The sequence below is a fragment of the Strix uralensis genome, chromosome 5 (assembly GCF_047716275.1).
Source record: "Strix uralensis isolate ZFMK-TIS-50842 chromosome 5, bStrUra1, whole genome shotgun sequence".
In the NCBI taxonomy this organism is placed as follows: Eukaryota; Metazoa; Chordata; class Aves; order Strigiformes; family Strigidae; genus Strix; species Strix uralensis.
The window spans coordinates 70656553-70944910 of NC_133976.1; the positions used below are offsets into that span (position 1 = coordinate 70656553).

Here is a 288358-nt window from a genome sequence, read left to right on the forward strand (position 1 = left end):
GACGCGTCGACTCTGGTGGCACAGGTGGTACCTAATGTCTTTGAGCAAGCTCGGCTTTCACATGCATTTTCCCACCAAAACACCAGGGCAATACAAAACCAGTTTGCTTTATCAAGGCGTCAGGCTAAAGACATCATTGCCACTTCCCTGAGTGCCAGAAGGACTCCCTCTCTTCAGCAGCTAGTGGTGGTAACCCTCGGGGACTCGCCTCCTCAGAATTATGGCAATCCGACATCACTCACTTCGTGGCATTTGGAACGTTAAAATATGTACATGTGTCTGTTGATACCTTTTCTGGAGCAGTGTTTGCGTCCTGCCATACAGGTGAAAAAGCACGCGATGTGCAAAGACACTTTTTAGCTGCATTTGCTTCCTTGGGCGTGCCACGACAGATTAAGACAGACAATGGGCCTGCTTATGTTTCTGTTTCTCTTTTTTCTTTCTTTCAACAGTGGGGAGTCAAGCATCTGACCGGCATTCCCCACTCACCGACCGGACGGGCCGTTGTGGAGCGTAGGCACGGCACGCTAAAGCGTCTATTACAACAACAAAAAGGGGGAGAGGGAGGGTATCAATCTACACCTCACAAAAGGCTAAATAAGGCATTATATGCCATGAACCTTTTAAACATTTCCCCTGTCTCACAGGTGCCACCAATATTGCGTCACTTCTCGTCGCAGATACCAGATCAACAACAAGTCCAGGGCAAGGCTCAAGTGTTAGCAAAAAACCTGGAAAGCGGTAACTGGGAAGGACCAGATCCTTTAATAACCTGGGGAAGAGGTTATGCTTGTGTCTCCACAGGTCACGGTCCCCGGAGGTTACCGGCAAGGTGTGTGCGACCACACCTGAGGCGTGAGAGGCAGCTTTTGGTGGACACTCGGGAGCCGGCTGTGGGTGCTGTGGGTGCCCCTGTACCGACAGTTTGCGGTCTCTTCGACTGATCATTTAAGCAGAATGTATGGGTAATGCTTGCTGCTGCAACAGGACAAAATACACTATGTCTGTCCTTAATCACACTACAGTTGCCAACTCTTTTAAGAGAAAATGCTGACAGTAATTGCAACTCCTAATGAAATATATAGGCTTACTAGTCACTAGTGAAAGATGTAGCTTAGACAAAATGCAGTTATTAATAAGGATGAAATGCTGTAAGAATGTGTGTATTCAACTTTCTTTGTCTAGCAATATTAAGAATTAAGAGCTCAAGCCTTTAACCTTATTAGAAACTGCCCTGGTTTTCCCCCGTGAGTGGTGGCCAGGCTCTGGGTGGAACCCAACAGGAGGATGAAATCAGATGTTTCCGCTCCAAGAAAAGTGCCAGTTATTTTGGCCTGCTGTGGTGGTGCAATTCTTACCTCCCCCCGCCCCTCTTTGTTGGGCTGCTTGGTGCTAGGTGCGATTCCAGTCACATCCCCCGAGCTATACACCAATCCATGGAGATAAGGACTGACAATGTTAACGAGCCTGGCTCCTGCCCCTCCCGATTGCTCGGAATCGGTTAAAATGGCCCATCAACTCCTAAGGGCCTGGCACACCTGTGCCTGGGATGTGGTCAAATGGGAACAATAGCAGAGTCGCACATTAATCAAATTCTTGTGTAACCGCTGGAAGGCACCAGAAGGCATTTGACAAAAGTCAATTATCTTGGACCCTATAAATGGCGACCACCAGGGAGACCCTTTGAGCTCTCCTGGATCGCAGGGGGCCTGTGACCAGCATCTCCCCTGAGCTGGGACGCCTCTCAGGTACCAAACCCTTAAGGTGTCGTCTGCTCCAGACAGAAGGCCAGGGTGAAGTCCCCCGCTCGAGTCTCAATTATCGCCCGTTGAGGAATGCCAAGGCATTGTGAGTATTTGCTCTAAACTCCAGAGGGAAATTTTCTTTGAGCTAGCTTCTCTTTACTGGGGGGGGGGGGGGGGGGGTGGTGTACACGTACCCTTGTTTCTGTGTGTGTGTGTGTGTACATGTACCCTTGTTTCTGTGTGTGTGTGTGTGTACATACCCTTGTTAGTGTGTGTGTGTACATACCCTTGTTTGTGTGTGTGTGTACATACCCTTGTTTGTGTGTGTGTGTACATACACCCTTGTTTGTGTGTGTGTGTACATGTACCCTTGTTTGTGTGTGTGTGTACATACCCTTGTTTGTGTGTGTGTGTACATGTACCCTTGTTTGTGTGTGTGTGTACATGTACCCTTGTTTGTGTGTGTGTGTACATGTACCCTTGTTTGTGTGTGTGTGTGTGTACGTACCCTTGTTTCTGTGTATGTCCGTGTTCATTCTATTGAATCCAAACACCTTTGTTTCTGTATGTTTGTCTGTTCTGTTTTGTGTGAATCTTGTCATTTTAGAATCTGAATAAGTCGCTTTTCTTTCTTTTAGTATTTATTATTATTTTATAATAATAAATTGCTGTTAGTTATTAATAAACCTAGATTTCTTACTAAATATTACCGTGTCAATACTTTCATCCGCGACACCTGCTGATTTAGATAGATGAGGCTGGACCTGCTTGCAGCGACTTTGGATGCCTCACCTATGGGTGGATGCACCGCGTAGGATTTCCAGTTTGCAAGGAAAGGTACTCCGAATCCTCGCTGCATCCAGGGTTCCCCAGCAATTGCGGATCTGAATATTAGTACCCCATTAAGTAAGTGTGCTATTCTGTATTTTCCTTACTCTTGATTTTCGTAGTATTTAGTCATATCCCTTAATTATGGGCAGTGAAATTAGCCTACTTTTTTTAAGTAGTAACTGTAAATGCTGTATTGTTTCTAGCCTTCTGTAGAACTATTTTGAATATGCTGTGTTTTTTGAAGTTTGCCGAACCCTTAATTGATAAAGTCTTGAAACAAGTCTTGCAGGTGCAGCTGCAAAACAAAGAAAGGGGAGATGTGGGAGGCATTGGCCTGTCAGCCTTGCACAGCCTCTGAGAAATAGCTTGGCTTTGATGAAAAACAGGCCTTGGAAGAAAAACAAGAGGCTGCTGAGCTATGCCAAGGTGGCAGGGAAAAACAACGGACAGCTGCAACACTGAACTGTGGAAAAGTACTGAACTGTGAGAAGTTACTGCCCCAAGAACAGCACGTGAACAAGAGGGTGATTGGTCTGCACAGCGCGTGTTAGAGTGGTCTTACGCTCATAGGAGAAAAGGTTGATAGCTGTCTGATTGCTGATTTGTTAACTATGAAGAGCTTTACTGACAGCATCCGAGAGCATAAGTATGTACCAATGCAACAATACACTCTTTTTTCTTTCAGGATTTCATGAAGAGTCCATGCTGCAGCTGCCACAGTAAAGCACCGCCAAAGCACAAAGGTGGGCATGGAAATGGGAAGTTTCCAGAAAAGAGCCTCCTACTAAAAGGCAGAGGTAACAGGAGTGCAGATGCAGTCCGCCTAAGTGCCAAATAAGAGAGGCTGGAAGCTTTCTTATTCTGTTGTTGTTTATTGAGGTGGATCCACCTCCATGGGCTTGACACCGTCCTCTGGTGCGCTGCCACACCTGGGCAGCTGGTAGGGAGCCAGTGGATCCACCTCCATGGGCTCCACGCCGTCATTTGATGGGCTGTCACGCCTGGGCAGCTGGTAGGGAGCCGGTGGATCCACCTCCATGGGATGCACGCTGTCCTCTGGTGCACTGTCACGCCTGGGCAGCTTGTAAGGAATCGGTGGATCCACCTCCATGGGCTCCACGCCGTTGTTTGGTGCACTGTCACGCCTGGGCCTCACACCATGTCTCGGCAGATAGTCACGGCGGGGCCCCATGCTGTTCCCCCGTGTGTCCACAGCTGTGTGATGGCCAACGCTGGTTGCATGAGAGCAGACAGTGGTTCTCATGGCACGAAGGCTGGTGTTCCTCCTCCTCCTCCACTGAAGGTCCTCTTTCAGACTCCTGGGAGGTGCCTTCCTCTTTGGCGGTGGTGGGAAGCTTCTCTCTGCTGCCACCGACAAAGGTGGGTGGCCACCTGCCTCGCTGCTCTGGCTGCTCCCTGGCAGGCACACACGTTTGGGCCCCACGCTGTTCTCCGCTGGGCCTGCATCCAGGTGCCGCTTGCCGCCAGAGCGAGTAGCGGGGTCGATCGCACCTGTGGCACGAGGGGTGATGACGTTCCTCCTCCACTGCCACTGCCTCCTCATCCAGGGAGGTTGCGGGACACGGCTCTGTGATGCCACCGACAAAGGTGGGCAGCCATCTGCCTCGCTGCTCCAGCTGCTCCCTGGCAGGCACACACGCTTGGGCCCCACACCATACCCTGGTGGGCCTGCAGCCAGGTGCAGCTTGCTGATAGCGCGAGTAGCGGGGACGATCGCACCCGTGGCACGAGGGGTGATGACGTTCCTCCTCCACTGCCACCGCCTCCTCATCCAGGGAGGTTGCGGGATGCGGCTCTGACGCAAAGGTGGGCGGCCATCTGCCTCGCTGAACACACGCTTGGGCCCCACGCCGTACCCTGGTGGGCCTGCAGCCAGGTGCCGCTTGCCAATCACGCCCATGGCACGAGGGGTGATGTTGTTCCTCCTCCTCCACGGACTGCCCTCCTTCAGGCTCCTGGCAGGTGCCTCCCTCTTTGGCGGCGGTGGGACCGGTCTCTGCGCTGTCCCACGCAAAGGTGGGCAGCCATCTGCCTCGCTGCTCTGGCTCCTCTCCTGTCCAAGCATGCTTGGCTTCTGAGGGCCTGTAAGCTCGGCAACTGGTGGGCCAGCTGCAGGGTCCCTCTTTTTATAGGGCCCCGTGAGGTGGCTGGTGACAGAAGCCATTGTGATGTCGACTGTGACGGCGGCCAATGGGTGTGGCCAACTGTGGCGGGGCTGGGCGTGGCGGGCCTGTGGCCTGAGAGATGCCCAAATGTGGGAGAAGGAGGAGGGTCGCGGGCACTGAGGGCCCCTTTCCTGGGGCTCACTCCCACCTGCCATGGTGCTTGCCCAAGAGAAAGGCTGCCCCTTGGGCACAGGGACTGCCCTCCACCTCCCCTCGTGAGCCCTGGGCTCCAGCCCCCTCCTCATCCCGTGCCTGGGTTCCCCTCGACGAGACGGTGGCAACCATGTTCCAGGAGGGTCGGGGGTCCTCAGCGACCCTCCACCGAGCCAATGCCTGGGACGTGGCACAGCCCCCCGCGCTCGGCAGTGCCTGAGAGGGGGCAAAGCATCCAGACATCCCGCCGGCGGGCAAGGGAGGCCCAGCCGGCCTGCGCAAGGTCTGCCAGCTCTCCGCAAAGAATTGCTGATTGCCAGCTCCAATATTCAAATAAAGATAAGCTCTGACATACAAATAACTGTTTAAAAAAGTTGGTGTTGTAGAAGAAGCAGCGTACATAGGTAATTGCATGAGTGCCATATATAATTAAAGGGCTAGGCTCTAAGATGCTATGGTGCAAATCTGCTTCTGTGTTACACTCTGCCAGTTTGCATGGCACAGAGAACAGAACTGTTTGTTTCAGCACCACATTATGCACTTGCATGATCTCGTGAATTAGGGATAGTCAACTGCAAAATTCCTACAGACTTTGTGGCATGCTTGACCCAAACCATGTGTGTACAATCCTGAACATTTTTTCATGGTTGCAGGTAAATTTGGAAAAAGAGTAAAGATTAAGCGTGAGCAAACCAATTGTTTTCTAAAATTTTCTTTCAGTATCTGTTTTTCTTTGAATTATTCTTTGAATAACTTCTTAAAGTCATGTGTATGTAAAGCAATACAGAGAAAGCTGTGTTTACGGAGAACAAGGATTTTTGATACAAAAGAAAAAGGAAATACAGGTGAAGATAAATCCCTTTTTTTTTTTTTTTTCATATAGGAGAATATTTAAGACTAAAATAGTGGTAGGAGCACGTCACGTAGTTAGTGCTACGAAAACAATCAGCCGATAAATACTGCTATCTATCCCACTAGGATAACCAGGTGACTGTTACTGTCAGTTTGGTTCTGCAAACGTACTGAAACAGTTGCAGCATCTCTTCTAGAGTTCTAGACTACATTCTACTTTTTTTTTTTCAGTAACTCAACCGAAGCTTCCCTTTCCTCAATGTCAGTTTAAAAAAAAAAGTATCTATTATTCCCAGTTTTAGACTAGGAGGAGGTTGTTTAATTAAGACAGACTCCTTTTCAATTCTATTCCCATCTCGTAACATACACAAGTGGAGCTTATAAAACTTCAGTAAGGTCCTATTAAATGCATTCCTGTGACAAGAGAGATTTCTGCAAGATACTGCTGCTACTAAAGAACATACGTTGTGTGCAAAAAATCAGTCCAAACATAATCAGTGAAGAGTTATCTTTGAAAAATTAATCTAAGAGACATGACTAATGTTGCAGTAAAATAAACAGGAGCACACGTTTTGCTTTGCCTAAGCATTAGTTTTACACGCTGGAAGATTACTGTTTTCTGTGGGAACTGTATCACCGCCCCATTTTCTCCATCATTACTGCCAGGATGCCACCGCAAACCAGCTAGATCCTTGAACCGCTGAGATTTTCTTTCTTTCTTTCTTTCTTTGCATGGTAGCTCATTTCAGACGTCTTTAAATGTTAGTAAACAGAAATTGAAAAACCAGTAAGAGGCTCTCGCAGCCATTAAGGCACTGTAGGTTTTCTTCCTATCCAATCTCTCTTTGACTTTCTGGCAAATTTCAGTTAAGGATATGATTGCTGTTTCCTCTTTGGAGACAACTAGTACTTTCAGGAACTTGTAGAGAACCAATGAAAAATCTGATCCAGTTGGAGATGTACATGGCAAATGAAGAAAATGAAGCAAATAACGATAACCCTTCTGAAACGCTAAACAAGCAGGACTCATCCTCCTGGCATTACAGAACAGACTTCCACTAACACGTGTTTCAAGGCATCGCTCAAAATACTGATCTGGGTTTAAGACCATTTCACAACGTCATTAGGCCCCACCAAATTGGAAAGCTGCAGTAACTTTAAGCCACAGCCATACCCCTGTGCATGCACGCCTGTGAAAGTATCGCACACGCTAAATTGCACGGAAGCCGTGACAACGTGCAACTTAGTAATGTGCAGTATCTCCACCAGAGCAAGCAGGTGGGAGCTTCAGGGAAGAAGGGTAGGGTGCATTCAGGAAGAGAACGACGTGCTGCTCAGGGGAAGGGAAATGGTTCAGGCAAAGGTGTGCATGCTACTACTTTGGAGACCTGTGAATTGGGGAATTACTGCTTCATCCATTCAGGAGAAAAAGAAAAATCCAGACAAGAGCACCACCTTCCCGTTTCCGGGGTAAAGGACCTAATTTTCCTACTTATGCAGTGAGGTAGGTCACTTAGGAACTAACCTGACTTTACAGAACCTTTCTGAACAAAGCAAATCTCACACCGATATGTGCAGATCACGATTTCCCCCTGACCCTCAAAATACTGCATTTTTCACAGAATTACAACGAAAAATTTTGCCAACTGGTATTGAGAACTAAAATTCTCTAAAGGCAATAAACCAGTCCAAGTGGTTCTCACATTTCTAAAAGCAAGTCACCTTCCTAACCCTGGCTGAGAGCGCCTCCAAAAGAATTCCTGCAGCTCGGCCTCCTGTGGCATAACCCTTCTGCCAGTCGCCAGTCCCCTTCCTACTGCCCTTTCTCCACTGGCTCCTGTAGCTGACTTTTAGTAGCTTCCGTGACAGGAAATCGTGTATTTACTATATTCACAGGCTTCTAAACACCACTGCACCCCCAGTTCCCCCATTGGGACCCCCAAATCCCTCCTCCACATCCCTACTTTCCCCTGCAGGAGCTTTGGGGGGGTCCCAGCACTGTCACCCCCCCACACCCCCCAACTGCCCCACACACTCTGTCCCTGCTGTCCCCACCACCACCTGCAGGGTTTTTTGGCGGTGTGATACCACACCCCTATCTCTGCACCCCCAAACTCTCGAGGATACATGGGAAGGGGGGGCATCCCAATGCCCCCCACAACCACTCCCCTCAGATCTGGGGAGCCTGTTGTCATCCGTGTGTCCCCCCCACCCCACAGGAAGGGGACCACACCGGGCTGATGAGGAAAGCCACCAACAGCCTCCACTGGTACATCCACGGCATCGACCAGGATGGAGGACACAGGGACACCCCGGGGGGCCCATGGGGACACCCCCCCACCCCACATTCCTTCATCTCTTTTCCATCTTTGAAATACTCTACTGTCCTCTTGATAGCACCTGCTATGTCATTCATTTGACAAGAAGCCTACTGGTGGGATTCCGAGTCTTGTATCTTTCTTTCTGGAAGTCTGTTTTGGATGTAACCATAGTTGTACATCTTTTGCTTGACTGATCAGCATTTTTGTCCTAAGAGCAACCATTAACATTTTTGCTACCTTTCTTTTCAGCAGTACCCGATCCACACGGTCGGAAGTGCCCCAAGCAGAAGAATCAGCTCAACACAAACAGAAGACCTTGGACCCAAATGCAAAACTATGGTAATGCTTACATGTAGTGTGTAAACTGAAAATGTTTGGATTATTGTGGAATTAATAATTTGAACTAATGGAATTAAGCTGGAATTAACAGAACACCAGAGATTTAATAATATTCACTTTCAAGCCCGTTTTACAGAACATGGTTAGTCACAGTTAGGCAGCGTCCTCTGGTGCAAAATCAACTGCCCAGCACAAAAACATAACGCTGCCCCGCACCTTGTGCTTTCTTCACAAGCAGGGATAAGACAGGAGATTGGCTTATCGACTCGTTTAATCTAAAAGCAATTGATGCCTTTGGGTAGATTTTCAACACAGGAACATCCCTTTGTTCAAGTCAAGGACGTCCATGGGGGGATCGCCCCATTCGGAAGGTCCTGTGAGCCTCCTGGGAACGCTGCAAGATTCCAAATGAGCTTTAAACGACTAGAGAGGGAGTCTGTATTGAGTACTAGCTGGTATTTCAGAGGTGGTGTGGGATTCACCCGACGCATTCATTGGTCCTTCAGCTAACGTCATACTGAATTCACCTATCAGGCTCAGAGAGTCCTTCCTGCAATTGCAGCTGAAAGTAAGAAACAACGTCTATGTGTTTTCTTCAGACAAATACACGTCAGGATCCCATAATGCACGAAACTGGAGGAAAAGAAATCCACACGCAAAAACGTTCTCTCACTTTAAAACAACCATTCAGGTAACTGCTTGATACAATTCCATCTTTTTAGTAAAAGCAACAGGTCTCCCCCCACCTGTGTTTCAGACCCCCCAGACAGCCCCGCTGTCAGTGCTGCTCTGAGCTGACCCAGGGCAGTTCCACACGCAGCATTAGGCCATTCTGATTATATTAGGATGAAATGATTTTTTTTCCTGTTGCTTCTAGAAGTGTTGATAGTGTACTTCTGAAAATGTTGCTGAAAGAGCATGTTGTTTTATTCTAATAAATTACGCACAAAACGTTCTGTCTCTCTATTTTGACAGCAGAGCCAAGAAGACATGCGAGTCAATAAAAAAGGAGAACGCTAATGTACACAGGAGAAAGAGATGAAGCGAGTACTTCAATTTACAAGGAAAATCTAAACTCAAACAAGGGAATTATCAACTGGAAAATCCAAAGGTGATAAAATTACAAATTCTGAAAATAAGATGTAGGAAGTGCACTATAACATTTCAAATTTCAATAGCCTTCAATAGATGTACTAAGTTTAATCTGTTATGAAAAATTGACAGTTGAAGTTATTTTTATAGACTATGTTTTAAGGCATAATTCCTAATACGAATAAATACTATTGGTTTGACTTAGCTTTCAGAGGACTTTTAATGTAAACAACAATAGTGATCCATTCTAGAAAGTAGCTGTTTTGGTGTGAAAGCCAGATTTTTAGACGGTTTAGCTGTTTGCCGGATGTTTGGGGGCTCAGTCTGAGTTTAATCTTGAGATTTTGCCATTTTAGCAGGGCAGCAGAACCGTGTTAGGAACTAAATGAGCTTCACCACAAAACTCCCAGAATTAACTGAAATAGTTTTTACACACATTTTGAACTAAAGGATAGCAGATTGGGTAAAGACCAAGATCAAAGTGAGAGGAAGCATGGTAAGAAGGATACTGTAATATTGCTTTCTGAAGAAGCAAACCTCACACCCAGTTGTTACATAAAGATAGAAATTACATCTGTCTCAGGTGTTTTTCCCTTTTCGCATCTACCTGACCTTTGGTCATTCTTAGAACATAATCAGTTTTGGAGGAGGGCCCTTCAAACTTCTTTCTGTAGCACTGGGATCCAGCACTTATCTGGGTGGCACCTGTAACTGTGAATGTAAAAGTGTTTTTCTTCCTTGGAGCCTTTTCTTCATTGTGACTGTTCAGAACGTGGGGATGGATCAGATACCTTCCAGGGTGCCTTCGAGCTGAAATGATTCTACCGTTCTATGAGAAATACAGTCATACAGTTCTCTACCCTACTTTATGGAGAGTATCTTGCATAAACCTCAGGTGGTAATGATGTAATTTTTATTCTATTTAGAAATCTAATTTTTAATAATTTACATTTATAAAGGCTCTAGTTGTAAAACGAACAAGCTTTAGAAAACTCTTTTCTCTTCGGATATTATTAATAGCAGGAATAATTAATAAATAGATATTGGTTTATAGAGCACAGGTGCTCTAGGAACAATACTGAAGACCAGTAACCATGATGACCGAAGACTGCATCAGCAAACAGTGGTGTCCGAAGAGGAATTAGAACGGCACGATAAGAACTAGCCGAAACTGTGGAATATAATGGACTTTTGAAATGGATGATGAATTAAGAGTTGAGAGTTCCTGGAAAATCACCAAAGACTCTTTGTATTGTATGTTATATCGTATATATAGAGGGTGCTTTTTGTTAGCTGTTGCCACTCACTGAGGTGATGGCCCAACTCTGAGTTGTTAATAAAGCAAGCCTAGAGACACCCACAGTCTGGTAAAATCCTTTAACACTAGTGACTGTAAACATGCATGCAGTTGGGCCTCACTTTCCTTAACTGAGAGAAGAAAAATCTAGAGTACCTGGTTTAGCTGAGAGTTAGAAAATGTAAAAAAACAGACAAGAAATATCTTTTTAAAATCAAGGACTAAACGTGTTGAAAATGTTTCCTCCCCACTAACTAGACATCGCAGTTTCAAATTGCAGTACACGATGCCTTGCGGCAACATGTTCTATGTCGTCTGCCTGAGGCCATTTAAAATCTTCCTCAGAGGGATATTGTGTCCAGTTAGATAAGGCCTGGCCTAGCCGTTATCTAAGAGTGCAGCGACAAGTTCTCAGGTGAACACCCTTTTTGTCTGACAGTGGAAATGAGGAATAGAGTTGGCTTCTTTGGGAAAATCCTGTCAGAGCTCAAATGACCAAACGGGGTGACTTTTCCATGGACGGGAGGTGCAGGGTGAGCTGGGCCATAGTCGCAGGCCCATTCAGTGCTGCACAGCTTGGGGCTCCCAGCATCTGAATGGTTGTAGGATTATCTACACTGTCCTCCTTTTCTTTTGAATGTGATCTCAGAAAACCAGCATCTGAAGAGATGCTTTATAGAATCTGAGTGCCTTTCCAAACTGGGATCATAAAGAACTAGCACCTCCTGATGCAATCTCACCCACCTCCCCACCCCAAAAAGCCACCCCAACAAGCCAAAGACAAAAGAAAATAATTTTCTAGCATCTTAACATGCTGATACGCCCAGCACAGGATTGGGCTGAGTGAAAGGCCCAGCTCAAGGGAAAGACAGAGAAAAGCAGGAGGAGGACGTGGCCATGAGGGCGACACTTGGCTGGTCCCAGACTGTTGTGGAACCACAACCTCAGCACATTATTCTCCTGCCTCTTCACTGCAGCTTCCTGCAGAGAAATTACGAATCTTGTTCTCTTGAGTCATCAACTGCTCAGCCCAGAAAGTCACAGGTACTAAGAAATACCTCATCTCTGTACAATAAATACATGGGTCAACGAGATATTAACAGTTCGTGTGAGGTGTTAACTACTCTCGACTGAAATCAGAGGAACAGACTGGGATCAGTGCTTTGTGTCACCAAATCCTCATCTAAGATTTCCTTTTCACAGCCTCAACAGCACTAAGATCCACAAAAATATTAAAAACACACACGCGTTTTCCAGATCATGGGTGCACCCCCCATTATATTTCTTAATCCTCTTCTATCTGGTTGTGTCTGTCATTAGGGCCCCAAAGAGGAGTCAAAGGAAATTGAGGATATTCTACATTTCATGCAGTGGGGCCCTACAGATTGCATTTCTGTGTTTTCACATACTCACTGCATGACAAATCCCCCACACTTGTTGAACCTATCACGACTTGAAAGTAAATCCTGAGATAAGGAGCCAAACATCCGAGGCAGAGGGCTACTGAAGGAGAGCTGGACTTGCCCTGGTATTACACGTGCACGTACATTGTCTGCTGCTGAACTGAAAGGCCCAAGGGAAAGAAATGCTTTGTTGCTTTCATCTTATACCTGTTAAATATACTAATGTTTTTCCAGACGGTATTTCTCAAAGGTCAGACATCTCCTGTAGGTGCATCGTATCAGATCGCAAACAGATTAACAGTGGTACCACCTGTATTTTATTAAAAGTTTGCAAAGCTTCCAGCCTGACACCCGGCGTTCCTGAACAAACTTACATGGCTAAATTTAAACCATTAACTCCCAGCATCTCAGCAGCACTGATATTTTAATGAAGCTATTTATTAATTAAGGTAGCAAAATCCATCTCAAGTCAACAAAAATTGGTTGTCGTAAAACAAAACTGAGCAAAACTTCCCTGGGAATTGTAGAGATTGCTTAAAACAGAAGGGTCTTGACAATTTCCTCCTAATGAAGACATTTGCTGAAAAAAAGTGTCCTTGTAGAGCAAGACGTTATGTAAACATATTTATTTTTGAAAACAATCGAATCTGTAAATTCTTTAACACTCCCTGGAGTCACTAGGGGTCAGTGCAGTCACAGGAACGGGCTCCAACACCGCCCCAGAGTGACCCTTCGGTAGCGAGCACTTTACTCCAGCTCTCCAGAGCCAAAGCCTCTCTGCAGTGTTCTGCAACGGCTTTAAATTAAGAGAAAAGGCTGCAGGAGGCTTGTTCTGCTTCCTCACGGCCAGCTCAGGGGAGAGGAACAGAGACTTATATTCAAAATTGCTAAAGAGCTATTTTTGGTCTCTTAAAACACAGTGATGACATCACCCTACTTCTCCCTCATCCTACACGTTCTCCAAAAGGCATTTCTGTTCCCTCCTGAGCTGGAGAGCCCTCACCACAGCTTCTCCTCAGGGAAACAGTCTTTGAAAAGAGGTGTTCCCAGACTGGGAGTCTCCTTTCACCTTTCCAGTCTGGATATATATTAGATCATTTTAACTGCCTTTCCTTTTTACATTCTGGTTTTTTTACAGGTGAAAATAATGATAGAAACATGCTACTGGTGTATGTAATATTTGAGGCACCTGGGAGTACAACTACTATGCTTAAAATACAAGGGAAGTCCTGTTGCTTCTTTCCTCTTTTTCTTTCCTAAGAAAAAGGCACTTAGGCAGAACTAACTATTGAACTTTACAGGGCCTTTTGAGAAGGTAAGGTGAACATCCAAGGCACCTCACTTGGTTTAAAAACACATATGCAAAATACACTTTTGGGGTTTTTATGACACATTTTGCTTCCCCTGGACAAAAGCAATGTCTTCAAACATTGGTATTCTTGTTGCTGCTCTTCATGCAAGGATCTGAAAAATACGATAACCAAATTACTTAAAATGGGATCTTTGGGAGAGGGAGTTGTTCAATGTTTTGTCAAGTGACAATCATGTATTCCTCAGTGAAAATGTCCCATGACAGTAGCACTGAGATTCCTGGTACACTAACAATAAAATTTCCTCCAGGTCAGGCAGCTGCAATGTTTCAAGTCTGGAAACTGGCAGATGGTCAGCCTTTCTTACCTTGAGGCCACAGACACCTGCTGGTTGATTTGACTTGAAGTTGCTGTAGAACAAATAGCTGCAACAGTTGAACTCTCCTGATTTCCTGTTGTTTTATTTGCCCTGGAGTGCACTGCACTATTTTAAAGTGAGCACCTCAGGGATTCACAGCAGACTCTCCTGCCCTCATTCCAGCATGTCTGATCCAACACTTGGTTTGCCTGAAAAAGCTGTTTTAAAAGCCATTAAAATCCCTAGGGTGGTACACACTAGCCTTATTTAAAAGCCAAGGAATAGCAGTGCATAAGATCTACTCTAAGAGACTCACAACCACTTCTTATTAGGGCACATAATGGAAATAGGTTTCACCTTAACAGATCGTATCATTCATCTCTCAAGAATTTGATATATGACTCCACTCTCATCAGAGCTGCTCTAGAGAAACCATCACCTACATGATGATTGATAGGATAAAACCAGAGAGAAAGAGGTCTTTCCAAATATGTTATCATGGAAATGCAGTTTTGTTTCCTAAACTGAAAGAAGAATGGGAGGAGAGAGCGACAAATACAGCTTTCAGATGAAGGTCACTGCAGCATACTCCTTATCTCAACAGCTCTGTTTAAACCTCTTTGCTTTGGGAGTGGGTGACCTTAGGGAAAGCCTTCTGAAAACTCTCTCTTGCCCTCCCTGGCAAACTCCTCCGTCAGCTGACTTACTGATGGGTGCTGTTTCAGTGGCAGTCAGGCTCTTATTTACAAAGATTAGACAAAAGTCTGCATAACTTCTTCCGAGGCCAGTAAGAGGGATGATTAAAATATAAAAGTGCCGACATCGCAGTGAGTGTGCATGATAGAAAAGAGGAGTTTGCAGAGTTCTTCAGCTCAATCTTAGAAGGTATATAGTGCATAACTTTAGGAGAGGAAATAATGTGAGTTGTTTGTTACACCTCCTAGGTTCTGCAAGCTGGTGCTGCAGAAGTCTCAGTTGTAAGGCTTGCAAAAGGAGCTGGGTTTGGGTATCTGCTGCTCTAGAAATAGATCCTCTTACTCCCAGTGTCTATTTGCGTCCTAATACTTGTGAGCAGAATGTGTAACATGCACAAGTTGTAGCTAATGGTATATGGATATATTCCAGTTGTATCAACACACACACAAATAGCTTTTCTCCCCTCAACCAGAAATATAATTTGTTAAAAAGAAACAATGCTTAATATGAACAGTCTTGATCCAAAACGCTACAAGCATATCATGGGGTTTAATGAAGGGTGATGGTGAAGACTGAGTACAGTATTGCCAGTGAGGATGGATTCATTAGCGAATAAACTATTCGTTTCTGGGGTAATGATTAGCAGTTGTTAAGAGATGAACTGAACGGATCCTTCCTTAAATAATTATAAGGCTGCTGAGAATGTTGCAGGATTTAGGATATTAGAGAGCACGGATATGGTGAAGTGGATGAGGTATTTATTCAGGAAGGCAAATGCACAACAGATTTGTTTCTCCCCCATATAGTCTTCAGAACTCCCTCTCCGCTCTTCACCTTTTAAACAGTCCCGGCCCACCAGTCTTACTAAAACATTTCTATTTTTAAAATTTTAGATTGAACAATATTAACCATTTAAGACGCTAATAACATCTCTTGCCCAAGAAACACGGCAAGTCTTTCAGTGGAGTCTGTTCTTTCACGTTCAGGTAGGAAGTCCCTGGTTCAGAAGGTCTTTAACTGATAACCACATAAATGGTGCCAAGCGCTTTTTCAGCTCAGCTCTGGTTTTAGCCTGGCCGACATTAGGAACCTCTGTATTTCTGCTTGGGTCCCCAGGGCTGGAATTAACTGTGTTCATGTTACTGAGAAACACCCACAGAATAGTAAATGGGAAGAGGAGGAAATTTCAGATGCACCAGTTTAAGATGACAGAAATACATGAATGCATGTTCAAGCACAGTCTATAAAGACATTGGGATTATGAAACTATTAACTCTCCTTAAATACAAACTGGCCATCTCCTAGTTAAAAAAAAAGCCAACACACACAAATGGAAAATGATGCTGTTTAATTAAACTATGCTGACTTTTACTGTGGTTATTTTACTGACACTATTTTTGTCGAGTAGTAGAGGGATGTTAGATTTGTCACTAGTCTCTTCAAGGAATCCTTCACTCTCTCAGTATCTCCGTTTTGCCTTAGTTCTTCAGCATCTGTTTGTCCTCTGGTTTTCAAGCAAATCAATGTATATTATAGATTCCTGCTCTTAAACCTTCATAGGAATTTTTTTCACATCTATATTATACAAAAATAACATACTCGACAATGAACTGTTATTTGCAATTTGTTCTCTGTCTTCTACCAATGGGAGAGTAACGGGACTTACACGTGCTTATGTTTAGTAAAACCACTGAAGCTTGGACAAGAGTTCTACTCTAATGTGTTTTCCTCTCGTATCCAACTAGAATGTCCCCAGCAGTAACTTGTACTCATTAGCCGTTGTCTTTTCAATGGCACTCCTTCTAAAAAGGGAGTCTCCATCTTCTTTGCAGCCACCCTTTAAACACTAGAAGCAGAGCAGCTGCACAGGCTGACACCAGAGGACCTGTCTCTGCTGACCTCAGGGACTGCCTGAGTGACTGACAAGCTTAGAGAGATCTACTGGGCGAGTCACCTGCAGAGAGCAATGCCCGGCTCAATCTCTCACACTCAAACTGCGAATTAGCACCGGCTAAAGGATGCTGGGCTTTGAATCCTAGTCCACACGCCTGGATTCTGTTTCTCTAGCTCAACCAAGAGGTAAATCCCTGCACCCGTGGGATCCTGGAAAATGGAGATGAGAATACTCTTCATGATACTCATGAATAAATCACCCTACTTAATAACCAAGCAGTATCTGAAACTGTAGCCGCCTCCTCCGAGAGGCAGAGGTGCTAGCGGAATTTAATTGCACTGATATTTAATTGACAATTAGAGTATCTTATTCAGCTGAAAAAGTACAAATGTTAAGCAAGCAGCATGGGATGATGGCTGAAATTACAGCCTGGGAACAAATCTCAGGACAAACCTAGGAGAAGAGTTCTTACCTGACCAAATAAGGAAGTTTAAAAAAAAAACACAACCTGAAGCCACACATGCACAAAGTTAACTCACAGCTTCCAAACAAAGAACACCATAAAATCCTGCTGTATACTCCTGAAAAAAAAGAAGTCTCTCTCATGAAAGCAAGATTACTGCATGACAGAATGAAAAATATTTGGGTTGATTTCAGGGTTCGGACCATCAGATAAACTTCCTCTAACAGCACTGAGTAACTGGGTTTAAAGCACTTGTTATGGTCACTACGGCTTGTAGCAATCCAGCTACCATATTTTCAAAGAGCTGCATGGGTATTTAGCCACATACCTCCTATTAAAGCTACATTGTCTTACATAAAAGAGTCATTGTGTGTCTAACTACCCATGCAGGTCCTCGAGAAATTTTAGGAGACTATATTCACCTTACACTCTCCCCTTTTCCATGAAGCAGGGAAGGAGGAAGCATCCTTCTTGAGCAATACTGCTTGCAAACTAAGTTTCATGCATTGCAGTAGTGGCATTCGCTACTGGCAGACGCCTTGCTACTTAAAAAGTTACAGTCTTCACAGTGCTATAGAGGTACTCGAGGTGGCTACAATTAAACTGTGCAAGTTTATTACATATGCAGGTTTTCACCAGCTGAGAATCTAGCTCATAGCTTTTCAGTGACAAGATCTATAAAATTAGCAACAGGAAGAATGGGAAACTCAGTATTGAGTAGGCTGTTTGTGAATGGCCACACTGAACACCTTGTGCTTTATCACTCATTATTTTAGTGTGATGTGACTTCGCTCACATGGATATTTAAAAAATGTGTTTTACTCCCTAAATTCCTTCACAAACGTTTTGAAGCACATTGCATGTTACCTACAGGAGGGAGTGTTCCAAAATAAACAAAGATCCCCTACATAAAAACCAAAAGCACCTTCAAAGAAATCTTTCCTATGGCTCCATCTCAGCTGTTGTCAAATGGGAAGGAAAAGCAAAAGGAGCAGCAACAAGTTTTCTAGCAGAACTTGGAGAACTAGTTCAGGTTCAACATGTACCGCTTCAGCCTGAACTTGGCTCTGTATCAAATCCTGTTCAAATTTAAGTAGCAGGCTCACTTTCCTAGTGACTTTCACCCAACACTTATCTTTCACAGTAAAGCTACAGTTCTAAAGTAGCCTTTCACCTTTGTTGTATTACGCACAGTTTTAGTTGCCTACGTAACAGTCAGTCTGTATTGTTTCCACTCCTGGTTAGTATGACCAAAAGTTTTGCTTTCTTCTTTTGGCAGTGCAAAAGAAGTACACTTGATTTTGTTTCCAATTTCCTAAGAGAGGGCTGTGATCAGAGATAATAATCACTTGACAAAAGATTCAGAAAATTCATTTACATTGCTTCAGCCTTTTTCTCCCACCTCCAAGGACATTCACCGCTACACTCCTCTGACCACCGTTCTCATTATTAAGCAGCTTAGTGAGGATATTACTCTGATTTAGAGAATGCTTTACTGGAAGCAAGTTCCAAAGAGTCTCCTTCCTCCTGCATTCAACGTGTTAAGCATTCACTATCAGCTCTGGGATTTACCAAGAACTCAGAAAAGTCTGTTCTCCCTTTCCATCAAAGACTACAAAAGGTAGGGCTTTCTAGAGTTACAGCGAACTGGTTGCAGGAAATCCCTTTATCAAGAATGAACTCTGCTTCACTGAAAGTAGATTCTCCCTATCGTCATTTTAAAAGTTCTCACAATCGTCTAGCCAGCATTAAAGGGAGTCCACTGGTGACTATGCAAGCAGCATTTTCTATGCTCTGTCCTCTCCCAGGAAACTGAAGGCTTTTATCTGTTGTCAGCCAAGAAATATTCACTAGACTGAAAGTTGACTGTACGCTTTTTGGAAAGCAGCACGGCTGGAGGGAAAGGCTGAACAGCACTGAGATTTCTAAAGTTCTGCACTTCACGCTGGGGGGCCCTCGAGGGCTGTTCATTACAGTACAGTATAAAACTAGCAATATGAAGACCTGTTTATTCTCCATCTAAGTTGTTGAAGGCAATTAATACTTTTATCTTCCTATGTGCTTCATTGATGGGGTACATAAAAGAAGAAATGGAATGAATTCACATATAGTTTAAAAAAAAAATCCATCTATAAAGTTACAGTCCCAGGAAGAGGTAGGGCAGTCTACATGTTAGTCTCTTGCTTAGTGAATAATACAAAAGACTTCTACATGAGTAGAAATAAACACCAAGTCGCTGAGCTGCAGAGTAACAGTTCCAGATCCGTGTCTACATTATCACTTTAGACCCAGCCTTGCAGAGAGGCCTTCACTCAGCAGCGACATTCTACCTCAGACCATTACATGGTAACAAGATTTGCACAGCACAGTTAGGAACCAAGTATTTGGCCAGTAGGTTCTTCCTGCAGCCATGACTAACTAGGGCTGCAGATCACACACCACAGAAACATCTAAACGCCTAACCACATTATTTATGCCTCAAAAAAATAATTTTACTTCCTGTTTCTTGCCTCAAGAAATTGTGGGCATTGAAAGAAACCCTAAAGCAAAAGCAGACAATTCATAGATACTGTTGCACACATGTGGACGCCACATCGAGGACAATTCTCACAGCAGCAAGATCACTGTAGTTTTGCTGCTAGAACATCGCAGCCCTGCGCTTCAGAGCTGAGCTCTTCTCTTACTGTGCTCCTCAGGCAGGGGCGACCTCGAAAGACACGGCATAGCCAGGAGGACCACATGCAGAAGAAGTCAGGTTAGAGAACGTAGAGCCACACAGCAGAGCCCACTTCATACAGCGTGGCACACGTAGAAAGATCTCATGCCCACTAGAAAACCCTGCATAAGCCTCTGGAGCCTAAAATTTATACCAGAATCCTGCATTTCAGCAGCATCACACTGAAGTGACACACATACAGTATACCAGTCACCAAAACCTAACTCAAGCGTTAAGAAGATGATTCATGAACAAAAAGTTCTGCTTAACAGTATCCACTGCTTTCTAGGATCACTGCAACAAAATGTATTTCTCCAGACTGTAGAGCGTATTCAGTGTCATTATCCATATACATTACACAACAGTCCCCAGAAACATTAAGAACCTGCTGGTCATCCCTCAAGGGAAGGAACCAGTAGTTTAACAAAAAGCATACTTGCACTTATGGGGACTACCTGGCAAATTTACAGGCACACAAAGACCACCATTCTTCCCTCCACTTCCCCCCAACACTTGTAACTGAACATTTTTTTTTCCCCACACAGTTTTCAGCTATCTTAAAATGGCACACTATTTTCATGGCCATGTTGAAGTGACCAGAATTCTTTTATTTCTCAAGACATGTACAATTTTAGCTGTGTAACTCTTTCATCTCTTTAAGAGCTGGTCATTTGCTCAGGTGATAGAGCAAATCATGTAACACTAAGCATTAAAGAATGACTTCTTGAGCTCACGCTTGTCCCTGGTTTCACACCAGGATAAAATATTCCTGAAGTTTGGCAGGTGAGAGCATGATTAAAAGCAACCTTGCAGAAAGTAGTATTATTTCCTAAATATCTGAAATAATTAAATATTCCCGTACAAAATAGCAAAGAACACTGCCTAGAAACTTCTCTTTGAAGAGTGGACTGAGCCATCCCAGAAAGGGGTTACCATATCTAGTCATCGTCGATTAAACAAGAGCTCCTCAGGGAAAACAGAGTGCTTCAAAGATGGAAAACTTATCTGGCAACCAACTCCTACTGCATCAATTTTCAGTCATCTCAGAAAACAATAACACAGTACATCTGAAAGCTTCACAGCAATCTTCTCTCCGAACACCTCCCTTTCATTACATTGCTGCAGACAGCAGGCAAAAGAAGGAAGATCTTTCAGACTAAAATGACATTTATTAATAGAAAAAGACCAAATATACACTACTTAAGAGGAACCAGGTGGGTGAAAGTACAATAAAGACATAAATGTGACTGCTAGATATACAGTAAGAACTGTGAGCTCCCACAGACTGTGGGCTTCTTTGCACAATTGCCATTGTCGTCTTTTCTCACAGCATAAAGAAAACTTTGAAAAAAAAAAAAAGAGTAAGTTCATAAAAGAGTAAGTTCATTTATACCACCTGGAAATCCTTTGTATTTCAGTAGACTTGAGGTACCTGAGAATGAACCCCTGTATTCAGCCGCTCAAAACCCGTCAGTGTTTCCCCCACACCCTGGAACACCCATCCCAGGCAGTATATTCCTGAAGGCAGCCCCTGAACTGCCTTATTTACAAGCAGTTGTCACGAACACCACGCTCATCTCTCTCACTGTTCATTTTTGTTCCCCTCTCGCTCTTGCTTTCTATTCTCTCACTCAAGCTTTACCTGTAGCTGAGAGAATACATAATAGATGTGTTAGAACAACTTTAACATCATTGGAAGCACTTTCATATTTGTATGTGATGTTGATACTGTCCCACACATTTGTCTGCCAGTCTTCAAGGCAAAAATGACTGACTATGCATAACCACACGTACAAACACTGATATGCGAGATGTCCTAAAGGATACTCACATAAACTACAGAATTGTAAGAACTTTGTTCTGTAACGCTCATCTTTTCCAAATATTTCAGCCCATTACTTGTCATTCTCCTTTGCTTCATCTTCTCTTCTTTTTCAGTTAGATTTTTTAAAAAAAAAAAAAATACTTGTTTATGGAGAAAGTCAGCATTACTTCCTTGCTTACCTTGCACGTGTCAATTCCCTGACTGGGCAACTGATCAAAAGAAAAGAACAATTATTTGTGGTTTACTTTATCAACTACAACAAAGAAGCCCCGTGACCAATGCCCCAAGCTGGAGATGCCAAAACCACAAAGCGCTCTAAAAGAAGATGAGATCTAGCTATGTCTGTGCTCTTTTTTTTCAGCTCCTCTCCAACTACTCTAAATTACATTTTTGCTTCAGAAGAATATGGTGGTAGGCTTTAGTTAATTTTAAGTCTTTTTTTTCCTCTCAATCTGAAGGTATAAATACAGTGGAAAAGCCAAAACAGCATTTATGTCACACTATGTCTTTCAAAGCTCTCACCCCCTTCATCATTCTGTAATATGGTTCATGTAACCCCCGTGAGTTGCCCCTTCCTAATTACCCAGGAAGAACAGCACAAATACACAAATAGCAGATGGGAAGCCCAGAATGGAAGCAAGCATACAGAGAACATCAGGAAAGTGTCTTTATCTTTCCATTTCTCCCTCCCCATTTCAGTGTAAGGACTATGGGAACACACAGACTATGGGAAAATAGTGACTGTGAACAAACAGCAGCACAACAAACAGCATTGTCCTTGGTCAGCTCCATGAGACAGCAGGTCTCCACAAGAGCACAGCTCCACCCAGACAACGGTTATCCATGTTTGGATGCACTGCCTAGCCACACTGCCATCAAAGGAGCAACTATTAAAAGGATCAATATCATTTACTTGCGTTTTATGTTAGAGCAGAATTATTTATTATTTGGTTTATGTTATTTTTTGTTTCCCTTCAAACAATGGGCCCTGTCAAGAACAGGTTAAAACCAATCACACCTACACAACCTCCCTAGAGCCTTGCCAGCTAAAGGGGTGAGCTTCTGCCTCCTCAAGCACAGGAGACCACTAGATGAAGCTGGCCAGCTCAGAGTTCCCTGCTATGGGCTCAATATTTTTTGACAGATGCTAAGTTTCCACATGAAGCTGAACATCATGCTATCATGCAAAAAGGCGAGAAAAAACTTCAGCAAGGTCATACTACAAAGCTAATGGATATGAACATTTCTCCCCGTTCTCACACAGAACTGAGGTGTTTCAGTAATTATCAGTATTCATTCCTCTCTTTAGAGCTTCCCTGCAAGCAATCAGAACTAGATGCGATCTCTGCACAAAATCAATGAATTAATGACAAAGACTCCTCAGCATAACACCACGTAGTGCATCGGCGGTATTAAGATCAGGCTTTAATGCCCAAAACCAGTCTCACAGCCATGTTCGAGCCATAATGGAACTAGAACAAATACCAGTGCTACACAACATCAGCTGTCCAAGGAGTTGGGTCCCCACCCAAAATAAAACTAAAGAACAACACAAAGATTAAACAGGTTAATTCTCTTCCTTTATCAATAGAAAAATAAGTGTTTCTTCTCTCTATTCAAAGCTATTCATAAAGAAACAACACATTCATCTGTAGAAACTTCCATTCAGGTCAGAGAAAACCCTTTCTAAACATTAACAAGTCACACCTCTTCAGCACTTCCTATAAAATAAATATTACCTATAAAATGAAGGTAGTATTGTAAATTTAAAAAAAAAAACAAAACAAAACACAAAAACAGAACAGAAAAACAAACAGAAAAACTACAGGAGGCATATCCCATTGAATTCGGGCAGTACCTTCCTAGCAACTATTTCTGACCCAACACCTACCACAAAAGGCTTTTTCCTTCTTCAGGTGTTCGCTAGCAGAAATCACTGCTCTTCTAATTTAAGATTGTTTCTCCAGAACAAGTGCACTTTCCACTCAACTTTCTCCCCCAAAAGGAAACACCTTAATGGTAAACTGCAGTGGCCAAGAATTTTACATGTGGAATACCCCTGGAGGGACCAGAGTTCAAATCAAATCTTTACAGAACCAAAAGATCTAGGCTGCCTATAGGAGATGCAGACACTTCAGAGGGACACTCAAACTCACCACCTTAGTTTTCCCCTTCAAGTGAAACCCCAAGAAATTGAAGAAACCTGTGATCCATACGCCAGCTGCTTATCCAAGCACCAGCACACACAGACCTTGCTAAGCAGACCCTTTGCTTGCGCTCAGCTATCAAGCATCTCGGGCCCTGTCTGCACTTCCACATCAGTGAATATCCCCAACATACTGGTGCTATGTCTGATGGCTGCTGGTGGAATCAAAGGAGGCTCCTCTTCTGAGGTCAGAGAAGATTGGGATATGGACAAAAACAAAGAAGAAAAGCCAGTGGTGGATTTGGACATGGATGCGACAAATACACAGCATAGTGCTTACACAGCTGGAAAAGCAAAACAGGCCTCAACACCCTCTGCTATCATCTCACTAGTTCCTAGACACTGTACCCCACTCCCCCATGGCAGAGTAGCAGAGTCCTTTAGCTGATGGGCTCAGCTAAGCCAAGCAGAGAACAGCTAGAAATAACACTGCCAAGTGATGAGAACTGGCTGTAAATTCAAACACCATTTTGATTCATTAATCTCCAACAGCTAAAGACAAACCTAAAGCAAAATCAACATGATTGTAGACTAAGCACTCATATCCTGGGGCTATTTTTCAGCCTGCTGAGAGAGAATGAACTGATCAGAGACACACACTTCATTGGGAGCAGCCAGATTAGTGCTGCTTCAGCAAGTCTACAGTTAGTGCCCATTAACTAACCTGTTTTAGAAGCTGGTAACACCAGAATTAACCTTAGCTTCAATTTGAACTGAAACCTGTCCACCTCCTGATGATACTGCACCTGCCCTACAAGCCAGTGCAAGTTTATGTCTAGTGTTTCGGTGGTGGTGTCCCAGTGATGAGCTGTGACTCATTGCCCATTAAGGGGCACAAGCTTTCAAGACTTCCCTGGGACAGCAGCAGAGCAGAGGTACTGTTTTGCTGGCTCAGCATACAGTGGCCAGTTGAAATCCTACCAGGTGACTGCAGGGAAGCCAGGAGCCCACTACAACTGGCAGCACGAGGAGCTGAGAGCCATCAGCAGCAAGCCAGCCGAGAAAGACACAGAGCAACACCACAGTCCCAGAGTCACAGCCACCAAGGCAAGCCCAGTGTTTCAGCAGCAACAGTCTGCACCAACTTAATATGAATGGTTTATGCATTCACATTTCTGAGTAGCTTGTTAGGTCACCAATACCAACATTCGATAGAATTATGTCCCTTAAGTAAATTGATGACATGCAAAGATAAAGGGAAAAAAAGCAAGCCACAAGCAAACAACTAAAAAAAAAAATATCCACCTTCAACCACCATTTGTTTAAATCCATCCATCTGAAATCTGTCTTCAGCAGCCCCACCTTCTACTGTTCACTGTTATCTCTCACCATATACCTGCCCACATAATGCGATATATCAGCAAATCTTGAGAACATTTACTACAAAATTCACCTTTCCAGTATTGAATTCCATGTTATTTTTAGCTGATATTCTTCAGGGCCTACATGCATATATACAAGTTATTGCTGACAAAAATCTCTCTCTAGTGAAATATGGTACATTACACAGATAAGATCCTCCACATTTGTAAGAAAAATCCAAAGTCTGAAGAAAATTATTTTGATAAGTTTTTCTCTGTTCTGGGGATAATATTTGAATATCACACCAATATTTTCTCTGTAGCAGTTTCACAGTTTCAGTCAGATTTTGTATGTTGATGCAGAAAGGTTCAGGTACAGTAGGTGGTACATAACTTTTCATCCATATACAAAAAGTTCCTCAAAACTGCCTTCAAAAATCTGTTTAAAGTTTCACTCTCCTTTAATCATTACATTTTAATAGTCTAACACTCTAACAAGAGTCATGAAGCACTCTGTCAAATAAAATACAATAAATGTCCTTCTGGACAAAGTTTTTCTTTTTAATGGCTTCCAACACAATTCATCTGAGAAAAAGCTACAAGGTAAGAAAACGACAGACTAAAATATCACACTTTTTCCATTCACATCAGCACATTGCTTATTGTTAGCATTGTTGTATGACTCCAGCAACACACTCCCTCATAAGTATCAGCCCCTCAGAGACACCCCACTTAGTAAAAGAACTATCTCCAAACAAACACAGACAGCCAACAGTGCCAGAAGGTCAGCTGGTAGATGGGACAGGTGTTAAAGCCCAGATCTGAGCATGTAATCTTCCCCATACCCCTAAAACACAGAGTTCAGTCTGTGACACAGGCATCATGAAAATACTGGACTGTGGTAAGATTAATGTGCATCCCTCTATGGATAAGAGCTGATCCAATAAAGCTAATAGTCGTATTCTCCCCATCAGAAAACCTCCAAGCTATCTCACCAACACAGAAACTCTAAGTACTTCACTAGAATTCGCATTCATCTACGCGGTTACAGGTGTGCCTGTGTACAACTATGACAGGCACACACACACCTAGCTGTACACATTTCACAATGCACAGAATTGCAGGAGGAGAATACAAGCAGAGAAACCGTAGAGAGAGATTATAAGCTTTCTTAAATCAACTGATATACTGGAAAAGGATGCAAGTTTTTGGGTACACTGTAAACCAATCTAAATCCAGACTGCTGTCTGTCATCCCACCTCTCCACTTCCACAGCTGTGTCTGTGGCTCTGCTTCTCCCCTGCACCACCAGCAGCTTTCAGGAGCCTGCACATATTCCAACAGTCAGGAAACAGATCTAGCTCAACACCAATTCAGCACAGACTCTGAGCAAAAGCAGAAAAATCACCTCAGCCTGGGTTAGACCGGTTTAATTGCCACAGAACTACTCTATGAAAATACAGTTTAAGTAAGCGAGAAGGATCTGATCTGTGTAAGGTACAGGATTTACCTTGGGGATATTGAAAGAAACCATCTCATCCTCTTCTCTCCTCACAACATGTTCTTTCTTCTTCCCTTGGGTCAATATTTCTGATCACAGAGCCACATGATCACACACTTGAACTGACTTATCGAGTCAAAATTGACACAGCAAAGACTTAAATTGAAAAGAGTAACCTAAACAATTTACAGGAATTGTGCACTGAGCAGAAAGCTCGTTACCCACTTGGAACAGACAAGCAAAGTTTGGAAGGGGGGGAAAACAGGACAAGATTGCCACCTTCTGCTGAAAAGGGACAGGCATTTCCAAGCAAATATCCCCTGAGGAACACAGGGGCAGCAGCTGAAAAGGGGGAAGAAACGACGACAGCAAAGTCCATAGCGAGTACATAAGACAACTTCTTTCAGCCAGCAATCAGCATTTAGACTGTTGGATTTTAGAAGTTTATCAAACACATGCTCTCCCAGAAGTGTTTTCTAAAACACATCACCCTACCATTAACTGTGCAGACAAGATTAAAATACAAGATGCATGTATGAAAACACACAGCCCATGTATTTATAAAGCCCATCTCCATAAAATCAGTGATACCCTCTAACAGACTAAAAGTATTCAGGTATCACCTCATTTACATTACAGAGAATATTTATTCCTTTAGAACGTACCAGCAACTTCCAAAACTAAGCAAACAAACCCAAAACACACACCCCCCATCCTATATGATTCTAAGAACACAGATTTCACTTTTTCAATATGCTACCTGGATAACACATATGCACACCAAAAAGAGAGCCCCAACTAACAACATTTAATTGGGTTTTGGGCATTTCTATAACCCAAGCACTACACAGAACTGTTTTAAAGTTAATAGAATACACACAGCAGAAGAAAGCATTACCTTGAAACAAACTCTTCCCAAATTCTACACATTCTGAAACATAACAGGTTTTAATCACTGCTACATGGTGGAAGCGATGTAGATGAAATGCAACAGCCACATCTTAGAAAGAATGTTACGTAAATAGCTGGCAAAAAACGGAAGAACCTTGTTTTCTAGGAAAATATATTACTCACAGAGTAGCCAACCCAATCTGTCTCCTCAGTTCTGTCTTTCAGGAAACACTCTCAAATAAAGAAAGAGAACACTGGAAACTAGAGTTCATAAACTCAAGCAAAAGAGCAGAAACACTATTGAATTAGTGCTCTCATCGCATTTCAGAACTTTTTTTTTTTCCCCCGCTATTTGAGCTCTAGTCACTGTAAGAATCACGACCTGACCACCTCCCTTCAACCATCACTAACAGCCCTTGTTTCTCAGGCACCCACTGCCTCTTCTCTTCAGTAGTTTACCTGATTGAAACAATCAAGATAAGCTTGATTAGTCTCCATTTCCATTTAACATTAGAATTGCACCTGAGGAAAAACTTCTGTGCTTGAAGACCTGTTAATTTTCTCCCAGAAGTTGTAGGTGATTTAAAGACAGGTATCACCTCTCCATTAAAAACCTTCCATCCCATCTGTAGGCAAATACACCTAGCCTTGCAATACCAAAGCACGCAGCAGAAACTCATTTGGCTAATTAGCCATCTCAACTTGGAAAAAATAAAGGCCAGTGTTTTCCTCACACCAAATAGATGGTATCAACTTGAGAGAAAAGCACAGGAAGCAGCATACAAACAACAGCTGTCCTGATTCTAGGATCACAGCAGTGTTGTGAGGATCATAAAGTGTTAAAAGCCACGATGACCTTCTGCAAATAAAAAGGGCATGACCAGAGGTTTAAAAAAACTCTCAAGAAATTTGCTTGAAAACTTTTTTTTTCTTTTTTGGCTTTACCACCACAACTTCTTACAGAAGCATCTGATTTTCAAAGACTTTGGAATGTTAGCAAAAGTACTGTCACACAAATATTCAACAAATAAATCAAGTCATTTTTAAATTTCCATAGCATGAAGGTATTTGATTAGGGTAGATAAGTCTGTCCTGCTAAAAGTACCTTTGTGTCTGAACAGCAAACGCTGCTTTTGTTCTGTTTGATGAAACTTCAGGAGAAAAGTTCAGTTTGGGTTTCTTCAAAGTATCTTGCAAGAGAAAAATCTATTCTCCTTCAACAAAGGCCCTACAGACAGACGACCCAGAAAAGTACAGAAGTGATGTACGTGCTAATCTCAGAGAAAGGCTCTGATACGACAAGACATCAAGGCAGTTGGGAAGCAAGCTTTTTTCCAAAGATGTATTCGACTTTACAAAAGCATTATGGTTTTACCTTAAACTTCTCTGCAGGCTGGGATGTTAGCGGGGCACTGTCATCTAAACGCCGCGGAGCAGAGCAGCCTCAGGGTATTTCGGCAGCTTTAGGATCCGGCTGGTGATGGACTCTGTCGGCCCAAAACGCCACATGGCACCGAGCTGTGGGGAGTGCTCGAAACCATCTGCCGCCGTTAACCGCGTGCGCGAAGGGCTCCCGGTACCAGCCGAAGTCACAGAACCATCCGGGTTGGAACAGACCTTGAAGATCATCTCGTCCAGCCATCAGTCAAGCGACACTTGTCCGGCTCCTCGGCACCACCGAGGTGAGAACGAGCGGACAGGAGGGTGATGGGCTCTTCTCCTCTCTCCCCTCTCGGAGCGGAGGGCGGCCTGTCCCCGGGAACGTCCACCGGCTGGAGCAGGGACAGGGCTGCTGGGGGGGCCGCCTTTGGCGGGCCCCGCCCGCGAGCAGCTCGGCCCGGCCCGGCCCCGCTGTAAGGGCTCCCTCAGCGCCGGGCTCCCCCCGCCTCACCTGCCCGCGCCCTCCCTCCTGCGAGGCGGGGAGCAGCGCGGGCACCCTCCGGCTCGGGCCACGGGAACACCCGCCCGGCACGGGCGCGCCTCAGCCCGTTCCCGTGACCGGCCCCGGCCCCGCCGGTCCGGCGAGCGCGGCCCGTCAGTCCCGCTGAGGGGGGGGTGGATCCGCCGCCAACAGCCGCCGCCGGCAGCGGCGGGTCCGCGCCCTGAAGGAGAGGGGCGGGGGGGCGGCGGCGGCGCGTCTGCCCGAGGGGTTTTTCCCGCGCAGCCCCGTGAGGGGCCTGGCGGGGCCCTGGGGGGAACCTGCCTCCCGCCGGGGAAAGCTCCTCTCCAGAAGAACTGCCCGGCCTCTGCCAGGGGCAGGCAGGGAGCGGGCGCGGCTGGAGGCTCTGGGGCTCAGCCCCGGGGGTCGCAGCCCCTGGTTTTGGGGCGGTTCTGGGGGCGGCTCTGGGCTGGGCTCGGCTCCGCGCTGGGGTGTCCCGGCACCCTCACAGCGGCCTGGCTGGCTGCGGGCTGCCGCCGGCTGAGGCTTTATGCTGGCATGAGGGTACGTATCCACCTTAATGTGGCTTTCTCTGAGTGTTCCTGATCAGGTTACTGTGCGGGGGATAATTTTGCAAGCTCACTCAATACCCCAGTTTTTTTCCTGAGAAGTGAGGGTTGACAATTGGAAATGGATGCTGAAAAGACTTCTAAAAGTAGCTGAACTGCTGGGCCGGTTTTGCTGGGGCTGTCTAAGCAAAGTGAAGTTCATCTCCTTTCCCTTTCCCCTTCCAGCCGGTGTATCTTGAACCTGCGGCAGTAAATCAAGGGGTAACACACAAGTATTCTTTCCGAGTAACTGCTCTGCCCGTGGGGCGACACTGATGAGCAATCTTTAGTTTGTAGGTCAGGCTGCATTTGATTCTGTGCTTGTTTGTCACTGCCCTGGAGTCGTTCAGGGAAGAGCTGGTTACTGAGTGTGCAGTGCTAGTTCGTACTCGTTGTTGACCTTGACCTTTGGGCTTCTGCACATTTTGTCTTGAATAATGCTTTTTCAGTAGCAGTCTAGCTGCCGTCTAGCAGTTCCTGTCTCCTCGGTGAATTCTGTTCCAAGCTCCTTGTTTTCATGATGCCTGGGTCAATCCCAGCGTTTCTGCATCCTGCTGCATTAATTTCTGTAGTCATTTGCTTTGGGTGGAAGAGTCAGGATGGTTCCACTGTAAAAATGTGCAGATGGGGTCAGAGTTGGGCTTTGCTAAGGTTTGCACAGAAAATGGGTTATATTGCACTTCCCCTTAGTTCATTTGTATGGTTGAAGCATAATTCTTCATCTAAGCTGAAGCAGGAGATTGCTTTGGAATGTTTCTTATGCCAGCAGATCTTTGATCAACAAACCAAGAATCAACAGCTTGTATGGATTTTAAAACCCTTCACAGCTGTATTGGGTCTGTGAGTAGCAGGGGAGGGGCTCCTGTGAGTGACTCTTTATAAGGGGGTGTAGTGATAGGATGAGGGGTAATGGTTTAAACTGAAAAGAGGGCAGATTTGGGTTTGATGTAAGGAAGAAATGCTTCCCTGTGAGGGTGGTGAGGCCCTGGCACAAGTTGCCCAGAGAAGCTGTGGACCCTTCAAGGCCAGGCTGGACAGGGCTTTGGGCAACCTGGGCTAGTGGAAGGTGTCCCTGCCCATGGCAGGGAGATGGGACTGGATGGTCTTTAAGGTCCATTCCAGCCCAAACCATTCTATGATACTGTGACTAACCCATGTAATATTTGAGGCTGTCTGTCTGTGAAGTAGAAAAAGAGCCAGTTTGAATAATGGCATCGTTAATCCCTTTAGCCTTAGGGTCTGCATGTGGACTCTGACCAGCGTGATGAGTTGTACAGACCTTTTAATGTGTCTCTCCCCCTTTTGCTACTGGTGTTTCTGTAGAGACCCTTGATCCGTTAAGTACAGTGCTTCCCTCCTGTCCCGCTCTTTTCTCTCCTGGTTTCAGCTGGTAATGTAAAGTAGGGTTTCTTCTCCATTTTTGCCTTTCTAAAGCAAGGGTTCTGTGGTGTAAAGAAAATGTGAATGCTGCCTTTAATTTAATGTTGTCCTGTCCTGTCAGTCCTGTGCTGCTTCTGATGGCAAATAAGTCTAAACATGGAGGGCAAACGGAGGGTTGGAGGCACAAATTATGCCTTGCTGTAACTGGAGTTCCAGGGGCTCCAAACCCAGGTGCCTGGTGTCCCGCCCAGCCTAACTGGGCAGTGAGCTAGCTAAGCCAGGTTTGAGCACCCTCTGCATATGGAGCTTAACTTGTGCCGCTTTATATGCTGAGAGACGTCTCTTGGGTTTAGACCGAACAGATGTATGTAGAGCTAAGCCTCTGAACTCTAAAAATTGAACACTGTGTTAAGTGCGTGAGGCTCTCCTAGCAAAATTAGCTGCAGATTGGTTGATATTTTCATTCATACTCTTCCATAAACAAAAACAAGGCGATGCTGAATTTACTGCATCAACTCTTTAACAGACCGCTTGGTTATATGTCCTTCCTCTACAATCAGCTACAATGCCCTTCCAGAATCGGAAGCACAGCAAATACATTTAACTAGAAGAAGCCAGTGTTAAATGGTCTTATTCAATGTTAGCAGGAAGCTGATGGGAATATCCTTAAATGAAAACTGATACGAAACTGAAATGTGTCCAAAACTTCTGCTGTATGTAGTGTCACCCTTGGTGGATTTCAAACCTTTTCATTTCCTGGTGACCAGTTCTAACTGTCCAGAGCAATGCAAATAAGTTGTATTAAGATGGCAGCAACTTAGATCTTTTCTTACATCCACAGATATTTTTGAAAAAGTAGTTGTGACTTATAACTTAGATCAAGTTATCTAAAAATCATAAGCAGGACAATTTTTTTCTCATTTATATTAATGCTGGGTAAAAGAACAGACATTGATTTGGAAACCTGTAAACTGAAGGGGGATATCTGGCATATTGAAATATCAAATCTGGGATATTGAAAGATGGGGAAGAACTGAATCACAGGTATAAGAAGACTGTCAAATTTGTTAACCTCTTGGGTTTTTAGGGCAAACTTATGAGTTTTCTTTACAGGCTGGTTGTTCTTGGTAATCTGAATCACTTAGTCAACGAATGGATTTCAGAACTTGGTGAGAGCAAGGGAACGCTTTTTTCTATGTTCTAATCAAAACAGCTGAAGCCTTTTTATTTCTTTCAGAGGCCATACTACTAGGATTTATGTTGAAGTTCAACCTTTAACTTTTCTTCTTGAGTAGAGCTGTAGTAACTGCCATTGAAATAAGGTATAAAAGATACTTCAGACCAAGATCTTGAAGTCTTTGGGGCACTGAATAAATGGGTGAAGTGGCTCTATCAGTTGACTTGCAGCAGTTAACAAAGGTGAGTTAGATGGTCAATGGCACTAATGGTGCCCCAAACAGCCTACAGCACCCAATCTAGTTTGAAATGGTTACACTAGACTTGCCCTTTGTATAGCTCTTAGATTGTGTTAATTTACATGTGTCTGCTGTGGGGAAGACTAATAATGGGTCTTAATTTCTGTAAATTAATGAAAGGACTGCTAAGTTACTTTTTTTTTTTTTTGAGTTGCAAGCACTCACTTCAGAAAAACTGTAGCAGTCTATTAGACTAACGACTCAGTAGGGAGTGAGAAGACATTGTTTATGGAGGGTGTTGTAGTCTTTCTAAAAAACTCTGCTGCCTGAACTTGCACACAGATCAATGTGTATCTTCTAAAGTAAACTCTTCTACCCACAGAATCTTCCCCCTTCAGCAGTAGCAAATGTTGGTGGCAAAATATTTACATTTGGATCTTACTGGCTGGGAGTACACACTAAAGGTGGAACTTTCATTGTCTGGTGATAGTTCTGATGTTTGAAAGTGACTTCCAACAATAACAGAAGAAATGGAGTCTCTTTGCAGGTGCTGACAGAGATGCTGTTTCTGTTGCTCCTAGACATGTAGAAAGATCTTTTCAGTCATTCTTTGAAAAACCAAAACGTCAGGAGACAATAAAAAACCCTAAGAGCGATTGAGCTCTCTCCTTGATAATTGTGCAACTTCTACAAAAAGAATATTCATGGTAAGACTCATATTGGTAGTGGATGTCTTACAAGCCAAAATTTAAAAAGCAATTGTTTCTGAGCACCTTCTAAAATACTGTTTCCTGCAGCATGAGAAGTCAAGCTTTTGGTTCCTTTCCCAGTGACTGTACATCACATCAGAATCTTTGTGGTACACTTCTCCCCTGCCCGTGGTTTGAGAATGAGTCAGCTGTATCAGAAAGCAAGGTTGTCCCTAGGAGCCTTGCTTTAATCTTAGGTCTAGTGAGGGGCTTGGAAATAAGGTAATGGCATGCAGGAAAGGAAGGGGCAGCCTGGAAACTAAGGCAGTTGAAGGTGATGTGGAAAGGCTCTGTCAGCGCCTTTGCCGTGCTGTCCCTCTGGATGTACTTTAGAACCTCTAGTTCATTCTCCCCTGGTCATGTTCCTCTCTGCCCACTCAGCCTGAGACGTTGCGGAAGGGACGCACGCTGTCAGCTTTACATAGAGTTAATAGGGGCTGCGCTGTGAACGTATAAAACTGCTTTGTAAAATCACCCTCGGGTGATGTATTGCACACCTTGTGTGTGAAACTGAGCTCCTGAGAAGTGTTTCTCTTAGCCTGGTCTTCCTCGTGCAGACATTTTGAAAGACTTCATGTGCACAGCGAATGAGCCTTTGCTGGAATGACTGTCACCTGAGAACAGACTCTCAGTGGGCTGTGCACAGTTCTGACAGGAGGTCTACAACACTGAAAACTGTCCCATAAGGTATCCGACAGCCCCTCAGGCATTGTAGAAAATCAAAAAAGGAAGGCTAGTGCGCACTGTCCGATGTGGACAGAACTTTTTAGATTTCTCTGGATGTTAACCAGTAGAAGGAGAGCTACAGAAATCTCTTCCTTTTCTTCCTCACTGCCAAGGTAAGTACCTTACAAGCACTGACAGTGATGGCTCATTGTGCACTGTTGGTTCATTACAACACAGGATCAGCCTCTCAATCTCTTGGCTAAGTAACTTTTTAAAGCCAGTATTAGTACCGTATTAGTGCCATACTGCTTGCAGCTTACTAACAATTTTTTTGGTTCGGAAGCAACTCAGTCTGTATACTAAGTAGTTCAGCAGTGTAAATTCTGTAGTTTATCACAGTTTAGGAAGAACATGAAAGTAACAAAAAATATTTTCTTACAGAGTCATCCGCTCCTTTACAGGCAGTTGAAGATGGTTATGTACCAGTTGTCAAGTTTGAGTTTGATGGCGTTGAGGTAAGCGTTTTGCTTTTTTTCTTTAAGTGAGAAATATTTTTTTCTTCCTTTGGAATAGGATAACTTCTCCAGGGACCTGTGACCATGCTATTTTACAAGGTTATTGGTACCTTAGAGTGTACTTGGGAAACTGTAATTAAACAGCCTGACCACAGCCTATCCCAGGAGAAGACGCTGCAGTAAAATGGGAGCTGATAGGAAAATAAGCCCCCAGGAAGCCTGGCAGGCCTGGGAACGTCAGGGCCGCCTCTTTCTAAACCTGTGCTGTAGAGCAGGGTAGTGTGCTTGAACAGCACTTACCTCACAAGGACTGTGCAGAGTGGGAGTAGAGGCAGTGTCCTTGCTAACTCCTCCCAGCTCTGACAAGCTGGCTTTCTACAGAGGGATGGGTATGGTGTAGTTCACTGTGTGAATCACATCAGCAGACTAAATGCTTTGTTGCAAATCAAAAATGAAGTGGTCATGAGACAAGCAATCTGGAAAATGACAAGTAGAAGTACTCATGTGACTCCTGCCTGGGTTTGTCAGCTGCAGGAATCCTTGTATCTTGACTGCCTCTTATACAGTGAATGGAGACCTGCGTGCTGTAGTACCTAAGCAAGTTATTGCTTGGTGTCACTCGCATGAAGACACTTATTTCGTGACCTTCTTGTGGGCTTTGTCTGGTGCAGACATTCACAGAATAACTTTCTTGCCTCAGACTGTGCTATGAACCAGATGCTTCAGGGTCAAGAGGGCTTACTGCATAGAGAAAATGCTCTCTCCTTTGCTGAAGTACAGCTGAGGTGGTTGAACTTACGTCTTAATTCTATGATTAATTTTAAGTTCCCTTTTAATGGAAATTCTAAGTTTAGAGGAATCTTTTTCAACCTAAAAACCCCTTCCTTTCTGTAGCTTAAAAAGAGGGGGGGATATAATGAAGGTTTTGTAAATAAAATATGGAACTTCTAGCAATTTTCTTGAGTTTTTTGGCAAATAAATCTCTTGGGAGATGTATCTGTAGTCACATAGTTCTAAATACAGATGTTAACCACTCTTTTTTTAGACTTGACTAACTGTCCCCGACTAGTGTGCTGTTTCCAAACAGTGCAGCTGACGCTTTTTTTCCTCTTTAAGATGGATCTGGTGTTTACAAGACTGTCTGTGCAAGCTGTTTCTGATAATCTTGGTCTCAGAGATGACTGGCATCTGAGAAGCCTGGATACAAGATGTATATGGAGCTTAAATGGTGAGCATATTTACACATCTTTAAAAAGAAAGTGTTACTGAAATTGGTATAGAATGCACATTAGACAGCTCCAGTTTCTGTACAAGGTGCATAAACTGATCTCCTGTGTACTTGAGATCTGAGGAGGTGGCGAGTGGGCTTAAATTTAGATGTTTCAAGGAGTTGTGTGTTTAGATAGACCTGTATTTCATGTTTCTTGGATCAGGGTGTGTGCACTGTTCCAGTTTGCCACAGAGACTGCTTCAGATGAATAGGCAGAGCACTTGGTGGAGAAGAATGTGTGGTAGTTCATAAAAAAAAAATAAAGATATTTAAAATACCCGAAGCCTAACTTGCTCGCTGTTTAACAGTGACTGGTTGAATTGTTCCTGGCTGTCGAAAGAAACCTGGCTTTCAGAATCCTCTAGAAAGGCCTTATTAAAAATGGTTGGCGATAGTCTACAAACTGTGACAAAGCTGTTGAGGGCACCAGTTACCTGAAGGGATACTGAATGTTGTGTGTAATCTATAATTTTTAACGTACTACAAAGCGAGTAATCCACACTTGTTTTCATAGATTTGAACGACAAATTGTAAGCTATTGATCCAGCATAGCATAAAATGGACCTGTACCTGTTACTAGGAACTTCTGTACTTCAACTTTTTTCTTAGAGTTATCGATGAAATGCTACATCTGGTGACAAATGAAGAGAACTTCCAGCTCACGCTCCGTGCAGTTAAACTGTGGGCAAAACGTAAGATGATTGTTCATAATCTTTAAGCTTTTCAGAGGCACCTCATGCTGAAATAATAAGACCATTAGAAGTACTTCAGCTTTGGATAGCCGTTTAAATTACAGTTTTCAAACAAAAACCTGTTTTTTTAGTTTAGATTCAAGGTCTGTCTATAGGGTAGAGTGGGGAGAAGAGGGGAGTGCCTACAAGACAAGGTGCTTTACTGCTTTTCAGGAACCTGACTACAGATGATAAAAAAGCCAAGTTAAGTATAAAAGCTTGATCTGTAAGGAATAAGAAAGTATTGTTTGTGCATGTGGCTAGAGCAAGTGCTAGAAGAATGGCAGAATTTTTTTCTTCAGGGAGGTTGGAGTGAAGCAGTAGCTGTAGCAGTGTAGGCAAATTTCAGAGTAGCAGTATTTTGGGAAGTGGTGTGGTAATGGTTCTTTCTCTCATCACTGTTAAGGACCAACAGTTTTGGCCTCATTGGACTGCAATAACAACTGACTTTGAGGCTGAAGTGTACTGAGTATTCTATAGATTGTGAAGTTGGTGCTGCAAATTTGAAGGAATATCCTTGGGTATGGAAAGACTGCAGGCTAACTCCAGTGTATCTGCTCTAGGACATGGCATTTACTGCAACCTGCTGGGATTTCTTGGTGGGGTTTCCTGGACAATGCTGGTAGCAAGAACATGTCCACTCTATTCAAAAGCTTTGGCTTCTGCTCTTGTGAACAAGTGTCCCGATCCAATGTCGGGGGAGGTTTCGATACGATCCCAAGAGCGAGATTAAGACACAAACGAGGTCAAATGCCGTATACCCAAAACAGGTTTTTTATTATTAAAGAAGTGAAGAGGGGTAGCGATAGGACAGAATGGAAGGAAAAGGCAGAAATAAAGCAAGGATGCGGGATAGGGCTGCAAGAATAGTCACCACCATGGATCCAGCAACGTCCCGTTGATCCTCAGTCTTCAGTTCTTCGGTGGTGGGTGCACACGAATCAAGCTTCAATGGTAGATGCACACTGAGAAAATTTTCTGCTGCCTTTTTAAGTTCATCGTATCTGCTGATTAACATATCTGCTCACCTTTAGTTTTTTTTTCTCTGGTCCAACAGGTTTTGTTGCATCTGGCTTCAGGGCAGGAACCTTTGCCTCTTGTCAGTTCATTAGCCATGCATGTATGGGGTCTGGCCTACACAATAGGGCCACAAACGGCTACAGGATGGGGCAACTCAGCACACGTCTGCCCCTTTGAGGCTTGTCTAAAGAGTCCAGACAATGCAACCGCAAAGAAGTGGGGGGGTGCATCCTTCAATACACTCCCGCTTCTCTGGGCGACATCCCCCAGACCAATTCACAGGCCACAGCAGCTTCTCTTGGAGGTTTGCACAGACACAAGCAAGCTTTGAGGCAGTCATAGGACATTTCAGTCTCTCACACCACCCCGTGGCTCAAAGATTGCTTTAGGACCCATGGTGGCTTTAGGAAAGGAGAGCTGTTTAGAAAAGGCCAGAAAAGAGCATTTTATAATTCATCCAATGACATAATAATCAATTGTATAGAATATGAATTCATCCAATGAAGTTGTAATCAATTATATAAAATATGAAACAATATATAGCAAGGAGAAGAAACATTAACATGACAAAATCATATAGCAAAAGAAAACGGAAAAAATCTGTCCATACAATTCCCACAATTGAAGGTTTTGGCTGGTACACCACATGGATATATTTTAACATTGTCAAGTGATGAGGTGGCCATAAATTGCATATTTGTTACAACATGTTGAATTAATTGAATAAAGCAGAGAATAGTACATGGCAAAAACAGTAATAAGACCAAACCATGCAACAAATAAAACAACATTAATACTAACAATGATTAACAATACTCTAAACAAACATATAATAAAAGTAACAGTATCAATTAACAATAGTCTAACCTAACATATAACAAAGGTAACAATAACAGTATCAATTAACAGTATTTTAACCTAACGTGTTTAACTAAAATGTGTCCCAGGCTGGGCCTAAAGACATGCTCCCAGCCCTTGGGGATTGCGGGGAGAAGGTGGTTGTCCACAAAAACAAGTACGACTATGAAACGAATTACATGGACACTTACAAGACCAACACATACATATCACAAGCGAAAGCATAACAAGAGCTACCAGAGTAACCGTCACAGAATTAAGTATCAAAAGGCTGTTGTCAGTTGTGGAGCTGAAGATGGTGGTCTGGCTTGCTGGAGCTTGGGCCTGCCTACGGAGCAGGAAAATCTATTTCCACACTCCCAGCCCAGAGTGCACGTGTAATTTAGACCTGGGTACTTTCATTTCATCTTCATGGGTAGTACACTGCTATGCTTATCCCCAATAAGGTAGTGGGTTGTTATACCACCCTGTGACTGGAGTGGTGGCCATTGTAAAGAACACATGCATTTATACAACCTGTATGATAGATGGTGCCTTTTTACATATGGCACGAATCTATTTAATGCCATCGGGCGAAGCGGTAGAGACAAATTGCATGTTCGATACAACGCTTTGAATCAGTTGTATGAAGCATGGAATCAAACAAGGTAAAAACACTACCATAGCCAAGCCACATAACATAAAATATGTTTAACCCACAGAGCACCTGGAAGCCATGAGAAGGGATCGAATTCCCAACCTTTCCAGGTCTGAACAGGGACATGGGCTTGTTTCCTAATCCCAGAAGTTATTTGTTTGACCACCTGACCATTGTCATCAATTTTTAAACAACAGTTTGAATCATTTAATTTACCACAAACACCCCCTTCTTCAGCTAACAGGTAATCGAGAACCATACGATGTTGGAATATTGCAGTTTGCATTTGCGTGGCCTGGTCTGCTAATAGATCCAGGCACGAGCGGTCTCATTGGTGATAATTTCTAAGACAGCTTGTAATTGAATAACGCGATTCAAATTATAAATAGGTTCTCGAGCACCGCTAATCACTTCATTGGGGTTCCAGGTGGCAGGCCCACTGAAACACCTGCACTATATGGGTTTTATCTGTACTATTGGCATGCAGACAATTTCCAAACAGCACATCAAAGAACCGATCTCGCATTACCGCTTTACAACCTTCCACTGTAGGTTCTTGGTATGAACATTTTACCCAACTATTGTGAGTTTTACATGTGTTCGGTTTCACTTCCCTTGGTATTTAGAACAGTCACAGGGTCTGCAACAGGGGTCATAACAATCAAAGCCTGGGGATAAAGCCCATTCCCAAACACTCTCCCTGACTCGTACTCATCTCTCTTTTGTCCAGTTAAGGCAATAAATACCTTTTCCAGGAAAATGGAGTTGCCAGGGATCAGCATCCTCAGTCCAGAATCTCGTCCCATTATGGACTGTACTCAAATGGCTGACCCACCATTCTCGGTTAGCACTTAGGAGAGCCAAAGCCTCCCCAGGAGCTGAGGGAGAGGAGAACGGTCACCCAGAGCAGTTTCTGCGATGATAGACAATACATCCTAAAAATATTAATAAGACAATGAACATCAATACTATACAAGAATTTAAATTTACATAAGGATCCCCCGTCGTGGCTCAGGATATTGTTCTCCATGGGGTTTTACCTGCAAGAAGAAAGAAAAGCATTCTCGGTTCATTTTGAGAACTGAAACTGGGTTATAATTGGAAAGATGGAATAATCCCCCTTGTATTAATTTTGTGCTCTTTTCCATGAGCATCTTTGGCTTTCCAAGTATACTGCATGGGGGTGGAGGTGTGCCACCTGCGAGTTGTCCTCCAGGCCGGGCAGGAGGCGACGGACCTCGCCATCCTCCTCAAGGACCTGGAGACCTTGTGCGGCAACATCCGCCAGTTCTGCACAAGTCGTTCTAATTTTTGGGTCGGGAGTCCATCCATCAAGTCCCAGGGAATGCCTTTCTGAAGCCCTAAGTGCCACAGTCCCTGTCGAGTTAGGGGCCTCTCAACAAGTTCTTCTTCTTTTTTTTTCAAAATGATAAGAGCTATTGTTTATTTTAATTTGCAGAAAGAAGTAACACTTCTAGAGGTAGTTCTTCATGTAAGATTTATGTTGGCAACATTGAATCCTACCCTGAATTACATGGCAGAGTTTAAGATGGATGGTTACTGGCTTTTCTTATCTAGGGAACGGCCAAATCCTGTATTGCTGACACAACCCAAAGACAGCAAACTTAATTTACCACTATAGGACCCTAGGGTGTGTAAACATTGAATTCAGAAGCCTTTAAACGTTTTTCTAACCTAAGTTGATGCTAAGCACAGTTGTTTTAACATCCCAGGTGAACCCCTCAGACCGGTACCGTGTAATGGGGATCCTCGTCCCAGGCTCTCCACAGCAGAGCTCTACACTCAAGGGATCTGCATCAATGCCAGCGGTAATGGGAGAGGCGTTCAAACATGGTAAAGTCCTTCCTGTGCTTGTTAACTGGTTAAAAAGTATAATTCTTGCTATATGAAACCACGTTATCTGAGTTGATACCTAAGCACAACTCACAAGTGAAACGATCCTGTCAGCATAGTGCTTTTTGCCATCAGGACCCCAGGTGGTGGCACAGTGCCCCCAGTCTGCCCGGTGACCTGGGACCTGATGCTGGGGACAGGGGGTGGCCTGGGGGTCCCCCACTGTCCCCATGTCACCCCCCAGTGTTCCGGGACCTTTCTCTGGGGACAGGGGTTGGCCTGGGGGTTCTCCGCTGTCCCTATGTCCCCCCCCTGCACAGTGTTCCCAAGTGTCCCAGGACCTCTCTATGGGGATGTGGGGTTGCTTGGGGGTCCCCCAGTGTGTCCCCCAGTGTCTCCCAGTGTCCTGGGACCCCTCTGTGGGGACAGGAGTTGGCCTGGGGGTCTACCAGTGTCCCCATGTGACTTAGAGGTCCCCATGTGTTCCTCGGATCCCTCTATGGGGATGGGGGGTGCCTGGGGGTCCCTCACTGTTCCCATGTCCCCTCAGCAGTGTCACGGGACCCCTTCTATGGAGACAGGGGGTGGCCTGGGGGTCTCCCAGTGTCCCAGGACCCCTCTATGGGGACACAAAGTGTGGCCTGGGGATCCCCAAAGTGTCCCTGGGGGTCACCCAGTGTGCCCATGTGTGTCCCCCCCCAGGGTCATCTAGTGTCCCCAAGTGTCCTAGGACCCCTCTATGGGGACAGGGGGTGGAGGGGTCCCTCAGTGTCCCTGGGGATCACCCAGTGTCCGCCTGTGTTCCCCGCCAGTGTCCCCCAGTGTCCTGGGACCCTTCTATGGGGACATAGAGGGTGGCCTGGGGGTCCCCCACTGTCCCTGTGGCCCCTCCCAGTGTCCCGCGATCCCTGTATGGTGACATAGACGGTGGTCTGGGGGTCCCCAGAGTGTCCCTGGATGTCCCCCAGTTTCCCCATTTCCCCCCCCCAGTATCTCCCAGTATCCCCCAGTGTGCTGGGTAGGACCTCTCCGGGAGGGGATGACAGGTGTGTGACCTGGGTGCCCTTCAATGTCCCCTAAGGGTCCTGGGACCCCCTTCCCCAACTGTTCCCCCTCGGGGACCCCCTGTTAATACCTGCACCCACACGCTGTTAATAACCCAATAAACTCCCAGTGCCTCTCAGTTCATCCCAGTGCCCCTCAGTGCAGCCCTGTCCCTCCACGTCCTGGGGCTCTTGCACATGCACCAGGGCTCTGCAATTGTGCAAATGGGGGTTTGCACAAGTCCCAGGTGTTGCACCTGCATTTGCACGAGCCCCAAACGTGGCACGTGCTTTTGTACAAGCCTGAGCATTGCACAGGCCTTTGCACAGGCTCCAAACTTTGCACAAGCATTTGTACAAGCTCCAAACTTTGCACGTGCCTCTGCTCACATGTTTGTACAAGTCCCAAACGTTGCACAAGCCTTTCCCCCAGCCCCAAAGCTTGCACAAGCCTTTACACAAGCCCCAACCTTTACACACCCACTTGCAGAAGACCCACCATTATCCAACCCTTTGACCCCCACCCAGGGGAGGGCAGGTGTTGGGGTGGACCCAGGGTGGGACCAGCTCCATTAAAACCAGCAGCTCCCAGTTCCCTGCTCCTCTTCCTCCAGCTCCCAGTGCCCCTCCCCGCTCCCACTGATCCCCCCAGTCCCAGTCCCCCCCTGCCATGCCCCTTCACTTCACCCCGCTCCAGGTCCCCACAGAGACCATGGCGGTGCTGCAGTGGGTCTGCTCCTGCCTCGCCCTCAGTGAGTAGCTGGGCGGTTGGGGATTTGGCAATTTGGGGAGGGGGGGTGTTTCCCAAATCCCCCTGACCCCCCTTGGCCACCCCCACACCTGCTGGGAGGAGGAGAGTCTTTCCACCTAACTCAGTTGCTTTGTCTAAGTACAGAGTATGAATTGTCCGTTGCTCATGCAGAGAGACACAGGCACCTCCAAGACAGAGTCAGATCTTAGGCTGGCTGAAATCTGTAAGATTAAGTGGGAGTGATCAGCAAAATCTTCATATAATTTCTTTTACGCTTACCTAAGATATGCTTTGAAGTTCAGCTCCATGAAGTTGCCTGTTTCTAGAAGACATATTCAAAAGGATGCAGGCATTCTCTAAAATGACTCAGACTGAAATGAAAGAGATCTGTTGTGCTCCTTCCCCTAGCTAACAAAAACTCCTGCTTTATGTATTCCGAAGTGAGAGATCTCTACCCCTGATGCAGATCGTCCATCAGAAAGGGGACAACGCACTGATCTGCGAAGCACGGTTTGAGAGTGGGAATTTGCAGAAGGTGGTCAAAGTGTAAGTGTCTAATCTTTTTTTCTTTTATTAAGGTGGAGTTATCAGAATTCTTATTATCAGCAGCCTGCTATCAGTTTCTGAGCAGGATGTGTTACTCTGGGTTTGTAACTTGTTTTACATTAGTCGAGTAAGCTTCAAGAGTATTTTCAGGTAGCCTTCACCTGAAATGGTGTAATAGCCATTCCATAGCACTGAATATTTTCTATAGGTGATAATCACCCACACAAACTCAACACCTTTTCTTAAGCACTTTCTTTTAAAGCATAATGTGGAGAATGTTTTTAGAAGTCCTAGTTATTAAAAGTCCTAAAGAAGACAGCAGTTGCATTATTGACACACTCAGTGAGATTAGGCATCTTTTCCTGGCAGCTGTGTAGACTTTGATTTATGACAGTGTAAATCGGATTTCCACCTGATTCTCTGCGGGATGCTTTGTCATGATAGTCCACATTATTTGACACTGCATCATACGACAGTGCTAACCAGCATCACAGCTCTTTGTCTTCTTTCTGCCTACAGCAATGAATTTGAGTACCAGCTGACCTTGCGCACCGACCTCTACACAAGCAGACACACGCAGTGGTACTACTTCCAAGTAAACAATATGCAGGCAGGGATGCCATATCGCTTCACTATTGTCAACTTTACCAGTGGCTTGTGGCTTGTGGCCACTGTTATGCTAAGAAACACAAGGTTGGCTGGCGAAGGACTGGAGATGAAATCAAGTATTACAAAAACAATGCAGGCCAAGGTAGACGTCAGTACTTCTCACTCACTTGGACGTTCCCGTTCCCTCATGACCAGGACACCTGCTACTTTGCCCACTGCTGTCCTTACACCTACTCCAACCTGCAGGAGTACCTGGTGGCCATCTCTAAAGATCCAGTGAAGTCCAAATTCTGCAAGATTCACATCTTGTGCCATTCACTGGCAGGAAACACAGTGTGTGTTTTAACTATCACCAGCCCCCCCAGAAGTGGCAAGGGCACCAAGAGGAAGGCTGTGATACTAACCGCAAGGGTGCATCCGGGAGAAACTAACAGTTCCTGGATAATGAAGGGCTTTCTGGATTACATTCTTGGTAATTCAGACAAAGCTCAACTCCTGCGGGACAATTTTGTCTTCAAAGTGGTACCCATGTTGAATCCAGATGGTGTGACTGTGGGAAATCACCGCTGCTCTTTAACTGGTCAGGACCTGAACCGCAAATATGGATCTAACATGAAAAAATTTTATCCTTCCATTTGGTATACCCGAAACATGATCAAAAGGTAACCTCATTTTCTTTCCCTTTAGAATAGATGATTTTCCTTTCCACTGTCTCTTTGTTAGTGTGACTTCTCTATGTCCCTTACTGTTGCAGTATTGTTTACATCTTTGCCCTGTACCCAACCCTTTCTGACCATTTTGTTTACATTCAGTTGCATTTCAGAGTGGGTTATTTTTTTCTTCAGTATTGTGCAGGTTTTCCTTTAATACACTTTCTCCATTTCTGGTAATAACTTGTATCTCCAAAGTAAAAGAGTTTTCATCAAAATGTTTTCAGCATATTTCTCCCCACTATCCTCTGCCAAAATCTACTTGTCAAATTCCTTATTTCTTTCATTTTCTTCTTTTCTGGCATACAACCATGTCCCAGAATGAAGCTGGGTTCAGAATAGATCCCAGATGTCTATTTGACAAGATTGCCAAGTTTGCTCTATGTTTTGCTACAAATATATTTGATTTCTTATGCAGACTTCCAGTCACAGACACATTGATACTCTGGATTTAAAAGTAAACCTTCAGGTATTAAACTAAACCTTCAGCTAGTAAACTAAATCCCTCTGGTTTAACTTCTGTAACAAATTAATACAAACAAGATTTTTGTGCAGAAAGCCAGTGTCAGTACATTTAATGTTTTTCATCTAGTTACAGCCTATTTTTAAGAAGATCTGTGTTCTTTCAAATGAAAGAACATCTCTCTGTCTTACTATATAGAGACAGCCCGCACTTGTGAGTGCCCTGTAATTAATACTAATTATGTCTGCTGATGTGCTACTGACCTTCAGTCTCATATTCAGCTACTGTCAGCTGAGACAGATACGTTTATTACTGCTTCCTTCTTCATTCCACCATGGATTTCCAACTTCTGCCCAGAGTAAAGCCCCAGGTGACATGCTGTGGTGCCATTGCATCTTCCCTGTAGAGCTCTGCTTTGACATGAATTGGGTGGTGCGGGTGTGGGTTGCTAAATACCAATGTGTCTACCTGCAAATTTTCCTTAAAAAGTTAATTAAGCAATAATACATTGCAGAATCTTGTCACATCATAAAAATTGATGTCTCCAGTTTGATAAAGGAAAGAATAATCGCTTCCATTTATGCTTCAGTCTCATAATTTTATAGCATCAACATTTTATAGCATCAGCATTTTATAGCATTCAACACCTACAATAGTGAAAGAGCAGCAGATAAGAATAGTGGGTTCCAGCTGTACAACATGCTCATGTATACATCTACAGAGCTGGATATATATAACTGAGCCTGAGAGTTAGAACAAACACATGGACAAAGGGTAATGATGCATACACTCATATCTTATTTCTGCGCAGTAACAAGTGTTTTATTCTGGAGGGAACTGAGCAGTTTGGCTTTCATCTAGCACACTAAAGGTTTAACTTAGAGCTCAGAATATAAAACTTTTATTGATTTCTTGTTCTTTAGGTTACACATGAGCTTCAGTGTAATGTATTAGACTAGTTTCTGAGGTGGAGAAAAAAACCCACTTCTAATAAAGTCTGTGTCATCCATATTACAGAGTGATGGGGGAACATGATGTTCTCCTGTATTGTGATATCCATGGTCACAACAGGAAACAAAATGTCTTCATGTATGGTTGTGAGAGAAAGCAGCAAGCAAAAGCACCATACATGCATCCACGTGTCTTCCCACTCCTGCTGAGCAAGAGCTGCCCAGATAAGGTAAGCAAATGTCTAGCTAGAAATGTTCTCACCTGAAAATTCAAGCACTGTCTGGGATCCCTAATTTTTTGTTAAGGTATCACATTTACTAAAAGACCACACTTCACCCAGTAAAATAATCTTCAATTGGCTACAACTAGAAATGGTACAAATATGAAATTTTAACTCCTTTGAAATTCCAGCACTCCAAAGAGTATCCTGCTGAACTGGGACATAAAGTTAGCATTTTTTGAAGATTTTTTAAAAGAATGAAGAAAAAAGGAATATCAAAGTAATATTATTTTAACAATGTCAAAAACTAACATTAAATATTGTGTACTCCTATATTAAATGCAGGTTTAAAATACAATATTGTAGAATTAAAAACAAACAAGTAAGCAAATAAGAAACTAAAGAAGAAAAATGTTTCTCCAGGTTGAATCCTTTTGAAAACTTATTTTGAAAATTCTGTCAAAATCACCATGTTTGTGTAAGATAGTTCAGGGAAAAAAAAGAAAAGGTTTAGTAGGAAATGATGGCTTTTAACATATGTCATTTTCCAGCAAAATCTGACTGCAATAAGCTTCTTTTGAACCAGAGAGGTTGCAAAGGCTCAGGAATAAAACAACACACAACCTAACCTACTAGATGTCATTGCATACTTGCAGCTAATGCCGTTTTCCTCCAATATCAATAATGAGGTGGTTGTGAGCTCCAGATCCATATGTATCAAACTGTTGGTCTATTAACTCATGAGAGAAGAGTTAGTCCAACTTTTTAGTAAATATGCATGTTCGTATATAACAGGATTTATGGTAACTCAGCTGGTCAGCTCTCTATATAGGATCATTCAGAACCAGTAAGTACAGCCACATAAAAAATTATTTGCAGACGTCTCAGAAATCCTTAGAGTAAAATAAGCTTTTAATCAAAGGCCTCGTATTTCACCTATATCTCCATTATATCAGTAATAAAAGTATGCTCTGAACTATGTTATGCAATATTCAAGTAGAGTGAAAACTCACAATTGTTTACCTCGTACATAAGATTTAAAAAAACATGCAGGGTTAAAATTAAATTATTGCATCTTCCTATTTACTTCAAAATCTAATGCTGTACCTGTTTTAAGTTCTCATTCCCAGACTGCTGTTTCAGGTCCAAAAGAGCAAAAAAGGCACAGGTCGAGTGGTAATGTGGAAGATGGACATCAACAACAGCTACACTTTGGAAGCCTCTATCTGTGGCTCTAAGTTGGGTGAGACAATTCCCTGTAGCTATGTAGTAGGAATCATCAAACAAGACCTTTACTTTTGTTTTTTCATGGAAAATGGTAGCTTAAGCTACCATCCCCTTGTTGGTGTTCTGTCTTATTGGGTAGACATGAATGATGATTTAAGAAAAGAGTTGAAAAAACCACTAAAACTAGGGCATTCACCTAGGAACCTTTCAGGCCACCGCTAGCATTATTGCATATGTGCAACAACATTAGTAGATGGCAAATTAAAAGCAGTAACTAAAGCCAGTTGTATTTTTAGGAAATTTTGTAATAGGTTATAGTTATAGTTAACCCCCTCTGAGTGGATAGATGTGTTCATATAGGCAGAATAATGATCTGTAATCATCTGTATAAAATTCTGACAGTCATAGACCTTCTAGCATCTGTCAGTGAAAGGTATGTCAGTTTGCAGTCAGCCACAATCCTGAAATATCACAGATACCTAGCAGTCAGCAGGATGACTGACATTTTTATTTCTGTCTTGCTCCTACTGATACTGCAGGCTGCAGACAAAGCACCCATTTCAATGTGAAGACTTGGAGTCAATAGGACAGCATTTCTGTGATGCTCTTTTGAACTGCTGTGTTCATAACAAGGAGGTAAGGGAAGTCCCCCCTAGGCTTTTCTCCTGCCTCAGTTCATCCACCTGTGACAAAGCATATACTCTATAGGGTTGTAGCAATAATGAAACTGATAATGGCTTTCTTTAAGCAGTAAACTAAATTTGTGGTGTTTGTTATTATTATCTGTGCCTGAAGGAACGTGAGAAAGTAGTGAAACAGCAAGCCAGGGTGAACTCCAAGGTCCTCAATTCTGATGTGTTAGACTGGGATTCCAGGTAACTTAGAACTATTCAGATATGCCATAATTTATTACATGTTTTCTGCACCTCATAAAGACTGCCAAAGTAAATGTTAGAAATATTACTAAAATTAGACTTGTAATTGTCACACTCTTTGATTTAACACTCCTTAAAAGATTGCATACAAATCTTGTATCCAAGCCTTAATAGCCAGTTCACTAGAAGTAGAGCTCTGTATCTACCCCAGGTGGCCTACCTGGGGAGAAATGAAACTGTGTTGGTACAGAGCTTGGTCTACTGCATCACTTAAATCAATATGCTTTTTTTCAGCCTTACCTTTTGCAGAGCAATCTAGCCACAATATAAGTTATATTGATTGGTTTTGTGTAAGTCTAATTTCGTTAACCATGGAAGATGCCAGTCTGATTCCATTTAGCCAAAGGGGCTAAGTTCAGGGTAACTGGTAGCAGTGCAAGAACCTGTACGCTGACCAAACAATACACCTGTTAAACATGATCAGCTCCTTCTGTGCTGACTGTGAGTGACTGCAAGATCAGTTGTGCAGGTGCTTTGTGAGAGGTGGACATTTATGTGTTATGAAGAGCTGTGGCCCTATGGTCATTTATTAGGGAATAAAACTTTTGTACATTTCTTTTTTGGGGAAACCAGAAGGTTGGATCTATCTCATCAAACTATGCCCAGAGTATAGAAATCAAGAGCTGAGCTTCACAACTGATGCTGAACTGCAAGGAAATAAAAAGAGACACAAGATCTTGATGCATTATCAGAGAACTAGGAGAAGGCTTGCTGGGAACAAAGAGAATGATGTTATGTGAGAGGATTTAGGAGGAGAGTGAGAAGGTGTGTGAAGCAGAACTAAAAGAAACCTAGGTAGAAGCAGGAGGTGCCATCTGGATAGATCACATCTCTTTCAATAACCAAGCTTTCTCTAAAACGATGATGCCCACTTTTTGCAGGTTAGATGTAGGTCTGTAAAATTAAAATGTGGATCTGGAAGACAGGCATGTGGAAAACACATTTATATCTCTACAACTAGGGCTACTACAGAAAACACCTGCTAATGGTGGGAATGAAGATTGCAAAATACTGTTTGCAGTCACCAAATTCAGAAATTAAACAAAACAATTCTCATCTTTCACAGCAGCCAAACTTCTGACACCCGATCTCCTGTGACCTTGTTGCACACCAGATAAAACTATGCACCAAGGTATGCCGTGACTTTTTCTTGTCTGTTTACATCTCTGTCCTGAATTCCACTGGGAAAGAATCACCAGAGTTTAACAGGCTCCATTTTGAAGAACCTTAGGATTAAGTCAGTCAGAATAGTAACTAACAAATCAATAGTCTGTACAGTCCAAATGAACAGTGCAGAGCAATAGTATTAATTTTCCCTATAGCTTAACCCAGATTGTCCAGAAGGTGGTGTTTTTGTTCCGGAAGAAAGTGGCTTTCTACCGGTCAGGTTCTGCAGTACAGCTGAGTAAGCAGACCTAGGGTCAGGGTGAGCAGGAGGAGGGCACCAGCTTTAAGCTCAAGAAGTATGATGCCCATGTGCACTGGCGTCAGCCATACTTTGCAGATACCCAGTTCAGGGTGTTCAGGAGTTGTGTTCTCCCCTCATGGATGCAGGCAAGTCATCACACTGCTGTTAAGTGCTGTCAGCATCAGACTACCCCATTGCCTACTTCTAAGCTCATAGGCAAATGTAGCCCCAGATCTAAGAAAGTGCTTTCACTGGAGGGCAATGAGACATTTTATTTTCCTGAAACCTGTATTTACATGTTTTGTGGAAAAGAATGGGTTGAAACATGGGTTTTGTCCTTGTTTACCTGGTGTTTATTTTTTTGGTGCTTGTGATTACCATATTACTTAAGACATTTCCTGTAGATAAGCAAAACAGACTTTTGTGAGTGTATTACTTTTAGAAAGCTTGTGGATGAATTTTAGCCAACAATAATAGTTCCTGTAAATTGTTGCTTCCTGTTTGTGACATAAATACAGTAAATAACCAACAACAAAAGGGGAAACTAGTACCAGGACTGTGTACTAAGAGTGTGTAAAACTGAAGTGGCCCCTGTAACACTTTGCAAAACATGCAGAAAGGCATTTCAGATGACTGGGCTGATTGACAAATTGCATGATTTGGAGTTTTAGATCTAGTTTCAGAGATGACAGTTTGAAACATGATGCAGTCAGATAAACACTGGTGAGTGCACTTGTGGTGAGGGAAGCTGCCACAGATCGCTTCATGTGCTCTGTCCCTCCCTGGAGGCATTTGTCCCTGGAGGAGTTACATGGAGCACACATGTTTGTGCGAAGTCCTACAGTTCCACTTAGTCCCACTGTCACCCAGAGTTTAAGCAAAGCTACTGGGTTTTGTATTTCGGGAAGGTGAAGTCCAGACAGACTTTCCACTCACCCAACCCACTCGGGGAGTAGTAGTTCTGATGGAAGGGCTGTGAGGGTGCTATTGACTTCTAATGTTTATCCACAGCTTGAAATTTCTTCCCCTATTCTGTTCGGTGCTAAAGAACCAAGCAGGAATTCCACAACTGATGCTATGGTATTTCCAGGACTATGTTGTTACAGAAGGTCAACCATAGTTGCATGAAAAATCTCTTTTGCACGATACAAGGACTGGCAGCAGAGGGTTGGTGAAAGTACGCAGGGGAGGGATGAGTATTGAGATATTTTTTCCTTAATGTACCCTCTGTCTTGTTTGTTCTTATAATGCTGCCTTTGGGATTGAGTTTATTTATATGTGAATGATAAATCCACATGGGCACATTTCCTGGTGCTGGATTTAAAAAAAAATATTCCTGAAAACTTTAGAATGAAAATGGTAAATGGACCCTAAAGTTAGTAGCATTTTCTGGTTAACACCAAGTATCCTGGACCTTTTACTACTTCTCAGCCCTTCATGCTTTCTTGCCCCACCTTCTCTCATCTAGCTGGCCAGTGCATGGGGGTGTGAGATGGGACTGACAGCTCTGAGGACTGGCAACTTGAGAAAAATTTATCTAAAGCTCTGAGCCTTTCCACGTCATTTGCTAAAAATAGCCTTGTTTGTGTCTAAACACTCATCATGCCAGTCAGTGGGATTGATTCCATTTTTTTCTGATGTCCATAAGCACTGTTTCAGTGTGGTCTATAAATGGTACATAAAAGCAAGGCAGGCAGGTTTGCCTGATGTGTGTGACTAAGCTGTAGATTGAGCAGGCTGCCACATAACTCTCATAACTGCTTATTGCAAAACATCTGTGCATGGTGTTCATCCCAGGGACTGGGATTAAAGGCCATACAATGAGATTTATCTAGATGACGTGAGAAATGTGGAACCCTGTTGGATAATTGTGATTTCAGGGGACTTTCAAGCTCAGAAAAATAATTGGAGGGGTGTAACACTGCTTTAGATAACTGAAGTCCAAACAAACACAGAAGACTACTGGAGAAAGTTAGGGTATTGTTTCTCGTCCTTTTAGTTTAATCTTTAAAACTGGTAGACTGGCCTGGTAATATACAAAAAAGAAACATCCAAGAGCCAAGAACGGCAGGGGTGCATTCCTAGAAACACTTGAGAATACAGGATCCACACAAGAGCATTTGTTAAAGCTTAATTACTTCAGGATCTCTACTAAATAATGCATTAGCATATTCCTCATCCCAACAGGCTTTTCACACGATGTGATGAGTCATTTAACAATCACTTTCTGTCCTCCCTTGTTTCCTCCTGCCACATTCCTTGCTGTGTATTCCTTCCACTTGTATACCTCTGATGTTCAGCCCCTGCTGTGACCTGGTTTAACACACTAATCTGATAGGAAGGAAACCCAGCAAAAAGAATGACATGGTTCTCTGCTGGGTTAATGAGTTAAATCAGGTCACACAGGATTTTTTTTTTTTTTTGGAGCATCAGAGTCAGTTTAAGCAATGGAGAAAAATACTAGCTAGGAGCAGGGACCAAAGTGGCAGAGTTTGGAGTGGGAGAGGCTGGACCAAGGACAAAGGAAGAGAGACTTTCTCCTTCAGTAGCAGGAAGCCCTTAGGAGATCTCAGCAGTCTGTGAAACCACAGCTTTAGGTGATTAGTCGAACCTCTCCATTTTAAAAGTGACTGCACTTTAGAAATTAGTCACTAATTTAATAAAGAGGAGTCTTCTGCAAGCAGAGATCCCTCTGGGTACTGAGCCTGTCCCATCATGTGTCTGTCTTAGGAGAGGATGAGCATGTTCAGGACTGAACACAGCTTTGGCCACCTAAGAGCCTGATTCTGTAAGGCTATGCCTGCCAATACCTATGAACACACATTGCAAAACTATTAGTTAAGTGGAGCTTCACTAGGTCCTGTTGTGTAATTTCTGTGCTGAAACATAGACAAAGGCATCTTTCATGCAATGAAAATGTATGAATTGCATCTTTCATGCAATGAATTAAAGTGCTTTTGCTGAGTGTATACTAGGAGCAAAACACGTCAGAGTGATACCATTGCTGTGTAAAGAAAGAAAATAACAACAGTTTATCAAATGAGTTTGAAAGAACAGTACATCACAACTCCTGCAAGAAGTTTCTTTTGTTCTTTTCCCAAGTGGATCTACTTCAGTGACTAATTAAGGTTATTAGATCAAAAGACTTACCAAATTTCTGTGGTTGTTCTCAATGGAAGTTCTTAAAGGCATTTGAAAAAGGTGAATAGCAAGGAATATCACAGGTTCAGTAGAGTTTTTGACAGAAATTCATGCTGGAGCTGTATGTACCCCTCAAAGGCACTTTGCTGATGTTCAGCCTAGAAAACTATATGGCCCCCAGGTGTAAAATAGGAACACTGTTATTGTTGCCTAGAGAAAGCAAACTGTCATTCAGAAAGAAGTCACATTAATATTGTGATGGGTGATATTCTTTTTATGTACATAAACATCATAATGCTGGCTGCTTTATTAATGTTTCATTGGTTCGATAGGTAGAACAGTACTTCCCAAACTTTTTGCATTTTATGCCAGTCTTTCTTTTCAGAAGCCCCAACAGCGGAAAAACAGAGCAGTGGCAATTAATACTACTGAGAAAGCATGGCTGTCCAGGTTCCCAGACTAAAAATAAACAAGCGATATTGAGCAGGAAGTGAGGTTCCTTGTCAATATGATATGTTTGTGTCCAGGTTCATAAATATTTGCTGTACAGAACAGCATAAGGAATTCAATCTTGAGCAGCTTGCTTGCATGTGTTCCTTCTGGCATTGTGATGATCATGTTTATTTGCAACTAGTTTGGGGTTTTTTTATTTTGTAACTATAATATTCCCTCATGAATTAAAATGGTTACATACTATTTTCTGTGCAGAAAAAAACCCAAAACATCAGGAAAACATTTTCACAGCATTGCTAAGAACAGAAGTCATAAAAGCAAAAATGTATTTTTCATCCCAGTAGAAACATGTTGTGCTCTTTTTTTCTGACTGAAAACTGATATATGACAACTTAATTCAACTACTGTAACTTTAGACAAAAAATTTTGTCACCAAAAGCTGCTGACCTAGAATGCCCATTGCTCTTTATTGTCTGTTTAATCTATGAATCAACACCAACATGTCTGGGGCAGGAAAAAAATGGTAAAATTATGTCTCATGAAAATATTTTTTGATACATTTAGATCTTTCTGTCAAGGAATATGCCTTGGAGCTGGAGATTATACCAGCTGTTCTTCAGTATCCGAAACTACTAACACTTCACTCCCTCAGCTGGACCTGTTTCACTTCCTAGTTTCATTGAACAAGATTTTTACCAAGTCCATTAAACATTTTCTGTTGAGTTTTCCAGTCCAGTAGAGTGCTGTGAAGAGGAGAGAAGGGGAAAGGTCACAGGACGCTCTAGGGAAACAGGCAATAATTTTTTTAATTAACTTGGGGTCATTACCAAGCCCCAGCTCTGAAATACTTGTGCTGGCAATATCTGTAAAGCTGCATCATGCCCCTTCCTACCATTCAGAGTGTGAATTCCACTGGGAAAGAATCACCAGAGTTTAACAGGCTCCATTTTGAAGAACCTTAGGATTAAGTCAGTCAGAATAGTACTCAGCATTAGCTGGCCTAGCAATTACCATGAGATTAAGTCTACTAAAGCGTCATTGTTAGAACAGTTGGTATAAAATCTAATCTTTTTTAAAAACATGACTTCTCCATTATTGCTGTTCGGCATCCTACGTAACTGTTCGGAAAATGTGAGCCTCATTGTAGTTGACAAACACTTAAAAATCCTAGGTTAAAATGGTGGAGTCTAATGTTATGTTCCTACTTCCATGAAAAGGAGTTTAACAAGTAGTTTTTATAATGCTGAGCACCCAACAGCTTGCAAAGTGAACACAAGTTGATGAGTTTTCTGAGTTTTTGAAAATCAGGCCAAATACCAAATGTCTAGCTTGCCTTCTGGTTAAAAAAAAAAAAAAAAAAAAAAAGGAAAAGCCTGATCTTTACATGTTAACTGTTTTCCCACTAGTTACTGAACCTTTACCAAGCTTCCCCTGTCCTAATCTGGTGTACAGTCCTTGAACAAGCCATGAAGTGCCTTATCATAAAGATGGTAATACCTTCTTTTTGTCATTGTATCTTTTGGAACTTAATAATATTAATAATTTGTTCATGTTTCTATTCTGTTTCACAGACTCAAGGCATTGAAACTCAAGATAAGATATTTCAGGTACTTGACCCAGTGAAAAAAGGTAAACTTTATATGTATCTTTAATTCTTAAAAGTGCAATAAGCCATTTTTTTTTCTATAATCTCAAACCTCATTAAAGAGTCCTTTGGCTGGGATTTCAGTCAGTCCCAGCATTTGGAAGAGCTCATTTTTCTTTAGTTTAAACTGTCTTCACATTATTACACTCTGCTTTACTGATTGGGAACAGTCTCACTGGAGAAAAACTGAACCTGAGGCAAATTCCAGAGAGGTGAAAAAATATTTGTTCCTATTGGCAGTAGGGCACACACATTTGTAATAATGTGATGATTTGGTACAGAGAGACTAGAGGAGAAACATTCATTGAAGTGAAACAATGCAGCCCAAATCCTATGGAAAATTTGGATCAACCGAAACTTTTTGGTTTCAGTGCAGACAAAATGAAAGAACCAATATGGAGGCTAAGGAAGCAGAACAAGAGGACTTGTGTGATTGCAAGCACAAGGAAATCTGGGAAAGATTTAAGTGTCAAAGTGAACAAGTAGCTCAACATGAGTTATCTTCATACTGTGCCACAAGGACAAATAGAGTTTTTGCCTGTGTGAAAATAGGAGAGAAAAGCCATCTTGACTTCAGACTAACACTAAATTACTTTGACTACTTCTGGTGTCATCATTATTTTAAAGAATGTTTAAAAAAAGAAGAATGCAAAAGAGAACCCATTAAAGTATGTGAGAACTGGAGACAACCTCTTGTTGTGACACTTAAGAGAATTCAACCACTTTATGATGAAATGAGACTTTATGGGATGAAAATTGTCTCCTAAAATACAAGGATATTCTTCAGTAGAGTATCTGAAAGTAGCAGAGATAGCTTCAGTCCATGAAAAGAAAGCATGAGAAGCTGTGACTGGAATTGATGACAGACAAGCTTGCATTAGAAATAAGAGATGCATGTTTTGGCAGGGAGTCAGAACACCCATTACTGCAAACTCCAGGAGATGTAGGGGGTTCTCTGTCCTGCTTCAGTAAAACACACAGTCCAACAGGGCCCACAGAAAACTGAATGAAACTGCTAGCCTATTTTTCATGGTAGGTGAAAGAGTTATGAAATGATCTGTGGTTCCTTCAGGCCTTAAAAATCTGGTTTTCATAAACTTATAATTTTGATGTTTCACATTAAAACAGAATAGGCTTTTTACAGTAATGTAGAGTTTATTCCATCCAGGAGTTTAAGGTTAGGGTTTGGTAGAGTTTTAATAGAAAACATTGCTGTGGACTGAGTACTGAAAAGCAATGGGATTTGTTATGCTTAGTGTCAGACTTTGGGCTTCACAGATACCCACAAAGCCATGAAACAGCCCACTATCAAGCATACAAAATCAACAAGGTAATCTGTGAAGAAAGTATCAAAGTAGAAATGTCCTGAATAGAAAGCTACCTGCCCTCATCCCACAGTGCCATAAGTCAGCATTCATTGATTTTAGCCATTATTATAATTTTTATTTATTTCAATAAACACCGTCGAGCAGTGTTAATTACAACATTGTGTCACATTTCTTAGATTCTTACAGCATACATTATTGGCAAAATTTTGCAAAGCTAATAAACATTTCTTTTCAGTTTTGACATCTCCTACACAGTTAAACAAGCCTCATGAAATATTGTGAGAATTGCAAAAAGTAAAAAAAAAGAGTTCTTCTCATTGATATAAGTGCTTTAAAATCTTTTCCAGATGTGATGTCAGCAAATTATACAGAACAGTACTTCAGCCATTGTTTTCATGAGCAGAGATCTAGAATTCCTGAGTAAGGACTGGATGGGAAATAATTAAAGTAGTCATACATATTATGTGTGTTTTAATATAGATCTGTGAGTTTTACAGATTCATAGGGAGCTATCACAGATCAGTTAAACAGTGGAATGTGAGAACATATTCTCTGTCTACATTAAGGATACTGGAATTTATTCTCAGGACGATCCTTATTCATGTGATTTTCACACTTTGGGTGCTGAAAAATCTAACAATGTCATGCTGTAGAGATACGTTTTAGTAATGACTTTGAGTTTGGTTCTGAATTCCTGTCTTGTTTTTCTCAGACATGCACCCAGAGCTATTCTACCTTATGACTACTTTGGTTTTGTCTTGGAGAACTTAACCAGAAAAAAATAAAGTATCATGGGAGCTAGAAAACTAACAGATGAGTATCTGGTTTGTGAAAGGGTTTGTAGGAAGGATGTGCCTGTGATAGGAGAGGACTGGATTCATTGATTCGCAGGAGGGGATCCTGTTTTCTTAGTCTATTTTTTGAAACTATGTAAATAAAACTGGAAGGTTTTCCTGTGTTTTGCCTTCCCTACTTTATTTTGGCCAGGTGTGTTAAATATTATTAATGATGTTCAGCATCAACTATATAAAGTACCTCTTTGTTGAGAATAAAAGGAGCTTCAAAATGTTGTAAATATTATTTGTGTCCAAGGGACATGCCTCCCCACACACTGTCAGACCTGGTTCATCTCACCAGTTGATCATGGGCCTTACCTGGTAGTTTGCTGCCTCACTGTACCCTGCAGATGAGGAATCTGCAGTGCAGCACTAAAGCCAGCTGCAGCTAACCTGGTCCACGGCCAGCTGGCAAGATGCATCTGCCGGGTCAGGTCATGCTGAGAGAGTGGGCAGGGCCTGGGCTGCAGCAGTGATTTTGCCCCTTGAGGAGATGTGGTCTTCACCTGCTGTCAGTGCCGGGGCTGTGCCTGTCACACCAGCCAACACGCTGGAGATCCAAGTCTTTAGAAAGAAGATACATGAGCCACCTGCAGTATGGAGGGAGAGGTGAAGTTAAAAGTGACTCTCCCTCTGCCAACCTGAGTCTGGGCACGAATCATTACAGCTGTAATTAGCTTCTGTGGGACAGGCAGTCCAGTTAAATACAGTTTAAGTACAGTTTAAGTAACGGTACAGTTGAGTACATTTAAGTGTTATGTCTGCTAAGAGCTTGCCTGCCAAAGACGAGATTAATAAAGAATGCATTTGTAAATGCTTTTGTAATCTTGGGTGACATTAAAGCACTTTCTTCCCCAGCTGCAGCTGTTTGTGCCTAGTTACTGTGTACCCAGGGTAAAAGTGTCACAGATCATGTTCTTCTAGGCTTTCCTGACATTGACATTGCTTAGAGGAAGGGGAAAAAAAAAATACAAAAGCTGACTTTTAATACTTTGTTACTGTGGTTTTTAGGTCCAACTGGAGTACTATCTCACAGCCTGTAAAACACTTGATATCAGCTTTTCCTCCCTCCTACTGCTCTTTGGGAGGTGTCTTATCAGCAGGGTGTGTAGTGAAGGCAGGTGCTAGATATGTACCTGAGAGGAAACAATTTCTAGCCCAAAGGTTGCTGTCACTCAGGTACTTTCATCTCACCTGCACTGGACACCTGTTCAGCTGCTGCCTGAATGCAGTGGCACCACCACTCAGGAGGCTGCCACACTACTTAACTTCCAGCTTTCCTGGGTACTAGCACTGCTCATGTCCCAGGGCACCTTGCTCTGACACAGCCAGCCACCCTCCAGTGAGCACTAGCAGCTGCGCAGCTCAAGAACACGTATCAGCTGTCAAGATCAGTTGGGTGGCACCAGCTCTTCTCTTCCTCTCCCTCTCATGTTGATTGACCAGTGGGGCTCAACATAGTATTCGTGCTCTGGAGATGTCTGGTATGACTCTAGTCCAGTGTCATTTGAATGGCAAAAACTTGCTTTCCTGGGAGCCAACTCTAGGAGTGAGGACATGTTCTTCAGCTGAGCTGCATGCTTACCAAAACAAAATAATCATGTTGTCTTTGGCACATTCACTTCCTGATTTACAGTTTTATGCATAGTGAAGCAGTTTCAGTGGGAGCTACCTAGAGTGTCTTTATCCCTTTATGCCTTTATTAGGAAATAGATGAAGAAGGGGAGGTGGGCATGTGAGTTGGAGTCTGCTCAATATGAAGAAAGTCTTAATCCCCACAACTAGTCACCTGAGTAAATGGCTTGATGTCCAGCAATGTCTGCTTTCTGTAACTCTACTTACTGTAACAGTGAGTAACTGTATCAGCCTCAGCCACTTACTGAGTCTGAACTGGCCAAGACAAAATTTGGATGTTTCATTGTGATTTTTTTTTTCCTTCTTCACTCTATTTGGAAGTTTCCCTAAGATTCTCAAGGAGATGAATTATTCACCAAGCAGCTGAAGCCACCATTCCTTGATCATAGTAGAAAAACTGGAGAATCATAAGCCACAAAAATCATTCCAACCAACAAATAAAATACATGTTACACTCAAAAACATTTGACAAAATCTGTACACAAATAGTCAGACTGTGGAACTCTTTGCTAAAGGATGTCATGGATGCAAAACACGTACATGGATTCAGGTGAACATGTACCTTGTAGCTAGACCACTGGGAGTTTTTGAATAGACACATACTGTTGGGAAATCTCCCCAGCTGAAAAGAGAATCTAGGATAGTGCTTGGGAAAACTATTGGATATGCTTGTCCTCTTCCTGCTCTCCCTGGCCATCCACGCACGGTCATGTTGGAGGCAGGGCGCTGTGACAGATGGTCCCTTAGCCTAAACCAGTATGGCCATTCATGTGTTCTTACATAGCTTGGTAATATTTTATTTATTACAGTCATATACCTGCATAGTTTGCATTTTCTTAATGTGTACAGCATTGTACAGACATTTGGGAGAAGAGGTGAAAAATACACTGCTTAAGACAGGTACTGAGTTTTGTCTCCTTTAAATTTCCTAGCACTTGGGATTGCCCAGTAAGCCAGTCCGTGAGCTTCCTTTCCCTACCTTGTCTCTGTCTCTACAGCATGCTGCATTTTAATCTGTACACTGGAACCTATTGCTGCAAAATCAGGGCCATCAAGTTTTGAGCATTTGAGAGGGGCTGAGCTAGTATTGCCAATAATAAATAAAACCTAAATTATTTGTATCTGCAAGAAGAAACAATTGGCCAAATACTTAAAGTACTTAAAATGTATAGCTGGAAGGAAATATCCCATACAGCCCCTCTGTTGTGCACTGTATAAGAAATGAGGAAAAATCATACTGTATTACAGCAAGACAAATGTAACAGACAAAAAATTAGACACATAGGCACAAGTCATCATTACATGTCCTCCCAGAGACAAGTGGGTCAGCTTTGTGTCAGGGCTAAAACTGCATCCAGGTATGGTGAAGAAGGGCACCTTCCAAGCTAAAGGCTGCAGCCAGCCGGGCACCAGTCCTGGGGAATGAGTTCTGGGAACCTTACATCTGATACTCCGTGGGATTAGGGTTCAGTCTCGTGGAAGCACACACACAGACAGCACAAAGCCATTTAGCTTTGCACTGCCTTGGACTCTGGCTTTTAGGTTGCCAGCAACCTCCTCAGGACAGCTACAAGAAGAAAAGTGTAGCGTTGGTTCTGTTTCACTGAGATATATTTTTAGTTGTCAGCAGATTACAGATGAGAAAAAAAATAGTCATTTTACAATTTCTTCTGCACAGAAGTGCTTTCTAAACAGTGTAGAAGAATATGAACTCCAACCTCTCTTCTCACCAGTCTAAGGACTCCCACAGGAATCCCTTAAATCTGGTACAATGGGGCAGAACTAGCTACAGCTGAGAGGGTTTTTGAGTAACTAGAGGAAACAGAGTTCTGCTGTGGAGATTCCCTCAGGAATGGGGAACTGGGTCATGACCAGCTTCTGGGAAGCAAGTATAGTAGCTTTTAAAACAGCAGGCTAAAATAACCAAAACACTTTGGAAAGTCCCAGCTCATCTCATGCTTTACTTGTGATTGCTAATATTACTAGGACTGCTGACAGTGTTGCTGTGTGTGCTTCAACTGCACCACAAGAGTAGTTCATTCCACTGTAAAGCCAAGTGAACATCTCCTTAACGCACACAAGGTATTACATTTCTATTTCAAGAAACAATTCCAAGAAGGAACAATTGCACAGGAATTTAGTGGAGGCTGGCTCCTGGGAAGAGCTCTGCTTTCCCGCTCACAGACACCAGGCTCCAGCAGCCCAAACAGTCCATCCCGTCTCTCCTACCTCCAGGCACACACACGTAGAAGCCCTGCTCTCCTTCTCCTCTCGCTTCCCGTTCTTCCTCCATGAGACATGTTGATGATCATCCCCCTGCTTACCCCACCCCCACACCCATCACACCTATCCTCCCCAACTGCTCCATCATCAGATAGACTTCAAGCAAGCCACAGGGGCAGCCAGGGGACACCTGTAAAATGTCCCTAGGAAGGAGAACAGCGGGCATATTGCATCCTGCTCATTCTTCAAGCACAACCTTCCCTGCCCAAATGCCTCGAAGGAGAAGGCAAGGGAACTACCTGGCAGAAAGGCAGCCAAAGAAGTGGAAGGAGGCCTCCAGAATAAGAAGGTCAGTGGTACCAAGGGCCAGTCTTGAGCCAGAGGTTGTACCTCTCCCTGCTGGCAGCCTTGGCATCCCAGGAGGCATTACAAGCAGCAGAGACTGAGACCCTGCAGGGGAGGAGACACAAGCCTCCGCAGGAAACACTGAGGAGACTTTTGCCATAGGTGCACAATCAGGCAACCAGTTCTGGCCAGGAAGATGCCACAACCCTAAATGTTGTATTTATTGCTCTGAGCAGTGCTGAGAAGTCCGGGGAGATGGAGGTGTGTGCAAAGGCTAAAGCCAGGATGTGTGGCCATCTGTCACACTCATGAAAGCTGAAGCGTAGGAGATGGGAAGGGGATCAGACACCTATCTAGGAGGACAGTGGCTCGAGAGAGAAGTGCAGTGGCATGATGGAGCAGACCCACTGTAGCAAACAGGACCTCAATGCAAAGTGAGGATGTTTGTGAAGGAGCTGCCTGTGACTCCTGCCCACACGTGGGAGCAAAATGGCAACCTCCACCGTGGTGCTGAGGTCAGCTAAGGAACTGGCTGGTCACCACATCCAAATCATATACATTTTTCCATTCTGAATGACAAAAAAAAGTGAGTGGTGTGAGGCGAAACTGCATGACTGCCCCTCTTGAGAGCACAAACATGCCTCATGCCAATGCATGTCTCCTCTCTGGAACACAGGCCTCGCCTTGGTGGTCTCGGCTCATACCTCATTTTCCAGGCAGCAGCCCCAATTTTAGATGATAGCCATATTCAGCCCAAAGGCTTCCTTCTGTGTCCCTGCCATTCACCACATTCAGCTCAGCAGCTATGGCGTGCTAGGCTTTATTTGCTGCAAGCCTTCTGCCCCTGTCCCTGATTTCTCCCACCACAACCCCTGCCCAAGCCATCTGTGATCTGAATCACCTCAATCCAGATTCTTGTCCTTCTCAATGCTAAAATTAGTCCACGCACACAGGCCAGATAGTAAGGCACCTCCCCACTGCCACCTGCCTGATGGCTCTATCCATTGAGCTTCTCAGGGCTTCCTCCTATATTTCCTTTCACCTGCCTCTTGTGCTCTTGGATGTGAGTGTCAATATTAAAGGCTCACAATATATGTACCGCCTGAAGGTTTCCAGACCATGCCTAAATGTGGAATTAGTAGGTGGGACTCTGGGAACAGCTTCATGGCTAGGTGTCCCACATGTATCACCCCCCAACACACACCTAACAGACCCACCACCAAGGCTGCTTATAGGACAGGACAAATGATTCTGGACCTGGCCAGGAGGACTAAAGGAAGGAGAGTTTCGCCCTTCAAATCACTTAAGGTTTCACAGGTTTCCTGTTGCAGCAGGCAGCTTGCCACTTTGCACTGTGCCTACACAGGCAGTGTTGGCGGGTGAGGGGGAGCTCGGGCAAAGCTGGGTCTGGGAGCAGCGTTCAAAGTGCAAGACGACGTCAAAGTGGTCAGTGAACTCTGACAGTGCTGCGGCACTGGGGTCAGCACTGGGACAGTCAGTCACCTCTACAGAAGTGTCCAAACAAAACAAACTTGTCTTAGCCCCCACAGACACCCAAGCCACCCTAGTAGTCCAGGTTTCCTGGGTGAGCTTAGCCTGGTCAGTTATCATGTCGCTTACCACAGCCAGGAGAAGAAAGCCTACCCCCCCGGGCTCAAACACTAGTGGCTAGGCTCAGCTTGTTTTTTTCACTCATATTTAGATGATGCAGTATCAGAGAACTACATGAGGCTCCCATGGCCCTGAAAACTGAAACAGAAAGCAGAGGCAGATACCAGTGACACAGCAGGGGCTGTGGTGTCAGAACCCATCCAGCATGGGACCAGACAGCAGCCACAGACCAGCTCAGCTCACTGGGGCAGTACCTCAGCACTTTCCAGCGCTGTTTCAGCTCTACACCCAGCCAGATGGGCAGCCGTAAGTATCCTCCACTGGGTCCCTCACCTTTCTAATGCCGCTAACATCTGGGGAGAGCTGCCAGGAAAAGAAGTGGTGCTGCAGGGTACAAATGTCTGGGAGGGAGCAGGTCCTTCCCCAGCTGTGGCACACTTTTGGGGCAGTTCATCTGTAGTGTGATCTGTGTGCTGCTGGCTGGTTTCTGTTTGCCAGCAATCCTTCTTGTCAGTGGCCTTTCTTAACCTGTGGTTTCCCCACAGCCCATCCTGTCTGAGGGGGGGAAAGAGGGATCCTGGGGTGGGGAGGTGGGGGGGGAGGCAGGTAGCTTGAAGGAAAGGTGCCAACTCCAAAGCTGCCTTCCTTTCTCACTGCTCTTTCACAGCATTACTCAGCAGCTGGGGAGAGGGGATGCAGGAAAGGCAAGTCTTCTGGGGGCTCTTCAGTGCAAGAGAAAATGCCCATTCCCTCACCCCTTTGCATTCAGCCTGTTCACTGCAGTGGGGTCTGGCAGCTCCACAGGGATCTGTCCCCTGCGCAGAGGGGCCCAGGCACTCAGTCAGCAGCTCACTGAGCAGAAGGCACAGCCTCAGCCTGGGAAGGTGCTCACCTGCCTATGAGCCAGCAGAGGGAAGGGCCCTGCAGTCCCAGCAGCACAGAGGGTCCCTACAAGCCCCATCTCACACACAGACACCCCAAGGACCTCCTGACCTGTGCACAAGGAGCCTGGGAGGCTGAGACACAGAGCTCTCCCATGGTGAAGTTCAGTGCTTCCACTGATGCCTGCCCAGAAACAAGGGGGCTGAAGCCAGGCTGGGGCTCACTGTGCCATGCTTGGGTTCCTCTTTCTTGCACCTTTGTGGTAGAGCTGCAGACTCTCCCATCCAAAGGCACAGGCACGTCCTTAGAGGCCGAGGGGCTGCAGATGTCTGGGAAAAGCCCCAGCTGGACACCGAGTGACAGCTGTTTCCTGTTAATCTCCTGCTTCTCAGCCAGGCTGCCTCCAAAACACCCCCAGAACCAAGCTGCTGAGCTCACAAAAGCTGTGTCTGCAGTTGTGCTGGTGTCAGGGTACCAGGTCTCAGCTTTCATTGCCAAACTGTATGTTACCTCCTGCCATGCGCTCTTTGCCCCAGCTGGCACAGGGCACCCATGCCAGGCATGTTTCTGTCCCTGTCACAGTCACACCTGGGGACAGGGATTTACCTGGTGGGCTGGGCTGGGGAGGCAGCAGGAGGCTGAGGGGCAAAGCTGCCTGGAATTTAGCAGAATGAACAGAGGAACATCACTGCAAAGAGAAACTAGGTTTTTACAGATATGAGCCTCAAAACAGAGGAGAGGGCAGAGATACCATGGGATTTTTCTGAGCCCTCACACACGCAGAGATCACATAGCAGCACAGTGTCACTGAGGTGGCTCTACTCCACCCCTGCCATATATTTCCATGAACCTTCTAGGAATTTAATTCTCTATCCCCTCTCTGGTAAACATGTGCAGCTAGGACAATTTTTAATTGCTCTTATATTTTATGGAGGTGGGGGTAATAAAAGGTAATGTGAGATGATTGAACAAAAGCCTGTTTCTACAAGCCTGCCTTCTTTAGGAAACCAGTCTACAGAAATTCCACAGCAAGGGCTGGTGGGTGGGCAGAACCAGGAGCTGGCTGGGCTGTACCGGTCCCAGCTCTGAGTTCTGACAAAAATCCTGGGGGAGGTGGTCAGCTAACCAAGAGCCCCCTCCAAGCACAGCTTGTTCTCCCTCTGAGGGCTGTGAGGCAGGATGGCAGGGAAAACAGTGGGCAGGTGTGAGCCCTTGCAGGACAAGGAGAGGAGGAGCAGCAATGCCTGGCTGCAGGAGAGAACGCATACAGACAAAACAAGAGGCAATACCAGGGTCAAGACAAACCCTAGAGAAATTACATGTGCACAAGGTCTCATTCTGCAGCATGTTCTGGGCCTGAGCACAGATATTTTCCTGGTCATTTGTGTCTTCACTGTAGATTCAGAACAATGGGCATTCTCCACGTGACCTTCCAGTCTTTTCAGAAGCCTGTTGTGAAGAAGACCTCCAAGGGAAGCTACAGGAAGGGGAAGGAGACACGTCAGTGTCTGGATGCTGTGATGCCCTTCCATGCTGATGTGTGTTCCTTCTGGCTATGACTATGTGGAGGAGAAGTTTGGGACAGAGAAGCTTTATCCCTGTGCAAATTAAACATAAGTGACCCACTCCCAAGTATCCAGGGAGACAGGGAGTGGGAGGGGGATGCTGAAGGGTCTCTAGTCACCAGCACTGTAGCCAGGCACCGGGTGCAGATTGAGTGGGGTCTCTCCTGGCACTCTAAAAATGCAGAGGCTGTACCAAATCCACAAGTGGCTGGGGGGTGATGGCCTATGACACCCAGGACATCAGGATGATCTATCACCAGGCAATGGGCAGTGGAGGGGAGACAGCAGGACCAACGTCATGAAATTCTTGAGGGAAGGTGGTAAATGACTCACAGGAGAGAATGCTTGGCAAAGGCAGGAAAGGGGTTATTTGCAGAGCCTCAAGCTGGAGGCTGAGCTTGAAGCCAATGTCTCTGAACTCCTTGCCCTGTGTTTGTTCCTCTGTGCAGACCTGGGTGGCTAGTGCTGCAATGCCATGTGGCTCTCCAGCCAGGGATACCCCTTCCTGATGCCACTTCCCTGTTTTTCTGCATGAACCAGAAGCCTGCAAGAGGACACTGAAGGCAGTCCACGTTTCTGGGAGAGGACCAGGGAGTCGAGTTTGCCAGGCAGTCTGAGAGAGGAGCGAGGATGGCAATCACAGGTCTGTCACTGTAGCACCCATTTCCCCAGGCCTCGAAGGAGGGCGAGTGGCTGCAGGTGGGTCCGGGGTGCCTCTCTGTGGTGGACAACTGCCTGTCCACGTGGGGCATCAGTCCTCACACAACAGGAACAGAGGAGCACCGTGTCTGCCAGCCTCAGTGGGGAGCAGAGCTGCAGGTGATCAGCCCTGCTGTGCCCAGAAATGTATGGGCATGCAAGGGCCTCAGGGGTACGTGGGTGCTGGAAACGCATGTCATCAGTGACATCAGGTGTCCTAGAGCTATGGGGGGAGGAGGGGGCACACAGGGAGGCAGGGGGAGCCCTGCACTTCAGACTCTGTCATGCCTGCATTTTACTCTGTAGTCCAAAGATCACAAGGGATGTCCTTGTCTGAGCAGACCTGAAAGAAAAGCATTTCCCCAGAATAGCTTTTAACCCCCTCCTTACCAGACAGCAGTGTTTGCTCCCCTCCCATCACTGCAGTTTGCTGACAAATGTCTCTCTTGTCCAACAGGAGATCACGGTGCAAAGGGCACGTGTGGGGCTAAGGGAGCCATACTGTCCTCCCAGTTCTGTTCCATGCTCGGGACATCATTAAGCCACCTTTGCTGTGACCAAAAATGCACCCCCCCTCGACCCAGTAACACATGTGCAGCACAGTCAGAGGCAGGACTCAGATGCTCCTGCTCTAGTTGCAAGGGGAGTCCTGAGACCTCAGTGACACAGGCTCAAAGTACATCCTGGGAAGGGTGCCATAACACGCAACAACCAAGGGGTCCCCCCCTTCATGTTTTGCAGCAGGCATCCCCAAAGCAGACTTTACCATGCTATCAAGAGAGCATGCAGGTACCAGGATGGGTTTGCTGCAACAGAGGTACACCGGGCACCTGCTCTATGCGCTGACCCTACTCAAGTCTGCCGGGACCTTGGTCTTGATGCTCTATGCGCTGCTGTGAGAAGCTGGGAACCTGGTCGACCTCCCTGACAAACGCATTGGCTTTTACAACTTCTGCCTGTGGAATGAGACAGCCGGCCGGCTACAGGGCCTGGAGTACGAGCACCTGCAGATGATGGGCATCAGCCTACCAGGAATAGTGATAGCCAGGGTCTGTGTGTATGCCTGCCTGGTCTTCAGCATCTTCTACCCCAGTTTTGTTGCACGTGTGAAGTGCACAGAGGAGACAGAGGGCTGGAAGGTGATCACCGTCATACTCATCATCAAGACGATAATCCTGTCTGGAGGCCTGGGTATATTTCTTTTCCAAACCACACAGTGGATTCACCCTCTGATTGGCACTGCTTGGGTCTCAGGCTCTGCTACTGCTCCAGATTCTCACTGCCACTATGTACCTCAGCTGGGCCAAGCACACACCTCGTGTCAAACCCCTTTTACTGCGGAGGCCCTGCCCATTGAGTTTGGCAGTGAAGAAGATGCAAGAGCTATTGATAACCTGATTTAAAACAGTAATCCTGCTACAGCTTTAGTCACCGACACAAATCTGATCCTTAGTCCAAAGGCCCCCGTCCAGCCATGCTCTGGCACACAGCTGCGTGCAGCACTCCTGCAGCGAGCAGGCGGCAGACACTAACACCCACAGCACAGCGTGGAAGCTTTCTGGCAACAGCAGCATGTAACACACCCCTCAGCCTGGGGCACAGCAGCAAAGCAACAATATTTCTGGTCCTGACTCAGAGGACAGTGAAGGGGGCAGATCAGAACTAGCACACAGTGGACACAGCCCTCTGGCCAGATCTAACCTAAGTATAGACAGGCAGAGATGCTAACAGGCTTCTTTTCTTGGAGTTGCCCAAAGACACTCTGCTTCTTCTCCACCTCCTGGACTAAGCAGGGATGCCTCTGAGGCAATTGTGACTCGAGGAGCTCTGGCTTCACACTGCCATCACTATAGTGATGATCACTACAGTGGTGGCCCTGGAAGTGGAAATACTCTCTTCAGCAGGAGCCCCTGTACTTCACCTGCTGGAATAATATCTGGAGTGACTCTGCTTTAGTTCATTGGGGTGAAGTGGCCCACATCCAACCCCAGCTGCAACAGAGCACCTGGAGGGGCAGCCTAACAACTTGCTGAACACAGCCCTAATGAGGAGAGTTTCCATGAGGAAGCAGAGGATTTTGGTGCAGAGCCCAAGGTTTGTCCCCACTGATATTATGGAGCTGAGCCCAGCACTCCAGCAGCCTTTGAGACTCCAGAACTGGTTCTGTGCAAGGGCAGCTCACCACAAAGCTAACTCAGACCCACCCATGACCCACACATGCCCCACACAAGGGTGCACTCGGGGAGATGGGCCAGGGCTGCTAAAGGCCAGGGCACAGTGCCCCAGCTGGGCCATCGCAGCCAGAGCACTGGAGGGGTCTCTGCTGCAGCAGCACACAGCACCGCTCCACGGCATGTCTGTAACCTCACACAAAGCAGCACTTCCTTTCCCCTCCATCCCCTTCGGGGACACGAGGGTCCATTTACTCTCCTGCTGCAGCCTTGGTGTGGATGTGGCTGTGGACGCTCATTTGACCAATTCTTTATTTCAGTAAAAGCTTTCGAACCTGCTCCAGTCTCACACGGTTTGTTCATCCCCCCACTTTGGATCGGGAAGAGGACACTGAGCCATCCTCATCCCGTCCTAAACCCCCACGCACACTGCCATGGGGTCAGCCCCCTCAGGACGGTCCCTGCCCCTCGCCAGTCTGCTCCCACCCATGTCTTCCTCTTCTATGGGAGGCCTGCCCGAGCCTGGGGGCAAATTCAGCATCAGGTCCAATGGGGACAGCGGGCCAGGCCCCGCTGCAGCCGGCACAGAGGGACAGCAAGGACAAGGGAGCCCCAAGGCTGAACCACGACTGTCTGGCTCTGCAGAGCCAGCAAAGGCCTTTCAGGGCCAGCAACGCCCGGCTCTACAGAAAACCTCAGAAAATAAACTACAACTGCATGGACAACTGCCTTTCTAAGGGGAAAAAACGGAAAAAATGGAAAAACCGTGAAAAAACTGAAAAAACGGAAAAAACGGAAAAACTGGAAATCACGGAAATCGCGGAAATCACAACACACAGAAAGATATTTGGGAAATAGTACAAAGGACTAAAGTAACTGTGTTTCACGTTGATGCTCATAGCAATACAGACGCTTTAGAATGACTTTATAACTCTGTTGCAGACAACTGGGCAAAAATTTCTCAAGTTGGACTGAAATTCCCTCAGAAGGAGGATCATGAAGGCTTGGTGAAATGGGCACACCAAAAGTGTGGGCATCTTGGAGAAAAAGCCACTTACAGGTGGGCTCAAGAGCATGGTATAACAATGTCACTTGATATGATCAAAGCTGTAACTGCCCAATGTCCCGTGTGCCAACACATTCACAAACACCTGGTGCCAAATATTGTGAAAAGAGAACTGGGGAGAGGAAAATAGCCAGGACAAATTTGACAAGTAGATTATACTGGACCTTTACCCCAGGACTGAGGGTGTAAATATATCTGTACTGCTGTAGATACATATTCTGGATATTTGATTGCCCATCCTTGTAAGAAAGCTACTCATCATAGTGCTATGATGAGTACAGTGACACAATAACTTTGTACAATGGAATTCCTTTGCAGATTCAAACTGTCAATGGGTCTCATTTTCAAGACAGGAAACTGCTCATTAAGCATCATTCTGCCGATCTCTGCACGACAGGGCACCCTGCGACCTTGGAGACGTCTGTGTGAGTTAAGCACAGGGGTGTCCTGCTGGTGGTCCCAGCCCGCCTACCAGCTCCTCCACACAGGGCAGCAAACCAGTCCTGGCCATTTGAACTCCTTCCACCCGCTCCAAAAAATGGAACCAGCAGGGATTGCCTGGGCAGAGCACAATGGGCGCTGCTCCATCCCAACACCCCGCGTTCGCAAGCTGTCTGGATTTGCACTTCACACGTGATAGGGAGAAATCTTACAGAAATATTTCATGAAAGGTTCATTTAGATAGATGAGTATGATATTTTTAGAATTTGCATATAGTTTTAGTGATAGAAAAGATTGGGCAAGAGTGTTTAAGAAAAAAAAGCATCACAGGTAATACTGTCTCCTTCTTCCTACAAAAAATAAGGTCATGATCTGGAAAGGCACCTGCTGAGCTGACAGTTTATTACAAAGAGAAAACAGTGATAAGAGCAAAAGGATAAGGTTAACTGGTTAGAAGTACTGCTGTTAACTACCATACACCCAGTTGTCTCCTCCTCCACTTCAGCCAACGCCTTTTCTGGCTTACCTGACTGTATCTCCCACACTTGTTATGAAGAAACAACAAAAAAATACCAGTCGGCTGATCTGGCATATTCACAATTTTTGTTCTCCAACTACAGCATGTTTTTTTCTTTCCCATATCACAGTTCTCATCAGTGTTAGTGCTGCCCAAGAGCATAGTGTTACCCAAATTTTTTTAACACTCACACTACTGATATTGCACGTCTTAGCTGCAAGACCTTACACAGCAGTCTATCTCTGAACCAGCAGCACTTGCACTATCCAGGAAAAACTGCATTACTTACTTGCGAGAAAAAGACGACCTTGTGCTTCCAGAAGCAGACGCCTGGACTCCAGGCACTAAAATACTGCCCTTGCTCCTTGAAGAGCTAAAATTGTCTTCACTCCCTGGAAAGGAAGAGTCAAAACATGAGGGAAATTAGAACTCAAAGCCTGTTTTCAAAGTAACATTGAACCACAAGCATCCTTCCTTTGTCCATCCTGTGTGAACTTTAGAAGTTGTGTGAATTTCCAAACATCTCTGAGGACAAGCGCTGGATTTGTTCCAGATTTTCCACATTTCTTCACAACTGGCACTTCCACAAGAGCAGAAAAAACATTTGGACACAAAGCCCTCACACTACAGAAGCCATGTTAGGACTTGGCTGGGACATTTGTTGTGACAACCTGTTTGCTTTCTCACAGCCACCAATGTGTGAATGAGGCTGCTCACGCGGCTCCTTCGGGAGCACATGGCTGTAACTGCAGGTTTCTCTTGCTTTAAACCACATGAAAACGCTACACGCTGGGAGGAAAGCTGCTTCCCTTTTGGTTTCTGAGCTGATGTATGCCTTGGCTAACAGGGTATATGCATGTGTGTATGTACACACATACGCAGGTTTTCAGGGGGCCCAGAAGCACAGTAAGGCCATTCCAATGGCCTTTAAATAATCCAATAATCACACGTGGCTCTCAAGTGCTTCTCGGCGGTTAGGCCATCTACCCGATTACTGACTTTCTATGGATCACAGCTTTTATTTCCCAAGCTCTGGCATATACAAGGAAAACTGCTCTTGTTTTGCTGAGGTCAGCACTAGGTAGGTGTACTGAGAAAATCTTCTCGTCTGGAAAAACCCATCCTAAAGTGAGGACTTTTTTCAGTCTGTCACTCAAAAGGCAAATGTCCCAAGCCATCTCCAGGTCTTACGCTGCAGCCACAACTGTGTATGATGACTTTATCTGAGGGGCTGGAAATAAGCTTCCAACATGCTCTGAACAGCTGGTCAGGGGGGAGCATCTCTCACCTGGGAATGTCTGGGCTCCATCCTATGCACAGGCAGCCCCAGCCAGCGGCTGCAGACGTACCAGGAACCCCATTTTTGCCATCATTCCCATGAGGGGAGATGCTGCTGCAGCTCCTGTCATCCCCAATGGGGCAGATAAACCTTCAGGTGCACAATCTCTCTGAAATCCTTCACAGAGCTGATGGTGATGGGCACGTCTTGCACCCCTGAATGCCCAGGACTGGGAAAAGGCCTTGTTGGCCCATGTCTTCACAGCCTTAAAGAGGACGAGACATCCAGCAACCACCCTGACCATCCGGCAACTCTGGGCAACTGGTCTGAGGATCAGCCGTGTTCGGATTTAACCCAACACTTTCCCAGCCTCACCAAGTCCCAGCGTCGGGATCAGCCCCCGTTTCTCTGTGCCTCTGGTTCAGCCCAGCCCAGACATTCCTCAGCCTGATTTCAAAGCACTGAATTGCACAGCCCAGCTCTTGCAAGGGGTGATCCCAGGGCCCAGCTGCATCACCTCTAACCAACTCCATACCAGTACAACACCCCTGATGATCAGACCTGAGTCACCACAGCTGTAACCAAATCAGAGCCACGTGCAAGTTTGCAAGGGAAGGGAGGGAGAGCAGCAAAGCTGCTTTGTTTCACAGAGCATTCATGTCATATCTACAGATGCAGATGCCAGTGACTCTCTCCTCAGGGAAACAAAATGGCCATGGGACACAATGTCTGAAGCTGCAACAGACTTTTCCTGATAAACAAAACTCTCCCATCTAAGAGACTAAGATACCAAATGCTGTCTTGGTGTCACGCTCGTCCCAAATCTACTTTTCCAAGTAAGACCTGAACAGGTAAACACGTTGTACAGCTTTCATACCTCTGGTGTTCAGGTTCCCAAAACACTCCTGCCCTTGCAAGACACCGGCAGCTTTCCAAAGCCAAGTCCTGGCTGTGGCACAGGGAACAGGAGCCCTAGCCAAGGCTCGTCTCAGCTGAAGTAAACCACATCATAATCAGATATCGCTATCAAAAGCATTTTTAGGAAGCAAGGCTTAATAATAGCCTCTCCCTGACCCGCCTGGCTTGGGGTGTAGCGCTGGGAAGGGCTGCCGGTAAGAGTTAGCAGAGCCTGAAAATGGAACCACCTTGAAGGCTGAGCTTTCTGAGAGCGTGAACTGCAGCTGAGAGCAGGTACCGTGTACGACTTAACTTGTCTGGCCCCAATTCTGATAACAGCTACACACAAGTTTAACACCCAGCACAGGAGACTACTTATGCTGAAAATTAGGCATGTGGCTATTACAGCATCACCAAGAACATTTAAAAATTAAAGGGGTCACTGCTAGTATCGGTTCCAAGTGTGTTAGTTATGCTCAAGCCAGCTCTGCATGTAGCAGAGCTCGACAGCAATGTTACTAGGAGACTTTAGAAAATACTTTCTCCCATTTGGTAAACATCTCTAAGCCAAACAACATGGCATCTGTCCATAAAATATCAACTGCAACATATTCCCCTGGGTACATTCCTTACACAGAGCCATGCAATAACCACACATGCACGCCTGGGGTATGGCATCCCAGTCTGCTCTTGCTCGCCATTACAGATGGTTGGATACCTTGCTGTATGGTCTTGCTGTTTCATAACCACCAAGGTATAGAAACCACAGAACTTAACTTACTCATCTTCTTACTGTATAAACATGACCTCTTTATGTATATATACATACATATATGTCAGTCTTGATGCTAGGTTTTGCATAGAGTCATGCAGTGAAACAGAGCTGTAAGTAAACCAGTGCTGACACAGACAGCTTGTCCTAAAATCATAAAGCACTTAATTTGCTGAGCTTCCTCGCCTTCAAAAGCATCCTGTCATATGGCAAAGAGACTAAAATATGAATGTTCACCACTCTGGTGCAGCAACCAGAGGAATAAGTGGCACGCTGTCTCTGTAGATGGCTTTATTTAGAGACCCCAGGGGAAGAGAGAGCACCTGACTGTGTAAAAAGTTCCAGCAAAGCCATTAGAAGCAGCTGGAAAAGTAGAGAGAATTCAGTTGTAATGCCCACTATTGAAAGGACCTGTATCTTATAAGAGATTTATCTTAATTCCTCTTAAAACCTTTAACTCACAGCTACATCTCTAGTTCCAATCTTTACCAGCATAAGCAGTATATTTCCAGGAATCACTAAGCTGCTTCTTTTCTGTTTAATATGGGGTTGTTCCTGCAAAATTGTTTTTGTACACCATCTAGGAAAGAAAACCACACTGCTCACATGCACTGACAAACGTAAGAAACTGCAAAGAAGTGATGGAGTCTTGCTTTAGCATTTCAGGCTTTTCTTCAGCTAACACCCCTAAAAAAGACCTAATTTGAGGGCAAAGTCTCCCAGTGGGAAACATGCTCGATCCATAGTGTCATGCCCACAGCTGGTTTTGGGCTCCGGTCCCTGGCCTTTGACTTATTACTTATTTACTATGACTATACATGAGACTCTTGCCTTGGACCTACTATATATTTTGCATCAAACAGTAACTGGGTGAAGGTGAATATAATCCTGCAAGCAAGGAACAGGACCCAGCACTCTCCTCCACTCTGTTCTTTGGGTGGCAGAAGTGGCTCCCACATGCTCTCCCTCTGCCCATGTCTCATACTCGCCACTACCATGAGGTCTAAAGTCAGTGGAGGAAGCTGAGGATGCTCTGCGTGTCGCAGTGGGTCAGGAACTCTTAGGAGAGGTGTGGATTTGAACTCCTTTGGTCTAAGGAGGGCTCTGAACTCAGATCTTTTGCCTGAGCTCTAACTGCTCAGCTGCCACACAAAACAGGGGGGTAGCACTAGCACAGGCCGTATTTCAAAGGAATGAAACGCGCTGGTTGCCTGCACTCACAGAGAAGGTCTGGCTCCAGTTCAGAGTGAAGCTGAGGCTCGCACGTGGGCACACTCTGGACTACAAGTAGGTGGCCAAGTCTGGGAGACAGGCACTCCTCTCTGGCATCTCCTGGGGATGGGTGGGGGTGTGTTGCTGCCTGGCCCGCTCTCTGCTGTGGATCTCTGATTGCAGTACCTAACCAAGCTCTCTTATTTTCGATGCGCTTCAGTCATCAAGCTCAGAGGTGGGAGCTCTGCTCCCAGAATGACGGTGAGAAGCCGAGCACAGCAATGTCCTGGCATTGCCAACCCTAAGGGTACCAACAGGTAGCCCCTCCCCATCCCACTGCACTGCCCGGTGAAGCCATCGCTCCCCACTCGTGGGCGGACGTCCACCCGACTGCGTGCCTGTGCTCCCTCCTCAGACAGAGCTGTTAATCACGGCTCAGCTGATTGCACGGCGCAGTAACAGCTGGTAACTCGGGCAGCTGGCAAAGATGCAGTCAGAGGAGACGTGGAGCAAAACTTCCAGTGTGAGTCTCCATCAGTTGTTCAAACCTGCTGGGTGAGGAGACTTCCAGCTCAATACCAGACAGAAGACTTTGGGGAAGAACTGCAGTGTGGATCCTGCTTCCCTGCCTTGAGATCTAAACTTGATTTTACTCTTTCCCCTCAATTCATACTGCTGGTTGTCTCATCTAAACTAATTCTTCATCCTGATTTTCCCTCGTCTAGCTTGCTTACTCTTCTCACTTTGGAAGAAGGTTTGTTATCAAATAGTCAAAATTTAGCTCATGAAGCAGTTTTCTGATCTCATCTAAATACTATCGTTTCGGTAGTAATGGGAACTGCATTAATGCAAATTATAAGCACTGCAGATCTCAAAATAAATATGGAATGTGACTTGTGTATGCTGTGAAACCACAACCAGCCAAGCTCTTCTCTAAACACAGTGACTATGAACTAGTGAGTAGGCTGAGAGCTGTCATATAGATTCTGCATATCACGATCATCTGAGCTTGTGTGTTTCTTATTTGATTTCAATTCATGGATTTGTAGAGCAGCCACAAGTGGATGCTGGAACAGACAAAGAGCATTACAAGTACTTTTGTTTCCTGCTTTATAGACCTTGAGGAGATTCTTCATACAGAAAACAGCCCAACCTAAATATTTTTCTGTTCTTCCATTTGCAGTTGGAGCTGTTCCAACATCACCTTAAAACTGGCTCCCATCAATTGTCTCTCCTCAGCCTGAAATGACCTTTGTCAGGGGGAACACATTCACAGAGTAGAAGGGAACAGTTTGGGTGACTTATCTTCCTCTTCAAACAAAAAGGCTCTTTCAATCAGAGACAGAAAGATGCTACTCTGCTACACCAACCCCATCAGGAACATTGAAACTGGAGGTTCAAGAAATACAGATAGTCGTATAACATGATACTCAACTTGCATATGACAGCTTTATAAAACGGATGTGTAAATCCACCTACGGACTTATCTTACTTAGAACAGATACTTATCTTTTCTAAGGAAGCACGTGGCGTCACCTCAGAAGATTTTTCCTATATCTGGCACTACTATTTGTTCTGCTTGAAGGGAAGGGGATGCAATATATTTCAAGTGCCTTGGGGAAGCGACGTACACCTTGCAGTGGCTGGAGGCTGGATTTACGAAAGGATGCCAGGTCCCCAGCTCCAAAGGGAGAATTTTGGAACTAGCACTCTCCCTGTCTGCCACCTCACTTGGGAAATCCCCGTCTCAATCAGCAAAGCTTCTCAGCTGTGGGAAACGCTTGTTCCTGGGCATGCCTAGAAGCAGGCCGGCTTTAAAAGCGCTGAACAGCTCGGTGCCTGGCTCCTCTCTAAAGACTGGGGTAAGTGTTTGTGGTGGTTTAGGCCCCACCAAGAACATTAGGGTCCACACAAAAGCGGCCCAAGGAAAGCTCTTTTCTGCTGTCTGCTTCACTAGGGAAGGGATCCACCTGGGATTTGCAGGGCCACATTTAGCTTTGAACTGGGAGGAGGCTGCACATCATCTCCCCATCACACCACCTGGGACAGGCACAGCATCCAGCAGTAAGAACCAGATGAAGAAACGGGGTTCCCAGCCTCTCAGCTTATTGTGGCCCTCTCCAGCTCCTCTGTAAATCCACCCCATTTAGGACGCCTGCCTGTCGTCACTACCTGCTGCTACATGGTGGGATCCCAACAGGCCTGAATTTCCCACAGCTCCCACCTCCATCAGGAGACCCCCTACCCACCCCCTGCAGCCAACACACCTGAGAAAACTAAGCTCTACAATCTAAAGTTTTGGGCAAAGTTGGGCAGCATCTATCTAGTTGCTCTTCCAGATGCTGGTTTCTGTTTTATATTCTTCATTGTGGTTTATTTATTGGAACAGGGACTGGACGTGCATTTCTCCCTTGTCCTAGCTACAATTGTAAAGGAATAAAAAAAGTTTCCTTTTAGCACATAATACTACAGAACAGGACTGACAAGTCTGTTTTATGGTTATTCTGCCTGTTACATTGCTACATTCACATATGAAAAAGAAAAAATAACACAAACCTCTCTCGGTGGGGTCATTAGAAGAGTTGCTCTCACAAACGATGTGCAAGGACGAGTCAAAAAGCTCAGCCAAGACCTGCTCAGTACATGCCCAAGCTGCCGTCTTTGTGGAGGGCTCCTCCTGTGCCTGCAGCGGTGGCGTCTGCCGGCCTTCACATGGTTCCTGCCAAGAGAATGCCACCTGTCAAACATTCAGGCTTTAGCTGCCACTTCTCCGATCTGGAAGAACGACTCAGCAGACAACACAATGACCGAGGACATCAGTATATGCAACATCTGGTCCCTCCAGCCTCTACTTCTGCAAAAAGCATTCACAGGAGAAAGTGCTGGAAAGCTGGCGTGTATTCAACCTGTGCAGTAGCAAACCCCCCACAGGCTGGAGGGGAACTTCCTCCTCGATGTACTGGTTTTCTTTCTGGTAAATCTGAAAGGCAAGTGTTTTGTGACTGGCCAGACTAAGCTGCCTCAGCATGCCCTGATCTCCAGACACGTGGCTTTACTGGGATTGCAAATAAAGATGACAGTTAGCTGTGGGACAAGCAGAAGGTGCTCCAGGATTTTCTGCACTTTCCAGCATTCCTATTTTCTACCCTGTTTGTTATAACAAACAGGATCTCCTGTTATATCCTTATAAGGCAAGAATGAAAAAACAAATGTATAAGGTTGAGTTACAATGAATAATATAGGTTTACCTTCCCAGCTTACTGTTGGTGGGGAATTACTCATATCATCCATTAACTACTTGAAAATCACAGGTGCATTGCGCTGTTTAGGTTATAAGGTAGGAGGATATTTTTTGAATTTCAGAGCCTTGCAAGTATTTGTTTAGGACGTTGTCCTGGTTTAGCTAGGATAGGGTTAAGTTTCCCCAGCAGTGGGGGGAAGCTCTAGCCGGATTATTCAATACCATGCTGATGTCACCTCCTGGCACCCAAGCGCGGGAGAGTCGGTGAGTGCGTGTGTTATGCCATCTCTCTGCTCTCACTGCTGTATTGTAGATATCTTGCTCTGTTCATTGTTATTACTGTTATTGTTATTGTTGTTGTTTGTTTTGTTGCTGTTGCACTGTTGCATTAAACCTCTCCTTATCTCAGCCCCGGGGCTTTGTATTTCACTCCCTTTGTGAGGGAGGGGCAGCGGCCACGTGGTCTCAGAGCCCAGCAGGGACTAAACCACCACAGACGTTACTATCATGAACATGGCTAAGCTAACTGCTTGACTTACGACTGTACGAGGTACAGAAAAAGCTTGCTCTCAGGCTTGTCCTCTTGATGAGCCATCTAACAAGGCAAAGTCCCAGAGCACAGCTGCTTCAAAGAAAGCAGTCTGCTGCCTCAGTTTTGCCCCAGAAACTGCAGATATATATGGGTTGTTTTGCTAGGGTTTGTGAGCCTGGTTTTGCCTCATACCTCTCTTCCTTCAGCTTGCCTGGCCATGGCTCCTCCTCCCTCTGCCAGGCTGCAGAGCACAGAGGGTGGTTGCTCAAGGTGCACGTCTGCCTGACATACCATCTCCACCTTTATTCCATGGTCCCCAGGCTCATCCGAACACAACTCTGGAAAGCAAAGGCATAAAGAATGACACGTGTTGGGGTCTGCTGAGCTTTAAAAGTCATGATTCTGCCTGTTGATTCAGTAGGACAAACCACATCCCAAGACTGTGCCGCAGAATGACCCTTGTGAAGGAAGATGGCAAAAACCTACACCCCACCTGAAGAGGGACATGGTTGTGACTGTTGACCCTCTGATACCCTCTGTGCTCTGCAAGCCCTGCTGCCCTCCTTGGGAAGGACTCCTGGCAGCAGGCGTCACTCAGCAGATGTCAGACGTCGCAGCCCAGAGCACTGGGTCTCACCGTGAAGAGCACGCACCTTCTCTTCCTACCCCTGCCAGAAGAGCCCTGGAGGTAACAGCATATCTGAAATGTGGACACTTGGTCTGAATTGTACCTGTCTCCTACAGGAGAGCTAAGAGACCTTGCTCAGAAGAGAAGGGGTACAGAGAACACAACACAATCTGCATTAGTCAGGCAGTAAGAGAACAAAACTTTCACCACAGACCACCTCGTTCTGGGTGAAATGCTATGCCAACGGAGAAGAGCCTCAGGGCCACTGGGCAGCAGGGCAGCAGGATCAGCAGGGCCCAGCAGTGGCACCGTTCACAAACCTCAGGCCACATCTGATGAGCATTTGGAATGACCAAAGAAAGGAGCCCTGGCTTGTGTGCCAGGATACGCGCTGAAACCTGAAGAAAGGTCAATTAACCTCTGGAAAAGGTCAACCTAATTCACCCTGTTCGTTAACGTTCAAAGCAGTGAATTCCAGGATGTTATAAGGGCAATGGCCACAGAACCACCACCCAAGGTGATGCTCCCAACTGCACCATGAACTGCCTGTTCCAGGCGTATCTGGATCGATGGGCTTTGAGTTGGACATGAAATTAAGACCTTTACAGCATCCTACCTGTCTGCACATCAGCGTATGCTCTGCCATCCTCAGGCTCAGGCACTTTCGGCTCCAGCTGCTCCTGCACTTGCTGCTTGGCCAGGGCTCTCCTGTGGACTTCTCCGTGCCTTGGACTCTGAGAACAGTGATGTGGGATACTCTGGCAGGCGGGAGGAAAAAAAAAATCCATCCCAGATTACTTTCTGTATGTAAGTAGCACTCCTTCCGCCCAAAGGTAAATGAGGATGGTCGCCCCTCACCCCACAGACTTGCAGTTCAGGGCCCTCACCCCGAGGAGGGACTCGTGGGCTCTGTGCCCCATGGGGGTGTTTGCTCCCAAGGCCTGTGTTGAACCCAGCTCCTCGGGACCTGCCCCACAGGGCACTGCCCCAGCACCCTTCTTGGCTGCCGTGTGGTCCAGAAAAGCCACAGCCGGGCACAGGGCACCAGAGTGGAGCACAGGGAACACAGGCTGCCCATCTGTGCTCTCCACCCTGGCACTGGCAATTTCCACCCCAACTCCTCCAGGGAGAAAGAGGCCTGTGTCTCGATGGCTTCCCATCCAAGAAAGGCTGATCTTCCTCTCCTAAGGCCTCTCCCACACATACACAATGCCAAGGAGGAGAAATGTAGCCACTGCTTACTTTTGCCTGGCACTGAACCAAAGCCTCGATGGTCTGGGCAGTTAACGTCACTGGCTAGAAAAGAGAACAAAGGCCAAGTGGGAGAAACTCCTCTGATGGTCCATGCTAGAAAGCAGAGTCACTCCCTTGACCCAGCTGGAACAACAAAGACACTTACAGATCCACTGAGGCCCAAGATGTTCACGAGAAGATGAATCGAGGGCAATGTGCTCACTTGCATTTCCTGGGCTCTGCTCCTTTGCCTGTGCACAGGGAATAGACAAAGGAAGAGCTCTGTATCACTGAACCCGGCTTTTTTTAAATAAAACGTGTAGAATTGGTTGTCCCCCTTCTTTCCTCTTTTTCATTTCTTCCTTAAAGTCTCCTTCGTTCAAGTTTCACGCGAGCCTTCCATTGCATTGTTCGTTTGTCACGTTCTTCAGTACAAAAGCGGCCGCCTCACTGCCCCGGGATGGGTGCGTCTCTTGCTCCTTATTCCAGTGTTTAGATGTAAGGGTACTGGTTGACCTTGGTGGGTATCCAGTGTAGACTGTGGAGGCTGGAGAAGCACTGATATAGGTCTGATGGGCAAACTGAGCCTGGTACTGACTCGGGTGGATGGTGGGTGAGGGCAGACCCCGTGGGCCCATGCTGACGGGGACCTGGTGGACAATGCTGGCGGGGTAGGTGGTGTGCTGCACGGCGTGCCGCGCAGACCCTTGTGAGGCCACCAGGTGCGCAACGGTGCCCGTGGAGCCCAGGGCAGCCGGGGCGGTGTATGTGTCGAGGTGGGGTTGGGTGGGCAGGTGAGCAGCGGCAGCCGCGGCCAAGTGAGGATGAACTGTACCATGGCTGGGACTATTGTGCGGGAAAGAGTACGATGCCTGAGCTATCGCTGGAGTGATGTAGGCTTGCTGTCTCCGGTGACTCCCTGTGCGATCGGTTGTGATGTGCTGCTGGGCCTGGATAAAGACAGCAACAGTGATAAGCAGTTACAAGACAAGAGAGGGCTCTTTACCACCTCAGTGGTGCCTGGGAGCCTCCCTGCAACACCAGAACGGCCTCAGGAAAGTCCCTTGTGCTCCTCCTGACGCCCTCAACATCACCACAGTCTTCCCTTAGAAATGGGTGATGGCAAAGGGTCCCTCCCAAGCCTAGGAAGACCCTGTAGTTTCATACATTCACTGAAATGGCCCCAAAAAAGACAATGCAGTCCCCCAGTTTGAGTCACAACCTCCTGGCACAGCTACCATGAAGACCCAGCCTTGGATGCCTGGCTCCTAAGAACATCTTCCACAAGTCCAGTCGCTCACACAACACACGGCTTTTGTTAGTGAACATGCTGATGAAATGCGGTCCACTGACAGCTCAGGGGAATGAAGTTGCCTAACAGCCTGGAACAGGCAATTTATTTTTGCTAAGTTTGGATCTTTGCAGTTATCATTTCCTTGGTTAGTAAAAATAACTTCTTTATTTTTGAAAGATAAAACCCTTGGCTCGATCAGATCCTGCAGGCGCCCGGTTCCCTCACGTAATCAGCTCTAATTAATTGAGCACAGGCAACGTCTTGCAGTGGGACAGGAGTAATGTACTTTTCCAAGGATCTTCTAAGTTGGTTTTTTTTGCATTGCACAATAATGTCAAGGAGTTTTCCCAGTCATTTGTAGTCAGAGTATTAAATAACCAATAAAGTAGGAATTAGAAGGCAAGAAGCGCAGTGCTCCATGTTATTTCCTTCTATTCTTCCAAGCCCTCTCATCCTCTCTGTAAGCACTCCCTACACTGTCATTGTGGTCTGAAATGCAGCAGCCACACTCCTCCCCCACTCTTGGAAACAGCATCTCACCCACTTCCTCCATTTTAACTTGCTTTTATTTCAAGTTTATTTAAATTTTTAAATTTCAACTACATTTTGAGGGGGAGGTGACATTCTTCTCCCCTAAATTATTTTTTTAAAAAAAACAGTTCTGCTTATATCCAGCTCTGGATGCAAACCAGCACTGTTCTCCGAGCTCTCCAGACCTTCTCCTCTTGAAACGTTGGTAACTGTGCTGTAACTTCCCTCCTCTCATTATCTCACCTTGGGGAAGAGGCCCCAGGTGCAGTATGTGAAAAGGGCATTATTTACTGAAGCTCCTGGGGAGCTCCCTGGGTGTTTTGATCACAGACTATGAAACACCTTAAGAACTGCCTGCTGCCAAGTAACGGGATTTGCACAGATCTCAGCCCAGGTTTATCACAGGATGGATCCAACTCACTACGTGAGGTCATGTATATACACAGAGGCTCTGCTTTGCCTTGTCACATCTGATGGGGACCTCTCCCAATCCCGCAGCCGGGCTGATGCACTCCCCTCACTTGGAAGACACTCTCCTCATAGTTACCCACAGCTAAGGAGAATTCAGTCCTTCCTACATGGTCATGCTCCACTCCTTTGTGTCTGAGCCACTGCACCTTCTCTCTCGCATTATTCCCCCTCACACTGCCAGATCATCTGACTTCAAAACCATGGTAAGAGTACCGCCAACCTGCTCAGGGGTGGGATCTGCACTACCTCTGCTGCCTGAGCTGGAAGATCAAGGTCTGCAGTGAAGTTGAAACAAGTCGATCAAACTCAACACGGGGCCCAACTATCATTAGACTAGACAGGACGCTGGAGGAGCGGTAACAGCTGGATGACGCACCACCAAAATCTGTCTCGGTTGATTTACCTGACTTAGATTAAGAGGTTGCTGCTGCTGGAAATGTGCTCCTGGTCGCTGCTGCCTATAGGCAATGGCTCCAGACAAGCTCCCTGAAGAGTGACCGCTGGTGGAGGTCACGGTGCTGGAGGACTTGGACTTGTAGGAGGATGAGTGGTGACTGGTGGTGACTGTGCCAGGAAAGGAAACACATTTGTAGCTTACATCACATTCTTTAATTGCTCACCCTACCTCTTCCTCACTGAATCTCCTCCAGAGTGGCTTTTGGGAGGAGACATACAACAGAAGCAGGATAAGAAAACCGTTTCTCTTAATTGACAGAATACCTCAGCAGTGCTTCATATACATGGCCAGCCTGTTATCCTAGAGGCAGACAAGCAGAGCCAGTATCTGGACCCAAACTGGGCCCAGCGAAGGCTTTATAGATCCTTCAGAAGTGTGAGAAACTGTTCTGCCAGCAGAACTGTACGATGCAGGTATAAATCCCAAGGAGAGGAAGGAAAGTATAGTGTGCACAGCACAAAAAAGCCCTGTCTTGGCTGACCTCATGGTGAGTAGGAAGGGAGGGAGAAGGACCTAGTGGGGAGCTCACCCTCTGAGCCTTTGTGTTCTCCAGCAGTGTGTCAAAAGAAAGGACTGCCAAGTAGCTCAAAGCCAGTTGCTTTGGGCCAGACTTCCACCATAAGCCCCTTTTCAACACATCGTACTATCTAGCATTGTGGAGGCTCTGGATCAGCAAACCTCATCAGTCCGTAATGAAGATCCTGGGGAAATGTTCTTCCCAGAAATGTCAACAAGTCTGGATGAAAATGCACATGTGTTTTCAACCTCTTACCCGTTTTAAAGTAAACCTATGGAAAGGCAAGATAGCAAAGGTTCACACTTGCATTTGGGAGCCTTTCATGTCAAATGTTGAGCTAAAGGCTGCATTCTGTTCTTGGGTTTGTACAGAAGTAACTGGGACCGACACTTGCCCCTGTGACTCCTGAGTGTACCAGGACACACAAATAATGCAATATGGCTCCCAAGAACAGATGTGTCACTTGAGAGAAGGGCAGGAGCATGGTTTCTTTGGGAAACAAACAAACAAACAAACGAAACTGAACAATGAGATTCTTCCAAGATAAATCATTTATTTCTGACTAATTTTCTTGACGGAAGAGGTGCAATTTACCTGGTGCCAGGCTAACGCACTCTACCAACACCTCACTGGCCTGGGTTTTCAGTGGTGGGACGATGATCGTTCGGGGGTTCCCACTGCAGTGAGTCTCTGGGACCCCTTTGGTGTCGTAGGTGTTTCCGTTGTTCTGCCCTGCGCGGTGCTGCACGGAATAAGGGCTACTGTTGCTGGACGAATCGGAGTAGGGGGAGTCATGCACGGTGACACAGCTGATGACGTTCTTTCGCTGCTTGGACAAGGTGCTGAAACACAAGCACACAAGTGCAAAGAGTGAATGGGCAATGATTGACTTGGAAGCGTCCCAAAGACTCTGTCTGTGACAGCCTAGCTCTGTAAAGGCAAAGCACACCCTTCAGTCCTCCGTCAGATAGATGCTGCTTAAGCCAAATCCCAGGCTTCAAAACTCACTTGTTGCTATTCCAGGAAAGCCTTCATGGAGGTCAAGGAGTGAGTAAGATATTGTGGATAGATCTTATATTCACACTGCTTAGAATAGCACTGAACCAGACTGCCAGATTTATTTTCAGACTGCTTTTTATATATGTGTGCTGTAGAAGCCCAGCAGTTATACTATGCTTTGTTGCAAGTCTCACCACCCCCACAAAATCGTGGCGGTTTCTCCCAGCCTTCCAGCAATGATTTAATAATAGATGCTACGACTTTTCATGCTTAAATCCCATGAATCTACAAAATACACTCCATTCTATTTACTAATATGATACAATGGGCATATATTCTCAATAAGCATTTGAAACTGAGAAACAAATGACAAAAAAATGAGCAAAGTACATAATGTTTCTGGTTTTCTTTTCTTTCTCTGAATAGCCACTGGGTCTCCTGACTCTAGCATGGATTATCAAGCTAATCTATCTATGACATCAAAAAAGTGATTAAAAAAGAACATCAACACTTCCAAGATTAGCGCTAGAAGTTCATTAGACTAGACTGCATGAGTACGATTGGGATTTGCTCTGCTATTGTGTCTAATTATTCCTGATGGTTTCTCCTTCCTGTTATGAGCTTGTTTAGGGAGAAAAAGAGAGAGTGAGAAAGAGGAGGGAGGAAGGGGGATGGTGAAGATTTGCTTAAATGGCTCACATCCTTGACAGTGCACAGACCTTGACTACAGAAAACAGCTGCTATGTTTCACTGATTGCATTATGTTGTTATGGCAACTGAAGTTTTTAAAATGATGAAAATAAATGGATAGCACATAAAAAGCTAAGTAATTAGGCTTAATGGTGGAAACAGCCCCAACAGGAACAGAAATGCCATAGAGGAAAAGGAATCCATCTCTTAACTTCTTGACTGTGCACTTTAAAAAGAGAGAGATCCCTTTACCACAGAGTCTCCTCTCTGTTCCCTCACTCCGGCCGGTCCAGTCCAGGGAACAGCTGAATAATCCGGTCTTAGTCTGTGATGGATCCATTTATTCCCTAGTCTCAGCATCGCTTCTTACGCAGGGAAAGGTGGAGCAGATACTGAGAACAGTTTCCTTCCAAGGACATTGTTTGCCTTATTTATTCATTTTTCACAGTGCTACAGGAGCACTGGTGGGTTCCCTTCAACTTGTCCATCCCAAAGCCTCTCCATCAGCATCGACAAACTACTGCTCACCACCTTTCCCAAGAATTGTAATGGAAAAGCTCTCATCTTCTCCACTAGAGAACACCCTGGGGTGCTGTATTCACAAAAAAGTTGCCATCACGCAGACTTGCCCTGGGCTATCACCACAGGATCCTGGTGTGCCTCAAAGAGGACACAAGACCATGTTGTGCTACACACAGTGAAAAATATGTCTCAAGAGGCCCCTGCTATCCTAAAGCACTGACACTTGAAACAGGGCAGATGATAGAGGGGAAGCTATCGCACAGCAATCTGGAAGCTGAAAGCAAAGGTATGACAGCGGCCCCTTGTATTCTGGCTTTCCACAAGGAGCTGGAGAGTGCTGGATTAGAAATGGAAAGAGCAACAGCGTCTCTTAGACGGACAACTACTGTATGTGAAGAAAGACGTAGCAGTTTGGATATGGTGTTACGAAAGAACACTGCTCCTATATGAGATGTCCTTATAAAATGTTCCCTGGTTTATGCTGCCACGATTATAAAAAGGCCAGTGCGGGTATCTGTTGCTGGAGTGTACTGCTGAAGATAGGGGCCAACCACCTGTGTTAGGCACTAGAGAGCTTGAAGGTGGCCTACAGCCACCCCAGTCCCCCGCTCTGCATGGCGTTAAAGCTCAGAAGATAGGTCATCATCCCATTGCTTTTGAAAGGACAGATCTTGTGTGCACACATCAGGCACATGTTCCTGAAGATGCAGTCCCCTGGAGGTGCACCACCCTGTGGAAATGCAGACACTGCACCTCAGGAGTGCTTCCTCAAGATGATGTGGGAAGAAAAGGTATGGCAACCGGGCACTACGCCACACTGACCTGAGAACATAGTTACATTTTCAATTACGGTGACTACAAGGCCTCAAATAATCACAGCAGCATGATGAGCTGTATGAACTGGGTGTGAGTCTCCCATCCTGCATCCCCTCCAGCCACTAACTCCTGCACAAAATGATGCTCACCAGGTATAAAATGCACCTGACTACCTCTTACCCTCTGCTCTCCTGACCTGGGTACAGACGAGGTGAAGCAACACAAAAAGCGTGACCTAATCACTTGTGGGCCATGGAACAAACTTCCTTTTTCCCCACAGATGTCATTGAATACCACCCTTGTCAGCACACGCGCATGGCAGGGCTGCATTCAGAACAAACCGTGAACGGGCTCCCGCCTCACCCATGCCACGACCAACACCAGCACCGGGGCCGTGCACACTTACCGGGGTGCTGACTGGGGCTGCTTCCTCTTCCTGGCGGAGGTGGCGGTGGTGGGTGGCTGGCGCATGACGTGAGCAACACCCACGTTGACGGGCTGGGCTGCAGGGAGAGTCACGTGGCTAGCTAACAGCGCGGGCTGCTGCATGATGGGGTTATAATGGCTGCCGTGGGCGTGGGTGTTTCTGCAAAGCGGGGAGACAGGCACACATTTAAAGTGCAATCGGCGGCTCTTCAGCAGGCTCTTTCACATGCTCCCCCACTGCCTTCACCGAGGCACCCTCCTCCAGGGCCCATTGGGCTCCCAGTCCCCCCAGGAAGGAGTGTTTCCCACAGGGAAATGACTCAAGGGAGCGGCATGGGCACAGCCCTCCATTTCAAGGACGGGGAATGGAGAAGCTGCCCGTAGCTCTCAGACAGGGGGGTCGCAGGCTGCAGGCTCTGCCCTCCTGCCCCTGGCGCTGCAGCCTCGCGAGAGCCCAGCCCTCCCGCCCCGGCTCTTCTCACGCCTCCTCCAGCACCGTTGGGTGCTTCAGGAAGCCTCCAAGCACCTCCTGTTTACCTCCAGTCTGCCAGTGGTTGGGTGCCCGCCATGGACTCTGGGATGACGGTTGCGTGCTGGACAGAAGTGTGGGTGGCCACCCCAGTCAGCTGCTGCCAGGCAGGAGGGAGCAGGATCTGCTGAGTGCCACTGGGCCACGCTTGCTGTTGGACAGAGGGAAAACAATTTCTTAACAAGAGGCATCATACACTGAACGTGAGTAGTGGTTCGTGCTCAGCTGGGGCTGCTAATAACGATCGTGGACATACCACCTAGTTCTTAACACTTTTTAGTCATAGATGACAAATACAGTTAGGAAACGACAGCAAAAGCAGTAAAAGTTATCAATATAGAGAGCACAAAGGAGGGGAAGAAAACACCCCTGACGTCCAAAGCAGCACCTATGTTTCAGGATAAACTGGGAATGGGAGGGATTGAAACTGGTCGTCATTTCAACCCAAACATCAAACCCCTTAGCACCTTTTAATTTTGACTCTCCAGATCACCTGGGCACTATTCCTGTCTGGGTTTTTTCCTGGGAGGAACCATGTTTTTCCTGTGAGCACATTTCAGACAATTGTGGCAACAAGTGCTGCTGACAAGGAGAGCTCTGTGGCTGTGGGGCCCTTGCCTCTGCCCCCTACATCTCTCTCATAACTTAAGGGCAGAGAGGCAGCTCATAAAACAGAAGGGTGCAAAATTAAAGCATGAAAGATATTTATCTGCAGCATGAATTCACCAGCGCAACTCCTGGCCACAAACCACCACTGAGACTGCGAGTTCAGGACGATGCAGGAAGGTTATTACCAGTTCCTCCTCAGCAGAGGCCTGACACAGATTCCCCTGAGGCTTCCCACTGGTTCCAGTGGAGAAGCAGAAGGAAAGGTCTTTCTAGAGACTTCTGCAACTCTGACATAGCCTTTGAGCTGAACAATGAACTGGGGGAAGTCTGAACATTTTGGAGAAAGCTGGAGACCCTTATATGCCTGTCCAAGTCTCCAAACTGCACTACAGAAGGCCGTCAGAGAAAGTTACTCTCCTCAGCCTCCGAGAGCTAAACAACACAAAAAATACCTGCCAAGCTCAGTGTCTTCAGAGCTCCTTACCTGTGCGAGGAGTCCTGGCTGGATCTGAAGAGGCTGAGCCCCAGGAGCCTGAGTGACAATGGGAACGGCGTTCTCTGTCCGAACTGAATACCCAGCATGCTTCGAAGGGGAGGCTTGTAACCCTGTTCCGCCAGCACAGAAGGTACAGCATTAGCCATCAACAGCACTGCTAGGAACGGGGGTCTGGTTTTCAGAGGTCTCTAAAGGCACTCGCTGATGTCCACTTAAATTGAAGTGTTCAGTCCCTCCAAAAAAATGGGCTCTCAGGGTTCCACATATTCTACCCCAGCCCATAGATGTCCATCAAATATTCATAAACATGATACCTGCATAAAGGGTGCAGAAAAGACATTTACAAAAACGTTAAGGGATTAACTGAGTTCATATTTTGAGGGTACCTCAAACATGTGGGAAACATCTCAATACAATGTGTACCGGAAGAAAAGGAAGAGAGGGGAGGGAATGGCTTCTCTTATCCCATATTCTCTGGTTGGACAACAGAAAATGGTCCTTGCCAGCCAAAACCCATTGCTACGTCGAATGCTCTCTTTAGACCAAAGTGGAACAGTGCAGCGGGAATCCAGAACCCCGTATTCCCTCAGCCTTGACAAGGAGAGCCGATTTTCTCTTGCACAGCTTCTCAGAACTCATATTTAGAAGGCTCCGATTTGACCAGGCAATCTAGCACACCCCAAACTCCAGCCACCGCTGACTCAGCCACGTACTAGCTTAACTGAGCTGGAGGAAGCTTCCCTCTCCACCACCTCAGTGCGTGGCACCGCCTGTGCTACTTCCTCTGCTTTAGAGCTTTCTCAAGACAGCAGGCGGAAGATGTTAGCTTACATATTCCAGCAATCCACTTCTGAAGTCAAACCCTTGAGATGCATTTTAACTATGTAGAAGAGGTCTAGCTAAACTCTCCTAGTTCAAAAGAGCTTTGATAATCTTGCAGAACATTTAACAAGTGCCTAGAGACTGCTGCACAGACAGGCTTGTAGAAATGAAGAGCAGAAGTTGCACCAGCTGAATCAAGGTCTATTTAGACCTCTTCCTACAGATACCTGGCTAGTTTCGCCAAATTGCTACAGCGTGTACCGTCAAGAGAAGGACAAGTGGCTAAATCTGATCATCACCCGACTTGTCTGACAATGGTACCTGCCACTAGTACATGCGGGCAGAGCAGCTTGCAGCAGGGCTTGAGCTGAAGGAACTGTACTGATAAATGGTCAGGAGCATCTGTCATGGGGACAAACCCTCAGCTCCACCAGCACCACGCTCCCTGCTGCGTTAAGCTCCGAGTTCCCCCTTTAACAACTGAAGCACTGAGAAGTGACAAACCCATTATTTATGTACTGATTTATCATTGTTGTGGGACAAAGTTTTCAAGTTTACCAAAGTGAGGCAGAAGAGCCTGAAACTCTGTTCAGGGCAAAGGATGACAAATACCACATATTCTCTCCCAGCCCCTTCTCAGTGCCTGCCCTGTTGTTTTAGACCAGCCACCTCCAACTCATGATGTTGGAGGTGCCTGTAAGATCCTCCGCTGTTGCAAACATTTCCATCTGTAACAACCTCACTCCTCTGATTTACTAGGCCAGCAACTTTTCTACCATAGGATCTGCACTAAGGAAGCTTGTTTCCAACAAGAGCCAGATGATCAAACAGCAGTGGGGAGGGAAGAGCGACTGGCCAAGACCTGGCGAGGCTGTTACTTACCTTGGAAGCCTGGTGGGCAGACGATGAGAGCTTGCTGGAAGGGGTCAGGCCGGGCACAGATCTGCGCTGTTCCTGTCTGCAGGGGCATGCTCTGCTGGGCCACCGCAGCCATGGACGCCGCTGAGGGCTGGCAGAGTGCAGATTGGTAATTTAGTATGGAGACCTCGGGGTTGGCTAAGGAAATAGTGGCACTGGAGGAGGTGGGACCAGGTTGGTGGTCTAAAGGAATGACGGGAATTAAACAAAAACAAACAAAAAATGAGGGAGATGGGTACGTTGGAAGAAGCAAAATCCAAAAATAAAATAAAAGAGTAAAATAGTGTAAGATAAAGTTAAAAAAAAACCCCAACAAAACAGCAAACTGAAACCAAACAAGGGGCAGAACAGGACACCGAGGAGCACAGAGGCAAGGGCAGCGATGGGGAAAGGAGCACGATCTGCCTGAATAACTGCAGCTGTACCACGCCGTGCGACCTGTGGCCATGCGGCGCTGCTGTGTACTGCTCGGAAACATAGCATATTCTCCAAAGCGGAACTGTAGGGCCATTTATTGCCCACTTGGTTCTGGTTTGAAGCATGATGAAGATGGGTTCAGAAAATGCTACTACCCCCAAATCACATTGTGTTCTCATCATGCACATAGCTCTAGAAGCAGCTCGTATTTCTTAAGCAAAAGAAACTCAGCACAGCCATACTCTGCGCAGCCTCATCCTGAAAGGGGAGACTCATTCCAGCCTTTCCTCTACCTTGTATCTAAGATGGCACATGGCCCTTGAATTATGTTTTGAATTCAAAGGAATCAGAATGCATAACAGGAGGTAATAATAATACTTTCAAAGTCCAAACTTCATGTGGCTTAACTTTAAAATCTCTCAGAGCAGAAACTCCAGCAGGGGATGTTGCAAAGCCACAAAAATCAGCGCAGTGTTCTGCAAAACATCTAGAAATCTGAGGGTGACTCGTGTTTTATTTGGACTGAGTCTGTAACAGTTGCAGACAAACAACCCCTAAACAGCTCTGACACTGCTGTATAAAAATACATCCTTAGCATTCACATCTAGGCAGCTAGGCTCTACCAGACCAAAGCCCACCTTTCCCCTCCATCCAAACGCACCAGCTGGAGATAGGTCAGACAACACTTTCTCATGGTGAGCATATGAACCTGGGATGAGGCTTTGATCAAGTCTGCAGGAGGGAGCAGGCAAGCATTTCGTGCTGCCCTGGTTGCCACTGGGCCTGGAAATGGCACCTATGCTGCACTGCCACAACCGCAGCCACGAGGGATGTGATAGAGGAACATTTCTTCTTCCTCCTCCCCTCTCTGTGCAGAGGCAGAGGAGCGCAATCCGTTCCCCTGTGCAACACACCGAGCAGCAACCACGACAGCTCCCACACTCCTAATCTCAGGAGTCATAACTGGAAGCAGGCAATCCCCAGACATTTTGCAGACACAGGGAGCACCAGAGAGCCAAGATGAGTGGTATGTTGAAGGAATGGTGAAAGGCTTAGAGCTTGTTCAGATTAAAACACCCTTCCTGGAAATGTTTCTACCACTTCTTCTAGGAACACTGCAGATACTGGTTCTGCTCACAACACACACCCCTTATGAGAATTCAGAGATTACCACGGATCAGCCCAGCCAACAACTGATCTCAACACCAAGTGAGTTGTGAGGAAACAAAAGCAAGTCTGCATTTCCTATTAGCAATTGTGGTACAAATGGTGTCTCTGCTCTGCAGCTGGGGCCTAGGGGAGCATGTAGCATGCATTTCTTTAGTCAGCATCTCAGAAACAGCCAAGAAAGGGAACCAGTGTTTGTAATGTTTGTAACTAATACCCTATCACACCAAGCCATAACCCATCTCTGTCTGCATCTGCTTAATGAATTGTTCCAAAAGACCTTCTGTGATCACATGTATCGAGAACTGAGTCATGAAGTCCGGTTTTCTGAGCGAACACCCTGTACATCTACACAGGCTCTCTTGCTTTCCAAGCACCATTTCTGCAATGCCACCTGCAATCTCCAGAGTGAATCTTGAGCAGCCTGTTCCCAAAAGGCTTAAAAGACAGTAGCTATTTCTTGAGCTTCCGTCTCCCAGATTGCTGTCCCTGGAGAGTTTCCTTTTGCTGCTGTAATACAGTACTGCAGCGAACAACTTAGCCTGCTAGTCACACAAAATTTGTCAACCCAGCATCCCCCAACACTGCAGCATGTAAAACTAATACAAGAGTCCAAAGCATGATTACAAAGCCAGAGCCCACCAATGTAGACTGCACTGTGTTTGGAGTGGCAGTTTGCGCGCAGGGTCCCCAGGTCAACTGTGGCACCTGGAGTAAAGCTAATGAGGGATAAGAATAAACATTACCACTAAACTCTTTTTTCCTGTTGATCGGTTACAGTGCTGTGTCTGTTACAGAAGGGTTTAAATTCCTTTTACTTCAATGCCAATTTGAAGAAGTGCTGTAAGATCACAAATACTTCTGCCTGACCCAGGGAGTGCAGGCGGCCTGCTTGCTGCATTAAGGGACTAATGAGTTTTTCCCCATAGCAACTTCTCAAGTAAGCAGGATTTATCACCCCCAACAATGAGGACAACATTTCACTGTCACACGGAATGTCACAAGATTACCGCTTGCCTGAAGAAAAGAGAATGAGGAATGGTGGAGGAAGGAGAGTAAAAAGGACCATCTTTTTGCAGGCATGTTAAATGGGATGCTACTTTGCTTTTCATCTTCTAGATCCTACTGACATAAATGTTTCAAGCATTGGCTGCTTCTGATCGACGGCTTTACCTGGTTGTGGACTGGGTTCAGCTGGTTGTTAAAAGTCATGGTCAAGTTGGTCCATGTACTTGGGGCTACATGGGCGATGAACGGTGTCTTGCTCTGGTTCACTGTGTCACACATATTCACTCGCCGCTTGCAAATCCCCATGTTCTGGAAGCAGGACTTGACACTGCGTAAGGAAAGGGGGGACAAGGAAGAGACAGAAAATCAATCAGCTGACCAACACAGGTAACAGTTCATCACAGTGGCCCTGCATGAGGTCTCCACGGCAGACTTGGCACTTTCTAGGCTCTTAGAGCCCTTTGCTATTTTATGCAGGTCTCTTAACCAGTGAGAGTCAGATTAACCCTGTACTGAAGAGGGCCAAATGGGTGTCAAGATGAGAGCAGCTGCTCTGGGACTCCTGGGTGCCCTCATGGGTCTAAGCACTGCAATGTAAGTCACAAAAAGCAAGCAGATTGGTTGTTCTTTAGGTGGCAGCGCAAGAAATACAAAGTGGCTCTTTTAAAAGACTGAAAGAGACTGCGAGCAAGCAAGAAAGATAGATACTGGTTTTCTTCTGACAATTGAGCCTGACAGGAAAAGACAACTCATGCTTTCTGCCTCAGTGTAAGTCTGAAGGTAGTTTTACAAGTCTATTGCAAGGAAGAATTTTACTGTTCTTGGTCACTGAGATTCCTGAAAAATCTTACTTGTTCCTCTTAAAAAGTAGTTCACTGAGAGTTGAGTCCAGCCAAGTGGTTAAAACATTGCCCCTGTCTGGCTAAACACTTCCACAGATGCTTATGTTAAAGCGTATGAGCTGTCCTCTTCCAGTCAATGGGACGACTCATATCGCAAAAGGTTACGCCAAATCAGATTCATCAATGTCCTGAGGGACTCAGGTTCTCAGGTTTTCATCTCAGACCAAGAATTGGATCTCTGGGGGAAAAGATTACAGCTTTTTCCTCTACAGAGACTTTCCTTTCAATGTTATTGATACAGCAATGGAAATGTTGAGAAGTATTGTATTTTGTATCCCCAGCAAATGAGATGAAATACTCTCCGCATTGCTAGAACACTCTAGGTGTCTGGTACATGAAACTGCTGGTATTTCAGTTTTATAATTGGGATACCAAAGCATACAGAGGTTTAAGAGATAACAACATAGTGACCTTGCACAAAACTGTATTTTTAATAAAATCTCATTTTTCCAAGGTCTAAAACCCAATAGAGTTTTTCACAATTCTTCCATAATAATTGTTTTTACAAACGTTGTGTTTCAGACTCTGAAACAGAATCACAGAATCATCTAGGTTGGAAAGGACCTTGAAGATCATCTAGTCCAACCATTAACCTAACACTGCCAGTTCCCATCTACACCATATCTCTCAGCGCTATGTCGACTCTACCCTTAAACACCTCCAGGGATGGGGACTCTACCACCTCCCTGGGCAATCCATTCCACTGCCTAATAACCCGTTCTGTAAAGAAATACTTCCTGACATCTAGTCTAAACCTTCCCTGGTGCAACTTGAGGCCATTCCCTCTTGTCCTATCGCTTGTTACTTGGTTAAAGAGACTCATCCCCAGCTCTCTGCAACCTCCTTTCAGGTAGTTGTAGAGGGCGATGAGGTGTCCCCTCAGCCTCCTCTTCTCCAGACTAAACAACCCCAGTTCCCTCAGCCGCTCCTCGTACGACATGTGCTCCAGACCCTTCACCAGCTTCGTTGCCCTTCTCTGGACACGCTCGAGTAATTCAATGTCCTTTTTGTAGTGAGGGGCCCAAAACTGAACACAGTAATCGAGGTGCGACCTCACCAGTGCCGAGTACAGGGGTAAGATCCCTTCCCTGTCCCTGCTGGCCACGCTATTTCTGATACAGGCCAGGATGCCATTGGCGTTCTTGGCCACCTGGGCGCACTGCTGGCTCATGTTCAGCCGGCTGTCAATCAACACCCCCAGGTCCCTCTCTGACTGGCAGCTCTCCAGCCACTCCTCCCCAAGCCTGTAGCGCTGCTGGGGGTTGTTGTGGCCCAAGTGCAGCACCCGGCATTTGGCCTTATTGAACCTCATACAGTTGGCCTTAGCCCATCTCTCCAGCCTGTCCAGGTCTCTCTGCAGAGCCTCCCTACCCTCGAGCAGATCAACACTCCCACCCAGCTTGGTGTTGTCTGCAAACTTACTGAGGGTGCACTCGATCCCCTCGTCTAGATCATCAATAAAGATGTGAAACAGGAGTGGCCCCAAAACCGAGCCCTGGGGGACACCACTCGTGACCAGCCTCCAACTGGATTTAACTCCGTTCACCACAACTCTTTGGGCCCGGCCATCCAAAACAACCCAACCCAAAGAAGTACAAAGGCATTTATTTTATTTCCATTATCCCAACCCAGAAAAATAGAAAATCCAGAGTGAAAATCAGCTGTAGCTATAAAAAAATCAGCTGTATGCATAATTTCTTTTGCAACAATCTAAGCTGTTAGAGGTAGGGGAGGTAAACACAACCTCACATAATTTTTAAGAAACAAATGTCCCTTCAAAAGGAACAAGCTCAATACGATCCCTAGGGTTGGTCAGGAAGAGGACGTAGATCTTTTTATCCCTGTCTTGTCTCTTACTCATATGGTCATCTTTCTTCTCTTACAGGGAATATCTTGATAACGGGGTCTGTGGCATAAAGACCTGCAGATAAGACAGGCTCAGGACTCTGTGCACAGCTGCACATTACGTGCATTCAGTTAAAGAACTATCAAATACTTCTAAGTTGCAGAACATTCAGAAAAATCAAACACTTATCAAATAAATATTCTATATTTATCGGACTATTGGATTGCATTTTTCCAGTCAAGTATGAACATAATTCTCACTCCAAAAAGTAGAAGGCACTGGAAAGAGTATATATTCTGTACAGGATAAACTGTGTGTGTTACCAAATGGTTTTATATAACAAGGTATAATCTCTACTAATGTAATACTGTGCTCTCTGTCTTTACTTTTAAAAAAAGGGGGGAAAAATAAAAGGCAGGGACAGAGCAAAACAGACAGAAAGACTGAGGAGTACCCAACAATGTATGAGCCAGGCAGTTAAATATGTGAAATGGGGAGCTAAACTCACTTTGCTGTTTGTTTGAAAGTGAGCAGAACAGCCCCTCCTGGGCTGCTCAAACTTGCAGCCTCTCTGAAGCATGCCACAGCAGAGATTCCTTCCAGAAGCTCCATCTTCCATATATTCTCACTTTCTCTGCTGCCTGATTTACTTTCAAGAGAGATTACAACTCCCTGCATCTGTTGAGGCTTTGAAGTTTCTATTCCCAAAACCACAGGCAATCACAGACAAAATTTCCATCAACTTGCCGCGCTGGTTACAGCTTATTGCTCTCTTTACCAATCACTGCTTCCAACACGGAGGGGCTGCGCGGGGTTAAGCACCCGGCTGGCACAGCATTTAGTATTCAGAGACCTGGTGCTGAATTGTTTATTTGGTTAAAATTCTCACTGCTACTGGCCCCAGTGATATTTTCAACCTTTCTGGGGTTCCTGAGCAGCCACAAGTGAGCATTTCAAAAAATGAAGATGCAATTATCGTCTGTTGCGTTAGCGGAAAGATTTCTGACGGCAACGCGTTATGCCACAAATCTCTCCTATCTTACACAATTGGTTGTTGCACAGTAAAAAGGACTGCTGCAAATTGAAAGATTTTAGTTTATGATGCTAACACTGTTAGAAAATACTTTTTTTATTTATGAACATTTGTATATGAAACTTGCTTTCTCTCTGTTTAGCGCAACAATCTCCCATCTTGTTTTCATTTATCAGTTTCTATTTACTTAGAGATAACAATGCTCAAAGATGTCTGTGCAGGGTAAGTCTGGGTCTACACAGATCCTGCACCCACCACCTTCTGGTAAGCAGCTGTTCCTGTCTTGTGAAAAATGTAACAAAAAGGCAGCTACAGCTCCTTTACAGAGGGAAAACTACCTTAAATGAACTTGAAATACCGCAGGTAAGAGCACAGGTGCGCAGGAGAGGTGACACAGTAGCCTGCTGCTCTGCAGCACCCACACAAACATACTCTATGGCTTTTTAAGCAGTCCCCTTTATTTTCATACCTGAGCCCCTCACAGCCTTTAAACACCCATGCACATGGCACCCAGTGCTTCATGGTCAGTACAGTGCTGCACGGGTAACTCTGCTCTCCTGACGAGGTGAAGGGACAGCCTGCAAAAGCACCTTGAACTGCAAAGTCCCATCCTGTAAAGCAGGATGGTCAAAGCTAGGTGTCCTGAAGGCTTTGGAAAATTCCCACTATGTGTCTGCCTTCACTTGCACCTGAGAAGCCTGGCCCTATGTGAACTTCCCAGGGGACAAGAGCAATAGGCTGGGCACAGGTTTCCTGTGTTTCAGGCTGCTACACTCCATGATGTAGCCTGAGGAGAAGGGGGAGCCAGTCTTGAAGGCATGACTCTTCTTCACATCTCCATCGGGCAGTGGAGCCCATCTCCATTCCACAAATGTGTCAGCTGAGGTCAGAGCGTGGTGTTTGATGTTACATAGGTGGGCAACAATAAAGCCAAAAACTCAACTCTTTGTCCTGTTGCCTGTGCCTGTAAACGAGCCTTTCTTCCCTCAAAAAGCAAACAGCCCCAAATTGACCCCTGCAAGATGGGGAGGTTCTGGGAGGAAGGGTCAGCTCTCCACTGCAGATAAGGTTGATTACTGCAGTAACAATCAGGACTATATTACTTTGAGATACACTGATACTTTCAGCACTAATTGCATAATTTCTTCTGCATTTTAATGCAAACATACGTAATTATTGAATATTTACATAATGAATGTAGCACACTCTGCAGTGTTTTAAATGCCAAGCACCTACAACACAATTCTTGCAACCTTAAGATTTGGTAACCCTCTTTTTTAAACCAGAAAAAGATTAAAACTTAGGACTTAAGCATCTTAATAATGCCCCTCAGATACATTTGGTCTCCACCACAACCAGCTCCCATCTGAACCCCTCAATTCAAAACCCAAGGGAAATGAAAGCCACGTACTGTGTGCTGTGAGGGAAATCAAGCAAGTGCGTCATGGTGACAAAAGGGTGGTTCAGAGTTTCAGTGGGTGTTATTCTCTTATCTGCATCTATCGTCAACATCTTCTTTAACAAATCTATAAACTCCCGTCGGTCTGCCTTTTCCGCCAACATATCACTTCCTTCCAAATCTGTTGTCATGTTCACCTAAAGGAGAAAGGACAAGGGTGAGCACTAAAGAGACAGAGCAGATGGTCAGGTCTCCAGCAAACTGTTTACTCCTCGTTGGAGCACATGCCCTGCAAGCTTCTCTGTCTAAAGGGGTAGTTGCTGAAGTCACATGGCAGACTCCACAGTGGCTAGTCATCTGGCTTGTGCATGTCAGATCTCTAGACAGACTGTTAAGTGTTCATCTCGCTTGGGTCAATGGCTAATGAAACACTTAGTCACCCTTCACTGAAGATGAACAGCTTCCGTGGTAGCAGGCAAGCTCTGATAATCAGTATATTTATCACATAAAGGACTGTGCTATCAGATACTTAACTATGTGTTCTGTGAGCAAAAGATATATAAAATAAATAAAAATCATCAGCAGGTTTATGAGAAACATTCCATTCATGTATCATGTGCCAGGAAAAAAAACCCATTGTGTTATTTCATCCATTTATACAGTCTCACCCGACTTCAGCCCTCCACTTGCTTGTGAACGCTATGATGTCTAGACTTTGCTAGCACAAACTCCAGCTTTGTGCTAGTGTTGTGCGCTAGTGCTGTGCCAGTTTTGCGCACTAGTTTGTTTGCTAACACAAACTCCAGTCACAGGAGTGGTTATGCTGGAATTCGCTTTCACAACCACACGGAATTGACACAGTGCGTTAGTACTCCCCATTCCCCCAGACAGCCACATTCTACGGACAGCGCGCTCTTCTGCAGCCACGGCGATTATTTCCAATGTCACTGTTTTACAAGTGGAAATTCTAAAGCACAAAGAAGTAAGTGACTTGCCAGTGGTCACATAGAGAAGCACTCGAGAGACAAGAGAAAGGGAAGGATTTCAACACTCAGAGATGCAACTTAGCCACTTTCCAAGGCTGCTTTACTACAGCCCATTGAGCCCACGTGCCCCTGTGTGCAGTTTCCCCTACAAAGCAGCACATAACAAGCTGATTTGGTAGGCATAATCCTGGTATTTCTCAAGAGCTGGCACAAGAATAGGATCATGGAGACATCATGTAGTTCTCCTTTGTTAGCGTTGCCCCAAAGCGTGTGAGGCAGTCTTACTGGTTACTCACCAATGCTCTTACCTGTGCCATATCATCCAAACAGTTGAAAATATACTTTCTTGCTTCCTTCGACTTAATCCCCGTTTCTGCCTTGTGATCATCTGGCGTCTGCGCAAAACAGGAGACAGGCATTGACCAGAACTGCCCTGCAATCAGCTGCGGGTTATGTGCCACTTCCAGCTTGTGCCTTACCCTTCCCTCATCAGAGACCACTGTGTCTCTCTTGCCTGACCAGATAACATTTACGCTATCTCTGCTATGGTTATATGACACCTTTTGTGTCACAAGGTGATGTACCTCTTCTTTTTCACTTCAGAGGATCCTCCCAACTACGATGGGAGTCACAAAGGTCTCTTACACCCGCTCCAGCGTGAGGCTCAGCATCCCATCCTTACAGCCAGAAGCCCACTGGCCTCTCTCCTTGGGGACTGGATGCAGACAAGCACGCTGGTATGAGAGACTCAGGGCTCACTTGCATTACTAGCAGTTTGGACTGTCAGAATTAAAATGCCTTTTTTTTTCTCCCCTGCCCCAATGCATTAGATATGAGAGCAAAGACTGCCCAGGGCATGTTTCATTTGAACTACACATCAATTCATTGACTACTTAGAAGGAGATTTCCAGGTCAATTCCGGACTTAAATTTCCCACAAAGCAGTGCCGAGCAGGTGGGCTAAGGGCTGCGGACTTTGGGGATGACAGTTTTACCTCGGGCTATACCCACCCCGATGTCTGTGCTGCATTGCAAAAAGCAGAGACCTAGGCTCTGAGGTGACCTGAATGTCTCCTCACTTCCAACCAACAACTGCAAGGTAAAAGAAACAAGGGAGAGTCTTCTTACCTTCAGTCTCCACAAAGGATATGGTGAGTCTGTATCCCTGTTGAAAAACCTCGTAGTCTTTGTCCCTGCACTTAACAAATACTCTGCTGGTAAGCCCTGTGTCTGTGAAATATAGCGAATCTGTAAGAGAAGGATGAGAGGTCACTGTTCATCCTGTGAAGATCTCTGGAGGTCTTCCCTGAAGGAGGGCAGGAGGCATTTAAAACAACAGAACAAAGAAAGAAAGAGAAAATGTAGCACGTAGCTAGACTTCACCAAAAAAACCAAGACCAGTGCAAGGAATGAGAAGAAAGAGAATTCCTGTACAGCAATCCTCCGTTTATCACATACATCACTGGAAACTCACCCTTACGGTACGCTCCCACAAAGCCTGCGGATAAAGGGAGGAAAGTCCCTAGGTTTTAGAGGTCAAAGAGGAAGACCCACAGAGATTTCAATGGGGCGTTTCACCGCTTCGCACCTTTTTCTGTCACACTCTCCTCTCCAGGAGATAAGTTCAACAATTTGATGTTTGTGTTCTAACTTTGGCTGTTTTTTCCACCAGCTGAGCACACAGCAGTTTCAAGTTCAAAACAGAGGACTATGAAGTGACTATCTTTGAACTTAGATGAAATATACACTCAAATGAACTGACACCCTCATGGTATGTAAAGTACTTCATCTCTATTGCCTACATGACTTCATTTGTTATTGGGGTTACTTCCATGACTATGACCTCGCTGGCACTCACACAGCTAAAAGATGCTACACATGTGTTTCCAGGATCTCAGACTTCAATTTAGTTATTCAAAGGAGAAAGGGTCTGTGATTACACAATTAGAGACTGATCTCACACACGCCTGGGGTGCACAGGAAGCCTTAACTTTGGCATCTCCTGACTGCTGAATGTTTCCACAAAACTGCTGCAAACTCTGCAAAACTACTAAAAATAGTCATCTACGCTAGAAAATTCTAGGGAAGAATGGAAAGTGTTTTTGAAAGAAGAGACAGAGGGGGACAAAATAAATAAATAAAGGCATAAAAAGCAGACGTGGCTTCAAAGACTTCCAAGTTCTCAGGACCCAGTTCACTGAGCGCACTTTGCTTGACTCTGCAGCTCCTTAGGTCCATTGGAGCCTGCGCGCCTGAGAAGCACCAGGACCCTGCCTGCAGCCCGGCACCAGTGCTGCAGGGCGAGCTGGGCTGCGGTGAGGGGCCAGGATCAGTCCCTGCCCCTTTCCCAGCTCCCAGGAGCCCTCACCATAATTCACTGAAGGAAGCTTTGAGCTGGGCAGTTAAGCTGGGCAGTTACGTACGGTGATTTCTTTTTCAGATGTGTGTTTTATGGCTTTTGTGGGGTGAGGAGAAAGAAATCTACTCTTCATGCTTGGTATCTGATTTTTAAATGCTTGTAAGTTTTTCAGCTCCCTCTGATTTACTTTGGAGTCACTAATGGCCCTGCTCCTCACTGCCGTTTATTTCCCCTGATAAATTTCACCTTTAAAGCTCTGACTGAAAAACACTAGTTACAAAAGCAGAGTCAAAGAAACATTTGCATATATGAAAAACTTATTTATTTATTACCCTGCTCTTTTTTTTTAATTTTCTAAAAGAAAAAAAGACCCTTTTCAGGCCGCATTTGCAGAAAGCTAAGATCACCCCAAAGACGACTATGGGAATGGAAAGTGTTCTGCAGCCCTGGCTCTAGCAGCCGCTGCGCTGTCAGTTTTAGAACTACAAAAGGAGCAAAAAAGCCTATATAGGGAGAGAAGCACGACAGCTTATATTAACTGGAAACCTACACCACTGTGAACGTTCTCCTTCTTGTCATTGCTTTTAATATTCACCCTTGTAAAAGGGATTATGAAACACAGCAGAGATCATGCAGTTTCTTCTAACAAATAAACCTCTATTCAGTCCTTGCTGTTACAGCAGAGAAAGGGTGCCTGTTCTGCTCAGTGAGGAGACACAAACACAGAGCTCTCCAGTCAACAGCACTGTTGACTCTTGATTGAGATTTCACTTTGGCAGTCAGGACTTAAAAGCCAGCGTACTAAAGAGCACACTGGTTACCTAGAATAAGTACCCCAGGTGGATAATGAAAAAGTTGACTTGGGAGGGTGAGAAACACATTACCCCCTGTTAGCAAAACAGAAGAAGTTGGTATCTGTTCATGCTGACAAAAGATGGGAGAAACATCCATGCACTTACCAGCATCTAGGGCAGTATCCATACCCACCTGATCATACTCTGAAGCTCCTGGGTACAACGGCCAGCCCAAGAACAGCTCTGCAATGACACATCCCAACGACCACATATCGATTGCTTCACAAAATGGTAAACCAAGGATGATTTCAGGGGCTCTGCAAAGGAAGACATCAGAAAACATCAGCAACAGGAGCGGATCCGCTCAGCTGGTGTGAGGAGGCCCGTGCAGAGCGCAATGCTCACGAAGCTGCCTGCTGCCCACAAGTGTCACTGCTCCTACGGAGCTGAGGGCTCCACTGACCACCGGCAAAGTATCTGCTAATCAAGCATGAGTTGGTGAATATTTATCCTTGTAGAAGCGTCCTCTGGCAGTATTTAGTCAAGAGACAGCATCACGTTTCGCAGCAGTTTGCAGAGGAGAGAACTACCATTATTTTCATTTGGCAGGTGGGAAAATGAAGCACAAAACAAACATCATGCGTTCAAGGCCACCCAATTAAGGCCCCCACTCAAGGCTCTTGGGCCCAGCTCATCATCCTGTGGAGAAACTGTGCAGACTCCCTGTGGTGAAGCATCCTCCATTCACACAGCTCGGTGGGCTTCACAAACAGCCAGACATTAAATAATCATTACAGGATTGGTATAAAAGGATTATTGAGTTTTTAAACAAATGGGTGTAACCATAAAGCAGAGAAATAATATAATTAGATCTATTAGACCTAAGCCTTTTCCTCAAGAAGAAGTAGCCAAGAAGCCTTGACTTCCCAGTCTGTCCCAGGTACCTGATTAGATTTCCTCTTCCCTTCCAGGCCAAACAGCCAAAATGCAGTGGCACTCCTGCTATGCATTTACTGCTGGCTTCAGGAAATGCCCACTGAGGCACCTCTGCTCAGCGAGTTTCGGGATTAGCCTTGCTGAGGGAGAACAAGGTAAAAGCCTTGCATTGGCTCTCCAGGAGGATCCTTGGATGGGGTGCGGAGGAGACGCCCAAATCCAAGAACGTTAGCTTTCTGTTTTAATTAAGTTTCTAATCATCAAGGCTCCAACCCAAATCTTTATGGTATCAACCCTATAATCTAAAAAAATCCCAACCCAAAATAAAGAAGAATCTGTTGTTATTTTTTTACCACAGTTTGACCCACGATTTTCACCCGTTCCCATGGCAGCATGCAGGGGAAGCAGGGACAGCAGGAGCCCCTGGGAGGGAGCAGAACTCCTGCTTGGACATTTGGAAGCGTCTGCCCATGTCCCACCGAACACTGCGAAGGTCCAGCCCTCCCAGCAGAGCACACTGCTGACACTGGAGTGGAGAGAAGGGCTGGATCAAAGCGGCACCAGAAGTTTCCTGCCTTCACAGTTAACAGAGGCCTCTCCACAAACAAGTGACCTGCCTGTCCTGGGGACTTCACAAAGCAAGAGGAAAAAGCATGTCCTGGCACATGCTACAGTACACCAATTTTTTTTGTAGAGCTCTAATCAGCACACATGAAAGGAACACTGTTTTGATTAAAAATTACATTGCACATGGAAATTAGGTGGTTAATGAATTGGGGTTTGACTGGACCCTTTGCTGAACACATTTCAGCCAAGGGAAGCTTCTTGCACTGATTTGCAAGTTGCAGAAAACTCCACTGCTGCCAACACTTGAAAATAAGTAGGACCTTTGTTGTCTGTGGAAAGAAAAGAAGCCAATAAAGACACATTTTTAGCTTCTTTTAAAGGATATTTGATGATTACAAGCTTCCTGCATGGATAAAACTCTGCACAATGAAAAAGGGTGTCCACTAGCACATACATACATGTACCAAGCCCTGTGCTGAGAAACAATTCCTGCATCATTTATAACTCCTCTACATACTTCAGAATGTATGCATGGATGAGCTATACTGAATGCAGTATACTGAAACTGTCCCAGGTCAGTCACAATCACGCAATTAAAGGATGGCCATAAAAAAATCCTCATTCAAACTGGGGACAGCAGGAGAAGGTTAATTTTGTTTGTTAGAAATAAGCCCACCCCATTTACAAGTGAAATCAAGGGGTGATGGTGATTTTCAGCAATTAGAAATCAAGAAATCTGAAGTGGGTCAGGTAAAGCAGTGAATGTTGCAGGTAGGATTGAAACAGACTGGCAGAGCAATGAGGCTCCCACAGCTGCAAAAGGACTCAAATCTGAGATAGAGATGTTTTTGCAAGTCCAGAATCGCAGAAGATTTTGAAATGTAAATGCACTAACACTGTTATACAAGGATGTAACAGATGCCGATTCACTGAGTAAACTAATAAGCTTAGCCTATCCTTGCTGCTGTTACTACTGCCTCATTTAAAGTGCAGTTTTGGCCAGAATGACACATACTCTGAGTCACACGATGGGGAAGAGGTTGTGATGCTGCTCTGGAATCTACCTTCCTTTGGCTCCCTGTCAGCACGGCTAGAGGACTGATACCTGTCACGGCACAATGTCCACGTGTGGCAAGACAAATCCAGTTTAGGCCCCTGCATCCCTCAGGACCCGCACTCACCCAGCGAAGCGAGTACAGCCAGTTAAAAAACACACCTGCACACGGCCTCACTATCTACTCCATACGGGCAGCTGACAGCATGTGCATAGGCCTTTATGCCTGCGTATTTTCTTGCAGTGTCTGAAACTAGACTGATAAAGAAAAACACCTCTTCAAACTGATACTCGGCTTCATTCTCTGTTATCCAAACATTTCATCAAAGGCCACTTACCTACAAAGCAGACATCTCAACCCAAGCCAGACACGCCACATACCAAAGCCTTTTGAAAACAAGGAACCAAAGCTACGTTTATCTGTTACTAGTGCATGGGTGACAGCCATTGTTTTATATCTGCAATATTTTGCAAATTCTAAAAGACTTAAATCTCATAAGGTGATTACGCCATTAATTAGTGAAACGCTGTCATCCCTGGGGTGCAACACAGAGCAGCTGTTTCAGCTGAGCAGCAAAGAAAAGCCAAGAGGACAAGGCAGCACAGTGGCAGTGCCCCCAGGAAAAGCCCTCCTGCTCCAAGCGTCCCAGAGCTCCTACCCACACTCTGGTTCCAGCAAGGGAGGACTGCAGCTCTACCCACCACCCTAACCATCCCCCCTCCCAGAGGGTAGTACCCCCTCTTCCACCTGGGTGCATGAATGTGGGCTCTAACAGAGGGGGTGTCTGTTGCAGCCTGAGCCCTGCATTTCTCAGGATGCAGGTTTTCCCGGGAAGCTGTTCGGACACGGATTATCAACCCAGAAGGGATCTCTCTGGTCGTTCATCCCTCTGACCTCCTGCAAAACGGAGATCACAGAGACTACTTCAATGATCTCCCCTTCAAACTGCAGCACAAAAAAGAAAAGGGAAAAATAAAATCCCATGAAGATACGCCATGATGCAGCGGCTATCGCAGCTTTTTGATCGGCTGCTCTGTGAATGGGGTTTCATTCCTAGCCTAAGCGTGCCTGGCTAAAACTCCCAGCTGCAAAGCCCCGCTCCTGCACTGTGAGCTGGGCAGAGCAGCCTCCATCGGCAGCTTCAGTTCCTCACACAGGCACCTCCAGACCATGGCTGGGTCACTATGTTCCTCCATGAAGGGTCACCGATCAGGCTGACTCAGCTAAGTGATAAGTGACAAGATGAAGGACTACGGTGACTGGGGGGCAAGCTGGGACCACTGTCCTAAGCAAGGGGGAATGCTTGGACGGCCACCAGCCAGGTCCTACACATGCCGGCTAAGGATGCCACAGGAGAAACGCTTTGCAGCACAGTGAGTTTTGCAGCACAGGCTGAAGATGGGTGGGAGGAAGGAGGCTGATCCTCTTCACAGCACTCCCCCTTTTAGATGACAACTCTGACCACAGTACTGACAAAATCTCTGACTTGGCTGGAGCAGCAGCACAAGGAGCAGCCGAGGAAATCAGGATGGGGCAGGAGAGCTCCTGCACGGCCCACCAGCACTGTCAGGGAGCGGGGCAGCGATGCGAGCGCCACAGTGCCAGAGCTGCGCCGCCATCAAGGCCGGGGGAGATGACTGTGGCAGTGTGGGCCTTGTGGGTCCGAGGACCCTACTCCTGGTTCCCAGTCTGCTCTGGGGTCATTCCCCGTTAGTGAAGGACTCAGGACCAGTAGCTTTAAGCTCTCACAACGGCTGTGACGTCCTTTGTAAGTCCGGTGCAGAGCCAGCGGCAGGGCCCAGGGTGTGCCTGTCCCCCCACCCCGCCAGGCTCTGGCTGGTCTCATCCCCTTCGCCAGAGGCCTGGGGCAGGCACAGGGATGTGACGGTGCTGCCCTCCCAGACCAGGACACTCGGCAGCAAGGGGGGGTTTCTGCAAGGCCCACCTTAGCCTGGCGTGTCCTGCCTCTCCTGGGCCCCTCTACAGTCAGGAGTGAGGGAGAAAAATCTCCACAGTATCAAATATGGCGGTAGATCTAGCCTGGAAGAGGCTAGTTTTGCTAAAGACATTTTGATGACCATTTCTGATACCTTCTGTCCCACCCTGCCACCTCAATACCAACACAATCCTTCCGGAGAGCACTGGCTTAGCCTGACAGAAATAGCCCTGGTGGGACAGAAATGTTCCTGATGTTGGGGCGCCCAGCGAGGGCCCCCAGGCTGCACCAGCAGTGCAATACCACGTCTGCTCACCTTCCTCTCACAAGAAACTGGACTCAGGGATCCTGTTTGTCTTCAAAGTATGTTACGTGGCAGCAACCGCAAATTGCTCACATAAAGTCTGCAAGCAGCCATGGGACTGTTTTAGCTTATGCTGGCTATGCAGATCTGGGTCAAGAGCAAGCATGGAGTTTGTTTCAAGACACTTCTGTCTTCCACCTCCAGGAGAAGTAAACAGGCCTATCATTTACAGGAAGGGGAAAGGCCTTCTATTGCTCTGAGAATGAGCAGGATCCCACACAACTTTCCTCACTTGAAAGGATTTGGCCATCACATTCTTGAGAGTAGTCTTAAACAAACAAACAAAAAAAAAGCAGGAAACGAAAAAGCAAGTTGTTAATAAAATAGGGGGACAACCTGGGAATTTGCTCTCCAAAGCCCATGATAAAAACCCTTCAGCTGAGAGCCAACTTCTACATTATATTCCCCAGCACTCAGCCATGTCTTTCCTTAAATGCATGGGGCACAGGACTTCTGTCACTTCTTTGGCATGCCTGCTTAGAGTCTGAGAGGTTTTACTCTTGAGGAAGCTTTTCCTTCACGTTCAGCTTAAATGTGCCATTTCTTGAAGTCATCCCCTTGTATTTTATACTCTAGTAAGCAAAACAAGTGTAAATTTAATGGGAGACACATGAAATCTTTATAAAGCCCAGTGTTTTCCCTAGCATGGAAGGTCCTTCTCTTTGGAGTGGAATGGATCTTTACTCTGTGCTGTATTTTTCCCCATCAGAAAATGAAGAAGAATAAAAATTTTCCTCACAACTTGAATTTAGCTTCATCAGCAGCCCCCTGCTGATGTAATTCCACCTAACAAGATTTTTTTTTTTTTTAAATTTTTTTTTTTTTTCCTGGTGAGCTGCTGCCCCTTTTCTCCTCCTCTCACCAATTCAGGCACGGAAATCAAGGGAGGAATTAGACAGAACTTATTATCCAACAAGCTGCAACTTCAGACAGGGCAGGAATAACATTTAAAATATAAAAAGCAAATTTTATTAAGCCTTTTCCTCCCCAGAGACTGCCACAAAAATATTCCTTGTTTGTCCCTGAGAATGAACCATTTTCCTCTTTCATTTCTGCTTTCTGTCACATATTTCATTTTGGCTGCCCCTTCTGTCTTTCAGCTAGGGACCTAGGGCTGCTAATGCAGAATCACAGATAACAACAAAACGCCTGTATTATCTTTTTTCTTTTTTTTCTTCTAGTCTGCCAGGTAATTGCAACCCTAAAAGCTTTTGCATATTTACTACAGAAACATGTCTCTCCTGGAGGATGGGACTGTCATCAGGTAGAATATTTCATTTAATAAGTCTCTTCTGAGGTATAAACTAGGGTTGGGGATTTTTTTCTGGCCTCCTTCAGAGCAAAGGACAAGCAGATAAAAATCAGCTGCTGCAGTGCTACACTGTCAAAGTTCCTGTGAAAATTAACTCTTCCCAAGCTCACAGCTCAGGTGGGCTTTGCCACTGTGATGTTTATGAAGTAGGAAAAGGGTCTGTTATCAACTCATACTTGTTTTTTGTCCCCAGTCCTCCCGATGTATAAGACAGATTTCTTTCCTATTACAAACAGAGCAACTATCCTGCTTTTCTTTAACCCATCTGATGAGCTGTGGATGCTGCCAGTACTGATTTTCATTAAATCACTCATCAGGAAAGATCACATTTTCCCTCTTTGCCCCCGTTTCACAGAATTACAACCACAAAAACATGGCCTGAACATTTCTAAATTCAGCTATCATCTAAAGACAAATTCCCTTTTTTTGCCCCCTATATTTTCCCACCCCTGAGGTAAAAGTAGAATTGCTTTTCTCAGTCCTTGGGATGCTGAATGAAGCTGACTGGTACCAAAGCGAAGGTCTGAGGAGAACATCTACAGAGACACTTTGAGTCTTGGAGTTAAGACAGATGACCTTCCAGGGGTTATGAAAAGAGGCTGCTTTGCTGAAACTGTTCAACACACTGAAGAAGGATGTAGCTGGTTCACACGTCGAGCTTCGCACGCACCTACACAGAGGTCAGAACTCCATCCCAGCACATAACATGCCTAGAGTTAAAAGCACTGTGAGTGGGAATTGACTGTACACGACAGGTCCTCAGTCCAACACCAAATTACTGACAATACTCACCCAACCCTACCAACAGCTTCCCACATGGAGAAAGGTGTTTCCAGCCTGGCCAGGCTGCCTGCTTACCTGGAGCAGAGCCAACAGGAGCCAGCCAGAATCCTCCCATTGACTCTAGCAAGCTCCACAGCCTGTGTGAAAACTACTTGACAAATCATCTTCTGCATCCATACAGTTTTCCTGTGGGCCAACCTTGTTCTTGTAAAGTACCTGGTTTCACATGTGAGTACATATTTGAAATATGGATTGATTTAGGTTAAGGTCTTTCTGAAACCAAGAACGTACTTGCATTGACTTGGAAAGGAAATATGGACTCTCCAGTGTGGTAGCTTAGGCCCTGCCGGGGTCCGAGACCACGCGGCCGCTGCCCCTCCCCCACCCTCCAACTGGACGGGCCAGAGAGTGAAACACAAAACCCCGGGGCTGAGATAAGGAGAGGTTTAATACAACAGTGCAACAGCAACAAACCGAACAACAACAAGAACAGTAACAATAGCAATAACAGTAATAACAATAAACAGAACAAAGAATGTACCGATACAGCGGTGAGGAGAGCGACCACACAACCCGCGCGTTCACCGATTCTCCCGCGCTTGGGCGCCAGGAGGTGACGTCAGCATGGTATTGAATAACCGGGCTAGAGCTCCCCCCCACTGCTGGGGAAACTTAACCCTATCCTGGCTAAACCAGGACATCCAGATATGTTCCCTCTTCTGGACACAGTCCCAGAGAGAACAAAGTACTGACAGAGGTGAAAGGCTTTCTAAATTGTAACTGGCAAACTCTGTTTTTACAACATTTTATGGTTATTTACAAATTTCCAATGGTTTTCAATGCAAGTAAACTCCAAGAGGTTAGGATACCATTTTTTCCCATGACCAACAAGCCATTCTAAGAGCCATCCCAGTTTAGCATTAAGGGATGACTCTCATTCCTTTACAGGAATGTAGGAAAATTCCCATAGATAAAATATTTTTCCTAGTAAAGTTACGAGCCCAGTCTCTCACCTGTAATATCTGGATTGAAGGTAGGAGGAACACACAGCTTCAGACACGTGGACAGCTGAACTGAAGTCTATGACCTTGACCCTATATGGCTGTCGGGATGGGTCTACCAACATGATGTTGTCTGGTTTGAGGTCTGTATGAATCAGTCCCAGGCTTTTCAGCTTCATTAGGGTAGTTGCCACCTGCTGGAGTATTGGTCGAATGTACTTAAGTGGCAAGGGACTGAATTTGTTTTGTTTTAGGAAGTCATAGAGACTCTGCTCCAACAGTTCAAAAACCAAGCACGTGTGATTCTTGTGCTGGAAGCACTCGTATGCGCGGACAAAGTTGTAGTCATCCGCGCTTTCTGTACGCAGACGAGCCAGGATGCTCGCTTCAATCTGGCCTTGCTGGGCATAGAAAGGATGGTTCTTTAGGATTTTGATGGCCACGATCTCATTAGTGCCACGCTTCCAGCATTTGACTACTTGTCCGAAGGTTCCACGGCCAAGAAACCCTAACACTTCGTATGTGTTGGTCATGGAGCAGAGCACCTCATCTGGCACCAGCTGGTAATCTCCTTCGCTGTTGGAGCCACTGTTTTTGGAGGTGGCCATGGAGGTGGTGGCAGTGACAGTGGCCCCACTGGCATTGTTCTGAATCATTGGTGGGTGCTCTTTGGTGAGTTCCACTTTCAGTTTCTTCACGCTACAGAAGGCGCTTGACTGAAGGGTGTGAGAAAAGAGAGCTTGCACATGCGAGGCCATACCTGCAATACAACATCAGAGTGAAACCACAGTGTCAAGATGCCTTCCCCGGGTTTTTTCAGTTGTTCAGTGGCAGGAAGGGAAAATGGGATACAGACTTCAGATACAGCACATGCACACACACAGAAATCAAGTTCTTCCAGAAATATGTATTCAACACAAATGTTATGCTCTAAAATAAATCATTACCCCTGATTGAACTATACTAACAACAACCAAGATTCCTGCTCTCTTGCTCTCCCTCTTCTCATTTTTAATAACAGGAATGTAAATGTTATTTTTACCTCCTCTGCCTAAAGAGACTCCTACTCCCATTGTCTCCAGGAATATTTCTAGCTCTCAGGAAGAATTCACGTCAAATACTGAGAAGTATTCTGCCTATGGAAGTCAAATCTCAAATCCTCAGGCTCATCCTACATTAAACAGTTTGGTGGATCTGACTTAAGCCCTCTGTTTATTCCCATAAAACCTCTATATAGCTTCTGGCCTGCAGAGAGCCAGGATGGGACCAGAAGATGATACACCGTGACAAAATGGAGGTGCATGGACGAAGTTGAGGAGCCAGGACAGAAGCAGCAGATGATGTTTCAGGTTTCTTGCCAAGTCTGTGTGTGGGAATTGTGCACAATGCTGGTCTGTGCTCAGGGACACTGGACATGGGAGTTACACAACGTGAGCATCACTGTGTGCTCTCAGTTCTCCCAGATTTATAAAACTGTGTTCATCTGTTCTTATTCACAGTGACAATACCTTCACTGGAAAGCAGATCCCCCAGGAATGAACGGCATCGTTAATGAAGCAACATACATGTTAGCATGTGGTAGAACTAGGTCCTGATATAACTATACTTTTCAAGAAAAGACAAAAACCTATTTTACTGCAAGCTTCTTTGGTTCTAGAAGAGTTAATGATCTTCTACATCTTTATTTTTAAAAAAAAACAACCACCAAACAAACAAACAAAGAAACCCACAACCTCATAACCAAAGTGAAAAGAAAGTATCACTGAGACAGACTTATTGAAGGATTCTCAGGAATATTCCACCGAAACAGAAAATACTCCTATTCAGAAGAAAAGGCATGGTCCACAGAGAAGCGGACATCTAAGTTCTGACTTGCTGACATTCTTCCCTGGCCAGGGTATGGATGGCACCGTTGGGGCAAAGGTATCGCAAACGGCACAAATCTGTGGGGATTCCTGGGGAAGGAGTCAGCGCACGGCGGGAGTTAAAGCAGAAAGGCACAGCCTCCTTCACCCTTCTATCTGTCGTCAGTGTTTCTTTTTAATAAACCAGAATGACTAGGGAAGAAAAAGACAATATGCTGAGCTGGCACCGTTGCTGAATTATTAAGCACAAACATAACCTTGACTTGTTCTCAACTTTAAAAAGTCAAAAGCTGAATGAATGCTTCAGTGACAAAACCACAACAAACTCCGCAGGGCACATGGATGACTTCTTCATGTGGAGATCTGAGAGTGTCTAACACTCGCCTCCCTTTCCTAAAAGAAACCCACACTCCCCTAGTCTATGTTGCTCTTCGGAAAATTTTCTGGAGCTCATATGTACACATACACACAGGCATGCATAATTGCATACACCCATATAGGAAAATATGAATGTTATTCTACACTGATTTGCAACTTCAGCCTTTTGATTACACAGGCCAACAATAGCTTGCCACGACATCCATGAAGACACAAGCCTGCAGTAATGGGGCGATCCCTGTGACAGCAATGCCCTCTGAGCATCCCCCAGAGACAGCGGGGATGTTCCTGGGGAGCATCCTCACTCCTGGGGTCTTGGAAAGACGAAGGGGCCATAAGCCACGGAGGGATCGGAAACGGGCTGTTTCACTTGGGAAAAGTCCTCTTAAAACTCCCACTCACAGCTCTGCCAAGAAACCTCCTGTGTCAGGCTGGGCCTCTCTTGCCACCTTCCTTCTCTGCAGGAAAATCCCCTCAGACACCTTGCCACATTTTGTGTGGAATGGCCCGAGGCTGGCACCCAGCTCCTTGCCATTTTGCCCTCCACCAGGAGCGTGGAGTCTTTTAAAGGCTCAGTGGTAGAGACTCCAAGCTGTTCAAATGAAGTCATAACCTACTCCATGCTCTGCAGAGACAGAAATATGAAACTGGATCCTGGCAGCACCCATAGATCCCAGAATTGACCCTCCCACTTTCTTCTCTGACCCCTCATGCTTTCTGCTCTGCCTGCTCCAAAGAACATGCTATTCCTGGAGAAGTTTTAAAAGATAAAGCCCAAGCAAGTGTTCTCATGTCCTCTCCACCTCCCAAAGACAACGCAGGGACCTCACTTGAGTGGCCCTCCCACACGCGGCACCCTCTGGGTCCTGGCACTTGCTCACAACCCAGCACCAGCACCATGGGCTGTCCTGGTACTAACCATGAGCAGTGCAGCAACCGCAGCGTGCAGCTCAGCACATGCAAGCTACAATAAACTTGTCAGACTGTGCAAGACATGAATCATATAGATTGCCACAACAGCCACACAGCGTGTGCAGCCCTGATAAAACAAACAAACAAAAAATCCTAAGACATCCCAAATCGCATATGTAGGTAAACAGCCACTCTCTTCAGGCTGCCAGTACAGTTATGCTACAAGGCTTGCCTAAAAAATATATGCCCTCCTGATCTGTTACACTTCAGAAATGCTTCAGCATGGCTGTAGCGGGGAGCCAGGGGAAAGCAGGAGTAACACTCAGCCTCATCTCACAGGGAACCTGGAGCCCAACCAAGCAGATGCCTGGGTGGCCCAGGATGCTGAAAGTGAGAGAAAACACTTGTAGCAGAGGCTGCTCATCGGTCACTGAGGGATGAGGCTGCAGCGGATGCTCAGGGTCTTTTGGAAAACACATCTCTGAGTGCACTTAGCCAGCTGGAGGTGCTACTCCTCTCACACCAGCAGGGAAGTTAGCTTGGGGAAACAGCAATGCCTTTTTCTGCTCAAGGTCCTCCTGGAGTCCTTAATGCAGCCATGAGACTGAAGCATGGAAATAATGCTACAAGTGCATCTGAGGGGTTTCCATGCTGCCTTTACTCTTTGGGGCGGCCTTCAGAGTAAATGAGATGGCTACTCGATCCATGCTTGTGGGCCACCAGGACATACCGTTTCAACAGTGAACCTGTCACTAGTAACTAGACTTTACATGTACATATATTTTTCACTTGTATCACTATGATATGGTCAATGGCGATACTGACCATTTTACCACTCTGTTTTTCCCGTGCTCTTTAACGATCTCACTGTGTCACCTCTTAAGCCACAGTCCCTCAAACACTCGCAGACATGCCTCACCTTCTAACCAGTAACTGCAAGCCTGTGACCCAAGAGATGAATCAGGCAGATAAGAGCAAAGGGGAAAGGCGTAAGGCCAGCTTGCTTGTCCTGGAGGATTTCAGCTTTTCCAGGTCAAGACAGTGTCTGCATTCAAAAATATTCTATAAATTATCTGACTGTTTCCCTAGGGCAGCTGGCTAGACCTTCATGCTACAGGCACGTGGGCCTGTGTCTGAGTTTAAGCACATGAATTGTCTTAACTGACTTCAGCAGGACAACTCATGCATTGAAAGCTAACCACATGTGTAAGCGTTAGCAGGATCAGGGCATTAGTCATCTTCCCTTGTCTTCTGCAAGGGGGTTTGAGTAGAAAACAAAAGCAAAAAACCCCCATAAAACTTGTGGACACAGTTCAGGTATCCGAGTCATACTTGAATCTAAATTAAACCCCTCTCTCCCACTCTTCCTTTTTTAAAAGTAAGTAATTTTCTACCAGTTAAGTATTTGGTCTGCTGTTAACCGATTTGAAAAGGAAACCCGTGGAAAGTAAAGTCTCTAGCACCCATGCCCACCTGCAAATTTGTGCAATCGCAGAAGAACCTGCACGGGTATTCCGCTTTTTCTCTCTTGGATTTTTTGGCATTTTTCCTTCCCTTCTTTCTTCAAGACCCAAAATATGAACAGTCAAATATGCTCTCTGCTCTCGACAGAGTTTGGCTGCTGCTGCTCCGAGGTCTCCACCTGGAGTGAAAACTCCTCTTAGTAACAGCATGTCGTCACCGTCACCAACGATGATGTCACAGACTGAGTATTGTGACTTCAGCTGGAGAAGGAACAGCGGAAGCAGATGAACTCCAAAAGTAAAGATATTGCTCTGGTGTAAACAAACTTCACAGAAAAGAGGGAAAAATTTTAAAAAGAAGTATATAGAAGTATATGATAAATAGTTTTCTCTCGGCAGATCTCTCAAAGTCCCAACTAGGTACTGAAAGGTTTGTAATTTTGTTTCTGTTAAGAAATGGGGCCCTTATTAGCTTTTGAAATAATTTTTTCAAAAAAATTTAAATTTAAACAAAATAAATTTTGCTTTTAATACCTTCATGTCTCATCATTGTCCCAGAATAAGCAAACACCATTGCTGTGTAGAGAAACAGGTCTCAGGAAATAATGTACAGCGTGTTTCCAAACGCTTCATAAATCCACAGGCAGCTTGCAAATACTGCCTGCATTCCTGTGTGAGGGTGGTTGTTTTTCATATAAGTCACGTATTAATGCAATTTGAAAAAAAAGTTCATTCAATCACATCCCCTTCCACCTTTACACTGAAACCCAGAGGTTATAATTACACCCAGGGGCAGCAATAAATTAAAACAAGCACTGGTACTGCCTTGTATTCTTTTTTTGAAAGAAAGGTGATCCCGTCTACCCTGTCTTATGTGCTCTGTCTAACTCAGAACAGGGCTGGCTGGCAGGCAAAGGGGCAGAGAGTATGTTTTCATGAGGTCAGAAATGAAAATGAGGTCATTTTCAGAGGTTAGAAATGGAGTAACGCATCCCACGTCCTAACACATACCAGATCTTCAGAGGGGGACGTCATCTTCGCTACCTCCCCTTCTGCCACCCAGGATATCTTCAAGCTGTGGCACCTCAGGAGCTCTGTGGAGGGGAGCAGGAGGGAGGATGCAGGCACTTCACGGGTTAGACACTTTCCACCCCTCAGTAAGGGTTATTTAAAAAGCAGCACTCCACGACAAAGCCAACACCCAGCAGTTTGGGTGTGAAACCAGACGTTGGGGCAACAGACTGATGCATCGCAGTGGACTCCTAGGCGGGCCACGTCTGAGCCCTTGGCTTGAGTGGCTCAATGCCGTCTTTCAGAGGAGATGAGCACCTCCCATGGTAACAGCCCCTTTCCTCCAAAATCCCTGCTCCAGAGCAACTCCGTGTTTCCCTCGCTAGGGTTATGGGAGACAGGACACTGGTGGTGATCCACACTAAGCGTAGGTGCAGCCTGGAGGTGACCAAAGATGCCCACACCAATGGTTGCCCCTGTGTGCAGGCACCCACTGCATGAAGCAGGACCAAGGGATGACAGTCCCCTCATTCCTCCCTCGTAGGGCCCTCGGCTGAAGCAGGACCACCTGCGCTACCCCAGCTTCTTCTACAGGGTTTTGACATGGCTGACAGATCTCAGCTCAGAGTTACATACTGAGAGCTGCCAGTTAAAAGGCATGCCTACTTTTGGAGGAGTCAAGCAGCAGGGAATGTGAAAGGCATTTGCTATTAAAAGAAAACGAAACAAAAAAGAGAAACTATCGTTGCTTGCTAAAACACAGTTGCCTAATGCTTGAACAACTGTAATAACCAGTCAGTGCTGGCAGACCAATGTCTGTCTTGACAAGCCTTTCTGAAAATTCACATGCAGAAGAAGAAATATTGGTAGGACTTCAGTTAACAGCTTCTTAGGGGACACCACAAATAATAAGCAGTTCCCTCCCCAAAGTACCCTAATGGCATCCTAGCTTTACAAAAAATGATGCTTGAATTTATTTTCTGAAATATAAACTTGCCATGCACAGTCAAAATTAAAAAGAAATATAGGGCATTTTTAAGAGAAACTCCAGGGGGAAAAGCAACTGTGAAACAGCCAAACATCAATTAGGAAAACCACATCAAGAAGAGGCTCTTGTACATGGGCTTTAGGGTTTAGGGATTTGAAGAAAATGCGCATCTTAGTTTGACTCATGATGTAGGCAGAGAATGAGCAAGTTTCCTCAACTTGTACAGCTCAGTGTGTTCCCCTGCTGAACTGTAACCCTTACTCCCATACTAAGTTACTGCAGAAGAAACGGCTGATAGTACTGTGACAGGGGCAAACTTCTGCTGAAGCACGCATCCCAGCCATCCAGTAGCTTGCTCATTGGTGGCATGATCACAATTTCTACTTCAAACACTCAACCAGAGCCGCCTCCTCCCATGCTACTGCCCACATACAACTCTGAACTAGTAACGGGCTGCGGGCAGCACGACTTCCTTCTACCTGAGGAAACACATGTAGGTAGAAAACCAAAATAGAAGGAAGTGAACAAAAGCAGAGGGATTTGGGGGTGATTCTGCCTGTCAGTCCGGGCTGGATCATTTTCCCAAGCTTAGAGATGACAGTCTCATGCATGTACTGCTTAGGATTTCCACAGGGCAGGACCTGGGGGAGGGAACAACCAGAGTAAAATCAGGAAAAGCCTTCCCACAAGACCCACAGCAAAAACCAATGGGATGATCTTGTTCTTCTTTGAAATAACTTGCAAGCCTCTTGGTTTGTGGCATTGCTGCTTAATGGTACGCAGCATTATTATAGAAAACCAGCATAAACCAAACAGTTGCCATAAGGGAAAAACAGGCACCTCGGCTGGTTTGCTTTTTTTTCTCCATCCCCGACTTCCCTCTATCTCAAGGGTCACACATGCTCCTAAATGCAATACCTGGATTCAAGGCTTCACCAAGAATTTTCCTCTCTGATGACCGATGGCACCAGGTGTTACCCTGTTTCTTCTTCCAGGAGCAACAGTTGCTTATTATTCCTCATGCCCATGCCGCATAATAGACAACTACACAGAAGACAGAAAAAGGTGAAAGCAAGACTGTTTAAAGCTGCAAATTAAGAACACAAGGCTTAGGGAACCTCAGCTTTATGACTGCCTATGCAACCTTCCTCCAGCCCTCTTTCTTGCCTGTCTACTGTGGCAGAGCTGTTAATCACATAATCACAGGCTATTTTTCTACAGGACCTTGGCCTCACCCAGTACAGCGGGATACACGGTGCTCACCTAGCAAGCAACTAGTCACTATTTCATCTTCTCCGCGCTCTTCGAGGTGTGGCCCCAAGCCTTGTTTACTAGGTACCTGCCACACTCTGCTCGGCAGACAAAATTAGTAATTTACTCATGGGCTTTCCTACAGTATGCATCATCAGAGTAACTGAATGTTTCACAAACATAAGGGAATGTATTTTCACAATGTCCTCATAAAGTAAGACACTGTATTATCCATATGTCATGGGCAGGGAACTGAGGCACAGAGATATTAACGTGAAAAGCTTCCACTAATTTTAAATGTCTAATTGAAACTCTTAGGTCCAAAGCCTTCAGAGATCTGTTTTGTCTGCTTTTTGCACATTAGACAAATTACACTGCACATTAAGTAAATCTCCCTCTAGAAACAGGATTAGATGAAGAGGCAAATCTTCCTAATTCCTAGTGTATAAATTAATATCGCCAAAATCAATATGAAGTAAGAGCATGTCCTGGTTCAGCCAGGATAGGGTTAAGTTTCCCCAGCAGTGGGGGGAAGCTCTACCCGGGTTATTCAATACCATGCTGACGTCACCTCCTGGTGCCCAAGCACGGGAGAATCAGTGAACGCGTGTGTCATGCCATCTCTCTGCTCTCACTGCTGTATCGGTACATATCTTACTCTGTTCATTGTTATTACTGTTATTGTTGTTGTTTGTTGTGTTGCTGTTGCACTGTTGTATTAAACCTCTCCTTATCTCAGCCCCGGGGCTTTGTATTTCACTCCCTTTGTGGGGGAGGGGCAGCGGCCGCGTGGTCTCAGACCCCGGCAGGGACTAAACCACCACACCAGGAAAGGCAAGTACTGTTCTCTCATGATCTTGCTTAACATTCATGAGAGGTTTCTGTCATGAACAATCCATTAGCTTACAAGGATGTGTTGAGTTTAGAAACTTTTCTTATTTAGGAGACTGAGGTAATCTGAAAAATCTAACCAAACATAAATTGTCAAGGCTGGGGGTCAAGCAAACTCTGCTACCAGGCAGTTCCCATTAATCTAGGTTTAGGATGCAACAGTCTGGAAAAAGTGCATAGTTAAGTTCAACAGAAAGCCCAAGGTAGTAAACCCTGCTGAGAAGCAGCCAAGGCCCCTGTAGACATATCCACAGACTCACACCTTGGATTACACTTCACAGCAATATTGGTCAAAGTGACTTCTTTTCTTTTAATCTAGACTAAGACCAGGGAAAATGAAGTCAGGTTAAACACAACTCACCCAGTGCAGAAGGAAAGGACGATGGCAAAAGCAACAAGTTGCTGTAACACTGATATGCAGCATGTGAGCAGAGAGAGGCATGTATTTGCTCTGCAGAATTCATGACACAAGTCAGGTTCTTGATGGTGCATTATCACTTATGCACAAAATTACTTTAAAATTGTAGAGAGGAAAAATTACTATAAGTAGTATTTTGCAGTCTTGGCAAACAGCAAGTACTCACGTTCAGCAATTTGCTGCACCGGAAATCCCAGGTAGAAGCTGAATTCCTCCACAGACAAGTTTCTTAGCTGCTCACTGACTTCGGACCCATTTAGAAAACCGTATCTATCTCAGACAGCAAAAACAATGCTTACGGGGCCTTGCCGAAGTGCTACCCCAGGCCTACTCAGAGTTATATTCAGTATCTGAAAAGACAAGATTGAAGTATCGTCAGCAAGATCAAAGCACTGGTATTTCCATTCCTTCCTTGACAGTCTTTTATTTTTTTTTCCTAATATGAAGGGGGAGGCAGTTCACATCAAAACAGAGGTGTTCCTATACCAGGTTGTTTCAGCCTGCTGAGTCTCAGAAGAGGCAAAGTTACATATGAATTCCTCTTCTAAGAGTTATCCTTTAATGTCAATCATAATTCAGAGTAATCTGAAAGCTACAGCCCAGAAAATGATGAAAAAACCTAGAGAGACAGTCAGCAAAATAAAACTACTGATAAAGAAATCTTAGACGAGTACCGAACTGTGTGGAACAGACAGGAAGAGAGCATGGTAAAGAAGCATTCTGAAAATGGGTGTTCTCTTGGTCAAAACCTCCTGCACCATGCATGCCCAGACCCTACCACTAGTTCAAAACCTTCATTTGGCACCAATGCACACAGCAACCGTGTTCATGTAGACACAGCTCTTCCGGACAATAAGCAAGTATTTAAAATAAAAGCTTGCTAAGCCAATAGTCCAAGAAATTGTTTTGCGCGTTCTGTCTTCAGTCTACCCTGCCACGTTGTGTCATTCATTTGTACAGTTCTGAGCACTTTACAGCACTTTAAGTACTATAAAGTTTGTCCTTCTTTCTGCTATGATTTTATTTTAGGGTACCACAGATGGGCATTTACGGTGCCAGTTAAATAACACAATAAAATGTTTATTAATTTTGGTATTACAACAAAGCCAGATTAAAATTAAGAATTCAGATAGAAGAGGGAGTTGGTCTCATTAAGTTAAATTACTGACTTTCCAGGGAGTTTTAAGCTCTCCTATGTGATTCAGTACCCAGCATATATGCAATACACTTCGTATGTGAAGTTCCAGCAGCAGCTGCCATGAACATCATCTACTAATGTAAGTACCTTATTCTAGACCTCACAGGCAACTAGCATGTTTCCTCACATAATGGCAGAGTCCATATAACTCCTATATTCCCTAATAAGACCCCCTGAGTGGCAATGAGACCTGAAAGTTGCCTTCCAACAAAAACATTCTAACCACACCCTACTGTGTAACAGTAAAATCTGAAGGGAATGACTTTGGTAAGGGTTGGGGCAGCCTTTATATGAAAAAGTATAAACCCTATTATATTGAATAATGCTTTGGATATAAATCATCATCTTGGACCATTTTTTCAAAAAGCTTGAAACCAGAGAGATACGTGGTGCCGTATTATTTTGTAGGGGAAGAAAATCCTGACTTCATAACAAAGCCTTATAGTTCTATATGATCTAGATGGCAAGTGGTTGCCAGTGAACACCTAACATTTCACTGGCTGGATGAAACACGGGACAACCAAAGGTGAGGAGAAAAAGGGACAGACACAAAACATGCTGATCTTCTTACCTGCACAGTGAAGTTGTAGAACTCCTGGTGTTTGCTCACCTCCATGAATGCTGTTGTCAGCCCTTTCTCAATGCGCCAGCTAAAGTTGCAGAACCCAACATCCACATTCCGAGGGACAAACTGAAGCACTGAAGGCAAAGGGTACAAATTACTCCTACAGACAAGTACTGCCATGAGAGAGAACACAATGAGTAAGAGAATCCACGGGACTAGCACTTTTTCATGGAATTCAAGACACACATTGTCAAACACTGGGTAAAAATACAGTAGAAATACATTTTGTGTTGGTGCAGTCAATTGTCTACTCATTACGATCTGCTGCAGCAGTAATTAGATTACTGAGAGATACTAGTGACAAAATACCCACTGTCTCCTCTCGCATACTGAAAGACCTTCGCTACATACATGTGCCTAATTTTACACAACTTGAACACTGAATCAGCCACACTGAAATCCTCAGTACTCAACAGATCAATGAAAATCTTAAGGAAAAAAGCAACAAATCTCTTTCTTGTAGACCGAAATATAGTATTTAGCTTGTCTAAAAGATCACATGTTGGGTCCATTAATGTGCATCAGTATCAGTCTAACGCTCTCAAAACACCTAATTAGCAAACAATCTTTTAAAGCTAGATACATACACCTTAAAGTCCTCATAGGAGAGAAAGAAAGAGCACAGGAGAGAAAGTGTGGGAGTAGAAGAATGTGAGCAGGCACACAGACCTTAACTACATACTCATCTGTGGATTTCCTGATAGAGTCTTACCCAAAGAAACACTATGATTAAGTTACAGACCCTGATAGCAATGTTACACAAGGTTCAAGAACAGAAAACATATCTACTTCTATCTATATAACCATGTTAAGCAGTGGAAAAAGACATCACACCTGCGCAGTTAAAGAAGTGATGTCTTAACATACAGTTATTAACAGAGCAGAAGCAACACATGAAACATACCTGAACAAAAGCACCATGTTTGACATTCATTAACTCTCTGCCTATATACTCAATCCCTGTCACTACCTCATTACGCATTCAACCACCCAGGCAGGTGGTTCTGTTATGCAAATAGTGCCTGAAGAATATTTTAAATCATACCACTGATTCTCAAAATCTATTACATAGGTAATATTTTACTTTAGATTATCAGTTGTCATAGACTTCACGTAAACTGCTGCCATACAGCAGCCATGGAAAACTGAACACTGCACGAGCAATCCTCCTGATCACATCATACATGAGCAGTCGATCCTCCTGCTCACCAATTCTTCTACATTATGAGAATTCTAAATCGTGGCATTTAAAGTAAACATACTTTGAAACTTGACTTAAGCATTATAAAGTAGCTGCACTGTGATTGTATGAGTAAATGTTTCACAGAAATTTTTTTCTCTTCTCACCTTTTGAAGAAAGAAAAAGAGCAAACCTATTTTGCAACGTGTCAAAAAAAATTCCTAAAAAGATAATGAGATTATGGGGTTAACTGTCTACAATTTATCGTCTCTCAACCATGGATCCAGGAAGTATTTCAAACAACCAAGAATTAAGATTCACTGCAGTAGAATGCAGGGTTTTGACTCCACCTTGCATACTTAATCATAAGTGAAGAAGCATGAATCAATATGAAGCTACATCTCCTCCTCCTCGTGTCAGGAAGAACTCACCTGTCTGAACTTGGAATCTGTTATCTGGCACAGTGAAAGAAGGATGCAGCGAGAGGATCATGGGGGCTTCACCACGAAGAAAACTACTGTTCACAAGCACATTTATGACAGCTACTGCCGTGTAAAACTTCATGGCCTCAGTTACAATAGAAACAACAGAATGAATAAATAACATGTTAGTAAGAGTGGCAGAAATAGATCAGAAAAGGATCTGCTGTAGGAAAAAATGAATAATCCAGAAAAGAATCTAAGGGAAGTACAAATATGCATAGGAATCACAGAATCATCTAGGTTGGAAGGGACCTCGAAGATCATCTAGTCCAACCGTTAACGTAGCACTGACAGTTCCCAACTACAGCATGTCCCCAAGCGCCATGTCAACCCACCTCTTGTACACCTCCAGGGATGGGGACTCCACCACCTCCCTGGGCAGCCCATTCCAACGCCTAACAACCCATTCTGTAAAGAAATACTTCCTAATTTCCAGTCTAAACCTTCCCTGGCACAACTTGAGGCCATTACCTCTTGTTCTATCGCTTGTTACTTGGTTAAAGAGACTCATCCCCAGCTCTCTGCAACCTCCTTTCAGGTAGTTGTAGAGGGCAACGAGGTCTCCCCTCAGCCTCCTCTTCTCCAGACTAAACAACCCCAGTTCCCTCAGCCGCTCCTCGTACGACATGTGCTCCAGACCCTGCACCAGCTTCGTCGCCCTTCTTTGGACACGCTCGAGTAATTCAATGTCCTTTTTGTAGTGAGGGGCCCAAAACTGAACACAGTAATCGAGGTGTGGCCTCACCAGTGCCGAGTACAGGGGCAAGATCACTTCCCTGTCCCTGCTGGCCATGCTATTGCTGATACAAGCCAGGATGCCATTGGCGTTCTTGGCCACCTGGGCACACTGCTGGATCATGTTTAGCCCACTGTCAATCAACACCCCCAGGTCCCTCTCTGACTGGCAGCTCTTTAGAAAGGTAACAAAACAAGTGTAAAGGACACAGAAATATACAGGAGTGGAGAGCATTACGTATTATTATACGGGGCAGTCTGCTCACAGCATTTTTTTTACATGAACAGTATCTCTTCAGGAACATCACAAAGTAAAACTTCCTAATTAACATATTGGGAAATACACTACAAAGCCAACAATAAAAAGGAGAAGCAAGGAATCTCCTCTTATCAAGACGTAACACACACAAGACAAATAAGAAACAGAAACAACTTCTTGGGAAACAGACCAGTTAATGTGCCTTTCCCAAGCAAGACTAGTAGCAGAGAGCAACTGAAACCTGTTTCAGAACAACTGAGCATGAAAGAAACTGAACAGCCACAGCACAGCCATACTAGTCTTGGAGAAGATGTTTTTGTTCTAACTGACATTTATTAGCAGCATGAAAGAAAAAATATTTTCCTTAAAGCAAGAGGAGAAAAGGAGGCAGGCAAGGCATCATACACAACAACAGTCAAGCTCTGCCACATTCGGTAATAATTACTGCACACTCGTCATCTGGGCTGCCATAAAGCATCCCATTAAGATTAGATTTTCAAGATCCCCTAGTACAGCACTATGTGAGATTAGCTGAGGAATTGCTGCCAAAGTGAATGATGACACTGAAGAGATGGTCCTCTTAAGTCCTTACTAGGACCGTTCCTGGTTCTTAAGCTCCCTGGGTCATCCCTTCACTTCTCCAGAGGCTCTACTGTGTAAGGTTGCAAAAGGTTCCAGTGCACCTCCGTGACTGTTCAGTAAAGCTACAGACACAGGAGTCAGTGAGGGGTTAGAAATTGCAGCACATACTGCAACACAGACCTATATGCACTACTCCATTTGTTACAGATCACACTCCTAAAGGTATTCTCCACTGAAAAAACCTGGGCCAGGATTAGAAGCTCCTCAGATGAATCTCACATCTGGTTAAAACCATGCTGATTCTCATGCACACCGGAGAAAGCAACTGGGCAACAGGGCTGAAATGCATTCTGGCTGCATACTCTCCAAGACAAAGACAGTAAAAAAAAAATAAGTATCCGAGAACAGTAAACATTGGTCTCATGAAAAAGATTACAGGCTTCTCTTGAATTAGCATTTGTTTCAAGATGATGGAAAGGGGAGTCTTCCAAGAGAGACGCAGCTCCAGTGTCCAGTCAGAAATCCCCCAGACAGAATAGAATGGCCAACAGTATGCTTGACTCTCTTGAGGGGACCAGGAAGTCATTCTTGCAGGAGTCACTCTTAGATCAGCCAGGTGGAGGAAAGGGATAATCGGATTTACTGGAAAGTGTGGATCCGATGGCCTGGCACATCAGAACCACAAGAATATAAGGCCTTGGTAGACACTGGCGCACAGTGCACTCTGATGCCATCAAGCCACAGTGGGGTTGAACCCATCTGCATCTCTGGAGTGACAGGGGGGTCCCAACAGCTAACCCTATTAGAGGCTGAAGTAAGCTTAACTGGTAAGGACTGGCATAAGCACCCCATTGTGACTGGCCCAGATGCCCTGTGCATCCTAGGGATAGACTACCTCAGGAGAGGGTACTTTAAAGACCCAAAAGGGTACCGGTGGGCCTTTGGTATAGCTGCCCTGGAGGAGATTGAGCAATTGTCCACCTTACCCGGCCTCTCAGAGGACCCCTCGGTGCTGGGGTTGCTTAAGGTTGAAGAGCAGCGAGTGCCAATTGCTACCAAGACAGTGCACCGGCGGCAGTACCGCACTAACCAATATTCCCTGGTCCCCATCCATCAGCTGATCCGTCGACTAGAAAGCCAGAGGGTGATCAGCAAGACTCACTCACCTTTCAACAGCCCTATATGGCCAGTGAGAAAACCTAATGGCGAATGGAGACTAACCGTGGACTACCGTGGCCTGAATGAAGTTACGCCAGCGATGAGTGCTGCAGTGCCAGACATGCTAGAGCTCCAGTATGAGCTGGAGTCAAAGGCAGCCAAGTGGTACGCCACAATTGACATCGCTAACGCGTTCTTCTCCATCCCAATAGCACCAGAGTGCAGGCCACAGTTTGCATTCACTTGGAGGGGTATCCAGTACACCTGGAATCGACTGCCCCAGGGGTGGAAACACAGCTCCACCATTTGCCATAGACTGGTCCATACTGCACTGCAGAAAGGTGGGGCTCCAGAACACCTGCAGTTCATTGATGATATCATTGTATGGGGGGACACAGCTGAGGAAGTCTTTGAGAAAGGAAAGAAGATAATTGAAATCCTCCTGAAGGCTGGTTTTGCCATCAAGCGACAGAAAGTTAAGGGGCCTGGAAGGGAGATTCAGTTCCTAGGAATAAAATGGCAAGATGGGCGTCGCCACATCCCAATGGAGCTGATAAACAAGATAACAGCCATGGCCCCACCAACCACTAAAAAGAAGACTCAGTCTTTCCTGGGCGCTGTGGGGTTCTGGAGGATGCACAACCCAAACTACAGCCTGATTGTGAGCCCTCTCTACCATGTAACCTGCAAGAAGAATGATTTTAAATGGGGCCCTGAGCAACAACAAGCCTTTGAACAAATTAAGCAGGAGATTACCCAGGCAGTGGCCCTCGGGCCAGTCCGGGCAGGGCAGGAGATTAAGAATGTGCTCTACACAGCAACCGGGGAGAATGGCCCTTCCTGGAGCCTTTGGCAGAGAGCAGATGGGGAATCCCGAGGCCGACCTCTAGGCTTTTGGAGGCAGGCATACAAAGGCTCTGAAGCTAACTATACCCTGACTGAGAAGGAGATACTGGCAGCGTATGAAGGAATTCGAGCTGCCTCAGAAGTGGTCGGCACTGAGACACAGCTCCTCCTGGCACCCCGACTGCCGGTGCTGGGATGGATGTTCAAAGGAAAGGCTCCCTCCACACATCATGCAACAGATGCCACGTGGAGTAAATGGGTTGCGCTGATAACACAACGGGCTTGAATAGGGAACCTCGACCGCCCAGGATTAGTGGAAATGATCATAAACTGGCCAGAGAGCACAGATGTTGTGATGTCACCAGAATAAGAGGTGAAACATGCTGAGGAGGCCCCACCATATAACGAGCTGCCAGAGGAGGAGAAACGATATGCCCTGTTCACTGATGAGTGAACACTGTCACACTGTGGGAAAACATCGACGATGGAAGGCTGCGGTGTGGCATCCCACACAAGAAACCACTGAAGCTGTTGAGGGACAAGGTGAATTGAGCCAGTTCGCAGAGATGAAAGCCATCCAATTGGCCTTGGAGATTGCTGAGCAAGAAAAGTCGCCGAGGCTTTATCTCTACACTGACTCGTGGGTGGTGACAAGTGCCCTGTGGATGTGGCTGCAGCAATGGAAACAGAACAACTGGCAACGCAAGGGCAGACCCGTCTGGGCTGCTGAAGTACGGCAGGATATTGCAGCCCGGGTGGAGAACCTCGTTGTGAAGGTGCGCCATGTGGACGCCCATATACCCAAGAGTCGAGCCACTGATGAACATCAACACAACCAGCAGGCGGACCAGGCTGCTAAGATCAAAGTGGCTCAGGTGGACTTGGACTGGCAGCGTAAAGGTGAACGGTTCATAGCCCGGTGGGCCCATGAGACCTCGGGCCACCAAGGCAGAGATGCAACATACAGGTGGGCTCGAGATCGAGGGGTGGACCTCACCATTGACACCATCGCAGAGATCATCCACAGATGTGAGACGTGTGCTGCAATCAAACAAGCCAAACAGGTGAAGCCCCAGTGGAATGAAGATCGATGGATGAAATATAAATATGGAGAGGCCTGGCAGATCGACTACGTCACACTGCCACAGACCCGCCAAGGCGAGCGCCACGTGCTCACAATGGTGGAAGCAACCACTGGGTGGCTCGAAAGTTATCCAGTGTCCCACGCCACCCCCTGAAATACCATCCTGGGCCTTAAAGACCGAGTCCTGTGGCGACACGGCACCCCAGAGAGGATTGAGTCGGACAATGGGACTCATTTCCGAAATAACCTCATAGATGCCTGGGCAGAAGAACATGGCATCGAGTGGGTCTACCACATCCCCTACCATGCACCAGCCTCTGGGACGATCGAGCGCTACGGTGGACTGTTAAAAACTACATTGAGAGCAATGCGGGGTGGAACCTTCAAACACTGGGACACACATCTGACAAAGGCCACTTGGTTAGTCAACACAAGAGGATCTGCCAGTTGAGCTGGCCTGGCTCAGTCAAAACTTCCACGTGTTGTAGACGGGGATAAAGTCCCTGTGGTGTGCATGAGGGATCTGCTGGGAAAAATGGTCTGGGTTAGTCCTGCGCCGGGCAAAGGCAAACCCATCCACGGGATTGTTTTTGCTCAAGGACCTGGGTGCACCTGGTGGGTGATGCAGAAAAATGGAGAGGTCCGATACGTACCACAAGGGGATTTGATTTTGGGTGAAAACACACCGTGAATTATATTGTGCTTTTGTTAATTGGGATTTTTTGTTATTGTTAATTGCTAAATGGCAGCTGGACGTGACGCAGATGGTATAGAATAAAGGGGTGGATTATGTCCTAGTTCAGCATTATGTCCTGGTTCAGCTAGGACGGGGTTAAGTTTCCCCAGTAGTGGGGAAGAAGCTCTAGCCGGGTTATTCAATACCATGCTGACGTCACGTCCGGGGTGCCCAAGCGCGGGAAGTTTGGTAGAATGCGCGGTGTGTGCAGTCGCTCCTCTCACTGCTGTATAGGGACATCTTTTGTTCTGTTTATTGTTGTTACTGTTACTGTTATTGTTGTTGTTCAGTTTGTTATTGTTGCACTGTTGTATTAAAACTCTCCTTATCTCAACCCCGGGATTTGTATTTCACTCCCTGCCCCGCTCCGGTTGGAGGGTGGGGGAGGGGCAGAGGCAACGTGGTCTCGGGTCACGGCAGGGCCTAAACCACCACAAAGGGCTACAGAGAACACAACACAATCTGCATTAGTCAGGCAGTAAGAGAACAAAACTTTCACCACAGACCACCTCGTTCTGGGTGAAATGCTATGCCAATGGAGAAGAGCCTCAGGGCCACTGGGCAGCAGGGCAGCAGGATCAGCAGGGCCCAGCAGTGGCACCGTTCACAAACCTCAGGCCACATCTGATGAGCATCTGGAATGACCAAAGAAAGGAGCCCTGGCTTGTGTGCCAGGATACGTGCTGAAACCTGAAGAAAGGTCAATTAACCTCTGGAAAAGGTCAACCTAATTCACCCTGTTCGTTAACGTTCAAAGCAGTGAATTCCAGGATGTTATAAGGGCAATGGCCACAGAACCACCACCCAAGGTGATGCTCCCAACTGCACCATGAACTGCCTGTTCCAGGCGTATCTGGATCGATGGGCTTTGAGCTGGACATGAAATTAAGACCTTTACAGCATCCTACCTGTCTGCACATCAGCGTATGCTCTGCCATCCTCAGGCTCAGGCACTTTCGGCTCCAGCTGCTCCTGCACTTGCTGCTCGGCCAGGGCTCTCCTGTGGACTTCTCCGTGCCTTGGACTCTGAGAACAGTGATGTGGGATACTCTGGGCAGGCAGGAGGAAAAAAAAAAAATCCATCCCAGATTACTTTCCGTATGTAAGTAGCACTCCTTCCGCCCAAAGGTAAATGAGGATGGTCGCCCCTCACCCCACAGACTTGCAGTTCAGGGCCCTCACCCCGAGGAGGGACTCATGGGCTCTGTGCCCCATGGGGGTGTTTGCTCCCAAGGCTTGTGCTGAACCCAGCTCCTCGGGACCTGCCCCACAGGGCACTGCCCCAGCACCCTTCTTGGCTGCCGTGTGGTCCAGAAAAGCCACAGCCGGGCACAGGGCACCAGAGTGGAGCACAGGGAACACAGGCTGCCCAACTGTGCTCTCCACCCCAGCACTGGCAATTTCCACCCCAACTCCTCCAGGGAGAAAGAGGCCTGTGTTTTGATGGCTTCCCATCCCAGAAAGGCTGACCTTCCTCTCCTAAGGCCTCTCCCACCCATACACAATGCCAAGGAGGAGAAATGTAGCCACTGCTTACTTTTGCCTGGCACTGAACCAAAGCCTCGATCGTCTTGGCAGTTAACGTCACTGGCTAGAAAAGAGAACAAAGGCCAAGTGGGAGAAACTCCTCTGATGGTCCATGCTAGAAAGCAGAGTCACTCCCTTGACCCAGCTGGAACAACAAAGACACTTACAGATCCACTGAGGCCCAAGATGTTCACGAGAAGATGAATCGAGGGCAATGTGCTCACTTGTATTTCCTGGGCTCTGCTCCTTTGCCTGTGCACAGGGAATAGACAAAGGAAGAGCTCTGTATCACTGAACCCGGCTTTGCTCTCTCCCCTGCCAGCCCGCCCAGCACTATTTACATCAGAAGAACTCCAGGCACAAAAGGAGCAAGTGGTGACAGCCGGATCGCCTTGGTGTTACTTTACCAACGCAAGGCTGAGCAACTCGGCCAGCGCTGCCCCGCAGCTGCCCCAGCAGTGTGGGTACCTCTCCCCCAGCTCTCGAGCTGCCTTTCAGCTCAGCTGGAGCATCCCACCAACTGCCACACTGGCGCCAGAGGTTTGCTACTGCAGTGGGGCTTACCTGAGGATGGCGTCCAGCCAGAGCTCTTTCCTCTCTTGGAGCTGCAGAAGACAGGAGAACCAGTATCACACCTCGCTGCCACCAACTAGGTGTTGGGCTGCTTCCCCCCCCTGCAGTGCTAAAACCCAGACCTCTGGGGTCAGGTTCGCTTCTCAAGGTGCAAAGCGGTTTTCTAGCACAAGCAGAAGGCATCAGGCTGATGCCTCTGCTTCCCCCCACTCCCGAGGGCCCCTTTCTGCAGCTGCGCTCCAGTCCCAGCAGCTGGAGTACGCCGACAGCAGGGCTGTCCTCCCCTGATCAGCTGGAAGAGGGGCTGGAGGCAAGGACCAGGACCTCAGGCCACTCTGACACCAGCAGGACCTGTCCAAAAAGCAGCTCTCCCCTTGTTCTTGGGCCTTCCCAAAAAGAGGCTCCCACTGCACCCAGGAGCTCAGGGACTGACAGGGGCTGAGCAGGGGGAGTAGGAAAAAGTCTTTCTGCTCTCCCTGGACAGATGGAGAACAGAGAAGGTCAAAGCCAAGGAGGCTCTGCTCATCACCGAGCCGCATCTCTCCAGGAGCCCCTTTTGATCCTGCAACTCTACAGCCTTTGGGATCCCCCTGGGCTGAGGAGCACTGTCGCAGACACCAGGCTTCTCCAGAGTGGGGAGAGACAGCCCAGCTCTGCCAGAACTGCACCTGGGGCTTCCTGGGACCAAATGGGATGGACTGTCTACACACAGCCCCCGCCTCACCCCACGCTTTGCCTCACTCCTCTGACAGTGCACAGCTTGTGCAAGGGCTGTTTCCAGAGGGCCAGCTCAGAAAATAAGCCAAGCTGCAAAACACTGCACAAGCAAAGCGGTGCCTCTGCTTCCCCCCTCACCCCGTGACGTGAGCCTGAGGAGCCAGCTGGGCTCTGAGGGAGAGCACTGGCCCAGACAGCCCAATGCCTGGGTGCACATCACCACCACTCACCAGAAAGTGACCACACGGAAGCTGATGGGCCAGACAAGGATGAGGGTCCCGCAGCAGTCCAGGCCCAACACTGTATCTTCTTGTGCACACCCGCACGCTGCCTTCTCACTGCACAGCACCCACAGCTTGCTGAGACGCACCCTGTGCTGCAGCCAGAAGCTGGTGCCACATCTGCAGCCAGGAAGAGCAGGGGCTGATGGTGAGGTTGCCTTCTGGGGGGGCAACTATGTCAGACTTGCCCCTGGCTGCCCACCAGCCCCAGGTGGCCGTACCCCACCGAGCAGGCCACCATCCGCCAGCACTAGGACTGCCCTTAGGAAGGGGCTCAGCCCTGATGACCCCCAGCGCTGGGGAACTGCTCCGACAGGGACCTCACCCTGTACCTTCTGCAGGACAGAGCCGGAAAGCTCCCACCAGCACGGTGCTTCCCAAAGGAAAGACACAGGGCGGGGTTTCCCCCCTTCCATTTTTCCTCCTTTCCTGGTCCTGTGGCTGCCAAAGGTGCAGCCAGACAAGGGGAGGAGGGTCCCTGACTGGCCTCCAGCTCCCTCCCTCAACATTATTGGGGTGATTTGGAGTTATATTGCTGTGGCTTTGAGGCAAAGCCGGGTGCTGGAGCTGAGCGCAGCAGGACCCAAGGAACGGCATGACTGGCTTGAGGCTTTGGAGTGCTTTGCACCGAGCTCTGTCCCCGCTGGAGGAGACACTGCTCAAGACAAAGGCATTGCAGCCCTCGTTGTCATGTGTGTCCATGTCCCCCCCCAGCCCCCCAAGGTCCGTCCTTGTCCCAGGAGCTCCGTGCTGCTTTCTGCGTGGGGCTCTGTCTGTGAGTCCTGCAGGGACCCGTCCTTCCTGGCTCCCCTGTCAAAGGGGCCAGGGGAGTGTTCCCCCCCCACACTGCTGCCCCACTGGCACTAACTCAACCCTGGGGGTAGCTCAGTTCCCTTTGGGGTTCACTGTCCCTGATTTGGGGCTCAGTGGGGCTTTTGCAACTTTGGGTGCTGTTTCCCAGTGCCCCCTGTGCTGCCTCCTCCTCTCACACAGGCATGGAGCGGTTCTGGAGAAATGGCTTTTAGTGGAAAAAAAAAAAAAAAGACCAAACATGCCATGAAATCTGTTCTAATGCATAATCACCCCACCCCCATGCAACTGCACTGGGGGTCAGTCTCATCTCATTCCTGCTAGAGTCTATTGCCACCCTCCCACCCCAGCGCTGGCTGCCAGAGCCCTGCGCTTGCTGGGTGGTTTGGCCAGGTGCTCTTTTGCTTTTTCCTCCTCCTTTCTGACATGCCAGGCTGGGGTGGGGGCAGGTCCATCCCCACATCCTACCATCGCTCCTGGGGCCCCATCTTGAACGGTGGTGAACTGCTCCAGGCTCAGGATGGCATTGGTGGGCTCAGGGACGCTGTAGTCAGGGGCAAGCAGCTCCACGGGCAGCGAGACAGCGTCGATGCCACAGCGGGGGATGGCTCTGCTGGTGCTGCCAGGGTCCCCAGGAACGGGGAGGCTCCTGAGACTGTCCTGGCTGGGCAGGGAGCAAACAAGAAGCATCTCCTCAGGCAGTGCAAGGTCACCTGCCGGGGCCCCAACCCCTTGGTTGTGGGGGGCAGCACAGGGGCTGGCAGTTCTTGCTCTGCGTAGGCACTATTTTCTGGCAATACACTATTTTAAACGGGTAAAGCACAGCAGAACACACTGTTTACAACCTGCTGAGAATCATCCCCCAGGCATAGCAGCAACGAGGGCAAAGCTTGTCTATTAAGATGCATTTGACTTACAGTACCATTAAACATTCACCACCACCAGACATTTCACTAGACTGAAAGCTGGCAGCAGTGTACCAGCATCCTTTCTGGACACTCCTGGGTAGAAATTCTAGACTTTCTTTAAGGACAGAAATCTAAAGAGCTACAAAAAGCTTTTTAAATTAAACACAGCAAATATAAATCAAACAAACAAAAATCATCAGGTAAATCCCCGAGGCACTAGTGAGGAACAAAAAGTCTCCTGTTAAGTCCAAAATACCTCACAAAACAGAAAAATGACTTAAAGAGATTTCTGCAAAGAAACTGCAGATGGAAGATAACCCTGATAACTGCAGCACGAGTGACCAACATGGAAACAGCAGCACTGACCCTTCTCCTGCTCCTCCTACGAGCTCCTCACCAGTTACATGAAGAGGCAAAACCAAGGATGACTGAACAGGTCTGAGCAGAAGTTTGCCCCCCCCAAATTCAAAATGATCAAGAAGTCTATTTGAAATACAGATTCACACCCACTATCATGGGTGATGAACCTCACCCTAAGCACACGTTGTGCCTTGAGACAGGAGCTAAGGACAGACTGAAGTCACCACCATGAGCAGACAATCAAAACTGAAGCATCCAGAAGACACAGACAAACCTCCACCATTTTTTCAGTGATATTTCAAGTCCCACAATACTTAACACCGGACTTCACAAAATGCCACTAAACTTAACGACACCAACCTCTCTGTAGGTTTCTTACTCAAAAGCAAAAAGCCACATGACCTTGGGGAAACCCTTGTCCTCCTGTGTGGCTGATGTCTTCCCATGCCTCTTCCCCAAGGCAGGAGAAATGACCATCTATCTGGAAGTCTACACAAATTCAGAAGTACACTCAGCCTTCCGACAGTCATTACCTGTGGGCCAGAAGTCCTCCCACACCCCAGAAGTGCCTGTTTGTCATCTGGCAGTCATTCTGCATGAACCCATTTAAAACAGTCCAACCCTCACCACAAATGAGCTGACCGCAGAAGAAGTGACACTGGCTGACCTGGACAAGTGTATTAGACCAGAAAGGGTGGTTACAAGACAAAAAATGCAAAATAAACCACCAGAAGAGCAAAAAAAAAAAAAACCAAACCAACTAGAAAACACATCATACACAAACCAGAGGGCCCTATCCAAACCCTAGAAAGAAAATAACCTAAAATAGGACTCTCCAAAAACCACCCAGAACATAAGCTAAGGCAAGAGACCCCCAAACAACCCAGGAATCCAGGACCAAAAAGCCCAGATTTTGTCCCTAAAAATAGCACACTTTAATGCTATCCCACCTACTCTCTGGCACCCCGTAACCCTAACGCCCCATAACCCCAGCTCACTGTAAGCCTACAACCCCATAACCCTGGCACCCAATAACACTGGCTCTCCCTAAAACTAGTGTGTGATAACCCTGGAAAACTGTTACCCCAGCACTGCATAACCCCGGCACCCCAACTACCGCAAACCCCCGAGGACAAAGGCAATCAGCAGCTGCTCCCCCTGAGCAGCCAAGAAGCCCTGTTTTCATTGGGCGGGGGCACCTGCCCCAGGCGTCACCACTGGCGGAGGCCAGTCCGGTGTCACCGCCGGGGTCTGACAGCTTCTGACCAGCAGACCTGCTGCTGGTGTCCCTGCTCACCCAGCCAGGACACTGCTATTGAGCCCGTTTTTCTCATGACACGGCTTACCTGTGAAGGTACACATTCCAGAAAACAACAGTATCAGCTGAAGTCTGCTCATTATCACCTTCTCCTGATAAAAACAACCACCAAAAGACCAACAAACAACAAAAACAAAAGCACACACACCACCAGCGATGTGCCTGTCTAAGAATACTGCAAGATACATGCAGTATTGCCAGAAAATTTTGAACTGCTGTGCAAAACAGCGGCTATTTACAGCATTTTAAGGAGTATGTGAATACGCAAAACAAATCTAAACCTGCCAGGAGATGGCGACTGCAAACCCTACAGCCCCACAGAAAATAGACCATCGTTGCTCTTCCCCTTAAAAAGCAGATTTGAACACGACTGTTAACTGTGACCCAAGGCAGACGTGACCTTCAAGCATTCTGGAGGTGCAGGTGGGACTGAACAGGCTGTGGGCATTCGGAACAGGCACGCTCACCCAGGCGGGCTGGGTACGGTTACCCCCACGTCCCTCCACCAGCACTTGCTAACGCTGTTCCACTGGGGTATCCAGAGCTGCAGGCAGGGAACGGGAAAGCATCTCCTCCTAACACCAGCGCTAAGCCAAGAACTCTGCCTCCCCAGCGCGGAAATGGGAGAAAACTCAAACTGTGCCCCCTTCTCCTCACGCCGGGTGAGAGTTTGGGACGGCAACTGGATGCCACAGCGTGGAAAAGCTCCAAGGACACAGCCTAAGGACACTGGAGCTCCCCGGGTCTCAGAGTAATTCTAGAGCTAAAGCTGGGACAGACATCAACTCCAGATCAGATAATACATGCCAGCGCTCATCCTTGACCCAGGAAGGCAACCTCCTCCCGGCCCACCCAAGGGTTTCCAATCCAGCTCACTTTCTTCCCAAAGCAGGACGCTGCCTTATTTCGTTGTGATGCCACTCACCCATTCCTGGAGACGGGACCAGAGGGACATGGCACAAGCCATCAAGCCGCTGTCTGGGAGCACCAGAGCTTTCTGGGTACTGTTCTTCACCACGGTGCCCGTGAGAAAGAAAACAAGAGACAGAAGAGATGGTGAGACATTTCACCTATGGTGGAGCTAGCTCTGGGCAACAAGTAACATTGAGACTAAGTCCTTTTGCTCTGGGGAAAAGCGCACACCACTCAAATACCTGCTGAACAGAAATCTCAAGTTCAACAGAAAAAAAAAAAAAAGCCAGATTTGAGGAGCACAACATAGGAACAGACTCCCACAAGACTTCTTTTGTATGGTACTAAAGCGTAAACGCACTACACGTATAGAAAAATTATTACACAACCGTTTATTTCATAGAATTGCTTCATCATCATTTAAACATAAATTAATACACAGCAATCTCTATTTCTGTGCAAATCAGTATGCAGAGAATGAAAGCCTTTCCTCTTCCTCGGGCCATACGCATCTTTCACCTCAACGTACACTGAGAAGCATTCGGAAAACCCAAAAGCAATTGTCTACAAAATCCCAGTAAAACCCATAGCTAAGAAATATTTGGAGAAGACTGCTGCAAAGTTCATGATGAACGCAGACAACATCACCGGTTAAGGAGCATCAGAAGCACAGCGTTCCCAAATCTGACAGCTTCTGTAGCAGATGAATCTGAACAGTTCTGACCGTTGCAGTTTCTTCCCCGGAAGGTACCGAGTTCGCTTTTGTCCCTGAGACAGTTCTCGCTGCATTTCCTCCCTCCCCGCCCCTGCCGAGGCCACACGCACCAAGCTCAGTGCCCGAGCAGGAGGCACCAATTCCCCTCCGACCACCCACCGGTTCTTCCCCCGGCACCCGAACGCCCGCTCAGCTCCGCTGCCGGGTCCCCCGCCCCGCTGGAACGAACGGCCGGGCTCAACGCCCCCCCGCCCCCCCCCGGGCCCAGGCGCCGGCGGCCCCAGCCGGGCCCTTCCCGCACCACAAGGTACCTGCACGTGCCGCCGCCGCCGCCGCCAGAAAGAGGAAGAGCGTCACAGCGCGGCGTGGGCAAGAGGCAGCTCCGGGAAGGACCCCGCTAGAGGTGACTATCCCAGCGCCTAACCCGCGCTTGCGGGCTGCGGCGGCGCAGGCAGGCAGCAGCCAGCGGTCAGGCGGGACGCCCTGGGCAGGGAAGGACCCCGCCCGGGAGCCGGCTCGGCCCGCAGCGCTCGCCGCGGCTCTGAGGAGCGGCCGGTGCTGGAGCCGGCTCCGGGGCAGGGCAGTGCTACTGCGTTTCCTCTCGGAAATAAACCCTTTTTCTTCCTCATGAAACTGATGAGGCTGCGTGCGGTGCGAGTTGCCAGTGTTGGACCCTGCAGATGTGAGCTGTGCCGCGCGGAAACACCATTGGAGAGTATACAAGGAACAGTTTGTGTAATGCTGGCTGGCACAGAACAATAGGAAAGAAGGTCTGTTTGTTTATTTTTTTTGGAAGGGGTGGGGGGTGGTATTTGGGGGGGGAGCTCTGGGGAGGGGTTTAAGGCGTTGGGGGGTTGGGTTTTTTGAGGGGTTTTCAAGGGGTGGGGGGGGGTTGGTGTTTTTTTAAAACACAGCCAATACTTGTCCGGCGTGTCACAGTATTGATCTTCCTGCGGGTAACTCAGGTGGCAGTTTACAGCCATGAAGCGCTTCGTTAAGCAGTTCAGGCTTTCCACCTGGCAACAGGATTTGTACTGTCCGGTGTTACGTTCAGAGCGGGGGTGCCAGGGACCGTGGTGAAGCGAGGGCGTTTCGGTGGGAGGCTGCAAACGAATTCCCCGAAGGGTTCAGGTGGGAAGGAGTCTCTGGAGGGGTCTCTGGAGATCATCGAGTCCACACACACACACACACCCACACACACCCTCCCCCCGCTCAGGCAGAGGCAGTTATGCAGGACCATATCCGGTTGGATTTTGAGTACCTCCAAGGATGGAGACTCCACAACCTATTTGTGCAGCCTTGTGCCAGTGTTTGACCCACCCTCACAGTAAAAAAAAGTGTTTTCTTGTGTTCAGGTGGGGTTTTATGTGTCTAATCTGTGCCCATTGCCTCTTGCCCTGTTGGTGGGTGCTACTGAGGAGTGCCTGACTCCCTGTGCTTCCTTCCATCTCATCAGGTGTTGGTGCATCATAAATCTGAAAAGAAAAATTGCAATGATGTTAGCTGGTCTTTTTGAAAAATATTTTGACAGGTCTTTCCACACTCGCCAACCTTCATAGCACTAATCCAGTGTGGATTAGGATGTGCTAAAAGTGTTGCATTTTCTTTGAGTAGCATTTCAAGGCCATCGCAAATGTTCCCTTTCATCAATTTATTCCCACTGCTTCTTCTTAACTAGTACTTTCTTCCATACAGTATTTCTCTTTCTATTTCTTTTGGGTTTTTTTAACCATGTATTCTTGCATTTTTCTCTAGAAACATTCTGCATCTTCCCTGTGTTCTATTTGGCTTGCTGGCAGCAAAGTGGGAGATACACAGCAAAGCACGTGTGTAGGTCGAATGCCATCTGCTCCACAGGTACGGTGCAACGGGATTCAGGGGCAACGCAGTTTTGGGGTTTCAGTGTTTCACTTCCCAGTTCTGCCAAAACTTGCTTTGGCGGATTGCTCCGATGCATGCAAATTCCCTTTCTCTGTAGTCATAACATAGGGATAATCTTCCCAAGCACTTTACAAAACTTTTAAAATATTAAGATGCTGTAACCTGTGGTTGCATTAGTTTTTTGGTTCAGAGGAAATGGTTCATTCTGAGTGAATTCTCTGCCTGCTACTGCTTACCCCATATTTAAATTATTTGCTGATAAAGACAGCCATGAAACTCAAGTGTAAAGACATCAGAACCCACAACCTTCCTCAGTTACCATGAGAAAGGGTTTGGTTTATCAGCCAATGGCAGTAGTTTCAAGCCTCACTGACAATTACAGAAGGGAAGTTTTCCAAATTTGAGAAACTGACTTGGAGTTTCTGTCATAGTAGCTTGGATTTGTAGCTGGACAGAAACACAGCGCAAAGCATGGGCACATAAGAATATTACGAGTAAACACAGCAGCAGAATTGTGTCATGCTGAGAAATATCAAATGCATGGAAGCAACAAAGTTTCTGTACGTAAAACAAATGGCCAAAAGCATACACCATCTGGAACAGGGCAGCAATATAGGGAAGCGTAATCAGGAAACAGGGATGAAATAACTGTAAAGGCAAAAGCCTTTCCTGCATTCGTTTAATACTAGATCTGATTAATTTGAACATTTAAAAAAAAAAAAAAAAAAAGTCTACCTAACCATGCATACGTGATGGATCAGTGTAATGGGAAATCTAAATAACTGGGATCCTGTAAAACCAGTCTCAACTTTCAAATAAACTTTTAACCCTCCCACCCTCTTTCTCTGGAAAAGCACAGAACCTGCCAGGAAAAAAGCCCGGTCTTAAGAAAGTTCAATTACTCCTTGCTTTCCTGACTTGCAGGAGTAGAATTTAGAGTAAGAACCTTCAGATTTCAAACCAGTAGTTTTCTGTCCTTAGAAAAAATTCTTGGCTAGTGAGAATAGTTTTAATTTTCAAGTTGGCTGAACAGAAATTTCAGCTCCCTAGAATCTGAAGTATACCAGCTCTTAGAAATCACATCACAGATTGTGGCAATTGAGGCACGGACTCTCCATGAAGTGCAGAAGGAAAGACCCTTTATTATTACAATAGTACATACTTATGCTCTGGTCAAAGCTCTTACTTCATAATTAGCAAATCAGCAATTAGGCAGCTCTCAACCTTTTCTCCTAGCAGCATAAGACCACTCTAACACGCGCTGCGCAGACCAATCATCTTCTCGTTCACGCGCTGTTCACGCGGCGGTAACTTTTCCCAGTTCAGTGTTGCAGCTGTCCGTTGTTTTTCCCTGCCACCTTGGCACAACTCGGCAGTTCCTTATCTTTCTCCCAAGGCCTGTTTCTCATCCAAGCCTTGCTGCTTGTCAGGGGCTGCGCAGAGCTAAGAGGCCGACGTCGAGTTGCCTGTCTGCCACAACAGATCACGGTGCACGTATTGTATTTGTACACTTTGACCATAGGAATACACGTTTACTGTAACGACCAGCGGTTAGTTTCTTATCACAGGGGAGGGACACCCCAATTTCAGCCCCTCCCCGCCCCCCCCCCCCCTCATCTTTGAACGCAGAGAGGGGGCAGGTGTACGACCTGCGGCTGGACGTGGCCCACTTGGCCCTGCGCCCCATCGGCCTCCGCCAGCCCATCCACACCACGGTCACCGACCACAGTGTTGCATTCCTCACCAGTACTGCCCCCTAAATCCCCCAAATTGACCCAAAACCCCACCCCTCCTACACGTGTGAGCCTGGCGGTGCCCTGCCCAGCCAGTGCCTGTGCCCCTGCCAGTCAAGGTAAACATGAGGGTCCCGAGGGAGTCCCTGCCATTGTTCAGGCCCACAGGTTCCCTTTCAGCATCTAAACCCTCACTTGTAGGGCAGAAAGCATCAGTTTAGGGTCCAAAGCCCCACTGATAGTGTCCAAAGCCTCAATTTTCCTTTCCTAAGTCTTAGTTTCGGCTTCCAAAGCCTCATTTTTACAGTCCAAAGGCTCAACTGTAGTTTGCAAAGTCTCCTTTCTAGAGTCCAAAGCGGCATTTTGACTCTCCAATATCTCATTGTCAGGCTCCAAAGCAGCATTTTTAGGATGCGGCCAGCCATTCTGAGGGTCCAAGCTGCCATCTTGAGTGTCCAAAACCCTCCTTTTTATGCTCCAAACCCCTCTCATGGAACCCAAAGCCTCATTTTTTGGGTACAAACCCTCATTTATATGTTCCAAACCCCAGCTTTTAAAGGCCACAGACTGGTTTCAGGGGTCCAGAGCATCATTTGGAAAGCCCAAAGTCTGACGTTGAAGGTCCAAAGCCTCAATTTTAGAAGGCAGACCCTTATTTCTAGGGTCCCAACTTGTCTTTTATTACCCAGAGCCTTTTTGTAGAGCCCAGACTTTGATTTTTAGCGTCTAAACCCTCACTTCTTGGGCAGAGCGCAGCCATTTAGGGTCCAAAGCTGCACTGACAGCGTCGGAAGCCTCCCTTTTCCTTTCCTAAGTGTTAGCTCTGGCTTCCAAAGCCTCATTTTGGTGGTGCAAAGGCTCAACTGTTGTCTGCAGCATGTCCTGTGAAGGAGTTTGCGTGTGCCCCCGTGGGAGGTGCGTTCTACGAGCGCACGCGTCGCTGGGTGCACGCTGTGAGCTTGCAGGTGGGCGCAGGGGTGGGTGCACGCGGGGTGCGTGCGTGCGGGGCGTGTGGGTGTGTGCATTCCGCGTGCGTGTGTGCTGCAGCGTGTGCACGCGCTGCCTGTGCGCGTGTGTTGCGTGTGCGCGCGCACGCTCGGGGGGTGTGTGTGTGTGAACACTGCGCGTTGCGCTCTGTGTTGCAGACGTGCGTCTCCCGGGAGTGTGTGCGTGCGCACGTGCCCCAGAGCTGTCTGCGTGTGGCATGGATTTTTCCTATCCTCTTTCTGGCCCCGCTGTGTCAGTCTTCTCCGTGCCGTGGTGGCTCTGAGCACCCTCCTCTCGGACCAGGCTCGGGTTCAGCCCTTTGGAGTGACTCTTTGCCTTTGTGGCCGACGTGGCTGCCTGCGGCCTCATTTTGCAGGTGGCAGGCATGGAAGTCCTTGCCTTGCACAGGAGACTGAATTGGACTGCAGCGTGGTTAGCTGTGAAAATTGGAAGCTTTATTTGAAGAAGTAAGTCATGTTGAGCGTTTGTGTGCGCTCAGAGGAGCGTGGGCAGGACGGAGCAGGCCTTTGACACTGAGGCTGCCTTTGGGTGCGCAGGCAGTGAGTGCCCCAGCAGGAGATGGCCGTGGTACACTGCAGCCTGCGCTGGATCCCATTCCTCCTGCTGCTCAAGCCTTCTTCCCCTTTAGGATCTGCAGGAGCTCCTGCAGCCGGCTAAAGAATTGCAGCAGCTTCTGGAGTGGAAAGGGGCAGGAGCTAAACCAGCCCGACTGTGCTGGTGTTGGGCTGGGCCTCTGCAAGGGGGTTGAGGTGGTGATAAAAGGACTCCATGGCCGTGATGTTGGAGCAGCCCTTGCTGTTGAGTAGAGTCCCATCTGTACCAGGATCCAGTCGTAGAAGTGCTGAGTGGAGGTGTAGATTCCGGGCCGTTTGGCTCTGGCACAGCCTCTCCCCCAGCTGGTCACGCCAACAAGCCAGAAGTAGTCAGCAGTCTTGTCTTTGCAGACGAGAGGACCACCGCTGTCACCCTGCAGCAGAGGAATGAGGGTCAAGGTGGTGTCGGGTGGCCGCTGGCAGCAGTAGGGCCGGCTCCTTCTCTCTGCCAGCACCTGCCAGAGCTGTATGCGCTGCACGGAGAGGCTCTGCTCGGGTGCTGGGGCCTCCGGGACCTTGTCTGGGAGAGGGTCGTGGGCCCGTGGGGTAGGACTGGCGCTCATCTCTGCACAGCGATGCTGGCTGTGTGGAAGAGGGATGTTCCAGGACTGGGAGCTGGACCTCGCAGCTGCCAGGAGCGCTGGATGGGCTTTCTGGGCAGAGTCGTGGGCCTCTGGGACAAGTGGGGCCCTGGGCAAGGACATGCAGCTGGGGAAGGGGAGCCCCAGCAGCGGTGGGGCCCCAGGGGTGGGAGGGCGACTTGGTGGGCAAAGCCCACGCCGGGGTGCGTTTGGGCGGCTGTGCCGGGGCTGCGTGTGCCGCTGGGCGCTGCCTTGTCGCAGGCTCCTACCTGGCAGGTGTCGATGCCGCCCTGCGGATAGCCAGCGCACAGGTTGTAGGGGTGGACGGCCCCTCGGTACCACCGGCTGCTGTTGCAGAGGTTGGGGTCGATGAGGTGGACCTTGGCCTCCTGCAGGACATCCGTGGTTCCTGCGGCTGCAAGGACAGAAAGGAATTAACACGCGGCAGCTCGTTGCCAGGTCTCCTGCCCTGTGTGGGTGAACCCCTTTGCTGGGGCTTGGCTTTGCATGGTGAGAGACATTGTACTGGTGTTGGCCTTCTGTCTCGCCTTGGGCCCTGGGCCAGGCCCATGTCTCCGTGGGCATACGTCCCCACAGCCAGACTGTGGCTCTCGCCTCTGCTGTCAGGAAGCCCAGCCCGCCTCCCCCCGTGTGCCGAGCTCACGCTCGGGACGCGAGCGCTCTTTGTGAACTCACATCTCGCCGTCGTGGCCCCCCAGCCACTGATGTAGCAGTTTGTCAGCTCTGACACTCTCAGCGAGGCGTCGGGCACGCAGGCAAGCTGTACATAGTAGCCGCACTGCACAGGCTGGTCCAACTGCAGCAGCGCAATGTCGTTCCTCTTGGTGATGTTTCTGTAGCGCGGGTGAACCAGCAGCCGCTTAATACTGCGTACTTGGGTCTCCGGGCCCGGCTGAGTCAAGTGGTTGGCCCCAACCACCACGCGCCACATGGCGATGTGCCTGGAAGGCAGATGGGGAGAGGGCTCAGAGGGAGCCGAGCCACGTGCTGCAGCAGTCCAGCAGTTCCCTGCCCTTTGCTTCAGACGGGGGAGAGGAAAGCAGTGCTACGGAGGGTGCGACTGCCCTAGCACGCCTTGGGCTCAAGGCGTGTCGAGCTGGAGGCTGCTAGGAAGCCGTGGCAAGAGCCCAGCCCTCTCCCAAGCAGTCTCTCAGCCAGGCTCTGCAGTGCCCAGGCACTTGGTGTACCACAAAGAAAGGGGACGGGCGTAGCACGTGGTGCTGCGGATGGGGCACCTGCGAGTGCTGGGGGGATATCCCCGTGCCTGACCCTCCTTACCTGGCCTCGAGGAAGCAGTGGGCTGCTGTGAGGACCCACTGTGGGCTGACGAGGGACCCTCCGCACACATGCCCCGTGCCTGCTTCCCAGGGATCCTGGATGCTGACGATCCAGGGCCAGGCCCCTGGCTGGGCACCTGTGCCACCCACAACGCGTGACGTGCCGTAGTAAGCGCCGTAGTAAGCATCCATGGGCCGGAGCCCGCAGGTCCTGTAACCAGAAACTCATCACCGTCCTGCTCGATGGCTCGCTGCTGTTGCGGCTGAAGGTCAGCCGTCTGCCCTCCCCACGAGGCGCTGAATGGACAGCGAGGCCAGGGGACCCCGTGGGGCGGGCGGGCGTCCGCCCCCGTTTCTGCTTTAGCCCCGCAGGCAAGTTGTGCCAGCAGCCCGGGTGCTGCAAGGAACCGAGGCTCCCGCGTGAGGCTGCGGAAGCCGTGGTGTGGCCACGGGGGACAAGCAGGCACCCTCCAGGGAACGCCATCAGGTTGCCCAGGCTCCCTCCCAGAGCCTCGGCCCACTTACCCACAGCTCTCCCACGCGCCATGCGCAGGCCAGCGCAGGGCCAGCAGGATGAGGAGGAGGAGTAGACGCATCGTTGCCAGTGGCATGTGCCAACTGCAAGAAGCGAGGGCTTGCTGCCACCAGCGCAGCAGCTGACAGAGTGGCCGCAGGGCTCACGTTGCCCACGGTGCCCTTGGCAACGAGGCTGATGTCACAGAGTCACAGTCGGTTCCAGGTGCTGGGCACGGTGGCCTCTCGGCGGGGGGACACCACGTGGGGGTTTCCAAGCGGGAGGGGAGGCAGAAGCTGGGATCGGACAGCCCCGACAGACCCCCGCTGAATGCTCTGCTTGGGGGACGGGGGTGTGCAGGCCCCGTGGCAGGCAGCAGCGCCCGGCCCCCCGCACTGCCTGCCAACGGCGAGCAGGAAAAAACCCAGTGTGGCACCCCAGCCTCTTTGGGGAGTTCAGCGCCCCCCTGCTCTCCGCAGCCCTGTGCCACCAGGTCCTTCCCAAAAAACGTATGCCAGAGAACGTGACTGCTGCGGCACTCCCTAAATTCGCAAGCACGGCGTGTTCGTGGGTGCCTTCAATATGAGCATGGGAGTTCAGTTCCGTTCAGATCTTGCCGCGTGCTCCTACCTGGCAGGTGTCGATGCTGCCCTGCACAGCCAGTGAGTCCTGTGCTGGCAAAGAATGTACCTGTGGCTCTTTAGGGACTAGTGAACAAATGAAATGATTTCCATTTTTTACTGAGGAACTAGGGATAAGCCATAAGCATTTACAGATACGCGTGTTTTATTGCTGTGTTGTGTCGAGGTGCTGGCTTAAGGCCTAAGCTAAGGAGCTGACGGGTGTTGTAAGAGGCAAGGACTGGAAATAATAAAGAGAATCTCTACAAAAAAGGCAAATCTGTCTTTAAACTACAATTTGTAAAATTGTATGTTGGCTTCAGTCTTATAACCCTTACCTAAAAGGTAATTGGCCGCTTGCTTCTTAATTCTCTAACTATCTAGTACCGCTTACTTTGTAAGCAGTTTTCATTGTGGGGGCAGCAGCTCCTGCTGGGGGACGACAGGTACCCCTGGGACCCCCAGGGACCCCAAATCCCCCCTGCAACCCACCCAAACCCCATTTACCACCCTTAGGTCCCTTCAAAACACCCTTAGCCCCCCCCAACTCCCCCCAAACCTCATTAGTGACCCCCCCGAGCTATTGGCCCCCAGGTTCTCCATTTCCCCCCCCCCCCCTCAAAACCCCAAATAGCTCCCTGGGACCCTACCAGCCCACCCCCAGCACTCCCCTAATCCCCATTAGGCCCCCCCCGGACACCAATATCTGCCCCAAGATCCCCCCCCCCCCCCCCCCCCCCAGGACCTCATTAGCCCCCTCCAGACCCTTCTTGCACCCCATTACCATGCCCCCCGGACCCCAATATCTCCACCATACCTCCACACCCCCCCCAGGAGCCCTCTAGACCCTGCCCTGGACCCTAATAACCCCCCAACTCCCCCACGACCCCAATAACACCCCTTCTTTGTTTCGCAGCTGCACCTGCAAGACTTGTTTCAAAGCTTTATCAATTACGGTTTAGTCAAACTTCAAAAACCACAGTACACGTGAAATAATTCTACAAAAGGCTCCTCACAGCAGCTCTGAAGTTCTGAGGAGTTTGCCACCGGAGTGATCCAAGCAGGTCACACTAATCGCCCTCCTCACACGGGGCACCATTTGTGGCAATTGAGGCACGGACTCTCCATGAAGTGCAGAAGGAAAGACCCTTTATTATTACAATAGTACATACTTATGCTCTGGTCAAAGCTCTTACTTCATAATTAGCAAATCAGCAATTAGGCAGCTCTCAACCTTTTCTCCTAGCAGCATAAGACCACTCTAACACGCGCTGCGCAGACCAATCATCTTCTCGTTCACGCGCTGTTCACGCGGCGGTAACTTTTCCCAGTTCAGTGTTGCAGCTGTCCGTTGTTTTTCCCTGCCACCTTGGCACAACTCGGCAGTTCCTTATCTTTCTCCCAAGGCCTGTTTCTCATCCAAGCCTTGCTGCTTGTCAGGGGCTGCGCAGAGCTAAGAGGCCGACGTCGAGTTGCCTGTCTGCCACAACAGATCACGGTGCACGTATTGTATTTGTACACTTTGACCATACGAATACACGTTTACTGTAACGACCAGCGGTTAGTTTCTTATCACAGGGGAGGGACACCCCAATTTCAGCCCCTCCCCGCCCCCCCCCCCCCTCATCTTTGAACGCAGAGAGGGGGCAGGTGTACGACCTGCGGCTGGACGTGGCCCACTTGGCCCTGCGCCCCATCGGCCTCCGCCAGCCCATCCACACCACGGTCACCGACCACAGTGTTGCATTCCTCACCAGTACTGCCCCCTAAATCCCCCAAATTGACCCAAAACCCCACCCCTCCTACACGTGTGAGCCTGGCGGTGCCCTGCCCAGCCAGTGCCTGTGCCCCTGCCAGTCAAGGTAAACATGAGGGTCCCAAGGGAGTCCCTGCCATTGTTCAGGCCCACAGGTTCCCTTTCAGCATCTAAACCCTCACTTGTAGGGCAGAAAGCATCAGTTTAGGGTCCAAAGCCCCACTGATAGTGTCCAAAGCCTCAATTTTCCTTTCCTAAGTCTTAGTTTCGGCTTCCAAAGCCTCATTTTTACAGTCCAAAGGCTCAACTGTAGTTTGCAAAGTCTCCTTTCTAGAGTCCAAAGCGGCATTTTGACTCTCCAATATCTCATTGTCAGGCTCCAAAGCAGCATTTTTAGGATGCGGCCAGCCATTCTGAGGGTCCAAGCTGCCATCTTGAGTGTCCAAACCCCTCCTTTTTATGCTCCAAACCCCTCTCATGGAACCCAAAGCCTCATTTTTTGGGTACAAACCCTCATTTATATGTTCCAAACCCCAGCTTTTAAAGGCCACAGGCTGGTTTCAGGGGTCCAGAGCATCATTTGGAAAGCCCAAAGTCTGACGTTGAAGGTCCAAAGCCTCAATTTTAGAAGGCAGACCCTTATTTCTAGGGTCCCAACTTGTCTTTTATTACCCAGAGCCTTTTTGTAGAGCCCAGACTTTGATTTTTAGCGTCTAAACCCTCACTTCTTGGGCAGAGCGCAGCCATTTAGGGTCCAAAGCTGCACTGACAGCGTCGGAAGCCTCCCTTTTCCTTTCCTAAGTGTTAGCTCTGGCTTCCAAAGCCTCATTTTGGTGGTGCAAAGGCTCAACTGTTGTCTGCAGCATGTCCTGTGAAGGAGTTTGCGTGTGCCCCCGTGGGAGGTGCGTTCTACGAGCGCACGCGTCGCTGGGTGCACGCTGTGAGCTTGCGGGTGGGCGCAGGGGTGGGTGCACGCGGGGTGCGTGCGTGCGGGGCGTGTGGGTGTGTGCATTCCGCGTGCGTGTGTGCTGCAGCGTGTGCACGCGCTGCCTGTGCGCGTGTGTTGCGTGTGCGCGCGCACGCTCGGGGGGTGTGTGTGTGTGAACACTGCGCGTTGTGCTCTGTGTTGCAGACGTGCGTCTCCCGGGAGTGTGTGCGTGCGCACGTGCCCCAGAGCTGTCTGCGTGTGGCATGGATTTTTCCTATCCTCTTTCTGGCCCCGCTGTGTCAGTCTTCTCCGTGCCGTGGTGGCTCTGAGCACCCTCCTCTCGGACCAGGCTCGGGTTCAGCCCTTTGGAGTGACTCTTTGCCTTTGTGGCCGACGTGGCTGCCTGCGGCCTCATTTTGCAGGTGGCAGGCATGGAAGTCCTTGCCTTGCACAGGAGACTGAATTGGACTGCAGCGTGGTTAGCTGTGAAAATTGGAACCTTTATTTGAAGAAGTAAGTCATGTTGAGCGTTTGTGTGCGCTCAGAGGAGCGTGGGCAGGACGGAGCAGGCCTTTGACACTGAGGCTGCCTTTGGGTGCGCAGGCAGTGAGTGCCCCAGCAGGAGATGGCCGTGGTACACTGCAGCCTGCGCTGGATCCCATTCCTCCTGCTGCTCAAGCCTTCTTCCCCTTTAGGATCTGTAGGAGCTCCTGCAGCCGGCTAAAGAATTGCAGCAGCTTCTGGAGTGGAAAGGGGCAGGAGCTAAACCAGCCCGACTGTGCTGGTGTTGGGCTGGGCCTCTGCAAGGGGGTTGAGGTGGTGATAAAAGGACTCCATGGCCGTGATGTTGGAGCAGCCCTTGCTGTTGAGTAGAGTCCCATCTGTACCAGGATCCAGTCGTAGAAGTGCTGAGTGGAGGTGTAGATTCCGGGCCGTTTGGCTCTGGCACAGCCTCTCCCCCAGCTGGTCACCCCAACAAGCCAGAAGTAGTCAGCAGTCTTGTCTTTGCAGACGAGAGGACCACCGCTGTCACCCTGCAGCAGAGGAATGAGGGTCAAGGTGGTGTCGGGTGGCCACTGGCAGCAGTAGGGCCGGCTCCTTCTCTCTGCCAGCACCTGCCAGAGCTGTATGCGCTGCATGGAGAGGCTCTGCTCGGGTGCTGGGGCCTCCGGGACCTTGTCTGGGAGAGGGTCGTGGGCCCGTGGGGTAGGACTCGCGCTCATCTCTGCACAGCGATGCTGGCTGTGTGGAAGAGGGATGTTCCAGGACTGGGAGCTGGACCTCGCAGCTGCCAGGAGCGCTGGATGGGCTTTCTGGGCAGAGTCGTGGGCGTCTGGGACAAGTGGGGCCCTGGGCAAGGACATGCAGCTGGGGAAGGGGAGCCCCAGCAGCGGTGGGGCCCCAGGGGTGGGAGGGCGACTTGGTGGGCAAAGCCCACGCCGGGGTGCGTTTGGGCGGCTGTGCCGGGGCTGCGTGTGCCGCTGGGCGCTGCCTTGTCGCAGGCTCCTACCTGGTAGGTGTCGATGCCGCCCTGCGGATAGCCAGCGCACAGGTTGTAGGGGTGGACGGCCCCTCGGTACCACCGGCTGCTGTTGCAGAGGTTGGGGTCGATGAGGTGGACCTTGGCCTCCTGCAGGACATCCGTTGTTCCTGCGGCTGCAAGGACAGAAAGGAATTAACACGCGGCAGCTCGTTGCCAGGTCTCCTGCCCTGTGTGGGTGAACCCCTTTGCTGGGGCTTGGCTTTGCATGGTGAGAGACATTGTACTGGTGTTGGCCTTCTGTCTCGCCTTGGGCCCTGGGCCAGGCCCATGTCTCCGTGGGCATACGTCCCCACAGCCAGACTGTGGCTCTCGCCTCTGCTGTCAGGAAGCCCAGCCCGCCTCCCCCCGTGTGCCGAGCTCACGCTCGGGACGCGAGCGCTCTTTGTGAACTCACATCTCGCCGTTGTGGCCCCCCAGCCACTGATGTAGCAGTTTGTCAGCTCTGACACTCTCAGCGAGGCGTCGGGCACGCAGGCAAGCTGTACATAGTAGCCGCACTGCACAGGCTGGTCCAACTGCAGCAGCGCAATGTCATTCCTCTTGGTGATGTTTCTGTAGCGCGGGTGAACCAGCAGCCGCTTAATACTGCGTACTTGGGTCTCCGGGCCCGGCTGAGTCAAATGGTTGGCCCCAACCACCACGCGCCACATGGCGATGTGCCTGGAAGGCAGATGGGGAGAGGGCTCAGAGGGAGCCGAGCCACGTGCTGCAGCAGTCCAGCAGTTCCCTGCCCTTTGCTTCAGACGGGGGAGAGGAAAGCAGTGCTACGGAGGGTGCGACTGCCCTAGCACGCCTTGGGCTCAAGGCGTGTCGAGCTGGAGGCTGCTAGGAAGCCGTGGCAAGAGCCCAGCCCTCTCCCAAGCAGTCTCTCAGCCAGGCTCTGCAGTGCCCAGGCACTTGGTGTACCACAAAGAAAGGGGACGGGCGTAGCACGTGGTGCTGCGGATGGGGCACCTGCGAGTGCTGGGGGGATATCCCCGTGCCTGACCCTCCTTACCTGGCCTCGAGGAAGCAGTGGGCTGCTGTGAGGACCCACTGTGGGCTGACGAGGGACCCTCTGCACACATGCCCCGTGCCTGCTTCCCAGGGATCCTGGATGCTGACGATCCAGGGCCAGGCCCCTGGCTGGGCACCTGTGCCACCCACAACGCGTGACGTGCCGTAGTAAGCGCCGTAGTAAGCATCCATGGGCCGGAGCCCGCAGGTCCTGTAACCAGAAACTCATCACCGTCCTGCTCGATGGCTCGCTGCTGTTGCGGCTGAAGGTCAGCCGTCTGCCCTCCCCACGAGGCGCTGAATGGACAGCGAGGCCAGGGGACCCCGTGGGGCGGGCGGGCGTCCGCCCCCGTTTCTGCTTTAGCCCCGCAGGCAAGTTGTGCCAGCAGCCCGGGTGCTGCAAGGAACCGAGGCTCCCGCGTGAGGCTGCGGAAGCCGTGGTGTGGCCACGGGGGACAAGCAGGCACCCTCCAGGGAACGCCATCAGGTTGCCCAGGCTCCCTCCCAGAGCCTCGGCCCACTTACCCACAGCTCTCCCACGCGCCATGCGCAGGCCAGCGCAGGGCCAGCAGGATGAGGAGGAGGAGTAGACGCATCGTTGCCAGTGGCATGTGCCAACTGCAAGAAGCGAGGGCTTGCTGCCACCAGCGCAGCAGCTGACAGAGTGGCCGCAGGGCTCACGTTGCCCACGGTGCCCTTGGCAACGAGGCTGATGTCACAGAGTCACAGTTGGTTCCAGGTGCTGGGCACAGTGGCCTCTCGGCGGGGGGACACCACGTGGGGGTTTCCAAGCGGGAGGGGAGGCAGAAGCTGGGATCGGACAGCCCCGACAGACCCCCGCTGAATGCTCTGCTTGGGGGACGGGGGTGTGCAGGCCCCGTGGCAGGCAGCAGCGCCCGGCCCCCCGCACTGCCTGCCAACGGCGAGCAGGAAAAAACCCAGTGTGGCACCCCAGCCTCTTTGGGGAGTTCAGCGCCCCCCTGCTCTCCGCAGCCCTGTGCCACCAGGTCCTTCCCAAAAAACGTATGCCAGAGAACGTGACTGCTGCGGCACTCCCTAAATTCGCAAGCACGGCGTGTTCGTGGGTGCCTTCAATATGAGCATGGGAGTTCAGTTCCGTTCAGATCTTGCCGCGTGCTCCTACCTGGCAGGTGTCGATGCTGCCCTGCACAGCCAGTGAGTCCTGTGCTGGCAAAGAATGTACCTGTGGCTCTTTAGGGACTAGTGAACAAATGAAATGATTTCCATTTTTTACTGAGGAACTAGGGATAAGCCATAAGCATTTACAGATACGCGTGTTTTATTGCTGTGTTGTGTCGAGGTGCTGGCTTAAGGCCTAAGCTAAGGAGCTGACGGGTGTTGTAAGAGGCAAGGACTGGAAATAATAAAGAGAATCTCTACAAAAAAGGCAAATCTGTCTTTAAACTACAATTTGTAAAATTGTATGTTGGCTTCAGTCTTATAACCCTTACCTAAAAGGTAATTGGCCGCTTGCTTCTTAATTCTCTAACTATCTAGTACCGCTTACTTTGTAAGCAGTTTTCATTGTGGGGGCAGCAGCTCCTGCTGGGGGACGACAGGTACCCCTGGGACCCCCAGGGACCCCAAATCCCCCCTGCAACCCACCCAAACCCCATTTACCACCCTTAGGTCCCTTCAAAACACCCTTAGCCCCCCCCAACTCCCCCCAAACCTCATTAGTGACCCCCCCGAGCTATTGGCCCCCAGGTTCTCCATTTCCCCCCCCCCCCCCTCAAAACCCCAAATAGCTCCCTGGGACCCTACCAGCCCACCCCCAGCACTCCCCTAATCCCCATTAGGCCCCCCCCGGACACCAATATCTGCCCCAAGATCCCCCCCCCCCCCCAGGACCTCATTAGCCCCCTCCAGACCCTTCTTGCACCCCATTACCATGCCCCCCGGACCCCAATATCTCCACCATACCTCCCCACCCCCCCAGAAGCCCTCTAGACTCTGCCCTGGACCCTAATAACCCCCCAACTCCCCCACGACCCCAATAACACCCCTTCTTTGTTTCGCAGCTGCACCTGCAAGACTTGTTTCAAAGCTTTATCAATTAAGGTTTAGTCAAACTTCAAAAACCACAGTACACGTGAAATAATTCTACAAAAGGCTCCTCACAGCAGCTCTGAAGTTCTGAGGAGTTTGCCACCGGAGTGATCCAAGCAGGTCACACTAATCGCCCTCCTCACACGGGGCACCATTTGTGGCAATTGAGGCACGGACTCTCCATGAAGTGCAGAAGGAAAGACCCTTTATTATTACAATAGTACATACTTATGCTCTGGTCAAAGCTCTTACTTCATAATTAGCAAATCAGCAATTAGGCAGCTCTCAACCTTTTCTCCTAGCAGCGTAAGACCACTCTAACACGCGCTGCGCAGACCAATCATCTTCTCGTTCACGCGCTGTTCACGCGGCGGTAACTTTTCCCAGTTCAGTGTTGCAGCTGTCCGTTGTTTTTCCCTGCCACCTTGGCACAACTCGGCAGTTCCTTATCTTTCTCCCAAGGCCTGTTTCTCATCCAAGCCTTGCTGCTTGTCAGGGGCTGCGCAGAGCTAAGAGGCCGACGTCGAGTTGCCTGTCTGCCACAACAGATCACGGTGCACGTATTGTATTTGTACACTTTGACCATACGAATACACGTTTACTGTAACGACCAGCGGTTAGTTTCTTATCACAGGGGAGGGACACCCCAATTTCAGCCCCTCCCCGCCCCCCCCCCCCCTCATCTTTGAACGCAGAGAGGGGGCAGGTGTACGACCTGCGGCTGGACGTGGCCCACTTGGCCCTGCGCCCCATCGGCCTCCGCCAGCCCATCCACACCACGGTCACCGACCACAGTGTTGCATTCCTCACCAGTACTGCCCCCTAAATCCCCCAAATTGACCCAAAACCCCACCCCTCCTACACGTGTGAGCCTGGCGGTGCCCTGCCCAGCCAGTGCCTGTGCCCCTGCCAGTCAAGGTAAACATGAGGGTCCCAAGGGAGTCCCTGCCATTGTTCAGGCCCACAGGTTCCCTTTCAGCATCTAAACCCTCACTTGTAGGGCAGAAAGCATCAGTTTAGGGTCCAAAGCCCCACTGATAGTGTCCAAAGCCTCAATTTTCCTTTCCTAAGTCTTAGTTTCGGCTTCCAAAGCCTCATTTTTACAGTCCAAAGGCTCAACTGTAGTTTGCAAAGTCTCCTTTCTAGAGTCCAAAGCGGCATTTTGACTCTCCAATATCTCATTGTCAGGCTCCAAAGCAGCATTTTTAGGATGCGGCCAGCCATTCTGAGGGTCCAAGCTGCCATCTTGAGTGTCCAAACCCCTCCTTTTTATGCTCCAAACCCCTCTCATGGAACCCAAAGCCTCATTTTTTGGGTACAAACCCTCATTTATATGTTCCAAACCCCAGCTTTTAAAGGCCACAGGCTGGTTTCAGGGGTCCAGAGCATCATTTGGAAAGCCCAAAGTCTGACGTTGAAGGTCCAAAGCCTCAATTTTAGAAGGCAGACCCTTATTTCTAGGGTCCCAACTTGTCTTTTATTACCCAGAGCCTTTTTGTAGAGCCCAGACTTTGATTTTTAGCGTCTAAACCCTCACTTCTTGGGCAGAGCGCAGCCATTTAGGGTCCAAAGCTGCACTGACAGCGTCGGAAGCCTCCCTTTTCCTTTCCTAAGTGTTAGCTCTGGCTTCCAAAGCCTCATTTTGGTGGTGCAAAGGCTCAACTGTTGTCTGCAGCATGTCCTGTGAAGGAGTTTGCGTGTGCCCCCGTGGGAGGTGCGTTCTACGAGCGCACGCGTCGCTGGGTGCACGCTGTGAGCTTGCGGGTGGGCGCAGGGGTGGGTGCACGCGGGGTGCGTGCGTGCGGGGCGTGTGGGTGTGTGCATTCCGCGTGCGTGTGTGCTGCAGCGTGTGCACGCGCTGCCTGTGCGCGTGTGTTGCGTGTGCGCGCGCACGCTCGGGGGGTGTGTGTGTGTGAACACTGCGCGTTGTGCTCTGTGTTGCAGACGTGCGTCTCCCGGGAGTGTGTGCGTGCGCACGTGCCCCAGAGCTGTCTGCGTGTGGCATGGATTTTTCCTATCCTCTTTCTGGCCCCGCTGTGTCAGTCTTCTCCGTGCCGTGGTGGCTCTGAGCACCCTCCTCTCGGACCAGGCTCGGGTTCAGCCCTTTGGAGTGACTCTTTGCCTTTGTGGCCGACGTGGCTGCCTGCGGCCTCATTTTGCAGGTGGCAGGCATGGAAGTCCTTGCCTTGCACAGGAGACTGAATTGGACTGCAGCGTGGTTAGCTGTGAAAATTGGAACCTTTATTTGAAGAAGTAAGTCATGTTGAGCGTTTGTGTGCGCTCAGAGGAGCGTGGGCAGGACGGAGCAGGCCTTTGACACTGAGGCTGCCTTTGGGTGCGCAGGCAGTGAGTGCCCCAGCAGGAGATGGCCGTGGTACACTGCAGCCTGCGCTGGATCCCATTCCTCCTGCTGCTCAAGCCTTCTTCCCCTTTAGGATCTGTAGGAGCTCCTGCAGCCGGCTAAAGAATTGCAGCAGCTTCTGGAGTGGAAAGGGGCAGGAGCTAAACCAGCCCGACTGTGCTGGTGTTGGGCTGGGCCTCTGCAAGGGGGTTGAGGTGGTGATAAAAGGACTCCATGGCCGTGATGTTGGAGCAGCCCTTGCTGTTGAGTAGAGTCCCATCTGTACCAGGATCCAGTCGTAGAAGTGCTGAGTGGAGGTGTAGATTCCGGGCCGTTTGGCTCTGGCACAGCCTCTCCCCCAGCTGGTCACCCCAACAAGCCAGAAGTAGTCAGCAGTCTTGTCTTTGCAGACGAGAGGACCACCGCTGTCACCCTGCAGCAGAGGAATGAGGGTCAAGGTGGTGTCGGGTGGCCACTGGCAGCAGTAGGGCCGGCTCCTTCTCTCTGCCAGCACCTGCCAGAGCTGTATGCGCTGCATGGAGAGGCTCTGCTCGGGTGCTGGGGCCTCCGGGACCTTGTCTGGGAGAGGGTCGTGGGCCCGTGGGGTAGGACTCGCGCTCATCTCTGCACAGCGATGCTGGCTGTGTGGAAGAGGGATGTTCCAGGACTGGGAGCTGGACCTCGCAGCTGCCAGGAGCGCTGGATGGGCTTTCTGGGCAGAGTCGTGGGCGTCTGGGACAAGTGGGGCCCTGGGCAAGGACATGCAGCTGGGGAAGGGGAGCCCCAGCAGCGGTGGGGCCCCAGGGGTGGGAGGGCGACTTGGTGGGCAAAGCCCACGCCGGGGTGCGTTTGGGCGGCTGTGCCGGGGCTGCGTGTGCCGCTGGGCGCTGCCTTGTCGCAGGCTCCTACCTGGCAGGTGTCGATGCCGCCCTGCGGATAGCCAGCGCACAGGTTGTAGGGGTGGACGGCCCCTCGGTACCACCGGCTGCTGTTGCAGAGGTTGGGGTCGATGAGGTGGACCTTGGCCTCCTGCAGGACATCCGTTGTTCCTGCGGCTGCAAGGACAGAAAGGAATTAACACGCGGCAGCTCGTTGCCAGGTCTCCTGCCCTGTGTGGGTGAACCCCTTTGCTGGGGCTTGGCTTTGCATGGTGAGAGACATTGTACTGGTGTTGGCCTTCTGTCTCGCCTTGGGCCCTGGGCCAGGCCCATGTCTCCGTGGGCATACGTCCCCACAGCCAGACTGTGGCTCTCGCCTCTGCTGTCAGGAAGCCCAGCCCGCCTCCCCCCGTGTGCCGAGCTCACGCTCGGGACGCGAGCGCTCTTTGTGAACTCACATCTCGCCGTTGTGGCCCCCCAGCCACTGATGTAGCAGTTTGTCAGCTCTGACACTCTCAGCGAGGCGTCGGGCACGCAGGCAAGCTGTACATAGTAGCCGCACTGCACAGGCTGGTCCAACTGCAGCAGCGCAATGTCATTCCTCTTGGTGATGTTTCTGTAGCGCGGGTGAACCAGCAGCCGCTTAATACTGCGTACTTGGGTCTCCGGGCCCGGCTGAGTCAAATGGTTGGCCCCAACCACCACGCGCCACATGGCGATGTGCCTGGAAGGCAGATGGGGAGAGGGCTCAGAGGGAGCCGAGCCACGTGCTGCAGCAGTCCAGCAGTTCCCTGCCCTTTGCTTCAGACGGGGGAGAGGAAAGCAGTGCTACGGAGGGTGCGACTGCCCTAGCACGCCTTGGGCTCAAGGCGTGTCGAGCTGGAGGCTGCTAGGAAGCCGTGGCAAGAGCCCAGCCCTCTCCCAAGCAGTCTCTCAGCCAGGCTCTGCAGTGCCCAGGCACTTGGTGTACCACAAAGAAAGGGGACGGGCGTAGCACGTGGTGCTGCGGATGGGGCACCTGCGAGTGCTGGGGGGATATCCCCGTGCCTGACCCTCCTTACCTGGCCTCGAGGAAGCAGTGGGCTGCTGTGAGGACCCACTGTGGGCTGACGAGGGACCCTCCGCACACATGCCCCGTGCCTGCTTCCCAGGGATCCTGGATGCTGACGATCCAGGGCCAGGCCCCTGGCTGGGCACCTGTGCCACCCACAACGCGTGACGTGCCGTAGTAAGCGCCGTAGTAAGCATCCATGGGCCGGAGCCCGCAGGTCCTGTAACCAGAAACTCATCACCGTCCTGCTCGATGGCTCGCTGCTGTTGCGGCTGAAGGTCAGCCGTCTGCCCTCCCCACGAGGCGCTGAATGGACAGCGAGGCCAGGGGACCCCGTGGGGCGGGCGGGCGTCCGCCCCCGTTTCTGCTTTAGCCCCGCAGGCAAGTTGTGCCAGCAGCCCGGGTGCTGCAAGGAACCGAGGCTCCCGCGTGAGGCTGCGGAAGCCGTGGTGTGGCCACGGGGGACAAGCAGGCACCCTCCAGGGAACGCCATCAGGTTGCCCAGGCTCCCTCCCAGAGCCTCGGCCCACTTACCCACAGCTCTCCCACGCGCCATGCGCAGGCCAGCGCAGGGCCAGCAGGATGAGGAGGAGGAGTAGACGCATCGTTGCCAGTGGCATGTGCCAACTGCAAGAAGCGAGGGCTTGCTGCCACCAGCGCAGCAGCTGACAGAGTGGCCGCAGGGCTCACGTTGCCCACGGTGCCCTTGGCAACGAGGCTGATGTCACAGAGTCACAGTTGGTTCCAGGTGCTGGGCACAGTGGCCTCTCGGCGGGGGGACACCACGTGGGGGTTTCCAAGCGGGAGGGGAGGCAGAAGCTGGGATCGGACAGCCCCGACAGACCCCCGCTGAATGCTCTGCTTGGGGGACGGGGGTGTGCAGGCCCCGTGGCAGGCAGCAGCGCCCGGCCCCCCGCACTGCCTGCCAACGGCGAGCAGGAAAAAACCCAGTGTGGCACCCCAGCCTCTTTGGGGAGTTCAGCGCCCCCCTGCTCTCCGCAGCCCTGTGCCACCAGGTCCTTCCCAAAAAACGTATGCCAGAGAACGTGACTGCTGCGGCACTCCCTAAATTCGCAAGCACGGCGTGTTCGTGGGTGCCTTCAATATGAGCATGGGAGTTCAGTTCCGTTCAGATCTTGCCGCGTGCTCCTACCTGGCAGGTGTCGATGCTGCCCTGCACAGCCAGTGAGTCCTGTGCTGGCAAAGAATGTACCTGTGGCTCTTTAGGGACTAGTGAACAAATGAAATGATTTCCATTTTTTACTGAGGAACTAGGGATAAGCCATAAGCATTTACAGATACGCGTGTTTTATTGCTGTGTTGTGTCGAGGTGCTGGCTTAAGGCCTAAGCTAAGGAGCTGACGGGTGTTGTAAGAGGCAAGGACTGGAAATAATAAAGAGAATCTCTACAAAAAAGGCAAATCTGTCTTTAAACTACAATTTGTAAAATTGTATGTTGGCTTCAGTCTTATAACCCTTACCTAAAAGGTAATTGGCCGCTTGCTTCTTAATTCTCTAACTATCTAGTACCGCTTACTTTGTAAGCAGTTTTCATTGTGGGGGCAGCAGCTCCTGCTGGGGGACGACAGGTACCCCTGGGACCCCCAGGGACCCCAAATCCCCCCTGCAACCCACCCAAACCCCATTTACCACCCTTAGGTCCCTTCAAAACACCCTTAGCCCCCCCCAACTCCCCCCAAACCTCATTAGTGACCCCCCCGAGCTATTGGCCCTCAGGTTCTCCATTTCCCCCCCCCCCCCAAACACCAAATAGCTCCCTGGGACCCTACCAGCCCACCCCCAGCACTCCCCTAATCCCCATTAGCCCCCCCCCCGGACACCAATATCTGCCCCAAGATCCCCCCCCCCAGGACCTCATTAGCCCCCTCCAGACCCTTCTTGCACCCCATTACCGTGCCCCCTGGACCCCAATATCTCCCCCATACCCCCCCCCCCAGGAGCCCTCTAGACCCTGCCCTGGACCCTAATAACCCCCCAACTCCCCCACGACCCCAATAACACCCCTTCTTTGTTTCGCAGCTGCACCTGCAAGACTTGTTTCAAAGCTTTATCAATTAAGGTTTAGTCAAACTTCAAAAACCACAGTACACGTGAAATAATTCTACAAAAGGCTCCTCACAGCAGCTCTGAAGTTCTGAGGAGTTTGCCACCGGAGTGATCCAAGCAGGTCACACTAATCGCCCTCCTCACACGGGGCACCATTTGTGGCAATTGAGGCACGGACTCTCCATGAAGTGCAGAAGGAAAGACCCTTTATTATTACAATAGTACATACTTATGCTCTGGTCAAAGCTCTTACTTCATAATTAGCAAATCAGCAATTAGGCAGCTCTCAACCTTTTCTCCTAGCAGCGTAAGACCACTCTAACACGCGCTGCGCAGACCAATCATCTTCTCGTTCACGCGCTGTTCACGCGGCGGTAACTTTTCCCAGTTCAGTGTTGCAGCTGTCCGTTGTTTTTCCCTGCCACCTTGGCACAACTCGGCAGTTCCTTATCTTTCTCCCAAGGCCTGTTTCTCATCCAAGCCTTGCTGCTTGTCAGGGGCTGCGCAGAGCTAAGAGGCCGACGTCGAGTTGCCTGTCTGCCACAACAGATCACGGTGCACGTATTGTATTTGTACACTTTGACCATACGAATACACGTTTACTGTAACGACCAGCGGTTAGTTTCTTATCACAGGGGAGGGACACCCCAATTTCAGCCCCTCCCCGCCCCCCCCCCCCCTCATCTTTGAACGCAGAGAGGGGGCAGGTGTACGACCTGCGGCTGGACGTGGCCCACTTGGCCCTGCGCCCCATCGGCCTCCGCCAGCCCATCCACACCACGGTCACCGACCACAGTGTTGCATTCCTCACCAGTACTGCCCCCTAAATCCCCCAAATTGACCCAAAACCCCACCCCTCCTACACGTGTGAGCCTGGCGGTGCCCTGCCCAGCCAGTGCCTGTGCCCCTGCCAGTCAAGGTAAACATGAGGGTCCCAAGGGAGTCCCTGCCATTGTTCAGGCCCACAGGTTCCCTTTCAGCATCTAAACCCTCACTTGTAGGGCAGAAAGCATCAGTTTAGGGTCCAAAGCCCCACTGATAGTGTCCAAAGCCTCAATTTTCCTTTCCTAAGTCTTAGTTTCGGCTTCCAAAGCCTCATTTTTACAGTCCAAAGGCTCAACTGTAGTTTGCAAAGTCTCCTTTCTAGAGTCCAAAGCGGCATTTTGACTCTCCAATATCTCATTGTCAGGCTCCAAAGCAGCATTTTTAGGAGGCGGCCAGCCATTCTGAGGGTCCAAGCTGCCATCTTGAGTGTCCAAACCCCTCCTTTTTATGCTCCAAACCCCTCTCATGGAACCCAAAGCCTCATTTTTTGGGTACAAACCCTCATTTATATGTTCCAAACCCCAGCTTTTAAAGGCCACAGACTGGTTTCAGGGGTCCAGAGCATCATTTGGAAAGCCCAAAGTCTGACGTTGAAGGTCCAAAGCCTCAATTTTAGAAGGCAGACCCTTATTTCTAGGGTCCCAACTTGTCTTTTATTACCCAGAGCCTTTTTGTAGAGCCCAGACTTTGATTTTTAGCGTCTAAACCCTCACTTCTTGGGCAGAGCGCAGCCATTTAGGGTCCAAAGCTGCACTGACAGCGTCGGAAGCCTCCCTTTTCCTTTCCTAAGTGTTAGCTCTGGCTTCCAAAGCCTCATTTTGGTGGTGCAAAGGCTCAACTGTTGTCTGCAGCATGTCCTGTGAAGGAGTTTGCGTGTGCCCCCGTGGGAGGTGCGTTCTACGAGCGCACGCGTCGCTGGGTGCACGCTGTGAGCTTGCAGGTGGGCGCAGGGGTGGGTGCACGCGGGGTGCGTGCGTGCGGGGCGTGTGGGTGTGTGCATTCCGCGTGCGTGTGTGCTGCAGCGTGTGCACGCGCTGCCTGTGCGCGTGTGTTGCGTGTGCGCGCGCACGCTCGGGGGGTGTGTGTGTGTGAACACTGCGCGTTGCGCTCTGTGTTGCAGACGTGCGTCTCCCGGGAGTGTGTGCGTGCGCACGTGCCCCAGAGCTGTCTGCGTGTGGCATGGATTTTTCCTATCCTCTTTCTGGCCCCGCTGTGTCAGTCTTCTCCGTGCCGTGGTGGCTCTGAGCACCCTCCTCTCGGACCAGGCTCGGGTTCAGCCCTTTGGAGTGACTCTTTGCCTTTGTGGCCGACGTGGCTGCCTGCGGCCTCATTTTGCAGGTGGCAGGCATGGAAGTCCTTGCCTTGCACAGGAGACTGAATTGGACTGCAGCGTGGTTAGCTGTGAAAATTGGAACCTTTATTTGAAGAAGTAAGTCATGTTGAGCGTTTGTGTGCGCTCAGAGGAGCGTGGGCAGGACGGAGCAGGCCTTTGACACTGAGGCTGCCTTTGGGTGCGCAGGCAGTGAGTGCCCCAGCAGGAGATGGCCGTGGTACACTGCAGCCTGCGCTGGATCCCATTCCTCCTGCTGCTCAAGCCTTCTTCCCCTTTAGGATCTGTAGGAGCTCCTGCAGCCGGGTAAAGAATTGCAGCAGCTTCTGGAGTGGAAAGGGGCAGGAGCTAAACCAGCCCGACTGTGCTGGTGTTGGGCTGGGCCTCTGCAAGGGGGTTGAGGTGGTGATAAAAGGACTCCATGGCCGTGATGTTGGAGCAGCCCTTGCTGTTGAGTAGAGTCCCATCTGTACCAGGATCCAGTCGTAGAAGTGCTGAGTGGAGGTGTAGATTCCGGGCCGTTTGGCTCTGGCACAGCCTCTCCCCCAGCTGGTCACCCCAACAAGCCAGAAGTAGTCAGCAGTCTTGTCTTTGCAGACGAGAGGACCACCGCTGTCACCCTGCAGCAGAGGAATGAGGGTCAAGGTGGTGTCGGGTGGCCGCTGGCAGCAGTAGGGCCGGCTCCTTCTCTCTGCCAGCACCTGCCAGAGCTGTATGCGCTGCACGGAGAGGCTCTGCTCGGGTGCTGGGGCCTCCGGGACCTTGTCTGGGAGAGGGTCGTGGGCCCGTGGGGTAGGACTCGCGCTCATCTCTGCACAGCGATGCTGGCTGTGTGGAAGAGGGATGTTCCAGGACTGGGAGCTGGACCTCGCAGCTGCCAGGAGCGCTGGATGGGCTTTCTGGGCAGAGTCGTGGGCGTCTGGGACAAGTGGGGCCCTGGGCAAGGACATGCAGCTGGGGAAGGGGAGCCCCAGCAGCGGTGGGGCCCCAGGGGTGGGAGGGCGACTTGGTGGGCAAAGCCCACGCCGGGGTGCGTTTGGGCGGCTGTGCCGGGGCTGCGTGTGCCGCTGGGCGCTGCCTTGTCGCAGGCTCCTACCTGGCAGGTGTCGATGCCGCCCTGCGGATAGCCAGCGCACAGGTTGTAGGGGTGGACGGCCCCTCGGTACCACCGGCTGCTGTTGCAGAGGTTGGGTTCGATGAGGTGGACCTTGGCCTCCTGCAGGACATCCGTGGTTCCTGCGGCTGCAAGGACAGAAAGGAATTAACACGCGGCAGCTCGTTGCCAGGTCTCCTGCCCTGTGTGGGTGAACCCCTTTGCTGGGGCTTGGCTTTGCATGGTGAGAGACATTGTACTGGTGTTGGCCTTCTGTCTCGCCTTGGGCCCTGGGCCAGGCCCATGTCTCCGTGGGCATACGTCCCCACAGCCAGACTGTGGCTCTCGCCTCTGCTGTCAGGAAGCCCAGCCCGCCTCCCCCCGTGTGCCGAGCTCACGCTCGGGACGCGAGCGCTCTTTGTGAACTCACATCTCGCCGTCGTGGCCCCCCAGCCACTGATGTAGCAGTTTGTCAGCTCTGACACTCTCAGCGAGGCGTCGGGCACGCAGGCAAGCTGTACATAGTAGCCGCACTGCACAGGCTGGTCCAACTGCAGCAGCGCAATGTCGTTCCTCTTGGTGATGTTTCTGTAGCGCGGGTGAACCAGCAGCCGCTTAATACTACGTACTTGGGTCTCCGGGCCCGGCTGAGTCAAGTGGTTGGCCCCAACCACCACGCGCCACATGGCGATGTGCCTGGAAGGCAGATGGGGAGAGGGCTCAGAGGGAGCCGAGCCACGTGCTGCAGCAGTCCAGCAGTTCCCTGCCCTTTGCTTCAGACGGGGGAGAGGAAAGCAGTGCTACGGAGGGTGCGACTGCCCTAGCACGCCTTGGGCTCAAGGCGTGTCGAGCTGGAGGCTGCTAGGAAGCCGTGGCAAGAGCCCAGCCCTCTCCCAAGCAGTCTCTCAGCCAGGCTCTGCAGTGCCCAGGCACTTGGTGTACCACAAAGAAAGGGGACGGGCGTAGCACGTGGTGCTGCGGATGGGGCACCTGCGAGTGCTGGGGGGATATCCCCGTGCCTGACCCTCCTTACCTGGCCTCGAGGAAGCAGTGGGCTGCTGTGAGGACCCACTGTGGGCTGACGAGGGACCCTCCGCACACATGCCCCGTGCCTGCTTCCCAGGGATCCTGGATGCTGACGATCCAGGGCCAGGCCCCTGGCTGGGCACCTGTGCCACCCACAACGCGTGACGTGCCGTAGTAAGCGCCGTAGTAAGCATCCATGGGCCGGAGCCCGCAGGTCCTGTAACCAGAAACTCATCACCGTCCTGCTCGATGGCTCGCTGCTGTTGCGGCTGAAGGTCAGCCGTCTGCCCTCCCCACGAGGCGCTGAATGGACAGCGAGGCCAGGGGACCCCGTGGGGCGGGCGGGCGTCCGCCCCCGTTTCTGCTTTAGCCCCGCAGGCAAGTTGTGCCAGCAGCCCGGGTGCTGCAAGGAACCGAGGCTCCCGCGTGAGGCTGCGGAAGCCGTGGTGTGGCCACGGGGGACAAGCAGGCACCCTCCAGGGAACGCCATCAGGTTGCCCAGGCTCCCTCCCAGAGCCTCGGCCCACTTACCCACAGCTCTCCCACGCGCCATGCGCAGGCCAGCGCAGGGCCAGCAGGATGAGGAGGAGGAGTAGACGCATCGTTGCCAGTGGCATGTGCCAACTGCAAGAAGCGAGGGCTTGCTGCCACCAGCGCAGCAGCTGACAGAGTGGCCGCAGGGCTCACGTTGCCCACGGTGCCCTTGGCAACGAGGCTGATGTCACAGAGTCACAGTTGGTTCCAGGTGCTGGGCACAGTGGCCTCTCGGCGGGGGGACACCACGTGGGGGTTTCCAAGCGGGAGGGGAGGCAGAAGCTGGGATCGGACAGCCCCGACAGACCCCCGCTGAATGCTCTGCTTGGGGGACGGGGGTGTGCAGGCCCCGTGGCAGGCAGCAGCGCCCGGCCCCCCGCACTGCCTGCCAACGGCGAGCAGGAAAAAACCCAGTGTGGCACCCCAGCCTCTTTGGGGAGTTCAGCGCCCCCCTGCTCTCCGCAGCCCTGTGCCACCAGGTCCTTCCCAAAAAACGTATGCCAGAGAACGTGACTGCTGCGGCACTCCCTAAATTCGCAAGCACGGCGTGTTCGTGGGTGCCTTCAATATGAGCATGGGAGTTCAGTTCCGTTCAGATCTTGCCGCGTGCTCCTACCTGGCAGGTGTCGATGCTGCCCTGCACAGCCAGTGAGTCCTGTGCTGGCAAAGAATGTACCTGTGGCTCTTTAGGGACTAGTGAACAAATGAAATGATTTCCATTTTTTACTGAGGAACTAGGGATAAGCCATAAGCATTTACAGATACGCGTGTTTTATTGCTGTGTTGTGTCGAGGTGCTGGCTTAAGGCCTAAGCTAAGGAGCTGACGGGTGTTGTAAGAGGCAAGGACTGGAAATAATAAAGAGAATCTCTACAAAAAAGGCAAATCTGTCTTTAAACTACAATTTGTAAAATTGTATGTTGGCTTCAGTCTTATAACCCTTACCTAAAAGGTAATTGGCCGCTTGCTTCTTAATTCTCTAACTATCTAGTACCGCTTACTTTGTAAGCAGTTTTCATTGTGGGGGCAGCAGCTCCTGCTGGGGGACGACAGGTACCCCTGGGACCCCCAGGGACCCCAAATCCCCCCTGCAACCCACCCAAACCCCATTTACCACCCTTAGGTCCCTTCAAAACACCCTTAGCCCCCCCCAACTCCCCCCAAACCTCATTAGTGACCCCCCCGAGCTATTGGCCCTCAGGTTCTCCATTTCCCCCCCCCCCCCAAACACCAAATAGCTCCCTGGGACCCTACCAGCCCACCCCCAGCACTCCCCTAATCCCCATTAGCCCCCCCCCCGGACACCAATATCTGCCCCAAGATCCCCCCCCCCCCCCAGGACCTCATTAGCCCCCTCCAGACCCTTCTTGCACCCCATTACCGTGCCCCCTGGACCCCAATATCTCCCCCATACCCCCCCCCCCAGGAGCCCTCTAGACCCTGCCCTGGACCCTAATAACCCCCCAACTCCACCACGACCCCAGTAACACCCCTTCTTTGTTTCGCAGCTGCACCTGCAAGAATTGTTTCAAAGCTTTATCAATTAAGGTTTAGTCAAACTTCAAAAACCACAGTACACGTGAAATAATTCTACAAAAGGCTCCTCACAGCAGCTCTGAAGTTCTGAGGAGTTTGCCACCGGAGTGATCCAAGCAGGTCACACTAATCGCCCTCCTCACACGGGGCACCATTTGTGGCAATTGAGGCACGGACTCTCCATGAAGTGCAGAAGGAAAGACCCTTTATTATTACAATAGTACATACTTATGCTCTGGTCAAAGCTCTTACTTCATAATTAGCAAATCAGCAATTAGGCAGCTCTCAACCTTTTCTCCTAGCAGCATAAGACCACTCTAACACGCGCTGCGCAGACCAATCATCTTCTCATTCACGCGCTGTTCACGCGGCGGTAACTTTTCCCAGTTCAGTGTTGCAGCTGTCCGTTGTTTTTCCCTGCCACCTTGGCACAACTCGGCAGTTCCTTATCTTTCTCCCAAGGCCTGTTTCTCATCCAAGCCTTGCTGCTTGTCAGGGGCTGCGCAGAGCTAAGAGGCCGACGTCGAGTTGCCTGTCTGCCACAACAGATCACGGTGCACGTATTGTATTTGTACACTTTGACCATAGGAATACACGTTTACTGTAACGACCAGCGGTTAGTTTCTTATCACAGGGGAGGGACACCCCAATTTCAGCCCCTCCCCGCCCCCCCCCCCCCCCATCTTTGAACGCAGAGAGGGGGCAGGTGTACGACCTGCGGCTGGACGTGGCCCACTTGGCCCTGCGCCCCATCGGCCTCCGCCAGCCCATCCACACCACGGTCACCGACCACAGTGTTGCATTCCTCACCAGTACTGCCCCCTAAATCCCCCAAATTGACCCAAAACCCCACCCCTCCTACACGTGTGAGCCTGGCGGTGCCCTGCCCAGCCAGTGCCTGTGCCCCTGCCAGTCAAGGTAAACATGAGGGTCCCAAGGGAGTCCCTGCCATTGTTCAGGCCCACAGGTTCCCTTTCAGCATCTAAACCCTCACTTGTAGGGCAGAAAGCATCAGTTTAGGGTCCAAAGCCCCACTGATAGTGTCCAAAGCCTCAATTTTCCTTTCCTAAGTCTTAGTTTCGGCTTCCAAAGCCTCATTTTTACAGTCCAAAGGCTCAACTGTAGTTTGCAAAGTCTCCTTTCTAGAGTCCAAAGCGGCATTTTGACTCTCCAATATCTCATTGTCAGGCTCCAAAGCAGCATTTTTAGGAGGCGGCCAGCCATTCTGAGGGTCCAAGCTGCCATCTTGAGTGTCCAAAACCCTCCTTTTTATGCTCCAAACCCCTCTCATGGAACCCAAAGCCTCATTTTTTGGGTACAAACCCTCATTTATATGTTCCAAACCCCAGCTTTTAAAGGCCACAGGCTGGTTTCAGGGGTCCAGAGCATCATTTGGAAAGCCCAAAGTCTGACGTTGAAGGTCCAAAGCCTCAATTTTAGAAGGCAGACCCTTATTTCTAGGGTCCCAACTTGTCTTTTATTACCCAGAGCCTTTTTGTAGAGCCCAGACTTTCATTTTTAGCGTCTAAACCCTCACTTCTTGGGCAGAGCGCAGCCATTTAGGGTCCAAAGCTGCACTGACAGCGTCGGAAGCCTCCCTTTTCCTTTCCTAAGTGTTAGCTCTGGCTTCCAAAGCCTCATTTTGGTGGTGCAAAGGCCCAACTGTTGTCTACCCCCATTAAAAAACACACCCACTCTACCCCATGGACAGGTCTTGAATCTAAACTAAAAAAACAGGGTTTTGTTTGAAAATTGTCATTTAAACGGCTATCCAAAGCTGAAGTACTTCTAACGGTCTTATTTCTTCAGCATGAGGTGTCTCTGAAAAGCTTAAAGATTATGAACAATCACCTTACTCATGTTTTGCCCACAGTTTAATTGCACGGAGCGTGAGCTGGAAGTTCTCTTCATTTGGCACCATATGTAACATTTCATCAGCAACTCTAAGGAAAAAGTTGAAGTACAGAAGTTCCTAGTAACAGGTACAGGTCCATTTTATGCTATGCTGGATCAATAGCTTACAATTGGTTGTTCAAATCTATGAAAACAAGTGTGGATTACTCGCTTTGTAGTATGTTAAAAATTATAGATTACACACAACATTCAGTATCCCTTCAGGTAACTGGTGCCCTCAACAGCTTTATCATAGTTTATAGACTATCGCCAACCATTTTTAATAAGGCCTTTCTAGAGGATTCTGAAAGCCAGGTTTCTTTCGACAGCCAGGAACAATTCAACCAGTCCCTGCTAAACAATGAGCAAGTTAGGCTTCAGGTATTTTAAATATCTTTATTTTTTTTTTATGAACTACCACACATTCTTCTCTACCAAGTGCTCTGCCTATTCATCTGAAGCAGTCTCTGTGGCAAACTGGAACAGTGCACACACCCTGATCCAAGAAACATGAAATACAGGTCTATCTAAACACACAACTCCTTGAAACATCTAAATTTAAGCCCACTCGCCACCTCCTCAGATCTCAAGTACACAGGAGATCAGTTTATGCACCTTGTACAGAAACTGGAGCTAATGTGCATTCTATACCAATTTCAGTAACACTTTCCTTTTAAAGATGTGTAAATATGCTCACCATTTAAGCTCCATATACATCTTGTATCCAGGCTTCTCAGATGCCAGTCATCTCTGAGACCAAGATTATCAGAAACAGCTTGCACAGACAGTCTTGTAAACACCAGATCCATCTTAAAGAGGAAAAAAAGCGTCAGCTGCACTGTTTGGAAACAGCACACTAGTCGGGGACAGTTAGTCAAGTCTAAAAAAAGAGTGGTTAACATCTGTATTTAGAACTATGTGACTACAGATACATCTCCCAAGAGATTTATTTGCCAAAAAACTCAAGAAAATTGCTAGAAGTTCCATATTTTATTTACAAAACCTTCATTGTATCCCCCCTTTCTTTTTAAGATCGGGAAAGGAAGGGGTTTTTAGGTTGAAAAAGATTCCTCTAAACTTAGAACTTCCATTAAAAGGGAACTTAAAATTAATCATAGAATTAAGACGTAAGTTCAACCACCTCAGCTGTACTTCAGCAAAGGAGAGAGCATTTTCTCTATGCAGTAAGCCCTCTTGACCCTGAAGCATCTGGTTTATAGCACAGTCTGAGGCAAGAAAGTTATTCTGTGAATGTCTGCACCAGACAAAGCCCACAAGAAGGTCACGAAATAAGTGTCTTCATGCGAGTGACACCAAGCAATAACTTGCTTAGGTACTACAGCACGCAGGTCTCCATTCACTGTATAAGAGGCAGTCAAGATACAAGGATTCCTGCAGCTGACAAACCCAGGCAGGAGTCACATGAGTACTTCTACTTGTCATTTTCCAGATTGCTTGTCTCATGACCACTTCATTTTTGATTTGCAACAAAGCATTTAGTCTGCTGATGTGATTCACACAGTGAACTACACCATACCCATCCCTCTGTAGAAAGCCAGCTTGTCAGAGCTGGGAGGAGTTAGCAAGGACACTGCCTCTACTCCCACTCTGCACAGTCCTTGTGAGGTAAGTGCTGTTCAAGCACACTACCCTGCTCTACAGCACAGGTTTAGAAAGAGGCGGCCCTGACGTTCCCAGGCCTGCCAGGCTTCCTGGGGGCTTATTTTCCTATCAGCTCCCATTTTACTGCAGCGTCTTCTCCTGGGATAGGCTGTGGTCAGGCTGTTTAATTACAGTTTCCTAAGTACACTCTAAGGTACCAATAACCTTGTAAAATAGCATGGTCACAGGTCCCTGGAGAAGTTATCCTATTCCAAAGGAAGAAAAAAATATTTCTCACTTAAAGAAAAAAAGCAAAACGCTTACCTCAACGCCATCAAACTCAAACTTGACAACTGGTACATAACCATCTTCAACTGCCTGTAAAGGAGCGGATGACTCTGTAAGAAAATATTTTTTGTTACTTTCATGTTCTTCCTAAACTGTGATAAACTACAGAATTTACACTGCTGAACTACTTAGTATACAGACTGAGTTGCTTCCGAACCAAAAAAATTGTTAGTAAGCTGCAAGCAGTATGGCACTAATACGGTACTAATACTGGCTTTAAAAAGTTACTTAGCCAAGAGATTGAGAGGCTGATCCTGTGTTGTAATGAACCAACAGTGCACAATGAGCCATCAGTGTCAGTGCTTGTAAGGTACTTACCTTGGCAGTGAGGAAGAAAAGGAAGAGATTTCTGTAGCTCTCCTTCTACTGGTTAACATCCAGAGAAATCTAAAAAGTTCTGTCCACATCGGACAGTGCGCACTAGCCTTCCTTTTTTGATTTTCTACAATGCCTGAGGGGCTGTCGGATACCTTATGGGACAGTTTTCAGTGTTGTAGACCTCCTGTCAGAACTGTGCACAGCCCACTGAGAGTCTGTTCTCAGGTGACAGTCATTCCAGCAAAGGCTCATTCGCTGTGCACATGAAGTCTTTCAAAATGTCTGCACGAGGAAGACCAGGCTAAGAGAAACACTTCTCAGGAGCTCAGTTTCACACACAAGGTGTGCAATACATCACCCGAGGGTGATTTTACAAAGCAGTTTTATACGTTCACAGCGCAGCCCCTATTAACTCTATGTAAAGCTGACAGCGTGCGTCCCTTCCGCAACGTCTCAGGCTGAGTGGGCAGAGAGGAACATGACCAGGGGAGAATGAACTAGAGGTTCTAAAGTACATCCAGAGGGACAGCACGGCAAAGGCGCTGACAGAGCCTTTCCACATCACCTCCAACTGCCTTAGTTTCCAGGCTGCCCCTTCCTTTCCTGCATGCCATTACCTTATTTCCAAGCCCCTCACTAGACCTAAGATTAAAGCAAGGCTCCTAGGGACAACCTTGCTTTCTGATACAGCTGACTCATTCTCAAACCACGGGCAGGGGAGAAGTGTACCACAAAGATTCAGATGTGATGTACAGTCACTGGGAAAGGAACCAAAAGCTTGACTTCTCATGCTGCAGGAAACAGTATTTTAGAAGGTGCTCAGAAACAATTGCTTTTTAAATTTTGGCTTGTAAGACATCCACTACCAATATGAGTCTTACCATGAATATTCTTTTTGTAGAAGTTGCACAATTATCAAGGAGAGAGCTCAATCGCTCTTAGGGTTTTTTATTGTCTCCTGACGTTTTGGTTTTTCAAAGAATGACTGAAAAGATCTTTCTACATGTCTAGGAGCAACAGAAACAGCATCTCTGTCAGCACCTGCAAAGAGACTCCATTTCTTCTGTTATTGTTGGAAGTCACTTTCAAACATCAGAACTATCACCAGACAATGAAAGTTCCACCTTTAGTGTGTACTCCCAGCCAGTAAGATCCAAATGTAAATATTTTGCCACCAACATTTGCTACTGCTGAAGGGGGAAGATTCTGTGGGTAGAAGAGTTTACTTTAGAAGATACACATTGATCTATGTGCAAGTTCAGGCAGCAGAGTTTTTTAGAAAGACTACAACACCCTCCATAAACAATGTCTTCTCACTCCCTACTGAGTCGTTAGTCTAATAGACTGCTACAGTTTTTCTGAAGTGAGTGCTTGCAACTCAAAAAAAAAAAAAAAGTAACTTAGCAGTCCTTTCATTAATTTACAGAAATTAAGACCCATTATTAGTCTTCCCCACAGCAGACACATGTAAATTAACACAATCTAAGAGCTATACAAAGGGCAAGTCTAGTGTAACCATTTCAAACTAGATTGGGTGCTGTAGGCTGTTTGGGGCACCATTAGTGCCATTGACCATCTAACTCACCTTTGTTAACTGCTGCAAGTCAACTGATAGAGCCACTTCACCCATTTATTCAGTGCCCCAAAGACTTCAAGATCTTGGTCTGAAGTATCTTTTATACCTTATTTCAATGGCAGTTACTACAGCTCTACTCAAGAAGAAAAGTTAAAGGTTGAACTTCAACATAAATCCTAGTAGTATGGCCTCTGAAAGAAATAAAAAGGCTTCAGCTGTTTTGATTAGAACATAGAAAAAAGCGTTCCCTTGCTCTCACCAAGTTCTGAAATCCATTCGTTGACTAAGTGATTCAGATTACCAAGAACAACCAGCCTGTAAAGAAAACTCATAAGTTTGCCCTAAAAACCCAAGAGGGTAACAAATTTGACAGTCTTCTTATACCTGTGATTCAGTTCTTCCCCGTCTTTCAATATCCCAGATTTGATATTTCAATATCCCAGATATCCCCCTTCAGTTTACAGGTTTCCAAATCAATGTCTGTTCTTTTACCCAGCATTAATATAAATGAGAAAAAAATTGTCCTGCTTATGATTTTTAGATAACTTGATCTAAGTTATAAGTCACAACTACTTTTTCAAAAATATCTGTGGATGTAAGAAAAGATCTAAGTTGCTGCCATCTTAATACAACTTATTTGCATTGCTCTGGACAGTTAGAACTGGTCACCAGGAAATGAAAAGGTTTGAAATCCACCAAGGGTGACACTACATACAGCAGAAGTTTTGGACACATTTCAGTTTCGTATCAGTTTTCATTTAAGGATATTCCCATCAGCTTCCTGCTAACATTGAATAAGACCATTTAACACTGGCTTCTTCTAGTTAAATGTATTTGCTGTGCTTCCAATTCTGGAAGGGCATTGTAGCTGATTGTAGAGGAAGGACATATAACCAAGCGGTCTGTTAAAGAGTTGATGCAGTAAATTCAGCATCGCCTTGTTTTTGTTTATGGAAGAGTATGAATGAAAATATCAACCAATCTGCAGCTAATTTTGCTAGGAGAGCCTCATGCACTTAACACAGTGTTCAATTTTTAGAGTTCAGAGGCTTAGCTCTACATACATCTGTTCGGTCTAAACCCAAGAGACGTCTCTCAGCATATAAAGCGGCACAAGTTAAGCTCCGTATGCAGAGGGTGCTCAAACCTGGCTTAGCTAGCTCACTGCCCAGTTAGGCTGGGCGGGACACCAGGCACCTGGGTTTGGAGCCCCTGGAACTCCAGTTACAGCAAGGCATAATTTGTGCCTCCAACCCTCCGTTTGCCCTCCATGTTTAGACTTATTTGCCATCAGAAGCAGCACAGGACTGACAGGACAGGACAACATTAAATTAAAGGCAGCATTCACATTTTCTTTACACCACAGAACCCTTGCTTTAGAAAGGCAAAAATGGAGAAGAAACCCTACTTTACATTACCAGCTGAAACCAGGAGAGAAAAGAGCGGGACAGGAGGGAAGCACTGTACTTAACGGATCAAGGGTCTCTACAGAAACACCAGTAGCAAAAGGGGGAGAGACACATTAAAAGGTCTGTACAACTCATCACGCTGGTCAGAGTCCACATGCAGACCCTAAGGCTAAAGGGATTAACGATGCCATTATTCAAACTGGCTCTTTTTCTACTTCACAGACAGACAGCCTCAAATATTACATGGGTTAGTCACAGTATCATAGAATGGTTTGGGCTGGAATGGACCTTAAAGACCATCCAGTCCCATCTCCCTGCCATGGGCAGGGACACCTTCCACTAGCCCAGGTTGCCCAAAGCCCTGTCCAGCCTGGCCTTGAAGGGTCCACAGCTTCTCTGGGCAACTTGTGCCAGGGCCTCACCACCCTCACAGGGAAGCATTTCTTCCTTACATCAAACCCAAATCTGCCCTCTTTTCAGTTTAAACCATTACCCCTCATCCTATCACTACACCCCCCCATAAAGAGTCACTCACAGGAGCCCCTCCCCTGCTACACACAGACCCAATACAGCTGTGAAGGGTTTTAAAATCCATACAAGCTGTTGATTCTTGGTTTGTTGATCAAAGATCTGCTGGCATAAGAAACATTCCAAAGCAATCTCCTGCTTCAGCTTAGATGAAGAATTATGCTTCAACCATACAAATGAACTAAGGGGAAGTGCAATATAACCCATTTTCTGTGCAAACCTTAGCAAAGCCCAACTCTGACCCCATCTGCACATTTTTACAGTGGAACCATCCTGACTCTTCCACCCAAAGCAAATGACTACAGAAATTAATGCAGCAGGATGCAGAAACGCTGGGATTGACCCAGGCATCATGAAAACAAGGAGCTTGGAACAGAATTCACCGAGGAGACAGGAACTGCTAGACGGCAGCTAGACTGCTACTGAAAAAGCATTATTCAAGACAAAATGTGCAGAAGCCCAAAGGTCAAGGTCAACAACGAGTACGAACTAGCACTGCACACTCAGTAACCAGCTCTTCCCTGAACGACTCCAGGGCAGTGACAAACAAGCACAGAATCAAATGCAGCCTGACCTACAAACTAAAGATTGCTCATCAGTGTCGCCCCACGGGCAGAGCAGTTACTCGGAAAGAATACTTGTGTGTTACCCCTTGATTTACTGCCGCAGGTTCAAGATACACCGGCTGGAAGGGGAAAGGGAAAGGAGATGAACTTCACTTTGCTTAGACAGCCCCAGCAAAACCGGCCCAGCAGTTCAGCTACTTTTAGAAGTCTTTTCAGCATCCATTTCCAATTGTCAACCCTCACTTCTCAGGAAAAAAACTGGGGTATTGAGTGAGCTTGCAAAATTATCCCCCGCACAGTAACCTGATCAGGAACACTCAGAGAAAGCCACATTAAGGTGGATACGTACCCTCATGCCAGCATAAAGCCTCAGCCGGCGGCAGCCCGCAGCCAGCCAGGCCGCTGTGAGGGTGCCGGGACACCCCAGCGCGGAGCCGAGCCCAGCCCAGAGCCGCCCCCAGAACCGCCCCAAAACCAGGGGCTGCGACCCCCGGGGCTGAGCCCCAGAGCCTCCAGCCGCGCCCGCTCCCTGCCTGCCCCTGGCAGAGGCCGGGCAGTTCTTCTGGAGAGGAGCTTTCCCCGGCGGGAGGCAGGTTCCCCCCAGGGCCCCGCCAGGCCCCTCACGGGGCTGCGCGGGAAAAACCCCTCGGGCAGACGCGCCGCCGCCGCCCCCCCGCCCCTCTCCTTCAGGGCGCGGACCCGCCGCTGCCGGCGGCGGCTGTTGGCGGCGGATCCACCCCCCCCTCAGCGGGACTGACGGGCCGCGCTCGCCGGACCGGCGGGGCCGGGGCCGGTCACGGGAACGGGCTGAGGCGCGCCCGTGCCGGGCGGGTGTTCCCGTGGCCCGAGCCGGAGGGTGCCCGCGCTGCTCCCCGCCTCGCAGGAGGGAGGGCGCGGGCAGGTGAGGCGGGGGGAGCCCGGCGCTGAGGGAGCCCTTACAGCGGGGCCGGGCCGGGCCGAGCTGCTCGCGGGCGGGGCCCGCCAAAGGCGGCCCCCCCAGCAGCCCTGTCCCTGCTCCAGCCGGTGGACGTTCCCGGGGACAGGCCGCCCTCCGCTCCGAGAGGGGAGAGAGGAGAAGAGCCCATCACCCTCCTGTCCGCTCGTTCTCACCTCGGTGGTGCCGAGGAGCCGGACAAGTGTCGCTTGACTGATGGCTGGACGAGATGATCTTCAAGGTCTGTTCCAACCCGGATGGTTCTGTGACTTCGGCTGGTACCGGGAGCCCTTCGCGCACGCGGTTAACGGCGGCAGATGGTTTCGAGCACTCCCCACAGCTCGGTGCCATGTGGCGTTTTGGGCCGACAGAGTCCATCACCAGCCGGATCCTAAAGCTGCCAAAATACCCTGAGGCTGCTCTGCTCCGCGGCGTTTAGATGACAGTGCCCCGCTAACATCCCAGCCTGCAGAGAAGTTTAAGGTAAAACCATAATGCTTTTGTAAAGTCGAATACATCTTTGGAAAAAAGCTTGCTTCCCAACTGCCTTGATGTCTTGTCGTATCAGAGCCTTTCTCTGAGATTAGCACGTACATCACTTCTGTACTTTTCTGGGTCGTCTGTCTGTAGGGCCTTTGTTGAAGGAGAATAGATTTTTCTCTTGCAAGATACTTTGAAGAAACCCAAACTGAACTTTTCTCCTGAAGTTTCATCAAACAGAACAAAAGCAGCGTTTGCTGTTCAGACACAAAGGTACTTTTAGCAGGACAGACTTATCTACCCTAATCAAATACCTTCATGCTATGGAAATTTAAAAATGACTTGATTTATTTGTTGAATATTTGTGTGACAGTACTTTTGCTAACATTCCAAAGTCTTTGAAAATCAGATGCTTCTGTAAGAAGTTGTGGTGGTAAAGCCAAAAAAGAAAAAAAAAGTTTTCAAGCAAATTTCTTGAGAGTTTTTTTAAACCTCTGGTCATGCCCTTTTTATTTGCAGAAGGTCATCGTGGCTTTTAACACTTTATGATCCTCACAACACTGCTGTGATCCTAGAATCAGGACAGCTGTTGTTTGTATGCTGCTTCCTGTGCTTTTCTCTCAAGTTGATACCATCTATTTGGTGTGAGGAAAACACTGGCCTTTATTTTTTCCAAGTTGAGATGGCTAATTAGCCAAATGAGTTTCTGCTGCGTGCTTTGGTATTGCAAGGCTAGGTGTATTTGCCTACAGATGGGATGGAAGGTTTTTAATGGAGAGGTGATACCTGTCTTTAAATCACCTACAACTTCTGGGAGAAAATTAACAGGTCTTCAAGCACAGAAGTTTTTCCTCAGGTGCAATTCTAATGTTAAATGGAAATGGAGACTAATCAAGCTTATCTTGATTGTTTCAATCAGGTAAACTACTGAAGAGAAGAGGCAGTGGGTGCCTGAGAAACAAGGGCTGTTAGTGATGGTTGAAGGGAGGTGGTCAGGTCGTGATTCTTACAGTGACTAGAGCTCAAATAGCGGGGAAAAAAAAAAAGTTCTGAAATGCGATGAGAGCACTAATTCAGTAGTGTTTCTGCTCTTTTGCTTGAGTTTATGAACTCTAGTTTCCAGTGTTCTCTTTCTTTATTTGAGAGTGTTTCCTGAAAGACAGAACTGAGGAGACAGATTGGGTTGGCTACTCTGTGAGTAATATATTTTCCTAGAAAACAAGGTTCTTCCGTTTTTTGCCAGCTATTTACGTAACATTCTTTCTAAGATGTGGCTGTTGCATTTCATCTACATCGCTTCCACCATGTAGCAGTGATTAAAACCTGTTATGTTTCAGAATGTGTAGAATTTGGGAAGAGTTTGTTTCAAGGTAATGCTTTCTTCTGCTGTGTGTATTCTATTAACTTTAAAACAGTTCTGTGTAGTGCTTGGGTTATAGAAATGCCCAAAACCCAATTAAATGTTGTTAGTTGGGGCTCTCTTTTTGGTGTGCATATGTGTTATCCAGGTAGCATATTGAAAAAGTGAAATCTGTGTTCTTAGAATCATATAGGATGGGGGGTGTGTGTTTTGGGTTTGTTTGCTTAGTTTTGGAAGTTGCTGGTACGTTCTAAAGGAATAAATATTCTCTGTAATGTAAATGAGGTGATACCTGAATACTTTTAGTCTGTTAGAGGGTATCACTGATTTTATGGAGATGGGCTGTGTGTTTTCATACATGCATCTTGTATTTTAATCTTGTCTGCACAGTTAATGGTAGGGTGATGTGTTTTAGAAAACACTTCTGGGAGAGCATGTGTTTGATAAACTTCTAAAATCCAACAGTCTAAATGCTGATTGCTGGCTGAAAGAAGTTGTCTTATGTACTCGCTATGGACTTTGCTGTCGTCGTTTCTTCCCCCTTTTCAGCTGCTGCCCCTGTGTTCCTCAGGGGATATTTGCTTGGAAATGCCTGTCCCTTTTCAGCAGAAGGTGGCAATCTTGTCCTGTTTTCCCCCCCTTCCAAACTTTGCTTGTCTGTTCCAAGTGGGTAACGAGCTTTCTGCTCAGTGCACAATTCCTGTAAATTGTTTAGGTTACTCTTTTCAATTTAAGTCTTTGCTGTGTCAATTTTGACTCGATAAGTCAGTTCAAGTGTGTGATCATGTGGCTCTGTGATCAGAAATATTGACCCAAGGGAAGAAGAAAGAACATGTTGTGAGGAGAGAAGAGGATGAGATGGTTTCTTTCAATATCCCCAAGGTAAATCCTGTACCTTACACAGATCAGATCCTTCTCGCTTACTTAAACTGTATTTTCATAGAGTAGTTCTGTGGCAATTAAACCGGTCTAACCCAGGCTGAGGTGATTTTTCTGCTTTTGCTCAGAGTCTGTGCTGAATTGGTGTTGAGCTAGATCTGTTTCCTGACTGCTGGAATATGTGCAGGCTCCTGAAAGCTGCTGGTGGTGCAGGGGAGAAGCAGAGCCACAGACACAGCTGTGGAAGTGGAGAGGTGGGATGACAGACAGCAGTCTGGATTTAGATTGGTTTACAGTGTACCCAAAAACTTGCATCCTTTTCCAGTATATCAGTTGATTTAAGAAAGCTTATAATCTCTCTCTACGGTTTCTCTGCTTGTATTCTCCTCCTGCAATTCTGTGCATTGTGAAATGTGTACAGCTAGGTGTGTGTGTGTGCCTGTCATAGTTGTACACAGGCACACCTGTAACCGCGTAGATGAATGCGAATTCTAGTGAAGTACTTAGAGTTTCTGTGTTGGTGAGATAGCTTGGAGGTTTTCTGATGGGGAGAATACGACTATTAGCTTTATTGGATCAGCTCTTATCCATAGAGGGATGCACATTAATCTTACCACAGTCCAGTATTTTCATGATGCCTGTGTCACAGACTGAACTCTGTGTTTTAGGGGTATGGGGAAGATTACATGCTCAGATCTGGGCTTTAACACCTGTCCCATCTACCAGCTGACCTTCTGGCACTGTTGGCTGTCTGTGTTTGTTTGGAGATAGTTCTTTTACTAAGTGGGGTGTCTCTGAGGGGCTGATACTTATGAGGGAGTGTGTTGCTGGAGTCGTACAACAATGCTAACAATAAGCAATGTGCTGATGTGAATGGAAAAAGTGTGATATTTTAGTCTGTCGTTTTCTTACCTTGTAGCTTTTTCTCAGATGAATTGTGTTGGAAGCCATTAAAAAGAAAAACTTTGTCCAGAAGGACATTTATTGTATTTTATTTGACAGAGTGCTTCATGACTCTTGTTAGAGTGTTAGACTATTACAATGTAATGATTAAAGGAGAGTGAAACTTTAAACAGATTTTTGAAGGCAGTTTTGAGGAACTTTTTGTATATGGATGAAAAGTTATGTACCACCTACTGTACCTGAACCTTTCTGCATCAACATACAAAATCTGACTGAAACTGTGAAACTGCTACAGAGAAAATATTGGTGTGATATTCAAATATTATCCCCAGAACAGAGAAAAACTTATCAAAATAATTTTCTTCAGACTTTGGATTTTTCTTACAAATGTGGAGGATCTTATCTGTGTAATGTACCATATTTCACTAGAGAGAGATTTCTGTCAGCAATAACTTGTATATATGCATGTAGGCCCTGAAGAATATCAGCTAAAAATAACATGAAATTCAATACTGGAAAGCTGAATTTTGTAGTAAATGTTCTCAAGATTTGCTGTTATATCGCATTATGTGGGCAGGTATATGGTGAGAGATAACAGTGAACAGTAGAAGGTGGGGCTGCTGAAGACAGATTTCAGATGGATGGATTTAAACAAATGGTGGTTGAAGGTGGATTTTTTTTTTTTTAGTTGTTTGCTTGTGGCTTGCTTTTTTTCCCTTTATCTTTGCATGTCATCAGTTTACTTAAGGGACATAATTCTATCGAATGTTGGTATTGGTGACCTAACAAGCTACTCAGAAATGTGAATGCATAAACCATTCATATTAAGTTGGTGCAGACTGTTGCTGCTGAAACACTGGGCTTGCCTTGGTGGCTGTGACTCTGGGACTGTGGTGTTGCTCTGTGTCTTTCTCGGCTGGCTTGCTGCTGATGGCTCTCAGCTCCTCGTGCTGCCAGTTGTAGTGGGCTCCTGGCTTCCCTGCAGTCACCTGGTAGGATTTCAACTGGCCACTGTATGCTGAGCCAGCAAAACAGTACCTCTGCTCTGCTGCTGTCCCAGGGAAGTCTTGAAAGCTTGTGCCCCTTAATGGGCAATGAGTCACAGCTCATCACTGGGACACCACCACCGAAACACTAGACATAAACTTGCACTGGCTTGTAGGGCAGGTGCAGTATCATCAGGAGGTGGACAGGTTTCAGTTCAAATTGAAGCTAAGGTTAATTCTGGTGTTACCAGCTTCTAAAACAGGTTAGTTAATGGGCACTAACTGTAGACTTGCTGAAGCAGCACTAATCTGGCTGCTCCCAGTGAAGTGTGTGTCTCTGATCAGTTCATTCTCTCTCAGCAGGCTGAAAAATAGCCCCAGGATATGAGTGCTTAGTCTACAATCATGTTGATTTTGCTTTAGGTTTGTCTTTAGCTGTTGGAGATTAATGAATCAAAATGGTGTTTGAATTTACAGCCAGTTCTCATCACTTGGCAGTGTTATTTCTAGCTGTTCTCTGCTTGGCTTAGCTGAGCCCATCAGCTAAAGGACTCTGCTACTCTGCCATGGGGGAGTGGGGTACAGTGTCTAGGAACTAGTGAGATGATAGCAGAGGGTGTTGAGGCCTGTTTTGCTTTTCCAGCTGTGTAAGCACTATGCTGTGTATTTGTCGCATCCATGTCCAAATCCACCACTGGCTTTTCTTCTTTACTTGTTTTTGTCCATATCCCAATCTTCTCTGACCTCAGAAGAGGAGCCTCCTTTGATTCCACCAGCAGCCATCAGACATAGCACCAGTATGTTGGGGATATTCACTGATGTGGAAGTGCAGACAGGGCCTGAGATGCTTGATAGCTGAGCGCAAGCAAAGGGTCTGCTTAGCAAGGTCTGTGTGTGCTGGTGCTTGGATAAGCAGCTGGCGTATGGATCGCAGGTTTCTTCAATTTCTTGGGGTTTCACTTGAAGGGGAAAACTAAGGTGGTGAGTTTGAGTGTCCCTCTGAAGTGTCTGCATCTCCTATAGGCAGCCTAGATCTTTTGGTTCTGTAAAGATTTGATTTGAACTCTGGTCCCTCCAGGGGTATTCCACACGTAAAATTCTTGGCCACTGCAGTTTACCATTAAGGTGTTTCCTTTTGGGGGAGAAAGTTGAGTGGAAAGTGCACTTGTTCTGGAGAAACAATCTTAAATTAGAAGAGCCGTGATTTCTGCTAGCGAACACCTGAAGAAGGAAAAAGCCTTTTGTGGTAGGTGTTGGGTCAGAAATAGTTGCTAGGAAGGTACTGCCCAAATTCAATGGGATATGCCTCCTGTAGTTTTTCTGTTTGTTTTTCTGTTCTGTTTTTGTTTTTTTTTTTTTTTTTAAATTTACAATACTACCTTCATTTTATAGGTAATATTTATTTTATAGGAAGTGCTGAAGAGCTGTGACTTGTTAATGTTTAGAAAGGGTTTTCTCTGACCTGAATGGAAGTTTCTACAGATGAATGTGTTGTTTCTTTATGAATAGCTTTGAATAGAGAGAAGAAACACTTATTTTTCTATTGATAAAGGAAGAGAATTAACCTGTTTAATCTTTGTGTTGTTCTTTAGTTTTATTTTGGGTGGGGACCCAACTCCTTGGACAGCTGATGTTGTGTAGCACTGGTATTTGTTCTAGTTCCATTATGGCTCGAACATGGCTGTGAGACTGGTTTTGGGCATTAAAGCCTGATCTTAATACCGCCGATGCACTACGTGGTGTTATGCTGAGGAGTCTTTGTCATTAATTCATTCATTTTGTGCAGAGATCGCATCTAGTTCTGATTGCTTGCAGGGAAGCTCTAAAGAGAGGAATGGATACTGATAATTACTGAAACACCTCAGTTCTGTGTGAGAACGGGGAGAAATGTTCATATCCATTAGCTTTGTAGTATGACCTTGCTGAAGTTTTTTCTCGCCTTTTTGCATGATAGCATGATGTTCAGCTTCATGTGGAAACTTAGCATCTGTCAAAAAATATTGAGCCCATAGCAGGGAACTCTGAGCTGGCCAGCTTCATCTAGTGGTCTCCTGTGCTTGAGGAGGCAGAAGCTCACCCCTTTAGCTGGCAAGGCTCTAGGGAGGTTGTGTAGGTGTGATTGGTTTTAACCTGTTCTTGACAGGGCCCATTGTTTGAAGGGAAACAAAAAATAACATAAACCAAATAATAAATAATTCTGCTCTAACATAAAACGCAAGTAAATGATATTGATCCTTTTAATAGTTGCTCCTTTGATGGCAGTGTGGCTAGGCAGTGCATCCAAACATGGATAACCGTTGTCTGAGTGGAGCTGTGCTCTTGTGGAGACCCGCTGTCTCATGGAGCTGACCAAGGACAATGCTGTTTGTTGTGCTGCTGTTTGTTCACAGTCACTATTTTCCCATAGTCTGTGTGTTCCCATAGTCCTTACACTGAAATGGGGAGGGAGAAATGGAAAGATAAAGACACTCTCCTGATGTTCTCTGTATGCTTGCTTCCATTCTGGGCTTCCCATCTGCTATTTGTGTATTTGTGCTGTTCTTCCTGGGTAATTAGGAAGGGGCAACTCACGGGGGTTACATGAACCATATTACAGAATGATGAAGGGGGTGAGAGCTTTGAAAGACATAGTGTGACATAAATACTGTTTTGGCTTTTCCACTGTATTTATACCTTCAGATTGAGAGGAAAAAAAATACTTAAAATTAACTAAAGCCTACCACCATATTCTTTTGAAGCAAAAATGTAATTTAGAGTAGTTGGAGAGGAGCTGAAAAAAGAGCACAGACATAGCTAGATCTCATCTTCTTTTAGAGCGCTTTGTGGTTTTGGCATCTCCAGCTTGGGGCATTGGTCATGGGGCTTCTTTGTTGTAGTTGATAAAGTAAACCACAAATAATTGTTCTTTTCTTTTGATCAGTTGCCCAGTCAGGGAATTGACATGTGCAAGGTAAGCAAGGAAGTAATGCTGACTTTCTCCATAAACAAGTATTTTTTTTTTAAAAAAATCTAACTGAAAAAGAAGAGAAGATGAAGCAAAGGAGAATGACAAGTAATGGGCTGAAATATTTGGAAAAGATGAGCGTTACAGAACAAAGTTCTTACAATTCTGTAGTTTATGTGAGTATCCTTTAGGATGTCTCGCATATCAGTGTTTGTACGTGTGGTTATGCATAGTCAGTCATTTTTGCCTTGAAGACTGGCAGACAAATGTGTGGGACAGTATCAACATCACATACAAATATGAAAGTGCTTCCAATGATGTTAAAGTTGTTCTAACACATCTATTATGTATTCTCTCAGCTACAGGTAAAGCTTGAGTGAGAGAATAGAAAGCAAGAGCGAGAGGGGAACAAAAATGAACAGTGAGAGAGATGAGCGTGGTGTTCGTGACAACTGCTTGTAAATAAGGCAGTTCAGGGGCTGCCTTCAGGAATATACTGCCTGGGATGGGTGTTCCAGGGTGTGGGGGAAACACTGACGGGTTTTGAGCGGCTGAATACAGGGGTTCATTCTCAGGTACCTCAAGTCTACTGAAATACAAAGGATTTCCAGGTGGTATAGATGAACTTACTGTGTTTGGTTTTTTTTTTTTTTAAGTTTTCTTTATGCTGTGAGAAAAGACGACAATGGCAATTGTGCAAAGAAGCCCACAGTCTGTGGGAGCTCACAGTTCTTACTGTATATCTAGCAGTCACATTTATGTCTTTATTGTACTTTCACCCACCTGGTTCCTCTTAAGTAGTGTATATTTGGTCTTTTTCTATTAATAAATGTCATTTTAGTCTGAAAGATCTTCCTTCTTTTGCCTGCTGTCTGCAGCAATGTAATGAAAGGGAGGTGTTCGGAGAGAAGATTGCTGTGAGGCTTTCAGATGTACTGTGTTATTGTTTTCTGAGATGACTGAAAATTGATGCAGTAGGAGTTGGTTGCCAGATAAGTTTTCCATCTTTGAAGCACTCTGTTTTCCCTGAGGAGCTCTTGTTTAATCGACGATGACTAGATATGGTAACCCCTTTCTGGGATGGCTCAGTCCACTCTTCAAAGAGAAGTTTCTAGGCAGTGTTCTTTGCTATTTTGTACGGGAATATTTAATTATTTCAGATATTTAGGAAATAATACTACTTTCTGCAAGGTTGCTTTTAATCATGCTCTCACCTGCCAAACTTCAGGAATATTTTATCCTGGTGTGAAACCAGGGACAAGCGTGAGCTCAAGAAGTCATTCTTTAATGCTTAGTGTTACATGATTTGCTCTATCACCTGAGCAAATGACCAGCTCTTAAAGAGATGAAAGAGTTACACAGCTAAAATTGTACATGTCTTGAGAAATAAAAGAATTCTGGTCACTTCAACATGGCCATGAAAATAGTGTGCCATTTTAAGATAGCTGAAAACTGGGTGGGGAAAAAAATGTTCAGTTACAAGTGTTGGGGGGAAGTGGAGGGAAGAATGGTGGTCTTTGTGTGCCTGTAAATTTGCCAGGTAGTCCCCATAAGTGCAAGTATGCTTTTTGTTAAACTACTGGTTCCTTCCCTTGAGGGATGACCAGCAGGTTCTTAATGTTTCTGGGGACTGTTGTGTAATGTATATGGATAATGACACTGAATACGCTCTACAGTCTGGAGAAATACATTTTGTTGCAGTGATCCTAGAAAGCAGTGGATACTGTTAAGCAGAACTTTTTGTTCGTGAATCGTCTTCTTAACGCTTGAGTTAGGTTTTGGTGACTGGTATACTGTATGTGTGTCACTTCAGTGTGATGCTGCTGAAATGCAGGATTCTGGTATAAATTTTAGGCTCCAGAGGCTTATGCAGGGTTTTCTAGTGGGCATGAGATCTTTCTACGTGTGCCACGCTGTATGAAGTGGGCTCTGCTGTGTGGCTCTACGTTCTCTAACCTGACTTCTTCTGCATGTGGTCCTCCTGGCTATGCCGTGTCTTTCGAGGTCGCCCCTGCCTGAGGAGCACAGTAAGAGAAGAGCTCAGCTCTGAAGCGCAGGGCTGCGATGTTCTAGCAGCAAAACTACAGTGATCTTGCTGCTGTGAGAATTGTCCTCGATGTGGCGTCCACATGTGTGCAACAGTATCTATGAATTGTCTGCTTTTGCTTTAGGGTTTCTTTCAATGGCCACAATTTCTTGAGGCAAGAAACAGGAAGTAAAATTATTTTTTTGAGGCATAAATAATGTGGTTAGGCGTTCAGATGTTTCTGTGGTGTGTGATCTGCAGCCCTAGTTAGTCATGGCTGCAGGAAGAACCTACTGGCCAAATACTTGGTTCCTAACTGTGCTGTGCAAATCTTGTTACCATGTAATGGTCTGAGGTAGAATGTCGCTGCTGAGTGAAGGTCTCTCTGCAAGGCTGGGTCTAAAGTGATAATGTAGACACGGATCTGGAACTGTTACTCTGCAGCTCAGCGACTTGGTGTTTATTTCTACTCATGTAGAAGTCTTTTGTATTATTCACTAAGCAAGAGACTAACATGTAGACTGCCCTACCTCTTCCTGGGACTGTAACTTTATAGATGGATTTTTTTTTTTAAACTATATGTGAATTCATTCCATTTCTTCTTTTATGTACCCCATCAATGAAGCACATAGGAAGATAAAAGTATTAATTGCCTTCAACAACTTAGATGGAGAATAAACAGGTCTTCATATTGCTAGTTTTATACTGTACTGTAATGAACAGCCCTCGAGGGCCCCCCAGCGTGAAGTGCAGAACTTTAGAAATCTCAGTGCTGTTCAGCCTTTCCCTCCAGCCGTGCTGCTTTCCAAAAAGCCTACAGTCAACTTTCAGTCTAGTGAATATTTCTTGGCTGACAACAGATAAAAGCCTTCAGTTTCCTGGGAGAGGACAGAGCATAGAAAATGCTGCTTGCATAGTCACTAGTGGACTCCCTTTAATGCTGGCTAGACGATTGTGAGAACTTTTAAAATGACGATAGGGAGAATCTACTTTCAGTGAAGCAGAGTTCATTCTTGATAAAGGGATTTCCTGCAACCAGTTCGCTGTAACTCTAGAAAGCCCTACCTTTTGTAGTCTTTGATGGAAAGGGAGAACAGACTTTTCTGAGTTCTTGGTAAATCCCAGAGCTGATAGTGAATGCTTAACACGTTGAATGCAGGAGGAAGGAGGCTCTTTGGAACTTGCTTCCAGTAAAGCATTCTCTAAATCAGAGTAATATCCTCACTAAGCTGCTTAATAATGAAAATGGTGGTCAGAGGAGTGTAGCGGTGAATGTCCTTGGAGGTGGGAGAAAAAGGCTGAAGCAATGTAAATGAATTTTCTGAATCTTTTGTCAAGTGATTATTATCTCTGATCACAGCCCTCTCTTAGGAAATTGGAAACAAAATCAAGTGTACTTCTTTTGCACTGCCAAAAGAAGAAAGCAAAACTTTTGGTCATACTAACCAGGAGTGGAAACAATACAGACTGACTGTTACGTAGGCAACTAAAACTGTGCGTAATACAACAAAGGTGAAAGGCTACTTTAGAACTGTAGCTTTACTGTGAAAGATAAGTGTTGGGTGAAAGTCACTAGGAAAGTGAGCCTGCTACTTAAATTTGAACAGGATTTGATACAGAGCCAAGTTCAGGCTGAAGCGGTACATGTTGAACCTGAACTAGTTCTCCAAGTTCTGCTAGAAAACTTGTTGCTGCTCCTTTTGCTTTTCCTTCCCATTTGACAACAGCTGAGATGGAGCCATAGGAAAGATTTCTTTGAAGGTGCTTTTGGTTTTTATGTAGGGGATCTTTGTTTATTTTGGAACACTCCCTCCTGTAGGTAACATGCAATGTGCTTCAAAATGTTTGTGAAGGAATTTAGGGAGTAAAACACATTTTTAAAATATCCATGTGAGCGAAGTCACATCACACTAAAATAAATAATGAGTGATAAAGCACAAGGTGTTCAGTGTGGCCATTCACAAACAGCCTACTCAATACTGAGTTTCCCATTCTTCCTGTTGCTAATTTTATAGATCTTGTCACTGAAAAGCTATGAGCTAGATTCTCAGCTGGTGAAAACCTGCATATGTAATAAACTTGCACAGTTTAATTGTAGCCACCTCGAGTACCTCTATAGCACTGTGAAGACTGTAACTTTTTAAGTAGCAAGGCGTCTGCCAGTAGCGAATGCCACTACTGCAATGCATGAAACTTAGTTTGCAAGCAGTATTGCTCAAGAAGGATGCTTCCTCCTTCCCTGCTTCATGGAAAAGGGGAGAGTGTAAGGTGAATATAGTCTCCTAAAATTTCTCGAGGAGCTGCACAGGTAGTTAGACACACAATGACTCTTTTATGTAAGACAATGTAGCTTTAGTAGGAGGTATGTGGCTAAATACCCATGCAGCTCTTTGAAAATATGGTAGCTGGATTGCTACAAGCCGTAGTGACCATAACAAGTGCTTTAAACCCAGTTACTCAGTGCTGTTAGAGGAAGTTTATCTGATGGTCCGAACCCTGAAATCAACCCAAATATTTTTCACTCTGTCATGCAGTAATCTTGCTTTCATGAGAGAGACTTCTTTTTTTTTCAGGAGTATACAGCAGGATTTTATGGTGTTCTTTGTTTGGAAGCTGTAAGTTAACTTTGTGCATGTGTGGCTTCAGGTTGTGTTTTTTTTTTTAAACTTCCTTATTTGGTCAGGTAAGAACTCTTCTCCTAGGTTTGTCCTGAGATTTGTTCCCAGGCTGTAATTTCAGCCGTCATCCCATGCTGCTTGCTTAACATTTGTACTTTTTCAGCTGAATAAGATACTCTAATTGTCAATTAAATATCAGTGCAATTAAATTCCGCTAGCACCTCTGCCTCTCGGAGGAGGCGGCTACAGTTTCAGATACTGCTTGGTTATTAAGTAGGGTGATTTATTCATGAGTATCATGAAGAGTATTCTCATCTCCATTTTCCAGGATCGCACGGGTGCAGGGACTTACCTCTTGGTTGAGCTAGAGAAACAGAATCCAGGCGTGTGGACTAGGATTCAAAGCCCAGCATCCTTTAGCTGGTGCTAATTCGCAGTTTGAGTGTGAGAGATTGAGCCGGGCATTGCTCTCTGCAGGTGACTCGCCCAGTAGATCTCTCTAAGCTTGTCAGTCACTCAGGCAGTCCCTGAGGTCAGCAGAGACAGGTCCTCTGGTGTCAGCCTGTGCAGCTGCTCTGCTTCTAGTGTTTAAAGGGTGGCTGCAAAGAAGATGGAGACTCCCTTTTTAGAAGGAGTGCCATTGAAAAGACAACGGCTAATGAGTACAAGTTACTGCTGGGGACATTCTAGTTGGATACGAGAGGAAAACACATTAGAGTAGAACTCTTGTCCAAGCTTCAGTGGTTTTACTAAACATAAGCACGTGTAAGTCCCGTTACTCTCCCATTGGTAGAAGACAGAGAACAAATTGCAAATAACAGTTCATTGTCAAGTATGTTATTTTTGTATAATATAGATGTGAAAAAAATTCCTATGAAGGTTTAAGAGCAGGAATCTATAATATACATTGATTTGCTTGAAAACCAGAGGACAAACAGATGCTGAAGAACTAAGGCAAAACGGAGATACTGAGAGAGTGAAGGATTCCTTGAAGAGACTAGTGACAAATCTAACATCCCTCTACTACTCTACAAAAATAGTGTCAGTAAAATAACCACAGTAAAAGTCAGCATAGTTTAATTAAACAGCATCATTTTCCATTTGTGTGTGTTGGCTTTTTTTTTAACTAGGAGATGGCCAGTTTGTATTTAAGGAGAGTTAATAGTTTCATAATCCCAATGTCTTTATAGACTGTGCTTGAACATGCATTCATGTATTTCTGTCATCTTAAACTGGTGCATCTGAAATTTCCTCCTCTTCCCATTTACTATTCTGTGGGTGTTTCTCAGTAACATGAACACAGTTAATTCCAGCCCTGGGGACCCAAGCAGAAATACAGAGGTTCCTAATGTCGGCCAGGCTAAAACCAGAGCTGAGCTGAAAAAGCGCTTGGCACCATTTATGTGGTTATCAGTTAAAGACCTTCTGAACCAGGGACTTCCTACCTGAACGTGAAAGAACAGACTCCACTGAAAGACTTGCCGTGTTTCTTGGGCAAGAGATGTTATTAGCGTCTTAAATGGTTAATATTGTTCAATCTAAAATTTTAAAAATAGAAATGTTTTAGTAAGGCTGGTGGGCCGGGACTGTTTAAAAGGTGAAGAGCGGAGAGGGAGTTCTGAAGACTATATGGGGGAGAAACAAATCTGTTGTGCATTTGCCTTCCTGAATAAATACCTCATCCACTTCACCATATCCGTGCTCTCTAATATCCTAAATCCTGCAACATTCTCAGCAGCCTTATAATTATTTAAGGAAGGATCCGTTCAGTTCATCTCTTAACAACTGCTAATCATTACCCCAGAAACGAATAGTTTATTCGCTAATGAATCCATCCTCACTGGCAATACTGTACTCAGTCTTCACCATCACCCTTCATTAAACCCCATGATATGCTTGTAGCGTTTTGGATCAAGACTGTTCATATTAAGCATTGTTTCTTTTTAACAAATTATATTTCTGGTTGAGGGGAGAAAAGCTATTTGTGTGTGTGTTGATACAACTGGAATATATCCATATACCATTAGCTACAACTTGTGCATGTTACACATTCTGCTCACAAGTATTAGGATGCAAATAGACACTGGGAGTAAGAGGATCTATTTCTAGAGCAGCAGATACCCAAACCCAGCTCCTTTTGCAAGCCTTACAACTGAGACTTCTGCAGCACCAGCTTGCAGAACCTAGGAGGTGTAACAAACAACTCACATTATTTCCTCTCCTAAAGTTATGCACTATATACCTTCTAAGATTGAGCTGAAGAACTCTGCAAACTCCTCTTTTCTATCATGCACACTCACTCCGATGTCGGCACTTTTATATTTTAATCATCCCTCTTACTGGCCTCGGAAGAAGTTATGCAGACTTTTGTCTAATCTTTGTAAATAAGAGCCTGACTGCCACTGAAACAGCACCCATCAGTAAGTCAGCTGACGGAGGAGTTTGCCAGGGAGGGCAAGAGAGAGTTTTCAGAAGGCTTTCCCTAAGGTCACCCACTCCCAAAGCAAAGAGGTTTAAACAGAGCTATTGAGATAAGGAGTATGCTGCAGTGACCTTCATCTGAAAGCTGTATTTGTCGCTCTCTCCTCCCATTCTTCTTTCAGTTTAGGAAACAAAACTGCATTTCCATGATAACATATTTGGAAAGACCTCTTTCTCTCTGGTTTTATCCTATCAATCATCATGTAGGTGATGGTTTCTCTAGAGCAGCTCTGATGAGAGTGGAGTCATATATCAAATTCTTGAGAGATGAATGATACGATCTGTTAAGGTGAAACCTATTTCCATTATGTGCCCTAATAAGAAGTGGTTGTGAGTCTCTTAGAGTAGATCTTATGCACTGCTATTCCTTGGCTTTTAAATAAGGCTAGTGTGTACCACCCTAGGGATTTTAATGGCTTTTAAAACAGCTTTTTCAGGCAAACCAAGTGTTGGATCAGACATGCTGGAATGAGGGCAGGAGAGTCTGCTGTGAATCCCTGAGGTGCTCACTTTAAAATAGTGCAGTGCACTCCAGGGCAAATAAAACAACAGGAAATCAGGAGAGTTCAACTGTTGCAGCTATTTGTTCTACAGCAACTTCAAGTCAAATCAACCAGCAGGTGTCTGTGGCCTCAAGGTAAGAAAGGCTGACCATCTGCCAGTTTCCAGACTTGAAACATTGCAGCTGCCTGACCTGGAGGAAATTTTATTGTTAGTGTACCAAGAATCTCAGTGCTACTGTCATGGGACATTTTCACTGAGGAATACATGATTGTCACTTGACAAAACATTGAACAACTCCCTCTCCCAAAGATCCCATTTTAAGTAATTTGGTTATCGTATTTTTCAGATCCTTGCATGAAGAGCAGCAACAAGAATACCAATGTTTGAAGACATTGCTTTTGTCCAGGGGAAGCAAAATGTGTCATAAAAACCCCAAAAGTGTATTTTGCATATGTGTTTTTAAACCAAGTGAGGTGCCTTGGATGTTCACCTTACCTTCTCAAAAGGCCCTGTAAAGTTCAATAGTTAGTTCTGCCTAAGTGCCTTTTTCTTAGGAAAGAAAAAGAGGAAAGAAGCAAAGGACTTCCCTTGTATTTTAAGCATAGTAGTTGTACTCCCAGGTGCCTCAAATATTACATACACCAGTAGCATGTTTCTATCATTATTTTCACCTGTAAAAAAACCAGAATGTAAAAAGGAAAGGCAGTTAAAATGATCTAATATATATCCAGACTGGAAAGGTGAAAGGAGACTCCCAGTCTGGGAACACCTCTTTTCAAAGACTGTTTCCCTGAGGAGAAGCTGTGGTGAGGGCTCTCCAGCTCAGGAGGGAACAGAAATGCCTTTTGGAGAACGTGTAGGATGAGGGAGAAGTAGGGTGATGTCATCACTGTGTTTTAAGAGACCAAAAATAGCTCTTTAGCAATTTTGAATATAAGTCTCTGTTCCTCTCCCCTGAGCTGGCCGTGAGGAAGCAGAACAAGCCTCCTGCAGCCTTTTCTCTTAATTTAAAGCCGTTGCAGAACACTGCAGAGAGGCTTTGGCTCTGGAGAGCTGGAGTAAAGTGCTCGCTACCGAAGGGTCACTCTGGGGCGGTGTTGGAGCCCGTTCCTGTGACTGCACTGACCCCTAGTGACTCCAGGGAGTGTTAAAGAATTTACAGATTCGATTGTTTTCAAAAATAAATATGTTTACATAACGTCTTGCTCTACAAGGACACTTTTTTTTCAGCAAATGTCTTCATTAGGAGGAAATTGTCAAGACCCTTCTGTTTTAAGCAATCTCTACAATTCCCAGGGAAGTTTTGCTCAGTTTTGTTTTACGACAACCAATTTTTGTTGACTTGAGATGGATTTTGCTACCTTAATTAATAAATAGCTTCATTAAAATATCAGTGCTGCTGAGATGCTGGGAGTTAATGGTTTAAATTTAGCCATGTAAGTTTGTTCAGGAACGCCGGGTGTCAGGCTGGAAGCTTTGCAAACTTTTAATAAAATACAGGTGGTACCACTGTTAATCTGTTTGCGATCTGATACGATGCACCTACAGGAGATGTCTGACCTTTGAGAAATACCGTCTGGAAAAACATTAGTATATTTAACAGGTATAAGATGAAAGCAACAAAGCATTTCTTTCCCTTGGGCCTTTCAGTTCAGCAGCAGACAATGTACGTGCACGTGTAATACCAGGGCAAGTCCAGCTCTCCTTCAGTAGCCCTCTGCCTCGGATGTTTGGCTCCTTATCTCAGGATTTACTTTCAAGTCGTGATAGGTTCAACAAGTGTGGGGGATTTGTCATGCAGTGAGTATGTGAAAACACAGAAATGCAATCTGTAGGGCCCCACTGCATGAAATGTAGAATATCCTCAATTTCCTTTGACTCCTCTTTGGGGCCCTAATGACAGACACAACCAGATAGAAGAGGATTAAGAAATATAATGGGGGGTGCACCCATGATCTGGAAAACGCGTGTGTGTTTTTAATATTTTTGTGGATCTTAGTGCTGTTGAGGCTGTGAAAAGGAAATCTTAGATGAGGATTTGGTGACACAAAGCACTGATCCCAGTCTGTTCCTCTGATTTCAGTCGAGAGTAGTTAACACCTCACACGAACTGTTAATATCTCGTTGACCCATGTATTTATTGTACAGAGATGAGGTATTTCTTAGTACCTGTGACTTTCTGGGCTGAGCAGTTGATGACTCAAGAGAACAAGATTCGTAATTTCTCTGCAGGAAGCTGCAGTGAAGAGGCAGGAGAATAATGTGCTGAGGTTGTGGTTCCACAACAGTCTGGGACCAGCCAAGTGTCGCCCTCATGGCCACGTCCTCCTCCTGCTTTTCTCTGTCTTTCCCTTGAGCTGGGCCTTTCACTCAGCCCAATCCTGTGCTGGGCGTATCAGCATGTTAAGATGCTAGAAAATTATTTTCTTTTGTCTTTGGCTTGTTGGGGTGGCTTTTTGGGGTGGGGAGGTGGGTGAGATTGCATCAGGAGGTGCTAGTTCTTTATGATCCCAGTTTGGAAAGGCACTCAGATTCTATAAAGCATCTCTTCAGATGCTGGTTTTCTGAGATCACATTCAAAAGAAAAGGAGGACAGTGTAGATAATCCTACAACCATTCAGATGCTGGGAGCCCCAAGTTGTGCAGCACTGAATGGGCCTGCGACTATGGCCCAGCTCACCCTGCACCTCCCGTCCATGGAAAAGTCACCCCATTTGGTCATTTGAGCTCTGACAGGATTTTCCCAAAGAAGCCAACTCTATTCCTCATTTCCACTGTCAGACAAAAAGGGTGTTCACCTGAGAACTTGTCGCTGCACTCTTAGATAACGGCTAGGCCAGGCCTTATCTAACTGGACACAATATCCCTCTGAGGAAGATTTTAAATGGCCTCAGGCAGACGACATAGAACATGTTGCCGCAAGGCATCGTGTACTGCAATTTGAAACTGCGATGTCTAGTTAGGGGGGAGGAAACATTTTCAACACGTTTAGTCCTTGATTTTAAAAAGATATTTCTTGTCTGTTTTTTTACATTTTCTAACTCTCAGCTAAACCAGGTACTCTAGATTTTTCTTCTCTCAGTTAAGGAAAGTGAGGCCCAACTGCATGCATGTTTACAGTCACTAGTGTTAAAGGATTTTACCAGACTGTGGGTGTCTCTAGGCTTGCTTTATTAACAACTCAGAGTTGGGCCATCACCTCAGTGAGTGGCAACAGCTAACAAAAAGCACCCTCTATATATACGATATAACATACAATACAGAGAGTCTTTGGTGATTTTCCAGGAACTCTCAACTCTTAATTCATCATCCATTTCAAAAGTCCATTATATTCCACAGTTTCGGCTAGTTCTTATCGTGCCGTTCTAATTCCTCTTCGGACACCACTGTTTGCTGATGCAGTCTTCGGTCATCATGGTTACTGGTCTTCAGTATTGTTCCTAGAGCACCTGTGCTCTATAAACCAATATCTATTTATTAATTATTCCTGCTATTAATAATATCCGAAGAGAAAAGAGTTTTCTAAAGCTTGTTCGTTTTACAACTAGAGCCTTTATAAATGTAAATTATTAAAAATTAGATTTCTAAATAGAATAAAAATTACATCATTACCACCTGAGGTTTATGCAAGATACTCTCCATAAAGTAGGGTAGAGAACTGTATGACTGTATTTCTCATAGAACGGTAGAATCATTTCAGCTCGAAGGCACCCTGGAAGGTATCTGATCCATCCCCACGTTCTGAACAGTCACAATGAAGAAAAGGCTCCAAGGAAGAAAAACACTTTTACATTCACAGTTACAGGTGCCACCCAGATAAGTGCTGGATCCCAGTGCTACAGAAAGAAGTTTGAAGGGCCCTCCTCCAAAACTGATTATGTTCTAAGAATGACCAAAGGTCAGGTAGATGCGAAAGGGGAAAAACACCTGAGACAGATGTAATTTCTATCTTTATGTAACAACTGGGTGTGAGGTTTGCTTCTTCAGAAAGCAATATTACAGTATCCTTCTTACCAGTCTTCCTCTCACTTTGATCTTGGTCTTTACCCAATCTTCTATCCTTTAGTTCAAAATGTGTGTAAAAACTATTTCAGTTAATTCTGGGAGTTTTGTGGTGAAGCTCATTTAGTTCCTAACACAGTTCTGCTGCCCTGCTAAAATGGCAAAATCTCAAGATTAAACTCAGACTGAGCCCCCAAACATCCGGCAAACAGCTAAACCGTCTAAAAATCTGGCTTTCACACCAAAACAGCTACTTTCTAGAATGGATCACTATTGTTGTTTACATTAAAAGTCCTCTGAAAGCTAAGTCAAACCAATAGTATTTATTCGTATTAGGAATTATGCCTTAAAACATAGTCTATAAAAATAACTTCAACTGTCAGTTTTTCATAACAGATTAAACTTAGTACATCTATTGAAGGCTATTGAAATTTGAAATGTTATAGTGCACTTCCTACATCTTATTTTCAGAATTTGTAATTTTATCACCTTTGGATTTTCCAGTTGATAATTCCCTTGTTTGAGTTTAGATTTTCCTTGTAAATTGAAGTACTCGCTTCATCTCTTTCTCCTGTGTACATTAGCGTTCTCCTTTTTTATTGACTCGCATGTCTTCTTGGCTCTGCTGTCAAAATAGAGAGACAGAACGTTTTGTGCGTAATTTATTAGAATAAAACAACATGCTCTTTCAGCAACACTTTCAGAAGTACACTATCAACACTTCTAGAAGCAACAGGAAAAAAAATCATTTCATCCTAATATAATCAGAATGGCCTAATGCTGCGTGTGGAACTGCCCTGGGTCAGCTCAGAGCAGCACTGACAGCGGGGCTGTCTGGGGGGTCTGAAACACAGGTGGGGGGAGACCTGTTGCTTTTACTAAAAAGATGGAATTGTATCAAGCAGTTACCTGAATGGTTGTTTTAAAGTGAGAGAACGTTTTTGCGTGTGGATTTCTTTTCCTCCAGTTTCGTGCATTATGGGATCCTGACGTGTATTTGTCTGAAGAAAACACATAGACGTTGTTTCTTACTTTCAGCTGCAATTGCAGGAAGGACTCTCTGAGCCTGATAGGTGAATTCAGTATGACGTTAGCTGAAGGACCAATGAATGCGTCGGGTGAATCCCACACCACCTCTGAAATACCAGCTAGTACTCAATACAGACTCCCTCTCTAGTCGTTTAAAGCTCATTTGGAATCTTGCAGCGTTCCCAGGAGGCTCACAGGACCTTCCGAATGGGGCGATCCCCCCATGGACGTCCTTGACTTGAACAAAGGGATGTTCCTGTGTTGAAAATCTACCCAAAGGCATCAATTGCTTTTAGATTAAACGAGTCGATAAGCCAATCTCCTGTCTTATCCCTGCTTGTGAAGAAAGCACAAGGCGCGGGGCAGCGTTATGTTTTTGTGCTGGGCAGTTGATTTTGCACCAGAGGACGCTGCCTAACTGTGACTAACCATGTTCTGTAAAACGGGCTTGAAAGTGAATATTATTAAATCTCTGGTGTTCTGTTAATTCCAGCTTAATTCCATTAGTTCAAATTATTAATTCCACAATAATCCAAACATTTTCAGTTTACACACTACATGTAAGCATTACCATAGTTTTGCATTTGGGTCCAAGGTCTTCTGTTTGTGTTGAGCTGATTCTTCTGCTTGGGGCACTTCCGACCGTGTGGATCGGGTACTGCTGAAAAGAAAGGTAGCAAAAATGTTAATGGTTGCTCTTAGGACAAAAATGCTGATCAGTCAAGCAAAAGATGTACAACTATGGTTACATCCAAAACAGACTTCCAGAAAGAAAGATACAAGACTCGGAATCCCACCTGTAGGCTTCTTGTCAGATTAATGACATAGCAGGTGCTATCAAGAGGACAGTAGAGTATTTCAAAGATGGAAAAGAGATGAAGGAATGTGGGGTGGGGGGGTGTCCCCATGGGCCCCCCGGGGTGTCCCTGTGTCCTCCATCCTGGTCGATGCCGTGGATGTACCAGTGGAGGCTGTTGGTGGCTTTCCTCATCAGCCCGGTGTGGTCCCCTTCCTGTGGGGTGGGGGGGACACACGGATGACAACAGGCTCCCCAGATCTGAGGGGAGTGGTTGTGGGGGGCATTGGGATGCCCCCCCTTCCCATGTATCCTCGAGAGTTTGGGGGTGCAGAGATAGGGGTGTGGTATCACACCGCCAAAAAACCCTGCAGGTGGTGGTGGGGACAGCAGGGACAGAGTGTGTGGGGCAGTTGGGGGGTGTGGGGGGGTGACAGTGCTGGGACCCCCCAAAGCTCCTGCAGGGGAAAGTAGGGATGTGGAGGAGGGATTTGGGGGTCCCAATGGGGGAACTGGGGGTGCAGTGGTGTTGAGAAGCCTGTGAATATAGTAAATACACGATTTCCTGTCACGGAAGCTACTAAAAGTCAGCTACAGGAGCCAGTGGAGAAAGGGCAGTAGGAAGGGGACTGGCGACTGGCAGAAGGGTTATGCCACAGGAGGCCGAGCTGCAGGAATTCTTTTGGAGGCGCTCTCAGCCAGGGTTAGGAAGGTGACTTGCTTTTAGAAATGTGAGAACCACTTGGACTGGTTTATTGCCTTTAGAGAATTTTAGTTCTCAATACCAGTTGGCAAAATTTTTCGTTGTAATTCTATGAAAAATGCAGTATTTTGAGGGTCAGGGGGAAATCGTGATCTGCACATATCGGTGTGAGATTTGCTTTGTTCAGAAAGGTTCTGTAAAGTCAGGTTAGTTCCTAAGTGACCTACCTCACTGCATAAGTAGGAAAATTAGGTCCTTCACCACCTTCCCGTTTCCGGGGTACTCTTGTCTGGATTTTTCTTTTTCTCCTGAATGGATGAAGCAGTAATTCCCCAATTCACAGGTCTCCAAAGTAGTAGCATGCACACCTTTGCCTGAACCATTTCCCTTCCCCTGAGCAGCACGTCGTTCTCTTCCTGAATGCACCCTACCCTTCTTCCCTGAAGCTCCCACCTGCTTGCTCTGGTGGAGATACTGCACATTACTAAGTTGCACGTTGTCACGGCTTCCGTGCAATTTAGCGTGTGCGATACTTTCACAGGCGTGCATGCACAGGGGTATGGCTGTGGCTTAAAGTTACTGCAGCTTTCCAATTTGGTGGGGCCTAATGACGTTGTGAAATGGTCTTAAACCCAGATCAGTATTTTGAGCGATGCCTTGAAACACGTGTTAGTGGAAGTCTGTTCTGTAATGCCAGGAGGATGAGTCCTGCTTGTTTAGCGTTTCAGAAGGGTTATCGTTATTTGCTTCATTTTCTTCATTTGCCATGTACATCTCCAACTGGATCAGATTTTTCATTGGTTCTCTACAAGTTCCTGAAAGTACTAGTTGTCTCCAAAGAGGAAACAGCAATCATATCCTTAACTGAAATTTGCCAGAAAGTCAAAGAGAGATTGGATAGGAAGAAAACCTACAGTGCCTTAATGGCTGCGAGAGCCTCTTACTGGTTTTTCAATTTCTGTTTACTAACATTTAAAGACGTCTGAAATGAGCTACCATGCAAAGAAAGAAAGAAAGAAAGAAAGAAAATCTCAGCGGTTCAAGGATCTAGCTGGTTTGCGGTGGCATCCTGGCAGTAATGATGGAGAAAATGGGGCGGTGATACAGTTCCCACAGAAAACAGTAATCTTCCAGCGTGTAAAACTAATGCTTAGGCAAAGCAAAACGTGCGCTCCTGTTTATTTTACTGCAACATTAGTCATGTCTCTTAGATTAATTTTTCAAAGATAACTCTTCACTGATTATGTTTGGACTGATTTTTTGCACACAACGTATGTTCTTTAGTAGCAGCAGTATCTTGCAGAAATCTCTCTTGTCACAGGAATGCATTTAATAGGACCTTACTGAAGTTTTATAAGCTCCACTTGTGTATGTTACGAGATGGGAATAGAATTGAAAAGGAGTCTGTCTTAATTAAACAACCTCCTCCTAGTCTAAAACTGGGAATAATAGATACTTTTTTTTTTAAACTGACATTGAGGAAAGGGAAGCTTCGGTTGAGTTACTGAAAAAAAAAAAGTAGAATGTAGTCTAGAACTCTAGAAGAGATGCTGCAACTGTTTCAGTACGTTTGCAGAACCAAACTGACAGTAACAGTCACCTGGTTATCCTAGTGGGATAGATAGCAGTATTTATCGGCTGATTGTTTTCGTAGCACTAACTACGTGACGTGCTCCTACCACTATTTTAGTCTTAAATATTCTCCTATATGGAAAAAAAAAAAAAAAGGGGATTTATCTTCACCTGTATTTCCTTTTTCTTTTGTATCAAAAATCCTCGTTCTCCGTAAACACAGCTTTCTCTGTATTGCTTTACATACACATGACTTTAAGAAGTTATTCAAAGAATAATTCAAAGAAAAACAGATACTGAAAGAAAATTTTAGAAAACAATTGGTTTGCTCACGCTTAATCTTTACTCTTTTTCCGAATTTACCTGCAACCATGAAAAAATGTTCAGGATTGTACACACATGGTTTGGGTCAAGCATGCCACAAAGTCTGTAGGAATTTTGCAGTTGACTATCCCTAATTCACGAGATCATGCAAGTGCATAATGTGGTGCTGAAACAAACAGTTCTGTTCTCTGTGCCATGCAAACTGGCAGAGTGTAACACAGAAGCAGATTTGCACCATAGCATCTTAGAGCCTAGCCCTTTAATTATATATGGCACTCATGCAATTACCTATGTACGCTGCTTCTTCTACAACACCAACTTTTTTAAACAGTTATTTGTATGTCAGAGCTTATCTTTATTTGAATATTGGAGTTGGCAATCAGCAATTCTTTGCGGAGAGCTGGCAGACCTTGCGCAGGCCGGCTGGGCCTCCCTTGCCCGCCGGCGGGATGTCTGGATGCTTTGCCCCCTCTCAGGCACTGCCGAGCGCGGGGGGCTGTGCCACGTCCCAGGCATTGGCTCGGTGGAGGGTCGCTGAGGACCCCCGACCCTCCTGGAACATGGTTGCCACCGTCTCGTCGAGGGGAACCCAGGCACGGGATGAGGAGGGGGCTGGAGCCCAGGGCTCACGAGGGGAGGTGGAGGGCAGTCCCTGTGCCCAAGGGGCAGCCTTTCTCTTGGGCAAGCACCATGGCAGGTGGGAGTGAGCCCCAGGAAAGGGGCCCTCAGTGCCCGCGACCCTCCTCCTTCTCCCACATTTGGGCATCTCTCAGGCCACAGGCCCGCCACGCCCAGCCCCGCCACAGTTGGCCACACCCATTGGCCGCCGTCACAATCGACATCACAATGGCTTCTGTCACCAGCCACCTCACGGGGCCCTATAAAAGAGGGACCCTGCAGCTGGCCCACCAGTTGCCGAGCTTACAGGCCCTCAGAAGCCAAGCATGCTTGGACAGGAGAGGAGCCAGAGCAGCGAGGCAGATGGCTGCCCACCTTTGCGTGGGACGGCGCAGAGACCGATCCCACCACCGCCAAAGAGGGAGGCACCTGCCAGGAGCCTGAAGGAGGGCAGTCCGTGGAGGAGGAGGAACAACATCACCCCTCGTGCCATGGGCGTGATTGGCAAGCGGCACCTGGCTGCAGGCCCACCAGGGTACGGCGTGGGGCCCAAGCGTGTGTTCAGCGAGGCAGATGGCCGCCCACCTTTGCGTCAGAGCCGCATCCCGCAACCTCCCTGGATGAGGAGGCGGTGGCAGTGGAGGAGGAACGTCATCACCCCTCGTGCCACGGGTGCGATCGTCCCCGCTACTCGCGCTATCAGCAAGCTGCACCTGGCTGCAGGCCCACCAGGGTATGGTGTGGGGCCCAAGCGTGTGTACCTGCCAGGGAGCAGCTGGAGCAGCGAGGCAGATGGCTGCCCACCTTTGTCGGTGGCATCACAGAGCCGTGTCCCGCAACCTCCCTGGATGAGGAGGCAGTGGCAGTGGAGGAGGAACGTCATCACCCCTCGTGCCACAGGTGCGATCGACCCCGCTACTCGCTCTGGCGGCAAGCGGCACCTGGATGCAGGCCCAGTGGAGAACAGTGTGGGGCCCAAGCGTGTGTGCCTGCCAGGGAGCAGCCAGAGCAGCGAGGCAGGTGGCCACCCACCTTTGTCGGTGGCAGCAGAGAGAAGCTTCCCACCACCACCAAAGAGGAAGGCACCTCCCAGGAGTCTGAAAGAGGACCTTCAGTGGAGGAGGAGGAGGAACACCAGCCTTCGTGCCATGAGAACCACTGTCTGCTCTCATGCAACCAGCGTTGGCCATCACACAGCTGTGGACACACGGGGGAACAGCATGGGGCCCCGCCGTGACTATCTGCCGAGACATGGTGTGAGGCCCAGGCGTGACAGTGCACCAAACAACGGCGTGGAGCCCATGGAGGTGGATCCACCGATTCCTTACAAGCTGCCCAGGCGTGACAGTGCACCAGAGGACAGCGTGCATCCCATGGAGGTGGATCCACCGGCTCCCTACCAGCTGCCCAGGCGTGACAGCCCATCAAACGACAGCGTGGAGCCCATGGAGGTGGATCCACTGGCTCCCTACCAGCTGCCCAGGTGTGGCAGCGCACCAGAGGACGGTGTCAAGCCCATGGAGGTGGATCCACCTCAATAAACAACAACAGAATAAGAAAGCTTCCAGCCTCTCTTATTTGGCACTTAGGCGGACTGCATCTGCACTCCTGTTACCTCTCCTGGCCTCTGCCTTTTAGTAGGAGGCTCTTTTCTGGAAACTTCCCATTTCCGTGCCCACCTTCGTGCTTTGGCGGTGCTTTACTGTGGCAACCGCAGCATGGACTCTCCATGAAATCCTGAAAGAAAAAAGAGTGTATTGTTGCATTGGTACATACTTATGCTCTCGGATGCTGTCGGTAAAGCTCTTCATAGTTAACAAATCAGCAATCAAACAGCTATCAACCTTTTCTCCTATGAGCATAAGACCACTCTAACACGCGCTGTGCAGACCAATCACCCTCTTGTTCACGTGCTGTTCTTGGGGCAGTAACTTCTCACAGTTCAGTACTTTTCCACAGTTCAGTGTTGCAGCTGTCCGTTGTTTTTCCCTGCCACCTTGGCATAGCTCAGCAGCCTCTTGTTTTTCTTCCAAGGCCTGTTTTTCATCAAAGCCAAGCTATTTCTCAGAGGCTGTGCAAGGCTGACAGGCCAATGCTTCCCACATCTCCCCTTTCTTTGTTTTGCAGCTGCACCTGCAAGACTTGTTTCAAGACTTTATCAATTAAGGGTTCGGCAAACTTCAAAAAACACAGCATATTCAAAATAGTTCTACAGAAGGCTAGAAACAATACAGCATTTACAGTTACTACTTAAAAAAAGTAGGCTAATTTCACTGCCCATAATTAAGGGATATGACTAAATACTACGAAAATCAAGAGTAAGGAAAATACAGAATAGCACACTTACTTAATGGGGTACTAATATTCAGATCCGCAATTGCTGGGGAACCCTGGATGCAGCGAGGATTCGGAGTACCTTTCCTTGCAAACTGGAAATCCTACGCGGTGCGTCCACCCATAGGTGAGGCATCCAAAGTCGCTGCAAGCAGGTCCAGCCTCATCTATCTAAATCAGCAGGTGTCGCGGATGGAAGTATTGACATGGTAATATTTAGTAAGAAATCTAGGTTTATTAATAACTAACAGCAATTTATTATTATAAAATAATAATAAATACTAAAAGAAAGAAAAGCGACTTATTCAGATTCTAAAATGACAAGATTCACACAAAACAGAACAGACAAACATACAGAAACAAAGGTGTTTGGATTCAATAGAATGAACACAGACGGACATACACAGAAACAAGGGTACGTACACACACACACACACACAAACAAGGGTACATGTACACACACACACAAACAAGGGTACATGTACACACACACACAAACAAGGGTACATGTACACACACACACAAACAAGGGTACATGTACACACACACACACACACACAAACAAGGGTACATGTACACCACCCCCCCCCCCCCCTCCCAGTAAAGAGAAGCTAGCTCAAAGAAAATTTCCCTCTGGAGTTTAGAGCAAATACTCACAATGCCTTGGCATTCCTCAACGGGCGATAATTGAGACTCGAGCGGGGGACTTCACCCTGGCCTTCTGTCTGGAGCAGACGACACCTTAAGGGTTTGGTACCTGAGAGGCGTCCCAGCTCAGGGGAGATGCTGGTCACAGGCCCCCTGCGATCCAGGAGAGCTCAAAGGGTCTCCCTGGTGGTCGCCATTTATAGGGTCCAAGATAATTGACTTTTGTCAAATGCCTTCTGGTGCCTTCCAGCAGTTACACAAGAATTTGATTAATGTGCGACTCTGCTATTGTTCCCATTTGACCACATCCCAGGCACAGGTGTGCCAGGCCCTTAGGAGTTGATGGGCCATTTTAACCGATTCCGAGCAATCGGGAGGGGCAGGAGCCAGGCTCGTTAACATTGTCAGTCCTTATCTCCACAGATTGGTGTATAGCTCGGGGGATGTGACTGGAATCGCACCTAGCACCAAGCAGCCCAACAAAGAGGGGCGGGGGGAGGTAAGAATTGCACCACCACAGCAGGCCAAAATAACTGGCACTTTTCTTGGAGCGGAAACATCTGATTTCGTCCTCCTGTTGGGTTCCACCCAGAGCCTGGCCACCACTCACGGGGGAAAACCAAGGCAGTTTCTAATGAGGTTAAAGGCTTGAGCTCTTAATTCTTAATATTGCTAGACAAAGAAAGTTGAATACACACATTCTTACAGCATTTCATCCTTATTAATAACTGCATTTTGTCTAAGCTACATCTTTCACTAGTGACTAGTAAGCCTATATATTTCATTAAGGAGTTGCAATTACTGTCAGCATTTTCTCTTAAAAGAGTTGGCAACTGTAGTGTGATTAAGGACAGACATAGTGTATTTTGTCCTGTTGCAGCAGCAAGCATTACCCATATATTCTGCTTAAATGATCAGTCGAAGAGACCGCAAACTGTCGGTACAGGGGCACCCACAGAACCCACAGCCGGCTCCCGAGTGTCCACCAAAAGCTGCCTCTCACGCCTCAGGTGTGGTCGCACACACCTTGCCGGTAACCTCCGGGGACCGTGACCTGTGGAGACACAAGCATAACCTCTTCCCCAGGTTATTAAAGGATCTGGTCCTTCCCAGTTACCGCTTTCCAGGTTTTTTGCTAACACTTGAGCCTTGCCCTGGACTTGTTGTTGATCTGGTATCTGCGACGAGAAGTGACGCAATATTGGTGGCACCTGTGAGACAGCGGAAATGTTTAAAAGGTTCATGGCATATAATGCCTTATTTAGCCTTTTGTGAGGTGTAGATTGATACCCTCCCTCTCCCCCTTTTTGTTGTTGTAATAGACGCTTTAGCGTGCCGTGCCTACGCTCCACAACGGCCCGTCTGGTCGGTGAGTGGGGAATGCCGGTCAGATGCTTGACTCCCCACTGTTGAAAGAAAGAAAAAAGAGAAACAGAAACATAAGCAGGCCCATTGTCTGTCTTAATCTGTCGTGGCACGCCCAAGGAAGCAAATGCAGCTAAAAAGTGTCTTTGCACATCGCGTGCTTTTTCACCTGTATGGCAGGACGCAAACACTGCTCCAGAAAAGGTATCAACAGACACATGTACATATTTTAACGTTCCAAATGCAGCGAAGTGAGTGACGTCGGATTGCCATAATTCTGAGGAGGCGAGTCCCCGAGGGTTACCACCACTAGCTGCTGAAGAGAGGGAGTCCTTCTGGCACTCAGGGAAGTGGCAATGATGTCTTTAGCCTGACGCCTTGATAAAGCAAACTGGTTTTGTATTGCCCTGGTGTTTTGGTGGGAAAATGCATGTGAAAGCCGAGCTTGCTCAAAGACATTAGGTACCACCTGTGCCACCAGAGTCGACGCGTCTGCTCGTCGACTGCCTTCAGCCAAAGGTCCAGGTAGTGCAGTATGCACTCGGATATGTACAATAAAACAAGAAGTCTTGCGATTATTTAATAATCGTAAAAGGGTGTGCATTAATGAATATAACAGTGGATTATTAACGTCCTTCAAACACAAATTTTCTATACGCTGTACAAGATTGGCAACATAAGCAGAATCAGTAACAATGTTATTTGGGGTGTCCCAGTGTTGAAATACACAGACTACTGCAGCTAGCTCAACGATCTGTGGCGATCCCGGGGACTGATTGCCAAATCTGAGTGTGCAGATCTTGCCATACTATGACTGATTTTCCCATTTTTCCAGATCCATCAGTAAACACAGTTAAGGCTTGCAACGGTACGTCGCTGACAAGGGACGCCGCATCCCAGTGTCAGCACCTTCTGTAAAAAACTGCCGCTTCTGGTGTTCGGGGCGGGGGCGGGCGGGCGCGGGCCGAGAGCACGGTGCCGGGCTCGGCCGCAGGCGGTCGCCCCGCAGTGGGGGGCTCGGGGAGGCCCGGGGCCACCGCCACCAACTCCGCGCTTGCAGGTGTGGGGGCGCGAATGCTGAGTACAGAGATCCACACACTCGGTTTTGCAGATAGACTACTGTGCCGGCGTTAATACCATTTTTAAAAGTGCCAGCCAATCCCATGGATCAATTGATATCCATGAGCGATTGCCTCCAGTATACCTGTTGTAAATGATTTTCGAAGCCCATCCCCACTAATGCTTTTCTGCAGTTCCTTAACAACAGAAAATTGCAGTCCTTCCCAACGTGGCTGACATCCCAGCTCCCAAATTCCAGGAGCAACAATCTTTCTCGCCATGTCTGTATCCCTTTGCGCCAAGGTTTCTTGCCTCGCTTTTACTCACAGATCATGCCCAGCTAGGGGAGGACACAGGCCAGGTTCTCTTTTAGGATTTACAGTGTCAGGGTCTGAAAGATTATCACAGTCAAAAGACCCAGCACATAAAGCTTGCTGCAGGGGTTCAGGACATGTGTCCTCGCCCTCTGTGTCCTCATCCTCTGTCTTAACAGACTGGCCGCGTTCCTTATCTTGTCTTTTTATTATCTCAAAAAGAGATCTCCATGTCAGTAAGAGTTCTGCCGCAACCCGATTCCCTCACGTTGCACACTCCCACAGTCTTCCTCCTGCTTTATCCCATATCGGAACAGGGAATATAGTAACCGCGGCTGCTACCCACTTTAAAATTCTCTTCAAGGCTGCGAGCTAATATGCGCTTTATGTTTAGCTAACAGTCTTTCCATCAGTGCAACCACTGACTTTTCTTCCGAGGGTATTGACCTACCCATCGCTTCCCCACAGCTCACCTTGCTCACCCTGCAACGGTGATTAATGCTGGCTCGTGCTTCCTCACAGCAGCTCTGAAGTTCTGAGGAGTTTGCCACCGGAGTGATCCAAGCAGGTCACACTAATCGCCCTCCTCACACGGGGCACCATTTGTGGCAATTGAGGCACGGACTCTCCATGAAGTGCAGAAGGAAAGACCCTTTATTATTACAATAGTACATACTTATGCTCTGGTCAAAGCTCTTACTTCATAATTAGCAAATCAGCAATTAGGCAGCTCTCAACCTTTTCTCCTAGCAGCATAAGACCACTCTAACACGCGCTGCGCAGACCAATCATCTTCTCGTTCACGCGCTGTTCACGCGGCGGTAACTTTTCCCAGTTCAGTGTTGCAGCTGTCCGTTGTTTTTCCCTGCCACCTTGGCACAACTCGGCAGTTCCTTATCTTTCTCCCAAGGCCTGTTTCTCATCCAAGCCTTGCTGCTTGTCAGGGGCTGCGCAGAGCTAAGAGGCCGACGTCGAGTTGCCTGTCTGCCACAACAGATCACGGTGCACGTATTGTATTTGTACACTTTGACCATAGGAATACACGTTTACTGTAACGACCAGCGGTTAGTTTCTTATCGCAGGGGAGGGACACCCCAATTTCAGCCCCTCCCCGCCCCCCCCCCCCCCATCTTTGAACGCAGAGAGGGGGCAGGTGTACGACCTGCGGCTGGACGTGGCCCACTTGGCCCTGCGCCCCATCGGCCTCCGCCAGCCCATCCACACCACGGTCACCGACCACAGTGTTGCATTCCTCACCAGTACTGCCCCCTAAATCCCCCAAATTGACCCAAAACCCCACCCCTCCTACACGTGTGAGCCTGGCGGTGCCCTGCCCAGCCAGTGCCTGTGCCCCTGCCAGTCAAGGTAAACATGAGGGTCCCGAGGGAGTCCCTGCCATTGTTCAGGCCCACAGGTTCCCTTTCAGCATCTAAACCCTCACTTGTAGGGCAGAAAGCATCAGTTTAGGGTCCAAAGCCCCACTGATAGTGTCTAAAGCCTCAATTTTCCTTTCCTAAGTCTTAGTTTCGGCTTCCAAAGCCTCATTTTTACAGTCCAAAGGCTCAACTGTAGTTTGCAAAGTCTCCTTTCTAGAGTCCAAAGCGGCATTTTGACTCTCCAATATCTCATTGTCAGGCTCCAAAGCAGCATTTTTAGGAGGCGGCCAGCCATTCTGAGGGTCCAAGCTGCCATCTTGAGTGTCCAAACCCCTCCTTTTTATGCTCCAAACCCCTCTCATGGAACCCAAAGCCTCATTTTTTGGGTACAAACCCTCATTTATATGTTCCAAACCCCAGCTTTTAAAGGCCACAGACTGGTTTCAGGGGTCCAGAGCATCATTTGGAAAGCCCAAAGTCTGACGTTGAAGGTCCAAAGCCTCAATTTTAGAAGGCAGACCCTTATTTCTAGGGTCCCAACTTGTCTTTTATTACCCAGAGCCTTTTTGTAGAGCCCAGACTTTGATTTTTAGCGTCTAAACCCTCACTTCTTGGGCAGAGCGCAGCCATTTAGGGTCCAAAGCTGCACTGACAGCGTCGGAAGCCTCCCTTTTCCTTTCCTAAGTGTTAGCTCTGGCTTCCAAAGCCTCATTTTGGTGGTGCAAAGGCTCAACTGTTGTCTGCAGCATGTCCTGTGAAGGAGTTTGCGTGTGCCCCCGTGGGAGGTGCGTTCTACGAGCGCACGCGTCGCTGGGTGCACGCTGTGAGCTTGCAGGTGGGCGCAGGGGTGGGTGCACGCGGGGTGCGTGCGTGCGGGGCGTGTGGGTGTGTGCATTCCGCGTGCGTGTGTGCTGCAGCGTGTGCACGCGCTGCCTGTGCGCGTGTGTTGCGTGTGCGCGCGCACGCTCGGGGGGTGTGTGTGTGTGAACACTGCGCGTTGCGCTCTGTGTTGCAGACGTGCGTCTCCCGGGAGTGTGTGCGTGCGCACGTGCCCCAGAGCTGTCTGCGTGTGGCATGGATTTTTCCTATCCTCTTTCTGGCCCCGCTGTGTCAGTCTTCTCCGTGCCGTGGTGGCTCTGAGCACCCTCCTCTCGGACCAGGCTCGGGTTCAGCCCTTTGGAGTGACTCTTTGCCTTTGTGGCCGACGTGGCTGCCTGCGGCCTCATTTTGCAGGTGGAAGTCCTTGCCTTGCACAGGAGACTGAATTGGACTGCAGCGTGGTTAGCTGTGAAAATTGGAAGCTTTATTTGAAGAAGTAAGTCATGTTGAGCGTTTGTGTGCGCTCAGAGGAGCGTGGGCAGGACGGAGCAGGCCTTTGACACTGAGGCTGCCTTTGGGTGCGCAGGCAGTGAGTGCCCCAGCAGGAGATGGCCGTGGTACACTGCAGCCTGCGCTGGATCCCATTCCTCCTGCTGCTCAAGCCTTCTTCCCCTTTAGGATCTGCAGGAGCTCCTGCAGCCGGCTAAAGAATTGCAGCAGCTTCTGGAGTGGAAAGGGGCAGGAGCTAAACCAGCCCGACTGTGCTGGTGTTGGGCTGGGCCTCTGCAAGGGGGTTGAGGTGGTGATAAAAGGACTCCATGGCCGTGATGTTGGAGCAGCCCTTGCTGTTGAGTAGAGTCCCATCTGTACCAGGATCCAGTCGTAGAAGTGCTGAGTGGAGGTGTAGATTCCGGGCCGTTTGGCTCTGGCACAGCCTCTCCCCCAGCTGGTCACCCCAACAAGCCAGAAGTAGTCAGCAGTCTTGTCTTTGCAGACGAGAGGACCACCGCTGTCACCCTGCAGCAGAGGAATGAGGGTCAAGGTGGTGTCGGGTGGCCGCTGGCAGCAGTAGGGCCGGCTCCTTCTCTCTGCCAGCACCTGCCAGAGCTGTATGCGCTGCACGGAGAGGCTCTGCTCGGGTGCTGGGGCCTCCGGGACCTTGTCTGGGAGAGGGTCGTGGGCCTGTGGGGTAGGACTGGTGCTCATCTCTGCACAGCGATGCTGGCTGTGTGGAAGAGGGATGTTCCAGGACTGGGAGCTGGACCTCGCAGCTGCCAGGAGCGCTGGATGGGCTTTCTGGGCAGAGTCGTGGGCGTCTGGGACAAGTGGGGCCCTGGGCAAGGACATGCAGCTGGGGAAGGGGAGCCCCAGCAGCGGTGGGGCCCCAGGGGTGGGAGGGCGACTTGGTGGGCAAAGCCCACGCCGGGGTGCGTTTGGGCGGCTGTGCCGGGGCTGCGTGTGCCGCTGGGCGCTGCCTTGTCGCAGGCTCCTACCTGGCAGGTGTCAATGCCGCCCTGCGGATAGCCAGCGCACAGGTTGTAGGGGTGGACGGCCCCTCGGTACCACCGGCTGCTGTTGCAGAGGTTGGGGTCGATGAGGTGGACCTTGGCCTCCTGCAGGACATCCGTGGTTCCTGCGGCTGCAAGGACAGAAAGGAATTAACACGCGGCAGCTCGTTGCCAGGTCTCCTGCCCTGTGTGGGTGAACCCCTTTGCTGGGGCTTGGCTTTGCATGGTGAGAGACATTGTACTGGTGTTGGCCTTCTGTCTCGCCTTGGGCCCTGGGCCAGGCCCATGTCTCCGTGGGCATACGTCCCCACAGCCAGACTGTGGCTCTCGCCTCTGCTGTCAGGAAGCCCAGCCCGCCTCCCCCCGTGTGCCGAGCTCACGCTCGGGACGCGAGCGCTCTTTGTGAACTCACATCTCGCCGTCGTGGCCCCCCAGCCACTGATGTAGCAGTTTGTCAGCTCTGACACTCTCAGCGAGGCGTCGGGCACGCAGGCAAGCTGTACATAGTAGCCGCACTGCACAGGCTGGTCCAACTGCAGCAGCGCAATGTCGTTCCTCTTGGTGATGTTTCTGTAGCGCGGGTGAACCAGCAGCCGCTTAATACTGCGTACTTGGGTCTCCGGGCCCGGCTGAGTCAAGTGGTTGGCCCCAACCACCACGCGCCACATGGCGATGTGCCTGGAAGGCAGATGGGGAGAGGGCTCAGAGGGAGCCGAGCCACGTGCTGCAGCAGTCCAGCAGTTCCCTGCCCTTTGCTTCAGACGGGGGAGAGGAAAGCAGTGCTACGGAGGGTGCGACTGCCCTAGCACGCCTTGGGCTCAAGGCGTGTCGAGCTGGAGGCTGCTAGGAAGCCGTGGCAAGAGCCCAGCCCTCTCCCAAGCAGTCTCTCAGCCAGGCTCTGCAGTGCCCAGGCACTTGGTGTACCACAAAGAAAGGGGACGGGCGTAGCACGTGGTGCTGCGGATGGGGCACCTGCGAGTGCTGGGGGGATATCCCCGTGCCTGACCCTCCTTACCTGGCCTCGAGGAAGCAGTGGGCTGCTGTGAGGACCCACTGTGGGCTGACGAGGGACCCTCCGCACACATGCCCCGTGCCTGCTTCCCAGGGATCCTGGATGCTGACGATCCAGGGCCAGGCCCCTGGCTGGGCACCTGTGCCACCCACAACGCGTGACGTGCCGTAGTAAGCGCCGTAGTAAGCATCCATGGGCCGGAGCCCGCAGGTCCTGTAACCAGAAACTCATCACCGTCCTGCTCGATGGCTCGCTGCTGTTGCGGCTGAAGGTCAGCCGTCTGCCCTCCCCACGAGGCGCTGAATGGACAGCGAGGCCAGGGGACCCCGTGGGGCGGGCGGGCGTCCGCCCCCGTTTCTGCTTTAGCCCCGCAGGCAAGTTGTGCCAGCAGCCCGGGTGCTGCAAGGAACCGAGGCTCCCGCGTGAGGCTGCGGAAGCCGTGGTGTGGCCACGGGGGACAAGCAGGCACCCTCCAGGGAACGCCATCAGGTTGCCCAGGCTCCCTCCCAGAGCCTCGGCCCACTTACCCACAGCTCTCCCACGCGCCATGCGCAGGCCAGCGCAGGGCCAGCAGGATGAGGAGGAGGAGTAGACGCATCGTTGCCAGTGGCATGTGCCAACTGCAAGAAGCGAGGGCTTGCTGCCACCAGCGCAGCAGCTGACAGAGTGGCCGCAGGGCTCACGTTGCCCACGGTGCCCTTGGCAACGAGGCTGATGTCACAGAGTCACAGTCGGTTCCAGGTGCTGGGCACGGTGGCCTCTCGGCGGGGGGACACCACGTGGGGGTTTCCAAGCGGGAGGGGAGGCAGAAGCTGGGATCGGACAGCCCCGACAGACCCCCGCTGAATGCTCTGCTTGGGGGACGGGGGTGTGCAGGCCCCGTGGCAGGCAGCAGCGCCCGGCCCCCCGCACTGCCTGCCAACGGCGAGCAGGAAAAAACCCAGTGTGGCACCCCAGCCTCTTTGGGGAGTTCAGCGCCCCCCTGCTCTCCGCAGCCCTGTGCCACCAGGTCCTTCCCAAAAAACGTATGCCAGAGAACGTGACTGCTGCGGCACTCCCTAAATTCGCAAGCACGGCGTGTTCGTGGGTGCCTTCAATATGAGCATGGGAGTTCAGTTCCGTTCAGATCTTGCCGCGTGCTCCTACCTGGCAGGTGTCGATGCTGCCCTGCACAGCCAGTGAGTCCTGTGCTGGCAAAGAATGTACCTGTGGCTCTTTAGGGACTAGTGAACAAATGAAATGATTTCCATTTTTTACTGAGGAACTAGGGATAAGCCATAAGCATTTACAGATACGCGTGTTTTATTGCTGTGTTGTGTCGAGGTGCTGGCTTAAGGCCTAAGCTAAGGAGCTGACGGGTGTTGTAAGAGGCAAGGACTGGAAATAATAAAGAGAATCTCTACAAAAAAGGCAAATCTGTCTTTAAACTACAATTTGTAAAATTGTATGTTGGCTTCAGTCTTATAACCCTTACCTAAAAGGTAATTGGCCGCTTGCTTCTTAATTCTCTAACTATCTAGTACGGCTTACTTTGTAAGCAGTTTTCATTGTGGGGGCAGCAGCTCCTGCTGGGGGACGACAGGTACCCCTGGGACCCCCAGGGACCCCAAATCCCCCCTGCAACCCACCCAAACCCCATTTACCACCCTTAGGTCCCTTCAAAACACCCTTAGCCCCCCCCAACTCCCCCCAAACCTCATTAGTGACCCCCCCGAGCTATTGGCCCCCAGGTTCTCCATTTCCCCCCCCCCCCCTCAAAACCCCAAATAGCTCCCTGGGACCCTACCAGCCCACCCCCAGCACTCCCCTAATCCCCATTAGGCCCCCCCCGGACACCAATATCTGCCCCAAGATCCCCCCCCCCCCCCCCCCCCCCAGGACCTCATTAGCCCCCTCCAGACCCTTCTTGCACCCCATTACCATGCCCCCCGGACCCCAATATCTCCACCATACCTCCACACCCCCCCCAGGAGCCCTCTAGACCCTGCCCTGGACCCTAATAACCCCCCAACTCCCCCACGACCCCAATAACACCCCTTCTTTGTTTCGCAGCTGCACCTGCAAGACTTGTTTCAAAGCTTTATCAATTACGGTTTAGTCAAACTTCAAAAACCACAGTACACGTGAAATAATTCTACAAAAGGCTCCTCACAGCAGCTCTGAAGTTCTGAGGAGTTTGCCACCGGAGTGATCCAAGCAGGTCACACTAATCGCCCTCCTCACACGGGGCACCATTTGTGGCAATTGAGGCACGGACTCTCCATGAAGTGCAGAAGGAAAGACCCTTTATTATTACAATAGTACATACTTATGCTCTGGTCAAAGCTCTTACTTCATAATTAGCAAATCAGCAATTAGGCAGCTCTCAACCTTTTCTCCTAGCAGCATAAGACCACTCTAACACGCGCTGCGCAGACCAATCATCTTCTCGTTCACGCGCTGTTCACGCGGCGGTAACTTTTCCCAGTTCAGTGTTGCAGCTGTCCGTTGTTTTTCCCTGACACCTTGGCACAACTCGGCAGTTCCTTATCTTTCTCCCAAGGCCTGTTTCTCATCAAAGCCTAGCTGTTGATTCAGAGGCTGTGCAAGGCTGACAGGCCGATGTCTCCCACATGATTTTGCTTGCCCTGCTCTGTTTTTCTAAAGACATAGAGAATGCTGAGGGCTGAAGGCACCAGCTGGATGCCCGGTGCCCTTCCATTTCCCTCTTCAAGGTTTTTAGGTGGGTGGCCAAGGCGGGAGGCAGGCAGCTGTAACCTGATTGCAGATGTGCCGGGCATCGAAGCCCACAGCAAATGGGGAGTATGACACCTTGTGTCTTCTGTGGGATAGGACCCTGCCTGTAGGCAGTTGCTGGAGAAAAGCTGATGCATAATAAACTTATACCTTAATTCTCCTGTGCAATATCGTCTGCATTGCAGTTCTGTCTGCAAAGCTGAGATGCCTTTTTCCCTGCCTTTCAGGACTGCTGTAGGCACATATTTTAAGGAGTGCTGATCTAGCCAACATGCTGTAAGGGTATGGAGAAGGTACGGTTTGTCAGTAAAACTTTCTATTCCCGCCAAGTTAGTCTGGTAAAAGATACCATTTTCTATTAAGAAAGTTTATTCTGTATGTTGTGAAAAACACTACGCTGCTCCGAGAGGCTAATTACAGAGAGAGGATAGATAAGCCTCTCCATAGCATTCACAGCACCATGTTGAATGTGAGTTGTTTGCTAGCCCTTGTGACTTTTCCTTTTCCCAAATCTGTATTGCTGGACTTGCCTGGCAGGTAGGAAAGTTGAGTGTCTGTGAGATCAAACACCTTGCTTGGTCCCTGGCAGAGCTGTAATTAGATGAGTGCAAATTTGTGACCTTCGGTGTCACCCTTGGTCCATCATATGTGCTGCCTCTGGCATGGAGGGGATTTTTTTTTTTGTCTATCTATAGGAAAGAGGAAAAAGTTCTGGGTTGGTTAAGGAAATGGAGAAGGTCTATTCTCTGTGGCTGCTTGTCGTGGGAGTCCCTGTGCGGTTTTGTAAAGGAAAGTGTCAGGGCTGTCTCTGTGGTGGAGCCCACGGGGTATGCTCTGGCGATAGGAATGAAGCAAACACCTTGAAAGGAAGGATGGTGGATATACGTACCTTCTCTTATGCTCTTGCTTTCAGGACATCACCTGGGTCTGCTGAGGCTTCCTAGAATGCTTGAATATCTGAACTAGAGGCTGTGAGATAGGAGTGTGATTCCTGCAGGCCCTGCCGGGGATCCCAGCTCATGTACTGGGACTTTGCTGCTGGGTTTGCTGGTGCCTGGAAGCAGAGACATGCTGGGGAGGCTTGAGACATTGTGTCTGTTCCAGCCAGCACACCAGTCCTCACTGTTTGCAGGGACAGGATGGTCCTGGACGTGGCACAGTCCTCACGTGTTGACTTTCCTGATTGCAGATGAATTTCTTCCTGACAAAAGGAGCTCTTATTTACCAAGATTTCATCTGCTCCTGCTGTTTATTGCCCACCTGAAATCCTCCTTGTCTCCTGCTGGCCTTGTTGTTGTCCTTCCAGGAGCAGCCAGCTGTGCTGCTGCCACAGTGGGGCGAGGGATGGAGTCAGATGGGGTCAGTGGTTGGCAGCTGACAGCTGCTTTTTGTTTCCATCTGTTCCCCTCTTCCTTTTTAATGAGATCAGGTTCCAGGGTGCACTAGGAAGACTTTTCAGTGTGAGAGGAAGTCGCAAATGGGGTACTCAGGTCCTTGTTTTCATCCTTGGCAGAGAGAGTCTGCTCAAATCAAACCTTCACCCTCCTGAGCTGCTCCTATAACAGACCTGGTAAAGGGAAACAAAAGCTCTGCCGTGAGGCTGACAGCTCTGTGTTGGATGGGCCTGTCCTGAGCTGCTGAGCCTTGAAACTCAGATGTTTGTGCTGATGGCCACTGACACGCAAACCTGGCTTTTTCTGCACCCACTGGGGTGCCTATCTTTTAATTTTTTATCCTCATTTTTGTTTTTTTAATGTGGCTACTGTCTTGTCTTCTAAAATCCCAACTGTTTTAAATGATATCAGTGACTTGACAGATTCATTCTTTCAGGCCTTTGGTGCTCCCTGCACAGACCGATCAGTGTTTCTGATCAACCAGTCTAATTTCATGAGTGGCTCCACTCCTGCTTTGTGTTTTGAAGGGTTTTCCACTCTGCTTTTGAGGCCATATGCTTATTACAAAGCTGTTTTTTCATGAGTGGGAAGATTTCTGTCAAGACGAATCTGCAGATGTTTGGGGCTGGTTTTGTTGCTGACTCTTTGATTCATGGTAGTTCTTGGGACGTGTGAAGGATGGGAAGAGGTTCAAAGGAAGAACCTGAGGAGCTTGTTTACAGTTCAGCTTGGACGATCTCTATGTGGAAAATGAAAACCTGCCCTTCTGCTCCCGTGGCCAAAATGTGATGTGCTGGGAGTCAGCATGGAGACCTCGATCACGTAAAAGCTGTAGAGTCTGACAGTACTTCCACGGCAGAGAGCAGAGGCTCTTTTAAGGGGTGCACTAGGTGGCCTGTTTAAAAATCATAAAGCTCTGGCTCAGGTTCCAGCTCAGGAGAGCCTCTGCATGGCTGTTCTTTAACAAAACGCCCAGTCTTTTTGGCAAAAGACTTTCGGATACAAATGCAGTCAAATATTGACTAATCCAGTAGTCTCTTCTTAAGGACACCAGCAATTGCTTTGGGATTTTGCTGGAGTTCAAACTCAGCAATTGTGGCTGTTGCACGGTTGTATTAAGCCTGTGAAGGCAACTGCCCAGAGCAGGTAAAGCCACATTCCACTTTGTCTTTTTTTCTTGATGCTTGTTCACATTGTAACTTCCTCGCCCAGCAGAGCTGGTGCCTTCAGGCTGCCCCAGCACCTCTTGGCACAGCCCGTGTGCTGCAGGAAACCACCCGCTAGCCTGGCAGTGGCAAGGAGACCAGCTTGTCCCTTCAGTGCTTCACAAAGGATAAATGAAGCAAGCTGCTCCTTTCCCACCACTGCTTCTGAACACGCTGTGGTGCTTTGTAGCTGCCGTGATTGCACCAGGGGCTCCTGTGGGCTGAGGCTGAAATGCATGTCACGGGCTGTGTTTGTCCCTTCCCTGTATCTCACTTACAGCTGTTGTTTTTTCTAATCATCCTCTCCTTTGCTTCAAATCACAGACCCAGATGTTGGTGTTTGAAAGTGCCCTGCAGGAGAGGTACTGGACCTGCTGGGGCTTTGGATGACCGATTTGCTGTGAAGCCAGGAGCCAAGGAGACCTGTCCCACTGCAAATGGAGCTGCCAAGTGATGCCAGAAGCTGCAAATGCCAACCAAGATGTTGTGGACCAGGTAAAGCACATTAGGATTTTTTTTTCTTGGCCTGTAGAAGTTGGAGGGAAGGACCACTTGTGGCATTTAGTGTGATCCTTGGAGCTGACCATGGGAGGATCTTGCTGGGCTGTGGGTGCTCAGATATTGCCATGGTTTTAAATGCAAGTGATGCCCAGTAGTAGAGAACTGCCATGTGCTTGGCCTCTGAAGGAGGCTCTGTGCCCTCCTTGGGTGGAGGAGAGGAGGGCCTGGTGCTCCCCAGCCTGTGGTACCCCATGGCACTGGGTGGGATGGAGAATGCCCTGGCAGGACCCTGCCAGCTGAGGAGAAGAGCTGGGTGTGGAGGAGGAGAGACTGACCCCTGCTCTGCCTCTGTGACTGTGAAAGGCCACTAAGCCCTGTTCCTACAGTGTGCTGGTGCTGCAGCATGTTTCTGCCCTCAATATGGTGGGGACTGAGGTGGTTTTTAGCTGCCAGAGGAAACACAAGGCCAGAAGAGTTGGGATTAAGGTACTGTGAGCCCCAGGAACAACTATCAAAGCATCCTGTAACTGTGTAGGTGTCATGGTCCACTCGGTGGACTCGTGATGGTTCATTTACCGCGATCTCAAAAGTGCAAAATGAAAGCGACCAACACCAAAGGAGATTGTATCAATCAAACAGTGCAACTTTATTGTGTTGCTTGTGAAGCGGCACGTGATAGTTAGAGATGGGTGAAAGAAAGGGGGAAAGTGAAGTGAAGTTTAGAAAGAAGAGAAAGAGAGGTTATAGCTACCACCGCTGATCTCAAGACGTCCTAACAGTCCCGGGTCCAGCCAGTGCTCTGTCGTCGATCGTCGTGATCCTTGGTGGGGAAGCTTCAAAGCTTCATTGCCCAAAAGTCATCTTTTATGCTTAGTAACACACCTTGCTCCTCCTCTGCCTCAGGGATCTCCGCCCTTCTCGAGTGAGGCTACCACGCATGCATGAGGGGGAGTGTCCGAGGCATGGTTGGTCTTAGAGGTGGGTAGCCTTCAACCAGGAGGTGTGTTTTGGTATTATAATGAAGCAAAGTTCACCTGAAGTTCATGATTTCTTCATCAATGTTATGGCAACAGTTTCGATCCAACTTTTTTGACAGTAGCTATGCGGTCATCTCTAACGGCTCCAGTTAGGCTCAGGTACTGAACAGCACTCTGTACCACACGGCTCGGGTATGAAGAATAGCACTGCACTCTTTGTACCACACAGTCCAGTATTCCGCACAACAGCACTGCACTCGTTGTACCACACAGTTCTGTATTCAGGAGCCTTTGCACCGCATTCCACTCTTGGGATTGGCAACTGTTCCAAACAGGCCGTTGTCGGGTACCTTCCTGTCCATGTCCCTGAGGACAATGTTGAGACAATGCTGATCTTCTGACTGACTCTTACAGTAGGTGATCAATGCCCTTGACATCTGTCCACTTTCTTGTTTAGGCTGAGATGCCTAAAGGCAGTACCTTGCTGAGTCAGGCCTGAACCTCCATCCAAAATCTACCCATCTTCCTGTGGCGTTGTCTCCTGGCAATCACAGCCTCACAGTTACTGCCTTGCTACCTTCCATGTCAGAGGTTCCCCTTGAGCTGTGATTAACTTCTTGAGGCTTGTAAATTTTCCTCTGCATTTACACAAAGACTGGATTAAATGGTTTCATAATATTATGGAAAAAGAAAACCTAGGAGGCATTACACTTGCTGGGGCCAAGGACTTTGCTTTGTTTCAAAAAGTGAGGAAAACCCAATTTATTCTTTTTGGATTTCATGGCCGCACCACTAATGTCAGGGTGTCCAAAATGTAGGCATTTGAGTTACTGTCTTGATTTAGAAAAGGAGTAGAGACGCAGCTTAGGGTTAGGAAGTGAGACGTAAAATAAACAGAAAGTGAGGAAAAAAATTGATTCCAAACATGGGAATAAAAAGGAATAAAGCAAACCCAGGGCTGCGTTTTGATGTGTGTGCCACCAAAAAATTTCATATTCTCCCCTGCAATGTGGAATTGCATTGCTCAGAGGAAGGCAGGGGAAACATGGCTAAAAGGAGCCGACTCTATTTTCCTTCTGTCTCAGAAGAAAACAAGTACGAACCCTGCTTGGATTAGAGAGGATTATGGGCTGCCTATTTGGGAATTTATGATTGGGACTTCATGATGATGCAGCTGTGTAAGTGATCTCACTGCAGTTATTTGGTGGGAAATGTTTTGATAGCATCTAAAATGGTTTGAGTGTTGCAGTCAGTCCCTTTGTTGAGCGCTGGAGTTCTTCCTTCATGGGATAAAACGGGGGAAGGGAATGCTCCCATCCGATGGTGTAAGCTGTCTGTGCCAGCACTGCCCTCCTCTGCCTGGGTCCTCACTGCAGCCCTTGTCTTTGCCTTTGCTGCAGCTCTGTGTCCTCTGCAAGACACCAGATGTGCCCAGTTACTCTGTGGGTTCGATCTGGTGAGTGCAGCACCAATGCCAGGAAAGATGTTTCTGATGTGCCTGTGTCACCCCCCAGGGGCTCTGGTCCTGGTGTTCAGAAGCTGGGCAGTGCCTGTGCTGTTTGTCTCAGAGCCTGCAGCAGGGCTTTCGGGGGATGCAGGCTGATAGTGCTCTGTGTCCTTCTGGCACTGCAGCAAGATGCCGCATGCCTGCTGCTGCCTTTGGCTGTAGGCTCGTTTGTTTCTGCAGGAGGATGAGAGCTGTGTCAGCAGCATTTCCCAGGGGATGGGGGAAGGATTTTCAGCCCTTAGAGCGACTCCCTGCATGAACCAACAGTTCCCTGTGCCTCTGAAGAGAGCAGGGCCAACAGCCTGCTTTGGTCAGACCCTGCTAGGATGGAGAAGGGTGGCTTGTCTGAAGTGCTGAGGTGGCTGGTTTGCTTCTGTGCTGGGCTGTGTGCCAGCGTGATCCCCTCTCCACGCCCTGGGCTGCTTGACATGTGTCCTCTTGGAGTCAGAAACGCAGGCAGCCAGCTGAGAGCCAAGTGTGAGCTGGGAATGATGGCTCCAAGCTGAACTTACTGGTGACAGTTGGATATTGTGCAGGAAAGCAGAGGGGAGCTCATGGGGCAGAGAGAGTGTTGGCAAAGCAAGAGGGGCTTGTTGGTCCCTAAGGGAGCAGAGATGGGTGTGTACAACCCCAGGAATGGAGAGAGGGCAGCGATATAAACCCCATAGCTCCTCTGAGTCCATGGTCCTGAGCATGTGGGGTGGTGTGAATTTCAGCTTCTGGGCTCTCTTTTTGAAAGCATGGGTCTCCCCTTGGGGAGATGGCTGATGCTTCATTTTGTGGCTAGCTTGCAAGCCTTCTTTGAACCGGTAAGTCCCATCCTCTGGAAGAAGCCTGGAAGAGACTTGGTCCTCCCTCCACTTCCCTGTCTCAGCTACACCCGTGTACCTGGGCAGGGAGCTCTGTGAGAGGGGGGGTCTGTCTTAGGCTTTTCCATCTCCAAGCATGGTGAGGCCCAGGACTGGGTCAGAAAGCAGTGGCTGCAGTCCATCCTGCAGGGCACTCTGAACTGTGTGTGTCAGCTTGCAAAGTCTGTACACCCGTACTGATTTTAATTTCAGGTCCATGGCTGTTCCAAGCTGGCAGCTTGACAGGGCTGCCTGGTGTCTGTAGCCATTGAGAGCCATGGTTATGGTGAAGAAGCTACAGGACAAGCTGGCTGTGGCCTCCCTCTGCTCAGCTGCCAGCAGTCTGGCTGGCAGCGTCCACCTGCAGGGACATCTCCCCACGGGGCTGTCTGGGGATGCAGTGTGTTCCTATCCCTCAAAGTCCCTGTTAGCTAGAAAAAGTAATGATCTATGGTGTTCATCTTCCCTGCCATCAGAAATTAAGCAGCTTTGGCAGAACGTCTGTGTTTTGCAAAACACCAGAGCCCCTCGAGGGCTTTGTGTGCAAAAGCCGAGAGAGAATCCAGTAAAGCTGCTTTTTGCAGGGAGCACCGGTGCCGTTCTGCTTGATCCGCAGGGTCTCTGCAGCTCCCCTTTCACGGGGATGCCTCAGCTCTTCCCTGCTGCCGAGGAGGGTTTTGCCTGGGTGTATCAGGCCCTGGCCAAGGGGCTTTGCCTCCCTCCGGGCTGGGAGCAGGTTTTGCAGGGGTTACCCAGGCTCTGCCTCTAGCGACGGGTGCTGCAGGGAGATTGAGGAGCCTGTCTGAGGCAGGGACAGAGCTGGGGCCCTGTGGGTGCTGGGCTTCTCCGGCCTGGGTGGCTGAAGTTAGTGCCTGCAGACTGTCCTGGGGTGCTCTTACCAAGTGGTGACCTCTTCAGTGATGTGATTTGGAATTTCCACCAGGGATAAACGGTGTTGCTGTGTGTGCTGGTGTAGTTGCCCTCCTGGATATGTCCAGCCCGGGGTCTGGCAATAGCAGGTGGAGATTTGCCTGGAGTTGAAATAAGGGAGTTATGTATGGAACTTGGGATGTGGGAAGAGGAGCCAAGAAGAAAAAGGCTTTCGAGTCAAGGCATGTGCATAAAAATATTTCAGCATATGTTTCCCCCTGTCCAGTATGTTTGAGCTGCCCTATCCCAGGCTTCTCCTGTACTGTGAACTCTGCTTTACTTTGGAGTGAACGTGTCCAGGAAAAAAACCAAACCTGCCTAAACTTTATGCAACATCTAGAAGATCTTGATGGGTCTTAATCTAGATGAGAAAATAGAGTGAAATAACCATATCACAATGTCCGCCTGGTGTAGTGGTGGTGAGTAAGCTGACCTTTGCTGACGGTGATGAAGGAAAGCAGTGGCTGGGAAGAACTGCAGGTCCCATCTTGCCCTGCTGACCTGACCTCAGAGCCCTGCGTTTCCCTCTGTCAGTTAATGCCCAGCTCATCTCTGTAGCAGCGCAGGGAACACAAGGGAAAATGAATTGGCCCACAGGTAGCATGTAACTCCCAGGTCCAAGTACAGTGAGAGGATGATGAGCCGAGGTCTGGTGCTGAAGGCACCAGAGGGTGATATGCTGCATACCAGGGGTGACTTTTTATTGCACGCGTTTGTGTTTTGTTGCTCAGTCCTTGGAAGAAGGAAACTGTATGCTGAGAATCAGGCATTCCCCTATGGCCCCTTCCTGTGGCTCAGGGTGAGGCTTGCCCGAAGGCTGCCGTTACCCAGGGACACAGCGCACACGCGCCCGGGTGAGGTGCACTAATGACCTTCTCAGGTCTAGTTATTCAGGCAGAAATGGTTTTGTTTGAGAGGAAGTGTGGGGAAGATGAATAGGTGACATGTTCTTTTCAGATAATTTATTTCACATTTTCAGTCCCATGGCATTTGCCCAAGGCTCAGGGTTGGAGGTGTCCTGGACAATTCCTAATGAAATACCAGTGATGCTCGCTACGAAGCAGGAATTAATCTCCAGATATCTGATTTGAAAGTGCGTTTGTTTGCCATCTTATTGCAACTTCAGTTTTCCACGACGGTCTTGACAGCCAGCGAACCAGTCCTGTTTTCCTAGTTGCAGAAGCATCTCTGGCCTTGATATGAACATGAGGGATTTGAGCAAAGCTCAGCAAGGCCTGACCTCCCCTTAGCCCCGTGCCAGCCCCTGCACAAGGGCACTGGGCGTTGCTCAGAAGGGACGGAGGGTAGTGGAGGCTGTCATCGGAGAGAGGACGGGAAAGCCACAGGCGCATGATAATCCGGGTGCCGGGTAACATGGGCAAGTCCCGGGAGCTGGCGGGGAGGTAGCGACAAACATCAGCTCCGAAATTAGTACTCGGGGACCAGCAAACTCATCTCCAGACAGGAGTGTGTGTTTCTGTTGCCCATCAAGTTAACCGGTGCCATCAAGTGCTTCCAGGAGGCCCTTTCAAAGTCACAGTTGTGACCTGAGTGTGAGACGTGGCTGGGATTTTCTTGCTTTGAACACGGTAACCCTGGCAATGCCCTTCCCCAGCCCTGGTGGCAAGGGGAAAAGAGAAGCCAAAGGACCGATTTCTGTTTGCCCCTGTAGTTCTGCTTCGGCTTTCAAGGCACAACTGCTCTTCATGCAGCGCCGGCAGTGGTACTTCAGGTGAGGAGGGCATTAGCTCTCAGCCCTTGGCAAGGAGAAAAAGTCTGTTTGGTGGAAAGAGCCCTTGCACCAAGGGAAGCTGGAGCCTCGTAGGGCTGAAGATGAAGCTTTGCCCTTGCAGGCTCTTGAGAGCCTTTGGAGGTTGTTGGTGGCCATGTCCTGTGGCCAAGGGCCATCGAGTGAGTCCTGCAGGTACCGTGTTTGGAGACTGAAACTTGCTGTGATAAAAAGTGCAGGGTTTGGGGGCTTTTTTCCCCAGTTTGGAAATCCGTCTTTGTTTGTTTTTAGAAAGGAACGACAAGAAGGAAGCAGAAGATTTGTTTTTCTGGTCTGAAACCCTCAGCTCTCTTCCCCTGTAGTAAGTACTTTCCGACTCACGTTGTGTACACTATAGGTGATGTTATGAGCTGTTTTATTTGGGTATGGGAAGAAAAGGCTCCTACAAGTCTGTGTTTTTAGGGCCGTGCCTGGAGGAGGAGGCACGCAGAGGCCTCGTGGACTCGCGTGGAGGCAGGGGTGGATGATGGGTGGGAGGACGAAAGGGAGCTCTACACACCCAGCCCCAACTCTTACCTTCTTCTCATTGCTAAGCAGAGACATGACAAAGAGGCAGCGATTGACCGGGGAAGCGTGAGCAACATTGTCAATATTCACTATGAGAGGGAGGATTTGGAAGGTGAGTCTCTGCACGTGCTGTGCTTCTGAATAAAGCAGCACAGTTCTTTTCACATAGTTTACTATTATGGCTTTTTTAACAAAGGGAAAAAAGCCGCCACGGAGGCCACGGTGTGAGTTTTAAATGACCCAGAGCCATTGTTTCTTGTTGCTCAGTTGTTGCAAAGCTCGAGTAAAATAAACCTCGATAAAAGGGCAGGTCTATGACGTTCAGGGATCGAGTGAAAACCACAAAAAAACCCACAGGTGTTTCCTCCTGGGATAGCTGCACAGATTTAACCGTGGTTTCTGCGTCAACCATCCCACAATAGTGAGAGCGCTCCAAATGCTGCTTTTTCTCAGGTCACCAGATCCTGTCCGTGGGCATGCGGATGCTGCTGGTGAGGCAGAGCCACCGGCATCACCTACCCCACAGCCAGAAGCGTCGGGAACAGGAGCGGGAGAAGGACTCTGGCCCGACGGAGCCAGGCTACCCCTGTAAGTCCCGCCGTGGCCTGCACTAAACTCCTCAGGGCTACGTGGGCGCTGGGGTCCATGTGGCTAGCTGGAGTGACTTGCTATTCTTCTGAGGGAAAGAGGCATTATTTAGCAGGACCCCCTTTTTCCAAACTTTTCTCAGATTTTTTTCTCTTTAAGGCAGTTAAATGAATAATGCAATTAGGCTTGACTTCCTTAGAGGGATCCTGGCTTTAAGAATGTAAATGTGGGGAAGGAAAGCTGCCCATCCCTATGCAGAGGTGGAATCGATGCTTCTCCTCCTCCGAGGCTCTGTGCAAGCCTGGCCAGAGCCAGGGGAGAAGGCCCAGCCCAATATTTGTGGCTGAACTGGTGCTGATCCGATGCCCACTTTGCACGTGAGTGTGACGGGCCGTATTCAAGCGCGGTAATGGGACGGGCCTTTGTCTTCTGCCCCCAGAAACCCTATCCCAGTGGGTGCAGTTCATCCTGGGGACCGAGGAGGACGAGCAGCATGTCCCCCACGACTTGTTCACCGAGCTGGATGAGATCTGTGTGAAAGAGGGTGAAGGTGCTGAGTGGAAGGAAACAGCAAGGTAAGTCTCTGCTCCCGGCTGCAGTAGGTGAGGAGTCCCTGTGCTGACAGCGCCTGCGGGCTCTGCTTTCTGCTCTGCGGGAGGCAAGGCTTTTGCAGCTGCAGGTGCTGCTGTAAGGAGCCTTCTGCTCTCGGCACCCCACAGCTTGATCCCAGGGGCTGCAGAGCTGGGACTGTTTTCTTGCAATGGGGCTGATGGTGCCCGATGTCTGCAGGTGGCTGAAGTTTGAGGAGGACATGGAAGATGGCAGCGAGCGCTGGAGCAAGCCCTACGTGGCCACGCTGTCCTTGCGCAGCCTCCTTGACCTGAGGAGCTGCATCCTCAATGACACGGTGCTGCTGGACATTTGTGCCAACAGCATCGAAGAGATCACAGGTACCGTGGGCACGGCAAGTTGCAGTCGATCGGCCAAGAAAACTCTGGCAAAGTCTGTGCTGTAGATTGCTTATAAGTTGGTTAACTGTGTAGAGTCAGACAGAATGGCCAGACGGGGCACGAGAATTACATTATTTAGAATGGGAAATAATTACCTTAGCGGAGTGATGAATGAGCACTTTGATGATGTTTTTAAGCAAAAGAAAATTCTTTGTGTGGCTGCAAAGGCTGAACTGTGTTAAAACATCTTGCTAAGCAAGGCTGAGCCCGCGTTAGGGTATCCTGTGTGGCACATCCCTCCCCGGGGGCTTCAGGGGTCAGGACTTGATGGGGTTTCTGCTCTGATGGCTTAATTTCCCTTTGCCATCCCCAGACATGATCCTGGGCCAGCAAGAACAGTTCACGGAGTTTGACGAGCACATGCGGGCAAAGGTTCGAGAAGTTCTCATGAAGAACCATCACCATCAGGACGAGAACAAAGGAAACAAGCTTTTTGACATTGTCCACTTCTTTGCTGATGAGAGCAAGAAACTGCCAGATCTGCATGTCCTCGACAAGCCACGTGAGGGTTCCTGCAGGGCTTCGACCCCATTAGACTATTCCTGGTAAAGGGGAAGCATCCGAGTTGCTCTGTGTCTGTCTTTCTGACAGTTTTTCTTTTTCCTACCAGCCCAAACACTCACCTGTCTTCCTTCTCCCACAGCTGTAGAAGCTAAAAAAGGGGTGAACCAAGAGACTGGCACAATGGGTTTAAGCAAGGTGAGACACTCGTAGCTTTCTTACACTTTTGAGGCCAGATCTGCTCTTGCAAACTTGGCTGCAGAGTTCTGTGAGCTTTGTTTTTGGGGTAATTGCCTGAAAATTGCTTGTTGTGCCCAGGTGGAGCTGCACTTCCTGAAGAAAATTCCTGCCGGCGCTGAAGTGTCCAGTGTGCTCATAGGAGAGCTGGATTTCCTTCAGCAGCCCATCGTGGCATTTGTCCACCTGACCCCGGCTGTCCTCCTCTCCAGCATGACGGAAGTTCCCATCCCGACAAGGTCTGAATGAGAAGCACAGAATTTTTATTTTAAAGAAAAAAACAGCAAAACAACATCAGATTGTGTGCATCAGTTTGGTGTCCCAAGGGCACAAGGCCAGTGGGAGCAAGCACGTTTCTCCCCTGCACATCTCCTCACCATTGTTTCTCCCTTCCCTGCTGTATCTTTTAAACCCACTGGCCAATTTTAATGAAAGTTGGCCCAAAAGTTAGATTTGGGATCAGTTTTGGTGAATTTCAAATTCACCACAGAGTCAGTGAGCCTATGAGTCCCCTCTCGAGCTGTGCTCTGGGCTAGGAGCTCCCAGGAATTTCCTTGGGTGCCCTTTGAGCAAGGGCACGTTCTTCTCTCTCATGTTGTTTTTCTTGCCCAGGTTCCTGTTTGTTTTGCTTGGACCAGAAGGAAAAGGCCATCAGTACCATGAGATTGGCAGGTCCATGGCTACTGTCATGATGGATGAGGTGCGATGAGATAAGAGAGATCTCTGGGTCATTTTTGGCTTTCTGCACCTCTCCCTGTCTCTGTAGTAGTGAGGAAGAGGATTTGCTGTCCCAGCTGCCCTCAGCTCTCCAAATAGCCCACCCCTCGTTCTCACCCCAAAGCAAACACACGCATTTGCATCAGCCCACATCCTGGAGGCTGAAATCCCACCTGGGGTGCATCCTGCACCTCGTCCTTCTCCCTGGGTTCCCCATCAAGCTGTCCCCAGTGCTGGCATCGTGGGGGCCAAGAAAACTTGCCTTGCTCTCGAAGGAAGAGGCTGTGGTGTACCGTGGGGGACGGGGCCTCGTGCAGATGATTGCAGATACCTGGATGCACAGATTTTTCCTTTTGGGGGAGTATTTCCTGCCATTTGCAGCAGGAAATGTGGGGAAAATGATCTTGCGTTTAGCCAAGAGCTTATTGCGCTGCTCCTGCCGTCTGAGATGGGCTGTCCTCTCACCAGCTTGTCTCCTGTTGGCAGGTTTTCCATGACGTGGCCTATAAAGCCCAGAACCGGGCTGACCTTGTGGCCGGCATCGACAGGTTCCTGGATCAGGTCACGGTCTTGCCGCCAGGAGAGTGGGATCCATCGATCCGAATCGAGCCCCCGAAAAACATCCCTTCGCAGGTGGGTGTTGCGGCGCAGGGAGGCGCGAGGGGGACAGGCAGGATGGCAGCCCGGCTGGGGATGCTGTTCAGGGGCCCGAATTCCCAGGGTCCGGTTTGACACAGTCACACTCCCAGAGCAGAAGCAAGGCAAGCCAGGGCTTGCAAATCCATATCTTTATCCTATTTCCATTTCAACAGCAAAAAAGGAAGATGCCAGGAGCTCCCGATGACAGTGCTTCTCACAGCAAGCCAGAGAAACACAGCGGTCCTGAACTGGAGTGAACAGGAAGGTGTGAGCTTTAACAGTTTGGGGTTTTTTTCTGTTTGGCTCTCAAATCTGAGCAGGCACCTTCCCTTCTAGCAGGTTTCTGGGGTTAGTTGGTTGAGTGAAGGGGCTCCACGTTACCAGCTTGGTCCCTTGGGCTGGGCAGGTGGGAGATCTGGGCAGCTGGGCTCAGCCACAGCATCACTGCACACAGGTTTTCCTGATTTGGGGTGGAAGCAGATGTGTAAGTGCCTCCAGGTAGAGCTCTGCTGCTTCCCAAAGCAAGGGACTGTTGCAATAAGAGGGGAGAGGCTCTCAGGTTGGGTCCTTTTTCTTTTGGTTGGAGGGGTGTGTTTGTGGGCCTGTTTCTCCTGGGTATGAAATGGGAGGAGGCAAGTGCTTCTGTGGAGCAGTGCTTGTGAGGGCCCTTCTGCAGCAGAACAAACTCCATGTGTTCTTCCACGAGAACAGTCTGTTTTTATTGTCCGTTTCTCCAGGCTCTTTGGAGGTTTGATCTGGGACGTGAAGGGAAAGCCTTGTGGTTCTCTGGAGTGACTTTCGGGATGGTCTGAGGCTGCAGCGTCTGGCGTCCTTCCTCTTCCTCTACTGTGCCTGCATGTCCCCCGTCATCACCTTCGGGGGACTGCTGGGGGAGGCGACCGATGGCCACATCGTGAGCACCTCTCTCTGTTGGGTGACATTGGGGAGGGTAACACTTGTGCAAAAGTCCTTGCTGCAGTGAATTTGCTCTGGTTTTGGTTTTTTCCCTCATGATTTATTCCCTGACTGCTGCCTCTCTTCCCCGGGCAGAGTGCCATGGAGTCGCTGCTGGGCGCATCCATGACCGGCATGGTATATTCCCTCTTTGCTGGCCAACCTCTCACCATCCTCGGCAGCACCGGACCCGTCCTTGTCCTCAAGGAGATCCTCTGCAAATTCTGCAAGTAAGGCTGCCTGCCACGGCTGGGTGCTGCGAGAGCCTTCAGAAGGCAGCAGTGATGGAGAAAAGATGTTTTTCTTCTATTTTTTTGGTGGTAGTTATTAGATTTAAGTTGTCTTCTGTGTCTGAGATGTTGCACGCTGCTGCGTTAGTATGTGATGGAGCAAGAGCCCTCGGTCTCTGAAGGATGGATGGGGATGTTTGGGGTTTCTAGGGTTGAAGTGCAGCAGTGGGAGGAGGAAAAGCCACAAGAATGTGGATGCCAAAGATGGGCTGCACAAAGAAGATGAGACAAATCAGTCTGGTTTGGGAAGGAAGGAAGACTGGCTTTTCTCTGAGTACAAAAGCAGGCACTTTTTAGCCCAGATTTTGCTGGGAGACGGAAGACATTTTGCCCAAATATCCAAATAGTTTTTCTGTGTTTGGCCATCAGGGTGATGGGGGAGAACACCACCTTGCACACCAGCTGCAATTAGCCTCAATTAGATAATTGCTAAATGATGATAATGAAATAATTGGCCTCTCCTCCTGCAGCCCCCCACTCTGCACCACAGCCCTGAGGCTGTCTGTGATAATACATGGAAACTGCATTTGCCCTCCGCAGCCTTGATGGGCTCCTAAATTGACCCCAGTTTTCCCCCTTCGCGGGAAGGCCCGGCTCGGAGCCTCGTGCTGGCCTTTCCACCCTTGGTGTCATTTTGGTTTCCCAGGGAGTATGCACTCTCCTATCTCTCTCTGCAGGCGTGCGTCGGGCTGTGGACCGCCTTCTTCTGCGTAGTGCCAGTGGCCACCGACGCCAACTCTTTGGTGTGCTACATCACCCGCTTCACCAAAGAAGCCTTCGCCTCCCTCATCTGCCTCATCTTCATCTACGAGGCTCTGGAGAAGCTGAGCCACCTGCAGGAGATCTACCCTGTGCACATGCACAGCAAGGTTGACTTGCTCACCACCTACTAGTGGGTTTTTCCTCCTAAAATATGGCTGCCCCTTGGCAGGAGCTCAGGGCTGCACCTCCACCGCCTTCCCCTGATCCCTCTCTTGGCTTCTCTCCTCCCAGCTGTAAGTGTGAGGCACTGACCCATCCCAGCAACGAAACCCTGCACTTCTGGGAGAGCAACAAGATCAATATGTCTGGCATCGCCTGGGAAAACCTCACAGTGACTGTACGTGCCCTGAGCCACTGCAGGGGGAAGGGACGATTTGTCTCTGTGGGAATTAAGAACTGGTGGTTAGCAAAATGTAAACTGACCTTGAGATTAGAAGAATGATTTTTGGGAAACTGAGGCAGCATTATGTAACACCGTGTTGTGTGAAAAACAGCAGTAAAAAACACCACCTGCAGAGTGTGGTGAGCATGTATGCAATAAACAGGCAAAACCTGAAGGTCAGTAGGATGTAAAAGTAAAAACAAGCCTATGTAAACAGGTGGTAATAAATCGGGAGCTTGCACTTAGTGTGGCAGCATTTGCTCTTGGCAATGCCCCCCCTTCAACAAACTGGTGTGAGTTTGTCTTTCTTCTACGCGTCGCCCCAATCCCGGCTGGACCGAGACCGATGGAGGTGTGGTTTAGGGCATGATTGATCTTGCCTAATAAAAGCCTTTCCTGTAGGATGTGTCAAGCCAACCTTGAATGCACTGATTCCATGGACTGCACGGGAACTCTGAGGCAAATGGACTTGGTGTTGACAGCCATATTGTAGACAGAACCTCTGTGTAGATGAATCCTGTTCTTAGTGTTCCATGTGTGAGTGGACACTGCTCAGGAGAGTCCTCTGCCTTGCCTTCGTTTGCTGTATTCCACCCAGACTAGGAAATGAACAGGCCCAGTGTGCAGAACAGTTGATCCAGCTTCTCACAGAGAGGTAGGGAGCAGCTGTCTGGGCAGGGCTTGTTGGCAAGTGCCTGGAGTGTGAACTACTACAGCTGTGGCTTCTGTGGGAACAGGTGGATCATCTGAAGTCATCCTCCCATGCCAGCATACAGGCTGTCTATCTATCAAAACTTTGAGCTGTTACTGCACACTTCTTCAAGGCAAAGCTTGCCAGGAGAGCTAAGCCATCTTGGGCCTGCAGGGAAACTTTAATGGTACCTACTGGAGAAAACAAACACCAAATCGCTTTTTTCATAAAGCTTTGACCTTGCATCCTTCCTGCCCTTTTGTTAGAAGGCGATCCAGTTACTATACAGTGCAAGCCCCGCTGCCAGCACTCACCATTGCTTTCACAGCCCAGCCACTGCTCTTCTCTGTCCACACCATGATCTCTGCTGCAGAGTTTCTTTGGGGTTCCTTCCCCATTCTGTTACGGAGCAGCCAGATCCAGTGGACTTCTGAACATGGGGGATTTCTCTTTTCAGGTCCATGAGAGCTGCATCCAGTGGACTCTCACACCCAGGAGGCTTCTCCTGTCCCAGCCTGATGGATGTGGCTGCTGCTGTTCCCATGTGTGCGTTCAAGAGACTTATGCTGCATTGCAAAGAGCCGGGTACACAGACACACACACAGACTTACACAATTAATGTGAACGGCAACTGAAGGGAATGGAGCAGCAAGAGGCTGGGAGCAGTGGCAGCAGGAAGGCTGAGGAGTGCAATCCATGGGAGTGTGTGTGTTGGTGTGCAGTCAGCAAGTGTGTCTGTGTGTGTGTGTGTTGGTGTGCATTCAGGGTGTGCGTGTGTGTTTGTTGTCCCAAAACTGGGTTCTTTCACCCAGTGTGCAATCACCCAGTGTGCACTGCACAGGCTGGTCCAACTGCAGCAGCGCAATGTCGTTCCTCTTGGTGATGTTGCTGTAGCGCGGGTGAACCAGCAGCCGCTTAATACTGCGTACTTGGGTCTCCGGGCCCGGCTGAGTCAAGTGGTTGGCCCCAACCACCACGCGCCACATGGCGATGTGCCTGGAAGGCAGATGGGGAGAGGGCTCAGAGGGAGCCGAGCCACGTGCTGCAGCAGTCCAGCAGTTCCCTGCCCTTTGCTTCAGACGGGGGAGAGGAAAGCAGTGCTACGGAGGGTGCGACTGCCCTAGCACGCCTTGGGCTCAAGGCGTGTCGAGCTGGAGGCTGCTAGGAAGCCGTGGCAAGAGCCCAGCCCTCTCCCAAGCAGTCTCTCAGCCAGGCTCTGCAGTGCCCAGGCACTTGGTGTACCACAAAGAAAGGGGACGGGCGTAGCACGTGGTGCTGCGGATGGGGCACCTGCGAGTGCTGGGGGGATATCCCCGTGCCTGACCCTCCTTACCTGGCCTCGAGGAAGCAGTGGGCTGCTGTGAGGACCCACTGTGGGCTGACGAGGGACCCTCCGCACACATGCCCCGTGCCTGCTTCCCAGGGATCTGGGCCAGCACCCACAAGGGCAGTTGTGGCACCTGGTACACGTGGCCAAGAACATGCAACTGCAAGCCCTAAACAGAGAAGGCTGCTCCTGCTCTCAGCCCCACATGCCATTCTCCATGGCTTTGGTAAATCCTGTATCAGGCACAGCTCATCAGTCTGCCTTCTGCAGCTGTATGGTGGAGCCGTGCTCACATGCTGGAGTGCAGGGCAGTCACAGGACAAAAGCAGGAGCCAGCCACGTGTGTTGCATTTGCTGAGCGGGACTGGGTCCCAGGAGGCCGTGGCTTGAAGAGTGGCAGCCTTAAAGCTCACAAAAAGTGTGGGAACTTCCTGCTGGCATCCTGGCTTGTGTGAATAGATATAAGGCACACAGCGGAGCACCCAACCTGGTCCCTAGGATGCCAGGGCAGGCTCTGTCTGAAAGTGGAACAGCTGCTCTCAGGGCCCTTGAGGTGTAGCATGGCTTCAGAGGCACCAGGACTGGGTCCCAAACTGGACTCAAGGCTGCTTTGGTTTCTGAAAGTTGACCTGAAGGTGGTGCCCCAGATCTGCTTAGAGCAGGCAGAAGGCGGCCTGAGAGAAGGCATCTTTGTCTTCTGTGGATACTCTGCTATTCCAGCACCAGATTTTGAAGGTGGTTAAGGGAGAATGATGTGGGAGATAGCCACACTTCACAGATAATTGAAGGAAGAGATGGGGTCATTTTAGGGAGAGGAATCTGGCAGGGACAGCAGTACCCAGGAAACCGCATGAGGAATGCCATGGAAGTCCAAGGTCACCTCGCTAACAGCACCTGAAACACCAAATCTGCTCACAGATGGAGCAAACCTGGGAGCAAGGGGAAAAAACAACAAGGGGTGGGTCCCTTGTGTGAGAGGAGATAAGGGTGGAGAAAGGGAGGAGTTGAGGAAGATGAGGGGGATGTATAAGCACTGAAAATGGAGAGAAGGGGGGATCAAGGAGCCACTCACACATATGCAAACGGCTGGTTGGTTTGCCTGTTTGACTGAGCCCTGCACCTAATCACCACAGTCCATCCTACCTTCTCTTTGAGAGTGATTCCAAACCCTTTTCTGCGCAGCCCCTCTCTGTACCCAGGGAGGGGGGGTGGTTCCTGAGGCCTGGCTGCTAGCAATGGCAGAAGGGAACACAGATCAGAGGGACCCAGCAGTTGGAAACACCCCGTGTCTAGGGCCAGCTACGGGTGGGAGTGCTGCGTGCGTGTGCAGTTCACTGCTGTACTTGAAGCTGGCCTAGCTCACGAGCAAGATGAGAGAGACCCTTTCAGTCCTGTGGATGGCACGTGCTTGCAGCACCCCTGACTGATCAGCCCCAGCATCCCTGACAGACCTTACAAGAGGACCAGGCCTGCCAACCACCAGCCACATTTCCACCTCCCAGAGTCATGAAGGACCTGGAGGTGCTCAAGCATGCACACCCTGAGCTGCTTCCCACCTAGGCATGTCCACTCTGCAGTAGTTGCACAAGGTCCTGCCTCTGAGGCTGCCAGAACCATCCATCCCAACCTCCTCTTGCTGCGCTCCTGGCCCCTGGCAAGTGATGGTGCTGTAGCTCCCAGCTCTGCTCCCACCCAGCGGTGCAGCGCATGCCTCCAGTGGGGGTGGGATCTCTGGACACTGGGGTGTGCCCTTTGCTTCTTCTTCACCATGGTTTGAAGGGAGCTGTTCCAGCTCTGGAGATGATGCTGTGTCATGGTCCCACCCTGACCAAGTCCGGCTTTCCATCAAGAGGCCTCAGCTTGGACACCCAACACAGAGCACAGGCTCCACTGACCTGCACTCCTAACAGGGCTGGTCATCTCCCCAACCCACAGCTGGCTGCCCCAGCACTCTGTTAGCCAGAGGGGTCACTGGGCCAAAGCTGCAGGGTAGCTCTAGGGCTGAGCTGGGTTAGTTGGGGGTGGGGGGGGTGTCTGGTGGGTTTGGGATAGGGTTCCAGTGTGGAGCAACTGAAGGGGATGGAACAGCAAGAGGCTGGGAGCAGTGGCAGCAGGAAGGCTGAGGAGTGCAGTCCATGGGAGTGTGTGTGTTGGTGTGCAGTCAGCGAGTGTGTCTGTGTGTGTGTGTGTGTTGGTGTGCATTCAGGGTGTGCGTGTGTGTTTGTTGTCCCAAAACTGGGTTCTTTCACCCAGTGTGCAATCACCCGATCAACACACTGATTGTTGCTTCCAGACAATTTTCATTAGTACCAGCTCCTACTAGTCCATCATTCCCCAGCTTTACTGGAACCAGGGGATCTGCTGGGGATGCTTTAATATCCTCCCCCGGTCCCCTTCATTCATTATCCAAATCCTCCAACATTATCAAGTTGTCATCCCTCATCTGTTCTCCTCTCCATTTTCTTTCTTTACTTGGACATTCATTTGTCCGCTGTCCTTCCTGCCTGCAAATAACACACTGATTCAAGCCCTGAGGAGGGCCTTTTTGTGCTCCATATCCCAATCTTGCTCCGGGACCCCCTCTACCCCTTCCCCCACAACCTCCTCGTCCTTGTCCTCTCATCCCACCTCATCTGTCTACAATCACTGCAGCTAAGAGAGAAGCCTGCAGTTTCTTTTTTTTGCTGTCCCTTCTTTTCCTTCTTTACCTCTCTATTATTATGTACCTTACAAGCAATTTCAATCAACTGGGAAACAGACATTCCCCCCCCTCCATCTACTTTCTGTAACTTTTTTCTTGTATCTAGCAGTGACTGACCTATAAATGACATGTTGAATGTTTTCTTATTTGCCTCCTCTTCTGGATCTAAATCAGTCCTTTTCTTAGCCACCTCACACAATCTCTCATAAAAAGCTGATGGACTTTCTTCAGGCTCTTGTCTTACTTTGTACAGTTTAGACAGATTTCTTTGCTTTTGGCACCCCATACCGTACCCCATCAGCTGCTGATATTGCTTCAATTTAATTTTTCCTAGCCCAGTATTTGTCTCTCAAAGGCAAATACTGACTAGGATCCTCCTGCCTATTCTTTTTTCCTCCCTCTTCTTTCACCTTGTCTAGTACCATCCTTCTTTCTTCTGCAGTAAAAAAAGGTATACAGTAAAGCCTGCATGTCCCCCCAGTTTGGGTTGTGAGTCAGCATAATAGTTTCTAAAAGCTGATACATTCCACCAGGATTCTCTCAGTATGTTCCAACAGACTGCTCCCAATTCAACAAATCTGAAGTAGAGGAAGGGAGGTGCACAAAGGCATACCATCCATCCCGACAGCCTGTCTCAGTGGTGCCTCTATCACTGGCTGAGAATGCCCTCTAGTCCTCCTTGAAATAGCGCTAAAATTCCCATTTCCCATTTGTCCTTTTTTTCTGATCTCTTTCTGAGCTTTCCTGACTCTCCTGGTTTCGGCTGGGATAGAGTTCATTTTTCTTCTCAAGTAGCTCAAAGAGTGCTCTGGTTCAGATTCAGTACGAGATTTGGTATGCGAAGAATGCTGATAAAACACTGACGTTTGCGGTTGTTGCTAAGACATCAAGGACTCTCCAACTCTCTGTGTCCTGTCCATGTGCAGATGTACAAGAAGCTGGGAGGGGGCACAGCCAGAGCACCAGACTCAAATTATCCAATGGAATATTCCCTATCATGTAACGTCATGCTCAGTATAGAAAGGAGGGGTGGCCAGGAAGGAAGGGGGGTTCTCTCTCACTTCCAGGATTGCAATTGCAGGATCTTGGTTTTGTGGGATCGCTACCTGTGAATGGGCTGGGTATCAGTCGGCGGGTGGTGATTGCATTGTGCATTACCCATTTGTACTTTCTATTTTTGTTATTGTTTCATTTTATTACAGTTAGTTTATAAACTGTTTTTTATCTCAACCTATGAGTCTCCCTTTATCCCTCCTGTTTCTTCTACCACTCCACGCACAGGGGGAGGGTGAGCGAGCGGCTGCTGGCGAAGTTCAAACTGCAACTGAGTTCTTCCCCTTTGGCCACAGGATTATATGGGGGAGAGGAAGAAGGGACTAGCAACTGTACATCCTCTTGTTCATCACAGCACAGCATGCAGATGCTTGTTTCTTTTCCTTTTCCTCAATACATCGCATTAACATACCTCCTCCTAATCCACATTTTTCTGAGCGTTAGGATCCCTATACAAAGTCATAAAGGCATAAGGCACTTTTTATCCCATTTTCCCAGTTGACAACAAAATAGCATCAGTTGTAATATGGTCTTAAATTGCAAAGACCCATTTTCCAGCCACTGTTTACCACCATTTAGTTTGTAATTTGGCCACCATCGATTACAGTGGTGCCACTGCCCATGCAATGAGGTCGGGGTATGGCCCCTTTACTCTCAGCTGGGCATTGCAGGCCTCCCCTCGCTCAGAGGTAGCTGCAGCTCTCCTCTAGCTGAGGAGCTTGCAGAGCTGACATTTGTGAAGCATTCAGGTGTGCAACACACTCCTGGGACACAGCAAGGGGACGAAGACCGTGAACAAAAGAAGACGCACTTGTGACAAAACATGCCTGGGCTCCATGCAAACCCGTACCAAAGATACAGGGGCTTCTGCCAACAGCGTGTGGCAATAGCACATCCTGCTGCTTCCAAGTTAGGAGTCAGTGTTGGTAAAAGTGTACATACAGCTGGAGCTGCTTTCAAGCATCTCAGCTACCTGATGCTGTCTCCTCTGTTCTAAAACTTAAGGCTATTCAAGAGGGACTTTAGCTCAGGTCAGTGCCTCTTGTATCAGTTCAGAGAGCAGTGTAAGACATGTAGTTCTTTCTTTCTTGACTCTTCCCTGGAGGAAATGGGTATCTTGTAGTGAAATGCAGGTCTTCCATTAAGACAGGGAAAGTATGTGGCCGATATTCAGCTAAGAGCATGTTTTATCTCTGAGATACCTTTGCTGCTCCTTTTAAACAGGAAAGTTAGGGAACTATCGAGCCTTTTCACCCAAGCATCATTTTCTGACCAGGTGAGTTTTCACATCCCCAGGCAGCCCAAAGAGGGAGTTCAGGTTAGTAATGGCTCTCTTAGGTTGAGTAAACACAACACAGGTGCAATTACATGATACAAATGGTTCTTCAGAGGCAGTAAGCTGTTGACTACTACAAGTGGCAGGACAGAGAAATAATGCAGCAGTTCCTATTATCTGTAGTAGTAGGATCTTTATTTTTAGGTTTGATAGCTTTAATTTTTGAAATTAAAATAGCAAAAGATAATGTCCCTAGTGAGCTGGCACTATTTGTGTTTTGCAGCAATTAAAATGCAAAGCGCTCGATACGAAGGATGGGGCCATTACACCCGGATACACACTGGCCTTCTGAGGAGGAAGAGATGAATGAAGTAATGTCTGTCAGTGTTGATAGGTACTACTTCACCCTTGTTTCTGCCATTTTCTCCTACCCCCATGTGTGTGTGGCTGTGGTCCTGATGCCATTCGGCCTGAGGAAGGACAGCCAAGCTCTCTGGGTGCCCACCAGCCACCCCCAGCGAGTGGGAGCACCACCCCTCCAAAGAGCACTGGGAAATCAACGTTCGCTTGTGCAGCAGCTCTTCTTCAAAACCGTAATGAATTGTGAAAATTCACCTCTTGCCAAGCAGCACAGGGTGGTAGGATGGAAGATGGTGATGAAGGCTGCAGGGCTGGGAGGGGTGGTCCCCAGCAGGTGAAGGAGTTTGGTGGGCATCCCTGTCAGACAAGAGCAGGGAAGGGCTCCCACAGCCCAGGAAAGGCCAGACTGAGTGAGGAGCAGCAAGAGGTGGAGGAGGATGGAGCCTGAGGCAAGCCCGACTGCAGAGAGGCAGAGGGGAAGGAGCTACTCCGCTTCGGCTTGGACTTCGTTTCTGGAAGGGGTAGGTTGTCTGAAGGCTACAACAGCTCAGTGACCAAAACTGACACCTGTAATCAACTTCTGTGCATCCTCCTGAGCTGAAGTGGGGCCAGAGCAGTGATCAACAGACTGGACCTGAAGCTCTGAGTTGCTGTTACACAGCACAGACTGTAAAATACAGGAGGGTTTGTCCCCTGACAATTCTCCTCAGTGTTTCACAGTCACAGACTTTGTGATTTTTGTGCCATCCCACACTTGGTTGCCCCTCCACTATTTATTTTAAGCAAGTTTACAGCTGTGGCTCAAACCTGTAGGGACTAACCCTGAATTGCCTCCAGTGGGGATAACGCCTCAGCAGTGCTGGTGCAGATGGGCTGGAAACGAGTCAGAGACATGATGTGACATTTTTTTCCTCCGTATGTCCTCACAGAGCTGCCTCCATCTCCCTGCACTGCCACTGCAGCTAAAAATGCCTCCTGGTAGTAGCCATCCCCCAGAACAAAGATGACAAGCGCCAGCGCTCATCTGCGCCCAACAGAAGCAGGTTGCTGTTGTTCGGGCGCATAAACATCGAGGCAGTGCTGGTAGCGGGGGGAGATCTCCGCTTCCTTGCAGCGGGTCATAGGTGCTGCCATGTGGTGAGAGGCGTTTCTGGCCAGCTTCACCCTTGTCAGAGGGAGAGGGCTTCAGCTGCCCCCACCCGGTGCACACAGCAGGGTCCTGCCTGCTTCTAGCAAGTGTAGGGTGGGCATCCCAGCTCGATTCTGGCTGTCTGTGGGCTTACAGCTGATCTTCTCCCAGAGCTTCACAATCTTCTTCATGAGTAAAACATTGTGTGTATATATGAAGTTATAGGATCTTATTTTTATCTTGCCATACAACTCATCTATTTCCTTCTCTTATTTGTACCTTCCCATGTGCACTCATTTATTCGATTATTTTATTCTGAGATCCATACTGGATAGAAGGCTAGATTGAAAAATGCAGCTAAATGCATCCAGCCCAAAAAGAGGTCCCTCACTCCAAGCCAGGTGACAAGAGCAGTGACATTGACTCTGCTCAGGACTGGAGAACATGAAGACCATGCCCACGCCACATAGCATTTGACCCTGGGTCCTTAAGACAATATAATCATTTTCTCTGTGTGTGAAGGTGTAGAAAGTGCTGTCCAAAGCATCCAAGGCAATGCAAGAGCCTGTGCCATTGCCACTCTGAGTGCTGCTCTTGCAGTGTGAACCTGATGGTCAGTGTCGTACGGCTGCGGCCACAGCACGGGAAAGTGCTCGAGGATGCCCAAGGATGCAAAGCCAGGACAAAAGGGGGACAGCAGGAGCCAAACTTGGTGTAGTCTCGTTCACACTGCTTACTGGGAGGGTGTCTGGACTAAATTATTTCCAGAACTGCATACAGGTATTGTTTCAAAGGGAACAGATTCATTTGCTCCAAAAAAGAGCTGGGGAATGAATTAACATGACTGCAGAGCGGACAATGTGGAACCAAGACCTGTGAGTGAAAATAGGGCAGACACACGCAAAGAGCTGCTCAGCATCTAAGGTAGGAGTCAGATGGAAGGGAGGCTTTTAAGTCCAAATTTGCAATATGGCTCTCCTCCCATAGCTGAAACAGATATTTCTTGGCCTGGGATATGCCCAAATTCATTTGGTTCGTCCCTTTGTACCTGAAGCCTTTGGACACCCACTGCAGTTCTTCCACCAGCGTCCCATGCTCAGCGGCTCAAGCGCCTGAGCCTGCCTAGGACCAGGAGACACACATGGGGCTGCGTGTGACCTGCCCCGTCAGGGCACTCCTTGATGCCAACCAGCTCGGGCTTTCAACGGAGCAGACTCTGCCAACTAGGTCAGAGTAATGTGGTTCTGCCCACGTTTGCTGGACACCATAGCAGTTAGAGCTCTCATCAAGGAACTGGGAAACCAAATTCCTTGCTCTGAAGGAGCTCAAGCCGGTATCTCTTTGCTTTTGCCGGTGTACAGACACTATAGATGCTGTAGCTACATCTACATAAGTATATTAAACAGTTCTAGGACACCACATCTCATTGCTCTGTATTGTGAAATTATGACAGCATTAGCTTCGGCTGTGTCACATTCCGGTTGGCCTAAGTGCATGAGAGTGGTCATGGGCACCTTTCATTTGCTGGCAAAAATCTAACCCAAAACGTTGCGTACTGTGCCTTTGTGTCATTAAGCGTTTGGGGTTTTTTATTTATCTCATTAAGATACTCCTTCTCCATGTTTTACCTGCTCAAAAACAAGGTCAGAAGCAATTGTCCTAGTGATGTGGCTGTTGGGTAGGTGAGTTTTGTCCTTTAGTTAGATTCCAGCAAGGGTGAAAGGATGTAGCCATGGTTATAGCTGAGGGTAATGAGAGAATTTATTTGTGGCTGTGTGAGACTGTGAAAAAGACACCAGGGCAGGTTAGTTGCAGTTGAATGAGTATAGGGGTGGTCAGTCCATGGGGAGAAGAACAGCTTAATGCAAAAGTCTGCAATTAATTATTTTAGAATATAAAATGGCAATGACTAGCATTGAGATTTAGCTGACAGAACATCATTCCAGGCTGTAAGCCGATATTGTGGCTAGAGGTAGACCTCCTGGCCACAGACCAGCTTCTTTTTTCATCAGCCACAAGGCAGAACTATTGCTTCTCAGCCCCCCAGCCCACAGGCATCATGTCATGAAACACAATTCTGCATGTAAAATTAAGAAAAATAATTCAAGCATCATCCAACAAAATGCAGGGGGGTGCTAAAGGGAATTCTGAATGCCTTGTAAGGCACAAAACTATTAAGGGCTAAGATTTAATAATGACCTTGTCATGTCCTTATGGCAGATAATAGCCAAAGATATGTGGCATTTCTTGTATTCTTAACAGGCTCCAGTTTTCAAGCATTTTCAAATAAACATGTGACTGCTGATTTTACTCATTTGTTAAACCCCCTTATAAATCAGATGAGACATTCAGGCAATTTCCTTCATACCTGGAATATGCTATATTCCTTTTTAAACTTAGAAATATTAATGAGCCAGGTTTTCACAAAAATAAGTTGTGCCTGGGTGACCTGGGAAGGCGTGCATTATAAACCAGAGATACCTGCTCCAACATACTGCTTGTGCAGTGCTATGTACTGATGGGCTGTCCTTCTTGCTGTCCACCATGCCTCTCCACAGGCTCTCTCTGACAAAGCTGCAAGGACAGCCTATTTCCATCTGCCACTCAGCTCAGATCTGGCCCCTTTTCAAAACCAGTCTGGATATACTGGGAGCATGCCCATAGTGCTAAAAAGACTACGCCTTCCTCTTCTACCAGTTTCTACCACAAGTTTTCAGTAAGTTTTCATCATCAGTCCTTATTTCTGAGGAACAATGAAAATGGAAAGAGTTAATCAGCTCAGAGTTTACAAAAAAACCATGTTGCTAATTTTAAACTCACAGTAAAAGGCTACCAAGATGTATTTATTGATCACATTACAGGCATAAACTGCAAACTACAGACATTAAATTAGGAAGTTTTACTAAGCATACTACTGCAAGGGATTATGAACACGGAAACAAATGTTTAATGCATTGCAGACAAACTCTTATTAAACAAATTCAATCCATTTCTCTTCTATACTTTCCATTTTTAATAGAGGACAACATATTGTGTGGTTGCTATGGATATTTAATCAAAAGTTTAGCAAAAAAGTCTAACACACCCCTGTCCAAGTACACTTTTTTTGCAACTTCTCTACCTTCCTGTCACTTCTTTGCAGTGTGACTGTGCTGCCAACCAGCTCATCTTCCTCTGCATGCCTAATAGTGATAGCTCCATTTGGAAGAAGCAGTCCTACAGCTGAGTGCCACAAAATCAGAAGAAAACTATTTTCCTTATTATTATTGTTGTTCTTACTATTTTTCTTCTGCTATCTCTGATGTCCAAGTGAAACTGCCAGGGGTTTTTAAAGAGAATTTTATGCCACAAGACCAGAACATTGTCATGGGCAACAGGAGAACAAGTCTGGGGATCATCTTTCTCGGATGGTTTAAACAGAGCAGAGATTGCTTCTGTTGAATTCCCTGGAGAAACAAGAAGCACGCTGATGCGGTGTTAAACACACATGGAGCACCATGGGTGTGAATAAGGCAGCAACCAAAGGAAGATAGACAGTTTTAATTCTACTGCTGGGGTAACAAAGGCAGTTATTAAAACGGGAAGCTATGTTACAAAACATAAACCAAACCACTTCAGTCTCATCCTTCAAACAAGTATAGTCTCAAGGACTGGTCTCCCAGAGGTCTTAGCGGGAGTTGCAGGCCTCCACCCTCAAGGGTACGTGTAAAGACGCTGCTAAGAGGTGCTAACTGGAAAGGTGGCTGGGCGGTTGAAGGTTCTCCTGTGCTTGGAGGGTGCTACAGCTGGGAAGTAGGCACTGCTTGTACTTTAACGATCCCATCTTCCATCTGCAGGAGCAGGAGGACACCTCCCGTTGCCCAGGCGAGTCATGTTCCAAGCAGCCCTCCTGGCCCCCTTGCAAGGAAAAGCTCATTGTCATGGGTGCAAGCCCGCGCACGGCTGTGAAGACACTGTCTGACTCTGTGCAAGTCACCTGGCTTCCCCAAGCCTTTTATTCTGTGCCTGTGAAATGGGGACCAATGCACTTGCAGGCCCTCGTGGGTCGCCGAGAAGGCCTCAAGATGGGACTTGTGAACACCCAAATATACATTAAAGCCTCCTAGCAGTGCCAGAAATGTAGAGCTGGGAGCAAATGATGAACCATTAAGCTCCGTTGTGTTCATGGTGTGTATTTTTTCTGCATTTGATTATTCACTGCTGTTTGGACACACACTTGTGATGTCACACAGTAGTACTGCTTCTTCTGCTTAACTGAGTTGAATATTTATGGTGGGAAAACTCTAAAAAGTGTCATTCTTTTAAATCAAAATGCCATGGGAAACTTGGGAAAGTGACTTCAGTAAAAGCTTCCACTGATGGAGCATCTTCCAACCCTAATTGGTTTGGAATTCCTTGGTCATTTTTAAGTTAAATTGCTGTTCATTTATCCATGCCTCTCTCACATAACCAATGAAACAGCTATCTAGATGTCTGCTCAGAAACCTGAGCTGTTATTTAAAGCAATAATGGAGCCTGCTTTTTTAATAATTCACTGCATAGACTTATCTTTTAAAAAATCTCACTTGAGCTGATCACTTTAATTCATTTTTTTAAAGATTGCCAATCCCAAGTTATTAACCATAGTGAACTAGATACTCAAAATGATGACTTTAAAAAAAATAAATCTGTTCCTGCATGCCTCCAGGGTTTCAGGCTGGTGTTGTTGACATATTGAATTTTACCTAGAGTTGTGAATGCTATAAACTTATCACTTCTCTGGAGGAAAGCTGAGAGTGTAAAACAATGCCAGCTGCTGCAAAGTTGAGAAAAAAATATTTAAATATTAATTAGATATAAGAATTGGAAACACACAACTTTAATTGTGCGCTACTGTTTGAAATGGAAAAGTAGAAAACAATATTTCTATTTGGAAAGGAAAAGAAAATATTGGCATCCAGAGTATATAGAGTCAGTTTTGTGCATAGAACTCTTTTCTCAGGGAACTGTCTCCCCATAAGAAACTTGTCAGCTTTAAATGACAAATATATTTTGCATAAAACATAAGTTTTTCCATCATAACTATTCTAGAACACCTTTGCATGGGACAGAAGCCTGAAAAAAACAAAAAAAGGCAGTGTTTAGGAAATCTTCCAAGGCAAAAGTTCTTACTCTTTTTTTTTTTTTTTTTTTTTTTCCTTCAGAAGATTTCATTTAGGTTTAAGTGGAAAAGAATTGGACAAGGAAATGAGGGAATTCCATCATGAAAAGTATTGCAAGGCACTGATACAGTGTTGATTTGTTATGAGTGGTCACCCTCCCTTATCCCTACATTGCTTTCATATCTCTTTGCCGCAGGTTACTCCCCATATGCTGCACAGGCTGAACACGTTGGCCTCTTAGCTCTGCTGGTGTTTTCCTCCAAGAAAACGCTGACAAAAGCTAAGTTTAGGAGGTTTAGACTACTGTTAGTTTCAAATCATAAATCCATCTTTTGAGCTATAGAAGTGCATTGGTAGTTGAGGGAAAAATTCCTGAGTAGTGCTGCATTATGGATACCTGTGCATGCATCAATGAGTACTGTGATAGAATAAGATAGGATTAAAATTGTCCAGTGCTTTTTGGAGGGAAAATGGAGACTTGGTCTGTACAAAAGTCTGTAAAAACACAGTTTCTCTGGAAAACATTTTTAAAATTCCAGTTTATATTTAAATTGACAATACTTAGATTTCTCACTACTATGCAATAACCTGTGCACTGCTTCTTGAAGTAGCTACCAGCTTCCTTCGTGCCTGTTTCCAAGTGAATGACATTGGACAGTGCGTGACTGGAATCATGTAGGGCATTGACAGGATTTTCAATCAAAAAAGCATTTATGTACTCTCTAGTTTTTCCATCTTTTCAAAGATCTGGTGAATTTCAGAAAGATAATTCTGATGGGAGGTGATCTGTTTCCTATCTATGAATGGAGCTCCATGACTTCTACCCTTGGGAATCCAGTGCTGTATTGTTCTAGTCATTCCTAGGGAGATTTAAAAAACAAAAAAAGTAAAACTTCTTTTTACTGACTTCTTGAAGAACTTCTGAGAGATGAGATTAAAAGTGTCCTCTTTAGCTTCAGTCCACTAATTGCATTTGTGTTAGTTCTGTGCACAGAACTCTTTTCTCAGAGAGCTGTCCCTGCATAAGTGTCTGGTGAGCTTCAAATATAAATATTTTGTGCATAAAAGATGACTTCTTCCAAGTGGCCTCATTCCAACTATGTTTCAGTTTAAGGCCTCCAAAACAGTTAAATCCTGTGTCTGTGGGCTGCAGTATTCAGCTGCGTTACCTGTGGGGAAAGAAGCAGAGTTATTCAGGAGAGCGACTACTAAATCATCTAGACTGTAAGAGGATTATATATTCACACAAGCTTAAACATAACCGAGTGACTTAGCATTTACATATAGAGCTTCTAATTGAATTTTGTCACTAAACATTACAAACACAAACTCAAGAACCATTTGACTTTCATTTATCCCAAAGTGCAGCCTCTGCAACAACAGCATTTTGAGAAAATAGGCTTTGCCTTCAAACAGAAAGTTAAACAGTATTCCAGAAAGAGATCTGTAAGTGGTAAAGAGCTATTTACAGCTTTCTTGTGCTGGAAACTCACTGTGGTCGTCTGCAGCCTGTATCTGGACTGCCTGCATCTAACCGACGCATGCTGCCCAGAGCCTGCAGAAACTCCTCATGAAAAAACATTCAGGTTTTCTTTTTCAGAGCACAGTATAGCATAATGCCAAGGAGCGTTTTTTTAAAGATGAGACACCGACACGTGCGTCTGGTGTTCACAATACTAGATATCCCATGCTGAACATGACAAGAGCTGTTCACAATTACCAGATGGGTTTAAAAATGGGAAGCAGTGTAGCTCTGTGCCTGGCGTGATCTGCCATTAAAGGTGGCACCAGGCTTCTGCTGTTATAGTGCTGCTGGGCACTGGTGTTTCTAGTGCAGCACTGCACAGGACCTTTGTGCCCTGACCTCTTGGCAGTCTCCAACATACTCATCCTCCCGATCACTGCCCAGTGTCAGGCAGCAATGACATTCCCCCTTTTGAAGCGCTGGAATTGAGACACAGAGCCTTGCCCCAGGGAAAAGTCGGGGACCGAATATAGATTGTGGAGGTCTCAAGGTGGCATCTTCACAGGGGTTTTGTGCTTTCATTCAAGGGGCATTTCAATCTGAAAGGGCAGAAGCACAAATAGATTTGGTGGGGTGCATTTCTCCTCTTAAAAATGGAAAGATAAAACAAGTTTCAGAGGAAGGTTTGTAAAAAACCTCATCAGTTGAAAGCTACAGCCACTTTTAAGATTTTGAGCTTTGACAGAAGGGGTGTTTATGTGCTGTTTTATATGAGAGGAAGTAATGAACATAGTTGATGGAAGGCAATAGGGGAATGCATGATCACCTTTAACACAGCAATGTGTAAGAAGTGACATGCAGGTTATACAGATAAAGGAGTTTAAGTAAAAAACTATTGCCTGAAAGAGAATTTTAAGCAGTTCTGTCTAGAATATAAAGTAGGATAATTATTTCCCCACTAAACTGGTTTCTGACAAATCTTTTGGAGTCAGTTTCTGCTGAGAAACAATGACCAGTTGTCAGAATTAATGGGACCAGCCTATTCCGTTTCAATCTTTCAGAGGACTAAATGCCCCTTGACACATGGCCTACCACTGCCTCCAGGTAGAGCATGCTGCATGCTGTCTTCATCTATCCCTTTCTCTAATGTGCAACATCCCCGTGGATGGAGACCCAGCCACCAAAAAACAGTGAATTTTCAACTCCTCAGCAAGAGTCACAAGGAAATGCCTTAGCTCTGGTAGAAATACTGAGAATGCTGTTTTCTTTTATTGTATAATCTGAAATACATTAAAATGATGTCAATTAAGAAACAGGTCAGACCTTGATTTCACAGCAACCATCCTTTTATGCAGCAGTTTGAGAGTGTACACATCCTGTTCCTGCTTCATTGAAAGCATGTTGGTAGGTCTGTTACTTCCCACGGGGTGGCTCTGTCCTTGTTGTGGTGTGCATTATGCAACTTTCCAAAATCTTGGTGTATTGTTTCTGCCTAAGTGACCCACAGTCAGGATGTAAATTGCTTTGTTTTCAAATTTAGAAACCCAGGTGGACTGGTATAGGTGGTATTCAAGGACAAGGAGGGGGTGCCAGCTAGGTCTTGACTTGCTGGCTGACTCCCACTGAAGTCAGTGAGCATGGGGTTCCTAATTATCTTCAGAGGATATAGGCCCTCATTAGTAAATGGGCTGAAGGAAAGAAGGAAAGGGGTTCCCAAAGCCCCCAAACTCCACAAGGCAGGAAAAGTCAGAAAGCAGTTAGTAATTCAGTGCCCATTTACCACATGCTGTACTATCAGGTTGTTTGGGACTCTGGCATACACTACCACTCTCACAATATTTAATGCTGAGAGGCAAAACAGTGGATAACTCTGCACTTATGTGCAAACATATCTTCCCGGGCCTTTTTTGCTAGCATATGCTTGCAAATCTTGAAGTTGTGCACATGCTGAGGAAGCAAAGTCAGTCTTTTTCAAGACGTGATGTGATTATCTAGCCTGGCACCTGGGAAGATAAACCATGGTCAAATTGTTCTTTTCAAAAGATTCATGTTTAAAAATTAATTAAAAATGGATAGCCAGGACAGTCTTTCATTACCACTATAATGACAAATGCCTACCCATTCTCTTTCTCATGCATCCAGCCCAAAATCACTGTTAAAATGTAAAAGCTGTAATGAACAGCAGGTGACCTAGATGGACAGCTGCATCAGAAATTAAATTAGAGGAGAGGAACAGAGCATTTGATGAAGTGAAGCTATTGCTTGAGGCCCAAAAATATCTTGGGAGAAAACTGGGCCGCACCCTGAGCTCATGGGGCACACACAAGCTCCCGCAGCCCTCGAGGGAGGCAGCCGGCAGCCCAGCCCTGAGGGGCCTGAGGAGCCTGAGGGGCCTGAGAAGCGGTGGGGGTGAGGTGCGTGCTCCGCAGTGTCAGCCATCCTGACTAGCCGGGCCGCCCGCGACCCCTCGCAGGAGACGGGGGGACCTGACCAGCTCGGCTGCGGCTAATGGCCGCCTGCCCACAAGATGGCGCCCGCGGGCTGAGGCGCAGGGGCCCGCGGTTGCACAAAGCTTGTTCCTGTCCCAATTCCATCCCGTTCGTTCTGCTTCTCCTGGCTGGACTTACTACTTTCAACCTCGTTGTTTGAAACGGGGATTACCTCCCTGCACACGTCTCCACTGATGCCATGACTGATCTATCACACTAAAGAGATGCAGCTTCCGTTTTGGTACAAAAAAATATTTTCCTGCCCTTTTATATCCTTTTTGCACTCCGAGCACAAACTTTTCTTCCCGGATGAGGAATGCAAAACTGCCCAAGGATTACTCCTCTTGAATCATGTTAGCGATACCTGCTGAGATCAGCCTCTCCACAGGCAGCAAGGGCTGGACTCTCAGGAACATTTCTGCTGCACAGTGCAATCTCATGACAGTCTGGCTCTGAATGTTCTCAACACAGCTAGGAAGTCTTTTTTTTTCTGGGCTTGGAGAGTGTAGCACTGGGTGCTGTTTGTGGAAGACAGTGTACTCGATCCATGACAATGTCAGAAAGAGGCTCAGAAGAAGGACTTTATGAAGAAAGAGACTGAAATAAGCAAATAAAATGAAAATAAGAGACAAGAAAACTTATTAGCATTTTCTTGTAAAGGTTTTTCTAACTACTTTTCGCTCTATTCACCTAGTCATTTTACTCCTGTTTTTTAAGTTCCAAGCCTGTAAAAGCTCAAGCTCAAATTCTTCCCTATCTACCCTTTTCTTCAGTGAACTCTCAATTAGATCATTTTTTTTTCTCCTTTCAAGAAAAGGAACTGTACATATAAAAGTCCTCTGTCACAGGGCTTTAAACAGACCCATCTCTTGCGGTTTCAAAAGCACAGGGATAGAATGATTTTTCTTCTGGGCCCATTAATTGTAAAACATTTGTGGATGCTGAGAGGTAAGTAAAGTAATCAGCAGCATCTGTTTTCTATTTACTGGACACACACCTTCCAAGAAAATACGCAAGGCAACGACAAAGGTTTTTTTCCCCTGGGTCCATAATCTCAAGCACGGCACTCTGGGGGGAGGACTGAGCTCCTATCGCATCCACTCCACTGAACTGTCATTTCTGAGCAAAGCTTAGCCTCTGATGGGTTTATACAGATTCCTTAGCAGGTGGCCAGGCTCCAAAGCAGCTTTCTACTACTGCTGCTGGGGCAGCTGACAAACTCCTGAAAGAGAATAAAGATTTTTATTTTAAGGTGCTGAAATAAAAACTGTAGCTCTGCAGGAAAAACATGAGCAGTGGGATTGTCATTTCCCAGGCGTTTCTTACTTCTCCAAGTATTTTAACACTGAAAACTTTTCTGTCATAACTTCTTGCTTCATTTGGCTGTACTCTGCCATATGCCCCCGTCACTGGTGGAGTGAGAAGGGGCAGCGTTGGTAGTTGGGTCCTCTGGTGCTTCCTTACCTGGTAGGAAGGCGGAGGGTAAATCGTAAGGCACTGGCTTTCTTTGTATCTTTAATCAAATAACTGTGTTGGTGATCTGCCCATCTGGTTTGACAGAGCACAGCAGCATTTCATACCAGCTGATACTCTCCAGGCTTTGGGCGAGCCAGGAGCTAAAACACATCTGACTCGATGTTAATGAGTGGCCTTACTGCCTTCAAGATTTACTACAACTGACACATGCTTAAGTGTGGAGCCGCACTGTGCCCCTGCACAAGCTACTGACTCCCAGGTTAGCCAGCTATCTAGAACTTCATTGTCATGGCTGGTAGTAGATACCTTTGATTCTCCTGTGCACGCAGGCTGTCTGTGGCACTGACAAGCTGTCTAGGTTGTAAAATTCCCCTGAGCATTGTTCTGTTTTCTACTGACCTCCATTTCTTTTGAATGCAAACTTGCCCACAGGTTTGCCATATGTTCAGGTGGCTGCAGTTCTTATCTAAGAATCCTGTATGCGTATGTAAGTAGATTTATATAATGCATATGTGTCTGCTTGTTAGACTGTAAGGGACTTCATGTATTTGCATCTTCTGTGACATCTTCTCTTGTTTTGGGAAGAAAAAGAAAAGGGGATGATGGTGTATTGTAAATAAATTCCTTTGTATTTGAGAAGCCGTACATTAAATGGAACATGCTACAAGTTCATCCTATAGTTTTGATGTTCTATTTGGAGTCTGAAATTATTTTCTAACTGGCTCAGATGCAAGCCAAGTTTTCCCAAAAGATTAGTTCCTCTTCAGAGTCTAAAAAGAGCTGGATTTTTTGAAGTTCACATATCCTAGGCAGAAGAACTTATGGCCAGACTAACCCAGGTCCTCAGAGGTGACGACAGGCTAGAATCCACTAGAGTGACGATGGCAGTTTAAAACTCTCTGCCTCCGCCCTTTTAGCTCAGTTGCTGAGGAGAGGGGCTCTGAAGCAGAGGATAGCAGTGGGGGACCCTTCTGAAAGCCTCAAAAAGCCCACAGCAAAACTACAAGCTGAGAAGGCAGGAGTCCAGGGAAGGGGGAGTGCCTCAAGCCGCCTCCCTCCCGAGTGGGAAGAGTGAGCCGTAACAAGGGTAGCGGGGACTCAGAGGGGACACAGACTGGAGTGACAATGCCCAACGCCCCTCACCGAAAAGAAAAGAGCAGACCCCAGGGAACACGATCGACCAGGAGCGTGGCGTGGCAGTTTGGGCAGCATTTTGTGTGGGCAGTTTGCGCGGGTAAGGCATGCGGACAGGGCATAGTCCCTCTCCTGGCTCTAGAGCTTATCTTAACTAGTTGTCATCTCATGTCCTCCACGACTAGACTGAGCTATGGTCTCCACTCGGGTCAAAACCACCACCAGAAAGAACGTGGTGACCCAGACAGAGCTGCTACGCAAACATGCAGCAATCCAGATCCCAGGCTGCAGGGAGTGCCTGAGCCTGTCAGTCGTGTCGGAGGGCAGCAGTGACAACACCTGTGTGTGCTGTGATCAGCTGGATGACCTGCTCAGCCTGGTGACTGAGCTCAAAGAAGACGTTGAAAGATTAAGAAGTGTTAGGGACTGCAAAGGGAAATTGATGGGTGGAGTAGCACCTTAGCACCCCTGAAGCAAAAGGAGCAAATGGAGGCTCCAAAAGAGTCAGGCGATTCCTCACCCTCTTGCTACCAGGCAGAAGGAGGGAACCTAAGAGATGGAGGAGATTGGAAACAGGTCCCTGCTCAGGGAGGGACCTCCCGACCTCCCTCACCTTCCATAGTGCCCCTTCACAACAGATATGGGCCCCTGGAACTTATGAATGAAGCAGAGAAGGATGATGAAAATGAGCCAAATAATGAGGAAAATGAAGGTCCACCAAGGCTGGGTTGCCCTAGACCATGTATTAAAAACAATTCTAGAAAGAACCCCAGACAGGTCATTGTAGTGGGTGACTCCATTCTGAGGGGTGTCGAAGGCCCGATATGCAGACCAGACCCGCTTCAGAGGGAAGTCTGCTGCCTTCCTGGGCCCAGATGAAGGATGTCCCAGTAAAAGAATTAATTAATTAATTAATTAAGTCTGCTTTGGACAGGTTTGAGTCCTGCTTCTGCAGAGATTTGTGCTTCACTACCCTGATTTTGGTGAGCTCAGGCTGGACCAGGGCCTGGGGCTTATTCAACACAAGCAGAACCCGTGGTAGATGCTGAGGTGGCTATGATGTGTCCTGCAGCCAGCTGTGGGTTAGGGAGATGACCAATGTTACATGTTTAACTGTGTATTTAACAAGGTCTGAATGATTAAAATGTACAGAGAAGATATCCTAACCTTGAGAATAGATACATCCTGGCAGAAATGCTCGAACAGGGTGGGTAAGAAAGAACAGCCTGGCTGGACAACAGAGTTGGGAAACAACCAAGGAGAAGAAATTGTCCTCAAAAGACTCATGACCATAAAAGGGAAAAAGGAGTAGGGGGCTAACTCTCCAAACAACCACCAACACCCACCCAAGACCCCTGTGCATGCATAGTGTAGTTGTGCAATGCCAGCATTATGTAAATATAGTAGATAGGCAGAAAGGTGGAAACTTCTTGGAAAATGTATGAATATTCATGTCTTTAAAGATGAACTTTTGTTTTAGTGTATGAACGTTAGGTGGAATGATCCAGCGCTGCAATAAAGAATGCCTGCCTTCTAAAACTTCAAACTAAGTCTTAGAGGGTTCTTTTGAGACCAAATTTATGGTAACAGATGGGCTGGGCTTAAACACAGTTTTGTCACTTATGGAGGCAGGCAGGCTGTTGGCCCAGACTGCCCAGAGAGGCTGTTCCGTCTCCATGTTTGGAGGTTTTCAAGACTCAGCTGAGTTAAAGCCTGAGCAATTGTTCTAAGATCAGAGCTGACCCTGCCCTGGGTAGGAGGTTGGACTAGGGACTTCCTAAGGCCCCCCTCCTACCTGAGTCATCCTATGATTCCACAAGAGCTTTCAAAAAAGCAGTGTTCCCTTTATCCTTTTTTTGTTGTTGTTGGTTTGGGGTTTTTTTGTTTTGTTTAACTAGCATGATCCTTTTTGAAACAATGGATTTAGTTTCTTTTAATGGCTACACTTAATTAATTTAGATTTGTGCAGTAAATATCAGGGGGATTTCTCCTGCTGCAAGTCAGTAAGAAATTTGAGACTTTATTGCAATGTTTTACACATCTATTTTTCACATACCATTTTAGATTAAAAAAAACCCCAAGCAAAACAAAACACATGGCTATTGTGGAACTATTAGGTAACTCTATCCTGAAACCAAGTTAACTTAAACTAAGCCTCCCTTCCCAGAAAACTCAAATGCTCCATCTAATAGAAAAGCTTCCTGCCTTTTTGGGGCATGTACCCTGGTGAGGTAAAGAAGTATCTTCTACCCATTTTAGGAAAGGAAGCACAGAAAGATATTAAATAACAACTTTTTTGGTCCTGGTGATATTGTAGTGAGGATCTGGACTTGAGACAACTTTCTCCTATCCCAAAGCTGCTGTATTGTGCTTCCCTCCCTGGGCCAGAGCTGACATCTGGAAATGTCACGCAGAGGTTTGCATGGATGTGGCACAAGAGCCAGGCTTGGGATTCCTTGCCTTCTGGAGTGATGCTCCCAGGACGCTTGGAAATGAGCCTGGTTCTGGAAACAGGAACAAATCACCTGGTAATAACTATTTTCCTAATGGTGAGGCCTTTTACATGTGAGCACTGAGATAGTATTACAGACTCGAGCCTAAGCACATGTCAGAAATTGGAAGGAGGAAACAAGGCTTTTAGAAATAATAATGTCTCCACAGTATCACCACAGGGAGATAAGGCTTCTCCTGTTTTCTACGCATTAAAAATGCTGTTATGCTTACACTATAATAAGTACAACATCTGTTAGACAGTCTTGGCTCAATAATATTGTACACAGTTGTTTTCCTGCATGTCATGAATTTCCTCTGTGACATTTAATGGGCAGCCAAAAATGATTTTTTCCTTTAAAGTAAATCCATTCCATTTACATTAGCCAATGCTGAATCACTTTGAGTTAGAGACTAGAGAGTAGGTATGGTGGGTGGCATATGTTATTGGAAGGAAGAGCTCAGTCTGACAGCTCTAAATGCAACTATCATGCTTTTATAGCTGGGGGAAAAAAAAAATAAAAAGAAACAACCTTTCTTTTGCTGAGCTCCCCCAAATATGCCTTCACCTTAGAACAGAGAGTCTCATAAGCAGGCAGCACTTACTGCAGCCTGGGTATTGACTGTAACTTGGTTGGAGTGCTTTTATTTGATCTTAAAGAAGAGAAGGAATCAGGCAGAGGCACACAAGACTCCCTGTCTCTAACACCACTGATGCTATTCTGGGCAATGTTCAGGGAATGGAAGGAGTCCATTTTGCTACATGGCACCAGTTTTGTTCTGCCTGCTTGGGGATGGGTCAGTTACATGGACTGCTTTTCATTGGCTTGCTTTTTTCATTCACTGCTTGTCCTGCCAGAGGATGATACAAGTCATAATTCTTCTCAGACCAGGAGATCAAGGCTGTCTGGGTGTTTTTTAAGGTAGCTCTTGCAGCTTCTTCTCTTGTAGCTAGCAGCTATTGCCACAAAGATTAGTAACAGCATGTGGAGAATAAGGATGGGATGAGGAGCAGCAGCCTAAACTGGAGTTCATTGAGCTTGTGTGCTACCAAGCTGTCTGCACTCCGCTGACTACCCCAGGAAAACCTGAGCTCAGTGAGACTGATAACTGATTTACAGCATCTTTGCTTTAGCTCCTTCCATCTTGCCATCACACACACATGTTTTAGGAAATGAAGTCTTTTCTGTGGGAAAACAACAGGTCCGCGTCAGGAAGTGTGAATAGCTGCAGTGTAAAGAAGAATGTAAAAGTCATGGAGCACCAGTGAGATCCCGGGAGCTACTGCATGCATTCAGTCAAAACCAAAGCTGAAATGCTGAATATCAAGTACAGTGAGTCCTTCAGTCACCTGCAGATGAGATATACAGATAGTATGATAATTTTGAACAACAAGTATGTGCAGGCAAGTTGTGAAGGCCACAGTAATACCCATACATATAATGAATAATGTCTTTGAAAACAGATTGTCCCTTGCAACCAAGAATCTTGAAGAGTAAGCTACTTAAAATGCGTAATGTTGGAAAAATCATTCTTCTAACAGATAGGAACAAAAAAGGTATAATTTTTAACATATTTGCTGCTGGTGAAGACTTTCTCTTATCTACTTTATTCAGGAGCTCTACAAGTATAGTCAAGCCTGTGAGGTATGCAGAAAGCTTGTTTGTCAGGAAGTACTGGCTATTCTACATTATTCTTAATTGCTAAATTATATTTGAAAATGCATTCATCTTATTTGAATATTATTTTTAACATGCATGTGCAGGTATATATATACTCCACTCTATGGAAAATGCGAATCCCTTTCTTAAAGTATAATATTTAATTTACCCTGGTTTTTACAATAAGTTTGCTGGTGTATGAACATACCAGAACAAGACAGTTTTGTATGTTAGGCCCAATAGATAAAGAAGGGTGTTATGCCGTTATATGATGAGAAATGCTAACGAAGAAGAGCTTATACTTTTATATACACATAAATCTATGGGCCCGGACAGAATCCACTCCAGAGTGTCAAGAGAAATAACTGACATTGTTGCAGGGGCACTGTCTATAATACTTGAAAAGTCACGGAGATCAGGGGATATCTCTGATGACTGGAAGAGGGCAAATGTCATACCCATCTACAAGAAGGGTCCAAAAGAGGGCCCAGCAAACTACAGACCCATTAGTCTTAAGTCACTGGGAAAGTGATGGAATGAGTTCTCCTACAAACTATTACAAGGCAAATGGAGAAGGTGTTTGGGAAAAGCCAGCATGGCTTTACCAAAGGCAAATCATGCCTGACAAACCTGATCACCTTCTACAACAACATAAAATCTGCTACCAACATTGGGAGAGCAGCGGATATTGTTTACCTGGGCTTCATCAAACCATTTGACACTGTTTCCCACAGTCTTCTCCTGGACAAACTGGCAAGATACAGACTGGATCAGTGATCTGTGAGATGGGTAGGAAATTGGCTCACCGGCCTCACTAAGAGGGTGGTGATCAGTGGTTTTTACAGGAAAGACTGAAGGAGCTAGGTCTTTTCTCCCTGAAGAAGTGAAGGCTCAGAGGGTACCTCATCACAGTATTCTAGCACTTAATGGGCAACTACAGGGTGGAGGTTCTCTCTTCACATAGAGCCACATGGAAAAAACAAGGGACAATGGGTACAAGTTGCACAGGGAGAGATTTCATCTTGATATAAGAAATAAATTTTTTACAGTGAGAACAATCAATCACTGGAAGAACCTTCCCAGGGATATGGTAGAATCCCCATCAACAGAGATTTTCAATATGCGATTGAACAAGTTACTGAATAATCTCATCTAGGCTCCCTTTCCCAAGCAATATTGGACCATATGATCTTTTGAGGTCCCTTACAACCTAGGCTATTCTATGATTCTATGATACTAAAAGTGATTTATGTCCCAGACTGTATAGGTACTTTCTCCACAATCATCTGACCCAGTGAGCAGTCAAGCGGTGATCCTCTCACTCTTCCTTCCAACTTGCTTTTTCTCTACAGTCAGTAAATGTATTATTATCTGACCTGAAAGCAGCAACACTAAAAGATTTGATGTGAATAGTTGTGATAATTATGTTGTAAGTGTTTGAGAGTTAATTTGAATAAAGCAGTAATATTGATGATTTAGACATGGGTGAGGATATAAGCAAGGCAAGGTTAGTAGGGAGGAATAGTATTTTAGCAGTCTAATTGATATCATGAGGGAAAATGATGTCATTGGCCATAGAAGCCATTTCTCAGATCTGGATATGATTTAAATCACAGGATATAAACACTGATTTTAAAAAAGTACTCTTCTTGTACCTGAACAGTAGCTAATATACAGCTTTGAATGTAAACCCTCAGGATGTATAAATTTAAGTGTCCTTTTAATACCACTCCTCATTTCCAATGAATAGCTGAAAAGGAGAGTGGAAATCAGATTTCCTTGAGCTAGAAATTCTGTAAAATAAACACCAGATGGAGCCAGAAAACCATATATTAAAATTTGTTTGTGTTTTATTATGTTTAATCCTTAGATTTTATTTTCAGTTCTGCCCATTTTCTTTTCTTTGCCTTAGTAAAATATCTTTTATATAACCTGTGATGTGGTTGAACAGTTTCTGAGGAGCTGTAATTATCCAGGACTTATTTTGTCTTCCCGTGGAGTCATGCAACATTTTAGTACACAATAGATACAGGATACACATAATATGTATAAAACAATATGAAATAAGAAGTCAGAATTGCAGGGCAATCAGCTTATCAAAAACTTATCAGAACTTACCACCTTTAAATATACCAGGTATAACTGCCTACCTGAAAAAAACTAAATAGCCTTTCAGTTTTCATCTCTTCAAATCTTTCCCAGTGGAGTTGCAGTTTATTGTTAATTTAAACCTGTTGAAAACATCCGCTTAGATGCTGTGTCCCAAAGGTCCTCTGGAGTTCTCAGATCAATAGCCAAGTATATTTTTCACAGAAAAACAGAAGGCATCACTGACTCATCATGTGAGTCTGAAGTTGTTTAAGGCCAAGTCGTCAAATGTAGTTACTGACTAGAAGACATAGTTGTTTTATGGTGGTTCATACTCACCCTTTTAAAGTCTAACTTTTACACAGAGCACTATGAGATTCAAAGATAATTCCCAACACCACAAAACACAGATGGTTGGCCTAGTTCAATACAGAAGGAAAAAAAAAAAAAGGTTAAAGAAAACTATCAAACCATTTACTTTATAAAAATTGGGGTTTCCTAGAAAAAATAAATTACACTTTCCTCATAATGTATGTGAAAGTATGAAAGTCTTCCTTACATTAACTCTACACTTGAGTCTGCCCAGCTCTGTGTGAATGATTTGTCAGGGGCAGAGGGAGCAGCTTAGCTCTTTCTATCAGCCCTTAGACAACCTGCAAGTGTTTGCTCCTCTCTGCTGCCCTGGTGGTAATGGGCCATTGCCAGAGCCACAGCTGGAACAGGGAGACTCTGTCAGACATCGCCTGGCCCAGGGGTCTCCAGAGTGAATTCCAGAGCTCTCCCTTGTCCTAGAAGTTCTCTTTTCCAGAAAAAGGGAAACTTTAGAGCATGAGGATCATGAACCCCAGGAGAAACAGTAAAGGTAACCTACAGAAGATCTCTGACCAGCAGGGCTGGTGACATGTGTCAGAAGTTGGAGTTGGAGCATCTGTCACAGTCCTGGGGTGACACAACAGTGCAGGAGCTTGACCTAGCTTCATTGAAGATGGTTTCTGTATTTTCCAATAAAATGAGAAACTGGTCCTTATTCTCGTGGCATGGTCTGATGTTGGATGTCCTAATTCAATCATCTATGAGCGTAAAAATCTAAGAGTTATTCCTTTTTAGAGTAACTCCACAAGTTGCTTGGCCCAAAGGAAGGGGACTTGAGAAATAGCTAGAAAACACAAAATACAAGCTGAATTTTCTTTATGTGCAAAGTGATAATAATGGGATGCTCTGAAAACAAACCAACCACATGAATTTCAGATAAATAGTTTGAATGAAAAAAATAAAAGTGAATTCAACCACAATTTTTTCTTTTAGATGCATAGAAGTGCATATCCTGACCAGTTCAGCCATTCATTTCATGTTAGCATTGCAACTTAATTCTGCATTTCCACAAAGGGCATTTGCAAACTCTATCTATGAATTTATCATATACCTTGGAATTCCATTACCCAGTGATACACAAAGCCTACAGATGGTTCTAACTTACCTGCTTAGTATCTGACTATGCACCTCAGTGGCTCTGGTTTCCCCCATGTAAATGGCTCTACTTTATCCTTTTCTCTCCATTCCTTCAATACATGTGTATGTATAGGCAATTTATATTTTAAGTTGGACTCATAGCTTTAAACTGTTCCCCCATGAGGTCAGTCAGGCAGTGGAGCAGGTTGGCCAGAGAGTCTATGCCATCTCCATCCTTAGACATTTTCATGATTCAACTGTGTAACCTGGTCTGAACTCAGATCTGCTGCTTGGAAGTGGAGATTGGACTAGAGACTTTCTGAGGTCACTTCTCACTTGAATTATCCTAATCTACAATTTTACTATACTTTCTGTTTATATCCAGTCATTCATTTCTTCTTCCTTTTAACGGAGGAAACAGATTTTTCAGTTTTAACAAACCTTGCATCCAAAAATTATGAAATAACCTTCAACCCTGCCAGGTAAAGTAGAAACCTGTCCAGTAAAAGTTCCAGTGTATAAATAAAAAAAAGCCTCAAACCCTAAAGACTGATAATTTTACATTTAGACAGGGTAATGGAGTATGTTGAATGCAAATGAGTCATAATTTTAAGTTTTTACCCTGAAGCTACAAGATCTAGAAATGTTCTCTAAAAACCACCTCCCTCAACCAGCTGAGATGTTACCATGATTCCATGCCCCTGGGATAAGGAATTCAAGAACACTGAAGGCTGAGTCAAGCAAGAAAGTATCGAGCAATTATACCTTTCAACTCTAGCTACTGGGCTATGGCCTGACAAGGGCAGTAGTATGAGAAGGATCTTAATTCTCATGTGATTCATAGAGAGGCATAATTGCGTGAGCAGATAATAGATGTGTAATGAGTTCTGCTCTGTGCCAGACCTGCACAGGGCCTGAGTGCCAGTCATGGAGATTTAGCTGGCAGTTTCAAATTGTAGCTGTGCATACTGCTGTGGGAGATCCTGGTTTAGCTCCTCCTGTTCTGATTTAGAGACAATTGTCACAATCACATCAGATGTGAGACACTGGGAAAATAGCCTTGTCACTCATAGGATGACAGCAATCACCAGCACACCAATTTACTGAAATCGCTTTTCAGAATAGCACTAGAGCTTTTTAAGAATTCAGGTCCTATCAAATGTGAAGGAAAATGAGCAAAGAAAAAACTGTTATTTATAGCTAAGCTTGCTTGCTGCTGTTAGAGCCCTGAGTGCACCAGCAGGCTCTACAGTCTCTACTGCCAACCCTGGGTTGTGAGACAGAGCTGGGAGAAACCTCACTGTGGGCCTCCTTGACTTGGGTCTGAGGCTGCACGGGCTCTCCAGTACTCGGTTCTGTCCCAAGCGAGGCTGCAGCTGTCCTGGCCACTGTCACAGCCCGGCTGCCCTGCCAGCCAGATCTCTGCCCCACTAGGCCCTGCTGGACCACAACCTTCAGTGCTCAGCATCCTCCCCACATCCGCTGGGCAGCCCATCCTGCTGCTCTTGAAGCACTACTTTGTTTTCACTAGCCAGAGAGCAATCACTTATTCCTAAGAGAGAAAGAAAACAAAGAAACTTGGCTGAGCAACCTTTGTGGAAGAAAAGTCAGTGCCTTCAGAACAGCTATAAAAAGAAGACGTATGTGATATAATTAAAAGAATGTAATTAGAATGTGTCTGGCAGAACACCTGAATAATGAGCTGAGATTTAAGTATAGCTACATCTTCTGGGTGTGAATGGGGAGAGTGTTTATGGCATTGGGTGAGTGTCGCACTCCTCGGTGTGATATTCTTTGTCACAGCTGGTTCTCTGGCAGAAAAGCAAGCTCAAAAAAATCTTTGGAGGTGAACTCAAGAACTCACTATTCTCTTTAGTGCAGAAGAGCTGCATGTTTTTAAGGTGATGTTAAACAATACTGTAATTTGGCATAAATCTGTGCTGGGACTGGAAAGGGCAGTCCTTGTCCTCTCCCCCTTGGGGCAGCTGAAAAACAGGTCCTACTTAAAAAAACAACCTTTCCGCAGCTTAGGTTAGTTCTTCACATGACTAAAAAGTGCCAGCAATAAGCAGGCATCTGTAACAAGCAACTGGACTAGGAAAGCATGTACCATCCTTTTAGTGATAATGTGAGTTTATTTAGTATCACCATAGGTTCTGAAGTTCTTAAGCATGCTTTCTGCTGCTGAAGTGTTGCAGGCTACTAAAACAATAAAACATCACAGTGATATTAGCTGGTAGATGAAGATACATCAGGTTTATTTCATGTGTTCAAGAGTCATCCAGAATTTCTGGAATTAAGATTATGATATTGTATATAAGTAAAACCCATGTAAATGAATCATCATACTGTAATTTCAGAGTAGTGATCAGTAGATGGTGCTCTTTTCCCAAGGAGGAATTTAAGAAATATTTTCAAATTATCAAAAATATTATCTTTCAATCTTTTTTTCCCATAGTTAGATAATATTTATTAAGAATTAAGTTTCAAACACTTTTTTCCTTCCAAAAGTCACTCCAGATTTTCACTATATTTCATAACACTCAGAGAGACACTGGTTTAACAGACCCACCTCATTAAAGTTGGTGGAATAATCTAATGATAGTGTTGCACTTTACCAAGCAGCTCTTCAAAAAGAATGAGATTATCTGTCCAGATTTTAATTAACTCTTTCTATCATAAGGGTGGTTGTTCTGCTTTTCTTGAAAAAAACCCAAAATCAACCCCCAAAGAAAAAACCTCATACTGTCCTGTGTTATTTGCTTAGACATCATTTCTTCAGTTTATTAAGATAATGTGAATGAATGTAGAGATCAAGTATAGGGTCAGAATATTTTACCACTCGTTCTCCTTACTGTAGGAATGTCAAAAAAAGGAGATTTTTTAAAAGTACTCTCAAAGTCAGTCAAAAACTCTTGTCTTGGAAAGATTTCCAGGCTTGCACTAGAAGTTCAGGTGACTTCATGGGATGAGTCACAGAAGTCATGCCTTTGCAGGACTGTGGCTCTAGTCAGATAATCTCTGATGCAAGAAAATCAATAGTGATGCTTTCTGCTGAGCCTTGTTTATATATCTTTTTAGTCTTCAATGGAAATGAAAAACCTGCACGCATCACACAGAATTGAGAAACCCCACTTACCTGATTACAGTTACCTGATATTCACTTTCTTTCTCTGTTTCATGACTATCATACTCACTGGCAAGCAATCAGGCTTCCAATGCTTCCAGTTAACATGTTACTAAGAAATTTTGTGCTGGCACTTTGCAAGTTTCTGACACTGAATGAGACAACCCATTTGACTAAATCTGGGAAGGACAACTTCTATGAATGCTCTTTGGCAGCCCTGCCCCTGCCTGCTGTGCCTGGGAGCCTCAGAGTCCTGCTGCTGGGGAATTATAGCCCAACAGCATCTCAAGTCTTCTCCTGGCTTTGGGGTTTGGGCTAAGTATTTTAAAGGATCCCAAGGAGGATTTAGAGTTTCAACTGCAGTAAAATCTTCTAAAAAAAAAAAAAACCAAAAACTTCAGGTGCCTTTCTGAGGTGCTGGTCTTAACTACAGAAAGTTGTGGGTATTTAGTATAATGGTTAGTCTCATTCTCATCGCTATAGTGTCTGAGAAAGCCAGCATCTGAGGCTAGCAAAAGGAAGGAAAGTAAAAACACTTCAAGTTAAAAACTCAGACACTTCTTAAATCTCTGTAAGAAATACTTTTTTCCCCATAGATTTTAATGTTTGATTGAAAATTATTATTTTTATCTCATGGGATCTTCAAAAGCGTCCTAACTAAGAGGACGCCTTTACCATTTTTTCCATAGCTGTCCAGTGTGTGCCAGGTCTTATGTGACAGCTACCCTTACAGAATGGAAAATCTACAATTTAATAAAAATGAAACAAAAAGTCTGAAACTTATACTATGTACAAAATTTTTCCTTCAATGATTTTTTAAATCCTTTGAATGATTCTTTTGTTTGGGTCAATGTGATGTTACAGGGAGTATATAAATCACTGTGGTTTCAGACAGCTAAAGTCAAGGGTATAGTAGGACATGAGACTAGCTTAAACAAAAATATTATTTTTTTTTTGCCAGATTGATCAATGTAAGATCAACTTCATGCTCTATACTTGTCTGCAATATGTCATTTAGAGCAGGCTATTTAGTTCTGTTTCAGTAACTGAGTGCTCCTGCTTTCATAGACTCATTTAGATGTGAAGATTGAGATCCTTCACTTCAATAGCATAATTTTTTAAGATGGACTGATAGATATGTCTCTGTTACAGTTGGGAGCATTGCTACATAGGTTATAAACTCTGTGGATGAGGAAATGAGATAGACTTAGAGGCCTAACTCCAAGAAACAGCAAGGCAAGCTCATGCTTTCCACAAACAGAGATTGTTAATCCCACTGTCATATATGTACTCTATAAAAATAACACACCATGTTCATGTGTATGTGTCATGTAAGCTTTATATAATATTGCTCATATTTTAACATGGTGTAAAAATCTAAATGAAATTAAATAACACACTGATGATTCTGAATGGGAAGAATTTTCACTCCCAGGGAAGCATTTTAAATATTTTTTTTGTTTTGTTTCAGATTGAAGCCTCTGATGCCATTGATATTTAATTTCTGAATGGGAGAGGAATGAGTAAGCTCAGAGATGAATTGGTATGTGTATTTGATTCTGTGTTCTTGTGGGAGGCTACACAAAGGTGTCTTAAGAGCTTTGTGAAGTGCTGTTGTGTTGTACAATGTGGACTAGTTCTTGCAAGTCCTTATCATAATGCTCCTGACCTCTGCAATCGCAGGCTGAAACTAGCATATATTTCCTGAACATATTAGCCTAAACCACTTCATATTGGTCATGGTCTTCAACAACACATACAGTCAGATACTCTTAGTCTCATCATGCATAAGAATTCTTACATATTGGTGGTTGGTATCTAAGTGGGTATTTTGGCCTGACTTTCTGCTCATTTTGTACTATTTGTTTTAGGAGATCATGATAGGTTCTGCTGTTTTCCGGGCAGAGCTCCCATCAGAATTCTGTTTACAAATGCTTTTTGATGTTTTATTACATGGAAGCAGAAGTTGTTCTTCAGATACAAAGATCTGTGCTTTTTGAGAGGTGTCTTAATATACTGATAGTAGTTGTGAGTTCACATTAATTCATGTCTTGCTACTTAGGTCAAAGCAAAGAGCAGCATCCATTTTAGAGTGAATATTAATAAACAATGTGAAAGTTAATGAGCATGAGGATATAGACTTGAATAACAGGTATCAAATGCATGCTCCTGTTGCCTTAGTAACCTGTCGTTCCCCACTGAGAATTTAACCCAATAGTCAATGCAAATTTAACCCTCAACTATTCATCTGCTTCCCTATTATAGTAAATGGAAACATTTCCTAGAGCCTGAATAAAATTGCTGAAAGAAATGATAGTTAATATGTGAAGTAGATCTTTTGCTCAGTTCACTGTTGACCTGTTAAATACCCTAAGAACAGGACACTTCCCCTTACCCTTTTTGTTTAAGAACCCTGCACATAAGTGTCAAAAGCCTCATTAAAAATCACTTTATGTCTGATGATGAGTTTCTGTGGAAACCCACAGGTAAACAAATGTTGTCCTAAGGTTACTGATGTCTGTTTAGCAAAGTGGTTAGCAACAAAGATAATATTCTTTTCCCATTCCTGTCCCTCATTTGCACCAGATAGCTTCTTGCACATATAATCCACTTAATCATCATGAAGAAGGATGGCTAGATACATACCTGTTCCACTTTTTAGCATCTTTCTTCAATGTAACCTTCAGCAAACACCAACTACCTGTAGAACAGAAAACTGCAGGTAACTAGTGGCAAAAAGCAAAGACAGCCTTAGTGTTACAGTGTTACAGAGTGAAAGTAACTCATGGATCTCCTTCTCCTTTCTGATATTTCCATATGTGGAACTAGGAACACTTTGCAGTTTATGCACCAGCCCCTCCTCTCATTCTTCTCTCACTTGGATTTCCAGGGAAAGAAAATTCCAACATGCAGACCAAAAGGGGTTGTGCCAAGTCTGGAAGGCTGGGATACCAGGAGCCCAAGACTGCAGTAGACACCACAGAGCACACCAGCCTCTCAGTGCAGGCACAGCCTAAGATAACTTAATGGTCCCTCTGTCCTCTCCCCATACACAGGGTGCCCAGGCAATTATCTGTGCAGCTCATTCCAAAAGCTAGCACTAATTACTATGGTTCACATCTGCTGAAGCGTGAGGAGAATTAAGTCAAAGCTTAAAGTAAGAAACAGAGAAAGAACCAGAGTGTTAAACAGCAGTTAGAGCTGCTTTTGTACTTAGGGAATTTTTCACAGTACACTGTAAGTCGTATCTTAAAGATATAAAGGGAGAAAGGGAATTAAACTTCTCTCCCTTCATATCTTCTTGAACTAGACCCTAAAAGACCTGATATCAGATGGGCTCCACAGAGTCAAATCTACACTATAAATTTGTGCTGGCATTGCTCAGGGGTATGAGGAGGTGTGATCCCCGAGCGACATACCTGTGTTAGCAGACGAACCTTGGTAAGAAGCAGTTATAGATAGGAAAGCCACAGCTGAATGTGTCGCAGGTTGCACTGTGTGGAGTGCATCTGCTGGAGCTGTATTGCCAATCAGGGCAGTTTGTGTTAGTATATCACAGAGTCAGTGAAGCCTCACTAGACATTGTCCTCTTATTTAGATTTTACCAGATCCATATCTTTTTTTCTCTCAGAATCTTAGTTTGGTATTTCAAAAGTTTCATTTCCCTTCTGTCTAAAACACTCAGAATAGCATAGCTGTGTCATGCCACATGGCTCTGTTAAGGCTGTTGATGTGCAGCAACATATAAAACCAGTTCATTTTGAATTGTCCATTTTGAATGGTCTATTGAGTTGATGGCCTGGACCCCAGGCAGGAACACTTAAACACAGTCTTCAGAGATCCTTGACACTTCTTTATAGGGGGAAGGGGGCCTGCTGAGAAAAACAGTATGTAAGCATGAAATGAAAACTTACATGACTACGCAGGAGCAGAATGGTACAGAGGGAAGAAGCACAGCTGAAAAGGCCTCTTTACTCCTAGTACTCCCTAATTTTTCAGTGTAATATATAATTATTTTGCATTCAGTATATTATTTATGATGTGAATGCCTCAGGACAAGCTAAATGATTTTCAAAGTCCCATTCCACCTCAAAAAAAAAAAAAATAATCCCATAAAAACAGAGGAAAAAGAAGTGAATTATGCAAATAAGGCTTATTTGCAGAAACTGTTTTGTTGCTGTTGTTCATAAATTATCTTTGACTTTGATTCCAGTTATGCATTTTTCTCCCATCATTATCTCCATTCCCTCTGACTGAGTATCCTGGACAGTTTGCCCTGACCTTTCTCCTTCAGTGTTTCTGCCTCCTTTATTCCTTGGCAAGGGTTAAAGCCTAAAGCTCAGAAACCCTGAGAGGATCTTTTGCTGCAAAGCCCAGGCTGCAGACTAGGCAAAATAAGCACATTCTTCCCTAGTATTTGAATATGTTTCTTCAAAGGAAGACAGTAAACTAGACACAACAGGCAAGGTGCCATTGCAGTGCTTTCTTTGCATAGATAACAGTAATGGCTATGATGCTCTTTGTTCTTTTTGTGGTCCTTCATTTCTTTCTCCAAGCAGACCCATGTAACATTGCATTTGAAGTGGAAGCAGAAAAACCCATTCTGAGGAACCCACACAATTGCAGTCATGAGCTCTGCAGTCTAGCAAAGCTCTTCAACACACGTTTAAGTCTAAGACGTGAGCTCAAGAACTTGTTGTGGTCAGGGGCCACTTTCCAGTAGCCTATGAGTTTACAAAGAGAGAAGCAGCAAGATTTGAATGTTTGGCTTTAGAAGCAGGGCTCTCATGCTGTGGAAATGTCATGGATCAGGGTGCTGAAGGACATTCAACTCCCTGTATAGTCAGGAATGGCTTAGGTAGCAAGGATGCTGAAGGGATGTCACACCTCATCTTAGGCTTGTATTTGCACCCTCTCCTTTGCAGTAGTGTCACCATCCATTTGATCCTGCAGTGAACTGGTTCAAAAATTAAACCAGGCAAAACCAAATCAGGCTTTCCTTCCAGGGCTAGTTTTCATTTGGTTTTATTCCCTGAACCATTTGGTTTTGTTTCCTGAACCAGGTCATAGGATCAGAAAGGTGAGAGCGTGCAGCATGCAGCAGGAAGAGAGATGGTGCCACGTTAGAATGGCTTAAAACTATTGTGGAACTGCATTGTTAGGTACAGTTGCGCTCAGTCTTAGCAGAGAACCAATTTACATCCTGTTTCTTTGATTCCCTGGTAAAATAATGAGATGGAGGGAGTGCAAAAGCTACAAAATCAGCCTGATGAGTTCCTGCACCCCTCAGCCCCACAATTATAAGATGCAACTGATTACAGGATATAAAAAGCTCTTCATTTCTTGGCAAATTAGGGTATTGAAAAGAAGATCCATTTCATGCATGTGTTCTCATCTCACACTGTGTTTGCTTTTCATATCTTGCAACAAAGAGAAGTTATGCTGGTGTTAGTTTGCTAGTAGCATAATTTCAAAATGGTTTTCTGTCTACAGACTGCACATCTGTTGGCTGTCAGGTATTATTCAGGTTCCTTTTATGCTTTGAGAGAGATGTATGGCAACATTAAAAAAGATACCAAATAGCCATCCCGCAATAAATCTTTTGATGAACATGAAAATCATTAGGCCAAACAGGTAGGTAGCTGTTCAGGGCCTGCAAGAGTGAGAGTGTGAAAAGGAATTAGTGAATAGGCTCTTAAAGCCAGAGGGAGGGTTCCTCTTCTCTCTTCTTCTTTCCCCTTGTATTTCTGAGCCTCAGAGGAAAAAACACTAACAGCAGGAAAATTAGCAATATGGGAAATGTAGAGAAAGCAATGCTGAAGGGTACAAATGCAGCTGACAGGTATCCATTGAAAGCTCGTGTTAGAGATCCCTGAGTTCTTTGGGGCAATGAAACCTTTCTGTGCTCTCTGTGTGAGTGCTGTGACCTGATAAGACTTCTGAAGTGTAACACAATGCCAATGGAAAGATAGATATGCGCAGCAAAAAGCAGCATGCTGACTAGGAGGTAAAAACACTGCCACTGGCACAGGCTTTCTTTTGAAATCAAGTTCATAGCTGTTATTTTAACTAACTCATACTAGTGAGAAATAGCTGTAAATGATTTTCAGTCCATTAACATGAAATATTTTTCAACAGCAGATGTCACTACACTTTATGACATGGTCAGTATGATTGGCATCATTTTGCAAATGGGGAACTGAGGCATAGAGGAGTAACAGAGTTTGATCCAAGGTCACTCATGTCTCCGACAGTACCACAGTGAATACAATCCAGGAATCTGGAGACTGAATCCAACATTTTCTGCAGCATTATCTTATTTAAGTATGTGTATTTGTACATATAGATGCACACACACATATACACAAAGACATACACTAGCAGATATTCTAGAAATATTTGGAAGTATAATTCCATAGTATTCCATACTAGTAATCACCTTGTCAGGAAGGCATTGAGCACAACTTATCAAAGAAAGTTCAGAATAATCTTCTCCCTTATCACTTTCACCTTTGTAATCCATTAAAAGACACATCTCTGTTGTGCCTTCCATTTAATTTTTTTTCAAGAGACCCTACTGATCTGACATTTGTTGATCTGAGCTTGTCTTCCAAATTGCTAATATGTTTATATGCTCCTAAATGGCTCTAACTGAGTTTCTGCCAGGAGTCTGGTAGAATCTGAAATAGACTTTTTTTGATAAATGAACATGTAACTTGTATAGTTTTTATAATAATATTTGATTACTGCTCATCATGTTTTTACAAAATACTTTAACATAGTAAAGGACAACACCAGCCCATGGGTACAATGGTTACTTTTGTAAATGCTGTAACTTACCCTTTCAGTGAACCCATTTAAGTAAACTGAAGTTGTCCCAAGGGAACAATATGATCTATTTTTTTGTTCTTTAAAAGGTACATTTCCATTATCACAGACCCTGAAAATTAAAGTCATATTGGCTATTATAAAGAAATAATAACTTAGTAAGTATCAAATACAAGCCACCAAGTTACTTTTTTTGCTTCAAGATGATCACATCTGTTGCAGTCATAGAGGAATACATTCAAGTATGAAATGGTGGGTGGGAAGGTAGCAAGGATGATACAATGGGACCAAGTGTTTTGTGCCAGCACTGTAAACATGCTTATTAATTTGGAGAGTAACAAATCAAGTTTGTTTTATTTTTCCTGTTATACTTATCAGGTACTTTCATTTCTAAAACCACCACTGGGCCATCAGAGGCAGATCGAGGACTTTCAGCCAAATAATGTCTGTAGGCTCTTGGCAGTGGAGGTGTTGGAGGTGGCACTCTTCCCTTTGCAGCAGATGACTAAGTGACTCTGGGGTAGGATATGGCAGTAAGAGACTAAGCCCACTTGAAACCACTCAGTTTGCCCCCCTTGGCAGCCTGTTTTCCTTAAGGATATGCAAAATTCCAGCTCTGTTGCAGTTTGCCTGTCTGCAGTCTCAAAACAAAAACAACGTCTTCATTTCCATTCGGAAACAGTAACTTTTGCACACTCACTGTCTGTATGTCTGCCTGCAGTCCATTTCAATGGCCTTATTACCATCTAGTGGCCAGCACGAAAGAGTTTGCATCTGAGTGTCATGCTTTTAACCCAGATAACTCAGGAGAAAAGATCTAGATCCAGAGAGAGATGTCAGAGTATTACCAGCAACTGAAATGGACCAGAATTTCCTCTCTTACTGATGCCATCTTTTGATGCGATTGATTGCCTCTCCATTTTATCTCTTTGTAACACACCGTAATGTTACTGCCTGGCATATGATTTGGACGCTTCAAAAGCAGAGGGGAGAGATGGAAAACTTGTTAACCATATAAGTGTATTTCTTCCCTTACTAGGAGAGCAGCAATCTAGTCAAGAAAGCACTCAAGCAGCTAAAACATCAAGGAACAGAAATGTTCTTCTCTTTCATGCATAGAGTAAGAGCTGCACATCAGAGAACCTAAGAAGAACAAAGTCTCTCTGCAGCACCTGCCCACAGTAGGAAAGGTTCACAGGTGCCTATATCCTACAGCACTGGCTTTGTGAAATTAAATCACACAGTATAAGTTGATATCTAAGAGATATTTATGGCATTTATTAAATTACATACTTTCTCTCCCACTGTAATGTTGCAGTTATTGATTATGAACTAGAAAATTAATTCTGTAACTCTCTCATCATGAAATGTAGAAATGGGGATACATCCATGAAGCTTCTTCTGATTTGCTGGTAACTCAGAATGCCCCCAGGAATTGTGATAATGCAAAGGACATCTCAGGCTCAGAAAAACAGAGAAAGGTATCACCTCCTATATACACAGTAATGTATGTTTATCAAGCCTTTGGATGTGATAGACTGATGTTTTACCAGATTTCGCTATGATCAAAATCTATCTAGACAATGCTTCATTTGTTCTTATGGATAATCTCAGTATTAACTGAGGCTCGTGGGTGTTCAACTGAGTGCACATGTGCTTGCTTACCTCCTGCCAATAATGGTTCATTTATAAAACATGCACTGCCAGTAAACGGATAAAAATAACTAGAGCCAAGAGCCTTGACCACAGAAGACTTCTCCTCATTACAACAAACTGGCTGAAGCCAATTTCATTCATTACAAGTCTCACCAGTGCAGACAGACCTTAACTTTATTCTATCAACCTTTGTTGATCCACTCAGAACAGGAACTGTGGAGTAGTAGATATCTTGCACTTTTTATTTAGAGTTGTTTTTCCTTCATGTTTTTCCTCTAGGTTTTCTCTTAAGACAATATTAAAAGGCACATTTCAATCAAACGGGCTGATGTTGTCAAGTTCATGCACTGAATTCCCATGGGGGGGCAGGAAACAACAAAACTTTCTGCTGAAAATTGAAAAACAAAACTCTCCACTCCAATTATGTTAATCACAATTCTGTCTGAAGGATGGGAGTAAAGGGCTGAGTAGAATTAATGGAGGAGAAAAAAACAGTTTAATTATTTATATTTGAGTCAATGCATCTGACATCTTGCACTCCAGGGGCCTCACTATCAATTAAAATATAACACAAAATACTACTAAAGAAACTGTACAGCAGTATTTCCTCTTTCACAGGAGGCAAAAATACATTAAAATATACATCAGAATTATACAGTCATAGAAAAGAGGCCTGGAAGCGAACTCAGTTAATCATCAGGATCATGTTGGCACCTCATGACTAAAATATACCTGGCAGACAACTGGAAAACCTCGAGCAGTGGACATCCCACTTCAGCTTCTTTGGACTATCTACTCACTGTCCTTAGTATTAGTCCCTTCTGAGAAAGCACATGCTTTTACCTGAAGCCCTGTCCTGGTCTACCAAAAACCAGTCTTTTACTGTGCAGCTGGAAGCTACTGTAGACCACTGGAGTTAGTCCTGTCAGTCTCTCTCTTTCCTTTATATGTAATATTAGCCTAGTCATATATGCCTGCTGACAGGTGTTGCCAAGCAGGGCCTAAAGAAGAAGATATTTTCTCAGATATTTGTCTCAGCTAGGTCTAGATTCTGCCCATTCACAACTGTGGGTGGAAGAAGTAGGAACAGAAGATGAAGCTGAGAGAGAAGCAAATATAACACTTGTAAGATATTAATGTGGCTTTGTATTGGCTGTGTAAATTCTGCCAATTTTCCTCTGAGTTGCATGGCAAGACTAATGAGAAGTGATGGGAAGTGGCATGAGGGTAAATACAGTTGATCAAGTGTGATAGGCCATGAAGCTTTCATGCACTGTTAATCAGAAATTTGGTTAAATGCCTGTTTTCCCCTCCTTCTCAGTACAGCAGTTGCCACCATGTGCCCTTACTACCAGGAGGACAGGGACTCTCCTAGGTATACACAGCTTCAATTGTGCTCTGAGCAATTTGTTTTCAAACACAGTCAGAAATACCTGGAATTGTGGGGTTTAGGTGCCTTTGGTTTTGTCTTTTTTTTTTTTTTTTTTTAATTCTGTTTTCCATTACCTATGGAGTACCCTTCATATAGGAGCACATAATTCATACCACATTTTTTCCTCCATTTCACCTGGTACCTGGAGCTTTGTAGCTGTGCACTGCACAAATCCAGACACTCTCCTTTTGATGCTTAGCTTCACATCATCTTGAAAAAAATCTTTATTGAAATTGTCTAGCAGTCTCTGCTGTTTGAATGTGATTTTCACAAACAATGGCATTACATCCATAATTGTGTTCTTGGCTCTTGAAAATGTATCTGCTGTGTATTTTTAGCACAAATTTATTTTCAACCCAAAACAGTTTAAAATATTTTACTGTTGAGTTAGAATAATGATATGGTAGATTTTTACAGAAAATGAACTTATTTCTAATTAAAATGTTGTAGGCTTTTCAGAGAACTGATTTCTTTTCATAAAGTAGGGAAAACCTACCATTTTATGTAACTGAAAATTCAGCAATAACTGGTAAAATAATTAAGAATTCCACTTCTGCATAGTGTGCAGCAGGAAGGAAGCAACTCCAACCAGTTTGTTTGCTTGACTGAGTAGACAGTTTTAAAAATGACATTGGCATCTGTGAGCACAGAATCACATCCAGATCCAGTGCCCTTCCAAATGCAATCTCTTCTCAGCAAACACGCCCATGATGAAGACCCGTCTCATATCAAAATCACCAGGCAAGTCACAGTACATCCTTAGCATCGTGATAAGGACTCTGTTTTGTTCTTTTTGTTTGCGCAAAATTTCCATAAGAGCAGAAGTGGTCTGGTTGTGAGTGCTTTCTGCTTTGCACAGTAGGAAGGTTTGCTGAGGGAGGGGAAGGGATTAAGTCTGCTGTGAGCTCTGATCTATACTGGATGAAAGCAACAGTTTTGGCTGTGCCCTTGTGCACTACTCTCCTCACTTCTGCCCTTACAGGCCAGCTTCAGCCAGTTTTATTATACAGGGAGGCTCATTGCCCAGAGTGGTGACATTAACACCATATAAATAAAGTGGTAATAGGTAGAATCAGCATGTCGAGGGATGGAGAATGTCCCCCCTCCCTTTAAAGAACATCCATGTGTCTCACCTTGTCCCCAGTCAGCACAAAACATCTCCCCTCCTGTTTCAATCTACTTTTAAACACACTGAATCAGTCAGGGGGAATTTGGCCTCTTTAAGGGACAGAGAACGGGCAGAGAAATGCCCATTCCCAAATCAATCTTTCTCTGTTGGAGGGTGCAGGATGCAATCTGAGGCAAACTGGAGAGGCAGGAGAATGATTTTAGACAGCAGGCTTGCTGGGGTAATATATTTATCTGTTTATCATTTTAGGCTTTGTTTATAAAGAAACATACTGGCTATATCTGTAAGTATTTTAAATACCTCAGTTGGTGGTAGGCGTGGGAAGGGGATCCAAACAGGGATTCTGGGCATTTTCCTTGCTGTTCCTTCTGACATGTCAGTTCAGAGCAGTTGGTAACATAGCGACAGGCTGCAGCACTTCATTATCATCACAATCTGCTACCTTTTTAATATAGTATCTGACATTTCAGTCAGACAGAGAGCTTCATCCTTAAGCTGGCAGGAACTTTATGCCTTGCACTCCAGAACATCGCCTTGCTGGGTATATGGACCAGGCAGGGCACACGCTGTCTGTGTTTATCTGGATATGTCAAAGCATTGCATTCAGATGAAAGGCAAAAATACATAAATACAAATGGAAAATTGCAAACGAGAACCAAACCATCCTTTGCAGTCTGGCAAAAACATTTCCTTGTTACGCAGTTTCCAGCAAGGGATCATGCAAGTATCTTATTTGAGAGGAGAAAATCCAGAGCTTACCCGAACTTTGGCAGCAGAGCTGAGGTACCTTCTCGGACAGGAGCTTGCATTGCCTGTGCCATCAGGTTGTAGGGGAGGTGCTGACACCCAAAGCCAGAGTGGTGTGACTATGGGGACACAGGGCTGCGACTGTGCTAACAAGGCAGGAGTCACAGGCAGGAGTGCACTTGTGGGATTCCCTGCAGTGTAGGGACAAAGAGCTTGGGAAATTCTGATTTAAAGGAAGTATCTTCATGCTTTAGTCTTTTCCTTAGGTATATTAGAGTTTTATAATTCCAGGCCTGTCTTTTTTTGTGTGGCTTTGTGTGACTCATCTTTTCCATTCTGTTTTTCTCTGCCTACTTCCCCTTATTGGGAACCAGCAATCAAAAAACCTACCTAAAATCAGAAATGGGAAAGTGTAACAATACATATTGTTTATTTGAATGTCTGCATCTCAATATCTCTAAGTATTATCAAAGGTTTGATAAATCAGACCTGGAATGTAGATGTTACTCATATTAATTTTCCAGAGGAGTAAACTGAGGCACAAGCAGTTACTGGCCATGCACAGGCTTTCCTACCTCTACTGGGTAGCAGTGTGTCTCCCAGGAAGTCCATGAAATTTGTGTATTATGTGGACAAGATGCCATTCCACATGCACAGAACTGGTAGGATTTGGCCCCAAATAATTAACCTAATTTCTAGATCAAAAAGGTCTGTTTTTGTTGGATTTTGCTTTCCCAATTTAACACCACTGACAAGCCTAATGTTTCCTGTTATAGTCAGTTGAGATTTTGGTCTGGGGTACCAGCATGACTGAGAAGACAAATCTAGCCTTTCCTGTGTTAGATGCTCTATCAGCAGAAGGGCCCCAGAAGTAGACACACAGGAGTAATGTGTGAAATCCTCATTGTTTGCAGTTCCCTGTGTGTTGTCCAGCTGGAAAGACTAGATAGGCTTTTGTTAATATTTCAGCAAAAATTATATCTTAAAAGAAACAAATCTCTGATGAAAACCTAAAATCACCTTATTTGATCTAAGCTATCTTAACAGAACAAGAAGATGATTTTCAGTATTCTCTGATTTATCTTGGCTGGAATATTTTTCCTCAATAATTCATGTACTACAACATCCATAATCTTTCTTTTATTAAGGCTAGACTATTTGCTTTAATGGTAGGTTTAAAATGCCACACAGGGTAACTCTAGGGGTTCTGTGAACTGAATTGTTGACACTTTTCTCCTTTATAATTCACTTAAACCACAGGCTGATTGTGAGAATAAAAGCCTGTAGCTTTTAAGTTATACTGACACATGATGTTTATAGCAGCGAAAATAGAAAGGTAAAATCTTTTTCTTATCAAGGAGAAGCAAGCATGTAAAATATAATCCTGATCTGATTTGTGTACAGTATTCCACAACAGTGATTTAGGGGAAAATTTTCAAAAGTGCCTCAGTAATTTAGCAACATTTGTCTTAATTTTTAAAAACCTCCAGGACCTGTGAGAGCATAATTTTCCTTGCAAGTCAGCAAGGCTTGGACTCTTAAGTCATTAGGCCTTTTGAAAAACAATTATTAAATTCTCAGGAGCCTGTTTTTCCCTCTAAAACTTTCAGTTGAAATTCAGGGGTTTTTTAATGTATTAAACTGCCCTAATACCAATACAGGTTTCCTCAATCAGTCTTTCAAACTACTGTGTGGGTATATGTGGGAAATATGTAGGTTTCTATGTTATACCAAAATACTTTAATTTATTGGAGTTTTGATTACCTTTAAAAACAAGACAATAGAATTGTTATTTGCTGTTAAAAAAAGGTCAGTCACATGCAGCAAACCTAACCTCTCTGCATGTATCCCCACTACTGCACAAGACTTTGTCTATCTTCAAATGAGCTAATACATGTAAGTAGGAGCTAACACATGTAAGCACTGTGTGCCATGCTGCAATGCTGTGCAGCTAAGTCTTACAGGAATCAGGGGGAGGTAATCAAATCTTTGTACAATACAGGGTTATTCTATAGGTTTATCAGCACCATTGAGAACTCACATAAATGCTTCAGAATAGCCCAGGAGAATGAGGCAGGGAGTTAATCACCTCTCCTTCCTCTATCCAGTCTCATTTCTGGAGCAGAAGACAATGAAAAGTTGGGTTACAGAGTCTGGGTACCTGGCTAAGGAGTCAATCATATTTTCCAAGCCTAAACTAAGGGCTTCATGAGAAGATGATATATCCCCAAACAAAACTGTGCTGCAGTCCAACAAGATGTCTGATTACCACTTTAAGGGGTCACTATTTTTGAAACACAATTTAAGCAACAGCTGTGGTAATGGGAATTGACCTTATTCACTGTCCCTCAGACCCACCATTGCAGGTATGTAGATGCTTGTGTTGCCAGCATCCTGACTGATCACTGGAGTACATTAAAGCATGGCCAAGGCCCAGCAGTACTCAGAAAGTTAAGGCTTGCTTTTAACATAGCACAGTATTTTTACTGGCTTAGGAAACAGTAAGTTTTATCACATCTGTGATATCATGCTTATCTAGTTGCTAAACAGGGTCATCATACATCACATGGGAAAGACCAAACTTGCTCACTGAGGTTCACTATTTGTCTGTGATTGATGGAGTAACGAACTACTAAGAGGCTGCTGACCATGCATTATTTAATTCAACATACCTCTTGCCCAGTGGAGGGCTAGCAAGTACCTATAGAGAGCACTTGTAGGCTAAGAAGAGCATCACACAGTGAGAGTATACCTGGGAATCATCCTAATACTGTTTCCAGATGTGTTGAACATGCTACTTATAGTGATTGGAAGTCGCCGGTGTGCTGGTGGTCTGATAAAGCTAGCAGTCAGCTAGAAAACGTGCAGGAGATAACAGACGACAGGCAAATGAAGAGCCATTGTATTTATAGCTCACAGTCATTGGAACTGCAAGACAGCTTGAGTCTGCAGTGCAAAACCAGCTCCTACCATTTGTTACATTGCATAACAGAAGTTGGTTGGCAAATATCATCAAAGGATATGAAACAAACACTCAGTGTTTAAGAAGCTGAGTAGCTTCCATGCTAAGACTGTTCTCTGCAATTTTGTTTTTTCAGTATGAGGTGAGAGGGATTCTTCATCATTATAGCACTAAACTGTGCGATACTTTGCTGAGACCACTCTAGACTTTGCATCTCATAAATAGTGGTGATCCTAATGGAGGAAAAGAATGGGATCTGAATGAAGAATTTGTTTTAATACATTATATTGATGTCTCAACTAAAGAGAGTTTTCTGACAGTACTTCTCCTGCCGTTCTGTAAAACAGTACTTTCATTTTGTTAACAATGACTGAAAGTAAGAAACACTTACTACATTTTTTTCTGAGGCAACAGTTTCTCCTTCTTAAGCCTTTATAATGAATCCCCATTCTCTCCCTCTCCCAAATCAATTTGTTCATAATTGCTACCTTTGAAAAAGAACATGTTTGAAGATTTCAATTTTCAACTTCCAGGACAGGTCTTTAAAGTAGGGAGGCAAAACAAATGAGCACAAGCTCAAAAGTTCTCCTGTTTTTACAAAAGTAAGAGTTAAAATAAGAAAATGTTCCATGGAGCTCTAAAACTTTGCAAAAAGAACCAGAAGTTTCCTATCCGGTAACTGCCTAATTGTGAAACATTATACAGCTTCATAAAAAAAGAATATCTGCCTTACCCCAAGTACTGATAATTTGTATTCTATAGGGGAAAAGACCTGTGCATCTCATAGTTTGTTATCTGAGAAAATACAGCCTGTCAGTTAAAGGAAAGGAAACTGTTGTAGGTCATTTTGGGTACATTGCTGAGTCTATCATTGATTCACAGCACAGCACTGAGCAATGAAGTTGATCTCTTTGCAGTCCAGTTTATATAATTATTTAAAAGATGTAATGAAATCTACCTCACAAGGGTTTTTTAAGCCTTGTTGTTTATAAGATAGCAGGACAGAACCAGTCACTAGAGGGATTTCAAAATGTAATTAGTATCCTAGGAGTACTAGAGGGTTTCATACTTAGGTGATACCTAAGCAATTAACTCTGTAGGCTATTTCAAACACTGCTGAGCAGTCCCAATCTATGGTAGCACATAAAATAGATAAAGAAAGATAAAGATATAAAGATATAAAGAGGATATAAAGATGATATAAAGAGATGAAGATAAAGATAAGGATAAAACATAAAGATGATAAAGATAAAGATAAGGAAAGATGAAGATAGATAAAGACAAAACCTGCAAACTTCCTTGTTTGGTTCTTCAAGCTATGTAGTGAGCAGTAAGCAAATGCCATATTGAAATTAGAAGTGATGAATATGTTTTTCCTCTTGACTGCATTGCTGAAGTATTCCTTAATTTGTTCCAGGATGTTGGTATCAGGAATCTTGGATGTAAAGCGGGCATTTTGATAGTGTATCTGAATTAACTTACTGTGAAAAAAAGATGATATTTTAAAAGTTTTCTATTATATGTAACTGAAATTGTATTATACTGGAATATATTCATCATTGCTGCTAATTACTGACCTAAGTAACGTCAGATAAACTAAACACTCTCCTTTTGAGGTAAATTGATGGAGCCATTAAACATTTGGGTAGCCCGGGATAGATGCAGCCTCACTCTAACAGGAGGCACTGAGCAGTTCTACCATATGACTCAAGAGAGCCCATGCCAGAGCAGCTGTCACTGATGGGTCCAGGGAGCCCAAACTCATCCAGCCCCGTGTAAATTTGCATTTGGTTGTTCAGCTGGCATGATGTTGGCCACTGCTAGAAGCGCTGGGAAGCATAAGGCTGAGCAGAAGGTGAACAATGTAGATCAGCGGGTTCTTGGGGAGCTGGCTGCCAGGACCAGCACCTGGGTACAAACGGATTATGGAAGGTTGTGTGCATGTTTGTGTGTGGCAATAATGAGAGCAGCAAGTGCTAGCAACACTTTGAGAAAAAGCCGAGTCCTTATTTCATTTTACAAAGCCAGAGTTTTCTTTCTAAACAAAGACATTTTTTTCTGCTTGTTTTCTGGAAAATTCAACTTAAGGCATGTTATAGGAGGCAAGTAATAAGCTCAGTTTTAACCAGTTTCTCCTTCTGTCAGTACTTGCATCTCAAAGTTTTAAAGCCCTGCAGCTGTATCTTCATACAAGAGTTTCTTGTCCTTCCTGGGAAGCTTTATTTTAAAAAATTTTCATTGGATAGAGATTATGCTAATGTTTATACAAGTAATAGAGAAGCTGAACATTTATACTTTTTTTTTTTTCGTTTGCAGATTAGGAACTTAGTGACAAATTAAGTCTCCTAGATAAAATGAAGCATGTCGCAATATATTCAGAGAACTCTGAAGAATAAATTCAGGATTGTCATGAAAATATTTGCTTTTCAAAGGTACAAAATTTGTACTCACTTCAAATTCCGATTGTAAAATTCAGACCATCTCTTAAAATGTTCCCACTACAAAGGGTCTAAGACTGGTTTTCAAATGAAATTAATATATCAAGCAAGCATGATATTTGAATCACCATTGAGACTCCTACTGTTTCCTCTTACAGCTCTCACTGAGAGGGCTAAGGGCAGAGGATTTGTGCAGGTCTTCAGTGAGAGAAATACAAACAGTTATACACCGAAAACCTGTAATACAAAAAAAAAAGAAAAATATGCCTTGACTTTTCAAGGAAGTTACTCCGTGCATGAGCTCTTGTGTAATGCTCCAAAATACTGGAAGATGAATGAAACCAAAAAGCCAGTCCCTGTTACTGCATGTCTGTGGTTTCTTTTGTATTCCTGTAGCCTCTTTTTTCCCCTTTTTATGTGAATATATTTTTTTCTTGGAATGTTGTTGTTAGTATTTTATGCTAAACTTTATGTTCTGCAAAATAAACCTGTTCCAATGTATGTTTGATCTTGTTTGATTTATGTTCCCATGTTATTTAACACTCACCTAGTCTTGCAGCATCACTTGTGTTTATTCCCCTCAGATATCTAACTGTTTTCCTCCAGAAAAATGCAAATCTAATTTCTCTTGCATTTTATTAAAAATTCTACAGTCCCTGTATCACATGGATCACCTTTGGTATTTCTTCTTATGCATAAGGCTCCTGGAAGTACCTTTCTTTATTCAAACTGTCTTTTTTTCCCTTTTTTCTTTTTTCCTTCCTTCAGTGTCATCAGTGAATAATCTGTATATGATGTCATCGTACTGCCAGTACCAAAGTAGCAGTTTTAAGTCTTCAGAACTGCACTATTTGTTTTGGATATAGTGCAGTCAACAACTGTGAGTTTGGATGAAGATTCAAGAACTAAGTTTATATGAATACGTTAATGAAAGAGCCAATATTAGGTAAAATAAGTAAACATAGAAAAGGAACAAAACCAGAATGCTTTAAACTAGTCAGACCTTTCAACTTCATCAGGTAAGGTACTGCTGGATACAGTCTTTGCTGAAATGAAATTATTGGACCTGTGTAGGAAAGGAAAACAATGGTACTGCATCCCACACAGGAGCGACTATAGGAGGGAGCTTCTTTGACTGTAAAATGAAAATGCACCAGAGGGAAACCTGATTCCAACAGGTATCCTTCAAAGGGTCTGAATCTGCCAGCAGGTCCAGTCACCTAAAGCTCAGTTTGCAAATTTTGTTCAGATGTTTCTTTAAATGTGAGAGTTATTATCTGAAAATGGATTCATCAGATATTGTAGAGTCAGAGCACAGCAGTGTTATCAGAAGAATGCCTGGTGATCTTTCATAATTCCCTGTCATCCTAAGTGCACATTCTTGATCACTTAACATCATGCTCAGGTCCCACCCTGTCCAATGGCATGGAATAAGGGGTGAAGACTGTACTGTTTTTTGCTGGGCTAGAGTTCATTTTTCATTATAGCAGCTCATGTGATGCTGTGTTTTGGATTTGTGGCCCAAACAGTGTTGATAACACAGCTATGTTTTAACAGTGCTTACATAGCGTCAAGACCTTCTCTGTTTTTCACACTGCCCCACCAGCAAGTGGGCTTGGGGTGGGCAAGAAACTGAGAGGGAAGACAGCTGGGACGGCTGACCCCAACTGACCAAAAGGATATCCCATACCATATGACATCACACTTAGCAATAAAGATGGGAGAAAGAAAGAGGGGTCATTCAGGTTATGGCATTTATCTTCACATGTAACTGTTACATGTGATGAAATCTTACTTTCCTGGAAATGGCTGAACACCTGCCTGCCTATGGAAAGTAGTGAAAAAAATCCTTATTTTGCTTTGCTTGCATGTGTCATTTTTCTTTGCTTGCATGTGCCATTTTGCTTCACTTATTAAACTGTCTTTATCTTGATGCACAAGTTTTCTCACTTTTGTTCTTCCTATTCTCTCCCTCATCTCACTGGGTGGGGAGCATGAGTGAGCAGCTGCATGGTGCTGAGCTGCCTACCAGGGTTAAACCACCACAGGCTTCCTTTACTATAGTGACTGGTTTGTAAGCCAAAGGAGCAGTTTTATAAATTACACCCTCCCCTGGCCATTTCCCATGATATATGCTAGATAATGGGTACATAGTTCATCAGCTAGTAGAATATTTGTCCATGTTAACAGCACGACCTATGTTTTGCAGTGATTACAGAACAGCCATCAGTTGCTGCAGCTGGCATTTCCAGTCTTCATCATAGATGGCTTGTATCATCTAAGTAGGCAGCTTTGTATTGAGTGTTAGTCTCAGAAGGTGATCCATCAGCCTTGGAAAGGTAACCATGACCTCATATGCTGTAATTTGCATCAACTCGAGAGAATGAGTATATGGGGAAGGAAATGAAGGTCTTCGTTGCACAGGCTGTTTGTATGCATCTGCTATGCACATCCTGTTGAAAAAGAGAGTATGATCTGTGAATTTCTGAGAATACACATTTGAAGAGTTTTGTATACTTTGGAGGAAAAAATTAATGTAGTTATTTTCTAGTTTTGAAATGGGAAAAAACTCAGTGCAATTAAATAATTGTCACCAAGTCATCAAAAATGTTAAGTGCCTCGATTTCTATCAATTTAGGCTGCTTACAAATGCAAGAGGAGTTAATTCAAAATATGCCTCTCTGAAATGTGATCAGTATAGCAATTTCAAGAGCCTTATAGTAGCAACTTAGTTCTGTCGATTGCATATCTGTGGTAGCAGAAGACAAACCAGAAATGGCACCGTGCATAACTTCACAGCTTGAAACCTGTTGTTACTGATGGTTTTTCAGTTGCTGTTACTATGAATGCTGTATCAGAAGTGGACGGAAGATGCAAAAGCCTACCTTGGTGAAGTAGAGTAGAGTCATTAGAACAATACAACTTCCTGAAATAAACCTAGAACCCATATTCCTGACCAGAGGTCTCTTGTTCCTTTGGTCAGGACAGCTACCAGCAGTTGCCAAGAAAGCTGCAGGGTTGTCTGAGGTCCTTTTGGGGAGGATCAGGATGGAATGTATGATTGAAATGAAGGAGAGAGATCTGTAGGATAGAATTCCTGTAATGCCAGGGGACTCACTGGAAATGTGGAAGATCTAGTTTCAAAACCCAGGGAGCTTGTGTATCTCTTGCAAATGCTCTAACTTGCTTGCTTGTTTCTCACGGAATCCTTGTGAAGGTCTTGGGTTTACCCTGATGCATTGTAGGCCATACTGCTGTGATCACCCAAAGTTTCTTTGATTAGGACAACCATTTTCCACATACAACTAAGTATATTTTATAAATTGAGTAAAGTGCTTATACATTTTTTAGAAATACAAAGTGCTATGCTGATATTTTATTAGGTATGGATTACATGATATTGAAAGCTGTGAAAAGAGTGAAATTTCATCAAGCCCTGGAGGTGAAAGACAGGATTTATTTCTCGTTTGACATTGGTCTCTGGTCTTGGTATTTGTGGAGGCATATGAATAAGAAAGGTAAAAGAAATCAAACTGGAAAGGGGAAGATTCAGCAATGAAAAGTAACCTGAAAAGACCATGACCACGTTGGACAGGAGCCATGTAGTGTCTGCTATGATAAGTCTGAGGAGTGAGGAGGAACTTTTCCCCCCACTATTTAGGTCTGTTCCTTCTAATGCTGCTGTGCCCAGCTGAAGTTGTTTCAGTGACTATGACTGCTTGACTAATTCCTACTTTCTCCAAAAATATCATCCACAAAAAACACTTTTCATGCAAAAGCTAGGAAAATTAGTAACAAATCTGACTGTCAGTTTAACAGTGAGTTTTCCATGCTCTCTTTAAGGATTGAGTTCTAATCCAGGAGTTTTAGAAGGTGGCATTTTAGGCAAATGTCACTCAGCAGCTCATATTTCATGCAGTATTTAATATCTTTACTCAAAGGGTAAACCTAGTGTTTAAACCAAACTATATTTCCCAGTGCTGGGAGTAGTGTGGAGTTGTACTATTTCAGGGGTGACAGTTGCCCCCAGGGAAGCTACTTTTTCTTCAAAGAAACTCTGTCTCCCCAACCTCCCTACTTTTTCTATGAGGAGATTTCTTCCAAGAGGCCAGTGTACTCCCTTCACCATACTACCAGACAAAGGTTGATGGTTCAGAGGAAAAATAAGTATTTCTGTTCCCTCTATTGTCCAAAGAAGGAATGCAAAAAAGAACAGCAAGCAGCACATGACATGCAGAATGGCAATGAGACAGGTCAGCACTGTCCTTGATAAGAAACTTGCTAAAGGCAGAAAAACTTGTAATAGGAATTTTCAAAATGCATCAAAGCAGGGAGCCAACCAGAGGGTCAATCAGAATAGAAGATTATCCACGTGTAAAAGGAAAAATTTGAAAAAAGTGAAAAAATTAAATTTTGCTGGTATGCCCCAGTTTTCACTGTGGAGAGGTTAAAAAAAAGGGTCCTGAGAACCTTTTACAAAATGAAAGATCAGCAGAAGAGATATTGAGAACAAACTTATACAATTAATAATAACTGCTAAAATTATTTACTAAAACATATTATCTAACTTCTGGAGTAAGGCTTTGTATCAGAAGACAGAGAATGTTAAGCTGATTTTTAAGAGAGATTTCAGAAAAATACAGCTCAGTAAATCTGACTTCTGCAGTAGGAAAAGTGGTAGACATTATAATAAAACAGGAGTAGTTTCCCATGTATAAATACAAAACATTGGGGAAAAATCAACATGTTTGTCGTGCATCACAGATCTGTTAGATACTTTGGAGCAGTCAAAAAAGAAGGAATAAAAGGGCCCTGGTAAATACAGCATTATTGAATTTCAATTCAATTATTGGATTTCCAAAAAAGCTACTGCAAAGGTAAATAAATGGGTTATCATTTGTATTTCCACTCAAGAATATTTTCTAGAGCTTGTGCCATTCCACATATTCATAAATGATTTGAAAGAAGGGGAAATTAGTGAGGTGATAAAATTTGCTGCTGACACAAAATTAGTCATCATAGTAAAAATCAAATCTGCCTAAAGTTTTGTTGGACAATCTATGACACCGAGTTACAGAGAGGTGAAATGAGAAATGAAATTCAGTGTTAACAAATGGAAGGTAATATAAATGCATAGAGAAATGCAAATACATAAATACTGACATAAAGATAAGTTTAGGGAAAAATAATTTGTAGTCAGACAGAATGGTTGTAAATTACCATAGTGCCCCAGTGTAAAGTGTTAACATTCCATATACTGAATACTTAGTGTAGTTACTCAAGAAGGATATAGCAGGCATAAAAAAATGCACAGAAGTACAACACGTATGATGAGACATGAAGAGAGGCTAAATAGATTAGGACTTTTCAGTTTGGAAAGGAACAGCTGAAGGGAGATATGACACTCAAAGCAGAAGAGCTAGGGGTGCTGTCATCTCTCTCCAAACTTAAACACAAGGATGTTCTTTTTCAAATGGTACATTGGCAATTTTGGAACTTATTTCTCTAGAACATTGTGGGGAAAAAAATATTAACACATTCAAAAGTTAGACAAATTAATTTAAATTTTGATACTACTCATTTCCCCAAATAAGGCAAATATCCAGGAAAAACTACTCTCTCCTTGCTTTGATGCCATGTTCTTCCCTATGCATCTTCCAACCGTGGTCAGAGACAGAAAGCTGGGAGAGAAGAGCCAGGTCTGGATCTTGTTCCTATCCCCACCTGTCCCTGCCTCCTTCTTGTGGGAACTGGTTTCTGAGGAGACTATAGCAATTCTGCAGTGTTTCAGGCTAGGGACCGTAATTCAGAGCCTCCCTGTGTCCCATGCAAGAAGTATAAGGTGAATCTCAGTCCTGTCCTGTTGGTGCATGACAGTGTAAAGGATGTCTTAATGGAAATCTGGTAAGATCTTGCTGGAAGTTGCAGAATTCTTGTTCACCACAGCAGGACACTGTAGAAAATATGACCTGAAAAAAACACCCAAACCCAACGCCCACCAATGTTCTTTTCCGTATTATAAAACAAAGAAGAATTTTATTTTCAATGTTGCATTAGAGACACAGTGATACTTGGTATTTATGAGAGGTTTGTCAATGCCAAGAACAGGGAATTGTGGGGAAATAAAAGTTTATTTCTCAGTTAAACTACTCCTTATTATTTATGAAAAGAGTTCCCTGGTTAAGAAACCAGAACACATCTTCTGAAAAATTTCTACCAAGAAAACCTTTGTTTCACAGCCTAACACCTTTGGAGGTTTACAAAGATACTGAAGGCCTCCATTAATCCACCCCAAATCTCATTTCTCTTTGTCACCATTGTGTCCTTGACCCTACCATGCTCCAGCTACTCATAATTAAACCTGTCAGTCAGGCAAATATCCTGACATGTTCTGAGTGAGAGAAAAGGTAGCAGACATCGTGCTGAGGTGTTGCTAATCTGGGAGCCATGGACAACAAGTTCAAGCAGTGAATTTGTGACAAGAGGAAAAAAAGATGCTGAACTGTTAAGTGGACTGGCTAGTTAACAGGACTGTCTAGAGCTGCCAACTGCCTTTTATATTATTAGTTTGAATTGGTGTCAATATAACATTACCATTGTTGGTGCTAACTAAAATTGTTGCTAAGCATCTAAAGGACTGCATCAGGAATAAAATTAAGTTTAAACATATGGAAGTAGGGGTGATGAGGATGAGGCGGGCAGGAAAGTCTTAAAAAAGCTTGCCTCGCTACTTCCTGTGTCATTTTTTCTGCACAGAAAAAGATGACAGCCTTCACTTGTTTCATTCTGGCATGTTTTCATTAGTTCCAAATTTGCTTTCTAAAATCAGGCAGTAGCACCAGGAACATTGTCTTTGATTAGAGCAATTTTAAGCTGCGCTCATTCTTAAGTACCTTGCTGAATCAGTGCCCAAGTTTTCAGCTCTTACTCTTGGCCTTCAAAAATATGTAGAATTGCACTGTTAGTTCGATAAACCAAACAGATCTTTCAGGAAAGCATGTATTTCTAGACTTGAACTTTCTCTCTTTCCTTTCAAAAAACCAAATCAAACAACTGCATATTACAAATCTATCTAGATTACTTTTGTTTTCTTCTAAACAGTTGAATAGATTTTAAGCCATAAGCATTATCTCTTCTGACTTACCACTTCATCTGACTCACTGAATTTCATCCAGTCATTTCTGCTTTGAACCTAATAGCCTGTAAATTAACTAGAACTTTTCTCCTGGGTAGACATGCAATCAAGGAAAACATTGATTTTAAATTTATAGTGTATTGTTTTCAAAAAGTGTTTTTTCTGTACAACTCTAAAAATGTGATAACAAAACATCTTAAAACAGTCTCAGAATATCACACTGCCTGGAGAAAGAAATTTCTACAAGATACTCATCTGACAATAAGGAGTGATGCAGAATATTATATTAGTGAAAAAACCTCCAACTTTATATTCAGTTCTTGCTCCAAAATCCCTAGAATCATTTCTAAGGGAAGTAGACTTATTATCTTATTCTGGATCTACTTTAAATTTCAAAATTACATAATTGTGTCTTATTTGCGAGTGATATGAGAATGTTGCTGTGTTGATACATTTAGCTTCATGAAACAAATGATTTGAACTGTATTTCTTGGCATACAAGAGACAGATTTCTCATATAATTGACTAGTTATTTTTGTGGAGAAATAGAAGGATCCAAACCCAGGAATGGAACTAAAATGAAGTTCTTTATTTCTACCAGACTTCTGCTTCAGTAATGTTGTGTTAAAGTACATAAGACCAGCAGTGCTGGAGTCATGCAAAAAGGGCAGTCTTTGTAGGACCAAATTGTTTTTTGTCATTGAAAAGCACATTGCACCGGTCAGGGGGGATTTCACAAAGATCATGTAAAGCTGTTCTGTTACTGGGATGCTCTTTGTGAGGTTAGATTCCCTAACTACTAACAAACCTAATGTACTGAAATGACTTCTGGGCATCAGCCAAATATAGAGACTCCTTTAGATCTTGTCACACCCTACACACAGACAAGTGAGAGTGAAAAACAGGGGATGGTACGCTTTCTCCGTACTGGTGTGGGCTGCTTCTCATGCAATCTCTGACTGTTTCTGGATCTATATTTTATCCATTGCATGCTCAAAGTGATCGTATCAGACCCCAGTATCTACACTATAGCATGCCTTTTGCTCTTAGTTCAATGAAATCACAGTAGAGTTAAACTGCTAGGTATCTTTTTATCATGGAGTTCACAAAGATACATTTGCTGCTCTGTCCAGCTCTAACACACGCAGAGAGGTTTCATGGTAGTTTGAAGGCAGGATTTGAGAGGCTCCTGGGCGTGGAGGGGACATGAAAGAGGAAACAAGAGGTGCTGAGGTGAGGTGTGAAACCCGTTATCAGAGGTGTTAAAATCAAAGATGTAAGTGTATTGTTTACAATGTGAAAGCCCAAACACGGGAGGGCACAGCATATTTCAAAACTGTTTAAAGGAAACCTGTGCTGTGACAGCTTCTTCTCTGCCTAGGCTGTAGAGGAATCTTAGCAAAGGTCTCTGTTTCATGCCAGAAATGTTAAGAAACATGTCCTGATGGCTCAGCTCTATGGGAGAGCAATCTTTGTTACTGCAGCTCCCAGTGTTGTGCAGCTGCTTCCTGCTACTCTGGCTAGAAATGTCAGACCACATAAAGATCTGAGAACAAAATAGTAGGAGACAGGCTTTCTCTCATCTGACTTTTCAATAGAGGCATTATTACATTTTAATATGTCCATTCATTTTGCCTGCACTCAAAACAGATAGTATACAATTTTATCCCAAAGCATGTCCTCTCTGTCGTATTTTCTACTACAGTAAACTGAAGGACCCACAATATGCTTTACATTTTATACCTGAAGTAACATTTTCTATTGTCTTCCACAACTCAGCCTAAGAACTTTCAAAGGTTCATCCAAACAAGATGACCTTTTTTTGTCTCCCACCTCTATCTCCCTCTGCCATTTTTCTCCTTTATGAGCAAAAATATAAATAAAACAAATGCTTTTATAATTAAAACAGTTTGAATGTTGGTTAAGTTCCTCAGACTTTAGCTGCCATCTTTCTGAGAGGCTTCTGATGGTTAAATAATATTTGGCTTTATTCCTCTCAAGATTCCTTTAAGTACATAAAGATAGAAATTATGCTGAAAATAATTCTATTTTCTTTTAAGTTTCATGGGCTTTTCAAAGATCAGCAAGACTGATTAATTCAGCTATTTCCCCCCACTGCCTGGAAGAACTGTAGGTACCATTGCATTTATATTTCCCCTATTTCTCCATAGAGTATGCAGTTCTGTGTTAGAATCTTTGTTCCTATCTATGAACTCTATATCAAGTTTAAGAGTTTTAGACCCAGATAAGGACAATGAAGAATATGTCAGAAATATAGAAGGTTGCAAGAATAGTTGCCAAATTTCTTTTTATATCATACTGTAGGAAATAATACAAAATAAAAGACTACAGTGAAGTCTTTTAGTTGACAGGGTTGTTTTATTTTTTCCTCTGTTGGTTTCTATTCCCATCTAACCAGTCAGAGGATAGTATAGAAAACAGAAGCTGATAGTGATTTTCCAAATTGTGGTTACATGAATGGCTAAGGCCACCCCCTTGAAATAGAAAAACTAAACTGCAAACTACAAAGTTCTTTTCAATATGGTTGTTTTAACTCTCCCTGGATCACTTTGCACAGTCAGCTTTTACCATGTGCTCAAGTGCTTCACACATAGCTTAAAAGACCAAAGAAATAATATATTACCTAATACACACAATAAACAGCTACACTTACCAAGCTTTTATTCTAAGTGTTCATATGCTCACAACCCCTAGTAAGAAGCCCTATGAGTGTTTGCAGGCCAGGCAGTAGCCAAGGAGGGGGCAAAGGGTCAGCCTCCACAGTTCCGTGGAAGAGGCTGATCCTCAATATTGCTGTTTTACTGTCTTATGACTTCCTGTTTTTCCCTTTAGGGTTTTATGCACCAAGTCTTCATGTTGGTGCTTTTCCTCTTAGACCGTCAAGCTGATATGAGTTTGCAGTTTTAGCTTCTTTATCTTGCATGACCCTATGCATTTCCTCACATTTCTTTCTCACAATAAAACAATTTGTTCTGACATCCCCAGGTTTTGTAGCCATGCTTCACTGGGGCTAAGCCTTGGGCCACAGAGAGCTGCATTCCTCAGCAGTTATAGTTAACAGTATCTTTGTATCGTCTATGTTTATGTACATTTAAACAGAGATGAACACAGTGGTTGATCCACTCTGAGCTATTGTTTCAAGACACCTGTAGACACAAGAATATATTACATTGGTTTATACATGGTTCAAATTACCAACCAGCTTGAGTCCTGCTTCCTTGTTTGATTCAATTTTGTCTGTACCTTTTGGAGCACAAGTTTTCCATTGAAACAGTGGGAGTTCATGTGATAACTGTATGCACATCCTCATTTTCCTTTTGTTGGCTCAGGGGTTTAGCTTCCTGTCCTACAGGAAATTTTGGATAACTCATTGTCAAGACAACTCTCAGCAGGATCGAGGCCTTGCATGAAAAACTACATTTGCCACAATGAATGCTTTCAAACAAAGCACAAACCCACTGGACAGTAGGTGGTAGTTCAGGATCGTATCTGATGCCAGAACATTTCCACGGAAAAAGAGGCTGGACCACAATTACACTGTTCTGTGGAAATCATTAGGTTTTTCTGCTTCACACCAGTTGGTTTTCTTCATCTCTTTTTAATTATATTGAAATTATTGATGTGAATTAAAAGACAAACAAAATTAGAAAATCTAGGAGAGAAGAACAGTATACAGAAGAAAACATGCCAGTGTCTTCTAAAGAGATAAAAGGGTTTGAAGGTGCTGAATAGAGCAAAAAGAAGCCCCATGCCATAAATTATGTTGGCCAGTGATTTGGAACAGAGAGCATGCTTAATCCTGTGAGAGTGCAATACCTTGCATGATGTACAAGTGCCTCACAGACAGAAATTATTATCACCATTTATAATATAAATGACCATATCTGTGTAACGGTGTTCATTACTAGATAATACCTTATCTGGACTGAAAAATTAAATTGTACAACAGTAGCAGCACAATAGTTCCCTTGACAATAGAGCTACACAGCTGTTAAACTGAAACTACTCTCTGCAAGGACATTTAGAGTGCTCCAAAATGCAACATATCCTGTGCTCACAAACCCACTGGTCTGTAGAATGCACTGTTTATTATTTGTGTATGTGAGAAATTCATTTTTCTCATTCAGATTGTTGCAGCTTTTCTTATATGTGGTTCCACTAGAAATCCACTTTGCTTCAAAAATCCTGGGCTTTTTGAGCAATAACATCTGCCAGAGGATTCACAAACACTTAGAAGGATGATGAACTAATATTGGATTTACTTATTAAAGACAAGAGTGTCTGAGAAGCCATTGTCTTTGGTCACTTCAGACTCTCCTGAGAGCACCCTGAGGGAGCTTTGTGAAGCTGTGCTGACTCTTTCTCACACTAAGCCCATAAGCCATATTCTATTGGCTGAAGCTTTTCCAATTTGTGAATGTCTTTGGCCATATTAAGAGGAATTTGAGAAGAGCTTATGGAGAATTAGAAATCCTTATTCAGAACCCAGTAGCTTAGCTGCTGGTTATTATTCTGTGCTGCTGTTTTTTTCTATGTCAATTTCAATGATTTTCATTTCAGAAAAATAATCTCAATACCACACTGGGAGCAGGAATAATACATGGAACTGTTTGGAAGCTACTGGCTCAATAAATGTAATTTCTGGCCAGCCCATCTATTCTGCTAGAATTTTTTATAACTATCAATCTTTTTTTTCAATATTTTTTTTGTTCTTCTTCTTCTTTTTTTTTTTTTTTTTTTTTTTTAAAGAAAAGGAAAAATAGGTAAAGGTGAATATTATTTTGTGCCAAGGAGAAAACTTACCTTCCTCTATGGGATTTAAGAATTCTTGCTGCTTAGTATTTCATGATGTTGGAAATCTACCATGACACAACTATTGGTATTCTAAGTATGGCTTAATTTCATTTGACTTATACTATTTAGGAGCTGGAGGATGGCAACAGCTGAACCTTTAAAATGCCAATAAGTTCAACTGAGATCACTCTTTGGTCCATAATCCTCTTCTTTTCACCATACTAAGAAAGTAACAGTATTTGCACCTCTCCAAAGACAGATTTATTTGGTGTATTTTTTCAGTGAGCTATTTAAAAATAAATGTTATGTGAAAGAAGTTATTAAAATAAAATTCTATGCCAAGGGCATATATTTAAAATAACCTAATTTTCAGACACTATACTTTATCCCAGATTCTTTTTGGTTAAATTTATATATGGAATTCATCAACCATGTGACTTTAAATTCCTCGTCTATAGTCAATGCGAAGAGAGAGGTACCTGCAAAACATTGATTCGGTCCACTGAGGCCCTAAAGTTCTGCACAGCTTTGAAGGGAACTTTTACTTGCAGAATCTTTGCTTAAATGTCTAAAATCATATGAGACTAAACCAATCCTTTGTTGGTCATATAGACTGTCCTGTCTAATAGCATGCAAACATTTTCTAGTTTCAAGATCGCTTAAAGTTAGGTAAGGAGAGGTAGGCTTAGCTTCACCAAAACTTTTGTGGCCAGTGCAGCACAGGCATAGCAGAAAGAGTTGGCAGAGTAACAATTTTTTTCTTAGGACTGAAGGTCCACATTACAGTAGAAAAATCAAAGTCTGTTTTAACAAATACCCTATGTAGAACTAAAAGTCCAGTCAGGGAGTAAAAAATCAGGCAGAGGAGAGAGAGCTACAAAATTTGCATGGGAGCAGAACTGTTTCATGTGAAATATCAGCATAAAAAACATGAGGTACATGCATATACTTAGAGTCATATTGTTATGCTGGGAAGTACTAATGACTGCCATCACTCATGGACCTCATGAACAGCTAGAGAAGAACGGTTAAATATTGAAAAATTCATATATAAATGTTAATCTCTATCTAATTTCTAAGGAAATTATGATTAAAACATCATATGGCTTTTTATTTCCTTGTATAATTGGTGTTTTTTAATGTTTTTCACTCCCAGGAGCATATCAAGAACTACATTGGAAGTGTGAGGTCTCTAAATGTGTCAGCTGCAGTAACTTTATGCCTTTACAGAATTTGGTTCTCTAAAAATATTAGGTATATCTGCCTGATCCACCAATTTTCTCTCCTACAAATGGGCTTTGGGAATCCAGAGATTTTCTCTTGTAGCCT

General features: G+C 46.5%; 3 protein-coding genes, 2 long non-coding RNA genes, 1 other non-coding gene and 3 pseudogenes across 6 annotated transcripts; 5 read left to right on the forward strand and 4 right to left on the reverse strand.

Annotated features, from left to right (window-relative positions):
* The first annotated feature begins 9419 nt into the window (after positions 1-9419).
* On the forward strand, positions 9420-10880 carry LOC141943805 (uncharacterized). Its single transcript, XR_012629056.1, has 2 exons — positions 9420-9538; positions 10574-10880. It is a non-coding gene; the product is annotated as an uncharacterized LOC141943805 (long non-coding RNA).
* An 18007-nt stretch (positions 10881-28887) lies between these two features.
* LOC141944149 (poly(A) polymerase gamma-like) lies at positions 28888-42765 on the forward strand (annotated as a pseudogene).
* Positions 42766-42903: 138 nt separating this feature from the next.
* LOC141944150 (cytosolic carboxypeptidase 3-like) lies at positions 42904-57604 on the forward strand. Its single transcript, XM_074870258.1, is given in 16 exon segments — positions 42904-42989; positions 43198-43302; positions 43822-43958; positions 43961-44573; positions 46102-46264; positions 47373-47388; positions 47391-47498; positions 48022-48048; positions 48051-48118; positions 48278-48357; positions 49484-49497; positions 49500-49569; positions 53675-53744; positions 54991-55048; positions 55975-56007; positions 57579-57604. Coding segments are annotated over 16 exon segments (1674 nt in total).
* On the reverse strand, positions 56839-132000 carry LOC141944152 (uncharacterized). Its single transcript, XM_074870259.1, has 10 exons — positions 131631-132000; positions 131248-131348; positions 130292-130332; positions 129895-129979; positions 129738-129791; positions 129109-129250; positions 78509-78654; positions 77100-77262; positions 70673-70775; positions 56839-57818 (listed from the first exon to the last, which is right to left on the reverse strand). The coding sequence occupies exons 1-10, from the start codon at positions 131998-132000 to the stop codon at positions 57731-57733; spliced, it is 1293 nt and encodes a 430-aa protein (XP_074726360.1). The 3' UTR covers positions 56839-57730.
* Positions 65677-68264, forward strand: LOC141944625 (transmembrane protein 140-like; annotated as a pseudogene).
* LOC141944629 (homeodomain-interacting protein kinase 2-like) lies at positions 79756-123243 on the reverse strand. The gene is given in 20 exon segments (XM_074871549.1): positions 79756-80698; positions 80701-81127; positions 82877-83037; positions 84042-84289; positions 86881-87060; positions 87438-87580; positions 88523-88644; positions 90239-90365; positions 93032-93194; positions 98059-98243; positions 99341-99427; positions 100160-100279; positions 102378-102501; positions 110151-110898; positions 114767-115017; positions 115768-117396; positions 117674-117799; positions 119482-119665; positions 121085-121212; positions 122750-123243. Coding segments are annotated over 14 exon segments (2862 nt in total). The 5' UTR covers positions 110897-110898; positions 114767-115017; positions 115768-117396; positions 117674-117799; positions 119482-119665; positions 121085-121212; positions 122750-123243; the 3' UTR covers positions 79756-80669.
* A 525-nt stretch (positions 132001-132525) lies between the features above and the next one.
* On the reverse strand, positions 132526-136729 carry LOC141944631 (uncharacterized). Its single transcript, XR_012629294.1, has 3 exons — positions 136633-136729; positions 135620-135703; positions 132526-132772 (listed from the first exon to the last, which is right to left on the reverse strand). It is a non-coding gene; the product is annotated as an uncharacterized LOC141944631 (long non-coding RNA).
* Positions 135435-135519, reverse strand: LOC141944905 (small nucleolar RNA SNORD45). Its single transcript, XR_012629365.1, has one exon. It is a non-coding gene; the product is annotated as a small nucleolar RNA SNORD45 (small nucleolar RNA).
* Positions 136730-136792: 63 nt separating the features above from the next.
* On the forward strand, positions 136793-227118 carry LOC141944632 (electroneutral sodium bicarbonate exchanger 1-like; annotated as a pseudogene).
* The last annotated feature ends 61240 nt before the right edge of the window (positions 227119-288358 follow it).

Bases quoted from the DNA above. Each gene is read 5' to 3' on its own strand.
- LOC141944152 (XM_074870259.1), bottom strand. From the start codon at position 132,000: ATGGACACACATGACAACGAGGGCTGCAATGCCTTTGTCTTGAGCAGT. The intron at 129,251-129,737 runs GTAAGCAGTGGC...CTGCCTGCCCAG, and splicing joins TGGTTCAGTGCCAGGCAAAA to AGTATCCCACATCACTGTTC. The intron at 78,655-129,108 runs GTAGGATGCTGT...TTTGCTTTCCAG, and splicing joins ATACGCTGATGTGCAGACAG to AGTTGTGTTCGGATGAGCCT.